The sequence below is a fragment of the Cyprinodon tularosa genome, unplaced genomic scaffold (genome assembly GCF_016077235.1).
Source record: "Cyprinodon tularosa strain WSP-4 unplaced genomic scaffold, ASM1607723v1 ctg677, whole genome shotgun sequence".
NCBI classification, from domain to species: domain Eukaryota; kingdom Metazoa; phylum Chordata; class Actinopteri; order Cyprinodontiformes; family Cyprinodontidae; genus Cyprinodon; species Cyprinodon tularosa.
In genome coordinates this window covers 586,031-874,388 of record NW_024039426.1, presented here as the reverse complement: position 1 = coordinate 874,388, position 288,358 = coordinate 586,031, and the positions used below count along the sequence as shown (strand labels likewise).

Here is a 288,358-nt window from a genome sequence, read left to right as displayed (position 1 = left end):
CAGCCTCAGACACAACCAGGGCTTGGCGGCCCCCAGTCTAAGATGACACCTTCTCAGCAGAACATGAGATCTGACCCTTACTCCCAAAGAGGTCTTGGAGCTCAAGGAGGTGTTGGAGGTCCAACAGGTGGCTCTGGTCAGCAAGGCGGTCCTCGTATTCCACATCCAGGGGCCGTACCACTCCCTGGGTTGACGAAAGCACCCTCCCAGCCAGATTTGGGTCGAGGTTCTCCAATGCATCAATCTATGACAAGACAGCAGGATCAGACCAGAAGCGCTGGATCTTCCCCGGCCCACCGACCTCAGAGTCAGGCCCCCGCCCAGGATGGTCTGACAAAACTTTTTGGCTTTGGGGCATCGCTTCTCAATCAGGCCAGTACCCTGATTAATGTTGACCCACTACCCACAGCCTCAACGCAGCCAAGCCCTTCACGTGGTAAGGTGGTGTTCAGCAATGCAACTCCAGACAACAAATTGCAACAGCAAGGAACCAGTGGGACCAAACCTTTCAGTACAGGTGGTCCCCATGCTCCTAGCCAAATGGGAGGTCCTAAGGCAGCAGGTCAAGGTGGAGGTTTTAGTGGGCAAGCACAAATGGGGGGACCTTATCAACCAAGCCAAATGGGAGGTCCTCAGGCATCCAGTCAAACTGGTGGTGTTCAGGGGCGAAATCAAACAGGTGGTCCCCATGCTCCAGCTCAAATTGCAGGTACCATTGGTGGACCTCAAGTGCCAACCCAAAAGCAACAGCAACAGGCTGGTCCCCAAAAACAGCAGATGACACCACAGCAGCCATTTGCTCAAAGTCAAAAAGAGCAACAAGGACAACAGACACCTTCACCTCAGCAGAAAATGTTGCAGAAACAGGAGCCAGTATCAGTAACCTCTAGTGCTCCTGAACCAGAGAAGCCCAAGGTGAACTGTCCTCTTTGTAAAACAGAGCTGAACATCGGCAGCTCTGATCCACCTAACTATAACACCTGCACACAATGTCAGAGCCAAGTGTGCAACCTGTGTGGCTTCAACCCAACACCGCATTTGGTAGAGGTAAGAAAATAAGCTCTATTACTCCTGCAACCTCATATATGTGTGGAATTATGTTAGTAGCCATTTCTTTCACAACATATTGTTGCTCACATAAAGGAGCCAGAATACACAAATCCCCACCTATCTCTTCCCAGACAAATCAATATTGTTCATAACATGCTATTCATTCTCAGCTAGACTATTTTGTAATAAGATCCAAACCTCTTATCTTTCTGTTTGTTCTGATTTCTTCCCATTTTATGTTATTCTTTTGTTATCCTTCTCAATTTTACTTTTTGAACTATACATCTGATCTTTATTACATTCTTCTGACTGCTATTTGAAACACTAATTCCTTTCTTTCTACTGACTTCTATAAATCTAAATTTCAGTTTGCCTCAATTCAGAAATGGGCTACAATTGCACTGTTTTGATTGCTCCTATACTAGTTATTCATTTTAAATCAATTAAACTTTGATTAATATTATCTTGTTCTTCATTACTTTAATATAATGATTTTTCCACACAAAAATGCCCACACATTCACTTACAAATAATAGAAAAATAGTAACATCATAAACGTATCATTCTCTATTTGTTCCTATTTTTACCCAGTAAACTGCACTGATCTTTCCGTAAAAGTTCAAAAAACAAAATCCACTGGACCTGGTTTCTAAGATTTGAAGACGTTTCGCCACCTCTCCAGGAAGCTTTCTCAATTCAAATGTCTGGATCCGCAGTGAGTTTGAGTCTTTATATAGACAAGGCCTTGTATTGCTTGGAAACATGCAAATGGAAACCGATGAGTGGGTCGTTTGGTTCCATTGTTAGCCTGTAATATCTACAGAGGACAATGAAATCAAACAACATAGGCCTTGTCTATATAAAGACTCAAACTCACTGCGGATCCAGACATTTGAATTAAGAAAGCTTCCTGGAGAGATAGCGAAAGTCTTCAAATCTTGGAAACCAAGTCCAGTGGATTTTTTTTTTTTTAGCTTTTACAGAATGACTATGACCTGGATGACTGAAAATCTTCATCAGCATATTGCACTGATCTTTGTTTGTGGGTTAAGCAAAGGGCATCAAATGATTTAGAAGCAAGTTTTATACGATTTAAGGTTTAAAGCTTGGTGACTTGGTCACAGCATAATCAAAATCGCAGCTCTTTTGGAGTTTACAGTAGCCAGGATCAATCAAAAGTGGTCCAGGAACAAAGAGAGAGGAACTGTCAAAAGTAGCAACAATACATATGTGGAGTGGCATCTGGCCCTTGTAGTCCTGTCCAACAGATAACCTACATTTGGTCAAATTGCTTAAGAGGTTATTGCTGGTGAAAGCTGTCAGGACGTGTTATACGTTTCTTTGTGTTGCATATGTGAATGAACAGACAGACAAGTTAGGGTAGAAACATTATTAGTACCAGTGGTTTCATTTCAGCAAGGAATGCAATACAAAATTGTTCCAGGGTGGCTTAATAACAACAACAACTAGTTAAGGCTTTGTTGAGTTAAACATATCTGCAGGGGTTACACATTCAGATGTCTAGTGTAGCCCATTCCTTCAGCTGTCAGGGTTTTTTTTTGTTGTTGCTAAAACATAAACTGTTAGGCAGGTAGTGAATATCTCATTTTATTCAAGCAGCACCTCAAGAATACCTTGAAGTCCACTCAAAAATCTTCTTAACTATTAATATTCATAGAGGTTTTGGTGGAGTGAATGCTTTCAAATAGTTTTTTTTTTGTTTGTTTAATTCAAATTACAGGAAGAAGAAGACAAATCTGTCTTGTCTTTGTACAGGATGCAGAGACATTTTTGGATGGAAATTCTCTCTATTTAGCATCACTGTCATTTATGCTATATTCTACTGCAGGCATTAATGCTCAAATCAGATTTTTCCCAGGAATCTGATTTATTTATGTGGTCGCTCCCATTGCATACTTAAAATGTCACATCTGACCTAAATGTGAAAATTGTTAGCCTTTAAACTGACCTGCATACATATAAGAACAATAAGGGTGGTCCGCTTAGTACAACAGGAAACACTGAGAAAGAGGTGCTAAAGTTTAAGTGCACAACAGAAGCCATTTATTGTGTCAGCGGTTGCTGTGCGAGAAAAACGTGAATAAATTGAGAGTGAATTTCTTTATTGTTGCATTTTAGGGAGACCTGACTTCCATTTTCAGCTAACAGCGGTTTGATTGTGGAGAGGGATGTTAACACTTTTACAGAGACATCTCTGTGTCATCTAACATCTTGCTGTCTCTCAACTGTGCGGTAATTTTTTTAGGCTCACGTCATTTTGGCTAAAGGCCTTCATTTCCTGCTAGGTAGCACAAAGTTGTGACAAATGTGATGGAAATTGATGTCAAAGTCACATCTAATCCTCTTTTCTCACATTCAAAAAGATCAGATACGAGTCAGATTCAGGACCACGTATGAACGTGGCTCAGTGTTCCCACTAGCTGGAAATCTGACCTGATCACTTGACCCCCCTGAAAAAACCTGATATGGGTCATAAAGGCCTGCCTGCAGCAGATATATTCAAGGTATGTCGTTTTCAAACAGTAGAAACAGCCTCCTCTAAAAATCAGTTTCTACCTTTACTCTCTGGGTACCAAACCTTCCTCACACAGCTCTAAAGAACCCTTTAAATTACCTTAAGGTTTGTCATGGTTTTCTTCCAGTGTTCTGCAAGCCTGTAAGGGCGGAGCAGATATAGCAAAATGAGAAAAATAGAATTTTTTGTTTTTTATCAATTTTGGAGTCATATTGAATCCATGGTCTACTTGATCTCATAGTTATTAGAGAGAAAGAATTGAAAGGAGCAAGATGTGATTGGTAAATTGAAATGGAAAAATAAATTCTAAAAAGAAATGGACATGAGGAAAGCAGCAAGGGGTGAAATTTGAGAAAACACTAGAAAGAAAAACCCACCAAGAGAGGTATAGTCAGAAAACATAGACATCCTATCCACCTACGCTTCCTTTGTTCCCTCCAAAGTGCTGCTGCTCATGGGACAATGAAAGGCGTATAAAGGTCCAGTGCTCCATCACCTCCCCTTTATCGATCCAAATGCAGTCTCAGAGTTGAAAGGAGAAGAAACAGCATGGAGAATAGAGACAGGAAGATAAATGGTATGTTAGGATGTTGCAAGGGATAGAACTGAAGAAGCGAGGACAGATGGAAAAAAGAATTGTCTTGTTCTTAGAAACAAAAGCTACTGTGAATGGAAAACAGACTGTGAAAAATGTACAACATCATAGATTTGTGCATTTCATTTATTTGTATATTAGTCTGTCTAGCACACTCATGTACACTTTTACTTTGCATTCATAGTCCTAGAAAAGTACAGCGTATAACCCTATGGTGTTATATGCTGGGATTGCCTCTGGCTGGACCCTGGCAGAATAGGTTAAATTAAACTGTTTCTGTAACTAACCATAGGACACCAATATACATGCATGGAAACACACATGAAAAGCTACAGTACAATAAGGAGCAAATACTGGTCAAAATGTTATTTGGACTGAGAGGATCTGTCATAACTCTACCAATCAAAACATGACTTAAAGGGATGGATGTTTAAATGTGGGTTAAGGTTTGTGACCTTTGAATAACAGAATGGCAGAAATGGTCATTTCATATAATAAGAAAAACGTATGCAGCATAATTATTACTCATTTAGCCTTTTCGTCTTTGATGACCCATTAAAGGTTAATCTTCGGGCAAAATAATTACTCATAAAAGTCATGTGAAAGTGGCACAGTTTATTTTGAAACCAAATAGTAATATTTGGATAAAAATATATAAAAGATATATTCATAACTGCATCTTAGTGCACACATTCCTTGCACTAATATGAGTTGATTATTAAGTTAACAACATGCCTTAACTAATCTAACTGACTGATGCTTTTTAAAATAGATTTTGCCAAAACAAAAAAGTGTTTGAATGCAGTAAAGTACAATGACAATGTATAGCTTTTTTCTTCAAAACATTTATAAATCAAAATACTAAGTCTTTCTGATGGAAAAAAAAGAAAAAGGAAACCACAAAAAGTCACAACTACACTACATGGCTATTTTAAACGAGTGTTTTTGTTGTATATTCATAATCATATGTTAGCTGTTTCAGCAGGAGGCAGCTACAATATCAGAATATAAAAAACAAACATTTTATGGAAGCTACTGATTCTCTGGTTGGCAAAAAAAAAAGTGAAAACAATGAATATTTGTAAATAATTCAGCACTTATATTTAATATCTAATTATGTTTGATATTCATTCAAATGAAAAGTTTAAAATAAAAAAAGTGCATTACCATTATAAGGTCTTTTTTTATTTATAGTTTTTTTAGACTGTGTATTAAAAATAGTGAATAAATCAATGGAAAATAAAAGATGAAAAAATAACAAAGGATAGAAATAGAAAAGTATAGATGCACTTAAAATACCCAAAGCAAATGTTTTCAGAATATCTGGTTTATTTAATAAATCCAATATAGAGAGCAAAAAAAAAAAAAAAAAAAAGACAACCTTGGACACAGATTTCTACAGAAGAGGATTAGGGCCACTGGAAAAAAAAAAGTTAACTGATTTTTTTAATTTTATTTCAGTATAGTATAGGAAAAAACTCAGAACTCTGACTTTGATCTCAAAATTCTGACCTTTTTCTCAGAATTCTGACTTTTTTTATTGTCAGAATTCAGTCAGAATTCTGAGATTAAAGTCAGAATTCTGAGAAAAAAGTCAGAATTCTGACTTTTTTCTCAGAATTCTGACTTTTTTTATTGTCAGAATTCAGTCAGAATTCTGAGATTAAAGTCAGAATTCTGAGAAAAAAGTCAGAATTCTGACTTTTTTCTCATGTTAAACTGAAATAAAATTAAAAAATCAGTTAACTTTTTTTTTTTTTCAGTGGCCCTAGTCCTCTTCCGTAGATTTTCTCCATAGTTCTATAAACTTTAAGGATTAAACTCCTTTAGTTGGTAACAGCTATGAACCAAAGTCTAGCTACATATTGGGGCTTTGAAGAAGATAAAAATAATCTTTGTTTAATCAAAAGCCTAATCAGACATGGTTTTTGGTGCATTCGCTGCTTTACATGTGAGCCGTTATATTTCAGAGACAAAGTGAGCTCTGAAATGGCTTTTTGTCCACATTAGAAAGTATTTGTTTTTCCATTATTTGAACAAGAGGAGGAACCAGAACATTAAAGTTTTGTTATTGGTATTTGAAAACATATACCAGGATAAAGAAAGTTCTAAGTTGTATTGTTTTGAATTTTATTTCTTCTCAAGAAGATATTGAAAATAGAAAAAAAAAAAAAAACTAAAATGTAGATGTGCGGATTTTGCATGCCTGCCTGGGCTTGTTTGGGTTCCTTTGGGGTGCACTGGCTGTACTCCATAGTCCAAACCCCTAATGGCTATTTGGTGAATGCATTAAGGGGCATTGTCTGATCTGCCCTGTGTTGGACTGGCAATCTGTCAAGGGTCTATCCCAACTCCTCCAATTTTTATACAGCCCCAACATTAAAAAGATTAAGCCAGTGATGGAAAACAGATGGATGAATTGTTTTCCAAGTTGCTATTAGAATGATTAAAAGTGGGTTGTGACGTTATTCCCAGATAAACAATTCCAACTTTTGAGACAATTGAAGGCAGCATTATCTTGACAATCTTGACTATAGAACATGTACAAGAGATGGTAGATAATTATTGCCTCAATATATGCAGTTAAAAACTTGTACAGAATGCATTTGTTGAAAATGATCACTCAACATATTAGGCTTTGTTTGTTTTTCTCTATATTGTACTTTCAGGTTCCAAACATTTAGTTTTGTTTTTTTAGCACACAAAATACAAAATACAGAATAGAGATTGATGCATTTTTCCTGTATGGCTTTCCACTGGTGAAGAAATGAGAGCAACAGTAGATATATAAGGATGGACGAAGAACAACAGGCTGGACAATTATGAGAGATAGACCATCTTAAGGGACAGACAGAGATGTTTAGGGAAGCATGGAAAGGAATAAAATGGCAGAGTTAAAGAGGGATGACAAGTGAAGCAGAGATGGAAACAGATGGAAAGAAAGCAGAACTGAGGCCAAGAGGAAACCAGACGTAAAGCTGAATCACGTGCAAACTAGAGTCCAGAGGGAAGATGGGTACTCTCTCACACACCCTCTCTCACAAAGAGAGCAAGTGAAACAGTAGAGACAAAGAGAATCAAAAATAGAGTGAAGCAAAAAGGGAAAGAAAAGCTGCCCCCCCAAAAAAAAAGAATTATTGCAAATGTTTTTAACTTCATCCTGTGAAAGCAAGCACTACAAGGCACGTCCATCATGAGTTCTGAGAGATCTCATTACAGGATCTGGACAAAATTTACTCAGTTCAGAATGGCAAATATAATACATTTCTGGCATGTGAAAAGCATTTTTGAAGCAAATATGAGGCTTTTAATTGTTTTTATTACTCTTATAAGCAATAGATTATTGGTATTCTTAATAACAACTAAAGTAATTTCTCTAGTGAAGGTACTTTGGTCAGATTAGCCCAAACTGTGGCAGAAAAAAATAGTCCACCAAAAAGAAGACTTTGGTCAAGGTGATGAGAAAACGGGTGGTGAAAGAGTCAGTGGAGGAAGAAAACCTGTTGAACGCAGGAAAATATTGCATTTTTATTATGACCTGGTCAAAGTCACTACCTAAAACTAGGCAAGAAACTGTGGCAAGACTTCAAAAGAAGAAAATGTTGAGCCCCAAACACTTTTATCACAGCAATGAATGGTTCTTTAAATTAATAGTTAGGTGAGCTGAATTTCAATGCAAAAAAATATAGATTCAAATTTTTTTAAGTTCAAGAGTATACTCACACATAAAATCACAATAAAGTACATAGAGGTGTGTCTATAGGCAAAAGCTTAGCATGTCATGTTTATGGTTAGAAAGAGACCAGAGCTTTCTTTAAGTTTCATGATTAACATTTTAATTTTAAACACAAAAAGGAAACAGTTTTACATTACAATGTAAACTTAGGTTGCTAAATAAATTAAATCAACTGCATTTAATAACTTCATCATCAAACCTGCCCAATAATATGGAATTAAGTAAAAAAAAAAAGACACTTTAGAATCTGCGTTTTTATTAGTTTTGCATGACAGAAATGTCTCTTTTTTTACTTTTCAATGGTGTTACTAGATGTTATCTAAAGCTTAAAGAGGGCTTAATTGGGGGGCTTCTAATTATTGGATGTAGGAGCGTGTAACTGGGTGGTAACTGGTGGATGTTCAGACAATGATCATGTAAAGACGTAGATTTTGCCTTTGTATTCTGCGTGAAAGGCTTCAAAAAGAAATTCAACCAAGCACCATTTAATTGTTCACTTTCACTTGAGTAACATTTTAACATCCATCCATTTTCCATCACGCTTTATCCCAGCTGGGGTCGCGGTGCTTATCTCCAGCTGTCTACGGGCAAGAGGCGGGGTACATCCTGGACAGGCCCCCAGTCCATCGCAGGGCAACACAGAGAGAAAACAACCATTCTCACACCTAAGGAGAATTTAGAGAATCCAATTAACCTAACAGTCATGTTTTTGGACTGTGGGAGGAGGCTGGAGTACCCAGAGAGAACCAACGCATGCAAAGGGAGAACATGCAAACTGCATGCAGGAAGACTCTGGGCTGGGAATCAAACCCATAACCCAGTGCTACCCACTACCCCACTGAGCAACTTTAACAATTGTAACAATCATACCTAAAATTTTATTTGAGTAAAATTTAATCAGACTTAACTTAAAGGGTGTGTTTGCACTTAAATCCAGGTCACCTCCTCCAACCCCCTTCCTGAAGGGAGGGAATAGAAAAGTAAACTCCTGTGAAGGAAAGTGCCGAGGCCTTGTCCAGACAAAGCCTGGTTTGGGTATAAACAAGCTTCTTGGTCGAATGAGGGTCCCTGCTGGAAGCGTACCAACAATCCAAATTGGCAGAGAAACAATTTACACTTGAAACCTGCTCACATTTGTTTTAGAATCTGTGTTTCAAAGTTTTTCAATTTCTCCTGGATTTTACACTCACATATTTTGCTCTCATGTCACCCCTTTTCTCTTTTCTGCCTTCATTGTTTACATCCTGCCTCTTCCTCCCTTCTTCTACCTTCATTACCTCTGAGGCAGCAATACCACACCACCCAATGATGTGGTATACTATTTCAATGCTTTTTACTGCTCCTCTGGTTTCAGGCAGTTTTATCTTTACACAACTTATTCAGCTTCATGTGGACGAAGCCAGAGGGAAGGAAAGTAATTAACATACAAAACACAAAAGAGGCTTACCTAAACAACATAGTGAATAGAATGAACCACCATTGAGCTGGAAAAGTAAATAAAACCAAACACAATGGAATAAACTAATAAGATGTAACCAAACCACCTTTACAGACAAACTGATAAGTAAAACCAAACCAACAAGAATTGTACAATAATTAAAATACAAGTTACTCAGCCTTTAATTTAAACATACTAAGACAAATTAAAAAGTCATAGAAATATCAAAAGATAAACAACTGTATTTTATGATTCTCATATAAATGGGACCTAATATTTAGTCCCATACCAACTTACTACCCTTTTTTAAAATTGAGTTTGTAAATTTGGAGTTAATTTTCCCGGTAGCCATCCCCTCACTGTGTGCTAAAATATCAAATGTTTGGGGTTATTTCTTTTTCCAGTTGACACATGTTGGTGAATGAGTGAATGAGGTCATTTCTTCAGTCAACCTGTCATTCAGGCCTCTGTTGTCACAACCATTGTCAGAATAATTATTTGGATAAGTGCATCCCGGCCACCTGCCTATGTGTCTGCTCACACCCTGGATTTATTTGTTCTTCTAAACCGACTGAAAGGATAATTAACCATAGAAGTTTATAACCAACTGTAACAGTAATTCTGCTCAGTGTGGCAGTCAGGCTTGAACTCAGAACCTCAGGATTCCAAGCTGTATGACCGAACCAGTTGGCCGCAACTCCGCTAATAGTTCACTGAATCTAACTGGACAGATTACCATTATAACTAGATTCATTAGGATGTTTTTAGACTAGAATATTCTTATTTTCTTATATAATCTTGTCTGAATTACTTGCCAATACAAATAGAAACAAACTCAGCTGAACTAGATTATAAAGGATTTTCATCAAACCTCTGATAGGTAAACAAAACAGCACACAGTTTGCATGGTGATTATTCATTAGACAAAGATTAGCCTAAACGTAAAACATATCTGAATAAACATTGTAATACCCTAAAAAAGCAAAGATCGTTGAAAGAAATACATAAACCCATGCAGACTGTTTTGGCATAAAATCAAAATGAAATGAGTTTTTAACAATTTGAAAAGAACTGACTAATCTCTCAAGGAGAAGAGATGCTTTTAAGCAAATTTAGCTAAAGCTTCTCTCCATTTGCAGTCCCTGGTCAAGTGTGCAAAACAAAAAGACAAAAATGACTCTTAATATGTACAGTAACATTGAATTTATAAATTAAGTAATTTAGTTGCAAATGAAGTTATTTTCTGCAGTTGACAGAAATTCAAATGCAATAAGGTTGTTAGGCACGCTCAGATTGGGAATGAATATCGGCCCCAGAACTTTTCCATCTACACTGGCCCACTTATGGACCCCACAGTCAAACGTGTCATACGTTCCTAAACTGCCAGATTGGGAAACATCCCAACCTGGCAACAAGACAGAAACTTTAGCCTTTAGATACAAAACATAATTTTGCTAAATGTTCAAACATAGACTCACCAAATATAAGTGGAACATTGTAGTTTAGTTTAAAGAAAGCATTTTAGTTTTATCATAATTTGGTTTGTTGCAAGGATTTTACAGTGTGAAGAAATAGAAAATGACACCATATGCCAACCGTCACAAGAATTTTCAAGACAAGGAAGGGCTATATATACTGCATGCATCATTAAGGTAGTTAACATTATATTACTTCTTGATCTCCTTGAGTTATTTACTGTCACAGGTTGGGGCTGGTATGGTTTAAGGAGGGCTGGCCCTTGCATGCTGAAATTAGGACCGGCCCACCGGCCCGGTATCACAGATTACCAGTCCGAGCCTGCTGTTAGGTCAATCACGAATGAGATGGATCATTAAAATCACTGCAGCTACACCCTGAGTTTCTCAATTAGAAACCCAGAAACTCATTCTCTACACAAGTGAGTTCTCACCCTGACTATAGGGCTCTATCCCATTTACCTTCAAGAGAAATCTAATATAAGCCCCTTGTGTCAAGGGTGTTTGTTATTCCTACAGTCTCAATCCATATCTAATGACCATAAGTAAAGGATGAGGCTTATTTCCAGTCAATTTAAACTACAAACAGCATAGGACAGAAAATTTAATTTTCTGGAGAATATGAACACATCCCCAGCTGAGAGCATAGAAAAAAGGACACAGGTAGTGAATGACCTGTAGTGTTGAATGTTGTATTAAAATGTAGTGGAATTAATTAGAGTCCTACAGTGAATTCGCAGCTCTGTTTAAACCAAGGATAGATGTAAAATGTGTGGCTTAGGGCATTATTCATCAAAAAAAAAAATGCTACCGAGTTAGACGCTGACTCTGCTTTTACATTTTTGAAGATTATATGTAACTATATTAAGTTTGTGTATCATTTACATAGTTAACACGATGACAACAAAGTTCAGTGGTTAAGTTTATGTTCTACTTTTAAATTATTCACCTTTATTAGTAATATCTTCTCTTAGTATCACTACTCTCTTGTGCAACATGTAAAACTAAAAAGAAGCAATCTACTCCAATTTGCAAAGCAGAAAATACATTCTCCATAAGGAACGGGGTAATGGAGCGATGAAACAGCATTAAAAACTGTCAACAGAAGGCACAAGCTGCATAATGCACCATGAACTGCTTGACATTTAGTCAGCACCAAACAATTGAAACCTAATGAGTGCCTCTGAAACATGGTGACCAAGTCTTATTTAGGGGAGCATGTTCTCAGAACAAATATCTCCCACAAACAGACACTGGCTTACAACAATCACATACTGTCAGCCTAACCGTCAGCCTCTGATGTCCAAGTCACAATAATCCTCCTCACACCGGTTCTCTTGTCACCCAGTCAGCCAACACGTGTGTGCGTGCATTTGTGCATATGTGTGTAATTATAGGTGACTTGACTTTGGAAAGGGTGTTGTAAAGTTGCATGGGTGAACATAATGTATGTAATTCACTTGGCATGTGTGTTTGGGTGAGTTGGTGTTTCTGCACAGTGTGTGTTTCTGCATGTCACAATTGTTTCCACGGCCATATCAGCAGAATCGCTGGACAGCGTCTGAAAATAGTACAGAGAGAAAGGAGCAGCTGTCACATCGTGGCAGAAAAACATGACCGTGTTTAATTCAATTCTGTGCACGAATGTTTGTTGAGGGTTTTCTTTTGCACACATTTTAATGGATCTGCTTCGGAACAACCAGAAAGAAAATGTCCTTTTTATTCAAAATAAATGAAAATCGTAATTTTTTCACTAGAGCATGTCAATACTTAGAAATTCAGAAACCCCATTTCTTAACCTTCATGTTAAAAGTTTATTAACAAGCTATTTAGGATCTGTGTACACCAACAGTGGTGAGTCACCAAATGGCCTATTATTCCTTGTTTTCTTCTTTCCTTCTTAAGATCTCAGCGCTTTATTTTTAATTGAATTAAATTAATTTAAGTTAATTTATATAGCACCTATTCAAAAAGTCACTTTACTAAGACAATTAAATTAAATCATATAGACAGATTGGTTAAATGTTTCCTATCTAAGGAAACAGGAAGAAACCTTCAACAGAACCATGCTCAGTATAAGCGGCCTTCTGCCAAGGGTGACTTGGTGGCAGACACACAAAAGGAACATAGAAGCACTGATCCATAAATATTTTCAATCTTATTAAAACCAGAGATGGCAAAAGTACTCACTTTCCGTACTTGAGTAAAAGTACAGATACTTGTGTTAAAAAATACTCTAGTAAAAGTGGAAGTACTGATTAAACTTCTTTACTCAAGTAAAAGTAACAAAGTACAGGCTTGTAAATTTTTCTTAAAGTATAAAAGTAAAAGTAGAAACCACCTTTTTCATGCCATTGCCTACATTTTAAATGGATGTCTGCCAATAGGACTAGATCTCCGTTCATTTTCAATCATCTCGTCGTCCATACTACTATGCTAACGCCACCGCCACCAAACTGCAATGATTTGCCGCGAATGAATACCGCCGAATCTGTCGATTCATCTTGTAGTGGTGCATCAAATGCAACGTAGATTCCCAACCAATTAGATTGAATTTGGTATTGATGACGTGAAAAATAATAACGGTAACTCCATTGAAATGATTCAAAACTAAAGTAACGAGGCAATTTTTTAAAATGTAAGGAGTAGAAGTAAAAAGTCGCCATAAAAATAAGTAGTAAAGTAAAGTAAAAAATATCAGAAAAATCTACTTGAGTACAGTAACAAAGTATTTGTACTTTGTTACTTCCCATCTCTGATTAAAAGTAACAGTAAACTAGCTCCATACTTTAGGTGGCTGTGTCTAGGATAGAAACAGTTAAGCCAATGAGCTCTGAGGTGGTTAGCATGTCACAACGGATGCAAGAGTCACAGTCAGAGAAAAAGCTGAGCAACTGAGAAACTACTATGATAAAAAGAAAGCAGAGAGAACATAAAGTTAGGGGTTGAACAAAACAAATACTGCAGGATTGCAGAATAGAGATAGAATGAGACACAATAATGAAAAGGGGTCCCTATGTCCTCCAGCAGTTTAAGTTTATAATAGAATAACTACAGAGATAGCTCAGGATAACCTGAGCCACTCAAACTATAAGCTTTGTCAAAAAGGAATGTTTTAAGCCTACCCTCAAAAGTAGACAGGGTGTCTGCCTCACAGACTAAAACTGGTAGTTGTTGCCACAGATGAGGAGCCTGATAACTAAAAGATCTTCTTTCTAGGAACTAATAAACCTTCAGATTCAGAAAGTGCTCAATCGATTCCTAACAAAGTGCTCTGTTAAGAACATAAGCAACAATCAGATCTCTACTAAATATAAAGCTTGGTTTTTAGGCCTTTATTTGAAAGAAGGAGTGTTTTAAATTCTATTCTGGATTTAATAGGAAGCCAATGAAGAGAAGCCATGATAGGAGAGATATGATCTCTCTTTTTAATTTTCATCAGAACTCTGGCTGCAGCATTTTGGATCAGCTGAGGGCTTTCAACTACAGTTTGTGGACTTCCTGATAGTAAAGAATTACAATAGTCCAGCCTTAAAGTAACAAATATATGGACTGGTTTCTCAACATGACCCCTGGACAGGATATTTCTCATTTTGATAATATCAAGGAGATGAAAGAAAGACATTCTAGAAACCTCTTTAATATGGGATGAAATGATAGGTCCTGATCAAAACAACATCAAGACATTTCAATTTAGACCAATTTAATCCCATCCAAATGAAGTGACTGACTAATGTTCTTTTTCAAAAATCAGTTCAAAGTTAATGAAGCTAATTTGTTGCTTTCTTATCATCTCCAATGTCCTGGAAATGTCAGGCCCACTAAGGATGGTGCACACCAAAAAAGTTGGTCTGGTCAGATGAGACCAAAGCTACCGTACATGCAAAGTGTTATGCAACTATCTGAACACACTGCATTCCTATCAGGAAAAATGTTGGCAGCATCAGCTTTGAGGACACTCATCATTTAGCAGGGACTGAGAAGATGGTTAAAGTTGACAGAAAGATGAAGGTAAATGGAGGGCAGTCTTGTTAAACTGCTTAAGAGTTAGGAGAAACCTGCATTTTCTGTGGGTCAGCAGCTCTGATCATTCAGCCAGAGCTAATATGGAATATTTTTTTATCAAATTGTGTTAAATTAGCTCAGTCAAAATGCATAGATATCATCCTGGTGGCGACATTGTGAAAAATCTCATCTCAAGATGTGAAAACTACCTTAAAATATCTGTAGCTCGTTCTGCACAGCATTTACTTGCACAAATGGACATGAATTATTGTTTAAAATATGCAAATACTGGAAAGTGGCAATGATAATATAACAATAAATACAATACATGTTCATTTAACAACATGTTGAGGAACAAGATGAGATGGAATTTCATTCGTCGAAATTGTTTTAGACATAAAGATGTGATTTTGAATACAGCATAAAATCATCAAGAAGCAAGAAATGACAGTCTTTATTTCTGGGGTTTGTGAATAATCCAAAAAATGTATTTCATTGTATTTGTATAATGCTTTTGTTACTGACCTAAAAATTGCGTTTCATGTTCAAATAGCGTAAATTTAGATCAATACTGCCAGTTTATACTAACAGGATTTTTGATCATAAAACCGAGTTTGAAATGCGCATCAAAAAGTTAAAACGACTCAAACAAGCATAGAAGAAGTCATGTTTCCATATTTAGGGAGAAGTATAAAAATAGGGGATGAGAGCAGCAGAAGGAACAACAAGAACTCCTAATGGACAGACGCATCGCTGCTGCACCTCATAACATCTCAAGAAAATGAATAATACAACGGCTCACCATGCCCTGCTCTCCTCCTCCTTTCCTGCTACTTCTTCTCCATTTGCTCCTTTCACAAGCTCCTGTCTTCTTCACTCCACCAATCAGATTTCCTACTCTGGGTTAAATGACTTCACCTTTCTAATCCGTATTCCTTCTTTAAGGGAAGTATACCCTTCTACTCTCTGTAGGTTCAACACTGTTTCTGATGCTAACCTAACTGTAAGGCTTTCTGGTGCGTATCAGTGCAATACGCCATGTCCACTTTTAGCCCCTTTTTTAATCTCTAAATGCCCTCATTGCTTATTCTGTCAGAACTCTTTACTTATTCAGCAAAATCCCACTCACTTTTTTAAAGCCATGTATTATGCATTCAGACAACCAACTTTTCCCTGTGTGTTCCTGACTTGCCTTGTACTCTGGAGTAGTTAACTTTCAAAAGGAGCACTGTTTCAAATGTGTTGCTTTTAAAGGTTTAAAGGATGATTTCATTTTTTCATGCTATGATATAAAAATGAACATGTTTCTTTCCTCTACTCATAACCCATTCAACATTTATTATAATTTAGCTTATTATCTCTGACTGCTGACACTTTGGAGCATCAGAAGGTAAAGCTAACTCCAGTAAAACTATATTTAACAGTTTTTATTATGACAGACTTGTCATTTTATAGTCAGAGTTTATAAAAGAGGCCATGAACAGTGTTATAGTCAAGAATGCAACCACAATTAATGAGATAGATACTTGTTATTATTTAGTTGTTAAAAAAATATGCACAAATCTCTACCCCCCTGACTTTTAACAAGTGTTGCGCCGATGCCATTTTTTGGCCCCGATACCGATACCCAATACCTGGCTGTGCAGTATCGGCCGATACCAATACCATAATAATGTAAAATAATTGCCATCATGGCTTTGTCAAGCTGCTGCCTACCTTTGTGAAGCAGGAAAAAATAATCCAAAGTGAATCCAGTAGAACTTTTTATTGCCTACCTGGAATGGGTGACAATAGTTGAATAAACTTATGGCTCTCAAAATGGTATCGGTGCCTTATTTGTTGGTACTCGCCGATACCGATACCACCATTTTAGGGCAGTATCGGGGCCCCGTCCGATACTGGTATCGGTATCGGTGCAACACTACTTTTAACCATGTCTCTAAAACTTTCAATATGGTTAAAGTCATGGATATACTGGAGGCTTATTCAAAGCAACAAATTTTATTTCAGTCATATTAACCCTTTCCCTTAATGTAATTCACTGCTGCCACTGGCAGGCTGCTATGACCTGTCTGAGCTGTGAAAATGAAAAAACTTTCTCTGATAGTACTGGGTTGGGTCGTACCACTAGCTGCTAATTTCACTTGAGCTTAGAGGCTGAAAGAGGAGAATGATCCCAAACACCTTAAGAAAATGGTTCTAACCTCGGTTCTATAGGAAGGTGTAATCCACATAAAAAATATGGCTCCATTTCAGGAAACCAATTAACTTAAATAAACCCTTTTATTTTTATGAACAGGAGTGGACAAAAAAATAAAATACTACAGGTTTGATACAGAATCCATGTGGTCAAGGGGCATTTAAATAGATATTGCAAAGGTTTATATATATATATATATATATATATATATATATATATATATATATATATATATATATATATATATATATATATATTTTAGGGATGGAACGGTTTTTGAAAACCGTCAGAACAGTTCGGTTCGACTGTCTCGGTTCGATTCGCGTGTGTTTCGTTCGGTTCATGCGCAGCTCCTTTTTCTCATAAGCGAAGTGTGTACACTCCAGAGCAGAAGGTGGCGGTACTGCGACCAAAGCCAACCACCAGTAGTAAACAAGAAGAAGAAGAAGCGAAGCAGCGGAGCCGGGTGTAGCAGGGAAAAAAATCAGTTGTTGTGGAGAATTGTGTCGGAATGGCGAGTGGGAAAGAACAGGAGTTGGAAGACGTGCCAGCAGCACTTTATAGGTCTGCTGTATGGGACCACTTTGGATTTAGAGTGACCTACGATGACAGCGGAAAGAAAGTTGTGGATAAAAGTGCAACAGTGTGCAAGCATTGTGCAACACGTTTTGTTTATGCTAACAGCAACATGTCATGCTAACCCCGAAATCCCTCATACTCCGTCAGCAACCCCCGCTGCGCTCCAGACCGGCTGCTCAAAGCAAAGCCTACAGCCTCCACTGTGGCTCCCGTCCGCTCCCTTGGTCCCTTGGAGATGGTAGAGAGCATGCGCGAGATGATTAAATTCAAAGCAGCAAAACATACGGAAATGATCCAGGGTTTCCGCAGATCATTTAAAATAATTACAATCCATTATTTTTTGGGGGATTTTTTCATTAATTTCATACATTTTTATGGAATTTCGGTGTAACAATCAACATATACCGAATCGAACCGAACCGAAAACCGTGACCATGAAACCGTGAATCGAACCGAACTGTGGATTTTATGAACCGTTCCACCCCTAATATATATATATATATATATATATATATATATATATATATATATATATATATATATATATATATATATATATATATATATATATATGAGACGCGGTATCGATCTATTTTACTAACAAAATCTCACAAGAATTTGCAAAATATCAAGAGAGTTTGTAACAAAACGATGAAATTTCACGAGATTTTGAAAGTAAAATAGATCGATACCACGTTTTTAAAAATAAATTTGATATCAGCATATGAAAATATATTTGAGTATTTTATTTTTCAAAGTGTCAGAAATGGATAACAAAACTGCTATTTTCAATGACTACTTATTTTTGTCCAGCTTTAACATCGGTATCGATATCGGTTATCGGCTACATGAGTTTTAAAATATCGGCATATCGGATATCAGCCAAATCCCTAATATATATATAGATATATATATATATATATATATCTATATATATATTTCACCCTTTGTGGAAGACAAAAAAAATCCATCATCATGTACACTTCTGACATCAGTTGTATTTAAGGCATTAGAGAAACACTGAAAGAAATTGCCATAATTTTGCTGTAGAGCTTCAAGGATTAATCTTTAAAACTTTTGCATGTCTCACTTCTCTTCCTTTTCAGTTTTTAGTGACATCTGTGGCTGGCATTGTGTGCAATCTTGAGTCACAGATGGCTCTTTAAATACCTGTGGATTATCGGTACTGTGGCTGAGTACTTAGACTCAGAGCTATTGGGAAAGACAGTGTTAAAGTACACTATATTGCCAAAAGTATTTGCTCACCTGCCTTGACTCACATATGAGCTTAAGTGACATCCCGTTCCTAATCCATAGGGTTCAATATGACGTCGGTCCACCCTTTGCAGCTAGAACAGCTTCAACTCTTCTGGGAAGGCTGTCCACAAGGTTTAGGAGTGTGTTTATGGGAATTTTTGACCATTCTTCCAGAAGCGCATTTGTGAGGTCGCACACTGATGTTGGACGAGAAGGCCTGGCTCTCAGTCTCCGCTCTAATTCATCCCAAAGGTGTTCTATCGGGTTGAGGTCAGGACTCTGTGCAGGCCAGTCAAGTTCATCCACACCAGACTCTGTCATCCATGTCTTTATGGACCTTGCTTTGTGCACTGGTGCACAGTCATGTTGGAAGAGGAAGGGGCCAGCTCCAAACTGTTCCCACAAAGTTGGGAGCATGGAATTGTCCAAAATGTCTTGGTATGCTGAAGCATTCAGAGTTCCTTTCACTGGAACTAAGGGGCCAAGCCCAGCTCCTGAAAAACAACCTCACACCATAATCCCCCCTCCACCAAACTTTACACTTGGCACAATGCAGTCAGACAAGTACCGTTCTCCTGGCAACCGCCAAACCCAGACCCGTCCATCAGATTGCCAGATGGAGAAGCGCGATTCGTCACTCCAGAGAACGCGTCTCCACTGCTCTAGAGTCCAGTGGCGGCGTGCTTTACACCACCGCATCCGACGCTTTGCATTGCACTTGGTGATGTATGGCTTGGATGCAGCTGCTCGACCATGGAAACCCATTCCATGAAGCTCTCTGCGCACTGTTCTTGAGCTAATCTGAAGGCCACATGAAGTTTGGAGGTCTGTAGTGATTGACTCTGCAGAAAGTTGGCGACCTCTTCGCACTATGCGCGTCAGCATCCGCTGACCCCGCTCCGTCAGTTTACGTGGCCTACCACTTCGTGGCTGAGTTGCTGTCGTTCCCAAACACTTCCATTTTCTTATAATACAGCTGACAGTTGACTGTGGAATATTTAGGAGCGAGGAAATTTCACGACTGGATTTGTTGCACAGGTGGCATCCTATCACAGTTCCACGCTGGAATTCACTGAGCTCCTGAGAGCGACCCATTCTTTCACAAATGTTTGTAAAAACAGTCTGCATGCCTAGGTGTTTGAATTTATACACCTGTGGCCATGGAAGTGATTGGAACACCTGATTCCAATAATTTGGATGGGTGAGCAAATACTTTTGGCAATATAGTGTATCTCTGTTTGTCCAAGACTGAAGCTTTATAGGTTGGTTTTAGACAGATCTTATTGTTTTTTATTAAGTGTTATTGCCTTTTGCAATGCTTTCACACTTTAATGCTTTACTCACTATTGGGTCTTTTTTGGCCTTCACCCCCCCCTTTCTGATATTTAGATACTTTCTCCCATTCCATCCAACCCAGAATGTATCTGATCATTTTTCCAGAGGTCCATCAAATGCCCTTTCCTTCTGTCATCCTCTTTGTCCTCTTTTCATTCCACTTTCCTCATTTTCCTCTTTTTCTGCCTCTTTATACATCATTTTTGAGTTACAGTCACACTCTGTCTTTTTTTTATTTGTTTTTCTCAGCAATCTCACAAATCCTCTCTCAAACTGTGCAGGCTTATATATATAGCTCCTTGGTGCAGCTGAATGTCTAGTATAAATAACAAAGCTCACATGAACGCTGAGGTCTATGGGTAAACTGAGAGGGGCACTAAAACATTTTGCAGTGACTAACCAACTTAAAGATAAGAAATTGTCTTTTTTTTTTTCTAACAACAAACCCAAACCTGAGATCTCCAACAATTAGTTGAAAAACACAAATGAGTAGAGGCAAAAAGTACATTAATACTAAAATAGAAACATGCAGTGAGGTAGAAGATTAATAGCCACCATTCAACTTTTTTGAAGTTGTTGTTGTCGCTGTTCTGTTAAAATGATGGAAGCAGTTGAAAACCTTGTATGACAACTTTTAAGAATTCACCTCTTACTCCCCTCAATATCTTCCGCAGGGCCTTGTCATTTACTCAAAGCTTTGTGGCGGACTACTCCCTCAATTGTCCGATTTTATATGGTTCAGACCTTAAAATGACAGTTAGGAGAGACAATGCTGCATCGTATTGTACTGATTTAAGAACAATTAGACATCATGGATTGATTTCAATGACTATTCAGGAGTGAAAATCTTTTTGCACTCAAACACATTCAGTTGGAGTTAAAGTTTGTTTTAAACACGTAAAATTAATTACCTACAGTGGAATAAAAAAAAACTAAATCATAACTAATGGTATATGTCTGTATGTGAATATGTCCTCAGAATTTATACGAGAGGCTTGAAGAAGAAGGTTTATTGAGATTGTGCTCTCCTATGGTTTGAATATATGGGGAGATTTATTTAGAAAAAACAATCATTGAAAGAGAAGAAGTATGTGAGAATGAGGGCAACGAGTTTGCTTCGTCTTTCAAGCCCCAGTGGAGCAGCTGTAGAGGTTTGAAGGGAAACTCACCGTTTCAAAATGTGCCTTGCTGAATTTTTCAAGAGTACAGGTAAGGTCCTTTGCTATAAATAGTTTGAAGTTTTCTGGATGTGCTCACCATATTGCACTGAACCTTAATAAAAAGAGTCACTGATGACCAAGTTTTGTCTGGTCAAGTGTTTTCTAGTGCTAGATTTAGAAAAGTATCTTAATCTGAACTATATACAGGATAAAAATGTAATGTTTGCTCACAAATTGTGATGCTATTTCTTCCCTCCCAGCTGTTATTATTGCCCAGTACCCCTACCACTGGAAGGGGTAGTGATGTTATCTTAAAGTAAGAACTGAATTGCCTCCATCTTGGCACACAACCTCCTTAAGTGAGCCTTCAAATTTCACAGAGGGATGTTCTAGACCCACAGCAGGAACAAATGGGGAGAAGAAATGGAACTAGCTTACAATCTCTCACAAGCGATAGTGCACAGCATGCTCTACATGAAGAACTTAATGGAAGGAAGACGAGACAAATCAACATTATCATCTTGGATAAAGACACAGTCAGTCTCCAGAGAGTTGATGAAGCATGTGTGTGTTATCTGTGTGTTTGCCAGCCTTTCTTCTGTCCTACTTTCAGTTCTCTCCACCATGCTGCCTTTAAATGGGTCAGTGAGGAGGGCTGTTTCCTCCCTGCTCTCGGCAGCTGATTAAAGGGCCCATTCATTCAATGTGACTCTGAGCAAGTTAAAGCACAAAAATGTGACGGACCTTTCCCTAAAAACAATTAAAAAAATGCCTAAGAGGCAGCAGTTATATACAGAGGGCACTTTTTTGTTGGAATAAAGGGAATTTCAGTATCCCCTGGGTGGGGTGTTACCTGTGTGGGTGCTTGGGCTGTATTGTTTCCGCTGGAAGCCTCTTGACCTGCCAGGGTCCGGTGTCGCTGGTCAGGAAGGGGATCATCTCACTCTCTGCCTCTTTGACTAAGGGACTGCTGCTCCTGTGCCTTGCTACAGCCTGCCTCTCTAAGCTGCATATGGGTTCCTTTTTTTTGATACGTTGTGACTCTCTGCGTCGGACTGCTGCATCCTTTTTGTAGTTGGGTCAACCTGTCTGCATTCTTGGATGCTAATGGTTTCAGGCTTTCTGCTGCTCTTGCCAGTCTTCTCACTGTTCACCTCCTGGTTAGCCTGACGTAGTCCTATTCAATTCTAGTCAGAATATGAGTCTGATACTGCTCCATAGAGCTGTGATTATGGGGCGTGTTTCGAATGAACCAGGAAAAAAAATGCCTCTGCACTCAATTGAATAGACCTACAACCAATAAGAGCAACGGAGTGCGTGACGTATGTTAAGCCAGGCACAGTTGTTGTCAACAAAAATCAAAGCGTGCAGTTGCATGCCTAGAATAAGAAGATGAGACTTGATCGCGTTTCTCTGTTCCTCTTTTAAAATTAATTTGCTGTCGATATCTTCTAGAACAGACCTAATAGCAGAATCTACACACCTCAACTCTCCAGCGGCAGCCATTGTTGTTGTCACCTAAGCGCACTTTGGTCACCTGGTTGATTACGTTACTGTTGATCATCTGTCCATCATCGTATAAAGCCCGCCCTGACAATTTGATTGGCCCGCCAGATATTGTGCGAGCATACTCGCGCTACTATTAAGCAATGCCAGACCGAACTTCCCGACCTCAAACGTTGTGGGCGGGACTAAGTTCGGAATGGCACCCAGGCTACCTCCAGGTGCCATACTCATATTTACCCACTCACCACAATAGCAAGTTATTTTTGTACACACAAATGCATATGGTTGGTTGAATAGAATAGAATAGAATAGAATAGAATAGGTTGGATATATATCTAAAAACAGGATTTATGCATTTCATGGTTCAAGAACATGCATACCTTTAATTTGTTAATGTTCCAGCATATTTCACTTTAACATACATGATTCAGTCTCCAACTAAGTCAAACAGTACAAACATCTCTTTAAAACATTCCAACAACACTTTAATATGAACATATCAAGCTTGAGATGCACTATGAGCTGCAGAAATATGTTACCTCTAGAAAATATCCTCTGTGGCTACACAAAGTCTCACAACAATAAAGTTCAACATTTTTTTCCTGAATAATGTATATAAAGCTCAAAGCTGCAGTCATGGGGAAGGTGTTAGACCAGCCATGTTTTTACTGGTTCCTTGTGCTAAAGGTAAAAAAAAAAAAACAACAACTAATGAATGCAATAAACAAAAGAAAATCTTTACTGAATCCATTTAGTGAGTACTTTACACACAGACTGATTGTGATAGTAAGATTTGTACCATTTTGTCCAATAAAATATGTTTATATTTACTTAGAAGATTTGATAGAATTTTACTATATTCAGAACTGTTTTAATCTATTTAATATCATGGTAAAATTTTGATTCCTAAATGCATTAGAGTTCTAATTCTGTCTCTATGCATAATTGTCAGGAAAAAAATTTAACAAGCAAAAGAAATGCCAAACTTTGTCACAAACTTAACAACGCAGCTTTGTTTTCCATTCCTTTTGTGAATATATCCTTTCCTCATTTAGAAGCCTCTGTTCTCAGTCTGTCAGTGTCACATGCTGACATTTTGTCACAGCCCTGGTGTCACAAATGACGCAAAAGAAAGCTTGCAGTTACTGTTTCCAACATGTCTGCTAAACTGTATCTGCAGTTGTGTGAAGAGTTTGGTTTTACTTGTGACAAACGGATTTCACACTAAAGTACCCACTGATCCATTAAATGGGTGATTGATATTTATAATTTATCCAGTGATCAAATTTGATGACTAGTTCAAAATGAATAAAAGCCGGAAACAGAAACTTAAGAAAGAATTTAAGCCATTATTATCTACAGCTAGTTTTAGCACATCACAAAGTTTCTATTAAGTAAAAAGAGACATAACAATTAGAAATTTCTTATATAACATTTTTTTTTGCACTTGATCTATAAGTATTTATTGGAATTGTCAAATATTTAGCAAAGGGTTTATTTGAATAAATACTTAATTTATATTTATGTGTTAGGCTTTAGCAGTTTGCTGCTCTATTTGGGATTTTTACAGACTGAAAAGATTTATTTACATAGTTATTTAATATTGTTTAATAACTACAAAAGATACTCCTTCGTAGTCCAGGGAAAGCTTTAATGCTTGCTGGTAGACTTGTATTACAGTGTTAAGAAACATGATATTATTGGTAACTTTTATCAGAAACAGGAAGAGGGAATCAACCCTTTTTCGTTAGTCTTTTGTACGACACACTAATGAAAGCACACTGTGTATTCCAGCTTAACAAATTAAAAGCACACGAGCTTTGCTTTTTAAAACCTCTGAATTACTACAGTTATTAATAGCTTATTGTCAGTTTGGTACCAATACACCTACAGTATGGCCAGGTACTTGGGCCAAGTAGTTTGGGACTGGCTGGATGTACACAGTTTATTAGTCCCCCTAAGTGGTAAAGAATATATTATGTAAATTAAATCAAATGTGTTTGGACAGCCATTAGCTGAAACCCTTCTAAGTTTTACAAGTTAATCTTCATAAGTGGGGACAGGACTAGGGATGCACGATATAATCGGCCCCCTATCGGTATCGGCCTTAAAACTGAATATCGGACATCGGCCACCCCACCGATATTTAACCCGATATTTGATCAGCTTCTGAGTTTTTAAAGTCTAAAAAATAAAAAATACTACTTCTTCTTCTTCCTCAAAAATGTTTTTTTTACAGACTTAAAAACTTCTAAAGACGAGGGAAAAAATATTGATACATTTAAAAACACAATATCAATCTCTTTTACTAATGAAATATTGCTATATGTCATCGTTATGCTACGAAATCCCCCGAAAATTCACGAAATTTTGCCATATTTTTATATGTTGATACACTGACGCGGTATCGATCTATTTTACTAACAAAATCTCACAAGAATTTGCAAAATATCACGAGAGTTTGTAACAGAAAGATGAAATTTCACAAGATTTTGAAAGTAAAATAGATCGATACCGCGTTTTTAAAAATCAATTTGATATCAGCATATGAAAATATATTTGAGTATATTATTTTTCAAAGTGTCAGAAATGGATAACAAAACTGCTATTTTCAATGACTACTTATTTTTGTCCAGCTTTAACATCGGTATCAATATCGGCTACATGAGTTTTAAAATATCGGCATATCGGATAGCGGCCAAAATCCCAATATGGTGCATCCCTAGACAGGACTTCTGCATAGTGTAGCGAAAGAGTGAATCTGTTATTGTTGATTAGTGTAGTATAACGGCTATTTCACCCAATTCAATACACACATTTATGCTCTTGTCACTAGGCACTTTGATATCAGGTTCCTTCCCTTTTGCACTGTGGTTGTTGAGAACCTTCTACAACTTTTCACATTTAACAACGACTTCCCTTCCCATTTTGCCACAGTCAACCCGCATCTTTATCTGCCTTTTCCATAAAAATTGCCCCAAAAACATTCAGCAAAATCAACCTGTTAAAGCTGACTAAATGAAAACAGATTTGTCTCAGAGAGTTGAGGAAACTGTGAGCCTAAGTGAATAAAAATAGCGACATAAAAGTTTTAAAAACTACACTGGTACTGTAGAATTAGAGGAAAGGTTTTTGTCATTTTAATGCAAGAAGAAATGCTGTTTCATAAAATGAAAAGCCTTCTGGCACAGATGAGATTAAGAGAAACATTACTATTGTGCACTGCAAAACTGTGATAAAGGAGAGGCTTTTTAAGTTGATTTAACTGACAGCAGTGAAGGTGTGGAAAATGAGCAACTGATTAAAAAGCAATATACTTTTATATGGAACAGGATTGTTTGTATGCTGATGTTGGTCATAAAGGCACCTTTTGTTATCTGAGAACCAGATATCCGGTCCGGAAAAAAGCATAGTATATAATCATGTCAGTCCTCGATATTTTATACAAATGTATGAAAAGGCTAAATAAAATTACCTCTGAAAGCAGGCAAGAGATTCATAGTTACATAGGGTTCTGACATTAGGATCTGTATTATTTTGTCAAAAAGGTGAATTTTTTGGGACCTTGAAACAGTTGAAGAAAAGTTGGAGTGACATGAAACAAGCAAACATTATGGGGGATTTGGACTTAGAGAAAAAGCTCTGTGACTCTTTGTTGTTGTTGTTGTTTTGCTGTGATCCGTGTCTTCCTATCAAAGAAAAATATCTTAATCTACTGTTTTTTTAACATGTTATCTTCCTCACACATTCATCTCTTCTAAATAAGGAAACATGACTCATGAGCAAAAGGAAGTGCGTGTGACTCTGTTTGATTTGGTAAGAAAGGAGCTTGTACATCAACCTACGTAATACACTGAATTATAACACAAGCAAAAAGAATCAAATCTGATCTCAAAGGAAATCCGCTGCACACACAACTACAAACAAACAGCCATGATGAGTCACCACGATTATGGTGTTAAAAGAGTGAATGATTCAGACACAAACACACAGATCATATTAAAATCCCTTTTTTTCTTTCATCTATCCTTGTGTTTTTCTCCTCTATAATAATTATACTAATTCAGTTAGAGCGTTTCTAAAACTCCCACAGTTGGTGTTTTTGCATGTGTGGGGGTGTCTGAGTGTGCGAATGAGATGCAGAAATAAAAAACCTGGGGTTCTGATAGGCTTAGAGAAGATTGATTCACTGTTCACTTTACTTAGTTTGGTTTTGTTGCTTCAAATTGCCGCACTACACCTGTGTGAGGTGTACATCTGTCTTTCACACCTAATGTCTGCTTTGTACAACATTTCATTTTAGGGATTTTCAACTTTTTAATTCAGATAAATCTAAATGCTGACTTAAATCCTAAAAGGTTTAAGGAAAAATCTTGGTGATTTTTCTAATTGTAAAAATATAGCTAAACCTGCTGTTCCATGCATGTTATTAGGTTTGGAAATCTTTTGCTGTGTGAAGGGATTAAAAACATGACTAAAGAAATTATTATTCATTTTTATTTCAATAAGCAATAGAAAAATGTTTAACCAAATCTTCTCATCTGCTGTCAACCACAAGAAAGAAAAACTATCATGTTGTTCATTGCTGATTAACAATGAGAACATCTAATTATTGAAACATGCACTGACCATGTTGTGGGAGTTTACTTTATTTTTTTTAATCCAACTAGACATAAGATTAAGTAAAAATAGCATCAATTATTAAACCTGAAACAGCATTAGCTTAAGATTTTTCATTCAATAGATGGAACAAATGAGATGCAGTTTTTGAGGTTTAGTTTTTATTTATTTCCTTAGGAAAGCGAAGACATAGTAAACGACAAACACAGCAGGCACAAAGTAAGTCACCCCTGCTTTTGCCCTTATGCAATGGTTAAAGTGTAACAAGTGTGATAATAAACCAACCTACAGAGATGTTACACAGCTATTATTAGAGCACCTTTCTTAACACCCTGATCCTCTTATTCATTCAGAAAAGAATTTCTTGTTCGTCTTTTAATCACGCAACAGGCTGATATCTCTTTATAGATTTATTTGTGAGTTTATTGTACAAGTCAACTTAAAAAGTTTAAAAGGTTTCATAACTTCCATATGGTGTTTGAACGCCTCCTCACATCCTGACACCATCAGCATGGCTCGCTGTGTCGAATGTTGGTGGTCCTTCTGTCAATCAGCTGTCAAAGCCCATATGTGTGGCTTCAGTCCACTGACACAGAAAAGTCACCAAGATGTGACACACACAGACCCAGATATGGGAGCATGCAAATGTAAACAGTCTATCTCTCAAATGTAGTGAGATGTATATATTGTGGACAGAGATAGAAGTCAGAACACTGTAAGTTCTACAGAGTAAATGTGCTGTTGCTGATGTTGATGCAGAGTGAAATACAAGTTTCCAAAGACCCTGCAAGGATTTATCACATATAATAAATGTCAGGATAGATGTCGGGAATTTTGGCATGAATAAAAACCCTGTTAACATGTTTTAGACTAAAACAAAAAACTCAACTGATCATTTTAGACCATCTTTCTAATTAGCAAATTTCTGTTGCGTTAGAAATCTATTTACAGCGTGCGTCTTTGCAACACTTTTGCAGAAGAGCAGTTTTTAAAGTCATAGCAAATTTCACATTTCTAGTTTTTTCTAACAGCTTTGATCTACTGATTCAAATTTAACAGAATCTCATTTTTTATTAAGGACTTTATGAACAATATTGGTTTCATCCATATATTTTTTTGCTTTTTTTTATAAGCAGTCATAAACACTCCTATCAGTGGCAGAGGCTGTGTTAAAATCATACTTGTGAGATAGCAGGCTGTTTTAAAAATGACAGTACTAGTACATAGTTCATATTTAGAACTGTCTGTAGATCCTTGTCTTCTTTTCAATTAGGTGAATTGGCCATAAGTGTTAATTAGTCATGCGAAGTCACCTCTCAGGCCACTTTATTCAGTTTTTAAATGTCAGTCTTGTATATTTATTGTATATTTGTATATTTCTAGAGAGTAAACGTAATTTCATTTCCCTTGTATGTCTTGTACATATGAAGAAAGTGACAATAAAAGCTGACTTGACTTGACTTAACTGAATTTAACATTCTCACATTTAGTGTGGGTCATTTCAAGTTTCAAATACATAATTTAACATATAATAAAATTAACTGCTGTGATTTTTTTTTTTTCAAATACTACATGTTAGCAAGAAATTCAAATGTTCAGTCATTTTGAAAGAAAAGAAATAGAAAAAAGTTAAAGTAACAAAAGTTGTCACAGAATTTCTGAGTGACTCAACCAAGAAATAGTTACATTTTTATAAAAACAGTGGGGACCTTTGCAATGATGCCATTAATCCTAAAAACATGGTTTGAATGTTAATCCAATGGCTTGCATGTAAGAAAATCAGCTACCAGCTGAAAGCCATGGAATAAAAAGATAGAAATAAGGAAGGTTTCAAAACTAAGAGGTTGTAAGAAGAAAGAAAATATCTTGGAGAATAGATAGCTCTATATGTCCTCAGTGAAAATGAGAAAGAAGTGATGCTAAGAGATGGATTAAGAGAGGAGAGAAATCCAGGGAATAACTTCGATAACAAGTGAGCCGTGAAGCAGATTGCAAATCTGACAGAGCAAGCTGATCTGTCAGAGGTCACCATGCTGTCAGAGGGTGAGTCCTCTCTTGAGAGACAGTCAGAAAAGAGAGGACTAGACAAGAGGGAATGCCCAGCGAGACCTATTTAGGTTTTGTAGCTCCCCTGCTGCTTTTACTGAATGGATGATACCTTGGAGGACTGTACCATTCAGTGTATCTTAGCGGGGTAAAGGGAGCCTGCAGCTTTGCAGCATGGTTCTGCTCCTTCACTTCTCCTTATTTGTTTTTGTTTTTTTTCCTTCTTTAATCTTGTCCCTTAAGCATTAACATTAGCATTCATCAGACTCCACACACTTATAGACACTTCTGGGCCTATAATGGATTTTTTATTTCAACAGATCCATCAAGGAAAGGTTTATTTATGAAGCACATTTCAGTAGTAAGACAATTCAAAGTGGTGTATGCAAGAAAATTAAATAAAAAAGAAAATTCCATTGCAGTGGCATAAAGGCAACACACTATTAAAGAGAATAAAAAGGGATGAAAGAGTATATAGAAAAAGGTGAAACTGGAAAAGTTGGACTGAAAGTTTATCTTAGCTATGTTTAGAAAGCACAGCTTAAGGCCACTCTAGAAAAATGGTTTTTAATTGTGATTTAAAGCAACTGAGGGTTTCAGCACTTTTACAGTTTTCTGGGATTTTGTTCCAGATTAGTGAGAATAAGAAAAGCTGGTTCTCCGTGTTCAACCCTGGTTCTGGGTTTGCAATGTAGTTTTAAAGCCACAAAACCCGAGAGGTTTGGGAAAATTATGCATTATGTTATCAATTCTGTACATTCTGGATCAGCTAGAGTTTTCTGATCCACTTTTTAGGATGACCTTTGAAAAAGCTATTGCAGTGATTCTACCAAAGATTTATGAATGAATGTGTTTTTACAGGTCCTACTCAGACATTGTCAATAAATGCTCAAACTATGGCCATGTGATATAATCTATCCATTCAATATGATGTGTACTAGTAAGCTGCACTGTTTAATAACTGTTTGATAAATGTTGGTATTTTTTACATATGTAAAAATACATTCTATTGTTGTGCACTGCAGGGGTAGGTTGTTGAATTGATCCTTTCAGTGACATGTTTGTCTGTTCAGCTTAGTAAGAGAGAATAACTAACTATGAGGAAGGAAGGAAGGAAGGAAGGAAGGAAGGAAGGAAGGAAGGAAGGAAGGAAGGAAGGAAGGAAGGAAGGAAGGAAGGAAGGAAGGAAGGAAGGAAGGAAGGAAGGAAGGAAGGAAGGAAGGAAGGAAGGAAGGAAGCTTCTCTACAGTATATAAGAAGGCTCAGTGAAAATATCTTGTCTCAGTTTTGACATACTGTGGAATATTTGTTCCAATCAAATCAGAGAGCAAGGATCAGCGAATGCCAGTTAGCCTATATAGACACACAGAATTATTAATGTGCTGACAAGCACAAACCCATAGGCCTACATTATTGCAGCATTCATGACACATCAAAGCAATATCACCTCTCACAAACACCCCAATAGCTTGAGCAAGAAGCACAGAGAGGGAAAAGTGAAGGGGATTTTTTTTTTATCTCTGCATAAAGTTTAAATTCTGTAATAAATGTATATTTATTAACAAAAGCCCATTATTCTTCTGTCTGAATGTTTTCTTATGTCATTGTACGCTGTGTTATTTGGATAATAGGGTTCTTGATGTATTCCACTGTAACGTCATCTGAGGGAATTGGAACTCAAATTGTTTGTATAAATGTTGAACTAGAAGAATCCGGCTGCAAGCAGCAGCTTATTGGTTTGTTTTCTGCTGCCTCCCGCTGCTTCAGTACTGTATCTTTCTCTCCCTCCTCCTGTTATTTCTCATCACAGCCCCCCCCCCCCCCCCCCCCCCCCCTTCCCTTCTTTTTCTCTCCTAATTTATCTTATGCTGAAAACCCAAACAACTCACACCCCTGAATGTCTGATTATATATATAACTTTGCATTAGTATTATTCAATGCTGCAGTCAATCTCTTTAGTTTAAATGTTAGCATTCTGCCCCTCTGCTGGCTGTTTGGGGTCATTACAAGTAGATGTTACCTCTGTCCATGGTGCTGATGCAGATTCATTTTCAGACTGCCATTGGAGGAGTGTCTAATACCATTTCCTTAATGAAACAAATTTAAATTACCAGTCCATTTGAATAGTGCTCTTTGTAGTTACCCTTTAAATTAAAATTGGCATAATCTATAAAATCTTCCATTTTCCATTGTCATTGAAAAACTCTTTTAAACCTGTTTCTTTTGAATTTGTACTAATTTCATCCACCCAGATATTTAGGGTGGTTATTTTCTGTGTCATGATACTCAGTTAATATATCAGTTAATAGTTTTATTCTTGTCTAGATTTTTCTTTAACGCAGCTATGCATCCTGACGTAAATGGAATGCTCAAATCTTTTGATGCTATTCAAATCTGAAAAATCCTCTGATCGCAATCACAGTCAAATCTAAATCATAAAATAGTTTTCTATAGTGACACTTCTCTGTGAAATAAAAACAGGTAAGAGGATATTTAGAGGAAAATGTTGTAAGATCAAAGGAAGAAGAAATTCTAAGTGTTGAGCTCTCACACTCACACTTCCTATTCACATATATTATGGATTGTTTCTCAGTTTACCAGTTTAATAGTTTCATTCCTCACCCTGAAAATATAAACTTTTCCATCGCAAATGCAAATAACATCTACATGTTTTGTTATAGGATATTAACCTCTCAAAGCAATAACAAAGATTTTTTTTTAAAGTACACTGAATGGTAAATAATGAAATAAGGTATTGTTTCAGAAATCCAACATCTGTTTTACTCTACATATGTTAAAACCACAGGGTTGTGAAAAGGCTTGTTTTATTGTATATTAAAAATGAAGTGACTAAACTCAAAAACCTTAATAAAAATGTTTTATTTCACTGTTAAAGTATCAAAAGCTGGGTAAAATCCATATTATGGAATCTTAAAAAAAAAAAAAGAAAAAACTTGAGGTGCGTTCTCTATGTAATTCCCCTGGGAAAAGACAGTAAACAGATTTTGTCTCCCCAGATAACACCCATCACTGTGCACACAACCATGAAACAATAAGAAACACCCCTTGAGCACTCAAGTAAATCAGATTACATCAAGGCTTCCCTTAGAGAAGGACAACAATTTCTATAATTGTCCAGTCAATGCCCTCGGATACCAATCGATTCTTAGATCAGAGAGTGTGCTGGCATTTGAAGCGACATACATTTATGAAAGAGGGAGCATCTTATTTTTTTCCTTAGCTGATTATATAAGAGCCAACTTGCCACAATCGCCTTCTATTGTTCCTTAATTGTTCTGTGTTTAGCTGCTCTGCCTGTCACTGTTTCAATGTGTAATTGCAATGAGATGATTAGTTTCCATCACTGAAACCTCACCAGAACACAGAAAGCAAAAGAAAGGGAGGGAAAAATATTTAAATTCAATGTCAGACACTAAGAAAAAGTAAATGTTTTGTGTTATAAACTATAAGTACATATCTATTTTAACTATATTAAAGGGGTCTGCAGTTATCTTAATGAGATCAGGAAAAAGAATATTTTTGTACTCTTTTTTTGTACCTATTAATAATCCTTCACACTAAAACCTATTGCTTTCAGTGTTATCAACACCAAAAGCCTGTGAGAAGAGTTCACCTATAAAGGTTTGTGTTTGAGGATAGTCAAAAGCAAAAAAAAAAGTAAAACACTGACCTGTACGGAAGAGGATTAGGGCCACTGAAAAAAAAAAAAGTTAACAGATTTTTTTAATTTTATTTCAGTATAATTCTGACTTTAATGTCAGAGTTCTGACTTTTTTTTTCAGAATTCTGACTTTAATCTCAGAATTCTGAGAAAAAAGTCAGAATTCTGAGAAAAAAGTCAGAATTCTGAGAAAAAAAGTCATTAAACTGAAATAAAATTTAAAAATCAGTTTACTTTTTTTTTTTTTTCAGTGGCCCTAATCCTCTTCCGTAGACCTGTGTACTACTACTGCTCATTTTATCAAGGGAACAAACAGACATTTATCATAACACCATGGAAATTACAAATTAATTTGTAATGAAATGTAAAAGTACAATGTAAAAGAGTTGAAATGCCTGTGATCCACCTCATTCTATCCTTAGTTTCCATGCAGCAGAGTTGAAGCACTTATATATCACACTCTGTAAAATGAACAATTGATAGCCTCGGAGGATTGACACTGACACCTAATCAATGTCTGTCTGAACTGAGAGCCAACGTGTGATCACTGCCTAGAGATGACAAATAATCATCACGCCGTGATTGTGTTGCCCCTGCAGACACAGCAGATTGTCCAACACTCATTCAGCATGGGCTAGAATGACTGTAGAAGTACAGTCATAGGTTAAAAAACAAACAAAAAGTACACCCCCTTTAAATTCATGGTCTCCAAGTAATATATTGAATAATAATGACACAGTTAAATCAGCGGTAGACAGTTTCCCAGACAGTAACATTTGAATTGGTTTAAATCTGGTAATTTTAACAATAACCCTTTGAACTGGAGGAAAACATGCTTGAATGTTAACCTGTACATGAGAAAGATGGAAAAAATCATTTGGAATAAAGTAAGGACAATTTTTAATATGAAATACAGTGGACTCAAATGCTAAATCTTTTACCATAGCCATGTAACATATTCTATCCATTTAAAAAGATTTTTCCTAGTAACCTGTAATAAAACAGTGTCAAATTAAACCTGTTTGTCAAACATGATTTATTGAAATTCTAGTTTAATAACATATAGAGAAAGATTGGCAATAGAACACTTCATCTGGAGCTCTTGATTTTGGAAAATAAAGAAAAAACAATACTTGTAAGCATGAAAGAAATACTACTTCTTCTGCCACTATAAATTCTATTATTTTTACTATCATCTTTATTTTTTAAGGCGCTTAATTTGCATGGTGCTACTATCCAGGGAGCTGGACAGAATCCCACACATGGCAGGGTGCAGATTGACCCACATATTGTTTTGCTACTAGGAATAACTGTGCAGTTTCCAGGGATGACTCAGCATGTTGATAATCAAACATCCAAACACAGAATCACAAAGCAGCCAGGAGATGTGAGTCAGCAGCAAAGGACAGGAGTTCTGCAATGATTATGTGATTATGTCTCTTAGTGTCGTCTGGGAGTCAGGTGATCTTCAAATACGAGGCGAGATTACAAAGTTTTATTCTTCTGAGCTTGTGTTGACTCGGAGCATTTCATAATTATTTATAATCAGTTTTTACTAATTACCTGAGGTTTTCTACATTTGGCCTTCAGGATAGTGCAAAGGGGATTCCCCTCTCTCTGAATAGGGTTTTTATCATAATCAGTTTTCTTTATATTGCTGCCAGACTCAGCCCTAGCAATATGGCGAGAGGCTGTGTCATTCACGAAGAGATGCTGATCCTCCATGTTCAAAGGAGTCATCGATGGTGATTCATGTAAATAATGTCTCCACCATTACGGTGCATGAATCCAGCGCTGACTGACTGTATGTTATTCTACTGCTATGTTGGTTTTAATCTCAGAGTAGGAGGTTTTTGAGTGGGAGAGGTTATAAAAGGTATGATTACCTAAAGGTTATGCAGTGTAGCATGAATTTGGTTTGCTAGGGATCTGAGTCATCATGTGGCAGTAGCTACTAGATCCCACTCCAATCCTTTGATCAGTCAAATCTATACCATGTATAGGTCTGAAAACTTTATTTACAGTCCAGTAAAATAACCAACTGCATTTCATCATGATTGCAGTTAGTTCAGTTATGAGCGGTGTCCTGGACTGATCCATTTAGATCAGTCAACATCCTGTGGTGGCGTTGTTTAACAAAATTAACAAAGCTTTAATGCAATGCACAATGCCCCTACTGTCAGGTCTGCTGGGTGTTTGTTGAGGAGCCAATGAAGAGACTGAAGCAGAGATGGTTTCCTGTAGGTTTAATTATAAAGTTGGTGGAAATAGAAGCAGAAATCCAGACTGAACAGGCAGGAAACCTAGGAACCAAAATAAGGAGACACTTGGGAGGAAAATACATAAAAATTAAAATAATCCAACTTTGATGAACTGCAGAAGAGGAGTATCTATGGGAGAGAGAACAAAGAGTGGAGTGATCAGCTAATTGGGGGCAGGTGTGGACAGAAGCAGCTTAAAGTTAGAGGGGCAACAAGGAGTAAACATGGCTAAACTAAAACGGGAAAAGAACTTAAATGAAGCAAAGGTGAATTAAGTCCAAAGACTAGAAGATAAATAATGACCAAGCAGAAAACTAGTAGAGAAGGGACTGGGGATAACTGAAACCATGGAAAACACAACCTAAAGATAACAGAAAAAAATAACTACAACGTAAACTAGACCGAGGAAGAGTAAAATTAAGAATTCAAAAATTATATAAACTTTGACAACAATACAGGATAACATAAAATAAAGTATAACTGAGAACCAAACAAGAAAACTTAAACAGAACCAAAAAGTCCAGAATGGGAGATCGTGACACCTTTTTTTTATTTAGGCAGGTTTGTTTTAGTGCTAGACTAATGCAAACATTAACATTCTTCCTTTTTAGTGTACGTATTTTAAAAAACAAAATGGTTGTGGTGTATTTTAGTTTGGCTTCAATTATTTCTCCTCATAAAAATGTTCGAAGAAAATTTGTTTTTCTGTTTTGGAAGCATAGAACTTTGCGTTTAATGCCATGAAACTGTAAAGGCTAATGTTTTAGCTTTTTTACCCTTTTTACCCTATGAATAGAATTGTCGGGTATTGGAACACAGAAGGATGACTCCGGCCAGAAGGAAAAAAATAAATAAATAAAAAACAAAGAGGCAAAAACAGAGATAACTTGCTGCAGGAGTCAGTATAATCTATCTGTCACTGTGAACAAATCCAGACTGTTACACATTTTTACAAGCCATACAATGGTAACATTAAAAAGTGACGCTGACAAAATCCGGGACAGTACACTAACAGAAGGTATGAAAACCCTAATGAAATGTGAAAGATCCTTTTATTAGCAGGTAAAATTCAACAATCTTTTTCTAAACTTGTTTGTTGTGATGGTTTGGCTACAGAGCGTTCCTAATAAAGGAACCATTGTTATCCATCAGAAATCACATCCATAGACATGAAAGCTATTACAGCTGAAAGTTTTCCTGCTTTTGTTTTATGCCCATATAGGGAGCAGTTGCTTTTGACCATGTCTCCATCTCTGTTTTGCTGTTTAAAAAAAAAAGAAAAGAAGAGCTCTTGTTATGTCTAAATGTCACAGCAGTTCTGTCCTGAATAGATCAGGGTTCATCTTTGCAAACAAATTCACACAAAACCACCAGAAACAGTGAGCACAAGAATGCACATGCACACATTTAGTCATGGGAACATCACAACAGTGGAGCACAGTCACTCAGTGAAATCCTGTCCCAGATGCACTTCTCAGCCAGAACTGCCAGTTTCATGAGGCAGAACTAATTCACTTTACATTTTTAGAATGTGCCACTCCCTTCTCTTCCCCTCCTCTGTATGCTTTCCCTCACTCTTCCTGCTCATATCATTTCCTATTCTAATTCTCTAATAACTTAATCCTCATCCACTGGTACTTTCACTCACGTTTGCCCACTTCTCTGCTCTCAGATTTTTTCTCCTTTCACCTTCTTTATTTTCTTTTTCCCAGCTTATCATTCTGTCTTCATAGATAGCTCCCTTTTTTGCCTTGAACCTAATACAGTTTTGTGCTAACTTCAAGTGACTCTAGGATCTAATTTTCATTTTGACTAGCATTGGATTAGTACTGACCCTTATACTCACTAAACTCATGACAGATTTTGCATGTTAAAGAATGAGAAAAAGCAAAGACAAACCTTTGTGCACAGTGAATCGGAAAGATTAACATTCCCTGGACTTTAAGTTATTTTGTCATTTTACTGCTGGAAATGAAACTGAGTTTAATTGTAGCTTATTTGATACAACAAGTCAAACAGAAAAACAAAGTGTAAAATAGAGGGTAAATAAAAGTAAGTTTGTTTTTTTCCCCTCACAAATGGAGGTGCAACTCTAACAAGACATAGCCATCCACCTCAACTGATAGGGCGAGGAAGAGCATAATCAGAGAAGCAGCCAAAAGCTCCATTATAATTCTGGAGGAGAACAAATCTGGCCTTTACAGGAGGAAAAGAAAACCTAAAAGACTCCTAAGAGACTTGCAGCTTTAACTGAAGTGATCCTGATTAAAGTGTAATAAGCTTTGGATACAACTGCATTCTGCAAAATGGAAGAATCTGGTTTCTAAAAGCACTTATTATAAGTTTTTCATATTTCCCCCTTGGCAACAGTACACAGGGCTTTGTTTTGATTAATCACATAAAAAGTATAATTAAGTACATTCAATTTTAATATTTTAACATAACAAAATGTGAGAAGGTTTGATACGCATAGCTCGGGCATCTTCAGTAACAACATACTTGTCATCACAGTTTGCATGTCATTGATTTTAGCACAAAAAAGCAAAATTATTGAATGTTAGGCCTTCTTACATACATAGTTTTTAAGTGGAACAAACTACTCAAGAGACAAAGTCTGCCTTAGTTTTGCAAAAAAAGCAATCAGTCTGATTCATTCATTGCCAGTGAGGATCACTGAATGGTTTGAGAGAAGATTTCTTTAAGAAACAGATGTCATAAAATCACAGCAATAGATTCAGAGGGAAACTACTATTAATACAAATATTACTAATGGTATTTAGAAGTTCCTATTTCTTCAAATTTATTTTTTCTTCAATCATCCCACCATCTTCTTCCTTCTTACTTTCCATTTATCAGCCTCCTAATCCCTTTTTAGCCGACTTATTTAGACGTTCTACTGAAGAAAGAGGGAGTTTTCTTTCCTCTCCTCTGAGCCTAAATCTAAACTTTCTTCCTCCCCGGTTTCTAACATCTGTCTGACTGTGTCTTTTTTCCCAGTCTTGCAGAATAAGACAGCAACCTCCCCTAACCCATTATGCTCCTGTCCATATGAGAACTGCCTCCTGCACTTCAAAGTACACACTCTACTGCTTCAAAGTCTCAAACTGCCTTTTTTATACTGAGGCCAGACCAATTAAAACCTAAAATATCCAGCACCCTTCAACCTATTTTTCCATTGTTAAAGTTAACACCTTTAGTCATTTAGAAGATTTTTTCATATTTTAACTTCTCATTATTGTAAAGTTTAATCATTTTTATAGGGACTGTTGTAATGTGTTTGCTGCCCAGCCCAACAGTCAATGAACCAACATAGACACCTATTTAACATACAGGTCAAATGCTAATTTATGCCTACAGCTAACTTAACCTCTGGGAGACGTTCCACATATGCATGAAAAAATTGGATAAACTCACAGAGAGAGGCTCAAGCTAATATTTAAAATCTTGTTTTTAATGATGCTATAGTGGGACTTCTGTGAATGGGCTCTATGCACAGCTCCACTGCTTCCTGAATTTAAAGCAGCTCCTTTGTTTCCTGTCTTTCATGATTGGATGCACTGATTAATCCAGGTGTGTATGACCTAAGTAACTGGCCAGACACACCTGGATTAATCAGTTCGTCCAGTAAGGAAAGACAGGAAACAAAGGAGCTGCTTTAAATTCAGGAAGTAGTGGAGCTGTGCATGGAGCCCATTATATCTTGTCATTGTATTTAATGACATATCCCTAAAAAAAACAGATTAGGTAAATTTACAGTTAAACACCTTATCTAGTGTTGTTTATAATAAAGATGATATAGCTAATTATGTACGGATGCACCCTTCATCCTAATATACACACACTGCAGTAAACATGTCAGGTTGTGTGGAGGTTTTTAGAGGAGCCAAATATAGAGAAAGAAGCTGAGGTGGTTCCTTGCAGATTTAATAATCCAAATGTTCCAAAATAATCCAAATGGCAACTGAGGCAGAGTCCAAAAACAACAAAATATAGAAAAAACAAAAACCAGGAGAGGTCAGGACAAAACACACATTAGCAACAAAGAAACAACGAGAAACCAACAAAAAGAGTAACTGAACAGGAGGTGTATATGTAGGAGACCGAGACAATGGGAGGACTAATTATCTAATATGGAGCAGGTGTAGGCAGAAGTAACTAGAAGGAAGTAAGGGAAAGGAGACCGACACAAGGGGGCAGCAGGGAGTAACTCAAAAAAAAAAAAAATACAACACTTCTTTAATATAACACGAAATGGAAAAGAAGCCAATGAACCATAAAACACAATAACATAAATCAAAGTGGAACTGAAAACTTATAAATAAACAAAGGACACAAGTATGACAAAGGGGTGCATCATAATAAACACAGACATTTTATAGACATATCAACACTTAGAGGACTGCAGAGACACAAAGGTAATGCTTACTGAAATATGTCACCCTGTAAGGCCTGGGCTATGACATTTTTTTAAACTAGAGACGCTTCATTCGAGATTTGGATTACTGAAAAGATAAATTATATTTTTTATGAATTTGAATTTGAATTATAAAAAAAAACAATACCCTTATTGAACTATCAGGTTATTAATTGAGCAATTATATCAGTCAGGGAGTGGTTGTGGGCTTGCAGACTGGGGTAGTAATGTCTAAACAGGGTTAATTTGTGATGCATAGAAGGGAGAAGCTATGCAAGAATGCAGTGTGGGAATAATCAGCACCTCAAAAAAATACTAAACCAACTGGAAACAGTAGAAAATAAGAAAGAGAAATAGGCCAGAAAACAGTCAAAAAGGTAAACATAAGAGAAAACTTTGATAAATCAGGCCTTTTTTGTACGGTTTATTACACATATTATTTTTCTTATGGTGTGTCTTATGGTATACATTCTGTTTTTCAAAAAAATATCATACTGCTGATGCAGATGTCTCAAAAAACCTGCATACAAGTATGATACATTTGGGGTTACAGAGTTAATGGTCTTCAGGGTGTAACTGTAAAATACATTCTTCCATCTCAGCGATGCTTTCATCGTGGTAAAATAAGCATACCTTTCAATCCTAATGTGCGGATCTAGAGTTGTTTGAAGGGAATAAACAATCATAGCTCCATGAAATGCTGTTACCGTGAAAAATATTTTATTGATAAAAGAGAATTTCATTAAATTCCTTAAACGAACATAAGTAATTAACATGCGTCTGTCATGACTCCAACTATTAGAGAGAGGCCCAGGTTTTAATTAAAACCTCATATTTGATGAAACAGTCCTTAAAAAAAATCCATCCAGTTGATTGGGATGTTAGAGGATATAAGAAGACATTTCCATTTCAACAAACCTTTTGAAACATTATATGCAATGTAATATCTTTACAGGGTTTACTTTAATTTGATTTCTTTACTCCCATCTGATTCTTAGTGAAGAATTTCCCTTATACAGTAGCTGTAAAAAAAAAAAAAAAAAAAAGCTACTTTAATATACAATTTTAGTTGCTAGGCTACAATAGACTTTTATGGTGAGTTATAATAAATTTGGAGAATCTTTAACAGTTTTACATCAAAGTTTTGGTTTGCTGTAAAACAGCACTTTGTGTGCCCCCCTAACATGTTTTCTATAAGTTTGTTGACTTGTCTGTCTTCATGCTCCCTGTTGAGTCAGTGATGAGATAAGCAGGCCCACTGTAGCTCTGCTACTGGCGAGCTGCCATCCTATTACTGCAGAAGTCAAAAATCCTCTGATCCCTACAGTCAGTACACAAGCGCACATCCATGCAGAGTGTCTTACAGGGAAACACAATCTTGCAAGGCAAATGTTTCCCTCGTGTTTCACGGGTGTATTTCTGTGTGTATTAGCAAGTCCCAATAAGACACTTAGCCTGTTAAGATTAGCTCCCATGACAGATTTATGGGTCAAACCGTAAACAAACTTCTGCTTGCTTTTGGATTGTCTCTGCACAAAGCACAAAGGCTGCCATCTCTAAGCTGATTTTTTTTTCATCATTGAGTTACTGATTGTTCTGTGTCCCTGGGCAGCTAAAGTGGGAGTCCAGGCACAAGAACTTTTCAAGTATAGCTCAATCAGGATGGCTCTATCCACTATATGGTAGATTATGGTTTAGAGACTTTAAGTTTGAAATGAATACTTTATATTAAAATGATTTGATAATGGGTGATACAATTATCATAAAAATACAATTTAGTGCCAATCATTAAAGCTACATTGGTCACTATTATTTTATCAATAGAAAATAATTCCCAACAGCCACTTTCCAGTTTAAGTTGTCTTTTTTATTTTCTTATTGTAAGGAGATGAATTCTTCTTACAATAATCATACAGGCAACAGGCAATGATGGATGCTCCTGTTTTCTCATTTGGAACCGAGTAGTAGAAAAGTTGGCAGGACTCAAAATGTTAGCGTTCCAAACTTCAGCAAATTTTTAAGTTTAGGATTTTAACTCATCTAAGTTTAAATCATTTAAGTGTTGTATTTCATTTGACACTTAGTAACTTGAAATGCAGATTTTTGTCCAATTTATGGTGAAAGCAGTGGTGACTTAAAGAAGGTAGAGATCTAAGTAAATTTCTTTTTTTGAGGGGGACGCTTAGAGTGTGAGTTTTGGATTCCCAACTTTCACCTGATTACTGGTAATTTAACTATATGTCCAGTTTAAAATTAAATAAGAATTAAATTAGATTTTATTGTTGTTGTATAGAAAATACAATGTTATTTCGACTAGAAGCCTACTGTTACAATATAGTTAGAATTAAACATTAAAAGATCATTGAGTCAAAAGGTATCTCTAAAAGTTGGTTTTACAGCATTTCACAACAAAGACATCAAAGTTACCAGAACTTTTTGCAATAACCAGTAACTTAACACCAGGATCACAGGATTTTCCATTTCTCCCTCTCTCTACCAGAGATAATTGTCCCAGCTGCACGCTCCTGCCCCTTTCTGCTAGCTGCTGCCCCTTTTGAATGCAGGTGCCACTTTGCTAACTGTCACTATTGTAATTTAATCATGTGATACTCCTGTCCCTGTACAAAAGATTGGAGAAAGGCTGTAACAAACTAACATCAGAACAAGAGCATTTTCTAAGCACTTCTCTTCTTGCAACATCATACCTTTTTGCAGTAATATATTGATTATCCATATATAAATCTTTTATTTAGGCAAATCTATGGAACAACCAGATTTCACAGGATCCAATTACTTAGCTGAAAAATCTTTATAACTATGCTTTTCCAATAAAGAGAGGCAGAGTCTATTTATATTGTTCATTCATGAACAGGAAAATTTCTCAAATTTCACATTGCAAAGCTCACAATGTGAAAAAACACAAAAACTTCATAACAAATTTGTATTTTATTTTATTATTCAATATTTCAGCTTAAAAAATGGCAGATACATGCTGTGACTTCAGTATAAGAATAACATTTATTACACACAATGAAAAGTACTACATATGAAGACCAGGAATTCCCAACCTCAGTCCTTGAGGCCAGCTGTCCTGCAGGTTTTAGAGGTTTCCTTGCTCCAGCACAGCTGATTTTAATTGAAAGCTGATTAACAGGCTTTTGGTCTACTGCAATCATTACAACCAGCTGTGCTGAAGCAGGGAAACCTCTAAAGCAGGCATCCCCAAACTCGGTCCTTGAGGGCCGCTGTCCTGCAGGTTTTAGATGTTTCTCTGCTCCAGCACAGCTGATTTTAATTGATAGTTGATTAACAGGCTTTTGCTCTACTGCAATCATCATAATCAGCTGTGCTAAAGCAGGGAAACCTCTAAAACCTGCAGGACAGCGGCCCTCGAGGACCGAGTTTGGGGATGCCTGCTCTAAAGCCTGCAGGACAGGGGGCCTTGAGGACCGAGGTTGGGGATGCCTGGACAACGTTTGCTGATACAAATATAGGCTACAGTATGTATAGAATACTATGTTAGCCTTCAATTGTCTGATTTAGCCTCAGCTCCCACCACCTGGCCCCAGTTCGTTTTGATGTCACATTTTTTTTTCCACAACTAACAGCAAGCTTATTTCTAAACAAAACCCAACATGCTGGTGAAGGTTCCCAGTCATCAGGGTCATAGTCATTCCAAAAAAAGAAAATTAAAAACAATCCACTGGACTTTGGGGACATGGTTCTGGATATGGCTTCCAAAACATGCTCTATGCTGGCATTAATGGATGTAATACTACACAGAAAAGTAATATGCAGTTGTATTTCTCATAAAAAAAAATAAAAAATATTTCTTTGTAATCATTCACCAAAGCTCGTTTTTCCATGAAAAAATAAAAATATCAGGATAAAACTCAGTTTTTATGTGTCTAATGGTGTTTGGATTATCTGCGTTACATGGGCTTGTTCACTGATCTGTTTTCTCCCAAAAACAAGCATAAGTTTGTTCTAAATATTCAGCACATATGAAACACAATCCCCGGGCACATGCATCACTGTAGCTTCTGTGCAGCTGAAACTGCAAAACTCAGTGACCAAACCTTGATTGACATATTTTTTCAGCAAATAAGATACACTTTGCAATTAACTAGTTGAAGTGTAGGGGTGAGCTGTAAAGATGGAGAGGAGAGTAAAAATAATTGTATAACTATATAAAAGAACAGTGAACTGTTCTTTTATGTGTGTAATATGTGTTTTATAAAAATTTTATAATATAAAGAAAATGAATGAAATTGTGTGTAAAGTTACATACATGAATGTGTGTTTTATGGTCTAATTAGTCATATAATTCAAATAATCCAGTTTAGCACTTTTGGTCCTAGTTTGAATCAATTGCAAGAATGGACCTTTTGCATACAACAAGGGTCTTGTTTCACAAATGCTTATGTCTACAGATCAGACATTTACACATTGCCTACAACATGAACAAGTGTAGAGAGTTTGAGGGATCAATTGTGAAATACACCTAAGATATAGGATGTAAAAAAAAATACTTTTTTTTTCATGTATATTTTTTTGAAGTTACATAGCTGAAGTTGTGTAAAACTTATAGAGTTTGTAAACATATCTCCAGAAACCAAAACATCTTAGCTTTCAAACTACATACATCACAAGCTTATTATTTTTCTGGTCAATGCTAATTGGCTATGCAATTAATTTGTGTATAAACTATAAAAAGATGGGAGCTAAAAGGTTAGCATTTTCATCAAACCAAGGTGAGTCATTCCTACATTTGTGAAAGGTATAATATCTGCAATGCACACAACACTTAGTGCTATGGTTCTTTTGCACAGTTATCAGATGCAGTGTGGTGAATGGGTGCACCTCTCATCTATTTGTTATACAAAGATTAACATCTTGGGCCTAAAATAAAATATCAAACATACACACTAAAAAGACTATTTTGCCCATAGCAAAATACTGCTTAAAGCAGGAGTGTCAAATTGGTTCCAGAAAGGGCCGTGTGGCTACAGGTTTTCTTTCCAAACAAACAATAGCACACCAGACTCCATTCATATCATCAAGTCATCATGTTCAGATTGGACTCACTTGATTAGATGACTGGAGTCTGATGTGCTGTAGCTTAGTTGGAAAGAAAAGCTGCAGCCACACGGCCCTTTCTGGAACTACTTTGACACCCCTGGCTTAAAGGCATGGGACCGCTGACACTGCTTTTCATCTAAACACCTAATCAGAAATTATTTGAAAGTAAAAGGTGAAAAGACCCTAAATATAAACATCTACTTCTGTCTAAATGTGGTTGAAAGATGGCCAGGGTTAGAATGATATCCAGGCTCAAAAAGCTGTTGTCAAAACATCTTTTAACGTTCCTTAAATCTTTATTTGTATATCAACACTCCTTTGGTTCTTCGTCTTTCCCAATATTTTTCTGTTGGATTGCTTGTTTTATTTTCATTGATACATTGGATGTATTCTGGCACTTTCTCTTTGCTGAAGCTATTTTTAGGCAAAAATTCAAAGTCCTCATAAACATTTAAAAAAATAGTAAACTATAGTGCAGGCAGTAAGCACCAACATCTTTAGGGTTATTAAACTCAATTACATGGTTGAATACACAATCTATAACAGTACCAGTATGCCTTATTTTAGTAGCTTTAGATTAAAAGCATATGCAAATGGGATCCTCCTACATGTTCTATCAGAAGAGTAAGGAGGTTGGAACATCAACCCTGTCCAGGTTTGATGTCTTTTTGAAGAGCGACCCATCCCAGCTCACCGTGAGGGGATGTGGGCATACATGAAGACACACGCAGTTTCTTGCCCACCCCTCTGCCTCTCACAATACAGTTACATATTTAAAGAGGCTCTGTTTTGGTGTTTAAATGGAGAGAGAGAATTTTTAAAATATCTTTGAAATGGAACTTAAACCTTTATTGTTACATAACCAGAAGAAAAGCTTCTGTGGTAATTCTCCCTCAGACTTATTTCCCCTCCTTCTCCAAAAACTTTTGCTCCTAAAGACTCTTTTTTTTCTTTTTGATGTTTTCATTCATTTGTCTTTGACACTCTATCTTCAAATTATTCTGTTTTTTTAAGGGATAATCTCAAGTTTGTCTTTCGCATGTTTTATTCTGATTACTTTGCCCAACTTCCCTCGATTGGTGCATAACAAAGCTCAACCATTGGACTTATATTATGTCGGCTAGGTGAAAGTTTTTCATCATTCAGAGAGTCGTTTTAATAACATATTTCACATCATTTGCACAGCCGTTGGACATTTATGCTGTAAAATGCAGTTTTAAATTTTTAGTTGATCATTTGTTTTAGAGTAACAATGTTTAAACACATTAATTTCCTTAAAGAAAGAACTAAAGCTAATTTCCATCTGCAGTCCCTGACCAGGTCACAACAACAAATTACATTCGACATGCACACAGTACATCCAACCCTGGACAGCATACAGACCCATTAACACAAGGCAATCTAATCAATTTCCCATCATTCACACCAGATTTTTAATCTGAAATTTACAAATAACTACATGTTATTTATGTTATTTTTTTTATTTATTTATTTTTTTTGTTTACAACAAACTCTCTAGAGGTTTATCTGAGGGACCATTACACACTCTAAAATTAAACCTTAGACATGATCAAATACAAGTTACCGGTACTAAACAATTAGTTTTTTACTAAGCATATCAGTCAGTACATGCTGTGTATAGTATCCATTTAATTCAGTAATAATTCGACCATCTTCATTATGAATTAACTGGAAATATCCAGACTTCCATCCAGACAGCCGATCAGTGAAGCTGATATGCTTTTTTGATCTAAATTTCATATATAAAGTAATGCGAAATATAAGTTGAGATACCGAGAAATGTATGTTTTTCATTATCTCAATTGAAATAAGACATATTGTGTGAAATATTAACATCCAAAATGTTGTTCCTAACCATATATTTCTGTTAAATAAGATGGTTTTCTGACATGTTAATACTCTAAGCCTCCAAATACTTAGGCAGTTAAAGGCAATGAGCAGGAAATATTTGCTGTGGTCTTTAGACTAGAGGTGTGTTTCAGACTTGGATTAAATAGATTTAAAAGAATCTGTCCTACTGTTTCTGCAATTTTTTTATCCCATAATCCTAAAACATGTTCTCATGTTTCAAAGTAATTTTTAAGGATAGAGGTCTGTGTAAAGTAACTTATGTTGACTAGAAGAGCTTGAATCTGGGGACAGGGAACATTATTGACTCAGCAAGCAGGTTCTTCAGCAGCATCGTTTTAAGTTTCACTTTTTTCACCAATGTTAATTTGGTTGCCTTCCTCTTCTTTTCTAGATCTTTTTCCTACTTCATCTCTCTTTTCCTCCAAATGAAGCGACTGACATTAGACTCAGCAGGGAGTCTCCCAACTAGAGGCAAAGCCCACTTAATTTAAACATCCATGCACTCACTTGCACATACATTGTCACTCAATCCAATATTTCTCCTCTCCCTGGTGAGCTTCTCGGCACGTCTCTCCTCATCCTTTCCTCCTCCCTCCTTCTGGATAGCTTGCAGCTACACAGACCCTCTCAATTTTGCATTGATATGAGCCTGGTGTCTACATGTGTGTCAGTGCTTGTGCCAGAGTGTATGCGCTCTGCAGCAAAGTACTGCTTAAAGCAGCATCCAGCACAAGGGAAGTGTGCACTCAAGCAGAACAATGGCATTCTGGGTAAAAATAGACCCTCACTCTGTTAGAGAGAGGAAAAAGGAAGACTGAGAATGACAAACAGGGAGATGAGAAGGAGTGGAAGATTGGAGTCTAGGAACTTTGTGCTGGAAATAAGACAACTGTAGGTGAAAATGGACTACAAGTGAGAAAAAGTGAACAGACTGACTCACACCAAAAGAATAGAAAATGGAGAGTAATGCTGAAAACAGACAATCTGTGCAGCAAGTATCTGTTTATTTATAAGTAGACAGTAATGCAGAGGGAAATATTCTCAGATACAATTAACTGAGATGTGGTGAGAAAGATTTTTAAGGAGCTGCTTTGATCGTGTTCAGTATTGATATTATTCAACAAAAGGTTAGCTTACTTAGCTTATCCTTAGTTTTTTTCTATTAAGTAAATTGCTTAATGATAAACAAACCTAACAAATATATTTATTTTTTAACAAAAGGTGTTTACAATGAAGAGAATGCAGCTTAAAATGATTTTAATTATTTCAGTTAGTAACAATTAAATTAAGATGATCCATTCTAATTTATTTAGTTTTTAAAATTTTGTTTTAAATATTTTAATTAGTCCCCCAGTGGGCCCACCACCTGCAGGGGGAACCATGAGGGACCGGTGCATAGAGGATTGGGCGGCAGTCAGAGGCGGAGACCTCGGCGACCTGATCCGCGGGCGCTTAGACTGGCTCTGGGGACGTGGAACGTCACCTCACTGGCGGGGAAGGAGCCCGAGCTTGTGCGGGAGGTGGAGCGATACCGGCTAGAAATAGTTGGGCTCACCTCTACGCACAGTCAGGGCTCTGGAACCCAGCTCCTTGAGAGAGGCTGGACTCTCTTCTACTCTGGAGTGACCCGCGGGGAGAGACGGAGGGCGGGGGTGGGGCTGCTTGTCTCCCCTCAGCTCAGCCGTCTCGTGTTGGAGTTCACCCCGGTAGATGAGAGGGTCGCATCCCTTCGCCTTCCGGTCGAAGGGAGGACTCTGACAGTTTTTTCGGCCTATGGGCCGAACGGCAGTACAGAGTACCAGGCCTTCTTAGCATCCTTGGGGAGGGTGTTAGAAGGCGCCCCTCCCGGGGATTCCATCATTCTGCTGGGAGACTTCAACGCCCACGTGGGAAACGACAGTGGCACCTGGAGGGGCGTGGTCAGGAGGAACGGGCCCCCAGCTCTGAACCTGAGTGGTGTCTCATTATTGGACTTCTGTGCAAGTCATGGATTGTCCATAATGAACACCATGTTCAAGCATAAGGATGTCCATCGGTGCACCTGGCACCAGGACACCCTAGGCCGAAGGTCGATGATCGACTTTGTAGTCGTATCTTCTGATCTTCGGCCGCATGTCTTGGACACTCGGGTGAAGAGAGGGGCGGAGCTGTCCACCGACCACCACCTGGTGGTGAGCTGGATACGCTGGAAGAGGAGGAAGCCTGAAAGACTCGGCAGGCCCAAACGTGTAGTGAGGGTCTGCTGGGAACGTCTGGTGGAACCCTCGGTCAGGGACGTGTTCAACTCCCACCTCCGGGAGCGCTTCTCTCAGGTTCCGAGGGAGGTTGGAGACATGGAGTCCGAATGGGCTGTGTTCTCTGCCTCTATTGTCGATGCGGCTGCCCGTAGCTGTGGCCGTAAGGTTTGCGGTGCCTGTCGTGGTGGCAATCCCCGAACCCGGTGGTGGACACCGATGGTAAGGGATGCTGTCAAGCTGAAGAAGGAGTCTTATCGAGCTTGGCTGGCTTGTGGGACTCCTGAAGCGGCAAGCAGGTACCGTGAGGCCAAGCGTGTCGCGGCCCGGGCGGTTGCAGAGGCAAAATCTCAGGCCTGGGAGGAGTTCGGAGAGGCCATGGAAAAAGACTATCGGTTGGCCTCAAAGCGATTCTGGCAAACCGTCCGGCGCCTCCGGAGGGGAAAGCAGTGCTTCGCTAACACTGTTTTCAGTGGGAGTGGGGAGCTGCTGACCTTGAAGGAGGATATTGTCGGGCGGTGGAAGGAATACTTTGAGGATCTCCTCAACCCGACAGACACGCCTTCCATGGGGGAAGAAGAGACGGGGTGCTTGGGGCTGGATTCGTTCATCACCCAGGCTGAAGTCACCGAGGTGGTCAAAAAACTCCACGGTGGCAAGGCTTCGGGGGTGGACGAGATCCGTCCTGAGTATCTTAAAGCTCTGGATGTTGTTGGGCTGTCATGGTTGACACGTCTATTCAGCATCGCATGGAGGTTGGGAACAGTCCCCCTGGTTTGGCAGACTGGGGTGGTGGTTCCCCTCCATAAGAAGGGGGACCGGAGGGTGTGTTTCAACTATCGGGGAATCACACTTCTCAGCCTCCCCGGAAAGGCCTATGCCAGGGTGCTGGAGAGGAGAGTCCGGCTGATTGTCGAACCTCGGCTGCAGGAGGAGCAGTGTGGTTTTCGTCCTGGCCGTGGAACAGTGGACCAGCTCTACACCCTCTGCAGGGTGCTTGAGGGTTCTTGGGAGTTTGCCCAACCAGTCCACATGTGTTTTGTGGACTTGGAGAAGGCATTCGACCGTGTCCCTCGTGCTGCCCTGTGGGGGGTGCTCCAGGAGTATGGAGTCGGGGGCCCTTTATTAGGGGCCATCCGTTCTCTGTACAATCGGAGCAGGAGTCTGGTTCGCATTGCCGGCATTAAGTCGGACCTGTTCCCGGTGCATGTTGGACTCCGACAGGGCTGCCCTCTGTCACCGGTCCTGTTCATAACTTTTATGGACAGGATTTCTAGGCGCAGCCAAGGACCGGAGGGGGTCTGGTTCGGGGACCAGCGGATCTCATCCCTGCTTTTTGCGGATGATGTAGTTCTGCTGGCTCCCTCCTGCCAAGACCTACAGCGTGCGCTGGGGCGGTTCGCAGCCGAGTGTGAAGCGGCCGGGATGAGAATCAGCTCCTCCAAGTCCGAGGCCATGGTTCTCGACCGGAAAAAGGTGGCTTGTCCCCTTCAGGTTGGAGGAGAGTCCCTGCCTCAAGTGGAGGAGTTCAAGTATCTTGGGGTCCTGTTCACGAGTGAGGGAAGAATGGAGCGGGAGATCGATAGACGGATCGGTGCGGCTGCTGCAATAATGCGGACGCTGCACCGGTCTGTCCTGGTGAAGAGAGAGCTGAGCGAAAAGGCAAAGCTCTCAATTTACCGTTCGGTCTACGTTCCTACCCTCACCTATGGTCATGAAATTTGGATCATGACCGAAAGAACGAGATCCCGGATACAAGCGGCTGAAATGAGCTTCCTCCGCAGGGTGGCTGGGCTCTCCCTTAGAGATAGGGTGAGGAGCTCGGTCATTCGGGAGAGGCTCAGTGTAGAGCCGGTTCTCCTCCATATCGAGAGGAGTCAGTTGAGGTGGCTCGGACATCTTCTTCGGATACCCCCTGGACGCCTCCCTCGGGAGGTGCTCCAGGCACGTCCCACTGGGAGGAGGCCCAGGGGACGACCCAGGACACGCTGGAGAGACTACGTCTCTCGGCTGGCCTGGGAGCGCCTAGGGCTTCCCCCAGCAGAGCTGGAGGAGGTGTCTGCGGAGAGGGAAGTCTGGGAGTCTCTGCTTAGTCTGCTGCCCCCGCGACCCGGTTCCGGATAAAGCGGGAGACGACGAGTACGAGTACGAGTATTTTAATTAGACCATTGCAACAGATGAAGCTCTGAAAACTGAATTCAGTAAATAGTTACTATTTGAAGCAATGAACTGAAGTTAAAGCTGCGTCTCTATTTAGCGTGAAGAATGAGGTAGATTTTGGCCATATCCAAATTGGGGTTAAGCAAATACACAACGTAATCTCTTTTTTGCAAAACAGAGTTCATATGATAAACAACCAAATGTTACTACTACTACTACTACTAAGAAAGGTGGCAGCAAAGAGCGAGAGGCATTATCTTTTAAAGAATTATCCCATTAATAAACTTATTTATGTAAATGTCCTGTACTTATATAGCGCCTTTATTCAAGTCAGGAGACTTGACCCAAGCGCTTTACACTAGATTCATTCATCCATTCACACACACACACACACACACACACACTGATGGTGGCAAGCTACATTGTAGCCGCAGCTGCCCTGGGGCTCATTGACAGAAGCAGGGCTGCCATACACTGGCGCCACTGGGCTCTCTGACCACCATCAGTAGACAATGCAGGTGAAGTGTCTTGCCCAAGGACACAACAACACTGAAAGTCGGGGCTTGAACCGTCAACCTTTCGATTTCAGGGCAAACTCCTACATCCAACGCCACTGTCGCCCATTTATGTGTTATTTTGATTGAAATTTCTTATATGATTAAAAAAATTACAATACACTTGTTTGACCACGTTTTGCTTCCCATCCAGGAAGTTTTTTCAATTCAAATGTCAGGCATAGCACTGAGTTCAAGGCTATATATATATATATATATATATATATATATATATATATATATATATATATATATATATATATATATTATCCCATTTAGCCCTTGTTTTTGCTTTAAAAAACATGCAAACTGACACAAACAAACAGGTCCACCCCTTGGAATGGCAGCCGTTTGGCTTCTTTTGTTAGCCTGCAAAGCCCCATACCTGTCTATGTCTCTGAAAGGATTGTTGTTAAAGGAAAATGCTGGCCTGGCTAACTAGACAAGGTCTTTTTTTTTCCCCTGTAAGAGGGTTGCATTGATAGCAGAAAGGGATCAACTCAATTGCTGCATTGTATGTTTTTGAAAGCTGAAATCTGACTCCACTCCCTCTGTTTAAAGTTGTTTTTTCTTTCTTAACATATGATTTGAGTTATTGCATAAATGTAAATGATTGTAGGCAGTAAGTATCTTCTGCCTTGCACTGAATCTGATAGAGCTTTTTACAGAAGACACTGTGCAGATGTTTGGCAGTCTTCCCAAGACGATGCTCACAGTTGTCTATAATATTCTTCTATTTAGGAATGATTCTTCATAGGAAACCCCTCCAGAGTTTCTAGAAAGTTTGCAGAACTGGCTTTCTTAATCAACTTATTGAGCTTTTTAGGTGATTTGCTCTAATGTTGTTACCCCAGCAGATGATGGCAGAAGAGATGAAAATCTCCACAACAGACCTTTATGCAGTATCTCACTTCAAACACTCAAGGACAAAAGCTTCCTTAAGAAGTACAGTTTGTTTCATCTTTTCTTATAGAACACCGCTTAACAGTTGCCACTCAAGTAAAATCTGTTGTCGGCAAACATGGCTTCTTAAGCCTCCTGTGCGAAGGTTCTCATGGTTGTTTTTCTTCTCTTTAATATAGGTCTCCTCTTTAACAGAGGCTTGTACTAAGCAGAGAAAATCAGGCTTGTGATCTCATAGACGAAGGTCTTAAGAGTTTAATGATTCCTTGACATCTCCATAAAAGAAAAACAAAGTTTGGTTTTCACTAGTAGATGAGCACTCACTCTGTTGGGCTGTTGGAAGTGTAGCTGAGAGGGAAGCCTGATTAAAATCACCACTTATTTTCACAAATGCATATGAATGTTTTGTCTGTAGCTTGGTAATGAAGGTACTGATGGTGTCACATGTATTGTGGGTAATAGCAGAATGTTGAATGTTGCCAAAACACCACTGTTGAACTCTCTGATATATAATGTGGATGAAAACTAACTTCAAGTTCAATATTTGGGCTGCAAAGAAGAAACTTCACAGTAACGTGTCCTGAATGACATCATCTTTTATTACAAGCACACCCAACGCACACCCACCCAATGGTCAGAAAGCGTCTCACAGAGACACTGGTGAGAGACTGCTTGGAATATGATCCTGCAGCCATCTTTCAGAAAAACACATATTACTACATTCTTGGTATTCTGACAGGGTCCTTGCTATGCTTGGAGTTATTTTTAGCTGTTTGCTTAACATCTTATATTGCCCATATTAAGTGATAAAAATTATAAGCTATGCATGCTCTTCACCAGAGTAAATAAAAACAAAACTTTGATCTACAAAGTGATGAACTAAATTACGAATATGACAATCAAACGAGCAGAGCTATTCCAGTGCAAAGCATTGAGATTCTACAATTGCTTTATTCTTCCAATCAGAATCTCTTTAATTCTTCTCATACCTGTTCGTCAGTTGGAAGTTTTAAACTTTTGTTTATCTGCAACATGAGATTGTTTTTTGCCTCCTTTTACTCTGATTCCATTGAATATGATGAATTCAACATTGCAGGATGTAAACTGATAAGATCTAATTATACGCACTGTGATTCTCTAAATCTGCACACATGGTTACATTTAATGAACTCCTAGATAATAGAAAGATTTTGAGCTATTATAAAACCATAACATTAAAACAAATGAAAATAACAGAAGAGTAGCAGCAAAAAGAAGGCATGAAGGGAATGAATAGAATGTAATGTCTTATCAACAAATGTGAAACAAGAGGAAGTTTTTGTACGTTTGACATGAAGACTGTAAAAAGAACAAAACAAAAACAAAAAAAAACGGCTTATATAGGCCACTGATGGGAGATTTCAGTGGGTTTTGTTGACAGGAGGACAAAAGGCCAGATTGTTTGTGCCATGTAGGTTAAGTGGGCACCACTGCGTACTCTGCAGGATAGATCATATTCACTCGCACACAAACATGAGGTTGCAGAATTATCTGCAGGGTTCAATATGCTTTCTCTATAAAATAAAAGGCAGCAGGGTTTACCTCACAGTTGAAAAACAGCAAGAGTCTGAGCAGCCACCGGAATCTGCAAACTACGAAGCCTTTTGTTGAATTATCCTCTATTACATTTGTTGCAAAACTCTTTAAATTTGAATGTGAAAATGCTCAAAAAAGAAGCTTTTTCTTTACTGAGATGGTGATTTAATGACTAGTTATAAAAACACTGGATGATTGATCAATTCTATTTGAACTTTTATAGGGTAGTATCTTTTTTATAATTACAGGTTCCTAGATATAGTCTATTATCTTCATTATCTATGAGTTTATAGTGCACATTTACTGCAGAAAACTATGTAGACCAACAATGAGTAAAACCATAAGTTCTTCCAAAGCAGTGGAGTTATTTTTTATCTTTTTCTATCAGTTTAATGCCTCTCTAAAATGCATTCATTAGCTTTAACCACTCCTTTGGTTGTCTATTCATACGTAATTTGCACAGCCTGAAATTGTATTTGTTAAGGTGGTCTCTAGAAGATGGGGAGTCTTTCAATGCCTCCTAATCAGAGATGAGCACTCAAAAGGATTCAGAGAGAGACCGAGACAAAGGAGGTGCAGGAGGACTGCAGATCCATTTAGAAAAGCCTGAGCATCCTTGGATAGATACAGACAGAGAAGGTGGTACACAACAGTGATGTTAGATAAGTGTTGAAGAGAGAGGGCTGCATCTATCAATTATTCATTACATTGGTAATACAGCCTCTCTCCTGCCCCAAATAACATTAGCTGTCCTGGATAGAGGCAGGCAGAGAGACAGAAAATGGTGGTGGGGGTAGTGAAAAGACACTGGAGACACTGAAAGAAAGTTTGACATTACAATAATAAGATGATGAAATTTTTTTATTCCATAGAATTAAAAAAATTGAAATTTCCAGCTTTTTATTTTTATTACATCTTCATTAGTACAGTGCAACTAAATAAAATCTCTTCATTTAACTCATCCCCTTGGGAATGCAGTGTAATTTGGCGGTGCCTGGGGAGCAATGCGGGGTCAAGGGCCTTTTGCTCAGGGAGCATGAGTGGCAGTGGATTCCAAGCTCTACCACCTAACCACTAGGTCGCCACTCCCCCTCTTGTGACCGCTTACTCTGTAGTAGGTTTCTAAACTCAGTGAATCATTGTTTGGTTTATTGATTTCTTACCAAAGTGACTTTTTACAGGTTAGCATTCATTTTATCATGTTCAATTGAATTATGCATGGAAGGATTTAAAGCTGTGGTTCAAAATGTTTCTCAATAACATCTTGATGTCTGCTGTCATTGTCAATAGCAGCAGCCATAAGTACAGGTGGGAGAGAGAGAATCTTTTGTCAACAAGTTTCTCCACATAGTTATCATACCTGCCATCTGTGTGCAGTGCTGAATGCAGCTGTGATGTCAGCAGCATGTGTAAAATCCTTATTTATATTGGGCGGGTCCCAACAAATTTGCCTCTCTTATCAACCATAAAAGCATAAATCACACAACACACACAATAAAACACATCCACTTTTTTATTTGTACAACCAACTTAGTGCTCCTTATTTGAAATCAGCGTAGATCAGGCACAAGGACGGAAATATTTAGACATGTTGTGTCTTTAATTGTAATGGGTAGGGCTTATAGATAAGGAAGAAACATATTCAGTGTCTCAAGAAATTAATTATTGTGGGAAAGTTGGATGTTGGAAACTGGCGCTACCCTATAAGTGCTCTATTTCACACCAGTAAAGGTTCCCTGGGTCTCTAAACAGTCTATCAGTTGAGTGGAAGATGAGTGGAAGGAAACTATGTAGTAGGAAATGAAACTTAAGAAAGGATGCATAGCATCCAGTTTTTAATTGTTGTTCACCGATGTTAGCTTTAAATGTAAATACTGGACATCAGCCCTTTTCACCAATAAAACTCAGAGATATAAAAGGTTCTGTTTTTGTGACAAACAATGAAGAATTATGGCTAAACCACGGCAGGTAAAATGCACCTAACAATTGCATTAGTCTGCATAAATAGTGTGCATAAATCTAGGAAGGTGCTTAAATGCCTCTTTATGTTTAAGACTTTGACATTATTACATGTCAGACTTGTTACTGCAGATTTCATACAATGATATTAGTGGGTGAAACTGACTACTACACTCACTGTAGTAGTCAAGTTTTAATGATTGTTTTTGTTTTATGTTTTTCATAAAAGCAACTAAAAAGCACTTTATTCATATAGAAGTCCCAGTCAGCTCTCTCTCTGTCAGTTGAAGGCAGCATCCTAACGTTTACCAGTCTGTGAAGTGGTATGAATAAAGCTGACGGGATGAGAATAGCATGTAGCTGTCAGAGTGGCTTGGCCTTTAAGAAACTTGTGTTAGCTTAGTTCAGCCTGCCACTATTCTGACAGCTCTGTTTCCAAACGAGAATTCCATTTATTGAAAGCATTCTGAGTGCAGTGTGAGTAATTGCAAAAGACATATTAAATGTGGGGATACTAATCAAAGTGTTAACCTGTCAAATTTAATCCACTTAAAAATCTGATGTCGTGATGAGTGTTTCAGGGTGAAAGACCCTGTCATCTGAATGCAAATTTAAGCATGCGTTTGTCTGAATCTTGACCAATGTGTCAGTTTGTTTCTAAACATTAAGTGAGATCTTTATATCTCTTGGTCTTTGACTCTTACTTTAAATAACATGAGGTGCTTTACACAGTGACTTCTATATTTTTTTATCCTGGGATGGTTGTGAAATTGCTGAGTATTTTCCAACTATTAATGCACTGCACTTCAAATGTGGATACCCTTTAAGCATGTTGTGTAAAAAAAAATACTGGATTTGGTGTGTTTCACTATCCCACTGCTTCACCCCTTGGGTCAATTTAGCATAACAGAACTGAATTATTATTTTTACACAGCATATATAATTTTAATGTAAATTGCTGATTAACAAATATAATCACTATAGGTCAGATCTGGACTGGAATTCAGGCAGCTGGCCCTTTTTTGGCTGAAGCCTGTTTTGTAATTATAAAACCATCTATTACCAGAGGTGGGTACTAACTAGTTACAAGTACTCTGTTACAATTACTTGATTAACCTTTTCACAAACTATTATTTTAGCAGTAATTTTACTAGATGTATATTTTCGTTTAGCAATATTTTAATAAAATATTACAATTCATACTTGAGTAAAATGTTTGGCTACTCCATCCATTGTGCAAAGTGTATATTGGGCGTGCAGGTGGCGCAGTGGTTAGTGTGCACGACCATGTACGGAGGCCTTAGTCCTCCGTACGTGTGCCGCATGTCTCTCCCCCTCTCTCATTACCCTTTTCCTGTCAGCCTACTGTTGAAAAAATGAGACACTAGTGCCGTAAAAACTCATAAAAAATATTTAAAAACAAAAGTGTATATTCATGCTAATGCGTATGTCAAAAAGAGTGCTCTATTGTACACAAGCTTGAACCCAAAGAAGATACATAGTAAGCTGTAAATATTATCACTGGTTTTTTATTAAAAAGAAAATTCGTTTGGAAAAGTGATTCCTCTGCCTTGAATAGTTTTTGTTTAATTACATGATTTGTTTGCTTTACTAAATGTATTAAATGTATTATAGTCTATAAAATCCCATGATTAGCACTTAGCTTTACATTTTTGTCTATCTTTATTGCATAATTTCCAATATCCAATGTTATGATTGGTTCTTCAGTACTTTTTTAACAAGTAGTTTTTTACTCCTTCTTAAATAATTGCTTGGATTAGTATTTTCTAATCTTACTTGGGTAAAAATATGAAGAAGTAGTGCTACTTTCAACTGAGTACAATTTTTGGGTACACTACCTCTGCGTGTAACACATTCAGTAATGTTTTGATGTTGGGCTGGCATTCATGTCACTTCACTCGTCTCTCTTACCGTGGCTCATATCCTTTCCCATATTTTCTTTTGATTTTATCACATCAGTGCTTGGAAATACTTGGTTTAGACCCGGTTTATAATTTCCATTTTTGCTTAATGTTTGATAGACTTTTATGACTTCATATACTGTTGACTAAAAGAGACTAAGAGTTTGTAAGAGCCAAGAAGAAAGGTTAGATGAAAAAAGAAGCCGCTTCCATCACACTAGTGTACAAAAATGTACAGTATCCATTGCAATTACTTTAAACATAAACAACATTACACTTTGTATAATTCATCACACACCAAGTAGCAGATAATCACTTCTGATTCAAATGAACTGTTTCATATATCAACTATTACATTTTCTTATTAACAATGATATAAGGAGAAGTCTGATCAGTAGATCACAAAAAAGTTTGCAAAGTACAAACTTTTTTTTTATCTAACCAAACAAATAGGGTCTTAGTTTTGGACTAAATGTTGGTTATCTATATATCGCTATGATAAAAAAAAAAGTGATTCTTTTGCTGTTTGTTATTTTTTCTCTATTTTCTTCAGAAAAAAGAGTGGCTATGTCTCAGCTGCCAGACCCAGCGACTGTTGTCAGGAGGCGGCCTTGATGAGCCTCCTCTTCCTGTTCCCCATCAGTCGCCGAAGCACCAGCCTTTGAGCTCACCTCATCACCAGACTCCTACCACCCAGCAAAGTCCTCTCCACAAATCTACCACTCAGCAGGGACCCAGACCAGCCCAGCCCCAGACACAAAAAATACAACCTGGAACTGGTGTTAGCGGACCTATGGCTCCCCAGTCTGCTAAACCAGCAACCGATGCTAAATCCACAACACCAGCTGCAGCAAAAGTACCGACCACAGAGGCCCAGAAACAGATGAAACCAACAGAGGAGAAGCCCAAGACAGAACCTGACAACCAAGCCGCCAAAGAGACTAAACCCTCACAAAAGAAAGGAGAACAGATCACTCCAGTAAAGGAAATCAAAAAGCCGAGGCAATATGACGTAAGTTAATTTCTGTTCTTTCCTCTTTAATTTAACGAAAGCTTTTTATAATAAAGTAAGTAAATAAGGTAATGGAATGTTTGAAGACATACAAATAGTATAGACTATTATATGTCACACAGAAAAGCATGTCCGATTCATCCATCCATCCATCCATCCATCCATTTTCTAACGCGCTTATCCCTGCTGAGGTTGCAAGGGGTGCTGGTGCCTATCTTCACCTGTCAATGTGCGAGAGGCTGGTTACACAGGGTGAACATGCAAACTCCATGCAGAAAGACCCCAGGCAGGAATCAAACCCGCTGCTCCACTGTGCAGCCCCATGTCTGATTCATACTTTTATTTATTTCAAATTTACAAAAAAGGACACCTTGTTTTGTCTTAAAAAGAGTGCCTGGAAAAAAGCTAAAAGCTCTGTACAAAAAGCATATATATATATATATAAAAGCAAGTATATGAGCAAGTTTTGCTTACACTGTTAAAGATTATTATTTTTGGAGTTTTGGAGCCCATCATTATTTCTACATAAATAATATTTAATTTTCTTTGTATTCATTCCTTAAAACTAAATAGCATATATTGCAACTGCAACCTTAACGTTTTAAAGCATATTTTATTTCTACTTATTTTTACGCTCAGTAAGATTTTGTTTAAAATTAGAATATTAAACCATCATTAAAAAAGAGAAAATATTCAGAAATGTAGGATTATTGGAAACTACTTATTTGGTTAAAGCTGGTTATCTCAAATTCATAAATACAAGACTGCAAAAAAAAAGATCCAAAAAACACCCTGCACTTTATAGTTTATACACTTCCTTCTGGTTCACACCTTGAATTAATTATAGTGTATAGATAATCCAGGAGAGAAATGGTCTAGTGCTCTACCATTTCATCTACATATGCTGTATTCTCAGTATAACATATTGGGATAGCCATAACTGAAAGATGCTAAATAATAATAGGATCATTAAGCCTCCCCTTACTTTTGTTGTCATTCTAACCCTTTGCGTATATATTGTATGGTGTATTCTTGAAGCCCTATGATCTGATGTGATCTGAGTGTATTTGTATTTGTTTCCCTTTAATTATTCAAAATTCAACCAATAGTCTATACTGATCTCACAAAAATAGTCAAAAAGTCAAAATTGACAAGATCTATTAAATATTTTTTTTATTTGTATGGTTCATAGGTCATTTATATAGCCCAATCCCTGAAATGAAAAGTAAAACTGTTTAGATCTTCTATTAAAAGGAAAGGATTACAGTTTTGTCGTGTTTAATTTACCTAAATAAAGACACTTGGTATTTGTTTTGGTTTTTTTTCTTTTCTAGACACAGTATGAAATACTTTTTTGTGCAAAAGATTTTCATTTTTGACATACTCCTAGTAAAAAAAAAAAACCATAATCCGTTAAGTTGAAAATAAAAACAATTTCCATTGTAAGCAAGCTATGTCAACAACGTTCTTGGTATCTATTATTTGTGAACCAAATGAAACACCTAAACTTCACTAAATCTCATACAATCTTTTTTCTTTCTTTTTTCTGTAGGATACAAAAAACAACAGCACCCATGACTTGTCACGCAGCCCTCAGAGCCTCAGTGATACTGGCTACTCCTCTGATGGGATCTCCAGCTCGCACAGTGAAATTACAGGTCTAATCCAGGAGGAGGAAATGAAGCTGAGCGAAAGGGGCATCATTGGGCGAGGCTCTCCTCCAAGTCCCTCTGAAATCACTAAGCTAGAGAGCTCGATGAGGCCACTGCTAGAGAAGAGCCTCTCGGAGGAAAAGCCAGACAGAAGGGGAAGAAAGCATAGGGACAGAGACTTAGATGACCGAGGGAAGCATCGCCCTCGTTCCCTTTCAATTCCACCAGATGCATATGACTCTGATGAGGAATTAGAGGATATACTGGAAGAAGAAGAAGACGGTGGAGACTGGGAAGGTAAACGAAAAGAAGGAAAGGAAGAAAGAAAAGAAAAAAAGAAGAAGGAAAAGGAAAAAGAGGCAGATCCAACAGAGATGACGGACGAAGAGTTCATGCGAAGACAAATAATGGAGATGAGTGCTGATGAAGACAATGAAGAAGATGAGGAGGAGATTGAGGATGATGAGGAAGATGAAGGTTACGGCTACCAGAAATCGAAGAAAACACATCATAAACACATTCTTTCTGATGCAGGGAAAGAAAAGAGGCGGCTGCAGCACCACTCCAGTAGTTTTGAGGAAGAAACCAAGACCTCTTCTGATGTTTTTAAGGGCTCTGTAGAGGAGGGGGAAGAAGATCTGATGGCATCACAGGGAGGACTGAGACGCTTTAAAACTATTGAACTTAACAACACCAATAGCTACAGCCGAGATATGGAATTGAGCAATGAAAATGATCTAAACCTTGATCGGGAGCCAGAGCTCGAGATGGAGAGCCTAACAGGATCTCCTGAGGAGCGTTCTAGAGGGGACTATTCTTCCACTTTACCCCCAACTTCATCTTCATATGGTTCAGGTCAGTCTCCAACATCTATCTCATCAATGGAGGAAGACAGTGACAGTAGCCCAAGTAGGAGGCAACGATTGGAGGAGGCCAAGCAACAGAGAAAAGCCCGCCACCGTTCTCATGGCCCCCTGCTTCCAACCATTGAAGACTCTTCAGAAGAAGATGAACTAAGAGAGGAAGAGGAACTTCTAAGAGAGCAGGAGAAGATGAGAGAGGTAGAACAGCAAAGAATAAGAAGCACAGCACGGAAAACCAAAAGGGATAAAGAGGAGCTGAGAGCACAACGGCGCAGAGAAAGATCTAAAACACCGCCTAGCAATCTCTCACCGATTGAAGATGCTTCTCCCACAGAGGAACTAAGACAAGCAGCAGAGATGGAAGAGCTTCATCGTTCATCTGCTTCTGAATATTCGCCACAAAGTCTGGACTCTGAGGCTGAGGGGTATGAATCCAAAATCTACAAGTCAGGCAGTGAATACAACCTGCCAACATTTATGTCTCTCTACTCACCTATAGAGAAATCATCCTCAACTACTACCACCACTGCACCATCATCAACCTCCAAACCTCTAAAAAGTGCTGAGGAGGTATATGAGGAAATGATGAGAAAAGCTGAAATGCTGCAAAATCAAGAGAAACTACAGCAACAGCAACATGCACGACATGGGCAATACTATGAGGAAGACATTAATGGACAAAATTATGACGACTATGACTATGAACAAGATCAAACAGGATATGACAATGAAGCAGCAGAAATTGAAAATGACATTTACGAGGAAATCCGACAGACATCTCAGAACATCACAAAGATGCAACAGGCCACTGATGAACAAGTTGAGATTGAAATTGAGACCTCATTTGCAGATAAGCAGCTTTTGGACACAGGCTCAGCCTTTGCCAAACTATTAGAGCAAAGTAATGCTCTGCTAACACCTGGGACAAGTCCCACCCAAATTTCAGCTCCTGTCTCCTTTGCTGAGAGTGGAAGTCGGATACCTGATGTTAGAGTAAGCCAACACTTCACTGCAAAGGATGGACACAAAGACAGAATCAAAAGCCAAGCAGGAAAAAATGGCATAACTCCAACAGTGGCTGCCACCACCATTGCAGCCTATGGAGTTTATGCCAGAGATGCTGTAACTCTTTCCCAAACTGGATCAAGCCACTCTATGACAACTACCCAATCAGAAACCTCACGCAGACACACAGGAAGTCTTGCCACATCATCCGCCACAGTCTCAAGTGTATGTAGCAAGATTGCAGAAATTACTCAGGCTTACAGCCAAAGAGAAGTAATAACCAGAAGGATAGGAGACACAAGAGGTGTTCAAGTGCGAGACAGCTCAACATCATCTGCTGAGAGAGTTATTGAACCACGTTCTCCTAAGTATACAACTTATTACAGGAGCACCAGTCCTCCTCTCTCTCCATCACCACCACCACCGCAAAGTCCTATCCGCTCACCTTCTAGAAAGGCTACTGCTGAGTTCTCCACACAGACCTTCAGCTCAGCACTGGGAATGGAGCCAGCTGGTTCCGGGCTAACATCACCTGTGATAGCTCAGGGAACCCAAACGGCACATCGAACAATTTCCCCACGCCTATATCGACAACAGTCTTCCCAGGAGGCTCCATACTCCCCACCTCCTGTTCCAGCTAGGCCAATGACAGTAAATACTGCAACTTCTCCTTTATCCTCACCTACTCGATTTAGCCGTCAGTCAACTTTTGATAGCTATTCTCCATGTGCAAGCCCCCCAGATACACCACCTTACCAACAATCACCCACACGCAGCTTTTACCGGCCACAAAGAGTGGAGAAGGTAAATGTAGGGACAAGCATGGTTACCACTGCCAGCTTGTACTCCAGAGGGTCTGTTTCTATGGATAATATCTCCCTCTGTAGAATATCTACAGTCCCAGGGACTTCAAGGGTTGAACAGGGCCATATGATTCAAGGTGGTAGTGTTGTAGATCTAAGAACTGCTACCCACTCAGCACCTATTATTATGACTGACCAGGGAATGGATCTTACTTCCTTAGCTACAGAAAGCAGGAAATACCATGGTGGACCAGAAGGCAGCAGGCATTCAACAATCATACAACCCCTAATTATGAATTTAAACACACAGGAGACCACCACACCAACCACTGTGAGTGTCACTGTAGCTGCCTCTATGTTTATGACCCAGCTAAAACAGCCAATGGTTTACGGTGATCCCCATCATAGTCGCATAGATCTAGGCCAGGGCATGGGCTCAGCAGTATGTCTTTCCCAAAACAAATCCCCAATTTCTCCTCCAACTGACCCCTCTATTCCAAAAATCGATGCCAAACTAGAAGATCTTAGCATCCAACAGAGAGAGCTCCAAAAACAACAAGAGAAGCTACAAAAACAGCAGGAGCTCCTTGAACAACAGTTACAACAGCACCATCAGTTGCAACAGCACCAACAACAGGCATCAGTTCTATCCAAGTATAACCTTAGTGGCCAGATCTCACCTTTAACCAAAAAAAATTTGATAGTTAGCCAGACGAGCATTGCGTCTACAGTGGTCAGTGCTGTCTCACCAGTGATTAATCCTGATCTTTATGCCGCTGGTCCTATTGAGCTGAAAGGGAAGTCCAGTCCTCCTGGTTTGATGTCAGGGGGTAAATCCCCACATAGTATGGTTGTACAAATGGATGGGGGACCAGAGCCAGTAAGGGCAGTAACTCAACTTGTGAAGGTAGAAGAAGGACAAGATGCAGTTGATCTCACAGGAGGCCAAATAAAACCTGACCAAACAGCATGTTGTGATGTAGTTTACAGACTGCCATTTGGTGGAAGTTGTGTTGGTGTCTCTGAGAAAGAGGGTATTAGACCTCCATCTGCCCCACCTATTAGTTATGAGGCTGATCATGAACGCCAACCTGGAAGGTACCATGAGTACCCAATGGATGCTCGTAAGGCCTACACATTACCTTTCCCTGGAAGGCTTCAGCCTTCTATGTCTGATACAAACCTTGCTGATGCTGGGCTGCAACCTTACAATTCTAAATATGAACCACAACTTCAGCCATCAGGAGAACTTGTCATGGATTTAACCGCTATGAAACAGAGCTATGGAGGATATATGGGTATGCAATATGGTTCCTATACAGACTTACGTCATGGAGGGGAAATTTCAGCGCAAGCACTGCCAATAAGAAGATATAATTCCTTGTCCAACATTAGCTCAGATTATGGTTATTCTGCTCGGGATATTGCAGGCTTCCAAGAAGCTAACTTGGCTCAGTACAGTGCTACAACTGCAAGGGAAATAAGTCGAATGTGTGCAGCACTTAATTCAATGGATCGATATGGAAGCAACCCGGACTTGATGCAGTTTGGAACCTTAGGTAGAGGTACTGGACCAGGAGCCTCCAGATTTGCAGCAAGTATTGGCTTGAGGCAAAGCCTAATATTTGGACTTGATGGTAAACCAATGTCTCAAAATCAAGCTCTAACAAATCTTATTAATGCCAGGCAGGCTAGTCTAAGAGCCATGTACCCTGCTGCTATTAGGTCCTCTGATGGAATGATTTACTCTACTATTCAGACTCCTATTGCCTCAACTCTTCCCATCACCACCCAGCCTGCTTCTGTACTTCGACCTCTACTGAGAGGAGTCTACAGGCCATATGCTTCTCCTAACATGACGCCAGTGCCCCTGGCTAGTCTCACTAGATTGCCAATTAGCCCAAGAATGCCATTGACTGGACAAGTACCACTCCGCTACCCAGCACCAGGTCTGCTTCAGACTACCTCAGTCACTGTCTTTACCACAACTGCTACATCAACTTCAGCACCAGGAGGAGCCCTTGTGCCTGTGTCTTCAACAGCTACTAGCTCAACACTCCAAGAGGAACCTGTTTATCTTGGTAAAGGTGCCAAAGTAACATCAGTAGATGTCACTTCATTACCAGGAGCTGTGGTCAGTTCGTCTGAATCACAGCAGCAACCAATAAATCTGTCCCAGACACATCTGAACACCCAACAGCAACCGATGACAATGGCTCAGCAGCCACAGCCGCCTCCTGCAGCCCATGCATACCCACCTTCAAGTCCAGCAATAACTCAAGGCTACACCCAATCTGCTGCAGGTCCATCAGTCCCAGCTGGTGGCTTGCCAATTCCATGTGGTCTTCCCCCTTTCCCTCCACCAGGTGCTATGCACAAAGAGGGCGAAACGGAGGCAGAGAGGCTCCACCGACAACAGGAACAACTCCTACAGATGGAGAGGGAGCGTGTTGAGTTAGAGAAACTTCGTCAGCTGCGACTGCAAGAAGAACTTGAGCGCGAAAGAATGGAGCTAAAGTTACATAGGGAGAAGGAGCAAATTCTGGTGCAGAGGGAATTACAAGAGCTGCAGAACATCAAGGATCAGGTATAAGGAGAATTAGGAAATGTGATTAAGAGTTACACAGTGTTAATGCTTTTTTTGTTAGTTTTTGTTTTGTTAGTCATGTTACTTGTGGTATTCTACTGATTTTAAATTTATTTTCATTATTTGAGTGTTTGTCATGCAAAGTGCACCTATTTTTTTCTAATTTATTTGATAAACCAGCAAATGTGTGTATAATGTGTATGCATACTTTTCAGTTCTTTTTAAATTATTTTTCAGTGGATTTTTGTTTTTATTCAAACTGTAACAACCCCTTCAAGTAGTTACTTTATAATTAAAAACTGGTATAACAAAAAAATCCCCATGTAATAATCCTTGATTAGATGTACTGTATGTCAGGAAAATGTATCTATCCTAAATTTCTAGGTCACCTTAAAATGGTGTGAATGCAGTTTTTCTTGAAATGAATCCTTTTACCTAGTGTTACCCCAACATTAACTGGGATCCGTCCGTTATTCTTAATCATGTGTTATAGTGTTTTTAAACTTTAGCAAGATATAGTATGACCACAGAAATATACTGGGACAGCTGAGATTATAGAAGTTGTTTTTTTTGTTTTGTTTTTTTAGAATACCATAACATTTTTTTTTGCTGATTTAGGACAAGTTAAATCTGAAATAACACAGAATACCTTGTCTTACACCAGCCTAGACAGTGTTAAATATTTTCAGGCTTACGAGTGCTACTATTTCTTCCCCACAATAATACCAAATATAAAACATTAGATATGTCAAGTTAAAAACGAAATTATTTACCTGCCCGAATAAATAAAATATTTATAACTGCTTTTATTTTTTATATTTGCAAACTAAACTGAAACCCCTTTGTTTTAAAAATATAATCCCCCTTTTTTTATAATTTTTAAAGAACTACAACTAATCCTAATTTCCCGGCATTAATTAATACAATTTTAATTCACACTGTGGAAATGGGATATAGTCTTTGTGTTTGCATGACTGTTGTATGCATATGTATGTGTTGTATGTCAGTGTTTGTTCTTTATAAAAAAAAAACAAGCAAGTTTTATGATCAATTTGTTCTGTCAAATGTTATGTAAATTAGTGATAATTTTAAGAGCATATTTAAATTTATTTGTTTCTTTGTTAACAATTTTAAATGTATTAGAAAAAACAACACAAACATCTAACATAAGCATTTTCTTCTCTTTATTAGAACAAGCAGTTGAAACTCTTTCAAGTTAACTCTGTTAAACAGGTGAAACCCACAGCCCTCTTAATGAGAATGAACAAGAAAAGGAATGTTTTATTAATACACATCTCATAACATGCAGTTAAAATTAATACCTAACCCTTTTTCTTGCACCAGTCTATTGTTTGAGCTGCGAAGAAAATGCTTCAAATATTTGATATAAGGCTTTTTAGACTGGTAACAATTACCAGCATATGCTGCACTTTGCTTTAGTTGCGCTTCAACTAACTAGGAACCATTCTTATAACTAATCCATCAATACAAGAGCTTCATCTTACATTTGCTTTCAAGAATCTTGCTTTGCAGTTTTGAGACCTACTTCATGGCCTTTTGTATCCCTCTTCTGTTGTCTATTTTCATTGTTGCACCTACACCTTTATTTTCTTTCATTACTTTTTTCTTTACTCTACATTACTGTTCTTCCAGAACATCCAACATGTTTTTTCTGTGTGTGTTTTGTAGGTATTACAGCAGCAGCAGCAAGAACGCGAGAAACAACTTGTACTCCAAAGGGAGCAGTTGGCCCAGCAGAAATCCCAGTTAGACCAAATACAGTCTCTGCAGCAGCAGCTCCAGCAACAGCTACAAGAGCAGAAGCGGCTTAAGACAGCTGCTCAGACTATACAGGTGAAGGAACTGAACAACATTGGAAGTTGGTTTTTAACCTTTGGGTTCCAGACAAACACTTGTTTTAAAATACTTAATTTACAAAATAATCGCTGTAGAAATTGATAATGATATTAAGACGATGCAGGAGAAAGTAAGCAGTGGTTTCCAAATGAATTGTGTAAATAGTAAATAGGATAAAAGTTTTATGCTATCATATTATTTTTTCTGGGTTTTTTTTACTGTTTAATTTTTCAATCATGTTGGAAATAAAACAAAACAATGACAGCTTAAACTCTTCTGGGAAGGCCTTTACAATGTTTTGTTGTATGTTTAAGGGATTTCCAACCATATTTCATGGAAAGTCTTAGTGAGGTCAGACACAAACGTTATATAAAAAACCCTGGCTCCTGTTGGGTCAGGACTGTTTGGGTCAGCTAAAGGTACATATTTTTAATGTCATGCTAGCTCATTTATTTTTAATTGACCACTAGAGCATAGTCGTGTAGGAACAGAAACAGACTGTTCACACAAATTTTTTAAAATATAATTGTTAGAAATTGTCTTCGTAAGAAATCATACAGATAAGCCCACATAATAGTCACTACCCCACCAAAACTATCACTATACAAAAGCCATTCAGGCAAATGGAATTCCACTGAAATCTGCAAAATCCAGACTCCAATATTGGTTTGCTAGACAGAAAAAAATATATTTTTTTACTTAAGAGAAATTACACACATTTCTCTACAGTCCAGTTAGTAGACTCTGTGTTTTTTGCTCCTCAGCACTGTCTGACTCCAATTATTGATTTTAAGTGGTCCTCCATTTTGTTCCCAACACTTAGAATGTGTACTTCTTTGTTGTAACACCACTAAAAGTTGACTGCGGAGTATTTAGTTGAAAGAAGATTTTACAGCTGGACTTAATGCACAAACAGTATCCTATCACAGTACTTTACTAGATTTCAGCCCCTGAGAGCGAACCTTTCTTTCACAAATGTTTTTTAGAAGCCACCTGCAGGCCCAGGTAAGGTTTACACATGTGATCATTTAAGTGGTTTGAAGACCTGAATTCAATGATTTCTTTTGCTATAGTGTATCTGAAGATTACTTTTCCATATTCCAGTTTTTAAATTTTTTTTTGAATGACTGTGACTTGGATGACTGGGAATCCTTAGCATATTTTTCCATATCTTCCTAATGGACATAGATATTGAGAACAGAGCCAGATATTTTGGATGTAATTTTGCAAGTGACATTTTTAGTGTTGCTTGTGAGTATTTTCTTTAAATAATGTTTACTGATTGCATTTATTTGTGGGAATCATAATATCGGGAAAGAGAAAAAGTCAAAACCCTTTTGGTAATGAGTGATTGTTGACAGCTCTAATCCATTCACATTTCTCAACAGCTGGATATGACAGGACAGCCACTGCATCCCTACATAGACTCTCAGATGAGCTCTCGCTCCCTCCCCAACTCTTCCTCAGAGATATGTCTAAGGAGTGTAGATGAACAGATGGAAGCCAGAGCTGGTATGAGGAAACATAGCTCCTTGAGCAGGCTGACCCGCGACACAACTGATGGAGATGGTGTGGTTTTCTATGGCTCCCCTCGCAGAATTGTGGATAGTTGTGTACAGACTGATGACGAAGATGGAGAGGAGAGGTAACAATTTTACTTTGCTTTTGAAGTGAGAGATGGAACACTCTCCTGGGCTATGAGTATGTAGGTGGTATAATGTAACAATGAAGTGCATCCAACCTCCCAACCTCACATTTTCATCCAGCTGTAGTGGGAAGATTGTCGTCTTCCACAAGCAAACATACTAATACCCATATTGCACCTTGTGTGTCGATGACTGAAGACAGTGTGCCATTTTAAGTCATTTATGGTTTTCCGTCCTTCACATCTAATGCAGTACACACAATATGACCTGATGCAGAAATAGATACCAATATAATTTGGACATCTCAAAAATTCAATACCAGAGTATTGCAACTTTAAGATACCACACAAAAAGCCCATTGACTCTATTTCTACGGTATCAACAAAACCACTACATCGGTTTCACTTCAGATACCCAATAATATCATTACTTGATCTCATCCATTAGAATGCAGGCACTCTATCTGCACCATAATTTGAAAAATAAACTGTGATTTGTCATTGCTGCCACAGTTAATTGAGGAGGTAATTTGTTACTCAGTGTCATACATAGTGTTCATACATAGCAGATTGTATGACTAGTGTTATATCTAAGGAGCGTACACTGACTCGAGCATAAATGCTTATGGATTTTTCTCTACAACACCAGGTACATGATGCGTCATCGCACCAGGAGGCGCGGTCGCAGCGTTGACTGCTCCGTTCAAACAGATGACGACGAGGATAAGGCTGAAACAGAGCATCCGGTTCGCAGAAGACGCTCTCGGTTCTCCCGCCACACTGAATCCGCTGCAACTGGCACGAGCACTGCTTCAACTACCACCTCAGCAACAGACACCAAAGCTGAATCATCCAAGATAGTTTCCTCCAGCATTGCAGTCCAGACCATCAGGGAAGTGTCCTGTCAGACAGAAGTTGAGCACCTAGGAAGAGTCTCCCCAGCAATTCATGTGACATTACCAGACCCCAATAAAGTCGAGATTGTGCACTACATCTCTGGACCAGAGCGAACTCAAAAAGGACAATCTCTTGCCTGCCAGACTGACCCAGAGGGGCAGTCACAGGGTGTTGTAGCTCCACAGCTCAGTGTGCCAACTACGGTCAGTCCATATTCTTCCTCTACCAGTACCGGAACATTACCATCTAGTTCCACTGACCTTCACAACCAGCAGCGCCAGCAGCAACATGTGGCAGCAAATGCAGCAAAATTTGAGCGGCGCCGACCCGACCCATTAGACATTAACTACCAGCCTCACAACCACCTCCACAACGAGTCCATTTCCAGCATCATCAGGCAGCAGCAGACTGCTCCAAAATCTCCACAAGTCCTCTACTCCCCTGTCTCACCGGTGTCTCCACACCGTCTGCTGGAGACCTCTCTGTCAAGTGACAGACTAAACAAGGCCCACGTCACTCCTCAGCAGAAGTCTTACACAGCCGAATCTCCCCAGCGACACCCATCTGTGCCCCGACCTATCAAAAGCACGCATAGGTCAATGTCTGACCCCAAATCCCTCAGTCCGACCACAGAGGAGCATGCCAAGGCCAGACTGTCCCTCTATCAACAACAAGCTCTCCAGAACCAGGTAAAGTTACTTAAACTGATCTGATGCTCTGAAAAACAGCAGGATTAACTCCTAAAAAATTATTAGATGAGAAATCTTGCTCATATGCTTTTATAGGGAAAAACTCCTTCATCAGGTTTTTAAAGAACTGACGTACTGCATTTGGTTTTAGATGGCAGTTTATTTACGAGTATATCAGCCTAGTTTTTCTATCATTTCAAGTCAGTTCCAATTATGATCTAACAAAATGGGGACACCGCTTGGGATCAAAAATCAATATTTTTGGGTCTTGATTCTCTCTACATGTAGACTAAAAAACAACTAAATTCTTTAAAAATCAGACAATGTGATTTTCTGGATTTTTTTTTCTCATTTTGTCTCATAGTTGAGGTATATCTATGATGAAAATTACCGGCCTCTCTCATCTTTTTAAGTGGGAGAACTTGCACTATTTTTGGCTGACTAAATACTTTTTTGCCCCACTGTAAATCTGTACAGCACAGAATTGTATGACAGCTAACACTAATTTTCTTCTTTATGTATGTCTTCTAACACAAACTTCACTCTTGTTTCCTGTTGTCTTTGTTTGTCTATATGTGTCTCCTTTGTCAACCTTGTTTTCTTGTTGCATCCTTTCTTGGATTCCTCTATTTCTTGACCCTTTTCTTCATTTGAGGTTTCCTCCTTTCTTTTTCTTTCACTTTTTTGGAAAATGTCTGTGCATATTTCTCTTTTTATCCGCGCCATGCTTCCTTACTCATAAAATTGGCTAAAACATTCTTGGATCTGTTTTCTTTTGTATAAATTCTGATTTTACTTTTTTTTTTTTTCTTTTCTTTATTTGGTACCTCTTTTACCTCTCATTTTTCCCAAACTTTATTCCAATTCTCTTAACATGGTTTATTTAATTTTGCTTCCTTATTTAATTTCTCATCTTGCTGCTTTGTGTCCCTTCTCTTGTATTTTGTTTTTTATCATCCATCAACCATTCTCTATTAATGGGAAAAACCTGTTATTCATGATTTTATTTATTCCTCAATTAACTTTCTCACGGTTGTATCTCATCAACTTTCCCCTGACCATACTGTTATTTTCCCTTCAAATGCTGTCCATGTTTTTTTACCCTCCACACATTTTCCCACTTTTCCTTCCCCTTCCTGCCTTTCTCTCTCTCTCTCTCCAGCTTGCAGCCTTGCAGCAGAGCTCTTTGCTTCGGAAGGTGAAGCGAACCCTGCCCAGCCCTCCTCCAGATGAGACTGCTACCTCAGCTCACTTGACCATGATGACACCTGCCCAACAACAGATCTACCTGTCCTCTGTGCCCAGCCTCAAGCCCAGCTCAAGGTCTGGCCTAGCCGCTAAAGCCAGCCTCCTCAAAGATCTCACCCACGAGCTGAAGGCTGTGGAGCAAGAGTCTACCAAGCTTAGAAAGCAACAAGCTGAACTGGAGGAGGAAGAGAAAGAGATTGATGCTAAACTGAGATACTTAGAACTGGGAATTCATCAGAGAAAAGAGACTTTGGTGAAGGAGAGAGAAAGAAGGGATATTGCCTACCTGAGATGTATGGGTGATACCAGAGACTATATGTCTGACAGTGAGTTGAATAACTTGCGTTTAGCAGCTGCTGCTGCATCACATGAGACAAATGGGCTACTAACAACCAGACCAAGCACTGCTCCACTAAGCCAGTTTACCAGTGACCTAAATACAGCAGCTCAGTACCCACCAACCTCATCTTTCCTCTCCTGTCAATATCCCCAGAGTCAACCAGCAGCACCATCCCAGCAATCAAGTTTGTCATACCAGTCATCTACATTCAATCAGCCTCCTTACCCAACGGTGTCACAGTCACAGGCACTGCCACAGCCCATGACCCTTCAGAGCCATGCCCCTCCTCCTGGACCTACCTATCAACCTCAAACATCCTATCCCTCTCACACCTACCCACAAGCTCAGCCCCCATACCCCCAAACAGATTTGGGGTTACCATCTGCGCCTCAACCTCAGCCTCCAGCTGGGCCTACGGGTTTTGGTCATGCACCACCTGGACAGCCACCATACCCCACCCACAGCTCACCTTATCCCAGTGCTGTGTCCCCCTACCCCACCCAAACGACCCCATACCCTGGGCAGCCCCAAGCTGATATCCTGACAGTTCACCCTGGAAGACCTAGACAGACATCACTTGCTGAACTTGAGCATAAGATGCCAACCAACTATGAGACTATCAGCAACCCAACAGTTGTGGTCACTACTACAGCCCAAGATGCTACGTTTTCATGTGCAGCCCCAGCCTATGGCCCATACACAGGAACAACAACTCTGGCAAGCTCCTATGGGCCATATGGATCTGCAACTGTTTCTAACAGTTATAGTGGTTACTCCATTGTGCCTCCAAGCACTTATGGTCCATATACAACAACACCAGCTGGTTCATATGGCCAGTACACAACAACTACAGCTAATACATATGGCTACACAACTACCACAGCCAGTTCTTATGGACAATATACTTCAACTGTTTCCAATGCCTATGGGCACCCTGTAGATAGTCCTTCGACATACAGCACAGCAGAAGGGATGTACGGAGCTCCTGGTTTAGAACAAAACATTCCAAGAAACTATATGATGATTGATGACGTAAGCGAGCTGACGGCAAAGGATGGGCTGGGCACGACAGCAGGGGACATGATGCATCATGGCAGTAGCGGGCGTTACCCCGGTGACATCCATGGCCATAGCAGCACAACTGGCAGTACGACGCGTGGGGGAACTGGCAGCTCCCCCTACGGCAGGGCACCTGAGGAGGAAGCAGCGATGCAGGATGAGCTGTACGACCACCACGGCAGGGGTAAGAGCAGCTACAGGCATGGACCTCTACGGGGCAGCAGCAGCGTGAGCGCTAGCTTGGGTGGGGGATCCCCCTATTTCTATGACTACGACTACAAACTTACTGGCATCCGCTCCGGGGTACAAAAATCTTTGGCATCCTCCAGAAGCCTTCTCGCTCCTGCTGTCATGTCCTCCAAGCGTAGCAGCAAGCACAGGAAGTTGGGGACTATGGAGCAGAAAATTTCAAAGTTTTCCCCCATAGAGGAGGCTCGAGATGTGGAAGCAGATCTGGCCTCCTATTCTACAGGTGAGGCTTACCCCTCATCCCACGTTCGAGGGCGACAGCTGATTGAGGATTATGGCTTCAAAAGGAGTGCTTTCAATGGCACCAGTGGCACAACTCATGGAAGTCGATACTATGGTATGACTGTGGATGAGGACGATCAGATTTACTACACTTCCTCTGGCCGCTCCCGTTCCCATGGCTATGGCATGGACAAGATCTCAGCCAGAGATTATCATAATTATCGAAGCAGATCCTACGAGAGAGATGACCGTTCCTACCGTTCTGGCTACAGAGGACGCCATCCAACTCGGCAGTACTCTGAGGAGGAGAATCCATTCAGCCCTTTAGGGAAATTGACGAGTTCTGGGAGATCTTCAAGCTTAGGTCGTGACCCGTATGACAGTCACAACAGTAGATATTATTACTATTATGGCAATTATGGTTCCAGTCACTCGCTGCCAGATGTTCAAGACCATATAAGGGACCTTCCACGGACACATGTCTACAAATCGGATGATACGTACATTATTGATGATTATCATTGTGCGGTATCGGACAGTGAAGGTAATTGTGGGAGCTACATTCCCACAGTCTCACTACCTACTACTGCTCCCACCGTTTATCTAAACGTCCCCCACCCACCCAGAAGCTAGGATTAGAGATATGACAAAAAAGCAAAGGACACAGATAGCCGTTGCATGCCAGTATTTTCGTCACCCAGAGAGTTACTTGGAAACTCTGAGTCGTGGACTGCTGTCTGTCTGTGCCTGTCTGTCCGTCCTTCCGCCTGTTCGTCCAGTCGTTTCTTTATCCGACACTCGCATGGTTCTTCAGCGTGGTCGTCTTTGTCTTCACAACTCTGACTGACTTGAGAGGTCTTTGCACGATGGCAATATTTTTTCTTCAACAAGTTATTGGCTCTGTTGTGTTGTTAATGGGTTTTTTTATTATTTAAGAGATATATGTCAACACTGCAAAAATTTTGTCTAAACAAAATGTTCTATCTAGAATCAAAATTGAACCTTGAATGCTTTATTTCAGTCTTCCATCAATACTAACTATGCAAGGAGAAAGATCCAAACTACTGGAAAGTTCTTTCTTGCATTCAGTTAGCGGCTAAATCTTAAAACAAACTTCTTGTCTACCTGACAGTTTTGCAGTGTTTATGATGTCATGTTTAACTTGTGTTTTATTCTGTGCAGTAAATATGTGCATGAGTGTAAAACTTTACTTTTTGCCTTTCTTTCTGTGTCTTCCCCTACCTACTTTCTTTTTGCATGCGGTTTGTCTTCCTTTTGCCCTTTTCCTTCTTACAGCCTGCATGCCGCTCTCTCCAAACGACATGGAGATTGATTGTGATCTGCTCTCGGTTTCCAAAGCCTACCATCTGGGCCAGGAAGAAACTGACTGGTTTGAGAAACCACGCTCCAGTTCTCGACACTATGGCAGCAGCCACTCTGGAAGGAGTCGGCATGGTATAAAGCACACCTACCATGATTATGATGAACCTCCTGAGGAGGATCTGTGGCCGCAGGATGAGTACAGTCATGGCGGTCGGCACTCATCATCACGTGACCACAGGCACCATGGCAGTTCTAGCCGCCACTCTTCCACCCGTCACTCAGATGAGCCGAGATCCTCAAGGTCATCTAAGGGGCATCCGAAAGATCCATCTATGCGCCATGACCCCTCAGGACGTTCTTCATCATCAGGAAGGCGTGGTGAGTCCAGGTCTGGAGGGTATCACTCTTCAGACTACTCCAGGGATCCTTCTGGACATCATCATGGCCAAAGATCTTCAAGGCAGGGAGATCCACACAGGTCCTCACGCAGCAAGTCCCAGGGCCAAGTAGACATGCAGGGACAACAACCAGGTAAATCTTTAAATCTGCTAATTTCAGTCAACTTGATTATATTAGATTGAGCAAGCAAGCACTTGCTCAATGCAGAACAGCTCAGTAATCAGGAAGAGAGGGGCAGAGGAGCAAAAACATCAAGCAGCTTAACTTTCTTTAAGCTGTTTGTAGCAAAGTGTTTTTATATCGACCAGATTTTGGCCGATCTCAATTAATGATTAAAATCGGCTTCATTAATCAGTCTGGCTCTAATTTTGGTCCTGATATGTGATGCTGATTTTCGGGGCTGATTATTTAAGCCCACATAGCCTTTTTTTAACTCCATTGCTTTTTCATCTTCCATTTACGTAATAATGACACAATGATTCAATGATTCATGATGATGAAATAGGTAAGCCAAAACCTTAAACCAATGAAAAAAAAACATTTTATTGGTGGGTTTCCAGAGGGAATAGCAATGCAGGTCCCTCAAGACATGATTGCTGAATGCACAATTAAATCAGCCAATGCATGAATGTATTTCCCAATATTGATCCAAGAAAAAAACTCCAATATCAGCCAAAAATACCCGCTGGTTGATGCGTCAGTCTATCTCTAATTCTTTTCTTTCCATTATATTTATGTGTTTTTCATATCTCACAGTTAATTTTTAAGGTCCCAGTTGGAAGTGTGATCTCTCAGGGTCTATTTTATTTCAGACTTTCTTTGCTTGACAAAATCTCTTACTTGTACTCATTATCTTCTGCTTTATCTGGGACTGGGTGGAATGGGCAGCATTCTCAGCTGGGACAGTTGACTTCCCTTGCTTTAGAGATCTATGCCAGCTTCTCTTAGAGAATGATGTCCAGGGTGTTCTGGGAGCTTCAAGGGGGCATCTACAACAGATTCTCAAGCCACCTCAATTGATTCTTTCAGATGTGAAGGAGCAGCAGCTCCATCTCAAACAGCTCTTTGATGGCCAAGCTCCTACCCTATCTCTAAGGGAGTGCCAAGCCACCCTGCAGCGGGAAGCTCTATTCAGCCAATGATATTTTGATCTTGTTCTTTAAGTCATGACCCTGATATCATGTTTAATGATTAAGTTAGGAGAAGCAAACAGCAAATTGAGGGCTTCATCTTTAGTCTTTGTGCCTGCGTTACAGGGGCAGCGGCACTGATTTGTCCGATCTGATACTTGACCTTCTCCACTTAAGGCAGGAAACCCCAAATTAAGAGCATAATTTGATGCATATAATATCATCAAGAAGACTAACCTCAGCAAAATGTATTGCAATCAAAGCACAAAATATATATAAAAGAGGTGCATGTAAACCACAATATGCTCCTTAATGTTTTATCTCTCAGTTTAATCCTATCGGTCTTACAATGAGAAATTTTGAATTCAGAAATCCCAAATGCATAAGCTAATACATTGCAGGACCCAGGATCCCATGATAATACCCTATTTATGATTTAAGAGGACAAAATGACCATAAAGGGGGGTTATTGGCTGCACTTTTATTTTATAACTAAAATGGGCTACAGAATCCACTGGACTGCTTTGTACCATAACATTTAAGCGCCCTCCTGGAAAATTTGTTTTGGTTTGTTTTTATGTTAACATCTGGTGTATAAATTCATCATCTTTTTATAGAATAAAGAGAACATTAAATATGGAGAGGCCTTTGAAGATAATGTACACCCTAAAATCCCTCTTGCCAAGAGAATCTAAAGTATAAAAGGCCAGAAAATCTTGCAAACATTGAAAAATAAGATATGCTTCTTCACACTTTCTCTCAAAGGTGCAACTATTGCTTTTAAAACCTCTAAGTTGCTGTATACCATCTTTAGGGTCTCTCATTGTTTTGTTTTTGTAAAAAACTGCTTGATGGCTTATCATTTCTTAAAAATGCAAGCCCTGTTAAATTAGGTAATTGCAATAGAATATGTGTAAAAACAAGAAACAGAAGATAACTGATTACAATTCCTTGACATTTTGACTTTTTTGACAAACCAATAGAATACATGGGAATATGTAAATCTATATGAAGCCTTTTCCCGGATGCTTACAATCTAGAACAGCCACCAAAGTTAACACTTTTCCAAAACTTTAACTTAATGAGTTTAGGAAGTAGATTACTGTTGGAAAAACCTTTAAAAACTCTGCCTTATTGTTGACAATACTGGATAGATAAGAAAATAAATCATGCTAGAACCAATGCACAGGGAAGACCTTTGCAGTGTTTTGAATGTGCTATGATCTGCTCTCTGATCCTAGAAAAGGTCCATGTTCTGAAGTAATATTTAATAAATTTTACTTAATTCAGGTTAATTGTATTTCCTCTATCCCCCAGAGATCAATACTTTTTAATTAACAATATTGAGTATAACATTTTGTTTATGCTGAAGGCAGCATCATGGATATGTTCTTTAGCAGGTTATTGCTTATTGTATTCTTAGACCTTCTGCTTTTGCTCATTTGCTTATGATATAAGTAATATAAACCCTATACTGTCCATGAAATGTTGCTTTAGTTTGGCAAGAGAAAGCCTCACAAAGTGATTTTTTACTGATTTATGACTGACTGACTTGATAAGTAAGACATAGACCATCTTTTTGGTGTTCGATTTTTTAATTTAATTACTCTTTTTATAGTAAGAGGAATCAGTTTCTGAGTAGGTTTGCTTTAAAGAAAACTCTACTTTTTTACCTCTATATAGGCTCCAGGTCTGGCAGTGGTTCAGGGAGAGCTCAGGGCTCTGCTGGTGGGCCCCCAGGATCAGGACGACAGGGAGGCCCCGGGTCCCAGACAGATGGGACCCAAGGACAGAGGACTCAGCTCCAACAACAGGCCCAGACATCTGCAGTCAGACCAGGACAACCTGGTACAACAGCAACCACAGGCCTCCAGCAGCAGACCCCAACCCAAGGTCAAGGCATGGGAATGGGCATGGGAATGGGTCAGGCCCAGGCAAAGCCGGGACAAATGGGACCAGCTGGCGGGCCCATGGGGCAGGCTAGGCCAACAAGTGCAGCAGGAGCCACACCGTCGACTATGGTGGGTAGTACAAAAAAAGTAGTCAAATGCACAATTCTCACTTATGAACATAGTTAGCTTTTTCCCGTCATTTATTGTTTTCCAGGGGAGTTACAACAAACAGAATGTTGTGTCTAATCACCTATGATGAGTTTTTGTTAAAGCGTTGGCCTGTTAAAAAATGTTTAAACAACTTCATCTTCTTTTTTGTTACTATGAAGGCTGTAAGAATAGAATAAAAAAGTTTATTTATAAATGACACTGGATGGCAAAAGCGACCTCAGAGTATAGGGTAAGCAGTTGCTGTAAAGGTTGAAAGTAATGTAGGTAAAAAAGCAAACTTGGGTTTACTCAGTCCAACCTTCCTGTTATCAGCTGAAAGTATGCTTCTCTCTCTCGGATGAACTTCTCAAATAACTCAACATGCAAAAAATTGTTTCTTTTTAGCATACATTTTTCCAGCTCTGTGCTTTCCCAGTCCCATTCAAAGCACTGCGCTGATAGAGAAAATCGTTGTGTCTTAGTAAGTCAAAGCTTTGAGGCGTCAAAGTAGGTTATTGTCAAATAATCTTTTGAAAACAATAATGCAATCTTTATTTGAAAATAAAAGAAAACTTTTCTTATATCAAGTAGGTTTTTTTGCAAGCTTAAATTACTTGTATTTGTTATTTAATTAGGTATATATATATATTTTTGTTTTGCCATCTGATCTAGAAAACTATTTATCTTCAGTCATTCACTCCTAAATTTTAGTCTGCTAATGATTTTCCCCTTTTTCTGTCCTTCTGTTTGTCACTATGTTGCCTTCGAAAAGCGTTTTTGCAGACCACACCCTGTCCTCTTTCAGAGTTTATTGAAATTCTGATGTGCGTCTGCTCGCAGGCCTTATCTAACACCTTCATTAACACAGAGGAAACTGATAACCAATGGGGCTGATTCACTGTCTGCTAGACGCCCAAGAAACTGGCGCTTAAAGATTTGCAAAAATCTATTCCTGTCTTTAATCCATCAGCCCTTTTAAAACTATTTCTCGGGAGAAGCGTGAGGTTGTGATGATAGTCATTGATTTTAGCTTCAGTAGGTGATCATATGAATTTGTTCTGTTCACAGAAGGCCATGTTAGTTCTTACCAATCCCAAAATAGTCATGATGTGGTTCCACCACTAAATCTTGTATTTTTCATTTCATTTTATGCTTGAATTTCAGATGAAAATGGCCCAAAAGTTTAGACAGAAAACCCATCCATCCATTTTTCATCACGCTTATCCCAAGCGGGGTAGTGAGGGGTGCTGGTGTCTATCTCCAGCGGTCCACAGGCGAGAGGCAGGGTACAATCTCCAGCGGTCCACGGGCGAGAGGCAGGGTACACCCTGGACAGGTCGCCAGTCCATCGCAGGGCAACACAGAAACAAACAGGACAAACAATCAGTCACGCACACACTCACACCTAAGGACAATTTAGAGAAGCCAATTATACTTACAGTCATGTTGCTTTTGGACTGTGGGAGGAAGGCGGAGTACCCAGAGAGATAGACAGGAAACCAAAATCCTAAAATAGGATTTTTTATTTAGATTTAAGAATATGTAAAATTTTATTTCTCTTTTGGATCCGTAAAGTATTTTAAAATGAATTGCAATTATTGATAATTCGGTAAAGTAGCTGTATTAAATTAAAACTCTGTATGCTGCAAATTGCCTTATAGGGCTTCACAAATGAGGTGCCACTGCCTGCGGCACCTCAAGATTAATGGCAAGATTAATGGCAATTATTTTTTTTTTCATTCTTTTCATCCACTTTCCCAGATTATCCACATTTTTAAGTATAAAGTGTGTTTCTTCAGTTACATTATTGTGGTTCACAAAAGCAAACATGCTGCAAAAAACCAAAACACACCACAGACACAAGTAATACAAACTCTTAAAACACATAAGGACCAAAACCAAGTGCAACAAAAATATTATAGAAATACAGAAAATAGGAGCAAAAGGAAAGTGCTAGAAAAAAATCTAAATCTAAGTAAGTAATTTTGTCTCAAATTAAGTGCATTTGTTCATGAATTGAGAAGGTAAGTGAGATACTTTGCCAATGGAACAAGAAAATTTGGATTTAAAATATAAAACAAATGTATTGTCTTATTATCTAATTATCTTATTTTAGGAAAAGAAATACTCATTCAATTTACAGATAATCTTATCTACATATTCAAGGGTAAATACAATTAATTTAAGAGATATTGACTTATTTCAAGATTATTTTTGCAGTGAAGCTCACCATTAAAAGAACAAGTGTACCATTCGATTAGTGCAAAATGGTAAGATACGATGTGATACTTGAGCCAAAGCGGACATGCGTGTAAGTGGTGTCCGGATAGGGTTGGCATTGAGGAAGGAGCTAAAAGAGGAAGCCAGTACGATATTCCTTTGCACAGCATAGGAGCTATAAGGTTTCCCATGGTTCTTTGTGTGACAGTATGCATAGGAACGTACTGTATAGGGTAAAGTATTACAACCACTTATTTAAAAAAAGATTAAACTTTTCTGTCTTTCATCGAACTATTTTTTAAAGATCGCATTAATGGATTGATGGTCTTAGATAAAGTTTACAGCTTATTTTATTTCTTATTTATATTATTATATTCAGTGATGGGCAGTAGCGCCGCTACATGTAGCGAAGCTATTAGTTTAACTACATTTTCCAGTAGCTTGACCGTAGCGTCGCTGCTTTATTTATCAAGTAACTTTCCTGTAGCGACGTTATTGTTTTGATCAAGTAGCGACGTAGCGTCCACAAACGCTACAAAATCCAGGGCAAAACTAAGAAATGAAACCAGGTTTTCTATTTTGAAACAACAATCAGCCACAAAACTACTGTAAATAGCAGTTTCAGCTGACGCTCTTATAAGTGGCGTAGTAGCACAGGCACACTCAGAAGGGTTAAACAAGCGCACCCTTTCCGAGGCTTTCGTTCTATTGGCTGGAAAGGTTGCTAGGCAACGATCCAACTGCTGTCTGAGAGCAAAACAAATCCGCAAGCAGAGCCTACGGGTTTGCGAGTGTAACAGAGCGCGGTTTGTGCGCGAAGAGAAGGAGGCAAGCGAGAGGAGAAAATATCTGTGCAAGAAGCATTAAATCTGAGAGAAGAAACAAAGTTTTGAGTGTGAGCATTATAAGTTTTGAGAGCAAGAAGATGAAATACTTTTCTCTAATTGAAGTTATGTGCTCTTGCATTATGGCAGGATAATTCTCCCATATCTATGTGCCACTACTCTAATTAGAGAGCAGTAGTGAAACTTCCATATTGTATTTTCATGGCCTAGTTTACCTGACAGGATGTTTACATAAATCTGTTTTTAGGCTGTGCACAGATAAGATTTTTTATGGAGGAACAGCTCTACCGTATATAAAATAAATACATAAATAAATAAATGCTCAATAAATAAATAAATAAGCATTCAATTAATTGCCTCCAAAAATACAATGAATAAATATGTAGGTAGAAATTAAATTATATGGTGAGACATATATATATATGTATCTCTTAATTAGCTTCTTTATTTTTTCACCTTCTTTTGTAAACAGTTTTGTTTGTTACTTGAATCAACTGTTTAATTGAGGTCTTTTGTAGGGTTTTGTTTTCCCTAGAGATGTCCATTGAATGCAAACTCATAGCCATGTCTCGGTGTGTAGAACACTACACAGTACCTTTAATTTGGTTCTAATAACAGCAGATTGTTTACTAGTTTGTCTACTAGTAATTACTTTAGTTTTTATTTTAATCTGCTGATCATAAAGCAATGTTTACACTGTGTTATGTCATTGGCTGATCTTTAATAAATATTTTAACCAGTGCATCAGACTCATTTTGAATTGACATTAGGTTGGTACAACGTTAAGTAGCTTCTGATGTAGTTAAGCTACTTTTAACACATTAGTGTAACTTAGCTTGCTATAATTCTTTAGGTGGTAGCTGTTGTGTAGTGAAGCTTAATTTATTGTTGAGTAGCTGATAGCTTAGCTCACTACACTGGACAAGTAGCTTGCCCAACACTGATTATATTCAGCATCTTTTGCTTTTCTCGCATTTTCTGGGATTGCAGCATTTTTCCTTGCAGGGTTTTTCTTTTGCATTCTTTTTTGCCTTGATGTGTTTGCATCAGTCATTATGTATGTCCACTAGCTGCACATTTGTATATCAGCTGCCATAGTATGTCTCCTGCATCATTACAGATATACGATGGAGGATGGAAAAAAACATCATTGACAGTCATGTTGTATAGATAGATTTTTATGTGATGTAAAATAAGGTCAGTACTGACTCAGGCCCACATCATTTTATGGGATCAAAAATTAGCACTACAGTTTTAAAATAATTTGATATTTAATATGTCTAAACAAAATGTATAAAGTGGAGGACAACTTTCCTGTGCACTTGAAAGACACCATTAAATAAAATTCAACTTAAAAGCTCTTATTGTTGCATAATTTGGATTGTAAAGTGGGAGCAAAAGGTTGTGCAACATTTTGACCATTTTGATTCTTTTGTTATTAAGCTGCTTCCTGCACAGATACTCCTGTTAAAATCACAACTGACATTTGTAGAAAAGCAGAAGAGAAGATAGAAAGTAGATTTTTTTTAACTAACTTGGCCCAAATGCTGTATTTTGCTGTAAAAAACCTCTCCGGTTAAAGATGGAGGTTATAACTCTTACTGTCTGTTTATTATTTTTCCAGCTTTAATTTGATTTCTTTCAAAAAATAAAGTTGTCCTTTTCTATATTTGATATCTAGATAACATTTTTTTAGATGCTATGGTAAATTCTGTACAATAATTATTCAAATTAGTCTTAGAATCTGGGAGATCTGATATTTCACAGCCGAAATGTTAGAGTGACACTAAACAGCCATGAGACTCCCCATCCATGCAAGTCAGCTTTCAGTGCGCTTTGACAGCTCGACAAAAGAATGTCTTTCTCTCCTCTCTGCTGTGTCCGATTCCGTTTTTTTATTTTTATTATTTCTTTCTGTCTTGTGTTGTCATTGTCTAATTACTGCCTTGTTGTCTTATTCAGGTTTTTGTGATAGCAGATGAATACTGGATCCCTATGATTTCCATCTGTCACCCACATCCAGATTACATAACACACCCTCTCTCCTATAGTCCTCCATATAAGAGGTATTTGTGGTTAAATGGAGCTAAACGCAGCTAAATTTGTCTTTCCTTCCATCTGCAGATGAAGATCGACACACCTCCAGCGACAGCGATTGGGGCGAAAGCGGCGCCTGTCATGGCCTCAAAAGCCGGCCAGCCCCCACTCACAGGCATAGGTGATTATTAATCACAACACAGACCGACACACATTCCCACCATTCAGCTTTTGTTATCCATTATGTGGTAGATTGGTAGATGCTTTGTTTAGTAAATTTGCATAAATTATTATTTGGTAGCAAACACCCTTATGTATCACATAAATAACAGTAACAAATTAACAAATTTAATTCAATTCAGATGTTATTTTATGTCATCTGGTTGTGAGTAACTGAATGGTTATTAGACTCAAGAGTTAGGCTAATCTCACGACGGGGATTATATTAAACTAAAACTTGAACATCATTTGAAAGGCACCATTAAATGTTTGATTTTTTTTTAATCAGTAAATTAAAAAAATTTATTTCTTACCTATTAAAATCAACTTAACACCTTTAAAAGTTATCAAGTATTGAAATGTTTTGAGCCCCAAATAAATCATGATATATAGATGTGGGAATATTCCCCAGCAATCCCAAGTAAAGATACTGTATCTGTAACATCTGTATTTTTCTGACACCTTTAAACTACAGCTTTGACTTGCTTTTTTATGAACAGCGCACACAAGCACAGGCAAGCAAGATCCTCTTAAGATGATTAATTAAAACACTTTTATCAATAATTAATAATGCACAATAAACTAATCCTTTAAAATTCTGCAATACTTTCTGAAACATATAAACATTTGTACATAGAGGAGAATGTACAAAGGGTACATTGGAGAATTACAATGATCTCCTGTTTGATTAAAAAAAAATAGGACACTATGATAAATAATTTTTCCCTGAAGTGTAAACAAACAGCCCTGTTATTCTCTAATCTGTTTCAACCATTTTCATTTTTGTTTTCTGGTCCAACGATGTGCCATATTCAGTAAATAATACACAGCCTCCACTTTCACCACCACTGAACCCTTCCTGCTCGGGTCGTCCTCTGTCCCTTGTCTCTACCTTTATTATTTCTGCCCCTCATCCTCTGTCTTTCTGTTCAGGCTCTAAAGCGGCTCCTAGACCCGGGGGTATCGGCAGTGCAGCAGCAGGTCAGCCTGGCATGGAGGGGGAAGGCATGTTTTCCAAGATCCTGCCTGGAAGCGCTGCTGAGCAGGCCGGCAAACTGGGAGAAGGTATGACAAACAAGCCGGGTTTTTTTTATAGTGTTTTTTCTTATTTATCCTAATGGTTATGCTCTAAGACATGTTAAATTAAGTGGAGGAAATTTGCCTTAGAAAATATATATATTTTTACAGAGAAACTAGTTAAACAACAGTAACAAAACAAGAACAGTCTGCTTTTCAAACTGCGTATCTGAAAAGATTACAATTTGCAAAAGGCTCAAGACTAAAAGAACCAAAACTATATGTGTGATGTGGTTCTAAGTATAAAAAAATGAAGTGTGTTTAATTACTCTTCAATTCCATATAAGAGGAAAATGCATCACTTCTATAGGCTATATATATAGCCTATATATATATGTATATTGTATTGTATATTTATGCTAATAAAGGGTGTAAAATGAAGAGCCTGCTGCTGTGTCAAAACACAGAGGACTACGTTTTCCATGATATCACATTTAAAAAATATATTTTTAATAATGATAATTTCACCATTTGGGGAAGAAAGTATACTCCTGTAGCATCATCAGCTACCAAGTGGTCAGCGGTGTCATTAAAAACCAGTGATACAGCATTAAAAGAGGAAGAGAGAGAAGTTCAATCTAAAAAAGTCACACGGAAAGAAAAACACAATTAGAATCATTTAAACGACACAATTATTTTAAGACTTTGGCGCTCAGACCTCTGCAGGAAACATTAGCGCTGGATTTTACTTTATACGCATATGCAGGTGTATGAGACCAGGGATGTTTTCCCCCCCAGGCCTGAAACTAGTAGTGGAGTGCAGATAAATGAAGTTGGTCAGTCTGTAGACTGCTGGTTGGCGAGACGATGTGCTTTAGATGTATGGAGAGATCCAGTAGACTGCATGAGCTGATACCAGTGGTTCACTCAGGGACCTGGGAAGATTGAAGTCCAGCTTGGATAACACAGCATGAACCTGTCTATGATGAGCAAGCATGAAGCGACAGTGGAGAGGAAAAACTCCCTCTTTGGAAGACGCCTCTGACAGAACCAGGCTCAACATGGTGGTCTGCTGCCGGACCGGTTGAGATGAGAATTAAGTAAGAGTCCGGGAGGAATGACACTGATAGGGGAGAGGTTGAAGAAGCACTGTGGGAAAGCCAGATGGAGCTTAGCTACGATGGAGGTGGATTAAATTAGGGTCATCTGAGTCAATACCACACATAGCACAACCACTGCTTGCATTTGGCTGGGTAGCAAACTTAAAGACCTTTAAAGATGAACGCTGATTAGGCGTCTTAGAGGTGCTGTTCAAAGCTGATTGGTTTGCGTCAGAGACAGATGAGCCTCTGATGATGAGGGCAAGTAATTCAGTTTCTTCAGTTAAACTTCCGCATAGGCTTCATTTAAACTCACATACATAAAGGGGATCATCTCCAGACTTCACACAGTAATGTCAAAGAGTTTAATAGCTGCTCCTTAACTGCTTAAAACTCATGTATTTAATGTTATTCTGCTTGCTTTTCCTGCAGCCATCTCTGGGTTTGGGAAGAAATTCACCTCCTTATTTTGAGGTGACACAAATAAGGTATGTACTTTTTTGTTTTATATTTTTATTCTATCATAAATATCGAATAGAAGGACTTCTACATTTCTTGTTAACTAAAAATTAGCCTCAATGGAATTAGATGGTGTTTTTGATGATGTCACAAAAAGACAAAATGATAGCTGATGTAAAAGATGTAAACCTTAAGCAAGGGGAGATTATATAAGAGCATGTTTGAAAAGATCAGAACGGCTTCCTATCTGAGTAAAACCAGAATCTAAAGTGGATTCACACAAAGCAGGCCTCCATCTCTAGAAAACCTAGAAATAGAACCTTAGGGCACAACGTGAGCCAAGGAAGATGAGGAAGAACTAAACTGGAATTAAAATTCTCTACATCAGCAAAATGACTTCTGAGATTTTAAGAGAATTCAATAAGCGGAGCTCAAAAACAGAAAGATGTCTATCAATATGCATCATGTTATTAGTCTGTTTATGCTTTTTATATTAATATAATATAAAACAATCTGTTTTAACATGATCATATTTTTACAGGACTCTAAAATATGTCAAAATGAAGTCATGAGGCCCCGTACAAGAAAAACCTCTGAAGTTCCCCCTGCTTTTGTTTTCTGAAAAAAAAAGAGAAAAGAAGGAGAGAGAGAGGATGATTGCTGAAAGGAGGCTGAGCATACTGGTGAGTATAGGAGGTCTACGGTTCAGCTTTTTTGAATCAACGTGCTTGCCTTCTTCATTATTTGGTTAGGAAAAAATGTTGTTTTTTTTAGATTTAATGCAGCAGATTTAATACCCTCTTTCAACAGGTGTGCATGTATTTTAGCAAAAGTGACTTGATCAGCTTTTAAAAGCAATTAAATCTAATCTCAAAACTGCAAACAGACCAGACATAATTGTTACAGAAGCAAAATGTTGTTTTTAAAACTTCTGCACACAATGAAAGGAGAAGCAAACATGGAAAGCTCTGAAATAACTGATAATTTGCAGATAAAAGCCCTTCTTTAGAAGCACAGTTATTATTTGTGTGTCTAGTGTATTAATATTCTATGACCTTAGAGAAATAGCCGATTTATTAATTGGTCAAAAGCCTGTTTGCAAACATTCATTCTACAAGGAGATGGTTATTTACAAGTGGAAAACATTGAACACAGCTGTCAATCGCCCCAGTGATGTCCTGGTTAAATTAACTCCAAGATTCAACCAGAAATAAAAATAACAAAAAACAAAGAGCTACATCTTAAACTCCTGAGGTCTCAGTTTGCATGATTAATTGAGCTTAAAGCACAGTATAGCACTAGTATGTTCTTTTTTTTTATCAACATTTATTTTCACTCATAACAATGTATTTTGTTGTTTTCAGCCTGTTGAAACACAAATAAAATAATTTCTCTAATGAAATCTGTAAGAGGCAGACACTTTAAAACTGCTGTATTCCCTACAACTTTTTTACATTTATCAGTTCAATAAAAGATTTTGCAGTCTAATTCATTAAGATAAGAATTTTAATCAATCAACACCAATATTTAAATAAAAAAAAATATATATTTTGCAGCAGGTCATGTTTTTTCAGCGTAAGCAACAAGATAACTTCCATTGAAAGGAAACATTTCACCTACCAACACCAGTTCAGATGCTGCATTTGTTTTCACAATCACATCAAGCCGCCCACATAATCCTGTTTGTGTTGTGATGATCATCTGTGATTAGAGTTGATATCTTTTCCATCTGATCTATAAGCTGGAGCAGTTTGACCCATCAGACATGCAGTAGATTAAAACCACATTATGAGAGCGATGACAGCTGATAACGACCATTTATCTGTCTAATAAGGATTAAAGTTGCTCTATCATGTAGTTGAGCTGTAGAAAAAGATTTAACTAAAATAAAACCTCTATGGGTGCCATTAATAACGTTTAAGTATTCAAGCATCTTTGGAGAAAAGCTATATAAATAAAGCAAACATTATGATACTTTTGGAGATTTCATCTTAAAAGATGAATATATTTTAGAGAAAAATCTGTTAGTTCATATTTAATACACTAAAAACATGGTTATCGAAACAGTGATCCATGCATTTGTGACTACACGGCTGGATTACTGTAACTCACTTTATACAGGGGTCAGTGACTTGTATATTTCTCATCTTCAGAGGGTTCAAAATGCTGCTGCACATCTTTTAACAGGTACACGAAAATTCGACCACATTTCCCCTGTTTTAGCTTCCTTACACTGGCTGCCAGTACATTTTAGGATTAATTTTAAAATTCTTTTATTTGTTTTTAAAACTCTTTATGGCCTTGCTCCTTCTTATCTGTCTGAGCTGTTACATTCTTATACACCCTCCCGTTCCCTCAGGTCAGCTGATCAGTTGCTTCTAAGGGTCCCAAAGACAAAATGCAAGCTCAGAGGAGACCGTGCTTTTTCTGTGGCAGCTCCTAAGCTGTGGAATGATCTGCCTCTGAGCATAAGACAGGCCTCCTCTCTTGCTGTTTTTAAGTCCCTTCTTAAGACTCATCTTTTTTCCTTGGCTTTTGGCACAATTTGAGAGGTTTTACTTTGTTTTATTCTTTTTGTATACTAATATGTATTTTACACTCGTTTTTTCTCTATTTTATAGTTTTATTGTATTTTATGATTGTGTACAGCACTTTGGTCCTATTCGGTGTATAAAGTGCTTCATAAATAAAGTTGGTATGGTATGGTATGGTTATGGAGAATGCTTGAAGCTTTAAAAAGAAATTTTTTTTGGCATTCTCAGAAATTAAATTGAGACTATTCATTTTTAATCGTAGGTGATTCGGAAATTTGCTTGATTTACATGATCAGTTACCTATTCAGGTTCGAAGCAAGAAAGAAAACATATTGACTGAAATAGCATTTCTAGCTTTGAGACGGTTTATAGTAATGTGGAGGGGGAAAAATAATCTCATTAATGATTCTAGAGCCGCTTCAGCAAAACAACCAAAGTTAAAATGATGGAAAGTTTTTTTTTTTTTTTATTAGCAGACTGAAAAGTGGCTAAAATAATAAGCATGTATATTGAGGTTTGGTGTTATTAGCTGCTGCTGAAGGCAGATTAGACACAAATCAATCTAGATTTTGAGTTAAAAATGCATTTCTGAGAACAATTCATTTCATTCTATTATTCTTTTAACTTTAAGCAAAGTTATATTAACTTCTCCACCAGTACCTGAGAACAAATCCTGCAGGTCCTTTAATTTTACTGTAAGCCTTTTGATGGCATCTTCCTCCTTCTTGAGTTTCTTTTTCATTCATTTAAACGGCAACTAATGACAGAGATTTCATTTCAATCCTTATCTTGAATGAATGAGATCCCTCCAATGCTTTGGGAGCTGCCATGACCAGGTCTTTGCCCATCAGATGAAAAATTGTAAGCCTGTCTAACGACCTGAAGAGTTTTTTACGGTAATGTCACAATAATGGTTAGAAAGTTTCTGAAAGGATTTATCCGTTATTTTTACAACACAGAACCCCCAGGATTATGCAAACTTCATAAATCCACTGGCCTATGATATATTTATGCATTATTCTAAATACTGAGAAACTTCCATAGCTGTTTGGTAAATTCCTTTTATAAAGATACTATTTTCCAAAAGCCAAGTTAAACTTGAAGTTACCTTTGTGAGACATTAATCCTGCCCTGTGATTTAATCCCAGCTGTAAGCTTATAGACACCAGGGGGAAAGACTTTAACCAAAATACTTCTGTCTCTTTTTGCAGCCAAAACAGACTGGAATCCTCTGGATGCTTCGTGTCTCAGATCTGAGCACACAAAGGCAGAGAGAAGACTCTGATCTCTCTGACAGGCCAGACAGTAAGTTACTATTACCTTCACACACACAAAAAATGTCTTGAAAGATTTTTTATTGCTGTAGAAATCCAAACTTTATGACCTTGATTTCATTTTGCAATTTAATTTTAAAGGTTAGCCTGCATGATAACCAACTAGGTTATCGGGCTCCTTATTTGGTTGCATATGGTTTTATATTGCTCTATTAGGCTTTTAAATTACATGTAAATCTGAACTAATCAGACTTTAGTGGAAATATTTTATGTAACTCATTTCAGAAAGTTGGTTTTTTTATAGTATTTTATTTTGAGAAACATATTTCCCTTCATTATTTCTTATGTTTTAATTAATACTGACTACATATAATGAAATTTCAAAATGGGTTTCTCAGAAATTTACAGAATATTGAAAAAGATCAATATCTCATGATGTAAAACCCTAAATACCCAACAGTAATTCCCACAAAGAAAATGGTCCATCAGTCCCAGCAATAAACTAAACATTAATGAAGGAGACCTTTAACTCATAGATGTACAAAAGTCACAATACTTTAGTGTTTCAAGATGTATTTGTATAGTAAAATACATTAAATATCTTACTATATAGAAACCTACATTATATCCCAATCACAATTAAAGAGGAAGATTCCTGTCTACTCCTCATTTTTAGAATCATTATGCATCGACTCTGAAAGGAATCATATCAGTTTGGTTTGAAAAGAAAGCAAACAAAAGTAGGTATCATTATAATTTAATTTCACTTAATTCTCTTCATTGATGATTGAAGAAACATGCAAATATTTGTTAAATACTAGTGAAAGGGACATGAGCGATAATATTAGGGAATAGTACATTTAAAACATTAATATTGATCCATTAGAAAAAAAAATCTTTTTTTTATCCAAAATTTAATGGTCTGTGTGATCAAATAAATAACATTCTAGAGCCAAATACTTCCTCGGATTCTAATTTAGGATGGAGATAATCCAGAAGGATTTAGGAGAGTCTGTCTGTCAGGGTAACTTAAAGTTATGGAAAGTTAAAAAGTTATGGATGGATTTTAATTATATTGTTATCAGAGGTTTCCCGCATGTCAAGGAATAATTTATTGTATTTTGGTGATGATCCATATCATAATCTGGATACGGGAATTTTAAAAAGATTTTCTAACATTGTGAGATAGGGATACCAAGCAGTTCCCCACTAAACCAGAGGGTGGCAGCAGTGACTATTCACAGCCTCAGCATCGGACTCAAAAAGTCTAGAGGTATTTCACTGAAGTCACCAGAGGTGCACCTCACGCCACTGAATAATTCATTCAAATTTGGTAATATTCCAGATCACGTGTGAGTTTTAGTTATAGGTGGAAAGTCATAATTTGGGGAAAAAATTTCCCTTGGTGGAGGTCCATTTGTACATATCAGGGAAAGCTAATTCTGAAACACAAGGTTGATTTTCTGGAAAATGTCAGAAGAAGGATACAGCATTGATCATTTTAGCTTGATGAAAATACACTTATATTGTGTTTTATGATGAGTGATTCAACAGTTTAAAAATGTGGATATGGTTCATTAAAGTTTACCTGCTGCAGGGAGAGGCCTTATGTGCCATCATGCTCTTCAAGACTCTGAAGCCTCTTGGCGCTTCGATGTGACTACCTGCACCTGAAAAAAACTAAAACCTGGATTTTATTTGAGTGGCTCACCTTCTTTAGAGTCAGCTATAGAGAACAGTCTCAGGATCCAACAGTAGATATAGTTCAGACCAGATGTTTACATCCTTTATATAAGAAAAACAACATTTCCGCACTTTCTAAACAGATGTAATATTTCCTGTCTTAGTTAAAGGAGGACTACTTTGAATATCTATATTTGCAAAAATTTACAATATTAATGAATATTTTATTTTCAGAAATGAAAGTATGAATTGAAATTCAGATTTTTATATACACAAAGAGTGTTATAACTTTGAACATTATGGAAAGGCCAGCTGATAATGTGATGCCTTTTTGCATTCTGACAGTTGATTCAAGGCCAAATATTAGACTGCTTTCTGTTGTGACACCAAGAACAAAATCAAATTAAGTCAGAAAAGATATCAGCCATCAACATGTGAATGTCCAACCATCATAAGGAAACTTGGAGAAGAAGTCAGATCGTCCAAAACAATTAGAAAACAGCAAATTGCACTTTGCAAAAGCATTCGTGGGTTCAGCAGGTGGGGAAGGTGCAAAATGGAAGGTATCATGAGGAATTAAGGCTACATAGAAACACTAAGATTCGGTCAGGGAGGTCAAACTTGGAAACAAAATGGTGTTTGTAAATGGAAAATAAAGTGGCAATCAGAAAGATCTCAGTGCTAAAGAAAGGAGTAGGAATAAGGACCAAAACTCCATTACACTGTTTTTTTTTTTTAGAAGCTTGTGGAACAAAACCCAACAGGTCAGACCCAAGTCACTCAGGTTAGGGTTCAATCCTGCCAAATAGAAAGAAAATTTAGATAACCTGAGGAGCTGAATAACAACATTCTCTGTTTCTCTTCCGGCAAGTAGAAATAAGTTTAGAAATTTTAACTGAGCTAAGATTTATTTTATGTCAAAATGTGAAAAAAAAAAAAACAGTGTTATTTTGTCTCTTTTAATTCAGTGAAAGTAAATATCTGGTTTATGTACCTGAGACCAGATGCATACGTGCGTACGGATACAGTAGGCAGAAAGATGGATCATGCAAAAAAGCTATTTTTGACAGTTTTGTTTTACATCTTAGGCGTGCTGATCCTGACGGCTCTGCGGGCTCCTGTAATGAGACATGACAGGAAGCTGTATGACGTGGCTGTAATAAAGCGAAGCAGAAATTACTGCGTTCCTCTGCCTTGATAACAGTGGCTTCTGAAGCCTTTGATGCAGCACTGGATGAAGGGCAGGCCTTGATGTTGCCGGTTTATTTCTTAGTGTGAACACAGTGTTGCGTGGAGCGAGTTTCTCTTCCGTTCAGCCATGCAGGAGCTATCTGCCTCATGTGGCTCCAGCTGCTGCTGCACTGCGAGTCCTCCCACGTTTCTCCAGCTTTTAGATACGTTTCTCCTCTTATCCTCACCTCCCATATAAATTCCCCTTATATTTCCTGTCTTATAATCTCACAATTCCCATTAAATACTGTAAATCTTTTCCTTTTTTGACTTCCCAAAAATAATGTCCACATTTCATGTACCTTTTTGTTTTTACTTTACATCAAAATTTTATTTTTTTGTTTACATTATACAGAGATCATGTCTGTACATTAAATCTCCTCTGTTTTTTTTTCTGGAGGATTTTTCCTTAGAGATACTGGCTGTGGGTGTTTGTTCCCATTCAGTCAAAAAAGCATGATGTAGGCCTGCTTCTGATGGGCTGACTCACTGTTCCACTTCAGCCCCAAAGCTGTTTGAAGACGTTCAGATCACAGCTCTGCAGATACATTTTCCAACAATGAAAAGGAAATCTTTCCCTGTTTCCCTTTTTTTTCCTGGGCTTGATCCTGCTCACATGTTTGAATGTGTGAACCCTATGCATCCAACTCTCTGCCTAGTGAGCCAGTTTGTTTGTTCGTTTGAATTCATACATGCTTATGTGCATCACTGTGCATGTTCCCCTGCCTGCTGTTTACAAGCCCTCTGGGGTCCTGTGTTCAGTGGAACAGAGTAAGTTTGGTGATAGAACGCATGTTTGGAGATGTTAAAGCTGAGTCACACAGAAAGTGAACTGGAAGGCAGTGATTCAATAAAAAGGAGGCTTTAGTAAATGTTGTATAGAGGAATCAGGATTTATGATATTTTCAGTTTGTGCAAAATTATTCATATTCAGATGTTTTAGATTTTGTTACAGAAAACTTCTATGTATTTCTTCTAGGTTTAATGTAATAAACTGTTACAATGTAACGAACGTAATGAGTGATAACTAAAACTGGTGCATGGTTTTTTAAATTTCTTTACAAGTATAAAAGTGAAACGTGGTGTAAAACCACATTATATTACGTTTTGGTAGAGGTGGTTCACTATTTAAAGCTACAGTGTGTAATAATTACAGGGATATACAGTCAGAAATGTAATATATTATACATAACTATGTTATTTTATCATCATCTACGAGCTCAGCCTCTTAACCTTAATATTTGCGTTGCCTTAGAATTCGTTATTTATAATTACATAGGAGCGGGTCTCGCAGCCATGGAGGCAGACATCTTTGCGCTACGGCAGCGCAGAGCCAACAAACTAGCGATTGCGAGATCGACAAAACGTCACAACGATGTAGAAAAAATAACGGGTATATTTATTATCTCAAGTCTACATGAAATCTATACCCTACACAGACTAATGAAATACTATCTGTAAAATTATCTATGTAAACAAACCTCATCACTTGAGAAGGTAGGTGATGCGGATGTCGTGGAAGACATTTTTTCCCGTAACGCTCGCCGTACTGTTCGGGGGGAGAAGCGGTGGGGGGGAGATGTTCATGTTGCTGCGGTCTGCAGTCTGACCGCTAGACGTCGCTGAAAGTTACACATTGTAGCTTTAAGGAGCAAAGAGTTGCGTCTTCAAAAAGACCATTAACCCCATGTGTGCTGCTCCCTAAGGAAGGGGTTAAACTCTGAGGAGAAATATCCCCCAATGTGGGACTTTAAAGGGATATTTTATTTGTTGTAATCATAGGTGCAAGCTTTTTTTTTTTTTTTTTCCTTTTTTTTTTTTTTACAGACTATTGATATTCAGGTTTTGATTTCTTAAAATTTTTAGATTAGGAACCCTAAACTGGTTAGGCCAGAAAAAAAAAAATGTTAAGGTTTTTTATTTTATCTCCATTTTTCTTCTCATCAACTCTGACCAGCTGCCTTATTCCTGCTGGAAAAGAAAGACATGAATCTGCTGTCACTATATTCCACCATGACGATGGTGTGTGTATGGAGTCTGACAGGGACTTCAGGGTTTAACAAGTAGGCCTATGTCTTTTCCTCACTAATCATGGCTTGTGGCAAAAATTTTAGATGGGACCTCTAATGAGCTGTTGATCCTTGGTCTGTTGCATGTTGTTCAGGTTGAGGTGGACTCTAGTGCAGAGTTTGGAATTTAGAATTTAGTTTATTTACATAGCCCCAATTCAAAACACATGTAATCTCAAGGTACTTTACGGTTCAACCAGATCATACAGTCAGATTGGTTCAAAGTTTTCTATCTAGGGAAAACCAGTTGATTCCATCGACTCAGTGACTCAAAGGCAATCCCTCACAGTAAGCATGCTTGTAGCGACAGTGGAGAGGAAAAACTCCCTTTTAATAGGAAGAAACCTCCAGCAGAACCAGGCTCAGTGTGAGCGGCCATCTGCCGAGGCCGACTGGGGTTCAAGGAGACAGAAGCAGAGACACAAAAAGAAGCAGGGATACAAAAGGCAACTGTCCAAGCCAGCTCCCATGTCAGAGGATGAAGAGAGCACATCCAGCCAGTCACAGTCAGTGAAACAGGACTACACTGAAAAACAGGGCGATCTCAAACATCTGTAAACAAAGGTGTTGATAGAACTGCATGTTACCAAATGTATTGTGGCAACAAGTGTAAAAGTTCAAGGGAACAGTTGTTAGGTACTCTCAGTATTCATATGGAAATTTCTACCATCTGCATCAGAAAAATTTTTTGATGTTAGAGGTTTTTTAGATTATTTTTAGATTATAATAAAACTTTATGTTCATTACATTGTCACAAGTACAAAGCAATGAAATTCACTCTGCATTTAACCCATCCCTTTGGGGGGCAGTGGTGTGCCATTGTGCAGCGCCACGGGAGCAGTGTGGGGTTAAGGGCCTTGCTCAGGGACCCAGATTGTCAGTCTTTTGTACTTGAACTCATAACTTCTGGAATCCAAGCACAATGTCCTAACCACTAGGCCGCCCCTCTTCAAACTCTACAAACATTTCAAATTTAAAAATCAAAGAACTTTTCTAATAAGTAAATATAACTTCTTTTTTTTTGCTGAAAAAGTAAACAGACACTAAATGATTTAAAAGAGAAATAAAAGTTCTAACAAAACTGTCTGATGTTGCCTGTGCCCCTTCAGCAATCCTGTTACTCTGGCATTGCATCATTCTTCTGTAGCAGGTTTTAACTCAGCTTAGAAAGATGGGATTATTATTTTTTGTTTAACTAAGTCCCAGATCAGGTGGCTGCTGGCCTTTGTTTCTCAGCTGGATTATACAAAAGGTTATGCATAATTCTGAGTGCAAACAAATGAAAGACCAGAACCTGATCAAAGGCCTGCTTCCCTTTTCCTTGATTATGCCTCTGAAGGCTCCTATAAGCCTGAATATTTGAATTCTAAAGGTTAATTCTACTATTAGGATGCTTATAAAAAGGTGTGGTTAGCATCTTACTGTAGATCTACCATTGCATATTTGTATTGCAAATTAAAATAGTGAAGGCTTTCAGTGAAACTTGGAGTGCCAGGATATACAAGAGACGTTTTTCTGGTGTTATTCAAAAATGGCACCACGAACATGCGTCCTTCACTTTATGTCCCATAGGTGCTGCGTCAGCGGGCTGCCAGGCTGAGTTAGGAGTTTCTCTGTCCTCGTTTCTCTGCTTACCCCAGCTGCTTTTTGCATGTTTTAACATGGAATATATGTTTCTAAAGTGCTGCTCATCTGTGAAGCTATTCATTCCACTTTGCTGCCGCATTTACCAGTGCAATTACCTTTTTTGTGTTCTAAAAACACATGAGAAAGAGTGGAAGGACATATCTAGTAATCAGCGGAAGGACATGATGAAACAGGGATGATTAAATGAGCTTGGGTAATTATGTGCTTTTAGCTGTTTAAGCGCATAACAGGGGCAAAACAAATCAACGGAGCTGCATCCATTAAAGACGACAGAATAAAATCTGTGACTTACCTTCCTTTGATTTACATTGTGCAGAAAAATGAATCAAAAACGAGAAAAAAAGGAAAATGTGTTTAAAACTGAAGACTTCTAGACCCTGAAATGCTTAGATATGATCAGAAATATGAGAAACATCTACAAAACATGATGCTGCAAGTAGATCAAACCAAACTTAGCTATTTAGCAGCTGTGTCAAATGAAATGTTCAGCAGCTGTAAGAGACTCCCAATCAGCAAAACCCTTAAAGCACCAAAATGCAACAGATACACTATATTGCCAAAAGTATTTGCTCACCTGCCTTGACTCACATATGAGCTTAAGTGACATCCCGTTCCTAATCCATAGGGTTCAATATGACGTCGGTCCACCCTTTGCAGCTAGAACAGCTTCAACTCTTCTGGGAAGGCTGTCCACAAGGTTTAGGAGTGTGTTTATGGGAATTTTTGACCATTCTTCCAGAAGCGCATTTGTGAGGTCGCACACTGATGTTGGACGAGAAGGCCTGGCTCTCAGTCTCCGCTCTAATTCATCCCAAAGGTGTTCTATCGGGTTGAGGTCAGGACTCTGTGCAGGCCAGTCAAGTTCATCCACACCAGACTCTGTCATCCATGTCTTTATGGACCTTGCTTTGTGCACTGGTGCACAGTCATGTTGGAAGAGGAAGGGGCCAGCTCCAAACTGTTCCCACAAAGTTGGGAGCATGGAATTGTCCAAAATGTCTTGGTATGCTGAAGCATTCAGAGTTCCTTTCACTGGAACTAAGGGGCCAAGCCCAGCTCCTGAAAAACAACCCCACACCATAATCCCCCCTCCACCAAACTTTACACTTGGCACAATGCAGTCAGACAAGTACCGTTCTCCTGGCAACCGCCAAACCCAGACCCGTCCATCAGATTGCCAGATGGAGAAGCGCGATTCGTCACTCCAGAGAACGCGTCTCCACTGCTCTAGAGTCCAGTGGCGGCGTGCTTTACACCACCGCATCCGACGCTTTGCATTGCACTTGGTGATGTATGGCTTGGATGCAGCTGCTCGACCATGGAAACCCATTCCATGAAGCTCTCTGCGCACTGTTCTTGAGCTAATCTGAAGGCCACATGAAGTTTGGAGGTCTGTAGGGATTGACTCTGCAGAAAGTTGGCGACCTCTTCGCACTATGCGCTTCAGCATCCGCTGACCCCGCTCCGTCAGTTTACGTGGCCTACCACTTCGTGGCTGAGTTGCTGTCGTTCCCAAACACTTCCATTTTCTTATAATACAGCTGACAGTTGACTGTGGAATATTTAGGAGCGAGGAAATTTCACGACTGGATTTGTTGCACAGGTGGCATCCTATCACAGTTCCACGCTGGAATTCACTGAGCTCCTGAGAGCGACCCATTCTTTCACAAATGTTTGTAAAAACAGTCTGCATGCCTAGGTGCTTGAATTTATACACCTGTGGCCATGGAAGTGATTGGAACACCTGATTCCAATAATTTGGATGGGTGAGCAAATACTTTTGGCAATATAGTGTAGATTCTATGCAAATTGTCTTCATCTGTCAGCTTTATTTATTTTTAAGATGTTATTTCTATATATATTATACTTTCACTTACAAAATGTCAATTACAGGATCTCCATTTATTACTACTTCCAGCCTTATACATGTTTATATTTAATCTAGGATGCTGTTTTGAACTAGTACTCCACCTAGTGGACATATATGTGTAATACTGCTGTAGTTTGTGTCAAGAGCATGAAAAGGTGTTTTATTTTAGTCTGATTTTTGAGGAGAAAATAACAAATCTAACATTGGAAACTTTACCAAATTAAAACTTTCCAAACTGATTTGCTTAAAAAAACCAAATAGGTTGATCGTAAAAGATTGACATTATTGCCATCAGGATGTCTGTTGGTTCATATGTTACAACCGTTCCTCAGTTTATCAATTTAATCCTTTGTGTCCCTTTTATGTGAGTACATGTACTAAATACTTGAAAGTTTGTGCACAAAAAGATGTTTAAAACTGGATGAAAAGGGAGCCACTAGGGGCGCGTTATGGAGTAGACGTGCAAACCACGAAGTCCCAACATTTTTTTTTTTTAAATAGTCTAAAAATCGCCCAAAGTAGCCCAATTCTTGGATACTCTGGGTTGTAACTGGAGAGTCGACGTCAGTGTGCGAACTCCCGTCTTTTCTGGATCAAGATGCCACCTAAATCTTCTGCTAAAGGAGCGCAAGCTAATAACCCGGAGGCTGCTAGCAGAGCAGCTATAGACCAGGCCATGTTGCTTACATTCCGCGATATTGTTAAAGAAGTAATTCGAGAGGAAAACGAAAACCTACGAGGTGAAATTAAAGAAGAAATCGCCAAAGCCGTTTCACCCATTCAAGCTGCTGTTGACGAATTCACAAAGAAATTGGGTGACTATGAAGAAGGTCTGGAGAATTTGGACAAGCGCTTGGAAGTTGTGGAAATCAGCTATGCGGACCTAAACAACCAATATAAGAAGTTATTGGCTAAAACAGACGACTTGGAAAATAGGGGAAGACGTTGTAACCTTCGCATACTGGGAATACCTGAAGGAATGGAGCAGGGGAACCCCACAAGATTCATCGCTGACCTGTTATTCGACGTGCTGGGAGGTCCCGACGGCTTGGAAAAGGCTCCACTCCTGGACAGGGCGCATCGGGTGGTAGCACCGGTACCTCCGAAGGGAAAACGCCCGCGGGCCTTTATTGTGCGGATCCATTACTACCAGGAGAAGGAGCGGATACAACAGCTGGCTAGACGGAAAGGCAAGTTGGAGTTTCGAGGGGAGCAGATCTTTATCTTTCCCGACCACAGCATCGACCTGTCCAGACGCCGGGCTGCCTTCAATGGAATAAAGAAGCTACTACAGGGAAAGGACGGAGTTCGCTACGGTCTTATCTATCCTGCTCGTTTTCGGATCTCCATGAATGGCGAATCAAAAATGTTTGATTCCCCTGAATCAGCGAAAACCTTCATTGAATCCAAGTTTGGTCCCCTTTCTGAGTGAGCAGGATACAGGATTCGATTGAAAATACTTTGAGCGACTCTCCTGCATCTGTGGACCGATACATACGGATGGTGCGTTTGTTTGTATTTCTGGGCAGCTGAGTGGATAGTAGTACTGTTAAATTGGGTACCAAGCGAACTGTACCGCCCGAATTAGCGTATATTTGATGTTAAGCAGACGCATCATGTGTTATGTTGTTTTAGTTGTTATAGGAGTTCGTTCTTGTTTTAAAAGAAAAACTACACACATTGTTCGATGTGACTTTCTCCAATACGCTTTGGGGCAAATGGGTGATTTATAGTTTAGATTCCCTTTTTTTTTCTACTTGGGACAGTGGTTGAGTTTATGGCGAGAGGTTCCTACAGAAAGCAGAGAAGCTTTGGGGATGTTGTGTTTGTCAGTTGGGGACAACACTGAATGTAAAGGGATGGGTGGGTACTTGTTTATATACTTGACTTTGGTTCTTTTTCTTGCTTTGTGTGCGTGCTTTTTGTTTTGTTTTTCTCATTTATTATTTGTACAGATGCTGGCTAACTACAAACTAATAGTGTACACCATGGACAGGATTAATCAATGTGATTTGAACCATTTTCTCTCTTCGTGTATGTAGATGTCAAGTTCCACTAACTATGCTTCGGTGAGTAATGATTGCCATGTTAATTTTATTAGTTGGAATGTAAAAGGATTGAATCATCCAGTGAAACGAAATAAGGTGCTTTCTCATCTCTGCCGCCTTAAGGTACATATAGCATTTCTGCAAGAAACGCACCTTAAAGATATAGACCATTCAAGACTTAAAAGAAGTTGGGTTGGGCAAATTTTTCATTCTAGTTTTAATGGTAAAGCACGAGGCGCAGCAATTCTGGTCAATAAAAACACTCCATTTATAATGTCGGATATAATGACTGACTCGAATGGCCGGTACGTAATTGTGACTGGGTCACTTTTTAACACTCCTATTATTTTAGCAAACATATATGCCCCTAACTTTGATGACTCTAAATTCTTCAATAACCTGATTCACTCTCTTCCTCTAACTGATAATCACCAACTGATACTTGGAGGAGACATGAACACTGTCATGGACTCAGTTTTAGATCGCTCTTCGACCAAAAACTTTTCACTCCCGAAGTCTTCAATAGTTTTACAATCTTTCCTGCAAAATTACGGTGCTGTAGATATTTGGAGATATTTATATCCACATTCCAGACAATATTCCTTTTTTTCTGCAGTTCATCAAACATATTCACGTATAGATTACTTTTTCATAGATAAAAAACTACTTCCTAACATAAAAACTTGCAGATACGATAGTATAGTTATATCTGATCATAGCCCACTTATTTTGGAACTTAGTTTTCCAGACAAACGTTCTGTGTATTCTTGGCGTCTCAATCCTCTTCTTTTGTCAGATAAAGAATTTGTACAATATATTTCGGAACAAATTGAACTTTTCTTAAAAATAAACATTTCACCGGGTATAGCTTTTAGTACAGTTTGGGAAAGCTTGAAAGCATTTTTACGTGGTCACATTATTTCCTATTGCTCACATATTAAAAAACAAAAGGTAAAACGCTTATCTGAATTGACAGATCTGATTTCACAATTAGACAAACAGCACTCTATAACTCCGTCTCCAGATTTATATAAACAAAGATTGATCTTGCAAACTGAGTTTAATCTAAATTCTACTGATAAGTCTGAACGTGCGATCCTTAAGTCCAGGAGTATGTGGTGTGAGCATGGGGAAAAAGCGTCTAGACTTTTGGCACACCAGCTCCGTAAATCCGAAACTGCACACTTAATTCCTGAAATTAAAACCCAATCTGGACAGATTACTACAGATCCACAAGACATAAATGAGAGTTTTAAAATGTTTTACTCTAACCTTTATAAATCAGAGTCTTTAAAAATGCCTGGTTTGTTTGACACATTTTTTGAAAAAATGACGATCCCAACTTTAGACTCTACACTTAGGGATCAACTGGAGGAACAGATTACTGTAGAAGAAATTAAGTTTGCAATTGGCTCAATGCAGAATGCAAAATCTCCAGGACCAGATGGTTACCCGGTTGAGTTTTTCAAGACCTTTAAAGATAGTTTATCTCCTTTATTACAAAACATGTTTGTTGAATCATTCAACTGGCAATGTCTCCCCCCAACGCTTCGTCAAGCCACTATTTCTTTGTTATTAAAGCCAAATAAGGACCCAACTGAATGCTCATCATATCGTCCAATATCGCTGTTAAATGTGGATTTAAAAATATTATCTAAGATCCTGGCTCACAGGCTAGAACAATGTTTACCTCATATTATTTCTTCTGATCAAACAGGATTTGTAAAGGGAAGGCATGGCTTTTTTAACTTGCGTAGATTTGTGAATATATTATACACGGAGTCAACTGCAACCCCTGAAGTCGCCGTTTCGCTTGATGCTGAAAAGGCTTTTGATCGGGTGGAGTGGGACTACTTATTTTACATATTAAATAAATTTGGATTTGGCCCTAAATTCATCTCTTGGGTTCAGGTACTTTACTCCTCACCTATGGCGTGTGTTCGAACAAATTCATTGTATTCCTGTTACTTCCCTCTTCATCGTGGGACAAGACAGGGGTGCCCCTTATCCCCTCTTTTATTTGCGTTAGCAATTGAACCATTGGCGATTAAGCTGCGAGCAGAAGATAAGGTTAAGGGCATCTATAGAGCTGATCAGGAGCACAAATTATCTTTATATGCTGATGACCTCCTGCTGTTTATATCAGATCCTTTGGGCTCTCTTCCCCATGCTCTTACCATACTTGAACAATTCGGCACTATCTCGGGTTATAAACTAAATTTACATAAAAGTAAATTATTTAGTATAAACTCTAAAGCCAGGGAGATTTCATTTGTAAAGTTCCCTTTTAAAGTTAAATCGGACTACGTGACCTACTTGGGGGTTAAAGTTACTCGCAAATATAAAGATCTCTTTAAAAAGAACTTTATACCACTTCTTGAAAATACTAAACTAGATTTTCAAAGGTGGAGTGATCTGCCACTATCGTTAATGGGCCGTGTCAACTCTATAAAAATGAACATATTGCCCAAGTTCCTTTATTTATTTCAGTGTATTCCATATTGCATCCCAAAAGAATTCTTTGTGACTCTAGATAAACACGTTGCAGCTTTTATTTGGAGAGGCAAATCACCCAGAATTCGTAAAGATTTTATGCAGAGACCTAGACCTATGGGCGGATTAGCTTTGCCAAATTTTCAGTCTTATTACTGGGCAGCAAATATACGAAACATGCTATATTGGATAAGTGACTTTTCTACAGAAACCCCGTCTTGGCTTCAGATTGAGTCGTCTAATTGTGGTCAGACTAGTCTACCTGCTTTGTTGACCTCTGCCCTCCCGTTAGAGGTTTGTACCTATAAATGCAACCCTGTACTATATAATTCCCTGAGACTCTGGGTGCAGTGTAGGAAAAAATTAGGACAACATTTTATGTCAATTAATACTCCTATCTGTTCAAATCATATGTTCCCACCTTCTATGTCTGATTCTGCCTTTAAAATTTGGAAAAGAAATGGACTCAGTGAAGTTAAACACCTTTTCATTGATGGGATTTTTGCTTCGTTCACTCAACTTATGGAACAGTTCAATATTCCGCATACACACTTTTTCCGCTATTTACAACTGCGGCATTTTGTGAAAAATAGATATCCCACATTTCCTGAACTGCCTGAAGAAACAGCTCTGGATAAAATCACTGGTATAAACATCCATCAAAGAGGGGCGATTAAAAAGATTTATACCATACTGCTAGATTTACAATCTCCTTCTCTCTCGATTATTAAGTCGCATTGGGAGAAAGATCTTGCAATTACATTAACAGATGAGCTCTGGCAATCCATTCTTCACAGGGTTCACTCTTCTTCAATATGCGCTAGACATGGACTCCTTCAGTTCAAAGTCTTGCACCGGTTGCATATTTCTAATGAAAAGCTAGCTAAGTTTTATCCAGGGATTGATCCCTTATGTAATCGATGCAGGTCAGAGGTCGGCTCCCTTATTCACACTTTCTGGGCATGTTCAAAACTTCACACCTATTGGTCATCTATATTCAATACATTCTCAGAAATATACAATGTTACATTTGAACCTTCTGCTCTAACTGCAGTTTTTGGAATCATACCCCCGCATAGTTTACTCTCCAAATGTAATTCAAATACAATAGCTTTTGCTACGTTGATTGCGAGACGTCTGATACTGTTGAGGTGGAAACAGAAGGCCCCACCCACACATGAACAGTGGCTCTCGGAGCTCATGAGGTTCTTACATTTAGAAAAGATGAGGTGTACACTGGCAGGTTCAACTGCTAAATTTATCAAAACATGGCAGCCATTTTTGCACTATATGGAAACATTTAAAATGAGTATCTTATCATAACTAATCTACTGCTACACTCTTTTAGTCAGCTATGAACGGATTTTTGTATTTTCGTTTGTCATTATTATTTATTTATGTATTGTGTATGTGTTTTTTAAGCTTTGACTTTTTTTTATTTTATTTATTTATTTATTTTAAATTTATTTATTTATTTTTTTTTTTTTGGGGTGTTTTTTGTGTAAGGGTTATGTATGTTAAGAAAGACAGCGTTGTATAAAACATGAATGCTGTAAAGAATATTCTGTGAAAATTGATAAATAAAGTTATAAAAAAAAAAAAAAAAACTGGATGAAAATATTTGAACGTCGGAGTGTTTGAGGAAAATGAGAACTGACTGCTTTTCCAGTTTTTTTCTTTTCGTTAAGTTTGATCAGTTTTTCCCTGTATAAGATGATTTTAGTTGCTTTTTGAGAAATAAATGAAAACTTTTTCTCCTCCTCTCATGGAAGTAGAGGCGACATCATGTCATAGGTTTAAGTCAAAGCAGTAGCTGGATTTTACCTTGTTTAAATATTAAATCTAAAGTTTCCGTCTGTGTTTAGCAGTAGGAATCCTTATAATGGATTCCTACTGCTACCAATTAGGTGCTGGTCACTTCAGGCATCCAACATTACAAACCTTTTGTCATGCTGGTTGTTTCATTACCGCCGCCGAGGAGCTTATGTTCTTAGGGAAGTTTGTGTCTGTCTGTCTGTCTGTCACTGTACAGGATAACCTGTAGAGGTGCGCATCATGCCAAGAAGCAATTACATTTAGGTAATGATTAAGATTATAATCCAGGAATTTTTCAAAGGACTCTTTCACATTGTGAGATAGTGATTTAAGGTGGAAACCACCAGTCCCCCCCTAAACTAGTGGGTAGCAGCAGTGACTATTTACAGCTTCAGCATTGGACTCAAAAAGTCCTAATCCAGGTGTGCAGGTTTTAGTGTAGGTCACAACATGAGGCAACACTTGCTGCTTAGCTGCTTGGTGGAGGTCTGCGTTCTTTGGGTGCTTTTACAGTGTGATCATGTTTATTCCTGCCAGAGGGGCGTGTCATACATGCTTTTACAACATCAGTTTAGAGTACTTTCTAAATTTAGAGGTCTGCTGTATGGAAATGTGTTTTATTTACAGAAAGCTTTAAGATACCTAGTCTTCAAGGTGTTCATAGCTGTACGAAGGATCTTTTGTTGAGGTCTGTCTTGCACAGGATCTGATTGAAGACCAATTCATATTTCAGTTCCTCTTAAAACTCTGTCTGCTCGTATGGTAAAATCTCACATTGCCCTTGATAATTGATGGAAGAAATGGCTTAAATTTCTTGCTCCTCTCTCAGCTCTTTGTTCCTGCTCTGCATTCCCAGCCCCTCCTTTTCATATCAGCTAGTACAGTACTTGCAGAAGTAGTTGCTGTATTACTTCAGCTTTAGATATGTTAATTAGCGAGTTAATTACAAGAAACTTAAGTTCTCATAAAAAAGAATATCAGTCAAACTAGCAGAGCTACTCCAACATTCAACCAATTCTAGGATGTAATTTAGGTACAAAGCTAGTTAAGGAATTTGCTAAAGGGAGAGAAGCCTGGAAGAGACTAGCATCACAAACATACCAATTTATTTAGACTAAAAATCTAGATCCTATATATATAACATTATGACAGAAGTTTAAAATAGGTCAAACCCAATACCTAGCTACTATTAAGCGCTAAGCTTACATTAAGCCTGCCTGTTATCTGCTTAAAGTGTTGCTCTCTCTCTTGCTTTCAGGCAGCCTGAATAAACCACACAGTTTAATTTAAACACTTTGATTATGCTTAAAACATCTATATCCTGCCTGTTACCTACATTTTCATTCAGTAATCATTTTCAAGCAGGAAAAAAGTTTAATTACGGTATTTGATAACACTTTTATAGTGTCATTTCCAGAATGAATAAAGAATCAATTTTCAAAGCTTAACTTACAAATCCCCATCTGAACCCATTAGGATGTCCTTATCTGATTCTAGAAAGAAACCGAGTGCATCTCTAATTGAGACCCAATTTATAATCACTCTGTTTGTTATCTGGTTTGTGTTAAGATAATCTGTAAATATTATAAAGGGATTGATGAGAATTTATAGAAAACCTACAGCGTTGAGTTCAAGATTTTATACAAGAGCCCTTCAAATCCTTGTTTTTGTTTACAAAAACAAACAAAACAAAAACACAAACTGAAACAAGGGTTTGATGGGCTACTGCATAAAACCTCAAACTCAATGCTATTCCTGACAGTTTGAATTGAAAAAGCTTCCTGGATGGGAAATGTCTGCAAACTTGGAAACAAAGTCCAGGGAATTGTTTTTTTTTACTTTTTTTGGAAAGACTATGACCTGGATGAATGAGAATCCTCACCAGCATAAGACCTACAGAAATGTTTTAATCATCAAAATGTTTTCATCAGTTACATTGTTTTTACAGTTTCTATAATAAATGACCTTTTTTCCCTTTTAGATCATTCCAAGCCAACATCCAGCTTGAGAAGGATCCACATTATCACACAGCTTCTTGGAGAAGATCTGCAGCAGCAACAAACATCTCAACCTCTACATGAAAACTAAATGCCTGGGGGTTGAATGGAGAAAGAGATGATTGGTCCACGCCAGCTGTGGAAGCTCTATGCACGTAAAGAAATACCAAGCAGATGAACCAGGCATGGAGACATCTGAAGACTGCTTCATCTTTCCATGAGGGCTGCTTTCATTCCAGCATCCTGTAGGAGGTGGTAGTTTGACCACAGCTGCAGAGGCTTGTAGGTTTTAAAGTCCAGCGCTCACTCCAGATGAAAAACCAACAAATCACCTCTCTCCTCTTTTCTATCTCTTTTCAAAGTAAACAATCAGCAGAAAAATTGTAATAAATAAAAACTCATTAAGGGGACCGCAGGTTTTTCTTGTACTAAAGACGTCTCTGACCGCAGAAAACTGACGAGGAATTCATCATAACGTCACCTTGAATGAAACAGATGATAATGACGCGGACCGAGTATGCCGCCACGTGTTTCTTTTTTTCCACCATTTTGTCTACAACTTTGCTCTTCTTCCTCACCTCAATTGCGTTTTCTTGAATGCCGATTCTTCTTTCTTACCACACCCAACTGCAATGATCCACAACTTGCCATGTCTTCAAACAAGATTATTGTGGATTTAAAGAAAAAAAAAAAAAAAGAAATATGGGAATGCATGGAACTTTATATCCAAGACCTTACACTGTTTCATCATTACGCAACTGAGGCCATAAAGACATCTGAGCTAGAAGGCATAGGTTAAAGCAAAGAAAGTTACTAAAGCAACACAGAAGGATTTGGCCATGGGAATAAGATGAGCTTTATGTTTATTATCTGCACTTTTTTTTTCTCCAAGTGTTTTTGGGTTTTTTTAAAAATCAATAAGAGTGGATAACGAAATAAGGCGTTAGGGTTACTTTTTAGCCAATTTAAAGCCATTAAGATGACGCTTACTCTGTGTTTAAGTGATAAATCTCCAACATTATCCACATTTCTGGCTTTTAGTTAATACACTTTTGTTCTTTTTCATAGTTTATTTTATTTTCCTATGTCGATTGCCTGGTTTTTATGTTGCAGGTTACCAATATCGCCTTAATTATTTTAAAGCGTTTTACTTTGAATCTAAAACGGTGTATTTTTATCTAGTTAGATCAGCTGGAACAGCAGCCACAGAGAGGTTGATTTCTATTTTTTTACCTTAACATCGTGTTTTCTTTTTTATATATTTTGTTGTGATATGATTTATTTCATTTTGTATTGTTTTGTTACATGGAACTAGCCCCTCCCCTGACAATTTTTCAGACTCTTCGCTCCTATCAATAATCATGAAAGCAATAGAGCAAGAGGAAAGAAAGTAAATAGCACAATTTTGTGTCATTTTGCAAAAATGTGTTGCCTTCGTTTGTCTGATTTACCGCCGATGCTCTGCTTTAGTGTGACTCAAACGCAGCGTGTGGTACTGCTGCTGTATGAACGTAGCAGACTGGACAGACATGCTGCTTTCTTCAGCGGGAGTCTGACCTGAGAGCACTGCAGGGCAGCAGAGAGGAAGCCCAATTGGACTCTCTATCTCCCTACAGTGGGGGAATCAGGAGAGAGTTTAGTTTTTATTTTGGTGTTGGGGCTCTTCTGATTCTCCAAGATGGACTCCTTATACGGTTGTCTCCGCATGTGTCTTCACTTTGTCAAATGTGAACCTGAAAGCACACTGGGAATGGTGTCAGTGATCTAACTATAATATTCTGCTGTCATGTGACTGAGGAACCAAAAATAACACAAAGTCACTCGCCTTTTTTTTTAAATGGCCTATTTTCTATGGTGGTGGAGTTCAGACGTCTAACCCAACACCCCCATCCAAAACAACAACAGAACCAAGTCTTTTCTCTCAGACTGTCAGTCGTCTTGGAAATATTCTCAGGTCAGTATTCGCCCTGCTGTTGCTCCTGCAGTGCATTGTGGGAAATCTAAGGTTCCACCCCCTCATGAAACATAACGCCAGGGCCCGACAGGGCCAGGCCTACTCCTCTCTCTTCAAAAACCACCAACTTCTGCTGTATATTGTCTTTGTGAACGCTCGCTGGGAACTTTCGCATGCTGCCCGGCGCCGAGAAAAACCTCAAGGTCACCTCTATATTGTTCTGTTCCTGATGTTTGTACGTATGTATGAGTGTGTTTGGGGTTCAGTATGCGAGTACTTAACAATCATCATCTAATATGGAGAAGAAAACAAAACAGACACAAGTTCAAACACGACGAGCGTCGCAGGTAGAGGAGGCGAGTCGTTCTATGCAATGAATCCTATTTGATAATAGAAAAATCTGAGGAGGAAAAGGCATGTGAACAATAATATGGGAAAAAGTCACAGTCATTGTTAATCACTCCTCGGTTAGAGATCATGTCTGCTTTGTTTAATTTCTGGAAATTTGTGTGAAAAAAAAACACCCTCCTCTAATGGAATTGGAAGCCAAAGATATGTTCAAGGCAGCTGGGAAATTCCATTCCTAGACTAAGAACATTAAACTAAAATAGGTGCAAGAAGCGTCTTTTTATCAAATGGAAAATGCTGCCTAGTGATCAACACTGCTGTAAGCAGCAAGATTGAAATATCCAAGTTGTCATGAACACATCTTGACCAATACTGGCCACCATGATCAGTTTATTAGAACTGAAGTAGGGTAATAGAAAAGCTTTTACAGATTTATATATTTAAAGTACTGCGCCGCAGGTGATGGACTGCTCAGGGGTTAAAAACGAATTCTTAAAGAGCCAGAAACAGAAGCTGTTCTAACAATCTCTTTGTGTAGAAAATGTTTCTAAAGAGACACTTTAAATCAATAAAAAATGACCTGAAAGAAAAGACAAATTTAGAAGCAATCAAATTGCAAATAAACTATATAAAAAAAGCTATAGAAAAGACTTATATGATCTGCTGTAAGCTGCTACTGAAGCACTATTCAGAAACGTCCTAAAGTCATCATATTTGTGCATTAAGAGTTAGTAGGTGGGTGTCTTAGTGGAATGTACACTCTAAAGTAAATGTACTAAGCTAAAGGCATTTGCCAGTTTACATATATGTGTTAGTTTTTTGGTAGCAGCGCTCTAAGGGAATGTGGATATAAGAAAATCAACAATTAAAAAAAAAACACTTTTTTTTATATCATTTGAAGGGATGTCAAAATACAAAAGCTCAGTTATAATCAAGGCACTTTTTAATGATCAATGAAGTCAATAACTAAATCCCCAACACCTGATGTTTCTAGCATTTGCAGTTTTTCCATCAAGCATTTGCATACATTATTTGCACATTAACAAAAGACCTTTTTTTTTTTGCACATAGCTGGTGAATCCTACTAATTATTGATCAGCTTACTTTTATTATAACATTCACAATGGAAGGGAGACCATTTAGAGTATATTGTTATGTGCGGGGGGAGAAATATGATAGCTTTCTCCAGCCTGGTCCATAAAAAACACTCATCAGCAGGAAAAAGACATGATTTTAATGAAAATAGTAGCTCTATCTGTTCAGTCTCATATTTATTTATAAACAGTTAATAAACTTATGTTAAAAGCTTATTATTGGGGGATTATAGAAGCTTTCTTAAACTAGTCATTCCATGGTGGAACAGCATATAGAGACAGATCTGAGGCATTCAAAATGTCTTTGGGGTGTAAGTTTAGTGAGACATCATCATAACATCAACATTAGTCAGTGTAATGCTTATGATATGTGTCTTCATATTCCTCCCATGGATTTTAATAAATAAAAGGTTTGATATTGACATCCTTAAATGACTAATATCTGTATTTGAGGACAGAAACCTCTGATTGATGCATCCCTAATATAAAATTATCCCTACAAAGTTCTTTATAGCGCTTGTTTGAGCTTCATAAATCATCTATCCATGTAAAAATAGTCCATATATTTTTTTAGCAATATTTCAAGTATAATTTATCTATGTGAGAATTTATTTCATCATACTGAGAGGAGATATTATGATAGTCGGATTAAAGGTTGAAAAGATTTATTGACTCTAGATATATGATAAAGAATATCTTTATAAAGATGGATTCTATTGCAAAGGTTCTCGCACAACTAATATAATCAGATTGTTGAAAACCATAAATAGAAAGTTTACCCTGAAAAGAGTTTATTTTATTTTTTAAATTATATAGCTGACAAAGTATTTAGAAATTGTTCCTAAAACTAAACTGATGCCTTTCATTGACTTGCAAGGAGTTAAATTAAGATGCAAATTTGAAAATTAGAACAGTGGTTTGAACGCACAGGATCCAAACAGTTTATTTCACATATCCGCTGCCTCTAGATCAGTGTTTTAAAAGACAAAAAATAAAAAAAGCTAAAAGTTAGGTTCCAAAGTAGAACAAACTTGATTAAGCTTAGAATTATCTAATTTAACACCAACTTCCTCTATTTTGTGTCATATGTTTTTCGAAGTTTGTAAAAAAAAAAAAAAATAAATAACAAAAAAAAAAGAACGAAATTGACCAGAAAATGAAATGATCCTTAATCACTTCTGCCTCAGGAAAGCACACATGCTAAATGCAGCCTTGCAATGGAAGACGATGAGATGATTTTAGGAGACGGCGGTTGTGTTCATGCAGATGCAGGATATCAGTGAGAAGGAAACAGCTACAAGCACACAGTTACTGAGAAGAACTGTGCAGAAAATAAGGTTATAGCTCTTATCAGAGTTTGATTTATTTAATTTTTTGTTTGTTTGTTAGTGGTGTTGCTTCTGCATGAATACAGCCATTGAAGGTGACTTTAATATGCATAGCAGTAAGGGCTTCTCTACTACAATAATGGTCACCGAAGAAAGCCATCCTGTTACTGCAGCCGGTCATGAAATCTCTGTCCACACTCTGCATGGTGTCTTTCTTTGTTGAGGAGCACTGGACTTATCAGACACAGTAAAGGCATCACTGCCTGTTGTTGTTTTTAGCAATGTTTTAGTAAAAGTCAGAAAGGAAAACACACATAAATCTAACTCTTATTTTTCTGCCTTCAAATGAAATTAAGTTCCTCTTATTATTATTTTGCAATAGAAAACCAAAACATTAGGTTTCAGCTTGCAACTTATTTTGTTGTTTTTTGGATCAAGTGCATTAAAATGCATCTTGAAATCCTTTTGGGAAATCCAGACTGTAGCTTTTTATAAATCAGACAAGCAGCATCTTAGGCTGTTATGTGTTGCTGCTCTTACTGTTGTTCGAAGTATGACAGGATGTGAAAATAAGAAATGCATATATAAATAAATAAATATATATATAAAGTGGATGTTTCATATAGGCGAGAGGTTCTAAGTAAAGAAGAAGCCATGAGAAAATGGTCCATTCTCACTGTTCATCTCTTACCTGTAAAGTGACAAGTGCATGATTTGGACACCTCCCATATTCTCTCCTTAAGCCCAGCCACCTCTCCGACCTTTGACCTCCCTCCAACCTTCTTTATTCCAGTGTAAATACCAGATATGAACCCGAGTCCACTCCAAACAAACATGTAAATGCCATGAGGGACACGTCCTGTACGACATGTAAATCTCAAACAAGTCACCACACACAGACACATGCACAAGAGGCGTGCGAGAGAGGCCTTTGTACTGCAAACAGCCACCCCAGCTGCAGCGTATGCAAGCCCAGAACTCCCTGCCAAAATCTGTGCTTTTTTTTGTGTATGAAAAACGACTAAAACGAAAAACTACAAACAAATAAGCTGACAAACCGCATTGTGTTTGTATGTGACTGGCTTGTACGGATGGTTAAAAACGTCATATTCAATAAAAAAATAAATAAATCATTGTATTCGGATATGGAAAAAAAAATAATGGTCTGTGTAGAGTTTCTATACATGTTGTGTTTGTTAAACGAGATGACATCTAAAACAAAAAAATATATAAAAAAAATATTCTGACTTCCAAGTTGAGGGTGGATCATTGCATAATGAAAACAGAGGGACAAGGTGAATAAAACAGCGAACATCTTGGGGGGGAGAAGCTTAAAATAACCCAGCTGATTGAAGTAAAGAGTAAAAACAAAAAGAGCCTAAAAAACGACAACAAAGTGTTCCATTCACTGTTGTAAGTGCAATGAGCTAAACTTCCTGTTTCCCTATTGTAAAACCTTGTGTATGTTTCTGTGTATTCCTCCTGTAAATGGGTGTAGTAGACCTGGTGCATCATGCCATGTAATGTGATGAATGACAAATTATGACCTTACATTTCAATCAGGAAAAAAAAAATAAAAAAAAATACATAAAACCAGAGCTTGGTGTGTTTTTATTTGCATGGTTTTTGGTAAAAGATGAGCAGAAAAATAAACGTTTAATCCAATAAGAAGAACTTCAGAGATTAATTCACAGCCTTCTGCAGTAAGTGAATATAAATGAACTGGTCTGGTTCATTGTTTTCTACTGTCAGCTTGGTCCAAGTCATCATCACAAGCACAATGGTCTATTTTCACAATGTAAGTAGATGCATTAAAGGCTGAGACGGCATCCTGACATTAAATTAACTAAATTAACAGAGGAGCAAATAGAGAGTTGCTCTTGGTTGCATCAAGAATTCAATGCAAACCCTATTGGAGTACACATGTCCAAAACTGTCCAAGTCAGATTATGGTTATCTGATTTTGGGATCATGCATCCACTGATTCATGCTTGATCTTGTTCACAAGATTTTGCAGCGCTCTAAGTATGTTATTGGAAAGTTCCTGATGCAATGTTTGCTGAAACACAAAATGATCTCATCTATCCGCTGCAACAAAAACTTCATGATGCCGCACCACAAAATTCAGTACCACAACATTGTCCTTTGCGTACTTGGAACAATGAACTCCTGGCTGAAAAGGTGCTGCCAGCTGGGGAAGAGCAGTCACACCCCCAGATTGCACATACAGGGTATTTTTTCGATGGCCGCCAGACGTTTTTTAGGGTTTAAAGCTGTAGAGCAAATGCAAAATTATATTTTAGCCTCCTCCACCAACTTTTATCTTAGAAAAGGTTGATTTAACAGGCAGTTCAAATCTAGAGAGAGTTTTGTAGACATCCTAAATAAAGTATGCTAAACCCATTTTTAACTTATTCAATAGGTAATAAATCATTATATATATCTAAATGGTGGCTGTAAATTCTTACAGTTGAAAAAGTGTCACATTTGCTCTGTAGGTAAATATTAATATACTCATCAACGTACAACTTATTGTACATCTTGTAGTTTGGGTCATAAGCCAAACTGATGAAACTTAACTGACAACTGATGAAAATAACAAGTGTGGTTTGGCTTTAGGGGTTTGTCTCATTTGATCTGTACCAGAAGCAATAGAACAGCTCAACAGGAAGCATGGGGCCTTTTCCAATGGCATGAAAAATAAAAGATGGCCTGAAGAAATGACCCCACTTGATTCCTTTCAGAGCACCTTTCCGTCAGATTTCTAAGGACAGCAGCCGGACGCTTTTTATACTGACTTCAGAGGCTGTTATGTTGAGCTCCCACTCAACCGCTTCCCCTGGATGTGCCCGACTATCAACACTTCTCTACAAATGGAGTCAAATCTGAAATCCTGCAGCTTCAAAAGCATGCTTTCACATTTAGTATCGTGATGTAATACTGGCTGCCTGAATAGGGGAGTGTTGGCCTACCGGTTAGAGCAGTGCGCTTATGCTCTGAGAATGTTGCAAGTACCCGGTTTGATCCCCACAGCCTCCACTCTGGGTCCCTGAGCAAGACCCTTTACCCCACACTGCTCCCTGGGCATCACACAGTGGCAGCCCACTGCTTCTCAAGGGAATGGGTTAAATGCAGAGTTAATTTCTCTAGTGTGACATTAATAAAGTTTAATTATATTATTTTATCATCATTATAACAATTTGTGTAAGAGCAAACTCCAAAAAGGCAGGTAAGAGATCTCTGTATGGTAGCAGCCTTCAGCAAAATGAAAAAGCATATAATGATTCTGATATTACTTTAGAATCTAAGCCAATCAACCCCCGGTATCTCTATAATAATCCAACAAAATCACCTTAGAAATTTAGCACCATGAGGACAAGGAAAAAAAGACAGCAAATGGATCATAAACTTTGATCTGTAGGTTTGTGAAGCTGATAGATATGAATCACAAAATATCTATAATGTATTGACAATATGCAATACTTTGCGTTGATCTGACCTGGGTACCTCTGGTCTCTGGAGGGTGTCTGGCTGCTGTGGTTGGCACGCCTCTTAGCCATCACATAGCAGAGCAGCAGCATGTGGATCAGTAGAATGGAACTGTTGACCCTTTACCAGGTGGCATCCAGTCTCTGTAGAAGCGCAGCAGGGGATTAAATTGAACCCATTTCCAATGCATGTTGGACTTCGGCAGGGTAATCTTCTTCACCGGTTCTGTTCATCACTTTTATGGACAGAATTTCGAGGCACAGCCAAGTGACGGATAAGATTCCAGAATGAGGACTGGCGGCTTTCACATCTGCTTTTTGCAGATGTGTTTCTGCTGGCTTCCTCCTGCAAAGACACATAGCATGTGCTGGGCGGTTCCCATCCTGCTGCAGGTCAGCTGGGATTAAGATCAGCTCCTACAAGCACAAGGATCTCCACCGGCAGAAAGTGTCAGTTTTGGAGGAGGGTGGGCGTTTCTGCTGAGACTGCTGCATCAACAGGTCCAAGATAAGAGGAAGACAAGGAGTATGTAATAATAATAATAGAACTTTATTGATCTCACACAGGAGAAATTAACTCTCTGCATTTAACCCATCTCCTTAGGGAGCAGAGGGCTGCCATTGTGTGGGGTTAAGGGTCTTGTTCAGGGACCCAGATTGCAGAGTGTGGGGATCAAACCATGTACTTGCAACCTTTTCAGAGCAACAGGGCCCTGTTCCATCTAGGTCAAAACTGCCCTAAAAAAATTAGAAATCCAAATCAGAGGGAATGTATGCAAAGTATTATAAAATTGATGTTTTCTTTAAATATTTCCAAGAGAATAAAACATCTTGTGATCAAAATCATTGGCTGCATGTAGTGCTTGAGTTATCCTATTTGATGCTTTTGTGTCATTTCAAAGGCAGACCAATATCAAATTTAGCGCTTTAAAGGGGATTTGATTATTTAGTAAAGAGAATGAAGAGTACTACAAAGGGGTTTCTGCAGTAAACCCTCTTCGAAATAACCATGGGCGCTAATTCAAAGGTGTTGTCGTTGGTTACTAATGTATTAGATGAACATTTCTGGTATATTATAAGAATGGCATTTCCTCATAACTGAAGCACAGTGATGGCAGCAGTCACAGTTGATGTCATCCAAATAAAGTATGAGCAACAGACAGAAAGTGAAATTAGAATTTTATTAGTAGACATCCTCCCTCCCACCCCCCCTCCATTCATTTACCAGCAGAGCTGTCCACAACATGGATAAGACCCCTCCCAATCCACCCACCCCCACCTCAAAATAAAACATCTGGTACAATTTTCTCAATAACAACAAAAAAAGTTTAAATACTATAAAAATAAATCAGTTGCACAAAATTATATGCCATTTTGCGTATGATTACGTCTCTGCAGCACATGTACACAAACATGAGAGAAAAACTGAGCAGTAAAAGCGACATTAAGGCCTGGAACAGATTAAATGACAGAGATTAACGGAGTAACTGCTGGAACTTTATATTTTAAGGTCACGTATGTTAACTAGACACCCTTCAGTTACAGTGCTACCCTTTTTTTGTGTGTTTTTGCTCGTTTTATTTATTTAAACAGAAATGCAATTTGTGCCAAAACTGTTGGAAAACGTAAATCATTCATAGCTTAGCTGGTCAATCAAACAGATACAACAGCCACATCTGAATGTTTATTGGACATCCTCATACCACACTTCTGACATTTTTTTTAAGCAACAATCATCTAAAACCAAAACTCCATAAATAATAAACATGAATTAAAAAAAACACATAACAGATCCAAGTAATAATCATATTTTTCATATTTAAAACTAGATGAGTGTGAAAAGTGATGCTGAGATTTGACATGTATGGAAATACTTCAGAGGAAGGTGTGACATCTATAGATGAGTGAGCAGATCTAATAAAGCTCTAGGTGTGTGTTACAGGAGAAAAAACAGAGCAACTGTACAAAAACAGATCAGAGCCGGGGTGTTCATGCTGATGTGCAAACGTTGCATAGTTGGTGATGAAACGTGATTTCAAACAAACAAGATGGAAGAAAATATGCAACCAAAACAAAAACACAAATCATCTATCAGATGTAGAACATGTAAAATTCACCTTAGCATTTCAGCTAAGCTCTTTAGTGTCATTTCTTTTCCCAAAATAAGAGCCCAACAGCAAGTGTCTCAGTGGGCGAGGCTTTACCCTCTTAACTCTTTACACAGACAAACAAGATGGCTTCTAAAAGCGGCCATCTGACAGCTTTATTTTATTTTTGTTTGAATGCACATGCAGAGGAATGTTTAAAAACCCATTAAGCAGATTTGAGAAAATATAAACACCAGTATGAGTGATATTATCTTTTCTACTAAAGGTTTACCAAGCTGAGTGTCATCCTGTGGGAATGTGTGGCTTTAAAGAACAGAGGTGATACCAGCACACAAAGCAGGACAAAGTTAACCTCTTTCTGTATACAGCCTTTTTTAACCCGCCGCTCATGTCTGACCACTTAAACCCAAAAAGTTCTGGAGCTTTAATTTGGCGGATGTTGGTTCTGCTGATGCATTTTTGGATAACGGACCTGAAGGCACAGACGGACATGTACATTTGTAGCAGGAAGAAGACGGAGAACTACATTCAGTTATTTTTTTTACTTTCTGTTGTACCAGCGGTTATTATGATGTTTCTGCAGGTGAGATTCATCGACCAAAAGCCAGTTAGTCTAATCATCCCAGATGGCAGCAAGCGTCTCCAATTAGATCACTACTTTGCACTAAAAATCACATGAAGCCAACTCTCCTGGGATGAATTTAAACAATTAAAAAGTGTTTGAAATATTTACACGACATTTATAACTAATGAATGGATTAAAGTTTCAGAATTTTTCTCCAGTCATCAGCCCAAAGTAGTTTGAATTATGTATAAAAAAGGTTCGGTTTAGTCATCCAGGATTGAATTTTGAAGCATAGATAACTCCAGATCATTTTTTTTTTTAGAACCGAGTATGTTATGCAGAAACCACCAATAATAATCTGTAGGTATAAAAGTAAACACAAGTATCTTTAGTTATTTCAAGGCCAATAACAGCCCAGTAGAGTTGTTTATATAATATATTATAAGATATATCTCAGGGATTGCCTTTTAAACCAGATTACTCATGTTTCTGTTTACCATGTAGAAACCGAGCATACGTTTTTTTATTTCCCCTAAGACCTGCAAAAAGAAGCCTGTATATAAGTTTCCTGGTTAGTAAAATATAAAACTCAAAGACAAAATGAGACCACAGCTTAGAGGAAGAAGGAAACTTCATTTTCATAGAGTTAGCTTTGAATCAGTTTGAAGCGGCTTCAGTGTCATTGGATGAGTAAAAGCAAAAACAAAGGGTTTCAGGGTTATGAGATGGAGACATTACTCGCTGTAGCTGATCCAACCAACAGTAGATGTATATATTTGTTCTGTAAAGAGCATAACGTTCTCTACATTGATTTGTGTTTCAAGTCTTTTAGAGTTTCCAAAAGGGTGAAGATGATCCGTCTTCAGCCAAAGGAACATTCACATCCCTGATTTTCCTTGTTGACTGGGTGTCCATTTGAATCCACAAATCCATCATGAGGTTTGCGACGTCCAAGTTAATGTTTCCACTTATATATGCACACATGCATTCAGAAGTCCTAAGCATCTGTGCCAAAGGTATGGCAGCTGAAAAGAAAAGAGTTTGATTGGAAAGATGTAAAAGATTCAGACTGTATGTGTGACTCTGTGGATCGGTGGGCTTCCAGCTCTCTGGAAATGAGGGATTTTTGTGCTCTGAATAGTGTCGGGGCAGAGAGGAGACCTTTTTCACATGTTTAATTCCCTTCAAGTTGTTGAAAGTAAGACAGTTTTGATGGAAGTCTCTCCTATGACAGTTTCTGTGGAAACCCTCCCAAACACATAAACCTGTGAGGAAAAACGGTAGGGAGATGGAGATGGTGGCTGTATGCGTTTCCATCAATTCTCTGTGTCATATGAGCTCCCGACAAACAAAACTGCAAATTAAACACAAGGAAGAAGAGGAGGAGAAGGAGGAAGAAGATGGCTCATAGGGTATCAATATATATCCGGCATGTTCTGGTAGTTCCTGTTAAAGTAGCCGCCGCTGTAGATCCAATCCTGGGATCCGGTGTATGGGTTGGTGCCCATCTGGAACCACCTAAAAAAAAAACAAGGCAGTCGTTAGGATTCTTTATTTCCCCTCAAAGATTTATTCTACAGTTTTTTTTTTTTTATTAACTTCAGTCCTTTACTTTTATAATATTCCAACCATTAAAAAGAAGAGTTATTTGCAATTTTGTAATTTAGACAAAACTATTCATCCAGAGGGAGACCTGCATCTGTCATTTATGGTCACTACTTGTTTTCTTAGTTTTTAGTTGCATGGGAGATAAAACAAACTAAATGTCTGTTTTTGTTTTTTGTATTTAAATAAGAGTTAAGAAATAAATATACTAACAAGAATCAAAGAGGAGGGGAAGTTAAGACGCCTTACAGTACATGTATTTCAGTCATGTTAGAGAAGCCCAGACTTAAACTGGAGTTAAGTTTTGGTCTAATCTGCTATACTTTTTTTCTCCATGCCTCCCTTTCATCCTTTTTCAGGTCCTAGTTGGCACTAGGAGAGACGTGAGGAAGGAGATCAAGCTTTACACAACCTGATTAAAGCTTAACTTGTAGTAATGTTCAAATGTTTTATTCAGATACACTGGAAAATAAATAAAATACTAAAAAAAACTAATTTTAAGAGTGAAATGACTAACATAAATGCTGCTATAAAGTTTAAATGTGAAAAAGTTGATTTAAAACTGCCTCAATTAAAACAGGCTAACAGTTTTTGTTAGATCTGCCCTGGTATGACTTTCTACTCACTAAATAAAAATTATTATTATCTTAAAAAATACACATACAGCTATTAAATCATTTACTTTTAAATTTAAAGCAAAAATGTAAGACACTAGATGACAACACATTCTCGGTTAGAAGTTGGTGACTGCCTAAAAACAAAAACAAGGGAATTATTATATACAAGTCTTACAATTAACGTTAACATTAATTATTAAATTATTTTAGAGCTTTATTCAGATTAAATTACCAATTTGTTTCAAACTAATTTGATAACAGCTTAGGAGCTGTCAGACTAAAGTTCTATAGCTCCCTCTAGTGGTTAACAGTAAACAGTTAAAGTGGGGGGGGGGGGGAATAGAAACCCATTTGGCCCTTCTGAAAAAGTAACTCCCCCAAACCTAATCACTTCTTTTCTCAACATTAACAGCAACAAATGGCATCAAAGGTTTGTGATCGCTGGCAAATGTCTTCCATAAAAGATCTGCAGTGGAAAAAATCATAATTAAAGTATTTTTTTCTTAAAATAAAGACATTTGTTCTTGAATCTAGGTAGTAAATGAGACACTTTGCCAATGGAAGAAGACAATTTGCATTTAGAATAAGAAAAAAACAATTGCATTGTCTTATTTCAAGTAAATATTATCTAATGATCTTATTTTAATTGTAAATATACTCATTCCATTGACAAATCATCTTATGTACCTCCTCAAATTAAGGGTAAATACATTTAAGAAATTTTGACTTATTTCTAAATTGTTTTTGCAGTGTGAGGAATTCTTGACCTGATCCTCTTTGCAGAAATGATGTAATTCAGCCACCTTGGAGGGATTTCCACGACAACTTCAGGACCAGATATTAGACCCGCAGCTGAGCTACAGCTTGAGTGGGCTTAATGTTCTGTAGTGACAGCTAAACATTTCGGTTAGAGCAAAGTTGCCCCTAACACTCGGAGAAATGCTCCGCTTCTGAAATGCTTTCTCTTTTTTTCCTATTAGTATCAGAACATTTAACCCAAAGTCTCTTTAAGATGGGGCGTTTTTTTCCAAGTAGATCGGAGTTCTTCTTCAGCTGTTGTTTTGGCCTTGGGACTCTCCCATTGAGGCCATTTGACTCGGATCTTCAACCTTACGGTTAAACCTTGACCTTAGCTGAGATAACTGCAGTGCTTCAGATGTTCTGGGAAAGGTTCATCACTGCTGCATGTTTTCTCCAGTTGTGGATGGTGGTTCCCACTTTGGTTCGCTGGCTTCCACAGTAAATATTTCCAGACTGATAGATGTCATTTACTTTGGTTTTCTATTGTTTTACTTTTTCAAACTGAATATTCACTCCTTTAGAACTTAGTTATCAAAGAGGGTAATTTTAAATGATCAAAAGGTTGGGTAGGGTAATTGGGTAACTGCAGGTTGGGTAATTACTGCCTGGTTCTTTTCAACTTTAGTAAGAATGTAGTGAATCACGGTTTATTTCTGGTTAAACAAGGATGAATATTACTTTTTCCCCTAACGGCCAAGTTGGTAAAGCTGTTTCCCTTAATGAATTAAATAATTTAAACAATGCTTTTATATTTACTCATTTAATCCTTTAAGACACTTAAGTGTGACAAAAAACCCACTTGATTAAAGTGATGTATTTTCTTAGGTGGAAGATGATGCTAAATGTTTATTTGACCCAATTTTCAAGGTAAATGGTTTGTTTGGAGTGTATGTGTGCAGTAGTTGGATGTTTGCTACCTAGTGCTCCACTCCTCCTCATTCTTAGCTCTATCCTTCCTGGCAGCCCTCTGTTTTTCTTCCAGTCTCTCCTTCTCTTTGCTCGCCTCGTCTGCAAAAAACACATCACAACTGGAGGGTTAGGAACCAGGAGAGCGCACTAAAATCAATCTATTATCCTTTTTAAATGTTTAGACAATCGAAAAACCTGGACAGCAAGATAAAGTTAAATCCTATTACCTATGTGACCGTTCTCCATGGCTCTGATGTCGGGCCTGAAGCGACAGTCGGTGGGAGCCAAGATGGCTTCCATTCCAGGCTCCAGCTCATTGAGAGCCATTGCAAAGTTTGTGAAGTTGTACATCTGAGGAAGGAGCACAAATGAGTCCATTTAGCCACAATCATCCTATGTTGGTTTGACACCTAAGTTTTAACTACAGTGATTAATATTTGATCTTAAGATGCTGACTGACTGAAGAAATGTTACACAGCAGTAGCCAGTCAAAATTTGATGGGTCTTTGTCTGGTCACCCTTCAATTACTTTTTAAACATCAATATTTGTGCTAAAATACTCTGTATTGATTTGAAGACTTTAAGATCTGAATAGAAGCATCATCTCCTCGTCAGACCTTGTAAATCATTGAAAGGGTGGAGTCAGAGTAAAAAAATATGCAAAAGGGGTTCACTCCAGTAGCTGGAAGGTGGAGGGAAGTGGGCTGCCATTCCGCTGGCGTTTCACTGGGAAGGGCTGCTTTGAATGGCTGCTGCTGTATGGAAACGTGTTTATTCATGGTCTTATGTGCAGCTTATGTTCAGATACCTTAGCAGAGTGTGCTGGCCGGGACTCTATCCTCCACAACAGATCGCTTCCTGGTATAACAGTCACCGTTTCCTGGACTTCAGGCATATCGTCTGCTTCGTCATTCTCCGCTTTTTCAAACTCCTGCAAATAACCCATTGTGAGCTCTACAGCACAGGAAATATGGTTTCAAATGTTCAGGATCAAACTGGATCTCTCTACAAATGACCTGTGGGACCGCGATCTACAGTCAGCTCCCATCATTACTCTGCATAATCTGCCTCTAGCAGGTCTGAATCTTTACAGGGTACGGGTTTTGAACTTATTACACTTTACTAAACACAAGCAAACTAAAAAGCTGCACAAGTCTATGTACACCTTTTCATTTACCTGAATAAAGACCACAGAGTGAGCTGAGGACAACAACAGATTAACTTAATCATAATCATTATCATACAGAAACTATGTAAACAATGATAATATAGGAAAATGACACAGCGGCTCGTTTAGAAAACAGCAGATTCACAAATCCAGTTATTCTCACATTTTTTTTGGACTTATCGCCTTTCTTGTCTGACTTTTTGTAGGCCTCATATCTCTGAGGGTCGACGCTCCACATGCACTCGGTCCACTTCCCATAGATTACGCGGAGCTTCTTTTTACTGCACAGAAAATAAAACAAGGGGGACAAGAGGAGAAAGGATAGAAATATTCAAATAAAGAAAAGGCAGTATAGAGAAAAAGAAATTTAATAAGTTGAGAGAAAAAAGAGGGGGAACATAGAGAGATAAGAAGATCAGATAAATAAGTCCACTTTTAAACATGTTCATACTGAAGGTTGATTTCATGTAATAAATCCTCTCCAACCTCTTGTCTTGGATGTATCCCTCTACTTTGTGCAGCTCTTTGCCAAACATGCCACATGGCTTAAAATTCAGCACACACTTCTCCCCGGTGCTGCAGAACATAAAAGAAGAGAAGGAAGAACAGACCTTTACTAACTGATCCTGCAGAAACTACAAGACTATAAACAGCTGAGAATGGGAAGGCAAAGTGAACATTTATTTAGGATAAAAACTTATTTTTCCCCTTAAAATCTATGGCTTACTTTTTCTCATTATAAACATTTTCTTTATTATTATTCATTTTTTTAAGGAAACCAAATTTCTGCCCGGTGGAAAATAACACATAGCATAGAAATAACAATTCAGTATCAACGTTATTAACCGTTTTGTAGTCTTCCATAGTTCTCCAAACATGGAAAACACTGAATGCAAATTCCAGGTTTCTCCAGACTGTATAAGAACTGGGTGAGTTTACCTCTTAGATTGTGGTATGAATCTGTGCCACTGTGTGAACACGACACACGACCAGATATCAACAAAGATTATTGTAGAGCTTCCTTCAACAAACAGACTAAAGCAGTCGTTTGCACACAGTGAGGAAGCAGGCTGAGCCTCAAATATCTACACAGACAAAAGGTGTTCTTCAGTTTTGCTCATTGGGTTGAATTGAACCTGATATTCATGGTTTTAAATTGGGGGGTGAATATGGCCCCCAGAAACGCATCTTTATTCACACTTAAATAGGCTTCCTTCATATTTTGAAAATCAGATTTAGACTTACATTTCAAGATTTGAATTTATTTCTCCAGGTTTTAGAATATTTTAGGTGGTTGGGTACTAAATGTTAACTGCTTAATTCAGATGAAATCAGCGTTTCAGACTTTCATAGTAGAGTAGAAAGCTACTTTACTATTTTACTGCTTTACCTGTGCGGAAAGCCTGAGTTCCTTTAAATCAAGACTAAAAACACATTTGTTTAGGATTGCCTTTGACGGTTCTAGTTAAACAGTTTAACTAAAACATATTTTCTTTAATCAAACTGTTTTTAATATTCTTTTTTTGTTTCTGCATTTTTTATTTTATTTTATTTATTTTTTATTTTTTCCTACTTGCTTTGATTCTGTTTTATCTTCCTGTATTTTAATCATGTAAAAGCACATTGCATTGTCTTTGTACTAAATTGTGCTATACAAATAAATTTGCCTTGCCTTTCCTGGCCTTACCTCTATTTGAAAACATGTAACTTTTTGACTAAAGCAGAATTTACAAGCATTTCAACCTCTCACCATTGTAATAACAACGGGACAGCCTGGCAACCCCCTAAAAATACATATAATTACATCACTCAGTATTTATTCATACATATTCAGTAAAATTATTAATTTCATTTCTAAATACATTTTCAAATAACTTTTAAGTATTTAATTTTAAATTATTTTTAAACTTTTTTGGGGAACATTTCATTACTGAATCTGTAATTTCATATAATTGTGTTTCAAAGTGTTTAATGGGACAGTTAATTATTTATTTGATAAAGGGAACATTTCATCATTTATTTGTTCACTTAACAACTATTTGAATCGTGTATTAGATGTATAAATAAATGTTAAATCTACTTTTTCGTGGAACATTGAGATGAATGAATTCTGTGGTATATTTAGACCATCATAAACCTCTGGGATCAGATCATTATGACTGTAAAAACCATCTTCTGTCTCAAAAATCCTGGACTACAGTTCACATTTGTGAACTTTGGTTCACAAATGTGAACCAAAGTCCCCATTGGTAGGAATTACAACATAAAATAGAGAAGTTGTAGTTTGGCATAAAAAAACATAATAAAAAAATAGAATAGACTTGTTTCTATACCTGTGATTGACTATTTCCACTAAGCCATACTGCTCTATCCACAGTTTGCCCAGGATGATGTTATGCACACAGCAGTAAGGGTTAGTCCATGTGTACACCTCATTGTGTCTGCAGAGGAAGGAAGGGGGCAGCAGAAGGATGGATTGAATTTAAAATTAGAAGATGTGATGAACAAGAAAAAAAAAGATTTTTATCTGCAACCATAAAATTCTACATTTCTTACTTGAGAAGTTCTAGTGTGATTGTTCCTTTTGGCTCTGCCTCAACACTCTTCCCCCAGTACTTGAGCTTGGGATAGATGGAGCCATGGAAGACAAAGTCCCCGGACAGGCTCTCTGCGTGGAAGGCACTGATTGGAGGATGATGGGACACCTGCTCTGACACCAGCCGGAAACCCTGATCCTCTCTGCAGAAAAGACACAATAAAGCAAACTAACTGGTGAGGAAGACTGAGCTTTGAGGACGATCGCCGTAAGTCTTTGTGTGCAGATATGTCGGTACCTGATGAGTTCAAAGGTTTCCCCCAGCAGCGGGTTGAAGGGTTTTCCAGTTCGGTCCCACTGAGACGCAACTGCTGACACGGCGAAAGCAGCTACCGTCTGATTTAAAAAGTGCAGAACATGTTAGCTTGGAGGATTATAGCTATTGAAGCGGTGGTTTACTTTTAGATTTGCTCTTCAGAAAATAGCTTTTAAAAAAACATTAAATCATAGGACAGAACACATTTCAATCCAAACTGTTAATGGAAGTGCAAACAATTTAACCTAGATGATAGAAATGCAGGTCTGCGTGTTTCTCTCACCTGCATGCGCTCTATGGAGTTGGACAGTGAGCAGGCCTTGTTGATGAGGTAAGTATGTTCCATATATTCTGAGATCCTCTGGAGGAAGCTCAGTGGCTCATTGAAGACGATGGGCATCGTGATCTTGGACAGTTCCTTTGGGAGAAAAAAAATCATTTGACTTTGGTCAGCTGGGAGAGAATAGGGAATAGCAAATCCTTTGAATTTCAGACCGCTTCGTCTTTGACTGTTTATCACAGCCCCCTGTCTACAGAAGGTCGGCTTACATCGACCAAGACGGGTCCAAATCAGAAAATATTTGATTTTGACAGGAGAAATGTGACTGGAACCTACGTATGAATTCAGACTCTGGAAGAACTATAGGGCTGATATTACTGGACCTCAGTGTAGTGTTTAATACATTTGATCACTTGATTTTATTTGAGTGTTTGGAAAACTGGGTCTGCATTTCTGGTGCCTCTTTAAACTGATTTAAATCCTATCTGAAGGACAGAGACTTTAATGTGTCAGAAGGGAACTTTAAATCAGAGACCAGAAAAATTACATGTGGGATTCCTCAAGGCTCCATTCTGGGGCCCCTTCTATTCAATGCCTACATGCTCCCCATGGCTCAGAATATAGCAAAACATCAGTTACCACAACTATTCATATGATACACAGCTTTACATGACAATGTAGCCAAGTGACTATGAAGCCATGAAAGCGTTGGCTAGATGCTTAGAACAGGTCAATATGTGGATACACCATAATATTCTCCAACTGCATAAAAACATAACTGATGTAATAATCTTTGGACCAAAGGCGTAAAGCTCCAGAGTTAGCTCACAGCTTCAGCTACTTTAGCTAGAAAACACTGGTTATGGCCGAAATCTTGGTTTCATGATGGACTCGGACCTGAAACTTCATAAAGGCAGTTACTAAGTCAGCCTTTTATCACCTGAAAAACATTTCCAAGGAATAAAGGACCTTTGTCAAAGCAGGATCTAGAAGAACTCATTCATGCATTTCATTTGTTTTAGTAGTTTTAGCTGATCCCAAACCCTGCTGCCTGTGTTCTCACTAGACATAATAAAATAGTGCACATCAGCCCAGTTCTAGAGTATTTAAACTGGCTCCCTTTAGCTCAGAGATTAGACTTTAAAATCCTTCTGTTAGTCTATAAATCACTGAATGGATCACACCTCAATACATAACAGATTTGTTGTCAGTCTATCAACTCCCCAGACCACACTGCATGTCTGCTAGTCCCAGTCTGCTCTGTACTAGAGACTGACATTTTTTCGGGAATCCCACGGGTCACGGGATTCCCGTGGGATTCCCGTGGGATGGGAGTCAGTATTAGTAACGATAACCTGATTGGGATGGTACAGGATTAAACATTAACGGGAGAAGACGGGAGCAAACCAATAGCAACTAAAAAAAACTAGGATCGATGCCAAAAAATTAAATAAAATAGAAAGAAAAAAAATCCAGTACTGGCGCCGCCATTTTGTAGTTTTTTTCCTTGAAGTCTACACTATAATGCGAGTCAAAAAAAACTACACGACCCAAAAACCAACAGTGCTTCCGCTCTGAGTTTTTCACCCGCGCTCAAAAAAAAAAAAAAAAAAAAAAAAACAAGAATGGGAGTGGTGCAGGAGCGGGAGTCATTCTGAATGGGAGCGGGATGGGAGTGGGAGTAATTTCAACAGGAGTGGGACGGGACAGGATTTAGATTTCATCTCTGGCCCGAGATTTGGACGGGACAGGAGTGAAAATCCACTCCCGTGTCAGTCTCTACTCTGTACACCCAGAACTAGAACCAAATATGGAGGAGCAGCATTTAGCTCCTATGCTCCACTTATCTGGAACAAAGTCTCAGAAGAATTGAAAAGTGCTGGGAGGCTGAGTTATTTAAAGTCCAAGCTAAAATCCCATTTGTTTAGAGCTGCTTTCGATTGTTAAAGTTAAACTGTTAACTAATGAATTATTAGTTTAGGTCGCTGTCAAATTGTTTTTATTTTACTACCTGCTTTTTTTTCATTTGCTTTTATTTTTCTTCTGTTTTATTGTTTAATTTAAATAAAGCAGTTTATATGAATTGTGCTATCGAATAAACTTGCCCTGCATTGCGTTCTGGTGAAAGGCTTTAAGCTTAAATTAGATAATTTTTAAGCTAATTGGTTACAAAGACAATAATGTAGGAGTTCAAAATGTATTGTTTGTTTACAGAAGCTTGCCATGCATGTACAAATACAAATTGATGAAGACACTGGGGAAAAAAACAGTGATAACAGTAGAACTCTTAACTTACCAGATAATTTCATATTTATTTTATTGGGCTCTTTTAGACCAAAGTATAATAGCTTCTTAGCAAGGTATTTAATTCTGTTCTGTATTCCATTTCAGTGCTAAATAATAAAAGAAACAAACTAATTTAAGCTGCAACCTGATCATGCTTAATGTTTGTTTTTTGTGTGTGGCACAGACAGGATCATACTTTTGGGGCTGTGCATAAGACAGAGGGGGTGTTCCCATTTTTGCTTCCAGTCTGATGCATCTAAACAAGCAGCAGGTGTTTCCAGCCACTCAGCTGATCTACATGTTCATCAGTCACTTATGACTGCCTGCAGGCTAAGCTGCAGGAGCACTCAGCTGTGATTTGTTTCTCAGTAGTTTCTGTGTTCATGCATCCTCCAGGGTCAGGGATTAGGTTTTATTAGCGGTGCCATGTTAAAAAGACTGATCACACCAAGCCACAGCTGACTGAGGGAGTCCTAAATGCTGCTCCCAGTTTGAATCAGAGGCCAGGAATGTGTTTCATTACCAACGCCTCTAGCAAAATACGTGAGCAGAGCTTTACTCATTAACCAGACCTAATACAGCCTCATCTCTCCTTGTGGAGACTTTGCAAAGACTGAATGGTGGTTTTGTTTTGTTTTCTTCTGGGGGTAGCACCATCATGCTGGAGTTCGGTCCCCTGCTGATGTTACAAAATGGATAGAGTAATAAATCTCCACATAAATCAGCATTTGAAGATCGGGGGTTAAAACTAGTGTTGCACCGATACCGATACCAGTATCGGACCGGGCCCCGATACTGCCCTAAAATGGTGGTATCGGTATCGGCAAGTACCAACAAATAATGCACCGATACCATTTTGAGAGCCATAAGTTTATTCTACTATTGTCACCCATTCTAGGTAGGCAATAAAAAGTCCTATTGGATTCACTTTGTATTAGATTTTTCCTGCTTTACAAACGTAGGCAGCAGCTTGACAAAGCCATGATGGGAATTATTTTACATTATTATGGTATCGGTATCGGCCGATGCTGCACAGCCAGGTATTGGGTATCGGTATCGGGGCCAAAAAATGGCATCGGCGCAACACTAGTTAAAACAAGCTAAACTGGGTGTTTAAACAGGACACTGATCCAAAACGAGGGCCATAACAACAAGATAGAAAGACAGACCGAACCAACTGAATGCTCTGCTTTCACGAAACAGGAGATCAAATATCTGAAGAGAATTAGAAAACATCTTTCTTGATGGCTGCAAAAAGAATATGATGGTACAAAAGATAATAATAATAACAGATTGACAGAGGAAGTAAATTAAATGCGATCAAAAAACATTATGTTGGATCATCAGTGATCAGTCCACCGTATAAAACCAGAAAACATGACCTCTCAATATGGATTAATAATCTTCTCAAAACTGAAAGCTGCCTCTCTGATAATGTGCAAACATAATGATTAGGCATTGGATTTTTTTTTGTTTTTATTATTATTTTATCTGTCAAAATGCAACAAACTAGATCTTACCAGTCCAATACATTTTTTCAGGATACTCCAGATGCTGACTGTGTTTCTGGAATACATGGGTGCTGGTAAAGATGTCCTGTATAAGAAAGGGAGACACAGAGACAAGGATGTAGATAAGAGAAGGATGCTATTTTCAAGTTTATCCGTGGATCAGATTTTATGACAGGTACGCATGACTTAGCAAACACTACAGAAACAAAGGAGGAAATCCTAAACCCTCAGAGACGTATACCAGTGAGTATAGACAAACAGATCAGTTCACATGAACAGGCCCTGTGAGTCTTTCTTGGAGCTGTAGTTTTCCACTGTGCACCACGTCACTAAAACAAATGAAAGTCAATACGCATAACACTCGTGTATGAGTCAGTCTGTAATGACATGTTCTACACTCATTTCTGCTTCTTTCATATACATTCCATTTATATTAAGTCATACGTGACAGTTTTATTCAGAGAGGCGAAGGAAATGAGTATCAAGTTAATCAGTTAACTAAAGAAAACCAATGATTCTCTAGTATGGTTTTGGTTTCAGAAAGAAGAGTCCATCAGCCTGTGACGGGAGCATAATCCAGACAAACGGAGGGCGGAATGTGGCGCAGGAATGAGGCTGAACCTGTGTTTCTTGATGCCGTTCTCTTGTGGTACTGATCCATTGTTCTTCTGAGTGCTGCAATCAAACCCCCGGGCATCTTTGAAACTGGCCTCAGACAACCCCTCACACGACTCGTCTGAATCCAGGCCTGCAGGATGCAAGAATTGACCCAAGTTAAGACACGGCGCAGACATGTATCACACAAGGTCAACACTCTGTGGAAACTTAATAAATTAAAAAAAACTAATCACTGGATTAAAAATTGACCAACGACTGCCATGTCACCTCCATCTGCTGACAGATTAAATATTTGTTTTTTTTTTTTCCTTCTTTGCCACACTGGATCTTTACAGCCATCCATGGCTGGGTGCAAACTGCTTTGCATCAGGAACTTTAGCTCAGATTTGAATGGCAAATTTTATTGATTGAAACAGTTTACAGTGACTCGTCTCTTTAGGAAACTGTTTTTTTGTCTGTTTCATATACAATAACATAGAGCTATATAAAATCTGCAAGATTACTAAAACCATAAAACATTTAAGCCATAAGCTGACATTCCAAGGTAACAGAATCCTGCTATAATTGTTGGCCGACTGTACAGCTTAAAACATACAGAAGGGTGGAGTTCAGAGCAAGGTGAGGCCTTCACTTTAAATACACAAAGTAGTTTCAGCTTTTGTTGGACAGCAAAAAGGTACAAGGTGTGTATTTTTAACTGCTTTGGTAGAGACACAAAGTCATGTATTTATCAAGAAACAAACAATTCATTTAGTGGTGATGAATAAGACGATAGGCAGCAAACATCAGATATTTTGAAGACCTCTATATTGAAATTGGAGAAAATCTTCAGTTTACATTGAAGATGTGACTGCGTTCATGTCAGCCTGACCTTGTTATAGTTAGTAATGAAGACGACCCACAATGCTTCAGCATCGATAGGAAAATTCACAAAACATGAGTGCTGACAGAATCAACAATAACACTCTTCAGTGTGGAAGTTGAAAGAAGACTAAATCTGCTACCACTGTCGGAGAAGCTATGAGAAATATCAGAAGAATCTGAAAAGGGAAGCTGTTTCTACAGAGGTATCTGCTAATTATGGAGGTTTAAAAAAAAAGGGAAATACCCGTCAGTAAATCAAAGGAAGCTCAAAGTGTTACGGAAAAAAAAAAGTTCCCTCTGATCCATTTTGGAAAGCCCGACTCAGCGGAAACGTTTGATTAGAAAGAGGGTCTATGGCCAGGGCGATAGACTACAGGGAAGATATACAGTCTATAGTACTGCTAATAATAATAATAATAAAAAAATAAAAAAAATCATACATAGGTTTTTTAATTACACACTAAAACAGTTCAACTTAAAATAATTCAACTCTAATAGTCAGTTTTGTGAAAGATTTGATTATTTTTAGCCATATGTTTTATTCAACACTGGCAAAATACCTGCAGGGGTGTGTGGAAACTTTCTTTTAAATGACAGGGGGGTCCCACCAAGGCACTACTTAAGAGGACTGTTATCTGACTCTTTTTTTTATTTATATTTATTTTTATACATTTGTTAAAAGAATTAATACCGTAATTTTCGGACTATAAGCCGCAACTTTTTCCCCATTTTTCGACCTCGCGGCTTATATAACAATGCGGCTTATCTAAGGACTTTTATAGCTAACGGCCACTAGGGTAATACCTAAATCTATGGATTTTACCATCCACCATGCTGACGTCACATTTGCTTCAACACACAAGTACGGTAGCCACGCGTGCGAGAATGAGGAGGTCCTCCGGAAGCAGACTTCTACCGCAAGTGGTACGAGACAGACAATCCTCTCTGTGCACGAACCATATGGTAATTAAACATAAAAAACCTGCCGCTTATAGTCCAGTGCGGCTTCTATATGTACAAATCATGCAATTTAACTTCTGCAGCTAATAGTCCGAAAATTACGGTAAATAAAAAAAAATGTGATAAGCAGCCAGTGAGTTACAGCAGCTACATCACAGATGATGTTTGTAATGGCGATCATGACCATGAGACGACCTACCTCTGAATTATTGAGGTGATTTCAGGCTGAAACAAATGAGATAAGAGGGCATGATTTTATCCCTCAATAACAGAAAGCTCCAGTTACTGCCTCAGGGTTGGATGCTCGTAAAAATCATTCAACTTGAAATGTATATTTCTCTCCTTGTGACCGAAAATCACCTATTAAACTTTAATTTTTATAGCATGAGCATAGGAGTCAAATAAACAGCAGGTGGTCATGCATGGATACTAATGTCATGTTTGTGACAGAAGAGCAGCCTGGGACATTAAAGTTTGGACAGGCATGTCTATTATGGGCAGTCAGCAAATAGATATGAAGGTGGAAGATTCAGAAACTAAGTTCAACAAGATTAAAAAAAAGAGTATATATGGGAAGGACGGCTCAGGTCGAGTGGTTTAGAGAGAAAATAAGACCCAGGCAAGGCTGAGACCCTGAGCCAAGTTTAGTCACCTGATAACAGAGTGCCCTGTCCACAGCACAGACAACGTTTCGTCAGATGTCACCCTGTAGACATTTACCCTGTGGATAAAGGGCAACACTTTGTGCCGTTTTTACCCGAATGTCACAGGGAACATCTTAATGAACAATCTCATCAGGGATGAGATGGTTTGGATAAGAGCAGAGAACAGAGAAAATACTGAAGAAGGGATGTTGGATGTGGAGGGAAGAGGAAAGGGAGAAGATTCTGCAGACTGTTGTGACTAAGGAGGAAGCTGCAGCTAGAATTAGATTATTAACTCTGGGAGCAAAAAAAGGCTTAAGGCAAAGGAAGTTTTGAAGATTTTAAGACGACCTGAAAACCGTTTCCATCTGTTCAGAACCAGCATGACGGGAAACCGAAGTAAAACAAAAAATGAAAATAAGAGGCCCCACCTGTGACGGCGTCGTAAAACTCGTCCTCATTGCTCATCTTCTCCACTCAAAGTTGAGCAGCTGTTTATAGCAGATGTTCGGCCTCTAGCACATATTCCTTTTGGTAGCGACCCAGCAGTTCCTCTGAAGGCAGAGCAGTAGAGGTTGTGTCCTCTGGATTGTCACCAGGGGCAAAGAAAAATGCGAGATATCAAGACGAGGGACCCAAAGTCTGCCTGGGTGCAGATTTTTAGCAGATGTTTTGACCAGAGAGGAACACCACCGGGCAAATAAAGTTAATGGGGAACAAGGTGATAGTTTCTTCTTCAGAGCTTTGTTTCTTTGGCTTTGTTGATGAAGACAAACCATTTACCTGTAAAAAAGAAAGAAATGTTACACTGAAGGACCAGAGCAAAAACACTAAATTATCTACCTTTTCTGACCTAATCCAGGATAAAGACAGGAAAATGTTCATATACAGGTGCTGGTCATAAAATTAGAATATCATGAAAAAGTAGATTGATTTTAGTAATTCCATTCAAAAAGTGAAACTTGTATATTATATTCATACATTACATACAAACTCATATATTTCAGATGTTTATTTTGTTTAATTTTGATGATTACAAATGACAACAAATGAAAATCTCAAATTCATCATATCAGAAAATTAGAATATTACTGAAGACCAATAAAAACAAAGGATTTATAGAAATGTTGGCCAACTGAAAAGTATGAACATGAAAAGTATGAGCATGTACAGCACTCAGTATTTAGTTGGGCCTCCTTTGGCCTGTATTACTGCAGCAATGCGGCGTGGCATGGAGTCGATCAGTCTGTGGCACTGCTCAGGTGTTATGATAGCCCAGGTTGCTCTAATAGTGGCTTTTAGCTCTTCTGAATTGTTGGGTCTGGTGTATTGCATCTTCTTCTTCACAATACCCCATAGATTTTCTATGGGGTTAAGGTCAGGAGAGTTTGCTGGCCAATTAAGAACAGGGATACCATGGTCCTTCAACCAGGTACTGGTAGCTTTGGCATTGTGTGCAGGTGCCAAGTCCTGTTGGAAAATGAAATCTGCATCTCCAAAAAGTTGGTCAGCTGCAGGAAGCATGAAGTGCTCTAAAACTTCCTGGTATGTGGCTGCGTTGACCCTGGACCTCAGAAAACACAATGGACCAACACCAGCAGATGACATGGCACCCCAAACCATCACTGACTGTGGAAACTTTACACTGGACTTCAAGCAACGTGGATGAAGTGCCTCTCTTCTTTTCCTCCAGACTCTGGGACCTTGATTTCCAAAGGAAATGCAAAATTTACTTTCATCAGAGAACATGACTTTGGACCACTCACCAGCAGTCCAGTCCTGTTTCTCTTTAGACGCTTCTGACGCTGTCTGTGGTTCAAGAGTGGCTTGACACAAGGAATGCGACAGCAGAAACCCATGTCTTTCATACGTCTGTGTGTGGTGGTTCTTGAAGCACTCACTCCAGCTGCAGTCCACTCTTAGTGAATCTCCCCCACATTTTTGAAGGGGTTTTGTTTCACAATCCTCTCCAGGGTGCGGTTATCTCTCTTGCTTGTACACTTTTTTCGACCACATCTTCTCCTTCCCTTCGCCTCTCTATTAATGTGCTTGGACACTGAGCTCTGTGAACAGCCAGCCTCTTTAGCGATGACCTTTTGTGTCTTGCCCTCCTTGTGCAAGGTGTCGATGGTCGTCTTTTGGACAACTGTCAAGTCAGCAGTCTTCCCCATGATTGTGTAGCCTATAGAACTAGACTGAAAGACCATTTAAAGGCTTTTGCAGGTGGTTTGAGTTAATTAGCTGATTAGAGTGTGGCACCAGGGGCCATCAATTTTGAACCTTTTCACAATATTCTAATTTTCTGATATGATGAATTTGAGATTTTCATTTGTTGTCATTTGTAATCATCAAAATTAAACAAAATAAACATCTGAAATATATGAGTTTGTATGTAATGTATGAATATAATATACAAGTTTCACTTTTTAAATGGAATTACTGAAATCAATCTACTTTTTCATGATATTCTAATTTTATGACCAGCACCTGTACATTCATCTATTATAGCTGAAAACCAATACATTTAGCCAGAAAACCAATGCTGGTCTCATCTGAGCAGAGAAACTTCTTTGATGGCCCATTAATGGATTCCCCCACCTGAGCTAGAGAGCTCGGCAGCATGCATACATCAACAAGCAGTTTTATACAAAAAGCAACATCAAGAAAATATTAAATCTTTAGTTTCGGCATGAACGTCAAGTCGTGAAACATTTTTCACATCGAAAGAGCCGACACGCCTTATTTTACTGTAAGCATGTTTTAGTCTCACCCATGTAATCTCCAAGCTCAATCTTACTACGAGGATACCAAGCTGACAGCTATGATCTTTATCACGCAGCCTGCAAAGCAAACATTACTGCTGTTGACTAAAAAGTTTACTTTTTTGCAGCACGTGCTAAAATCAGGGGTTTTCAAAGTGGAGTTACAGGTGTATGGATGGTTGAAAGGGACAAATTTAAATAAATAAATGTACCATTAAATAATCAAACATTCCTTTTAAATTATGAAACTAAACATTAAGTAAAATTTTACAAAAATTAATTAATCATGAGAGAAAAATAAACATTTTATCAAAACTATAGATTTTCAAATAATGGGATGCATCTTAGTGGGTCACTAGTCTCTGACAGTAAAATGTTTGGCACCTCCCGAGCTGCGTAGCTTCATAGACACAACAAATATGAATACATTCATTACTCTCAATATAGAGGTCTAAGCACCTGTGGAGAGTTAGTGGTCTGCAAATATTAGCTATTCTGATGCTCCAATACTGTTTAGATTTCAGGCCAAATAAGCAAAAATATTACAATAGAGTCACAAGATTATATAGCCTCTTTTACATAGATGCACGATAGCAAAATAGATCTAAAAAACTAAAATGGAGACTTAACATTAAAAGACTTCTGTATTAAGGCTTATCTTAGAGGCAATGCTTGTTTTTGTGTTTTTTACATGTCATAAAATGCTAACATCTGATTTTAAATAAAACTACTAGATAAAAAAATCTACATTCAACCATTTATAAAATAAAAATCTATCAGTTGAGTTAACAATTGTAGTAACAGCCTGTGATGAAAACTACTAACATTGTAAACTATAGATCATCCATCGGTTTGGGAAAAACCTTTAAAAACTTGCGCTAAATTATTGAATTTGCTCAAATATTTCAATTTTCAAATCAGATTAACGAAGAGTAAGCTAAAAACATATTGGACTGATTGTGATTAATTACTGAAACAAATTTAGAAATGAAATAAACCTAAACTTGAGTTATTGGAACCTAAAACATGCAAATTGCTGAAAGAACAACTGATTTAGATGAAAAATTAAGCCAAAACTTCATATAGATTTAAAATAAATAACCTTTTTCCTCTGTCTTTAAATACACTATCCAAAACTCCAGTAGCATAGTTTTAGCCTTACCAGGTTCTAATGGTTTTAAAAAACATCTGCCATCAGGGACCTTTTCCTATCAGTTTTATCAGTGAGCAAAAGAACATCAGCTGCCGTCTAAATGATGAGAAATGATAAGAAAGCTCCACTGTTTTTGTTAGTTTGTTTTTCAGGAAATACAGTGAAATGTAGCAACAGACCTGACATTTGTCACGAACAGTTGACAGGTTTGTCAAAAACAAATCCTCTATGAATTTAAACCGGTGGCTTCCAAGAGCAGTTTAACCAGTGCCTTTTTTGTTCTTTAACATTTGTGTATGAAAGAAAAAAAAGTTTTATCTGAAGTAGACAGACTGAAAATCTTAACATACCTGAAATAGCTCATTTCATCGAGCTGATCATTTCTAAATGGGAAAACAATGAATCAGGAACCACACTGTCTTTGTTCCCCTTTATTTAAGCTCACTCTCTGATTGTTCCAGAAAGTTCAGAGATTTCACCTTTGCCAGATATTGGCAACACCTTCGACACACCAACGGACTTTGGCCTCAGCATCCAGCACGGACAGGGAGCACAGGAATTGATCCCAGTGTACCGTCCAAACCTCCTAAAAACGGATCTATTCCTGAATGTTTATAGAGTCCTGAACTTGGCCAAATTCAACGGCTAAACGAAACACAAATAAATAAACAAAAACTACCTTAAGCTGAGTCACTATAAGCAGCTGAATAACCAAGATATTTACCATTGCATCACACTGACACAAACTGACAGATTTATGGAGGTGATTAAGCAGTTTAGATCCCATTTAGAGAAGCCCTAATAAAACAAGAAAAGAACATGCTAGAGATTGACCGATGCAGGTCATTTTTAGGCCAGTATCAATACCGATTATTATGACACCAGTCTAACGGGTCCCCGGCATGAGCTGTCCACATTTTTAGACTAATTCTTGGTGCAGATATTGGTTCTTCAGCCTCTAATGATTTAAAAAGTTACAATCATGTTACATAAGTCTGAAATTGCACAAAAGAAAAGTAACATTTGTTCACAAATCCAAGAAAATATTAACAATGGAAAGTAACTGGAGGGAAAGGTAATTGCACGCGCTTCATGACATGGCTGCTGAATGTACAAATTAATCCAACAGACCCTAGACAAATCAGCAGGTATGGATAAAAGAAAATAACGCTAACACCAAACAAATATATCAGTCAGCCAATGGGACAGATGTGTATCACTGTATGACACATCTGGAGGGGATTATGAATGTGTGTAACCTTCAAATCGGTGGTGCATAGATGGACGCCCGCTCATCTCAATGGGTTTAAGCACTAAATATCTTGCAAAAAAAACACATTTAAAAGAAAAGATGTCAAGCATTTTTCTAAAAGGTTTTAGAAGTAGAATGTAAGGATCAACTGAAATAGCAAGAAGAAAAAACCCTATGAAAGATAAAAAAAAGCTTATCCACCTTAATTTGAATAAAAAATGGGGACAAATGAAAATAATGAAAATCTCACCAACATGAAGTCGTCGCCAATCTTTATTAAAATGAATGGAAAATGTTTAAGTATGTATGTGGCAGCACTTATTGATGATTTGTTGGTACGCTGGCAAACATTTTTGCGTTTTAGGTTAAAATAAAACTTGTACGAATCAATAAAAAAATTGAAACCAAATAACCTGACATGTTTCTCATGTTGAACACAAAAGAAACAAAACTTCAAGCTCTGAGGGTTAAACTTCTTCCTTTTAAACTGATTAAAATAATAGTTAATCTTAAAGGAATTCCTCAATGTTTCCCAGATCGCCATCTAGTTAAGATTTTACTATAAATAATTTTGACAATCTGAGTCATTTCACTTCCAGGACGTAACAGAAGCTCACCAGCTATTGATCAACCCACAGTCAACAACCAAAACCAAAGATTGAGTTTAGCAGCGGATGCATCAGGTGTTTGATTTATCCCAGGCTTTCTAAAGATCAGGGTACATCAGAAAGCATAAAAACTCTTTAAAACATGAGAAGAGATGAAGCACAAGCATGATCATAATAACAACACATGAGTTCTCCTTATTTTCCGTTTGTTGAAGATAACCCCTGCTCTGTCCTGGATTTCAGCCTGAAATGGGTTAAACATAACTGTGCTGATAATCCAGAAGGTTCACACACACAGCGGGTGGACAGACAAGCTTCTGATTGGCCGCAGCAGACCCTCAGATCACATCAGTCGCTCGCTCTCTGATGTCTGTGATTCGTTATGTAACCGTGACAGACATGGCACCATGAACGCATCATAACTACGTTGTTCAATAGTTGGACAGAAGTTCATCAAATGACCCAGATATTCCTTACTGAAACAGAGACGACCCAGAGACGTGCACATCTAGCTAAAAGAAAATGTTATTTTTTTTAAGTTTATAGGCTGCATCATTATTCAAAACCTACAAACCGATTCAAGATAAAATAGCCTGATTCTTACATTACAATTACATGATTAAGGCCAAATGGGAAACTAAAAATAATTCATAACAATTAGACCAATGAGAAAACCAGCTACTGTAAATAATGGACACCGGGATATTATAATGGAAAAATAAGGGTTAGTAGAAATACTAAGAGATCGCAAAGAAAACCAAAACTAAACTTACAAGATTCAACTTCTTTCAATTAAAAGAAAGTAGAAAAGCTAAAATTATTTAAAATGCAGTTTAATTAACACTGAGATGTTAAAGTTGTATAAAGTTATCAAAACATTATTTTGAAGCATGGAACAAGATGAAATGTGGAACAATTGTGAAAATATTACTTGTTGTGCCTAATGTTATCACCTTTAGAGTTCTCTTTAATACAGAAACCAGAGGCTACCAAGATAATGTTAATCAGCATTTTGCTGAGGTAGATGGCCTGAAATCAGCTTATTGACTGCTGCTATAAAACTGCTTTACCTTGATAGAAATGGCACAAATCTCCTTACATTACAATGAGTCTGTTTTTAGCTGCCGAAACCAAATGGAGAATTTTCTTTCTGAATTGAAAAGAAAAGTTCAGGAGCCTTCTGACAGGTAATTCTTCATATGTCTTCTAACAATTAAACAAACAAAACAGAAATGAGTTGGTTTTTTTTATCAGTACTTCTAAAACAACCGGTAATAAACATTAATATAACCAGCTCCTGGCAACTTGATTACAGTATGAAATAGAACAGAAATTATATATTAGAATAAAGCATAAACGCAAAACTAAAAGTGACCATTTTTTTACTTCTAGTGTCTGACCTCATTTAATGAAACTACAAACCTTTATTTCGGTTCTTCCCTGAGATCCAGAAGACACGGAGATGAAGAGTGGGGAAAGTCAAAGTGACGTGTTTACAACACAATACAAAGTCTGACAGACACACTCAGCACAAACACACCTCCACATTTCTTTTTACACACACCTACCGACCTCGATGCCTGACACACCTCTTCACACCGTGAAGGCAGCATTTCTCAGACACACACAAACAAAAAGGTGAGAATAAAATGGACAGTAAAATTAAAATCAAACCTAAACATACCAGATTTGTTTTTAGCTCTAATGTGTAAAGCTGTAGAGCTTCTGAAGGGGGAAGATTTATCGGAGTAAACTATGCAGCTGAACAGCTGCTTCTTTTCCCATGTGGTCACTAAGTGAGGATGAAACCCCAGTAAGGACGGGTGTGCTGAGCTTACAATGAGAAACTATTACACAACATCAACATTAGACTGCAACAAGAGGGTTGTCATGGGAATACGGCAAGGGATGCTTACAGGCATCGAGGCAAATGTAGTTTGAAAAGTTGCAGTTTCAGAAGTGCTAACTCTTATCATCATGATGTGTTTATGGGTTAAAGTCCTTCTAATGAGGACAGAAATGCTAATGGAAAGGCAAAAGTACAGAGCAACACTGATCTCTTCCTCATTAGCGTTTTCTAGGCTGTATGGAAACATATTCCCTTTGCCAAAAAAAAAAAAAAAAAAAAAAAAAAAAAGAATTTAGGAAACAAACAGCTTGCTACAACAGTGGTTAGCTTAGGTAAAAAAGCAGCTAATATAAGCTCGTTAGACTCGTTCAGAAAGCTTAATAGAAATCCTTTGTTGCACGATAACTGAACCAATCAGCTTTTTAAACAAGCCTCACCTGCTTAATTCCAATTCATTCTTTATAAGTGACCCGGTTAGGTGTCATAAGGTAAAAAATAAACCTTGAATTTCTCAATCTTATTCTATGGGAAAACACTTGACAATAGCCTGGAAACAATAGAAACTTCTTTTAGGCTCACATCATGTAGTGCTCCTAATTATAAAAGAAAAGTGGCTGATTTTCAGACCTCTGCTGAGAAGGAAAAGATTAATGGGGAATATTAGTTTCACATGTCAGTATGGGTGAATTACAACAACAACTTAATGAAATTACTGCTGAACGATCTGTGCACCCCCATTTAAAACATCAGATCAATGTATTCTCTGTTTATCAATAAATAACAATGAATACAGTTTATTAATAACAGTTTTCCAGTCATATTGATTTTATTTAATTTTGGAGAAGGGATAGTTGCTTATTTTTGGTTCTAGATATGAGGGGGTTCTGATTTGGATTAATTTAATTTAAGTGCGTCACATAATGAGAATCTCATACCTCCCCAGGTCTTCCTGCCAGAAATTAACGCAACACATTCATTTTTATTTTTAAATTATAAAGATGGCCGCCAAAAGCTGGAGAAAGCCGATGGGATTTCTTAAGCATCACAAGCAGAGAAAACTTTCATAAGGGGAAAGATTCCTCGTGTTTTGAAGAAACGGATACAAGAAATTTAAACTAAAGCAACAGTTTTAAGATAACTTTTAAGACTTGCTGTTAATCCATTGAAATATTAAAACAATATATGACCACGTTTAAAGGAAATAAAGCTTGATCAAGCCGTCGATTCTGATTCTATAAAAATAAAAAAAAAACAATGGATTTTTTACTAAAAACCAGCCACGGTCGCAGACAATACTGGTATGAGCTGCTGTCTAATGCAAAGGGAAACAATGCGTCATAACTGACAGGTCTACCTCTGCATCACACCCAAAAGTACATTTAAAACACGAAGCTCTGGTTCTAAGATCTGTGATAAGGGCACAGATTGTGAACGCAGCTTGAAAGGCAGGGGAAGAACAGACAGGCCAGTGTGTTGAAAAGTGGAGAAGCATTTCGCTGACGGTGCTGTTGGTTCAGTAATTAGGGCAGAATAAAAAAAAAAACCAACAAAACAAATTTGGAGTAAAGAGTTGCTATAGAAATCAAAATGAGTTCCTTGTTTTTTTAAGCATCTGGTTATTAAGGAAGTAGTTTAATTGTAGGTTTTCAAATCAAATGAACCACAATAGGAGAAGTGTTTTATAAATGAAGCTTAAATGTATTTGATCTTTCTCATCGTTTCTAAACTGAAACCACAAACTGAACTGTAATTTGATGAATTAATATTGTACTACGTCTGCATTTTGACGGTTACATCTCCCGAAGAGTTTTGAAGTATAAATATATCTATAAATTTTAATCTGCTCTTCTTTACAGTGATGTTTAAAGTCAAGTAAAATATCACTCTCTATTGGATGATTGGTTTTTATATACTCGAATGCAGCCAGGAAACTGAAAGCTGAATTCATCATAAGACTGAGAACGAGTTTAAATGTCAAAAGACTTTTCATCAGAATAAGCGTGAGTATAAAATTAAATTCATTCGACCTCAATCACAAGACTAGCCCTGTCAAGAAACCCTGACAGCAGCTGTTTGGAAGTTTAGTTTGGGCACAAACAAGATCGGCTTTGTTTCAAAGCATCAACAGGATGCTTTTAACATTAAAGGTAGCATTTAAGATAATAAAATCAACGTTAAGTCTTCATGCCATCAGCTGGGTTTTGATCAAGCTCAAAGCAGTTTTTTTCATCATCCTTATAAATTTGGAAGCATGAAATTAGATTACAAGTCCTGGGATTGTACTGCTGTGGTGTGAAATAAGTGGTCCTCCTAATTGTCAATCATTCTGGTGATACGTTTACATAAAGCCGTCCTACGTGCTCTTCCCCAGTTAGCTGTCTTTTTCTGCGAATCCGCACTTTCACGTGTATTTGTGTGGTGAGCTACGGTTTCAGGCACTCATTGAAGATCACCTTTCTCACCACTGTTCTTTGAAAATGGCAGAGGGTCATTTGATGAACTTCTGTCCAACTATGGAACAATGTAGTTGTGATGCGTTCATGGTGCCATGCCTGTGCCATGTCTGTGACGGTTACATAACGAATCACAGACATCAGAGAGCGAGCAACTGATGTGATCTGAGGGTCTGCTGCGGCCAATCAGAAGCTTGTATCTACACCCGCTGTGTCGCTGTGTGTGTGGACCTTCTGGGTCAAGGCAGGTATATCCCAGAATGCTTTGTGCGGAGAGCTCTCCTCGCAAAGCATCATGGGATTTGCTGTAACTGCTGCTCGCTGTTGACATAGGTGGCCGCTACCCCACAGCGGGGCTCAATAACAAAGATGGCGCGGGCGCCGTACAGTGGACCAACGGGCAACTGATCATCTGCCCGAATGGTAAGTTGACTGAGTTCAGTATATAGTGATTGAGGGATGTATGGGTTAGAGCGGACATTTGGACACAGTAAGCTCGTATGAGCTATGAGAACAGCACTTTGAAACAGAGCCTGCACGAGGAGAAATGGACTCGTACATGATCTTGCACGCGCATTTTTTACTTTTTTTTTTTTTTTTAAGTGGAGAGGGCAGGTATTTTAGAAAGATTCGACAAACAAACTTGAACAAACTGAAGCAGGTATGGTTCTTAAAGAGATTTAAAGTAACTAAATACTTTTGCCTAATGTGTGAATAATGTCTTTGATGAGTAATAAAGCGATAAAAAAAGAAAAATATATCCATTTGCATACATTCTCAATCAAAAAGAACATTTACATGAATTATTAACACCTAAAGATACATTAGTGAAGGGATTAAACTTTATCATCAGGATTTTGAATGCCATCCCACTGGTTACTGCGTGTGGTGCCGAAAAACAAGCTTAATAACTGGAATTTCAGCCAAAGCCTTAAAAATCAGATGTGAGTTTTTATTGGGGAATAGGAGACGGGCTTAGTGTTATTTTTGGTCAGCATGGTTTCTCTTCTTGGAAGTTGTCCCTGCATGCCATCTCTGCCCAGTCCCTCATTGCTCAATCACAAACAAAGACTTTAACTGATGCAAGGGAGGCCTGAAGAGCTTTCAGTGTTGTTGTGGGTTCTCTCTTGACCTCCTGAAAAGGCTGTTGATGCACTTTGAGACTGATTTTTAACAGGTCAACCACTTAAGGGAAGGTTCATCGCTGTTCCATCTATTATATATTAGTGATTCACAGAGTACAAAGCATAAGAATCAGCATTGTAAGTCTTCCCAGACAGAAACTTGCCTGTTACTGCTTCTCTTCTGTTCTTGAACATTGTAAAACTGGTCTTATTTTAGCCTACTTCATGAACTCAGACATGTTATTTTTAAGTTTATGTTTATACTTAGGTGTATTCTACAGTTTAGTTAAATTTATTTGAGTTTAAATTTAACAGAATGACATCACTTAATTCAATAATACTCTATTAATCTGAAAGGGAAGTTAAATAAATAAATAAAATTAAACAGATTGTGGTTAAGGACAGTCTGGTATGAACAGTTATGCTGCTCCACCAGGCTTATGTGACCCTGGGTCTAACACACAGCATCAATAAGGAGGATGCAGAGTAAACTAAATCTTTTCCTCGTACACTGTCGTACATGAAACATGTAGTATGACAGCACATTCCAGTGATACCTGCTGGAATAGAAACTCTTCTAGGGTGAGTTTTACTTTCAAAGTCACCAGAAGCTAAACCGGCTTGGTGCTTTACTTTGAAACTTTATAAAACAAAATGTGTCAGCTCTGAAAGCAACAATACCGAGACGGATGCACAGTTAGGCTCGGAACGTCACAGCTTGAAGGCTGTATGCAAATGGTTTGGATAAGAAAATCCTTTTCTCCCCTTGAGTTACAAATGATTAGACTGAATTTTCTAGTATTCCATTCAACAGCTGGATACCTTAGCTTTTTGCATCAAAACCACGTATAAATTGCACATTATAATAGCTAATTCTGTGTCAACAAAGGAAAACACAAAAGGGAAATCAAAACCAAACAAATCTGATCACTTATTTGGTTGGAAACACGGTGGCCCATGAACCCAAAAGAATATGGAGACAATTTAAACTTTTACTAAATCAATTTTAAAAGAAAATTACAACCTGGGGATTCAAATAATTGTAAACCACCTGTGAATTCTCCCGTGCCATTCTGCCACCGTATCTAGAGGCATTCATTAAGGATATGCATGTCAACAACATTTGGTTATTTGGGTGGACCCTAACCACCCTTAAAGGCTACACCTTGTGTAATTGTAGTAACCTAAATAAAAGCTCACAGGGAGTGGTTGGGCCATTGCTTCTAAGGTAAAGGAACAAAAGAGCCAAAAAAAAAAGGTTGGTTAATCATAATTATTTTTATCCTCACCGCGGTGTTTAGCTTTGTCTTCCAGTTACTATGGGTGTAAACCACCAGCTTTATCACAAAACGATGTTATATCAATTTGTTTGATAAGATGTTACGAAGTCTATCATGATGATTTATTCAACTGCCCACTCTTGAGATCGATCGTCATCTTTCTAAGCTCTTATAGGCTTTTAGGCATTTATAGTTAAAACAGAATGCAATTATAATTATAAATAAAACCACCAAAAATAATAACAGATCACCTGTTCGATCAAATATTAAGCTTAGCCATGTGAATTTCAAAATAAAGGTTTAAAGTTAAAAATATTGATATTTTCATATTGCATCGATGTATACTGATCGTTCCTTATTAACTGGATATATGTAGATCCTCATACAGGACCAGTTCTTATATTTGGATGCATTTTGCGCTACAAACAACATTTAGGTTAACGGGTTTACTTTAAATATTTTCGCTGTATCAAAATAAACCAAAAAATATCAAGATAATGTTCACACTAAATTGTTTGTCCAGCATTGTCAGCTTTCTGGTATCAGTCAAAGCAGTTAGATCGTGTATGAATTTTAGTTTTCATTTTGTGTAAACAGCTTGATACTAGGGCAGCAACTAATGATCATTTTACAAATCGATTAATCTGTCGATTATTTTTTTTCGGTTAATGATCTGATGGCCAAAGGTTCCTTAAAGAAGATGTTTACGAAATTAAACCAGGTGAAACTAAAACTTTTCCACTTGAAGAATTCTGGATAGACCATATTGGCAGACTTTTTTTTTTTTTTATCTTAAATGCAACATTTTTAAATATTTTTTCACAATTTTGGTATAATTGCTGCTCTAAGTGGGTTGTTCTGTCAGCTATAGGCACGTTTTAGAGTCTCTAAACCCCATTTAACGATTAATTGATTACTAAATTAGTTGACAATTATTTCAATAATCATGATTCATCTGATTGTTTCAGCCCTACTTGATACAATGAAGCTTATTTTTTATTAATTTATTTTTTATATTTTATCGACAATTAAGAGTTTATAAAAGGATAATCTAATTTAATGATTCGGAACAACATGCATCCAATACCAATTTTCAGCATCCAAAGCACAAACCAGATTTGTACTAGTGTAACTGTTAAAATATTAAACAAAAAGGCTTTCAAAGAGTAACAGATCAATATTTAAAGTAGCCATTACCGCAACATTGGCTAGCACTTACAGTGTGTTTGCCTAATGATAAAGCATTGTTCTTATATTTTGTCTTAGCTGACCAGCAACCTTCCCTCTTGACAACAAGCCATTAAAAGCGGAGTAAGATAACATAGTGGCGTAGATAGAGAAGCTCCTGATTGGCTGTATTTATCAGTCATAAATTAAACATACAGTAATATCTCCCTGTTGCTGGGAGGGTTGCCATGTAGAAGCAACATAACCTCAAGCTCACCTTTATTCTCATGTGGCACAACACAGCAAATCCTGCATAAAACCCATTTGCAAATTAGCTAGTGGCAAATAAGGCTCTAAATAAAGACTGTAGCTATTTCAAAGTCAAATGCAACAACATAATGACAGAGTAATTCACGTGACTACTATGTGCTCCTGTTAACACCACAACACTCCACACAGCAATGTTGAAACGAGGCCTTTAGGACATGTATTACGACAAACTCTTCCTGTTCCCCTAAATGTAACTACAGATCACAAAATACACATTTCACAACTAAATGATCCCAATGCACATTCACCCTTTATATATTAGAAAATGAAAATTAAAAAGGCCCCTTACATTATTGTTGTTTTGAGAATGCTGATACTAAAGACAAATGTCCTTCTCAAATGGAGACCATCCCCATAGTTACTAACTATGGAGTTAATTAAGGCGCCTTGGGGAGGAAGACGCACAACAAAATGATTGCAACTGTAATTCCAGAGAGATTGCCCTGATGTTCAACGTAAAATAGAAAGCTTGTTTTTCTTCATTCTAACATTACTATATAGGGTTTCCAGAGACCTAAACATATTTGTTTATACACTAAGTAATTTTTTTCTTAAAATAAGTGCATTTGTTCTTGGATTCGGGTGGTAAAAGAGACATTTTGCCAATGCAACAAGGAAATTTACATTTAAAATAAGAAAGCACAATTGCATTGTCCTATTTCAAGTGCATATTATCTAATTATCTTATTTTAAGAGTAAAAATACCCATTCCATTGGCAAATCTCATTAATCTACTCAAATTAAGGGTAAATACACTTAATTTAAGAGATTTTTAAAGTCGACGTTATTCCGGTGTACTCCATAATCTTACATTATGTTTGTATTATAATAAAACAATAAGTCTATAGGAAATTAAACATGCTTTGGCTTAGATGGTAAGCATTTATGCATTTTTCTAATTTGTGCAAAATGCAATGATGCAGCAGTCTTTGCCTCTTGTGTCCTAGTGAGGGCAGATAAAAACAGTGCTGTATCACTGTGAGTTTGTGGTGTCAATGACCTACAGTCTACTCCAGGTTGAAAGGTAAGGCCTGCTGTGAGACAGATGCAGATGGTGACTAAAAGCAACGAGAAGTCAAACAGGCAGGGGAACATTCCCACTATTTACTAAGACCTTAAACACGAACAGACGCTGCCCTGGGTGAAACCAAACAGCATGAAGGCTTCCTTGACTTTTACCTCCTTCGCATCACATTGTGATAACAATATCCAATGACACAACTTCTGTTTTTTTTTTTTTTTTTTCTGCTAAACAACACTTTACAAAGGAGTTACCAAACAGAAAATAAAAACACGTCTATAAACTCTGGGGGCCTTTCCAAAATATATCTTAATTTGCTAAATATACTGGCGCAAAGTGCAATTGATCTAGCTAGCAAGGCTGAAACCCCAGCTTTATTTTAACAGGAAAATTAAGCAAATAAATAAGCGAAGCAAGAGTTGTTTTTTCTTTAAAAACAGACAGCCAGCTGCCATTCTGACTGGTGGAAATCGGGAAGCTTTTTTTTTTTTTGACAGCTACCGTTGCTGGAGTTAGCGGGCAGGCTACGTTAGAAACGGTGGCTAGTTAGCACGGTTAGTAGCGTTCTTCAAAGATAAAAGGCAAAGCGAGAAATTACCCACTGAAAAACAAACACAAGGACCAAAAACAGAAGGTTAAAAACGTCTGTCATCTTACCTCTACAGTGACTGCGCTCTGAATGTGTTGGCAAGCTCAGAAAGATGGGCAGGAATTGTGTGTAGCCTTGTCTGAACACTGAAGCGGAAGCCGCTGGCACAGTGGGCGTCACTGGACGGTTGATTGACATGTCCCTCAGCCAATCAGGTGAAAGATAATGATAGATAGATAGATAGATAGATAGATAGATAGATAGATAGATAGATAGATAGATAGATAGATAGATAGATAGATAGATAGATAGATAGATAGATAGATAGATAGATAGATAGATAGATAGATAGATAGATAGATAGATAGATTTATTTTTGCATTTATACTTTGTCAAATTACAATTACAAACTTTATTCTATATATATTTTACCAGGATGCTCATGTGTTATACCAACATAAACTTTAATATTCTCCTCCCTAAGAGCAGGGTGGAGCTGAAGTCAAATGTCTTGCTTGTGTGAAAATCTTGGAATAAAAATTGTTAGGAGTAGAATGGAGAAGTTAAAGTCAAAGAGGGGCCACGATGCCTTTGGATAAACTAGGGAGAATCTGTGGACACAATGATTACTCCGCCACTATGTCTTTTCTTTTCTATATTGCTGCTTTTTTTGCCTCAAAGAATTCAGTGGGACAAAGCAAAATATAAAAGAATGTGCTCTAGTCAGATGAGAGCAGTACTTTACTTTTTGCCTATAGAAAACATCTAATAGTGCACTGCACTCTGAATTCATCATAACAATTATTCAGCACTAACAGAAGACTGATAAGGGTTGATGTGGAGATAAAGAAAGAAAGACGGACATATGTTAGAAAAAGGACAACCCCACCCCAAGAAAAGGCATTCACTTAGGAAATACTTATTTTTCTTCTATAAAAAAAAGATTTGTAATAAACAGATTTTTTTATGAATAACATGAACAATATCAAACTTATTGAGGTTTGCAGTTAATTATTGGAAAATGTTAAACAGTTGTAAATACTTTGGACGCTCTTTAGTCCACCTTTCCAGTAGATAAAGGGTTCAATTCAGGTCCTGTCTACGAGGCCTCGTCTAAGCCATACTTTTGCTTTCATGAATAATGTAGCTTATCAGTCACTGATATGTCTGATACAGCTGACTGCATCCTCGGAGGCACAAACAGGCATGAGGTTCTGTTAAACACCAAGGTCAGTGTTGGGTCATTCTGTTCTTATAGGTCTTTTTTTGATTGTGTAAAACAGAAAATAGGAAAAGGTGTAAACATAACTAAGTCCCTGGGAAGAATGACACTAATTCAAACTTTTGCATTTTTCCCAAATTAGATTTTAATTCAAAATTAAGTGAAAAATGGTTACTGAGTAGTTTATTTTACTATTTTAATAGCCAGCATGGGGCAGAAAGGCAGCGTCTTGTTTGCCTCTGAGTTACATAAAAATAATGGTGTGATGAGGAGAGCAGAGTGTGATCAGAAAAGGGCAGGCAAGGAGGAGGGGAGCAGGCGGAGAACACTGCAAGAAAAAATAGCTTCTATTAATCTTCTCTGTGGGACACAGAGTCCTGCTTGTGCTCAAACAAAGACACTGTTTAGCAAGGACAGAGGCTCAGGGCATTATAATAAAATCCCATTAAAAAAATTAAACATTATCAATTTGCTGTTGATTTGAAAGGTATTCAGATATTCTGTAAATATTTAATTGTAATATAAATCCTTCTACAAGTAAATGCAGTAAAAACATGTTTTGCAGAGTATAAAGTACTGAACTGATCAAACTAAAAAAAAAAGAAACACTCGTTGTTGAACTGAGGATTCAGACTCTTTAAAAAAATGGACCAAAGAAGATGATAAAACTAAATAAAAAACAAAAAATATACATTTAATCCATTAATAATTGTATGACTACTCAGCTATGCTGTGAGCATTTATAAAGATGTATACAAATATTTATTTATTTATTCCATTATTTTAATTTCATTTATTATTTTAGGTTAACTTTCCACATGAAAACAAACTTGATTGAAATAAAACTCTACGCTTGATTTAATAACTATTTATTGCTTCACTCATTGCTTTATAACCACTCATCAGCTTTCGCGACCTTTAACCTCTTGTGATGTAATCAATACAGATTAAACTAATTACAGTTTACTTGTGTAATTTTTTTCTTCAGCAATTAAAAAAAAGTCATTTCTGACATCCTGTAATGAAAAAACATGCTTCAGTCTTCATATCTGTTTCATTGTTATCCAGTAAAATAAAACACATCAGTAAGCATTTCCAACAACTGCAGTGAAATATTGAATCACTTCTGGCTAAGCAAATAATTTGATCTTATCATATGTGTGTTGAATCGGATTCCTTCCTTGTTTTTTTAAGGTTGTTTCCTTTACAAAAACTAACAACACCAAAACCGTGTGGTCTCTGTTGCAATTCCTCCTTTCGAACACAAGGTGGCGGTAAAGGATTGTCATATTTGTTTGTTTTCTTTGGCCATATTTCATTATTATAGTTTACATTTAGCTCAGAACTTATTCTGCATAAAAACAACCAAACTACCTCACTTTATCGCTACAGTTCTTTGTTAAGATTTTTTTTTTGTTAAATAGAAACTTTACAAAACTGTGTCAATGTACTGGTTAAAGTGAAGCTGAAGAGCAGCTAATAAAGTGGGGATGGGATGCCAAATGGCTCATACAAAGCCAACACATCATATGCAAAGGCTACAGTCCTAACCCAAATAGTCCCTGGTTGGATTTCCAAAGCAGAACCATTTATTACATCTCTCCCTCCCCTCTGCCCTTCTTTCCTGTCCATCTAATATTGAACAAAGGTCACTAGAGCCACAATAACCAAGAGAAAACAAAGTTCTGTGTTGCATTCATTTTACTAATGCACACTTATAAAAATAGATGTTTTGACATGACAATCAAGCTGAGACGCTGTTCTGTTATCAGATCCTTGTGGCAGAAAGCAGAAATCCTGATTATGTGATACAGCCTTTAAAGGGTAGCTCATCATAAGTGTGATACAGCAGATAATCTACTTTTTGAAGCCTGCAAATTCAGCGTCAAATTCATTGTTTTAACCAAGAGTGTAGCATCCTACTATTTATTCTGAGTCGATCTATATAAGGAATCCTTATATATATATATATATATATATATATATATATATATATATATATATATATATATATATATATATATATATATATATATATATATATATATATATATATATATATATATATATATATATATATATATATATATATATATATATATATATATATATAAAGGAAATTGTTGTATGCACTAAAACAGATTAACAAATTCCCAGAAGTTTTCCAAACTTCTTACCTGTATTTTAAATACTTGCATTAAGTTACTCTGTAAAAAAAAATATATTTCACAAAACCCCAAAGCTACCAGCCCCATTCAAGAACTGACATTTTCATTGAGCCATAACACAAATACCTGTTCATTCATGTGCTCTGACTCTCTAATGCTCACGGTTTGTGATCAATCAGTCAATCAAGTGGAAACATAGGGTGCGGTTTGAAGAATTTGAGCTATCAAATCAGCTATGCTTGATGAGGCATCGCGCTGAAAAGATCAAAATACATTTATTTTGACTTAAGCAAAAATAATTGTCAATGCTCACAAAGCAGGTGAAGGAAATGCAAAGTTATCACACTTCTTACAATCATGAGAAAGTGGATTCAATGTTTAAAGTACAGAAGAATTCTGGCAGGGGGAGGAAGTGAACATTTCAAAAATTATGGAAAGAAAAAGATGAGAGATGTGTCTAAAGATCCAAGAATACCTGCCAAAACACTAGTTAATGACTTAGCTAAGGGGGAATGTTGGCCTAACTGTTAGAGCAGCGTGCATGTGCTCTGAGAAGGTTGCAAGTACCCGGATCATTCCCCACAGCCTCCAATCTGGGTCCCTCAGCAAGACCCTTAACCCCACACTGCTCCCCAAGGGGTATGGGTTAAATGCAGAGGTACATTTCTCCAGTGTTTCTCCAGTGTGAGACAAATAAAATTCAATAGATGGACTAGATGGACTACGTAGATTAAAGAGAAGATAAATTCCACCTTTATAGAAAAAAATCTCCATTTAGCCAAGCTAAAGTATGCTAAGGACAGTTTGGAAAACGGTTATGCTTACTGGTTATTTGGTCAGATTAAAACACAGAGCTTTTTGGCCAGACAAAATGTGGCTTTTGTTTGGAGGAAGAAGGAAGGGGTTTATAACCAAAGAACATTGTCTCCACACTAAAGCATGGTGGTGTGAACGTCATGCTGTGGGGATGTTCGTTGTTGTTAAGGCTGAAGGAATCATGAAGAAAGACTGATGTGAGGATAATTTAGTAGGAAAGCAGTCTTTTATTGTGACATCTGGAGAAGAATGAAAGATTTGTGAAAGATCCCGGGTGGTTTTTGTGAAATTTTTTTTGTTTTAGGTTCAATTTAAAATAGAGTAAGGATACAAAATAAAACTGAGATATTTGAAATAAGATGTGCTAAAACTTCATTGATCTTTTTGACTGAAAGAACAAGACGAGAAAGTTGCTTTACATGTTATCCCGGAGTTGAGTTCAAATTGCAAATGGTGTTTCAAGCTCAAAACACAGGACTTTGTAAACTTGTGTTTAAAATTCATGTGCAGGGAAATACGCTATAAAGAATTAAGAGATACCAATGAAGGCTGAATAATGCTTGATTTATAAACAATATAAATGAAAATAAGAGTTACCCAAGTACAGAACCATGGAGAACCCCAGAGGTTAAATAAGCCTATTGTACACAGACTATTGGAGAAAAGGGATTCCCCTTATAATTGTGTTATATGAAATGAACCTCTAGTTCTTTCCTGCTAAAAAAGAAACTTGCATATTAGCCCACTAGAGTTATATTACTTGCATGGGTAAATGTTCATGTCAGTGCTACAATAGGAATAAGCACCTCAGCCTGAGACATCTTTAGTTAAGGTAATACCTTCAATGGTTTTGAAATGTAAACAAATTGACAAAGTTAGAAACAGGGCAGCAATATGTCACACAATGTCTACCCCCTGATTTCAGCAGACTGAATGAACCTCAGTTTGCTGCTGGAGCTCATGTTTTTACCCATCTACACAGCCATTCAATTACTGAACTGAAGAGTTCTTGCAAACACAGCAACATTGTGTCTCAAAAGAAATTGGACTATTGGACTCCGTAAACTGGAGACTACGTCAATGAGAGGCACATCGGGGGATTTTTCATCCACAATTAGTGAAATATGCTGATTGTATTGTCAAAGTATTTGATGGCTGGTTAGCTGGGTTACCTCCCTCTGGTTTAGGCCACTGTGGGGTGATGTAAGGTCTTCCTGTGCCAGAGTGTTCTGGAAAATAAGGTCTATTGTTTTTTATTATGATGTTGAAACTAGTGTATCAAAACAGATTTATAGCACCTATTGTGGTATAAATGATATTCAAGGATCCTTGAAATCCCCTTCTTGCAAAAAGGAATTGGGATAAATTCCTCTATAACAGCAAACAAGAAGTGAAACACTCATTAGCTATTACTGCTACTAGATAGTAGCTGTTGTTGCCATCGGTTATTATCAAATGTCATTCTTAATGTATGTTTTAAAAAGCTTTCAAAAATGCTTTCTTTATTTTGAATATTCTTATTCTTGTGCTAAAATAAAAGGGTGTTAAGAGAGAGGTGTGAGACCAAAGGTCTTTAGGCCAGGACTCCAAGCCAAAATGGTTGTATCAAGAACTGATGCGTCTGCCAGGGTATTTTCCATTGATTTGAGCAGGTAGGTTAGAAATTGAATGGAAATAATATAATTTATGTTTAGAATAAGAAATTAAAGTCCATTAACTTATTTCAAGTGGATAATCCATCCATCCATCCATCCATCCATCCATCCATCCATCCATCCATCCATCCATCCATCCATCCATCCATCCATCCATCCATCCATCCATCCATCCATCCATCTTCTCCCTCTTGTCTCCAGCAGTCTATGGAGCCATTAGTTGCATTTATGGCACTATTGCTGTGATTATTCAGGCTAACGTGATAAGGCTAATATTTTCACACAAGTGTAGCCATTAGAAAACGAGAGAAGAAGACAGTTCTTCCTCTCTTTAGGCATTTGCTTCTCTCTAGATGACTGAGAATGACATAATTTAGCATGAAAGCATTTAGATGATACAAATCTCCAACATTGACAGAAGTTGGTAGTTAAGCTATTTTCTATTGGATTTCTCCTATAGGTGAGTCCTAAAAGCCTTCATCCAATCTATACATCTACGCATAGTTCAAGCTTATAGAGATGTAACATAACCATGACTGTAGTATGTAAAGATCTTGGCACTGATGGCTGGCTTAATTGCTTTTTCCATTCACCTGTCTAACTCTGCCCGGTTGCTCCTTATCACTTATCTTATCCACCTGCTTCTGCCTCTAGTTAAAGGAATAGTACACCCAAAACATGATTAGCCTTCATTTTCTACTCACCCCCATGCTGAACAACACTCTGGAGTACTTTTTTGATATCTCAAATGCATCTGGAGATCTGGGAGGCTTCTTGCTGTCTGCTGACATTCAAATAATTGAGGTCTATGGTGACCGAGACAGAAAGGTCCATAAAAGTCCACAAAAAACGTTTCAATATTCCTCCATACTGCTCGTCCAATGTATTCCAAGTGTCCTGAGTGGGTAGCGTCCATAATTTACTCGAAACAAAGTCATTTAGAATGTTTTTAGAGCATAAACAGTAGTGTATAGGATTTCCTAAAAGCGCATTCACGAGACTACGGAAACCGCAGCAGACAAAACCAGATGAAAGTGCGCATTCAGCTCGGCAAATAACTCATGCTCTTCCTCAACACTGAAGTCCTCAGACATTTTTCTTTCATTGTTTCTTTCTTTGACAGGTAAACAGCACATTTCTTCTTCTACGCTTGCATTATCGGCAGAGCAGACGCTGAATGCGCACTTTCATCTGGTTTGGTCTGCCGCGGTTTCTGTAGACTAGTGAACGCGCTTTTAGAAAATCCTATACACTACTGTTTATGCTCTAAAAACATTCTAAATGACTTTGTTTCGAGTAAATTATGGACGCTACCCACTCAGGACACTTGGAATACATTGGACGAGCAGTATGGAGGAATATTGACACGTTTTTTGTGGACTTTTATGGACCTTTCTGCCTCGGGCACCATAGACCTCCATTATTTGAATGTCAGCAGACAGCAAGAAGCCTCCCAGATCTCCAGATGCATTTGAGATATCAAAAAAGTACTCCAGAGTGTTGTTCAGCATGGGGGTGAGTAGAAAATGAAGGCTAATCATGTTTTGGGTGTACTATTCCTTTAAGGTTCTTGCATCCAGCTATCAGGGCCAGATTATCTCTTTTTCACTGGCCAGTGGAGAAAGCTGTTTTTAGCGTACTATAGTGTTTCTGGTTTACTGATCCTGACCTGTTCTGCCTCTCAGCCACTGAGCCTGCCTGTTCGCGTCCGAACGGTCTGCCTGAACTGTATGTGGAGTCCTATACCCTGAACCAGCCTGTTACTGTTCTGATCCATTTCCCTGGCCTGGCTCGGACTCCTGCGTGTTCTCTGGGTCTGCAATATTTGGGACACTCTGGGCGGCCGCATCTTGTTGGCAGCCAACCGGCTGGATCCTACCTGGTTCTACCTGGATGGACTGAACTGTTAAACCAAGTCAGTGACTCAAATGGATGATTATCCTCCATCAGATTGTCCTGGTCACTAACCTGTGCTTTTCGCCAACAGTTTCCAGTTACAGATCCTCTATCTGCGGTTTCCACAGATCCACAGTCCACTATGTTTAAATAAATGCTTTGAATTATCCCACTGTCTGTTTCGCTTTGAAAACTGGGTGCTCCTGTCCTGTGTCAGGTTTTATGCATATAAATCCGCTTAAATTATCTGGATCAATGGTTTTTTATATGTGTTGTATTAAACTATGACATCTGAATATATAGCAATATGATTTAGACATTTTTTTTATGCTGTTGCTTCATCCTCCAAGTCATTTGAATCCAACAAGTGCTCAGGCTGTGCAAGTGGACCAAACATTGGCTGCATCATTGAAATGTAACTGCATCTTTTTGTTTCTTTGTCCAGGACTCAACATTTTTTTTTTCTGCTCTTAGTGATCTTCTCATAGTGGTGGCGGCAGAGCTTCAGAAATGAGACTAACCATCAGGGGTTTTTTTCTGGGCGGAGAGAAGGAGAAGGGGGGGAGAGAGATAGTGACCGTAGCAGCTCACTGACTGCTTCCTTCTCAGACAGAGCAGGTTAGTGGGATCTATCCATGCAAGGAAACCCTAAAGAAAGGAGAGGACAACAGAATCTACTTCATAACCTGGATTTTGGTTTGCATTTTTTTTTTTTTTAGTTTTTGGACTCATCCTGATCCGCTTCTTCCTGCTGATCGGCATTATCTCTCATTATTGCAAAGGACTCATCTCCTTTTGTTTCGCGCTGCGGTTTTGTCCAACTTCTGCCTCCCTCTTTCAGCGCAGAGGAGGCGCTTCATTTCTGCGTTTTTTGTGTCGTCCTAAACGGAATGAATGACCAAAACAAAGGAGGTTGATGTCCATAATTCTCCGACTCACCTCGCCTTCGCCTCGCCCAAGGAACGGAGACTCCATCTCCGGCAGAAGATGGAAAGCGGCGGGACGGAGGCGCAGCAGCAGCAGCAGCAGCAGTCACCCCGGGCTGAAGCGGCTGCGCTCCCCGCGGCGCAGCGCGCTCACACCGGCGACAAGAAGAAGGTAAACCGGGCACCCTCTCCGGCGAGACCGAAGGATGTACCCGGATGGTCGCTAACGAAGATCCGCGGAGGGATCGGGTCCGCCTCGCTGAGCGTCAAACCCGGAGCCATCCATCTGGGCAGCCGCGTTTCCAGGCGGAGTCCCGTGGGTAGCCTCACTGGGAAGGACGGCAAAGCCGAGAGGGGGGGCGGTAAGCCGGCAGGAAAATCCTCCCCGCTCTCCAAGACTTCGGCTTTCAAAGCGGCGAAAAGCGGCAGCGGTCGGAGGAAAGTGTCGGACGCCAGCACGGGATCCGAAGACCTCTCCAAAGACTCCGGCTGCGCCGCAGGGAAGCTGTCCCCCACAGACAGCAGCTCCGAGCTTTCCGACTGCGCGTCCGAGGAAAACAAACTGTCCGCGGATGCTGCGAGCAGCGACGCGGAGTCCAGGAGCAGCAGAGGTCCAGAAGGAGAGCAGCCGCTCAGGGACAGAGCCGCTCAGAGCAGCTGCTCCAGAGACGACAAGGACCGACTGTGTCTGAGCATGGAGGCCGGGGAGGAGAGCATCTCACCCGGCGAGGAGAGGTCGGTCACCTCGATGGACAGCAGGGTTCCTGCCAGCACATCCCTGGCTTTCTCAGACCTCACAGAGTTCACTGATGGCATGCATGAGGAATACCTCAGGGAAATAGAAGAGCTCAGATCTGAAAACGATTACCTCAAAGTAAGTACTTCATTTTCCTATTTCTTTTACTTATTAAGTCAGCTATATTATCCAATCCCAGGTATTGGTTTTTCCCACTATGCAGCAATAGCTGCACGCGTGAATTTGGATTATTCAGTTTTTTCCTCATCTGAAGATTGTTTTGGGAACCTCTTCTGTGCATTTCAAGGACGATTAGGTTGTTGTGACTAAAACCTAACAAAAACGACTCTATATCATGTTTATTAACTATTAATTAACTGGATTGTTACAGGTTTTTTTGTTTCATCTTATAGTGCATAAGGATGTGAAACATTTGAGCTGTACTGTACAGTATGAGAGCACTTGTCCTTAGAGACCCTTTTTAGAGCTGATTTTGTGCCACCCTCCACTCTGCTTCCCATCCTCTCTCTCTTATAGCCTTTTCTTTTTGCAGTGGATATGCAGGCAAAAGGCTGAATTACCTGTATGTTCTCTTTGTACTTGGAAGTTGTATTTTCTGGCTTCCTGATAAGCAATAAAATAAAAACGCACACCCTAGTTGAAGATCCAGCTGTTAAAGTCTGGTAACACAGCAGAACCTTAGTTGAATATCCAGTATGGCGGTTGTGTTGAAATCATTGTAAAAGTTGCACCATTTGCAGTTATGACTCCTTGAATGTGATCCATTTGTTTTGGATTCATAAAATGGTGGAAAAATAGTTTAATCAATTTTAATAAATCCTTATGGTAATTAAAAAAAGTGGATTTCCATTGGATTTTTGATGTTCAAACCAAAACATGTCACATACACCCATTTAACCCAGCAGTATTCTTTGCCTCAATGCTCGGTTGAGTCGTTTTATAGTTATTTTTGTTAGTTAGTTTAGTTATTTTGATATCTAAACCAACCCTGCCCATATAGCCAAATTACTTTCACTAGTGGCTCTGTCAATACTGCTACCATTTCTGTTCAGAAGGAAGCTCTCAATACACGATTCATAAGAAGAGATACAGAAAGCAGCATTTATTTTGTTTGTCGTTATGAGAAAATTGCTGTTTTACACATTTAAGATTATGCCTTTTAAGCTACTGAAAAAATGTAACTATAAACCAAATACTGTGGACTAACCTAACCAAAAACATTTTACCTTAACACTGCATTGCTTATATGCATACATTATAATAGACAAATATGTAGAAATTATCAGTTTTTAATAAATAAAGACTGTTTTGGGTCCTACAGACTGCCCGCAGCCATTAAAAAGCAATCCACTGGTCAATCCTACCTGGAGATTGACTGATTAAAGGAAAGATCAATTAGGGAACATGCCCCGGAGCTCTGACTGGGTCTGACCAGACAAGCACAGTAATTGTCAGAGATTGATTGGGAACAGTGACTGATGAGGAACACTTGGCTCTGTGTCAAACCCAGGGAATCCTGGAGCGAGACTCTCAGTTGTTTCCTCATCTTTTTGTTTTTCCAAACAGTTTTTCCCTGACTGCAGTGTTTAGTCAATGCATGTTTTAGAAATACGTTAAAAGCCATTCCTGAAATGTAATAACAATGATCATTATTTCGACATTTATCTGTTGTAAGGCTTTAGGTTGCTTTTTATAATTAAAGTTAGAAAAAAGTAAATCACTAATGTGTGAAAAGACAAAAGTTTTTCTCTCTTACTTTGACGCACCGTCCTCTGAATGCTGCTGTTTTACTGTGGCAGATCTACCTATTTGAACTGCAGCAAAGCCTCCTGGGAAGTGAAGCTAATCTGTTGTTGCAGCTGTGAGAAACGCCTGGTGAAAGATCTAAACAGCCGAATGTTTAAGCATCAGATTACCAGACTTGGACTCAATCCTTATTCTAAATCTAAATCACCATAAAGCCTCGTTTTCCACTCATTGTCATTGTTTGGTTGACATTTTAAGGCTCTAGCCTGTCTGTCTGCATCTGTTTAACTTTCAGTTGGTAAGTCTCCTATAAACAGCTGTCAGCTGTTGAAAGTCTCCTAAGTGAAGACTTGGAACCCCAGCTTGTTTAATTTCTGTCTAAAAATCTGTGGTTACGGTTTGGGGAGAAGTACTACTGGCTGTGCATACTGTCCATCTATGGCTCTGTTAAATTTAGAGTGTTTTGCTTTCAGGTACAAGTATAGACATTAAAGAAGATTTTGTCCCCGGCTTTGATTTAATTCTTGAAAAATGTCTGTCCTGTGCTCGTCTGATGTTTACAAACATCATTTACAACATTTACAAAGCATCAGTGAAGCTTTTATGGATGAGAAATAGGTCAGAACTAAATTTACGCCATTATACGTCATTCATTACAGGCAACATATTTCATGTTTCTTAAAAAGAGGATGGTTTGTTTCTTCTTTGAAAATAAAAAAAATCCCCTAAATATACCTATAAAGAGCTGCAGCTGTGGATTATTTTACTAATTGATTAATTATTAAAAAAAACAGCTTAACTGCTCTTTTTAAATGGACTGTGAATAGCAAAGCTGTAATATATACCACATAATTTAATAATATATAAATATAAAACATTTTTAATGTTGAATGAAAAATGTTTTATATTATTGTAGAGACCAGTATTAAAGTCTGCAATTCCATTCGATTTACAGTTGATGATTATTTCACAAATCTATTGATTACCATTAATCTAGTTAATGGTTTTATCCCTCTACCTATAACTCAGGATATACACTATATTGCCAAAAGTATTTGCTCACCCATCCAAATTATTGGAATCAGGTGTTCCAATCACTTCCATGGCCACAGGTGTATAAATTCAAGCACCTAGGCATGCAGACTGTTTTTACAAACATTTGTGAAAGAATGGGTCGCTCTCAGGAGCTCAGTGAATTCCAGCGTGGAACTGTGATAGGATGCCACCTGTGCAACAAATCCAGTCGTGAAATTTCCTCGCTCCTAAATATTCCACAGTCAACTGTCAGCTGTATTATAAGAAAATGGAAGTGTTTGGGAACGACAGCAACTCAGCCACGAAGTGGTAGGCCACGTAAACTGACGGAGCGGGGTCAGCGGATGCTGACGCGCATAGTGCGAAGAGGTCGCCAACTTTCTGCAGAGTCAATCACTACAGACCTCCAAACTTCATGTGGCCTTCAGATTAGCTCAAGAACAGTGCGCAGAGAGCTTCATGGAATGGGTTTCCATGGTCGAGCAGCTGCATCCAAGCCATACATCACCAAGTGCAATGCAAAGCGTCGGATGCGGTGGTGTAAAGCACGCCGCCACTGGACTCTAGAGCAGTGGAGACGCGTTCTCTGGAGTGACGAATCGCGCTTCTCCATCTGGCAATCTGATGGACGGGTCTGGGTTTGGCGGTTGCCAGGAGAACGGTACTTGTCTGACTGCATTGTGCCAAGTGTAAAGTTTGGTGGAGGGGGGATTATGGTGTGGGGTTGTTTTTCAGGAGCTGGGCTTGGCCCCTTAGTTCCAGTGAAAGGAACTCTGAATGCTTCAGCATACCAAGACATTTTGGACAATTCCATGCTCCCAACTTTGTGGGAACAGTTTGGAGCTGGCCCCTTCCTCTTCCAACATGACTGTGCACCAGTGCACAAAGCAAGGTCCATAAAGACATGGATGACAGAGTCTGGTGTGGATGAACTTGACTGGCCTGCACAGAGTCCTGACCTCAACCCGATAGAACACCTTTGGGATGAATTAGAGCGGAGACTGAGAGCCAGGCCTTCTCGTCCAACATCAGTGTGCGACCTCACAAATGCGCTTCTGGAAGAATGGTCAAAAATTCCCATAAACACACTCCTAAACCTTGTGGACAGCCTTCCCAGAAGAGTTGAAGCTGTTCTAGCTGCAAAGGGTGGACCGACGTCATATTGAACCCTATGGATTAGGAACGGGATGTCACTTAAGCTCATATGTGAGTCAAGGCAGGTGAGCAAATACTTTTGGCAATATAGTGTATCAGAAGTCAAGGACAAAAAAAAATGCACACAAATCCTCTAACAGAACTAATACTGTTTGAGGATAGAAGTTAAAGAAGATAGATTAGGATTAGAAAGAGGATATTCTCAAAAGAAAAAGATGAAAAATCTTGTTGTGATGTTAAAATGGGCCGCAGTTTGCTAAGATTTACATGATCAGTTTGTGTTTTCCTGCATTTCCTGAAACTCTTGTTTCTTTTCACATTTAAAGAACTGGAGTCCTCAAACTTAGACGTGTGAAGCAAGTAGTAGCCTCGGTTATCAGTCCTTCTGTCATGGGAGAGATTCTTTCTACCTCACTTATCTGTCATGCATCACTTCTGGAAAAGGCTGAGTGATTCACCTTAACAGGAAAATCTGAATGACTTCCTAACAGTAAAAAAAATGATGAAACCTCTTAAATCACTGATCATTTCCAAAATCATGAGCCTATTTCATTTTAGCAAAGTGTGGTTTGCTCCTGCAGAGATACAATGTTCGTTGGCTTGTTAGTTTACTGAACGTCTAAGTTTAAGCAGATATTTAACTACACACATATGCAGCCTGTTCACCAGTTTTGTGACCTCTGAAGAACTTTTTTCACCTATTTCTAATTTAGATCTTCTTGTTTCTATTATGTTATATCCTTCCCTGTATGCTGCATCTGTGCAGTTTAAAAAAGAAAAGAAAATATCAATCATTTTGCATAATTTAACCATCTGATCCTTGGAGCTGACAGCTGATTGGTTGATTTCTTCTCCTGACTGGCTCACATGACGGAGACAATCTTTCCTTTTCTTTCTTACTTAGCTGTAGAAAGCAGGTCAGTGGAGCTAACTCTCTCTGCTGCCACATTAACTTGTGATTCCCTGGTTTCCTGTCCTTTCTTTGCCTCTTTTTCTCTGTCTTGTTTCATCATCTTTACGCTCGTTAGGTCAACAAGCTTAGAGTGGGATTTGTTTTTACCCATTTGTGTGTCTGTTTGTTAATCTTGTTGGATTTTCTCTTTATTTTACTCAATTATTTCATTTGCTCTACTCCCTCCTTCCTTTCTGCAATCATACCCTGACTCCCTGTATTAAACATTTGCACATGTGCTTCTTGAAGAGCTGAAAGCTTCCTGCTGCTGTTATCTGAGTTTCATCAGCAGACGTCTTTCATCACATCCCTATCAGACACTATGCTGCAATATGATCCCAGAAAGTTAAAGATACTCTCCTTCTGTGTTCTTCTATGATAAAAACATACAAACATTAACACCAGAACGCACACCCAACTATTAAAAAATGCATTTTTAAACTGTTGGATTGAAAACATTTGTAAAAAGCTTATTCTGTTTCGGGAACAAAGAGGTGCAGCAATTATTAGTCCCTCCTCTCGATCTGCTTCCAAATTTTGTTTCTGAAAGTATTGCATAATTTAAGATAAACATCGAGATACAATGGAAAAGATTCAAAATCTTCCTTTTATTAAAGTACTTCTATGATGCCAGCCTTACCTACTGCTGAACCCACTTAAACTCATTCCATATTCCACGCACACGCCACACATCCCCAGAGCTTGTTGTTGCTACAGCAGCAGCTCTGCAGGAGCTGACCCAAATTATCCACTCTAGTAAATGGTGTCAGTACTACTACAACTCCTTCTGCATCCCATTCCCTCCTGCTGTCCTATTATCCTCGCTCATGTGCTTGCATGCAGAGGTTTTAGCCAACGCGTGCCTTCTAGTCTCCGAGTCGTTCTATGGTGTCCCACCCATCCTGCTTTCGCATCAAGACGAGCGAGCCAAACCTCTTCTGCACACACGCCCACGACACTACTGAAGAACTGCACCCTAAAATGTGATTCAGAGATGAGGCAATTTATTCTTCTGGGTTGAAATGAGTAACTGATCCTTGTTGCAAAGTTACATTGGATCCCTTCCTGATGTTTTTTTCATGTCCCATAGAGTTTGTCTCACACAAATTTAATTATTAAGCAGTTATTAGCCTGATGAGGAGATAATAAGAGGTTCCAGGCACAAGCTCTGGTCTTTGAGGTTATATTGATAATAAGGTCAATGGGATGATATTTTCCGATTATTGCCTCACCTTAGTGGTAGGAGGTTTTAATAGCCCTTCATAAATGTTGAAGGATTCTCTTTATGTCAATGTAATGTTCTCACCTTGTAACTGCGGTCCACTCTGCACAGTCTATTACCATCGAATATGCAGTTAAAAGCATCTGACTGGAATTCCAATGAAAACAGGCCTCGCTTTTTTTAACTCCCCCCCTTTTTTTTCACGCTCCAGGATGAGATGGAGGAGTTGAGGTCTGAGATGCTGGAAATGAGGGACATGTACATGGAGGACGATGTCTACCAGCTGCAGGAACTGCGCCAACAGCTGGAGCAGGTAAGACGCAGACGGCTGTTATTTGCTCTGCAATGTCGGCTGGAAACTTCAAAAGGAAAATCTGGTGCATGGTTTAAAGCGAGACAAAGGGTCATCAGTTGTCTGATAGGAGCTTTTTGATGCCGGGGAAAGATTAGTTTAACAAAATGATCCCCAGGCTTTCCTTCAAAGTGGCGTCAGCCTTTCATTTTATAATACTTAAACATCGAAACACTGTTTTAACTCTGGCAACATTATGTCCTTACACTTACAGAAATGCTCCCAATTATTACTAAATGTCTCTTTATTAGTCAGCTGACTGCTCATGTTGTTTTTATGTAGTCAAATAGAAGAAGTTGTGTTAAAGATTATTCATTAACAATATTCTGCTTAGCTCAGATAAACAGCATTTCATTGATTGCATCTAAATATCCAGTGATTTGCATTTTGTTTTATATCGACACTTCAACTTAAAGCAGCTTATAAAATAAACAAATCATTCAACTTTAGTGGTATAAAAACAGAATTTATTCAAAACTGGAAATCTAGTATCCCTCTAATAGGCCAATGCCAAACAAATCCATTCAATTGGCTGCATTTTATAAATGTGCACAAATTTATCAATTAACACTGTAAACAGGTGTGTTCTGAGCAGTTTGTTTCAGTAAAGGTAACAGATTTAGTGTCATTTTGCATAATGTTTTGTTGACTGCATCTAAATGGCTTAGAAAAATGTCTGATAACCTTATTTGTTTTTTTCCGGTCAGGCAAATAAAACCTGCCGTATCCTGCAGTACCGCTTGAGGAAGGCAGAGCGGCGCTCTCTCCGCGTGGCTCAGACGGGGCAGGTGGATGGAGAGCTGATTAGGACGCTGGAGCAGGATGTGAAGGCAAGTGTTAATATCAGCAACGTTTTACAGAAAATGTAAACTGAGTTCACAAAACGGCAGGATGACGGCTGAGATACGAGGTGTTAGTTTACTGGCGTTGAACTTTTGATTTATTTTTCTTTCTATTCTGAAGAAAAAATTAAAGCTCTTTGCATTGGAAATAAAAATTGTATTAGGTGGCTTATTTATTTTTCTGTTTGGCAGCACCATGCTAGCCATAAAAAGCTAATAAAATGGACCAAAAAGTTAATATTTTCAAAAAAAAAAAAAAACCTGTTCTGTGTTAAATAGAAGCCAATTTAAACTTTATATTTTTTAAGAGGAAGAATAGTTCAAATTGTTAATGCAGATCTAGTTAGCTATTTGCAAAATAGATAGAAATGTATTTGCTGTTGGGCTTTCAGCTTGTTTTTGGAGTAATTCTTTTTTTAAGTTGGGCAAAAAAATGTAACTTTAGCATTGAATGAATAGTGTCTTTAACTGTGTTAAAAACCAAACAGATTTATGGGCTGCGGCAGTGGAGGAGTTAAGCGAGTGATCCATGTTCAGAGGCTTTGGTCCTCCATGTGGCTTTCACCGGCCGGGTGACATTTGCCAGATGTTTTCCCCTCTCTCTAATCCCATTTCCTGTCTGCTTATCTTTGAGAAATACAAAAATAGAGCCATAGAACCTAAAAAAAAATTGTAATATAAAGCAAAAATCCCCCCACCAAAAAACAAAACAAAAAAACAAAACAAATATATTATCTGTTTTGATGACTTTTTTTTTTAAATTCACAGATAACCATAAAATATGATGGTCCTTCATCAAATTAAACATAAATTTAAATCTAATCTAATCTAAAAAAAAAAAAGAAAAAAAAAAAAGTGAATTTCTCTGCTGTGAGATCAATAAAGCTCATCTAATAAAGCAGAACCATTCAAATGGCTTTGTTTCTTAACATGGACTCTGCTTTTAAATATGGTTCCACAAACTCCCAGTACATGCTGTCACCTACACAGTAAATTTAGAAGTGGAAGTTCAACTCCCTTGGGGTAAAGTTGCCAGAGCTTGAACAGCACTCTGAATAGGTGTAATTTAACACTTATCAGGATTAAAATGATCTAAAATGAGTTTGAAGTGTCATAGATGAACACCACACACTAGTGTTAATCATTAACAGTAGTGAGCTGCATTGAAACTGAGGCTGAATCAGTGGAGAACTGACTGACCGCTGTATAAATGCACCACCTGGCCCTTTGTTCACCATCAGCAGCCAGTGCAGGTGACACAACAACTAAGATGGTCTGAGCTGCTTAAACCGATGACTCTCCGGTTTTCTGACGAACATTTGTTGCTGTCAGCGCAACAAATGGAAATACTCAGTGTTAATTCACTACTCTTGTCATTTTTGGCTAAATGGTTCAGCTTATGTAAAGTTTTACTACGGTTGTGTTAGAAATAACGTTTCAGAGTGAGACTTAAATTATTGAAGCTTTCAGTTTATATCAAATTTATATAAAAGTTTTCCCCCTGGGTCGATCCTTGTTTCATTTTCTGAAATAAAGGGATATCATGAGGCTATGTTTGCCTGTAGACTGTATCCAGGCTGTGTTTCAGGTAGACTGAAGGATGCTTAAAGAAACCTGAAGCACCTTAGTAGGAGTTTCAGCTAGCCTCATCTTTTCTCACAAACACAGTCCCTCCAGAAACCCTTCATAGCCACAGATACAGTTAATGCAAGCGTCCTTCAGAGCTCTGCAAGCACTCTGCAGTCATCCCAGTCACTTCAGGAATCCCTGATAAAGACTTCTGAACATAAACACTAAGTGAATACAGGCTGTTTTAGAGACTTTTGTCACCCTCACCCTGGCCTGTGGATGCTCTTTGTTAAATTTCCAACGTTCCTCCAACATTTTCCACATCCAAGAGGACACAATGAGGTCTTTATACACTGAGAGGAGGAGAGAGAGAGAGAGTGTGAGAGCGCGAGGCCGTTGTGTCATTCGGAGGGCTTTCCGCCTGCTGCTGCTGTCTGTCTCTCTCTGCGCTTGTCTCACCATCTGGTTGATTTTGGAAGAAGGAAGGATATGAAGGGAAGAGATGAGAGTACATCCTGCGCGCGTGGAGTAAAAAGGGGAGGAGGAAACGCTGTTTAAAAATTCAAATCAGCCAATCAGGGTGAAAGGATGAAATTAGGTTGGAGGAAAACAGAAATCAGCCTTTTAAGACAACATCAGGAGAAAACAACTTCCAGCTCAGAAATAGTCCCAGCTGTTTATAGGCACATCATTATATTTACAATGGAAACTTGATGATTTACATCATTGGAGGCGGTGCGCAGCCAGTGGTATTCCTGTATGAAAAACACACAGAGAACAATGCATGTAAAGTATTTAATGCCCTAAAGAAGAAAGGCAGTGGAAAAGAGAACATTTTGCAATTAACTTTAATGTAAAGCTATTTATTCTGACAGGAACCTTTTTTAAATAATTGTTTTAAGGAAGATCTTTTGTGGCGTACTGCTTCCTACTTGCATTTCCTGTGTTAATATTGATCATCTTTTTGTGAAAATAATAATAATAGAAACTTTATTGAACTCACATTGGAGGAATTTACCTCTGCATTTAACCCATCCACTAGGGGAGTAGTGGGCTGCCATCGTGGGGCGCCGGGGGAGCAATCGGGGGTTAAAGGTCTAGCTCAGGGACCCAGAGTTGCAGTCTGTGGGAGTGGAGCTCGAACTCAGAACCTCAGGATACCAAACTCTATGCCCTAACTACTAATGCCCTAATTCTTTAAATATTTCTATAGGCAAAGTCTGCATCTGTTCTTATTATTGGCAATGATGAAACAGGAGAGAGGAAGAAAAACTATCATCTGACCACTCGGTGTCTTCTCCACATGGTTGATCGTTGCTCCCTGGCAGCGAAGCCTTAACCTCAAACTCCCGGTCGAGTTACGCCATGCTGCTCAGGGTAGCTGCGTTCGTCTCCCGTTGTTTGTGTGCGTGTGCATTAAGCCTCTGCTAATCTTCTCATATTATCGCTCCTTATTCTGGCAGCTCAGTCATTATCTTTAGGAAAACAGAGGCTCTCCCTTCACTTCACTGTGACTCAGCTTTCTTGGAAAAGCACTAAATAATAATGAGTATATGAAGAGCTATAAAATAAGTAGATGAGCGTTGTTGATCGGGGGAGCAGCTGTTGAAGCTCTGCCATGCAGATTTAGAAAGTAAAACCTGTTTCTGTAGAAAACTGATGGCTTTGGGGAGAATCTCCTGGTTTTCTGTCAAGTGGAAAAGAGCCAAGTTAGCCATCTGTCTGCAGCGCTCCCTTTTCTATAGAATTTTTATCTAGAGCAAAAACTCCAACAGTATGCTGTTCAAAAATACCCACCCTTAGGCAATCTGTTTCTGATATACCAGTACACATTAGTTATGGGCTGATTTTATATTTCTGGATGATATCGACTTAAGGTTTTCTTTAGGGTCTAATATAAAGATTTTGACTTTAACCAAAAATAATTATTTTATCTTGAGGATAAAAGAACAGCAGATCTATTAATGTGCTGCAGGTGCTTTGACAGCAGAAGTAGTAGAAAGCAATGAAGTAAAACAGAGTTTAAGCTTATTTCCATCTATGAATTAAAGTTTATGCCCACAACCTTTATCTTATTTTAATACAACAATTGAAGTTAATCAGAAACACTTACTCCTTTGCTGAGGTGGATATATATCTGACATGGTTAAAAGCTTTGTTGCTTTTTCTAAATAGGTCAAAGAAATCTGATACTTTCCCATTAGATGATATCAAAGGAGAAATGATTAGATTGAATCTGTGGCTAATTTGCTGGTGCAGATCAGTTGGATGAATGAAATTTTTGATCAAATGCATTTGGTTTAACATTAATGCATGTTAAGAGGAGGTCTGGACCTGCAAAAATATTATTAGAATAAAGATGTTTAAAAGCGAAATCATCCAACGCACTTTGTTCTGCTCAGTGCTTTGCAGCTCTAAGTCCAGGCTGACCTTAACTTACTCCACGGCTCTGTCCTGAGCTGCTTTATAAGAGTAAGTGGCTTAAATACTGTTGGCGCTTCAGGTTCCAGATTTGATGACTCACTCGCATGCAAATGCAAAAACAAATCAGCAAAAGCCTACATGCAAACTATCTGCTCTCTCTGAACTCTTTACTCTCAGTTTGTGGAGTCCAGGAGCTGCATAAAATAAAATAAAAAGATTTTTGTCACATGGATGTTTGGTGATGAGGAACGTCCTGTTATGGGAATCACATGCTCTAACTTGTGTCAGTTTCAGACGTCCTGTGTTGGTCTCTTGCATGCACATGACCTAGCGACGCAATGTTTGTGTTTGTGTGAAATGTGGAGAGCGGTCGGTGTGGTGTGGAGCCATCACATTCTCCATGAGAACATCTCACATCATTTCCTGTCCTGCTCTCATTCCCACAGGCTGCAGACATCTGGACACGCACTCACTCACACACCCACTCACCCTCAAGCATAAAAGGAAATAGTTGTTGGTATTCTCATGGAACCAACAAGCATGACTTTATTGAAGGGGGTGATGCTATCAGACATCTCTATTACTTTAAGGGTTTACTGTCTGATTTCTGTTTAAAAGCAAATATATCCTTTGTTTTGTTGCAGACATGTTTGACAATGTGTTTTTTTTTTCTTGTTTTTTTTTCTGACAAGAATATTAGATAAAGGGATGGTTTTATGACTTTGCCTTCAGCAAAATAAACCATTTACACTGTGGCTGTCAGAGTTAACAGTGTCGGCCCAAATAAGGAGCGAGCAAAGGCCTCCTCAGCTGTCTATCTAAACAGAATGGCTTTATAGTGTTTTGTATATCTATGCCATGTTTCTTTGTGTACAATCTGTCGTTTTGCTTTTCAACAACCACTTTTCATAAGTACTCAACCTTTTTAAATAACTTTATACATCCTATCAGGTGCTATCATTCTTTATACTCTGAGAAGTGGAGAGAAATTGCCTTATAACCAGAATCAGATTATTTCAGCTATCCTCCCATAGGAAAAAGAAGCACCATATCTAAATGCTAGCAGGTCAGGGTAACAACATGGTTCTGTTCGGATGCTAGTGTGGAGTCTGAAACATTAGATGGATGCGATTTACAGTATCCAAATACGTTGCAGGAAGCTGCTAAACAGAACACTATCAATTTTCTCAGTTTTTGTCAAGGCAGGGCCACAGTTGAGTGCTATCAATGCTAAACTTTAAAAAACAAAACAGATGGCAACAAAAAATAACATTTTATTTGTACTTTTTATAATGTTAGGAATTTTTCTCATCTAAATTAGTGCAAAAACGGACAATTCGTTAAGAAACCAGCAGCTATTTGGGTGATTTTGCTTTCCTGTGTGTCTGAAAAGTAATATACAGCTGTTATTGAAAGTTTATAAACTCTCCCATCAAAAGAAAATTATAAAATCACACGAGTAATTCAATTACACAAAACTAAAAAAAGTAAACAATATTTACTAAATGTAAATAAGTATTTACTTAAAAATCAGTTTTTTTATGCTTTCTAAAAGGATCAATGCAGCTGTTTTTGTTTCTGTTTTATTTTTCTGTTTTGGTTGGCAGTAGTTCTGACTTGTTTCCATTCAGCCTATACCGCCTTCAGTCTGGCTCATGCATCCTGACTTCCTGATTCACTTAGGAGCATGTGGAGGGGGTGTACTAGTCATTCCTTCACTTTGAGAACTCTAGTTCACAGTTAATTCAGGATGCAAGAGAGAGAGCAACACTTTCAGCAGATAACAACAAGGCTAGCAGCATTGGAGCGAAGCTTTCCTGTTTTATCTTTTTAACCTCTCTTTCCTTTTACAGTTATTGGAGCTAATGTTGCTAAGATAAAACGTTAAAGACAGTTTAAAACGGCAGCTTCCAACAGATTTGTGGTATTGGCAGGTGGATCTCTAACTAGGGCTGAAACAATTAATCAGAGCAATTCTGATTAATCAATTATTGAAATAATTGTCAGGTAATTTGGTAACCGATTAATCATTAACTGGAATGTAGAGAGTCTAAAATGGGCCTTTAGCTGACAAAGCAACCCACGTAGAGCAGTAATTGTACCAAGTTGTAAAAAATATATAAGGATTTTGCATTAAAGATTAAAAAAAAGCTTTCTTCTGTCTGATCCATGCAGAACTCCACAAGTGGAAACGTTTTAGTTTCACCTTAGTTAAATTTTTTTAAAGTGCTTCTTTAAGGAACCTTTTGCCATCGGATTATTAATTCATTAATCTAAAAAATAATAAACAGATTTGCTAAATAATTCTTCATTGCAGCGATGTTTCTAACCCAAACCTTTAATTCAAGGCTCCTTTTGAGGATGGTAGCACAAGGTCAAAACCTCAACTTAACCCTCTTAAAATAAGCTGCCTGTAGGAATTTAAAGATGTAACTTATAAAAGTTAATGTTATAGAAGCAAAATGCGATGTCACAGTAAGGAAATTCAATTTAAAAGTTTATAAAGAATCTACTCACTTAAACTCATTAGAAGAAGGAAGCAGCAATGTTCCCTACATCCATCTAAACAGGCCGATCCCTTTCCCATCACCATATGTCATGCTCTGTGTGCCAAAGAGAAAACCCAACTCAGTGTAGTTGGTTTACTGTTTGAGGTCAGGTAAGCTGCTCCTCCTGCATCCTTTTTTCATCCCTGCATGAACTTCTCCCTCATCCCCTTCCTTCCCGCTGCTGCACCATGTGCTCTAGTGTATAAGGTCCGTTACCATAACAATCTCACTCCCTGCATCCGTGCAGACGGTTCCGGTTTGCCTGAGTAGGACGTTAATGCTTTAAGGCTTTGATTTAGTTGCTTATTTATTACAGTCTTGGGAAATGAACCATGTAATTAGAATGTTTGTTCTACAACTATAACCCCATAAAAGCTTAGACTGTTTAAAATGCTAGATAAAGATGTCCAGACTAGCGCTTAATTAATGTGTTTGGCTTTAATTGTTTTTTTTTTCTTTACTACATACGAACTTTAATAAAACTGTCTGTTCATTGCAGGTGATGTAAGACAAATGTAATCATGTGGAGCTTAGTGTATTTTATTGATATTTTTAACTGGAAATGTGTATTTTGGGTTTTGTGAAGGGTGCGTTAAATAAAATGTATTATTATTATAAAAATAGGATTGATCTCACCTCATTTTATGGGTGAATATGTGGGTTAGTGTGCAGAAAACACCCACAGACTTTTACAGCTGTTAAGTTTAGTGGAAGATTTGTAGCTCTGTAGGTATCTTGCTGTATTTAGAGTCTTTTTGGGATGTTTTAAATGAAAATCTTCCAGAAAATTTTAAAAAGTTAATGTTTGTGTCTTACAGCAGGGTTAGGGTGAAAAGACAGCTATGGTTCACCATCTGAACAATTAACATTCCTATTCCCAGCCTCATCTAAAAACTTAAATCTAATGGAAGATGAATGCAATAGCAAAACAAAGGAATCATGACATGTTTTTGAGAGATAATGCAAAGAGGGAAAGTGCTTTACAGTTCTTTAAGAGAAGGGACCAGTAAGCATGGAAGATGATCGTATGAATACGTTTGAAAAGTGAAAGGATGGTTGTTGATGTTGGAGGTGAGATCACACATTTCACCAGCCAAACAAAGCGCCAACGATAGTGAGAATTCTCCACATTCCTTCACCCCCTGCCACCTCCCTCCCTGTCGCTCCGTCTCTTTCTTCCTCCCTCCAGAGAGATGATGATGATGATCACAGGCTAAACTGGAACAGCTGTCATGCCACGGCTCCCTCTTCCTCCCTCGTTCATATGGTTTTATATATAGACAGGAAGCACGCCACGGGTACTGTAACATCCTCGAAGTGGAGACGTAGAGGTCACGATGTTGGAGGGATGTTTGTCATAGTCGAGCAGCACCATTTCTAAGCTTTAAAGCAAGCAGGATTGAATCAGGTGAAATTGGGTTGTAAAATCATTGCAAATTTTTCATACTTTGAAGGATTCATCATAGGGGAATTCAGTGGGAAATTATAGTGTCCACTAGAGCTGAAATATGGACATATCTCATGTTTTCATCCCCTGCTGCTATGTTGTTTTATAGAAGTGTCCTGTGAACAAACATATTAATGTGCAGTTTTAGTAGTGCAGTGATTTGATCTAAACAAATAAAATAAACAACCTAAGCCATGGTGAGGCTGCTCAATGGTACTCAGTTGACGGGTCGTCCTTATGCATTAAATTAATAAAACTTGAGGTTCTTGGCTTGCAAAGCATTTTTGATCCAGCGCTCCTACAAAATTTTAAAACCCAAGGATCTTACATTCGCAGTGATCAATTACAAAAAAACAAAACCTACAAGAGACTTGCAAAGATGAAGACGGTCAAAAAACTGTTTGTTTCTGTCGCAATCAGCACACCTGCCGTGGGACTATCTGTGACTCTATTTAAAACCGATGAAGCCACCCACTGTCAATTTTAGGTATTTCGGCAAATAGGAAAATAAATACAAAAACTCCAAAATATGGCTCTAATAAGTAGTATTTGTTATTTAATGGCAATACCTGACTTTACATTATTGTGCACACATTGGTAATGGAAACACACCTATCTATTCCCACATTTTTCATCAAACAACATTAATCTCTGGAAGACAGAAACCATCTCTTGCAATGGTTTCTAATGGTGATCGAGGTTTGTTGAGGTTCACAAATCTCCTCATTAAAATTTTTTAGATTTATTTCATTTTTATATGTTACAAAAGGGAGAGTTTGAGGTGGTTCAGCAAGATAAAATTTATTAAATAAATAACCTGAAGCTAAAAAAGCCATGGCTTCATGGTGTGGAAATAGTTATTTAGTTAAGTATTTTTAGCCTAAGTAGGAAATGCTTAATATGAATTAATGTAAATAGTAAGAAAAACAAAAATAAATAAAAGTTATTTAAACAGCACACGTTCATATCTGATTTCAGATCTGTGTTTGGGAATAAAATAGAGTATAGATTTTATAACTTTGTAGTTATCGCAGTTTCTCCTGGAAGCTGATTCTCTGCTCCATGTTAAACCGTAGGGCTCAGCATTATACCAGGCTGTCCATTACATTACAAACAACCACACTTTGCAAGCACGTTAAAAAAAAAACACTTTTCTTCAGAGGCGTCTATAAGACCTGAGATGCTTTTCCATTTAGGATGAGTCATCATTTCCCAACTTGAAGCCTCAATGATTTGTGACTCGATAAACAGCAGACTGAGCTTTAGTGCTGAGCTTAATGGAAACACCGACTGAACAATGTTTCTGTCAGCCTTACGCACCTCTATGAATAATTATGCTTTACTTCACTTAATAACAAAAGACTAAAGCACAGAAGACCATTAAACACTGCAAAACTCTACGTATTTATATCAAACTACACAAAGAAACATTTAAAAAAGAGTCAGACGTGTCTGAATGCCACAGTGTTGTAGATTAAAGCTGAGGTGCAGTCCAGTTATTTTAAAGCACCATGAAGGTCAGCAAAGTCTTCACAATTATGTGTCGGAACGCATTGCAGGTTTTTCTACCATTGCTGCCAAGCAGGACAGGAGGCCTCTGTTTATCTGTTTTTGTTCCTCACATCCAAAGAAAACGGAGCTAATTAAATCTAGGTGAATAAATGAATCATCATGAATAAATAAACAGCCACCAGTTTATGAGTTCAGGCATAACATGTCAGTATCCATATGTTGCCCTGACCCTGGAACACATGAACTGTGTTGAGGCGCCTTCTACTGCCTGTCAGAAGTAAGTTTATATTCAAGACCTGTGAATGCAGATGAGAAAGTTGGACTATTGGTTCTGGATAATTCATTGTTTCAGCTTTGAGTCAGTCTGAATCTGTGATGTTTTAATATTTCCTGAAACAGGTGTGCAGGTTGCCTGAGTGACCATTTCAGATTTTCAAACTAATCTACATGCTAGTAAATATTTCTAAATATTCTTGGTGAGAAGTGAAAACATATCTCTCTATTATGACACCTAGCTGCAGGGATAAACTGTATATTATGCGCCATTGCATCAAGCAAACATCATGACAGAGAATTTGCTGTTACAAGCCCACCCATGTCATCCTTAAGTGTAACTCGAGCAAATGTGAGAGTTGTTGTAGACTTCAGCTTAGATGGACGTCATGTTTCTTCAGGGCTCAACATTCTGGAGTACCATACCTGTTTCAGTGAGGGAAAGTTTTCAACCCTTCAAAATCATTTAAAATGTGGTTGGCAGACTTTCAAACATGTGATCATAAGTTATCCGAGTGCATTATAATGATAAACAAATAAAAAGGCCGTGTGCAACATTTATTATCATTATCCCTTTCACTGCAATGTTAATGAGACCAGTGCAATGCACATCTTTCTTCATTAGTTTCTTATAGTTATTGATTTATTGCTTGTTTGTTCTATGATGTAATTTGTTTGTTTTCAAAATAACTAAAAAAGTTATACAGATTTTGCTGAAATTTTCAGAGACGCTGCTATAAATGATTAGTATTTGGTGATGACCCTGCTCAGTATCTAGACCCTGGAATCTGTTTTTGAAAGACTCTGTGAACACAGGTATTAACTGATGGCGGAAGTCCCAATATGTTGGGGAAATTAGCTTCCTGGTGGAGGTCTGCGCTCTCCGACTGCTTTCTTAGTTTGTTGTATCAACCTGCCAGGGACACTGCAGATGGGAATTAGCCTAAGGCTATAATCTGGCTTATTTACAATGTCTAATGTTCATTCATATGCATTGACCTCTTTTTCTATTCATAGATTAATAAAAAATTATCTTCAGATGGGAATTTTTTAATTTAACTGAATTTGAATAAAGTACTTTGGCTGGTAAAGGATTAGGGGGATGTTAAGCATTAAACTTTAGGTCATGGCATTAAAGTGCTCATTACTTTTACCACCTACCCAAGCATCTTTACAGACCATGTACATCCCATCATATGGGCAGTAGACTTCTATGGATGTGAACCCAATGGCTGTGTCCAATTGTCTGCACTAACTCCTAACTCCTTAATCACTATGTGAATCTGGGACTATATTATGAGGTGCCCCCAGGGACATAAATCAGAATTAACTTGCATATACACATATTAAATTACACTCTTCCATATAATATACTGAAAACCTCACATAAACACTAGTAAAAAGCTCTCACATAAACTAGTGAAAACATTTACCTCTTATATAATCTACTCAAAAGCTCTCATACAAAGTAGTGAGAACTGTTCATATAAACTGGTGAAAAGCTTTACCTTTCATACACACTGCTAGAAAGCTTTCATATACACTATTAAAAAGCTCTCATATACACTACTAGAACGCTCTCATATACACTATTAGAAAGCTCTCATATACACTATTAGAAAGCTCTCATATACACTACTAGAAAGCTCTCATATACACTATTAGAACGCTCTCATATACACTATTAGAAAGCTCTCATATACACTATTAGAACGCTCTCATACACACTATTAGAAAGCTAAAATATATGGTCCCCCTCCTTTAATTTAGGCAAACATTGCTCAAATATCACAGAATCCAGATGGTTTGTTGTTGATGAAGAGAGGAATAAACACAGTTTAAGATTTGCAGCTAAATTAATTTGTTTCCATATTATGGAACTGCTATCAGGCACTTCCCATCATCTTATATCAGTAATAAAAAATTATAAATACAAATTTGGTATTTGGTGACTTGACTTTTATTTCTGTCAGGCTGAAGTGAAAAAACTTGGAAAGAGACTGATTCTCTTGGCGTTTAAAATAACAACACAAAACAGCATAAGAAAACCGCATTTATTTTTTTTATTTTACAATTTTGTAAACAACAGCGGCTGATTAAACTAAATGTCTCAACCTTGTATAATTTTACGACTTTTTATTTAACCAAGAAATGATCCGAAAGGCCTGGGAAATGATCAGATCCGCTTATGTGGCTGCAATGCGCGGCGCGCTCCCGACACAGGTGGAACAGATTTTCACATGGGAACAGAATTTCGCACAACACCGGAAAAGGATCTCTGTTGAAGCAAAAACATAAAAAATAAAGTCGAGTAATGCCCATGCTTCTGTGAGTTGTTTAGCGGATAGCTGAGCATGAATCAATAATTTTATTTGATACAATTTCGGCCGGAGATAGCACAAAATGTACGGAGCTAGCCAGAATGACCTACGTTTAAAACAACTTCCGGTGTAATGACGGTCCTTCCTGTTTCACTGAAACACCTTCCGTTTCAACTGAAACACCTTCCGTTTCAACTGAAATCCGCTAATAGCTTTTCAGTAGTGTGTATGAGAGCTTTCTAGTAGCGTGTATGAGAGCTTTCTAATAGTGTATATGAGAGCGTTCTAATAGTGTATATGAGAGCGTTCTAATAGTGTATATTAGAGCTTTCTAATAGTGTTTATGAGAGCGTTCTAATAGTGTTTATGAGAGCGTTCTAATAGTGTATATGAGAGCGTTCTAATAGTGTATATGAGAGCGTTCTAATAGTGTATATGAGAGCGTTCTAATAGTGTATATGAGAGCGTTCTAATAGTGTATATGAGAGCGTTCTAATAGTGTATATGAGAGCGTTCTAATAGTGTATATGAGAGCGTTCTAATAGTGTTTATGAGAGCGTTCTAATAGTGTATATGAGAGCGTTCTAATAGTGTATATGAGAGCGTTCTAATAGTGTTTATGAGAGCGTTCTAATAGTGTATATGAGAGCGTTCTAATAGTGTATATGAGAGCGTTCTAATAGTGTTTATGAGAGCGTTCTAATAGTGTATATGAGAGCGTTCTAATAGTGTATATGAGAGCGTTCTAATAGTGATTATGAGAGCGTTCTAATAGTGTATATGAGAGCGTTCTAATAGTGTATATGAGAGCTTTCTAATAGTGTTTATGAGAGCGTTCTAATAGTGTTTATGAGAGCGTTCTAATAGTGTATATGAGAGCGTTCTAATAGTGTATATGAGAGCGTTCTAATAGTGTATATGAGAGCGTTCTAATAGTGTATATGAGAGCATTCTAATAGTGTATATGAGAGCGTTCTAATAGTGTATATGAGAGCGTTCTAATAGTGTATATGAGAGCGTTCTAGTAGTGTATATGAGAGCTTTTTAATAGTGTATATGAGAGCGTTCTAGTAGTGTATATGAGAGCTTTTTAATAGTGTATATGAAAGCTTTCTAGTAGTGTGTATGAAAGGTAAAGCTTTTCACCAGTTTATATGAACAGTTCTCACTACTCGGTATGAGAGCTTTTGAGTAGATTATATAAGAGGTAAATGTTTTCACTAGTTTATGTGAGAGCTTTTTACTAGTGTTTGTGTGAGGTTTTCAGTATATTATATGGAAGAGTGTAATTTAATACACTATATTGCCAAAAGTATTTGCTCACCTGCCTTGACTCACATATGAGCTTAAGTGACATCCCGTTCCTAATCCATAGGGTTCAATATGACGTCGGTCCACCCTTTGCAGCTAGAACAGCTTCAACTCTTCTGGGAAGGCTGTCCACAAGGTTTAGGAGTGTGTTTATGGGAATTTTTGACCATTCTTCCAGAAGCGCATTTGTGAGGTCGCACACTGATGTTGGACGAGAAGGCCTGGCTCTCAGTCTCCGCTCTAATTCATCCCAAAGGTGTTCTATCGGGTTGAGGTCAGGACTCTGTGCAGGCCAGTCAAGTTCATCCACACCAGACTCTGTCATCCATGTCTTTATGGACCTTGCTTTGTGCACTGGTGCACAGTCATGTTGGAAGAGGAAGGGGCCAGCTCCAAACTGTTCCCACAAAGTTGGGAGCATGGAATTGTCCAAAATGTCTTGGTATGCTGAAGCATTCAGAGTTCCTTTCACTGGAACTAAGGGGCCAAGCCCAGCTCCTGAAAAACAACCCCACACCATAATCCCCCCTCCACCAAACTTTACACTTGGCACAATGCAGTCAGACAAGTACCGTTCTCCTGGCAACCGCCAAACCCAGACCCGTCCATCAGATTGCCAGATGGAGAAGCGCGATTCGTCACTCCAGAGAACGCGTCTCCACTGCTCTAGAGTCCAGTGGCGGCGTGCTTTACACCACCGCATCCGACGCTTTGCATTGCACTTGGTGATGTATGGCTTGGATGCAGCTGCTCGACCATGGAAACCCATTCCATGAAGCTCTCTGCGCACTGTTCTTGAGCTAATCTGAAGGCCACATGAAGTTTGGAGGTCTGTAGTGATTGACTCTGCAGAAAGTTGGCGACCTCTTCGCACTATGCGCGTCAGCATCCGCTGACCCCGCTCCGTCAGTTTACGTGGCCTACCACTTCGTGGCTGAGTTGCTGTCGTTCCCAAACACTTCCATTTTCTTATAATACAGCTGACAGTTGACTGTGGAATATTTAGGAGCGAGGAAATTTCACGACTGGATTTGTTGCACAGGTGGCATCCTATCACAGTTCCACGCTGGAATTCACTGAGCTCCTGAGAGCGACCCATTCTTTCACAAATGTTTGTAAAAACAGTCTGCATGCCTAGGTGCTTGAATTTATACACCTGTGGCCATGGAAGTGATTGGAACACCTGATTCCAATAATTTGGATGGGTGAGCAAATACTTTTGGCAATATAGTGTATGTGTATATGCAAGTTTATTCTGATTTATGTCCCTGGGGGCACCTCATACTATATAGTGGACTTTACAGTGAACTGAAGTTAAATGACCTTTCGGACAGATGATCACTGCTTTTGGCTCCCTGTTGGTCATGTGACTTAGCCTCCACGTACCGTGCAGCGCCATCTTTGTTATTTATCACTGCCACAACGAATTCCATGATGTTGCGCGAGGAGAGGTATTTAAAAAGCAATCTGGGATATATTGCTCGTCTAATGACCATGATTGATCACTAATTTTCAAGATGAATTGTGGGAAATTTCGAGTCCCCTACTTTTTCGTCTACTGGACGTTCGCACACTCATTTAAAATGGCGTAATCACTATATAGTGCCCTATGTAGTAATAAGGGCGGACATTCGGACACACTTGTTTTTTGTGATTTTGACCTCTAAATTCCTCAGCTCTTAATCCAATCGATGTGAGAGGTCACCTTCAGGGGTCTAGTTGAGTCCAGAGCTCAAATGATTCGGGTTGATTTTACAGGAATGTGCAAACTAAATCACTATTAGGCATGCGGTTACATATTTAATCGTATTGCTGCATGTTTAATTTAACCTAATTCTCCACTTTACAGAGGAAAAAAAAGATTCAAACATCTTTGCCGCTTTTATCAAATATTTTAATTGGAAAAACCAGCAACAAAGAAAGGTTGCCATGCCAACACTGCTACAATTATGTCCAATCTTTTTTCCCTCAACTTGAAAAAAAAAATTAAAACATTTTTTCATCCATTCTTGTATGTCAAAGTATGACAGAGGGTTCTCTTTGGGAGTCTCAAAACCTATAATTGTACAAGACTGAGTTAAAAACACACACAGCCGCTTTATCTCTGTAACGGTCAACCGTTTAACAAGTCTCATTTGTGTAGATTTTATCAGAGGGGTTTTACATGCAGCTGCTTTTGTGTGTACTAAGTGTGCACGCGTGCAGACGGAAGAATTACAGCTGGAACAAGACTCCAGTTGTTGGTCACAATCGAATGCATACAATCACACACGCTTTCCATGAAACATGTCCTTTTGGTGGCGGCCATGGAGTCGTACACGAGGACGTTTGTGCTCTGGTCTGTGTGTTTATGTGTGCTTTGCAGAAGACCTCAGTAAAGACGCATCGGAGAAACCCAGACTGGTTCAACTCTTTCACTTTTTTTCTGTTTGCCTCTTATGTAAAGCCACATTTTGTTGTACAGATTGAACTCCCTCCAAAGTGAATTTTAATTACATCCTGAAGTGCTGTTGCTAGGTACAAATCAGAGACTCAGTGGTGTGAAATTCCTTTGCATTTCCCTTTAACACAAAAGAACAATTAAGTATTTAGCAGGAGTCAGAATTACAAAGAGGTGTTAAGAAGTAAGACGTTTTAGAAGCAGAGGAGTAGCGCAAAAGAGAAGTTAGAGGAGCTCATGCTGTATTCGATCTTAAAAGTCCAAATTTCTGTGTTTAATGTTAGGATAATGAAATAGAAGAAACAGCAAAATTAAAGTTTCACTGTGGGAAAACGTCAGCCTTCAAGCAACTTTGAATATAACGTGTCTGGAATGTTAAACTTAAAGTTGCTGGAAGAAAACTAGCTCTTTGCATTTTGCTGTTTCTCGTGTCTCCTGACAAAATACTATCTACTATCTTACAGCTAAGTTTCATCACCAGAATAAATGACTTGTTGTAGTTTTAACGTGTTTGTATAGGTTTTAAGTAGCACCGGTACTTATTTTAGCAATAGCATTGTATTTTGTTATTTTTAGGGCTATTTTACCAGGTGCAGTTCTTCACAAGGGCCAGGGCTCCTGAAGAACTGGTGCTGGCCCCTGTAGCAAAGACATAATGGTATATAAATGTATGAGTGTGCTTCTGCTCTGAGATGGTTGCAAGGGTTAGGATAGTACCCTACCCCTCAGCCTGCGCTTTGGGTCCCTGAGCAAGACCCTTAACCCCGCACTGCTCCCAGCGTGCCGCACTCTGGCAGCCCACTGCTCCCCAAGGGGATGGGTTAAAATCAGAGGTACGTTTATCCAGTGTGAGATAAATAAATTTAAATTATTATTATTTATTTTAATGAGATGTGATCAAGTTTTCATCTGCTATAGCTGAGGTTTTAAGTGCTGCAAAGGGCTTTTTATTTCAAATGATCAACCATTGCACCGTTTTGTTTTTTCAAAACTTGTCACAGTCTTGGTTCTTTTATGTTTTCAGTATCAGAATCAGAAATACTTTAATAATCCCAGAGGGAAATTACTTTTGTTACACGCCCCAGTTACAGTTTTATATGATATATACACACATCCAACTATACAATATAATAAAGATAAAAAATAAGAATAAAAAGAGATAAAATATATACACATATAGCTCTTCTGTATAAAAAGTGAAAAATCCAATAAAAGTGAAAATCCAAGTAAAGTGATAAATCCAAGTAAAGTGATACATTTTCTTTTGTTGTGTTTTTTGATTATATTCGAGTTCTTAAGTTTTCACTTGTTGCCCTCTGTTGCCCTCTTGTGTCGGTCTCCTTTTTCCCTAGCTCCTTTCTAGACTCCTCTCTTCACACCTGCTCCCAATCAGCTCGTTAGTCCTCTCTTTGTTAAGTAAACTGTTATCTTTAATTAAAAAACTGCAAGAACTCACCTCTGCCTCTCAGCCTCTGCATTTGGGTCCTTAAACCACAACCAAACCCTGACAAAACTAAATGTCGGTGCTCCTATCAGAGACATTTTAATGAAGTTATTTTATTTCACTCTTTTTCTTAGGTGTTGACTTTTTAGTTAGAATCTCCTTCTAAGACAAGGGTGTCCAATATAATCCAGAAATGGTTGTAGATGTTTCGACTCTTAAACACATCTGATTCAGAAGATTTCAGACCGTACAAAAGCCAGTTATTCAGTCAACAATGGAAATCAGGTCGACTAAACAGGGAAACATTTCAAAGATCCAAGACATTTTCCCACAAAGACTGACTTAAGGCTCCTCCGTTCTAACAGGACTTCATTTTGACTGGGCAGCAGTTTTTTTAACTATATGATCTGTGATTCACAAGGTTAACTTTGTGGTACATTTTATAGCTAATTATTTCCCTAAGTTAGCACAACAGTTTAAAGGGAACTCTAACAATAGTATTGTTATATATTGTTGGGAAATAAAAGTGAACCAAAAGAATGTAAAATGACTGAATAATGCTGCTTGATGAAATAGATTGAAAGACCATAATTAAAATATAAACAAGAGGATTATAGGAAAGGAACTGGACAAATTAGTGAAGGAAAAGCAATTACAATAGGCTATTATGTTAGAATGTTTATTTCTGAATTTACCACAAAGAGTTTAAATAGTCTTTTTTTAATCCCCAGTGTGCAAACACACAAAAAACACACTTATAAAAAACATGAATTGGAGCATGGTGGAGCCCAGGCAGGGGTTGCTCGGGTAAAATAGGAGTGGGCAGACAGGGCCGCCATTGTGGGACTCAGCTGCACACTGGCAAGAATTCAACAAACACACAGAGAAGTGGGCATTCTTACCCACAGTTATATACAGAAACACAGGCAGTGGAATAGAAGATAACGCTTAAGATAAGCTGTAGATGAGAGCAGTCACATAATGTGAAATTATTCAAAGCCCCTGCGGTGAAATTTGGATTTATATGAGTGTGTAATTGTTAGATAAATCCGTATTTCTGTCATAGCGATATGCAGAAACACTTGGGTTACTTTTCAAATATACCATTACACTGTGAACAAACCAGTCCTAACTTCCACATTTTCTAAAATAGATAATGTGGTCTGACACATGGGCCCGTTATAACTGTTATTGATTGAAAACTCATCTCAGAAGCAGACTGTGGTTAATGAATTAATAAGACCTACCCTGAGTTGGAGCATTGATCATTCCAATCAGTCAATTAGCTGACAATTATTTTCCAAAGCGGTTTATAAGTTTGGATAAGCACACAAGTTTTAGTCAGTTAGAATGCTTTCATTTCAAATTAATAGAGTTCGAGTCCTTTTAGGAGCCAATGAGCGACTTTTGTGGCACGCTCATTTATCGTCTAATTGGTTCTTTTGATTAGCTTCTAGTGGAGACATTAAAGTCCCATTTAATTAAATCTAATAAAGCTTTTCAGAATTAAAAAGAAACACATTTGGTCTTAGGTTCGATATTACACTGTTATACCTGAGGCACCATGTTGGGTTGGGGGATTTTGGAATGAGTCGGGTATAGATGGCATAACAGTAAGGTGAGATGGGTGGGATGGATGGGTTGTCAAAGATCTGGAACGGTCATGTAGGATTAGAAAAAAAAAAATCGAGAGAATCTTGATCATTTGGAGCTTACTCAAAACATCCATAGGAAGTTAATTAGGGTTATTTTAGTGTTAGCCGCATATCTGAGACCTGGGTAATGATACGTTTTTCTTCTACTTTGGAATGAATTCTGTTGAATTTGGAGCCAAATTTGTCTGTCAGCGCTAATAATTTAAAGTACTGCTAGTGAGGTCTCTATGCACAGAACCTGATACTGCTGCTCTGTTTGAAAACAAAGGCAAAAAAACAAAAAAAATGGATTTCCAAACCAGTAGTTATCAGGCTTCCTGTGCATGAAGCTTAGGTGATGCTATGCTCTCTATGGAATATTACTGCAAACTGAATAGATTATTTTACGCCTCTAAAATCCGTATAGGGCATTCACTGGGAGAACAAAGCAGGTTATATAGCATCCGTAATCCTATTTTCAAGTTTTATCACGTGACTTATGGAGATCATTTCCATTTTCTATTAGATTTCTGTGGAGAGATTGCTGTGCCGTCTTTAAATCGCTGTACAAGATATCAGGTTTGGTCAAACCCAGAGGAAAGGAAAATCTGAAATGAGATCTCCAAAATGTTTCATGTAGTTCTCCTAGACAACTATGAGATCTGTGAGACACCAAAATGAGACTAAGGTTTATTTCTCCTGTGTCTCAGTTTTTTTCCTCTGGAGCAAAAAGATGTACTAAAGCTCCATTTGGTTTCCTTTCAAGTTTCAGAAAAGATCTCAAGCTCAAAGTTAATTCTCAGACTTCCTAAACTTTTGTGTCTCCTTGTGATCTGAAGCAGATAAATCAGACAGCTCTCTATTAACTACATCTAGTCTCATCACATATTTTATGTCTTTTTTGGAAATCATTAAACACAACATTCTTAGAATTGACGCCACATTCAAAACAGCATGCGACTCTGAAATACAGATAGATGTGGATCACCAAAGTGGGGGCACTCTCTACATTTACATATCCAGGATTTTCTTTAGATATTGCTCAGTTGGGCGGTCGTGGCATCGGATGCAGGAGTTTGCCTTCCTCCATCTTTCATTGTCATTATGTCCTTGGACATGTGACTTAAATTGCATGTGAAGAGAACTGATGCTGGTCAGAGGAACCAGTGTTGGTGGTGTATGGCAGCTTCGCTTGTATCAGTGAGCTCCAGGGCAGCTGTGTCTTTAATGTGGTTTGCCATTATGGTGTGTGGTAAGCGAGTGTGTGTGTATGAATGGGTATATTCAGGTTTTGCAAGGTACCTACTATAAATCTCAACTTTGACTTCTATACTGTAATGTTAACATTGCACCCTCCATCCATCCATCTTCTCCCGCTTATTCCATCAGACTCTAGGTGAGGCCGGTTCCTATCTCTGGCATTCTATAGGGGAGAGGCAGGGTACAGCCTGGACAGATCGCCAGTTGTCGCAGGGCAACACAGAGACACACAAAGACACACAACAACGCACACACAAACTCACAGGACAATTCAAAGAAGCCAATTAACCTAGTAATCATGTTTGTGTGCTGCGAAAGGAAGCTGGAGTACCCGGAGAGAACCCTTGTATGCATGGAGAGAACATGCAAACTCCTTGCCGAAATATCCTGGGGTGGGAATCCATTCTGAACAGTGATACAAACTGCACCACCGTGCAGTCTATGTCTGACCTTATTTCTCCTATCAATTTTATGAGAAACACATGAGAAACACTTGGGACAAAATAGAAGCTATACTGAGCCTGAGATGAACTTAAATCTGTCTCATGAGCTAAAGAAGAGCAAGCTTTGAGAAGAAACATTTTCCTCTGGGAATGCAGCATGTGTGGAAAAAAACATACCTCCTCCTGTTTCCTCTCAAGCTCTGAAAACACTGCTGTCGGGGGTGATATGTGATGCACACCTGCAGATGGTGTAAAGGCTGTAAACTGATGGTGGAGGTGCAGAAACATCTCAATGATCTAGAGGTATACTTAAGATTGTGACCTAATGTGATACCCACAGTGGCAGAACGGATGGGAAAGAAGCAGGGGAAAAACTAATGCCATGTATAAAGAGTTTAGAAGTATCATAAATGGCCTGAAACCCCAATGAGGTTACCTAAATTTGCTGTGGTCCCATGATCTTCACATAGTTTAGGACAGTGAGACTGTGGGGCTTTTAATCCGCTGTGTGAGAGGGGGTGGACTGGTGCAGTGGGGTCATTTTTAGTGTTGTCCTGCTTTAGTAAATCTTTTCTTTTTAAATGTACCAATGTCTTCTACTGTAAACAGCTGAAGTACTTATTTATGCATTTGTTTAATTGATTGAAGTCATTCTTCAAAATGTTTTGTCCAGTTTAATATGTCGTATGAAACCAGATTATGGGATATTTATATGAAGCTACATTGTTAACCCTTTCAGCTGCACACCTCCATCCTAGCTTTTCTGTTGCAAAATGTTTAAAGGTCCCCTTTTAGAAACACATGCACTCACACGTGGTTTTCTCCCCCACTGGTTTTACGTGCTTTGTTTAACCAAGTGCAGTTTAAAATAGATTCAAATCTGCTGTGATGTGATTTAATGGTGTATTGACTTGTGCGTGGTTGGCTGACCATGGTTTGAACCAGTCAGTCTGTAATTTTATTGTTATGGTTTTAAGTAGACTGAGAGAAAGATCACATCTGGCTGGAGGCCGTAGTGCAGACATGAAGCAGTTGACTTTAGTTTCACTGTTTGACTTTAGAAACTTTTAATGAACAGCTGCCCTTGACTTTCAATCAGACTTTCATGGGAGCAATTTGGGTATAAAATACCAGAACCCTCCTGAGACTTTTAGGGGTTTAATAGATGGGGACAAATTCCCCTTTATGAACTTATAGAAAATAAAACTGACTAAACCAAAAACTAGTCCAATTTATTGAAAAATAAATATTTTATGCATTTAGTGTCCTCATGAATACAGTTTTTATTTAATAAATAGGTGATCACATGAGCGATCGGATGTAATGAAAGCTTATAGATATAAAAGGTCCTTTCTGTTCTCTTCTGTTCTATACTCATAGCAGCAGCAATCATTTTCTGCCTATCTATCATCAGTCCACCATCTTTTCTGCCATCATCAGTTACAGTAGCAGCAACAGATCCAATCAGGCTCTGTTTAGTAGAGATAATTGTTGATAGAAGGATAATTTGAAAAAAATAAATGGGCACACCTGAGCATCCTCCTCATCACACTTTTATAAAAAACAGAGTGTCTTTAGTCAGAGGCCTTTTCGGGCAGGATGTAATACTGACCCCTACAGGAGATGACTCCTGCCCATGGCAGTCAGCTTCTACCAAAAAAAAAAAAAAAACTGATCCAAGAAACATGCATTATTGTGTACACCATTTAGGTTTCTATGATGATCAATCAAGTGATTTTGTATAAAAGTGAATGAAAACATTTTTGAATTGGTTTTTATGAGTTCTCTTTAGTTGTTCATTATATGAACACAATCTTAAAAATCCAAGAATTTGATGTGTTTTTTTCTTCTTTAAGAAAATGTTTCTCTTTTTTTGTTTTAAAATACCAATGATTCAAATCTCTGTTATGCTTTGTAGTCAGAATCCTTCACAATCAGCATGAAATGAGCTGATCAGACCTTAAAGACAGCAGAGATCTGGATCAGCCATAAACAAGTGCTAATAGTAATTTTCTATTATGGCTTAAACAATTAATTGGATTATTCAATTATTGAAATAATCGTCAACTAATTTAGACTAAATATAGTAATCAGTTTATTGTTAGCTGGAGTATAACAACTGTGAAGTATGCTTTTAGCTGTCAGTGCAACCCACTAAGAGGTGTAATTATACCAACACATTTTGCATTTAAGCTTAAAAACATTTTCATTGCTAGTGTTGCGCCAATGCCTTTTTTGGCTAATACCCGATACCTGGCTATGCAGTATCGACCGATACCGGTACCATACTGATACCATGTGTTTGAAATTGATGTGTGTGTGTGTATACTGTATATGAAGAACTGCATACTACTTGGATGTAAAATAATTGCCATCATGGCTTTTTCAAGCTGCTGCCTACCTTTGTGAAGCAGGAAAAAAACTAAAACAAAGTGAATCCAGTAGAACTTCTTATTGCCTACCTGGAATGGGTGACAATAGTTGAATAAACTTTTGGCTCTCAAAATTGTATCGGTGCCCTCTTTGTTGGTACTCGCTGATGCCAATACCACCAATTTAGTGCAGTATCAGAGCCCTGTCCAATACTGGTAACGCTATCGGTGCAACGCTAGTTTTTACCTGTCCAGTCCTATATCCAGAACCCCTTAAATGGAGAAGTTTTATTTTCACCTGGTTTATTTTGGAGAAAAAAATCTTCTTTAAGGAACATTTTGCTATCCGATAATTAATCGAAAAAATAATCAACAGATTAATCGATTTGCTAAACAATCATTGGCTTCAACCCTAATATGTATAAACATTTTGCATTTAAGAAAAAAAGTTGTTTGTCTGCCAATATGCTCTATCCAGAACTCCTCAAGTGGAAATGTTTTAGTTTCACCTGGTTTAATTTATGTAAAAAATCTTCTTTATGGAACCTTTGGCTATCCCATTATTAATCATTTAATCGAAAAAATTATCTACAGATTAATCAATTTGCAAAATAATCGTTAGTTGCAGCACTAGTCTTTATTGATATCTTTATTGTCAGTTTGAAATATCAACAAAACCCAATTTAGCCACCTCCTTTATTTAGCAAAGATTTTTTTGCAATAATCAATAGATTACTTACTGTCCTTTTGCTTTTATTGCTTATGAAATGGTATTAGTAAGGCAAATTATGTCAGAAAGATTGTTGGTATTATAAAAGTAAGATAAGCTACATCTTTTTGCAGTTTAGTAGCTCAGTCTGCTAAGTTCTCCTTTTCTTCTTTCTTTAGGTGGCAAAGGACGTCTCCATTCGTATCCATAGCCAGCTAGACAGCGTGGAGAAGAAAAGGGGGCGTCTGGAGCAGGAGAACGAAGAGCTAAGAGTCCGGCTGCAGGACCTGGAGGTCGCTAAACAGGTCCTGCAGCAGGAGATGGACAAGGTAGGATTAAATTGTTTCAGCTGGTCCAGAGAAACAACTCCTGCTTTAAGTTACAGTATACACAAGCTGTATATTTTTTTCAGTCCCACTGTCCTTAATCTCCTCTCGTTTGATCCCTGCCCATCCATTTAGTTCATAAAGGTCAGGCAATATGACATATTACTGGTGATTTGCCAAGTGTTTAGGTAAAGAACTGATTTCTTTCAGAGTCATTTATAGACTGTTTCCTGTTAATTTTATTATATGAGTAAAGTTCAACATCTATTTGAGATCAGATCTCAGATTGTCATTTGAGCAACCAGGGTTCATGAGGATCCTGATCTATCGGCCTTTTCATTTAGGTCTGTGGTGCCTGTTTTGTCTCTGAGCCTCGGGGGGGTTCAGGCTCTTATCTCATCTGGTGTTCACTTCATTTCTGCCTCTAAAACTGCTTGAGGGAATTTCTAATTAAACCAAGTGTGTTTAGAATAACACTTTTGTGAAAACCAAAGGGGGGAAATGTGCCGAGGAGCTGCAGCGAAAATAATCCAAACCAAACTGATGTTATGATCTGCTTGAGCTTCGTGCCTTTTTCTGCTTTCCCTTCTGATCATCATAATCTTTTTGAACTGAAGAAAATGTCTCCGTTTAATTTCTTTCCACTTGACATCTCTTTCCCATAACCTCCAATGGCCTGATGGCCCCGGCTGAGGCCCCTGATGTGGGTTAGATTTGGATGGCTGGATAGGTTTCTGGCAGCTGATCTGGGTTTGTTTGCTTTTGTCCTGTTGAACTGTTTGTTCCTTCAATACACTCAGAAGGTTTTATCTTGTGTTTGGCTGCAGGGCAGCTGAGAGGGATACATGTTTTTGTTATTTTATCCTTATTAGCCATCTTCCATCGAACTAAGCTTGGAGTTTAAGCAACAGCAGCGCTAGTTTCAATGTTATAGATGTGTAATAAACTCTTCCCATCACTGGGTATTTAAACATCCTCCCAACAAAGATTTGGACAATGTTTTTATTCAGAGGATCTTCCGGATCCTGGTAATTTCATCCCTTTCTTTCACACTCTTTACCACATTTTCTGGGTCTGAAAATAAAAGATCAAAGTCCATAAATAATGACAGAAGGGTTTTATTTCACTATTCAATATTTCAGCTCACAACATCTTTCTGATTGGGTTTAGTTATATTGAGCTGACAGAACTTCCAGAAGCAATGGTCCTTCTGTGACATTGGGTCAGTGCTTTGCTTTAAAATTAAACAAATTAGGGTTTCAGCTGCTTTACAGCAACTATAGTGGGTCACCTGATGAAGATAACTGCAGCATCCAAGACAGTCTCTCTTTTATGGTGAATTTTAGTGTAAAGGGTGAAAAACACCAACGTTATTCGGGCAACCACTGATTCGATGTGTAAGGCCTCTGTAAGTGTTGGAGTTTTTTTTACATGATCAATTTGATTTCACATTCTGGTTATATTTATCATCCAAAACTGTCTGTGCAAGTTAAATATCATTTAATATTTGGATAGCAAAATGTTTCTTAAAGAAGATTTTTTAACAGAATTTAAACCAGGTGAAGCAAAAACTTTCCCACTTGATGAGTTCTGGATAGGTCGTATTGACTAAAACATATATATATAAATATTTATTTTACAATTTTGGCATAATTACTCGTAGAAGTGGGTCGCTCTGTCAGCTAAAGGCATGTTTTAGAGTCTCTATACTCCAGTTAATGATTAATCGATTGCTAATTAGTTGGTGATTATTTAAATAATTGATTAATCATGATTAATTGCTTCACCCCTAGTTAAATGGCTTCTTCAGACTCATTGATATAGAAACTACAAGGCTGAAGAAACTGATTTGTAGGTTTTTCTATCCATTGAGGCTAGTTGTTGACTGCTGATTTGTTTTTTTTTGTTTTTTCTTTAATCGAATTTTGTGACTCAGCTGTTTTATTCCACAAGTTGATTTTCTGCTCTGTTGAGCCAAAGTATAAAATCCCTTCCAAAAAGGAAGCTCTTGCCCTCCTTACTCTGATAATGATTAATCAGATTTCGTGTTCAATGAATATCTCGCTCATTAGTCTTTAACGTCGGGATAAACTCTGCAGCAACAACGCTCCTCGAAGCTGTTCAACTTTTCCAAATTTTTCCTCTTATTAACTTAAATTTAAAAATAGTTTGGGGGGAATATTACAAAGCAACTAAAAGCTACAAAGCGATTAAAAAGTTTTGCATAATTATGAAGTGGAAGAAAAACTAAAAACCGTTTATGTTGTCTTTGCTTTAAGGATTTGGAACAATTGGGTGAAATTGCTCCACTTGAAATTCAATGTAGAGCATTAGTGGGCTTTAGTTTTCAAATCCTGTCCCTGATTCTCAGTCTATTTATAAGCGCTTTGACTAAGGCTTTAATTTAAGTCCAAACGAGGGTTAAGCAAGAAAAGATTGGGATCCACTGAGTTAATTTAAGGCCAAGAAGTTGAATTTCTGTCTCATCTGGTATCTTCCTCCATGTTTGCTATGTTCCAAATCAACAGGACTTCTTAAGCCCTTTTTTCTACACCTAGACGTTTTTTTAAGTATCGCATTAGAGGAGCATGAGGGAAACATCAAACTTTAAATGGTTTGCATTGTCGTTTGCAATGCGTTTTGAATCTTTTGAAAAAATAAAAAGTTAAATGAGCATAAGAGGAAAGGGAAACACGTATGTAAAATCAGTTCTCATTTAGTGAATGTTTACCTCACTTGACTGATCAGCTGATTGAAATCATGGGTGATTTGCATGTTAAAGCAATGATACAACCAGACTGAGAACTCTTTTCTCTGGGATTTTCCACATTGGTCATGCGTGAAACAACAACTGAAGTTTCTTCTACTTCTTCTTCTACCTCTATTTATTGTGTTGCATGCCGGAATAGCCGGGGTATTGAGTAGTCAGATGCATCTGAGTGTTGGTTCATACGGTGTGACGGCATACATTGCAAGCTATGAACTGTTGAATTCGTAAAAATTTGAGTTGGGGCTCTGAGCAAAGATGGAAAATATGGCACAGTGAATCCTTGGCCCTATTGTTCAGCCTTTCAGTTTTTATTAACAAGTCAACTTTTCTCTGCCTTGTGCATCTTCAGATAATAGAATATCTCTCTGTCTTTAGTCAGACTGGTCTGTAAGAGGACTGACCTAGGAACTAAAACAAAAACAGTAAAAGGGCAGATAACATCGCTATGTTTTGGAAACAAGGAGAGATGAGGGACAGACATTAATGCACAGAGATTAGTGTAATAAGGAGAATTAAAAAAGCCACATGTGAACACTAGTGTGATGTAAGCACTCAGACAATGGAGGTCTTAAATTTCTCAGCTGTGAGTCTGGTTGTTGAATTATTGACTACGTAGCTGCTGCAGCCCACAGTCTGCGCTGATATCGATATTCTTTAAAAAGCAGAGGCATGCAGGGCTGGAGCTGCACCTTTATGCCTCTGCTGTAAGCTGCCAGTGTTATACTGAGGAACAGGATAGACTGTAAAAAAGGGGCATGTCTGCAGAACTAAGGCTTTTGATGAATTAGTCCATATAAAGCGGATTCCTCTGCCGAGTTACTCACCTTGCATTGGGATCTGTGATCTTCGGCTGTATCTTCTATATGGAGTGCTCTTGGTTCTGGAGGAGATGAGCTGCAAAGCACTGTGATGCAAGCAGGATTCTGTCATGTTTCTTTTAAGACGCTTAAGTTTTAGATCTTAACATATAATTTAAATAATGTTGAAAGTTAGAACTGCATCATCCATATCTGAACACTGACCTCCTGTCATGTAAAGCACACATTATCAATAATGATTTCAATTAAACTGACACTGTTTTCTGCTCCTCGTTTTCTCCGTCCCTGTTTCTCCTTCCTCCCATCCCTCAGCCACAGCTCCCCTGTGTTCTTTTAATTTATTTCTCCCCATTTATCATCTCCTCCCTATTCTCTCACCCTCTCCTCCTCCTGCCGTCTCCCCCACAGAGACGTGCAGGAATGCTGAAGTAGGGCTTTTAATTTCTCGCTCCCTCCTTTCCCTTCAAATCCATCTCGCGTCCATCTCCTCCTTCACCTTCCATCCCTCCATCATACCAAGGCTGTCACTCAATCATTCTCTTCCTCCATCCTGTTTTCTCATCTGCCCTTCCTGTTCTGAAAGCATCGATCTACTCCAGCTTAGGGTGACCTTTGGAGGTGGCAAGGTGGGGTTTGATGATGGGATGGATGCGCTTCATTACAACAGGATGAGAGTAGGAAGAGAAAAAGGGTGATAGGACTCAACAGAGGCACATTTTTTTTGGTAGTTTGTCCTTTAGATACGAAGCAGAGGCATAGAAAATCCCAGAGATACAGAAAGTAAAACTGAATTCATATTAATGGAGAAGCTCCCAAATGTCATGTTGTCGCTCCAAGCTTGCCTCTGCTCTGCTTCAAGGCTGGTTTGTTTATGTTTGAAGCCATCTCTCCTCTGGCTTCTCTTTCACTTCAGTTAGTCGCAGTGTCTTTTATAAACACACCAAAGAACACGATAGACTGAGTTTTCTGGTGAGTTTCAGCTCCATCAAAGCAGCGAGCAGAAGAAAAAGTGTCATCAATTTTGATATGATCTTGAAATGACATGATTTAATAAACTGATCAGAACCGGATCTGCTTGGTTTTCTTTGTGCAGAACGTAGATGCATCCATTGATGTGAACTGGGGCAACAAAAGTTGAAAAGTTGAATTGAATCAAATTTATTGTTTTGTTTTATTTCATTCTTTATTTATGCAAAGAATTTTCTGAGAAAAACAGTCCCATTTACAAAAGAGATCTGTTACATTAACTGTAATAATATAAGGAAAGTAATAATACTAAAATAAAAGTAATAAAACAAATAGAATACAATACAGTAAATACTTCTGAAGATAAGAACCATAAAACATTAGCTGGATTTTCACTGAAAACAAGAAGTAGTTTCTCCAAATAAATTTACCAATCTTTTTATTAATATTTTAAATCCCCTGCAAATAGTGATGAAACTGGAGGGCTTTTACTCTGCTTGCTTTGTGGTTTGGTTTTCTGGCTCTCAGGTATTAATGTTTAATGAGTGTAAAGAAGATGCACCAAGAAAATATTGTGCTTCCAGAGTTGCATCGACCCCGTCCTGTGTCTGTTATGCGATTGTGCAGACGACTCAGATACAGGCAGGTAAACGGGAAATCAAAGCTGGAGGATGAATCTAAAGGACCACAAACAAACATACTGAGCAGGAACATGGAGGGAGGAACCAGGAGAAACTGGATGAACCAGAAGTGTGGTCTGAGGAGAGGCAAACACTGGGAGAAGATAGATGGGAGACTCATCCACAGAGCAACAATCCAGAGACAAAGAGACTTTGATGGGATGAAGGGTTGAGCAGAAGCAAAACAAGCAGAGACAAAACCACAACAATAAAAAAAAAAACAGATAGCTGACTATAACAATGACTCAAACCTGCAACCAAGAGACAAAAAAAAAAAACTCAAACAGAAAACCGGAAGTAAGAGAAAAGAAAGGGCCGGATTAACCTAAATAGAACAAGAAAATGCAACTCAAGAAGTTGAAATACATAGGGAGGCTATCAGCAATGCTGAGACAAGATGGCAGCTATTTCAGACTGCTACTTAAAGAGAGAGCAGCATTTTCAACTGGAAACAGGAAGGATGAACAACAAAGCTTTACTGTTTCATCATTTGTTAGTTAAACCCCCGACTGCTGCTGGAAACGATGGCAGCTTTCAGAAAATCTCAGAGTAATGAAGGGATCTACATCCTTTTTTGAAACACAAAGGAAAACTGCTGCCGGAAGCTTAGCATGCTAACCATGAGTCGCTAATATAAGACTGTTTAAATGCCAACTTCCACAATTATTTGGTTATTTAAAGTATTTAAACCTTGTCTTGAAGTGATTCCTCTTTCTCACTGCTAAACGCGTAAAGTCTATAAAATATTTAAAATGCAATAAATACCAACCCTTAACCCCTTGAACCCTACGGACCCACCGGCGGGTCCAGCTGCTATATGACCTCGTAATTTTACCAAACCCCCAGTATTGATGTAAAAAACATATTTGGCACAGTTTGGTGACATTTATGGATAAATGTGCCAAACTGGCCCCTCCGCCTAAGAAATTTCTCACTAATACCATTCTAAAATAAATATGATTCATCTGACAGTCCAAATTTGGTATATTTTTACACAACATTTAGATTTGAAAGTCTGTACTATTTTTTGTGGTATAAATAATATTTTGGTAGTGTTTTGCAATGTTTATTTCAAAGAAAATTTTGGCGAGGTTCAAAAAATGCAAAATATTTTGTATTTTGTCCCTAATATTTCAGGCAGGGTCAAAGCTACAATGGTGCTGACACCAGAAAACCATTCTATGACATCTTACCTTTACAGACGTACCAAAAGTTTCTTCTTAAATCTAATAGCTTTGAGGCTATAAGTTATTTACTTTTGTGTGTTTTTGTCAGGCAGAAATTTATTTATACCCCCTTAGGGTGTAAGAGGTTAAAGAGAAATTGGTTTTAAGTTGAGGTTAGCAGACTAGACTGTCTACAAACCAGAAATCAGCCTCAGTAATGTGATAATTTTATCTCCAACAAACTAATCCCTGACTTACAGATAAGGAAGGCAGCTGATTGCTTCACGTTTAAACATCTACTCTTTAAAACGAGATATTTATATTCAATTTAATTCCATTCAGTTTATTTCTATAGCACCAAGTCATAACACATGTCATCTTAAGGCACTTTACAGTTCACCAGGTCATACAGTCAAATTGATTCAAAGTTTTCCATCTAAAAAAAATCAGTTTATTGCATCGACTCATTGACTGGAATGCAATCCCTCACACTAAGCATGCTTGTAGCGACAGTGGAGAGGAAAAACTCCCTTTTAACAGGAAGAAACCTCCAGCAGAATCAGGCTCAGTGTGAGACTGGGGTTCAAGGGGACAGAAGCAGAGATACAAAAGGCGACTGTAAAAGGCGGCCCCGTCCAGGAAACACACAGCCAGGCGGACGAACTCCGAGCCAACTCCCATGTCAGAGGATGAAGAGAGCACATCCAGTTAGTCACAGTCAGAAAAACAGGAATACACTGAAAAAACAGGCCGATCTCCACCATCTATAAACAAAGCTGTTGATGGCAGCAGCACAGCTGATATTTCTCTCCAGGATGGTGTCACAGCCAAACAGGAGCAGACTGTTGATAAAAAAAAAAGTTATATATAAATATTTCTTTTAAATGTTGGTATAATTACTCGTGGAAGTGGGTCACTCTGTCAGCTAAAGGCATAGCAGACAGCTGCTATGAGAAAAAGCAGAGAAAGCAGAACGTTAGAGACTGAACTAACAGATTCTGCAGAGTGGGAGAATAGAGATAGAATGAAGCAGAATGAGGAAATTTGGGTCCCTATTTTAAAAGGTTTTTATAGAAAAATTAACTTAAAAAGGCCTCTAAACACTGACAAAGTGGGATTTTATAATGATGAAGGCTAAAAGAGGAGGAGATATCATCACAACTATTATCATAATAATAACTGTGGATAAAATAGAGGTTAAAAAAAACTCTTCTCTCTTCTATCTTGAGTCCTGTTCCTCCCTCATGTGTCCTCTCTCCAGCTGTTGTTTCTCTCAGAGGTAGACACTGAATCTCTAAACCTCACTGCAGATTTCTCAAGCATTTATTTCCCCTGAAGGTCATTTAAGAACCTTCCTCTTTGTCTAAATGTGTTTTTGTGACCATGATGTATAATGAATCTGCTTGAGGTTGGGAGTTGTTTCTAGCAGTTAAAACCCACACATAAACAAAATGATAATTCATGCTTATATTTTTATTTAATGGTGTTTTATGGGAACATTAGATAAGCGTTCGCTGTCCTTGGAAAGAACCAAAGCAAAGTGTAAATGTTGATGCTTATAGTGTCTACAGTCAACAGTTACATCTAGTGGAGCTAAGACGTAAAGTTTGGACATGACTTTTGTGTCTTCGTACCTTTCTGTTGATTGCTTTTTAAAAGCCTCCTTCCTTCGCTTAAAGCTCTGGCCAAATGCTAAAGGAAGCTGTTCCCTGCTGTTCCTGACTTTCAGGAAGTGCTGCCCTTTGTTTGCAGGGAGCCGAGGGATGTGGGGCAGGACTGGCTGGAGACTTGAGGTGTGTGTTTGTGCTTGTGTCTCTGTAGGTCTGCCACTGTCCCACATGATAGCAGGGGGAAAATATTATGTAAGGAGTTAAAGGTTGAGTTGAAACCTTCATTAACCTAAAGGTACAAGGACATTATTCGGGCCCTGTTAGTGATTCCACTAGCACCTCCTTTTAAGGCAAATTTCTGTACTCTATTGGGTTTTATTTGCTGAATTTGTTCTGAAGCTTGTTAAAAACATTAAAACACATGAGAGGACCTCAATGCATTAAGACATCTAGATGTCGAATGGAGCTTTAATTTGAAGAGGAAAATCTACAAACTGCAAACCGCAGTGATTGTTCTTAAAAAAAAAATTTTTAAAAACAGTGTAGCCATAATCCCGTAGGTTTCCTTAAGATCACACGAAGCATAATTTATCTTTTATATTAGTCACATATCACATAAAGCACCAGTTCTCCTCCTAGAACCATCGTAAACTCATCTTTAATATTTTCTGTTGATTAGGGCTGTAACTAACCATTATTTTGCATATAGATTAATCTGTCAATTATTTGTCCAATTTATCGATTAATAATCAGATAGTAAAAGGTTCCTTAAAAAAGATTTTTTACTAAATTAAACCAGGTGAAACTGAACTCCTCCACTTGAGGAGTTCTGGATAGAATATATTGACAGAAAAAAACTTAAATGCAAAATGTTTATACATTTGTTTTACAGTTTCGAATATAATTACTCCTCTAAGTGAGTCACTCTGTCAGCTAAAGACATGTTTTACAGTCTATATACTCCATTTAATGATTAATTGATTACTAAATCAGTTGACTATTATTTCCATAATTGATTAATCACGATTAATCTGATTAATTGTTTCAGTCCTACTGTGGATTAAAGTCAGATAGTTCAGAAACATCCACAGCTTGAATTTAAGTTAAAATGTTTAAAAAAGCTTCACCATGACTACAGTTATAGTAGGTTTTAGTATTTTAATATAAATAACTTTTTATATAAATAACCTAAAGCAGACTTACTGTAGCAAAAGAGAACTTATCATGATAGGCGATGATGTTTTTTGTGGTTTAGGGATTCTTTTAATGAGCATCAAACATTTGGTGTTGGAACCAGGCAACATGCGCTCCAGCAGGGCGTTCTGAATCTTCTACAGATCTGTGCAGGTGATGTACCTCCACCGTACGCCGTCTGTTTTCCCTGCTTCCCTCTGAGTGCTCCTCTCTATACTTTCTCCAAAAGCACCAAAAAACATCATAGAGATCTATCTGACGGAAATGAAAGCACTGTTTACTACAGAGACACAAGTTTGGTTAAAATGGGTCAGAGCATCAAAGTGGTCTGGGTTTAAACTTGGCTTTATGTGGGTCAAAATGATTGATTAGCCTTAGAAGAGGGACATTAGGGATGCTGAAACCAAACGAAAAAGTTAAAGAAAGAGAACTGTTAGTGAGACAAGCTGTTTGTGCTGTTTTAAAAATGGTGGAGAAATTAACCCCAGAGCCCAACAGGAATGTAAAAAGGAGAGAAGCACATAAAGGACAAATGCTTCAAAAGAAAGAGGAGGAGAACCAGAGGGAAGACGAGGGGAATCGTGCCAGAGGAGTTTCTGGGTCGATCCCAGCTTCACAGGTACTGCTGGGAGAGACAGCCGTTTGCCGTGTGCAACACAAACATACATGTACTCATATTCTAACACAGGATGTAGGTGAGCAGAAAGCCATGGGGGAATTCAGAGGCCTTATAGATCAGAATGGAGAGAGGCACAGAAAGAAGAAGAGCAAGAGCAAACCCAAGAGCAATGCATCACTTTTTTCCTCTTTATATCAAAAAGGGACGCAGATATTTACCGAATGCTGCATGTCACCTTCATAAGAAAAAAAGGGAAATAATTGTCAGTTTAGCAGAGAAAGTGGTAAACAGATTAAATTAGACCTTTATGGATCGGGCTGCTGCTGCTAATTTATGCAGCCTTGATTGTCAACCTTTGACCCAAATGTCAATGTTTTTAATTCACTGAATAATAAAAATGTTTTGGCAGTTACAGTGACATGTTTACTTGTTTCTGTTTTTCTGATTTCAAAGCTTTGTTAATAGGGGGAGGATGCTTTGTTTACACAAATGCAGATGTGGTGTAACAGATACTTTATCTGGGACTAAATTCAGAGCTTGTAATGGTCCCTCTGAAATGTTGAATTTGTTAAGACACTTTCAAACCAATCAGGATGTATTATTGATTAAAAACCAATTTGCCCAAGCTTGAACATTTCCAGGTGTTGATTCCATATTTACACCTGATCTCAAGATTTTTAGGTGCACCAGTCCCTCCTGCAGCATGATGCAGTCGCCTCAGTACTACACTGTAGGGATGATGTAGGACTTGCCAGCTTCCCCCCTCCTGTCCCATGATACATTGCTGTTATTAGGCCTAGATTGGATCTTCAAAAACTGGTCTTTAAGCCGTCTGTGTCTGCAAACAGGACTCATCCCACTCGGTTTCAGCTTCAGCAAGCATTAGTGTCATGATGTCACACATGGGAGCTGTGTGCTTGATTTTCTGTCCACTTCTATCTGCAACTTCTTTCTTCAGCTTTAAAGCAAAATAACCAAACTTTTAAAAACATTGCTAAGAAATAAGCCGTCTTGTTATTCTTGCTTCTAATGAGTTAAAATACATTGAGCAAACATTTGTCATCAGCTCTATATTACAGTACATCCATATGGGTTTTTGTTCTTTTTATGCAGCTCGGTTCTATTGCATTGCAAAGGTAAAAAAGATTATAATTTACAGAAATATTAGAAAAATCTCTGTAGACATAAACCTAGGCAGATATCAGCGATTTAATTTTATAAATGGTTTACAGGAAACACTTTTTACCCATGCTGGGTGATAGAGAGGGACCAGTATTGTCTCAGGTGCAGCAGGAGTGTCAGCAATCTACCCAGGCTGTAGCCAGAGGCAGCGGGGGGCACTGCTGGAGTGATTCAAGATTGTTGGCCTTCACAAAAGAAAGAGACAAAGAAATACTGCAGGTAATTTAAAGCTCCGGCCCATAGGGAGCAAAGAGAGGGGAAAAAACCTAACAAAGAAAGAACAGCTAACATGAAGAAACAGATAATCTGGGATCCTAAATTATAAGAACAAAGGACTAAATATAAAGAAAATTAGGATTTCAAGTACAGGCTGGGCTGGAGGACAAAAAGCTTTGGTAACTAAATACAGGTTTCTTAAAAAGACACGGATAAGAGAATCAAACTTAATCAGAACCGCATTTAATGAGTGATGGAAATAATTATTGATCATAATGTCATATAAATTATGATTTAAAAAAAATATTCATAATAATCCTTATTTTTTAATTTTTGCCTCAAAAAATCCTGCAATTCACAAGTTTTAAGGTTATAAAAACAATGTACTTTCCTATCATTGAGGAAACGCTACACTACGTGTTTTAGTCATGGTATTAGTTTTTCCTATAATAGTGCTTTATTTATACTTAATCATTAGTTTCTTAAATAAATAAAAAAACATATAAAATGTTTTCTCATGAAGATTGTCGAGGGTAATTTCATGCCTCACTGGCTGAAAGCTGGTCGAATTACTGATGGAGGAGCTGAGCAGTGACTGAGATCACATAGGAGGGGAAGACCAGAGGGCACAAATAAGAAGAATAGAGGGAGGATGGATGCTGGGATGGATCCACACCATTCAGTCCTGCAGGGAGATCAGATGGAGGGGAACACCACAACTGTTCTTTTATTTATTTATTTATTTCCTTCCACCATGTTTCTTGGATTATGATGGTTTACCTCCTGTAAAAAAAACACCTGCTTGTTCAGTGTTTCACCCCCACTGAATGGTTGGTTCTGCAGTTGTTTAATTAAGAAATATATATATATATATATATATATATATATATATATATATATATATATATATATATATATATATATATATTGCATATGTTTGTTGGTGAATAATGTTATTAAGCATAATAGTCAATAGGGTTGGGTAAAAAAATCTATTTAATCGATTTTGGATCGATTCCTTTACATTTTTGCAAAATCGATGTCTAGGGAATGAGATTGATTACTTTTATAGTGACGCGGGTGACGTTCACATTCAAATGAGCGGGAAAGATGCGCTCAGGATGACTTCAAGCCAGACAGCTGCAAATATAGCCAATAGGTTGACTGAAGACATTAACAAATGGGGGCTGAGCAGCAAACACCCTGTAGTTGTTACAGACAACGCAGCAAATATGGTTTGTCATGCAGCTGACACTCTGCTGAGTCCCCTCTGTTGACACTTCACTTTTTCACTTTTCACAAATAAGTTTGCACTTAACACATCTCAAGATTAAACTGTCTGATTTACAAGTTTGCACTTGGTGTTTAATATGGCAGGAAAAAATAAAATACATGAGCGTTTTGAAACACAGTTGAGCCACTTTCATTATTGTAAAAACAGATTGATTCGAAATTAATCGATTTAGAAATTAGTGAATCAAAATCAAATCGATTCAGGACTTTGGTGAAACTACCCAGCCCTAATAGTCAGTAGTGTTACCTTGACTACAGATCGATGGGAAAAAAAAAAAATGGAGACCTTTTTTGCTGCTTGGCTGTAAAGAGAAATGACAACTGACGTGCTTAAAGCTTCCAAACACATTGTTCTCTGAGCAGGATCCCTGGCCGGATTGAGAGCCATTAAAAGCAGCTATAAAACACAGAGTACAGTAAGTGTTCCACTCTGTCTGCAGCCCGCTTTGTGTGAATGCTAATGCATTCCCAGGGAATGAATCTCCGTGAGCAGCTGCTTCAGCTTTTGACAGATTCTCCAGAATGTTAACTGGATTCTACTTTCAAGGATCATTTACTTTTTGTTTTTACCGTTCCTTAAAATAAGATTTGTTTAACTTAACCGCTTTTCAAACTTGGGAAAAGACTTTCGCTGACAGAGAACATGTGCATGAACATTTTAGGTATTTTTCTGTGTCATATTGTCAGCTTAACAATACTTCAGCACCAGCTCAAATGTTAGCAAATGTCAGGTATAATTTTCTTTGCAGCTGCTGGGTTTTCAAATGCCACCCTGAAAGACACATCCAGAGGCAAGAAAGGCTTTCATGACTTCAAATCGGAAGTGAAATGATCATTTCTATTATGTTTTTACAGTTAAAAGTCTGTGGCATTTTTACATATTCAGCCCTTTTACTCTAAAGCTTCATAAACAAATCGAGCAACCGCCTTTAGAAATCCCCACATACTAAACAGTCTGCATATGGGAAATGAAAGGTAATGGCAAAATAAAAAAAAATGTGGCTAAAAATTACCACTGCATATCATCCTCATGGAGAAGCAGGATGGTGGTGGTATCATGCTGTGGGCATGCACTGATACTTCACAGACTTATATCTGATTTAGTTTTATGCCGGAATAAAAAAATCAATCAATCCATGAAACAAAGGCTGTTTGAGAATGCAGAGCACTTCATTTTCAAGCTAGATAAGGACATTAGCTCGTTCTTAACATGATATAATGCTTAAGGTTTAACTGGTGTGAATACCATTGGAATAAAAGTGAGTTGATGTCAAGTCAGCTTGAGCCCAGGAGGATAAATACAGAGAAGGTAGTGAGTTGACAGAAATCGGTTCAGGCAGGGAGAGAAATGAGCAAATGTAGGGGAAGGGAGGGAGGACAACTGTCTCTCTCACCCCTTTTAAAGGTTTAGAGCTTTTTAAAAGCAAATGCTGATTTTCTCACCTGTGGGGAGAAACTGGGGTTTAGCTGCAATGTCTGCAGGGAATCGTTGTGGGTGGAGATAAACACCAACAACAAAGGGGTTTACTGTACTCCATGTGTCTGTTGTGTTTCTATAGTGATGGTAGGATCATTTTTGATAATGTAATGTCGGTTCTGCCCCTAAATGTGTGTTTTCCTTTTAATTGTTGCTATAGTGTTAGGAGGCTCTGAGCTCATGAATTATAATATTGTCTGTAAGCAGATGTTGTTTTGGGTGTAAATAAATGGCGGTGCGTCACTGCTCTCATGCTGGTGAAAACGTGAAACATTTTCAAACAGCAGCGAGCGACGCGTCTCAGAGGAAAAGGAACAAAATCGTGGATAAAAGAAGAAAAACAGCAGCTGTATGTTTCAGCTGCAGTCAGTCACAAACAACACAGGTAGACATTTGTTTCCAAGACATCAAAAAATATGTTTGCAAAAGGGAACATATTTTTTACTTTCTCTCTTTGCTAGAGATACACCCATGAGGGAATTGAGGTTTCCCAAAAATTAGACCCACTGATGATTCTATTTCCTGTAAGAACAATTAAAAAACACCCAAGTAACTCTTTGTATTCCATGCATAAACCCAAAAAAACAAAAAACCCAAATAAAATAATTTTTCATAATGAAATGAAAAATAGATGTTGTGAAAAAGACCTAAAAAGCTGACTAACAGTTTAGATAATTATATACATCTATTTAGAAAATCTTCTCAGATATTTTTTATGTTATGACAAAGTTTTTTTAAGAATATAAAGAACATAAATCCAGATCCGCTGTTAACATCAATTGTTGGAAAAAAAAAAAAAAAAAAAATTATATATATATATATATATATATTTATCTATATTTAATTTCCCTTTTTTGATGAAGGATTTTTTAAAATTTATTTAACTGAATTGAATAAACACTTAATTTGAAAACCATTTACTTTTTGCATGACAAACTCGCAGCACTATTCATTTTATGATTGATAAAGTAAAGAGCTACAAACATTACATAAAGGCTTGAAAAGTTCAGTTTAGGCAACTGGGTGTGCAGTCTTCTAGAAGACGTTTAGCCTCTCATCCAAGAGGTTTCTTCAGCTCTAACTAGTGTTGGGGAAAACTGGGATTAATATACTGTAGGTGTAACAAAAGAATTGGGGCAAACAAGAGGTCTCTGATCTCTCTTACTGGATTGGCCACCTGGTCGGTGTTAATGGTCGTTAGGGGGTACTGAGGTGTCATTAACTCCCTATTCAGAGTGGTTTTGGTCAAGTGTGAGGTAGGTGAGGGCAGATGGGAGGTGAATCTTCTGGGTGTTGTTCTTCCAAGTGCTTTGTAAGTAGGTGACAGATTGTATAAGACCACCTCCACTTCAAGAGATGTTTTTTTCCTGGTTAGTAAAGATGGCTTCCTTTCTTCCTTTGCCAGAATATGGACGTTGTTGTCCTCAAACGTGTATCCTTTAGCCTTCAGGTACAGGTGAACAGCTGAGTCCTATCCTGAGGAGTAAAGGGCTGGTTATCCTTCCACAGCAGTGTGTTGCAGTTCTAATTTTGAAACATGGTCTGCGCTATGTTATTCCAAGGCGCAACGCAAGAGGGACAATCACGAACTTGCTGGGGTTCTAGATACGGCCCAGGCTGTGAGGAATTGGGGGCAAGTTTGTGCGACAATGGAGGGACATGAGGGCGAAAAAGAGCAGGGATCCAGGTGGAAAAATGTTCCCAGCGTTCTCACGCACCTCACTCTTCTAGCTGGTCCATCTTCATGAGCCTTCTTCCACAATGGCGGTCATACAAACAAAACAAGCTGGTAAGGTACCAAACAGGAAATACGCATAGTGTAAAGCGGATGTAGATTAGACCAATCAGAGGCCTCCTGTCTGCAGCACTGTCTGCGGTCACCTACTACTTTTGTTCACTGCAATGCACAACAAGTTGGTTTTTGAGCATAAACCAGCCTTTAGCCCTCCTATGTTGAGTCATGCACCTGTATAGTGGATGCTTGTTTTCTTTAATGTACAGGTCTGTTCACTTTTTACTACACTGAATGGCGTAAACTGCGTCTTGTCATGTCTGGTCTTTGGCCTGAACCAGTTTTTGTCCCAAGGCGTCGCTGGGTTAGAAGTGCACAGGGATCCGGTGCTTGTTGAAAATCCTCCTGAGTTATTCAGAGAATTCAGCAACTTGTGACAATGTTACTGAGTTCTAACTTTCCTGCAAAAAGTTGGTCCCTTTACAGTCATTTTTTATAAGGGGAAAAATCCCTTCAACATATAGTTTGACTAATGCCTTATGTCAGGAGGAGACATTAGACATTCATACTCCTGCTGTTTCCCACAGTAACAACTTCCACACCAATTTCAGTAACTGGTCATATTTAGGTTTAGTGGATTGGATTTTTAGTCTCTGCCAATAAACAAGAAATTTTCTCTTGTTGTTTTATCTCTGAAACATTGCCTATGACTGAGGGCAGAAGTAAGGGCTGGAAATTGATGCAGCAGATTGCTTTAACACTTTACAGCTCTTTATGTTGGAGCCACATTAAGGAGGCAAACTAAGTGGAGGAGGCTGAATACACCCAAGGCAAAATCAATAGAGCACTTCAATATTGAAAAGGGTAGAGTGGGTTTTAGTTTAATGACTCCACACTTTGTTAAGGGAAAAGTCTAAGTTTTGATTCTTATTTTTTTTAAGGGGGACGACTTTTCCTTAGAAGCATCTAATGTTTTTTTGGTTATTTTTTGTTTCCAATCTAATTCATTTATTGGAGTTCTAATCTTGTTCTGTTTGAATGTATCCTAAATCCATGACTCAAGGTTCACCTCAATTAAAATCACAACAGAGGCTTAACTGCATTTGAATTGTTATTAGAGTTATATCCATTGATAATCCCAGCCAGTATTCGGGTTATAATACAAGTGGAGGATTGTAATCTGTTTAGATTAACAGCAATCCCAAAAACTCCTCAAGGGGGATTTGTTTACCTTTTAACCTGAAACTGACAGAAAGGACTGATCTCTGCTAGGTAGTTTTTTTTTTTTTTACTGGGGGGTCTCTCCCTGGAGCGATCGCTAGTTCATTATAACAGCACAGAGAAATGGACAGACACGCATCAACATATTTCTGACAAAAAGCACTGTAGACTTACATAGCAGTCATGTTTATGGACAGTTGGAGGAAGCAAAAGTATCTGGATGGAACCAACTCTTTAAATGGAAAAACATGCAAACCAAAGACCCACAGTAGGATTTAAAAACCAGGATCTTTTTGCTGCAAGGTGAGAGTTTTCACATGAGCAGTAATTTACAGCTAATGCAGCAGCATATAAATCACCTTTCAGAAAATCACAGACGGCTGCAGTGTGATAAAGTCCATCTCTAACACAATAAAATTTAAATTAATTTCTAGAGGAAAAGGAAGAGGAAATAAATGTTACTCACCCTGCAGGACATGTGCAATATAACAATGTATTATGCCAGCTGTGCATATCAACATAATCTCTGCCCATGTCTACAGTCAGACATGGACCCACGTTCATATGGCCTTTACAGACAGAAAGGTGGTTGGAAGGATGGAAGTTCTGGTCACTAAGTATTGGAGGCTGCAATTCATCTTAGTGAGTCTAGATTACATTGTTTTATTTTGACAAGCATGAGAAAACATGGGTTTAATGGATATAATGGCTGATGGGTGTTTGAGTTTATTGTTGATGCATGGTAAATATCAGCTCAGCTGGGTGTTGAAGTCACGCTGTGACAGTCAGCACCGGGCTCCATATAAGCCGCAGTGAGGAGATTAGCATGAGGCTGCAGGTGCAGGTCCTTTGTCATAGACACGTGTTTCTGTGTTTGTCTTTTCAGTTTGAAAGATCCTTTGAATTTTCCATCCTTTGTATTTGTCCTCCCCCTTCCTTCTGTTCTCTTCCTTTCTTTTGTGTCCTCCTCTCCTTTTTTCTCCCTCCCTTCCTGCCTCCTTCCTCACCACCGTCTCTCCGCGGCGAGGAAGGGTGACATCATCAACGCGCTGCTGGCTGTTGTTATGATGTGGAAATGGAGACGTGGAAAATGTGTGGCTGGCACCTCCCGCTGATGCAAGTCTGGCTGCACTGTGGTTGCCATGGTTACACTGCTTGCGTTGTGTGTTGCTCTGCAGACAGAACCATATGCTGCGGGAAACTGTGCTTATGTCTTATAAATAAATGCATAATTTTTGCAACTTTGCATCAAAAATTGTGGCTGTTTAAACTTTTTTTTAATTCTCCCTTTTATCTTCTATTAAATTTTTAAAAGTCAGAGTAAGCAGAACCGAAAAGATGCACGTAATCAATAAAAGCATAAGCTGGATTGGTGCATACTTAGAGATCATTAAGATTTAATAACTATTTAAGTAAAACTAATTTAAAAAGGTATCCCAAATCAATATCACTAACAATACATAAGAGGGAAAAACAGGAACAAATGTGCACAATAAAAACATAAGAATACAGTCTTCAAAAAAACCTAATTTTGCAACAGAAAAAAAAGAAAGACTGGATATAAATTAAAAGTCAGCTGCATCTTTGGGCTAAATATCATCAGAGGATTGTTTGTATTGTTGCTATGGTGACGGGTTTGTTGCTGGAGCTCATAGAGGAAAAGATTTCCTCCTTGACAAATCAAACATTTCCTCTGGTACAAACACTGCATATGAAACATAAATGTGAGCCACTAGCTAAACTCAAACATTTCTGTAGTAGGCGCATTTTGACTCGGTTTCTTTTTTTATTTTCACTTGCATTTAAAGATGATAAACAACATTTCTGTTAGTAAGAGATGAAATGTCCATTTGTAGTCGTCCAGATCTGAATCAATCACTGGTCGGTTAATGGGGCAGAGTGGAGCGCTGGGTATCTGGAGCTCGCCTGAGGACAGATAAGATGCAGTAATGAAATCCCACACAGACCAACTGAGTGGCCAAAAGACTGAGAAGAAAAAGGCTTATTATTAGTTTGGCTGTGCTGTTGAAAAGGCACCACTGCCTGAGGAGAAAAGTGGATTTAAAGGACTGCTGAGTTGATATTAAACTGTGGAGCAAAGGAGTAAAAAAAAAAAAAAGAGAGCTTTATTTTTACCACATGACCTAACCCTGCTGGAGGAAATAATGATGATATTCTAAATGAGAGAAATCTTTTCAGGATTATGATGATGCCTTTTCTCACCCAGGATCTAATTTACTGGCTTAGAATCTTTACTCAAAATTCTGCGATCTAAACTAGTTTACATAGTATCAACCTGCTTTGGTGCCTTTTCATGTTTAATTTTAAACATGGAAGAAAACCACAAAGATCATATTCACATATTTGGAATTTAGGACCTAATTTTTTTTGTTTTTTATTTGCAGAGTAGTTGAGGAACATACATAAAAGCATTTTTGAGTGCTTTATAGTAGGTATAAATCTTTCCTTTTTAGAACAGTGGGAACATATGGGAGTGACGATACATGAGAGTAAAGTACGTTTTATAATTATCTAATTTTCTAGATAGTTCTAATGCTAAAGAAACTTTTTCAAATGTCCATTTTTTGTGTTTTCACATTTAGGTGGTCCACTCAAGCAAAAAGCTTTTTTTACTTCTACTATTAGAGAATGATTGATGATACAGGCTGATGCCAGTACTAAATAATTTTGACATCAGTCTAACCAATCCCTGGTATATGCTGCCATATTTCTGGGGCTGAGTTTGCTTTTTCTTGCTATAGTTACATAATAAAAAATGAAGCATGTTAACAATGTATCATAAATGAAAGGAGCAGCATTGCATGTGGCTTACATGACCATCGGTCTGTCTCTAATATCTACCTGATCTGTCCTAGAAACTGCATCTGTACCATCACCTTCTGGAAACAGTACTGAAGGCAATTTCTACCCTTAAGCATACACTGTGCGATATTTTCAATCGGTGTATGCAGCTACAGCTCAAACTGTACGACGAAACTGCAGGGTTTAAAAGTTCACAGCTCCGAATCCATGTTTTCACACTGTGCGGCTCGACGCTCTGATGCGACCTTACGATGGCCGACTGAATTTCAAATGTGTTTGATTTTCTCCTGACCTTACGACTCCTGATCGAGGGGGAATCGTGAGAGGCTGATCTCCCCTCGTTACCCCCTGTACACTACATGACGCATGACTGGATTATCGACCCGAAAATGGCAAACAAATTCTACAGTGTATGCCCGGCTTTAATTAGAAAGGCATCCTAAACTACATGATATAAAGTGATAATAATGAGCACCATACATGCCATCAAACGTGTAGACGTTTTTTTTTTTACGGTGCAATATTTGCTTCATCTTTTTGGGATTTTAATGTCCACTTTGGATTTAGCTGCATTGCTGTTGAAAAAGCAACTGATCTTTAGAGACAGCCTGAATGGGGAAGCAAGAAAGGGGAATCTAAAAGGAGGAACTAAAGAGATTCATATCACTGTGCATTTGTTTGAAATAGTAAGTAGCATATTTATCTACTTCCTAAGTTAAAGCAATTTTAAATGTATTATTCCCTGTATAAACAGCTTTTTTTTTTACTTTTTGGCCTATATTTAAGTTAAACCAAAAAAAGAAAAATTGTATGTCCTTTTCAAATTTCAGCGGAAATGCTTAAAAGTCCTTTAAACTCTTGCTTGTTGAAAAAAATAAATAAATAAAAAAAAACAAAAAAAACACAGCTGAAGGCAATGAGAGAAACGACATACAGCCAGAGGTCTGAAAAGTAGGACTGAAAAAATATGGAGGTATGAAATTCAAATAATTACAAAGAAAGGTTAATGGAATATAGTCTAAACTGAAAAGGCTGAGATATATAAAGGTGGATTTAAAATATGGGAATTGAAGTATTTAGTACCATATATATGATCATAGAACAGAGTTTATTTGGGATGAGGGGCCGACATGCTCAGTGGAGTGAACCACTCAGTAATTCTACTATAAAGATTTATGTTTGACCTTTTCTTCTAGAGGACATTACTAGGAGAACATGAGCACCCAGGAGAAGCACTCTGTTAGAGCAGATTTACAGTTTTATATTGTTTTTATACATTGCTAGTAAAAGATCATTTCTGGCTCAATGAATCTTATTACTATAAATTGACCAAGCTTTTCAATCCAAACAGAGCTCCTTCTCCAAACCCCCTCCAATAGATTCCCTTCCCTACAAAATATCTATTTGTGAAATTATTGTAAAGACTGATAACTTGGGGAATTTAAAAAGATTAGCAATTAATTAGCTGAGCTTCTACTGCATTAAAGTATAAACAACTGTAGGAAGTTATTGTTAAATGTTAAATGTCCAAAATACACCCTAGAACAACAGCTAACTGTAGGTGATTCAGTGTCGTTTCACCCATCTGCCACTCCACACCCCCACTTAATGCCTATATTCACACCAGAATCATAAAACCTTTTTGAACATAACTCCTTTTATACTAAAATGCATCTGGCAGAAATACCAGAACCCTTATTAGCTTTATATGGTTTATATTCTACTTCTATGAGCCTATGATACATGTAAGTAGAGGCAGCATGGTAGTATATGTTTTTGGAAAGTCAAACTTTGGAAAAAATGTTTATTGAAATCACAACAAAAAAGAACTTGACCAGTTTTAGCCTGGATATAGGTGAAAACTTATCAGACAGTAGTATAGAGGATGAACTTTATTTACAACTTTTTACTTTGACAACATAACATGGCTCTTGAAACTGTTGAAAGCCTTCTAATATCAAGGTGAGTTCACTAAGGGTTTTCTCTTCTCAAACACACTCTTTTTTTTTACTGAGTCCAAAGAGTTAAATATGAGGATAAAAACATATAACATTTAATTTAGGGAATCGTGTACAAAGCCCGACCAGCACCAGTTATTCAACAAAGCAGAATCTGTAGAAATGATACTCATTATATCACCTGTATTTTGCTTTATTACTGTTTTTGCACATCGTGTCTACCATTGACATTATTGTGCTTTTAAACACACCTGGAAGGAGTTCCAAGGCAAGTTAATGGTGATTTATAAAGAACAGGAAAGAGGCTGTTTAACATCCCATAGGCCATGGACGTCTTAAGGCCTATTTTGGAGGGGCTGAAGCCTCCCTAAACCAACTAACTTATCATTTGTTATAGCAGCTCTTATCCCCGTTCAATAGGACAACGCAGTCTTTAGTAAATTGAAGGCACTTGGACCCTCCATGCACCCTGTCACCTGAGAGCTGCTCTGCTGGTGGTAGCACTGTTGCCAGCTTATCAACTTTTCAGACTCCTTGAGAAAACTTTGTTTTGTTTTGTTTTCTTCAAAAAAGCGATTAGCGACAAATTTAGCAGCTATTTACAGTTTTGTTTATAGACTTGTAATATCGTGAAAACACAGATTGCTCTGTGCATGTCACAGTGGGGGTGGAGGTTTGACACGACCCAAATGCAGACACAAGAGCTTTAGGTGGTTACCTGAATATTTAATTAACCAAAAGTCCAACGGAAGCAAAAATCCAAAAACATAAATCCACAAAAATCCAAAAATGCAGAAAACCAAAAATACTCACAACAAGAAGAGGACAAAGTAATAAAGACAAACCAGCAAAGAGTGACTGAACAGAAGGAGATTATATGGGGGAGAGAAACAAAGACCAGGCCAATTAGCAGATTGGGAGCAGGTGTGAACAGAGGCAAGAAGGGAGTTACCCCCGGCTCACACCGACTCCGGTCTTACCGTTGCGGTGCGGTGGGTGCGGTGCCGCAGTGATTCCAAGTCATTAAAAAGACGTAAACCTCTCTCACCGGCTGCTGAGCTGTCCGGCTGCGGTTACAGAGACACTCCGGCGATGCAGAAAATTCAGCAAGAAAGCTATCCTTGCAGCGTGCCAGAGCCCTCCGCAACAAGCTCTCGCAAATATCCTTATTTGGGCCGTGTTATCGCGTGAAGTTACGTGAACTCAAGTGAACTTCTGTTCTCGCGAGTTGAATCTCCGGACCTGTTGCCGGAGCCGCAGAGCCGCACCGCACTGTAGTCAAAAGGGCGGTGTGCGGGAGTTGCTGTCTCCGTCGGCTCGGTGACCGCACCGGAGCCAGTGTGAGCAAGGGGTTAGGGGAAAGGAGACTGACACATAAGGGCAAACAGGAAATATCCAAGAACTCAAATACAATAAAAAATATCTAGAAAACAAGAATCAAAATAACACCAATGAAAACTCAAAATAAAACTTGAACAAAGCCAAAACCATGACAGTGCGATTTAACTTATTTTTTTTTTCTTTGAACCTGTTGCACTGAAAACGTTGTTCCCTGTATTTAATTCATATATAACCTTATCCACTGTGTGCCTCTGTTAACTTTCTTTAAGTTGGATTTCATAACATAAGACTGATTTATGTAGTTTTAGTTCAGGATCAAATGAGTCTTAACTCTATTAAACCCTAAATTCTATGAAAAAGGAAATCTTGAGTTCATCTTAAACATATTTAGAGTACTTTGTTTGGGGATATTCAAAGGAACTGATTGGAAGCTCTTACTCTGTTATTTTAAAGACATTGAAGCTCTCTGTTTGCAAAATTTATGTTATCTTCAGTGTTAAGCTGTTCATAAATAAACAGGCAAAAAAATTATAGACAATTATAGTCAATTTTTAAAGTAAGAATATGTTTATGGAAAAGGATGAATCGGCAAATTGTTGCTGTCATAATACTGTGAATTAAAAAAGAAAATAGCTGTTAAAACGTCTATTTCTAGCTGGAACCTAGCCTCACAGAATGAATTTAAATTAACTTTATCAATAGTTAAAAACTTTTTAGAAGACTATGAGAATTTAGTCTGGACTTTATCTATTATGGCTGTTTAAGAAAGCTCATCCTCTGGATATTTGCTCTTGAAATTGGAAAAATGTTTAAAAAGAAATAAACCCTTATACGTGCTGTGGGATCAGGATGTAAAGACTCCCATGATTTCCTTAGCAAGCTTTCAGAATGACAGATGAGATCATATTATTTCTACAGGTTTGGAAAAGCATCAAGGGAAAAGGATATAAGGTCAGAAGAAGAGTGAATAAAAGGAATCTAATATTAGAGACGACTCCCTCTCTAAGTTTTGCTGAGTTCATTTCTTTGATTTGATTTACTGGAATTAGCCCAGAGTTCCCAGTGTGTGTGAAAATGACTCCTCTAAAATACAGTAAACAACAATTAGTAAGTTTGCCACAGCACCAGGTTGACGCCCAAGCATTTGCCTGAAATTAAACTGAAGAAATGAACTGTATGAAATAATACAAGCTTAGAAAAAATAAATAAATCTGCCTCCCCTAGAAAGAAAGCCAGTATCTGACTGCAGCATGAATTGAATTAAGTGCAGACAGGTCTGCTTACGCCAGGATTTATGAGGGCTTGCTGGTACTTTCCCGCATCTTTGGGCACTGTGGTGGTTTCCTTTGCACTTTTCAGGAAAGCTCAATAGTGAGGTTTTATATCGGCCTGTCACACTGAGGTCAGAAATTAATAGGCACTGCATAGTTGGTCTCAGCACGGATTGGATCAGAGCAGTGAAGCAAACCCAAGCGGCTGAGTGGGAGCTCTTGTAAATGTGTAGTTTTGTTTGTCTTCCTCTCAGGGGTCTTAATCTCTGCCAGAGACCTCACCGCTGTAATATATTGCAACACAATTGGAAAATGACAAGCCGCCCTCCTTGTGAAACCTGTGACTGCAGGGTTCTGGTTGTAACCCCCTACTGATGCAATATTGGATCTTTTCTATTAAAACAGGCTTAGTCTAACCCCTGAAACTAATTCATCAAAGCTTTTCTCACTGCTTTCTTTTTTTTAACCAGGTTGTTGATTAAATATGTTCAGTTTGATTACAATTTACTGCCTATTTTGTCTTCCATCTCTCTCCGTCATCAATGCTTTTATTCAACTCGTAAGTTCTTCCTTCTTGCAAACACATCTTTAAAATATGCTCACCAGCCAGTTGCAGCAAAAAAACAAACCCATATGATTATCTCTGTTTAGTAGCTTATCAGCTATCAGGAGAACCTCCATCCTCAGCACATCCGCCTCTGTGTAATAACCTCCGCAATGCCTGTTTGAACCACATTTAGCTCATTATTTCACCCGCAGCCAACAGCTGAAAGCCCCAGTTCATTTGTGCTTGGTTCTGTGCCAGTGCCAGCATCTCTGCGGGCCACTTTTGTAACCAGACCACCCCAGCTAACTGGGTAAGATCAGATCACAGGTCAAACTGTGTCAAAACAGAAAGAATTTGCTTTAGAAATCACAATTAATGAACTAAAAACATAAAAAACTAAATTCTCTTAATTTAATTTCCTGCAAAAGGCACAGTTCCCAGCCTTCCCTTTAGAGGATAGAAGAGAAGACAGCATCTCATCATCTCTTTTTGCTTAGAGCAGAAGGTCAAGGCCTCAATCCGTCTGTCTGGTCTTGTTTGATCTTCTGTCAATAACACACGAACGCAGGAATCAGATGGTGGGAGGACTAAAAGGAGGATGGAGGGTATGAACGGGGTGGCAAGGAATGTGTTTAGCGCCTTGTGATAAACTTTTGGGGACAGATGTGTCTCAGCTGGTGTGAAAGTATGACGCACAGGCATATGTTCGACTAAGACGCTTGTTAACAAAAATTACACCATTATTGCCTCTGACATCTAACAAGACAGCAAATGAGAGTCTAGACTCTAGAGGATATAGACGTGTGTTTTTTGTACCCCTGAGAAAATATGTCTAAAATTTTCTTAAAGAATCTTACTGAATAACTGCTTTTAACTTTGCTTCACCCCTAACCCATCTGAAATACTTGCCCTAGTGTTAACTTTCATAACAGAGAAGTCCAAAGAGACTTTTAAATGTTTAACTAATACAAGTTCATGTTTTCAGCTATTTTTGCATTATATGAATACTGTGAACGTCCTTCTAGACTCTACCCAGAGATCGTCATCATTTCAGTTCCAATTCTGCACAATGTAGTAAACTTATGTTTACATTTGTCACGGTAAGACAGAAAAGGGTGTCTTTTTTTTTGTGGGGACAATGGAATTCAACGGTTTAGCATGTAATAATGTTGTTTCCAGTTCTGGCTTCAGATCTGCACTGTCAGGACCCAGACCTGCACTGTCAGGACCCAGACCTGCACTGTCAGGACCCAGACCTGCACTGTCAGGACCCAGACCTGCACTGTCAAGAACCTTTGTTGCAGACTGGCAAAGTAGGGTCTCCTGCACTACCAGGATCGGAAGCTTATTCCGGAAGTTGTATTTGAAGCCTTTGGCGATTTTAAGACAGTATTAAACTGAGGATACAAGCAGTTAAAATTATACAGTAAGCAAAATTCCTCATAGGACAGCCAACCTTTATTGTCGTTTAGAAAATGTCTTATAGACCAAATGCTCTTTTCCATCCAGAGATCCAATACAGACTTATTTCTATGCAGCACATATCTATTTTTCCAGATAGGAGTTTGGTGGGGAGTAAAATTGTGTGTGTACATAAGTGAAAAGAAGCTAGCTTCACGATGAGTTTATTGAATCAACTCCGCTTTTCCGTTGGAAGTCTTTAAATAAACTTCCACTTCTGACAGCACAGGACACCTCACAGTGCAGCTCTGGGTCCTGACAGTGCAGGTCTGCAGCCAGAACCCTCTCAATGTGAGACAAAACATTTTAGGAGGGTTCTTTTCTTTACCTCCCTGCTCATTGTTTGTGAGATAAATATGGATCCTCAAAGTTCCTGTGCCAATATTTTCTTTCTTTAAAACAACAATTTTTTTGCTGTGGGATCTTTACTGTCTAAATATACTGAAACATTTGACATTTCTTAATTTCTCAATTTAGGATTACCCTTCTGTTATAAAATTACTTTTTTGAAGGGATTTAATGCGTCTTACTAACAAATTGGCCCTCCTCTGTAAGCGCTTACTGAGATGAGTCATCAGGTTAGACAGCTGAAATTAGAAGTATCATGACTGTCTGCTGAAATTACTTCCTGGGTCGCAGCAGCGAATGTGTTGGTCTATGTGTTTGAACTGTCAGTCACATCTAAAGGGCAGCAGATCCCTTTCATGTCTGCTGCGACCGGACGTTGTTCTGCTCTCATGAGGTAAAACAAGCGCTGCCTTTATGACACACTCATCTGGGCTTCACTTTGTGTTACATATGCTGTTATTAAGAGATCAGAGTTTCCATTTTTAGCCAAGCATTTGATATAACGTTTATTTAAAGCTGTGATCCCTGAAAGTGTTTGATATCATTGTAATTACACTGTGATATCTGCAACTTTATTTATCCAGCAGACTTTTCACAGCTGAGTTTGACACATAAGCCCTCATAACCGATGCAGCTCACACTCCCAATTACTGTAGAACCCAGTCAGCCTGTCATACGTGCTCCATATCACTGTCTTTCACATACAGCAGCCTGTGACACGCTCCTGGCTATTACTGTTGCTTTATGTGTTTGTCAGGTGTGAGGCAGCGTGTGACAAGATATTCTGACTAATTAAATCTGTGAATCACGCTTTTAGGAAGGTTACCCACATGGAGGTCAGGGGGAGGAGTTTGTGTGTCTGGACTCCACATGAACGTGTTTGCATGATGAAGGAAAAACAATGGTTGAAACATGAATAAAGTCTTGTTTAGTTCTGTTGAACAAATAAAGTTGTATTATACTGAGGTATATTATTTGCCAGATTACAGTTACATCGCTGTATGTTTATGGCTGTCCTGCTAGAAATAATCTGAAGCCTTTTGCTGCAGGTTTTTATCAACTTTGGCAGCCTTCCTCTCTTTACTACATAATTAAAGGCATTACTGGGCATGATGCTGCCACTACCATGTTAACCAAGGCAATCATTTTTTTTTCTCATCAAATCGACGCACTTTCTTTTAATTGTGAACTGCTACTTATATGTATACGTTCGTAAATCTCTCTGTATTATTTTAGATGTATCATTCATTCATCTATTCCATCTATCCATCTTCTGTCATGCTTATCCCATGCAGGGTCACGAGGGGTGCTGGGGCCTGTCTCTAGCTGTCTATGGGGGTGGGGGGGTTACACTTCTGACAGGTCTCCAGTCCATCGCAGGGCAAAAAAGAGACAAACAACCATTCACGCTTACACTCACACCTTACAGTCATGTTTTTTGAGTGTGGGAGGGAGCCAGAGTACCCGGAGAGAACCCACGCATGCTCAAGGAGAACATGCAAACTACATGCAGAGAGACCCGGGCTGGGAATCAAACCCATAACCTTATTGCTGCAAGCCAGCAGTGCTACCCACTGCTCCACACTGCTGCTCATTCATCTTTTGTCATCCAAAATCTAAGATGGAGTCAGTCCAGCATTTATCATTTAAAAACAGAAGGTTAACTTCAGGTTTCATCTCAGTAATTCCTGCTTTCCATCAGAAAGCGTCAACACTGCACAGGCAGACAGAAAGGGAGCAGGGAGGTGTGAACTACACAGAGCGCTCTCTATTTATAGGGTGTAAGAGGGGGCCTGCTTTGTGCTTTGCTGGGACTTCCACAGTGTTACACTCACCAGATGGAGACCCTGTTTGATGGTGGAGGAGGTCACATGTAGTTGGTTGTGTTTGAGTTCACATATGGTCTCCCTCTATGACGCTGAGGTAACATTGGAGAGTGAGATGTGTTTTTGGTAACCCTGTTTTGATATTGCATGGGGACAATCTAAAACTAAACAGCCCTCCCTAATTAACAGAGTTAATCATTTATCTTTATTATGCAGTATCTATTTATTATTTTCTATTTAATGCCTCTTCATTATTCCACATGTTACCCAAGTATAATTTGAAAAATGGTTTTAAACTGTACTGTTTCTGTAGTACAAGTAAGAACTTAATGACAAAGAAACAACCCCTGCATCAGGGGTAAACATGCTTATACCAACTAATGACAGCCTGCAGATTAATCTGAAGCTTTCCCCCTGTCACTTTCCTTTAATCCATCTTGTCAGCCACTTGGTTATTAATTCTTACCCACTAAGATATTATTAGAGCTATCTGTCATATGCATGCTTTGGCTCAGTAATGTACTCTACTGCTGTAATATTTCATCCCATAAACAACTTAACAGTCTAAGTCCTTCAAGTTATTTAAGGTAATTCAGAGCAGAACCTAGATCTCTGATGACCGAATACCTTCTCCACTTATTGCTTGATTATAAAATGTTAGCAACCAGTTACATTCTGTTTTTTGGGCAGCATGGTGGTATATTGGTAGCACTGTTGACTTGCAGTAAGAAAGTTCTGGGTTTGAATCCTGATCTTGGATTTGTCAAAAAATAGTTGGAATATAATAATCAAAACAGAATTGGTATATTAATTAATTAATCTTTCTACATTGACTTTAGGTAAAAGCCCCATTTTTTGAGTGAAAGCATTTGTCAGTGTGCTTTCCCATTAAGCTGACAGCTCTAGGTTTTTCAGCCTTAGAGAAACTGCTATTTACCTTCAGTCCTGAAGGTAGCGGTAATAAGAAAACGCAACTGGTTTCCCTTTATTTCCAGTCCCTGAGCATAAAACATTAGATTTTTCATTAACCTGTATCTAGAGTTGTTTTGTAAATGCAGGATTAATTTACAATAACTACTTTTTTTAAATTTTTGTATCAAGTAGAAGCTGTAGAAAGTGGAGTTAATGATTAAAGGACTTCGAAGCAGAAGCTAACTGACAGCATCCAACTCATGATCTCTCTTGCTGCACTGTCAGCATAGAGTCATGATAAATTAAATAAATTATGTATATAAAGGGGTCACACTATAAGTTAAGTTACGTCAAAAGTCAATCAAAGGAGAATGCGAAGTTGTTGTTTCTACAATGAAAAAGGGCAAAGTACTCCATCTGATCATTATTCTATTCAAATATATTTTTTATAACCGACGACACATTATATGATTAGTTCCTACATTAAGCTAAAAAGTCAAACCTTTGTGGCGAAACAGATTACAATTTATATTATTACATAATTCCTCACAAACACTTTCTTTTCACAGTGAGTCACTATAAACGAATTCAGGCAGATATAAATTTAGAGTTTGAAGTTGTGGGATTTTCACTGCTCCTACAGCTGGGTTAGCTAAGCCAGAGAGTTCTATCAGAGGGACTCTGTAGTATGAAAGCATATTTAGAAGTATGATATGGATGAAGTGAATATAGATGATTTTTCCTGATGAACTTTCTTGCTTAAAAACATCTTTAAAAAAATTATTGTGTTGAAATAATTAAAAGATGAATACCACCTGACTGGTTGACTTTGCAGCTGCATTTAGATTCAATTCAATTCAGTTTATTTCTATAGCGCCAATTCACAACACATGTCATCTCAAGGCACTTTACAATTCAACCAGATCATATAGTCAAATTGATTCATAGTTTTCTATACAAGGAAAATCAGTTGATTGCATCGACTCATTGGCTCTGATGCAATCTCTTACACTAAGCATGCTTGTAGCGACAGTGGAGAGGAAAAACTCCCTTTTAACAAGAAGAAAACTCCAGCAGAACCAGGCACAGTGTGAGCGGCCATCTGCTGAGGCCGACTGGGGTTCAAGGAGACAGAAGCAGAGATACAGAAAGAAGCAGAGACATAAAAGAAAACTGTCAACCAGCTCCAGAGTCCAGAAAACACACAGCCAGGCAGACTAACTCTGAGCCAGCTCCCATGTCAGAGGAAGAAGAGAGCACATCCAGCCAGTCACGGTCAGAGTAGCAGGATCAGAGATCTCACTCCATATCTCGGGTTCAGTCAGCAACAACACAGCGCTGCGCTTTGGGTTTTGAGGTGTACTTTCTTGCTTAAAAATATATTAAAACATATTTTCTGGCAAACTAAAGACATAAAAGCAACATTTTAATCTTTTTTTTGTCCTTTGTGTTTGGCTTGAGATCTTTCCATGGTGTACCCTGCCTCTCATAAAGTGACTGCTTTAGATAGATAAGCACCAGACCCCTCCAACCCTATAAGCAGGTATAAACAATAGAATAATGGATATAGAGAAACTCTGGAGGGAATTAAAGATCAGGGAGATAGCAAAGAGACCTTCCAACCTAAAAGATTGGTGCTCATCAGCAAAACTGTCACAGATAAATGTATGAGAATATATTTATAACTCTATTAAAAATAATGCAAAATGTCTTTATTGCAAGATCCTCTCTGCGTACAATGTCAGGAAAGATTTACACAATCATTAACTCTTTTTTCTCTTTTTTAACTGATTTATTTTTGCAAAAAAAAATGTATCTCTGGAGGGGATTAAAGGATTTGTATGCTCATAATATTCGGAGTGATATTAAACAGTAAATCATGTTTTGGAAAGTTTTCCATTGCCCTGCAGCAGAACTATCATTATGCCTAAACATGCCCAGAAGAATAGTACTGCTTTACTCCCTGAAAAAAAAATGGAAGAAAGAGTAGGAAATGTTTACAGTCTCAAATTAGCTCCCTGATGTCAGTAGTGAAACAGCAGTTATAGTTCATGAAGACTTGTTATGCTGTTGGGTTAATCCTAATTTCCCTTCATGCTTCTCTTCATTATTTATAGCCTTTCACCACCTCATAGTTGGTTCTCCAACACTGAATCCACAGCGTGGTGTTTCAGTTGCTCTCCATGTTTAATCCTGCATATTGGGCTCTTATGATTAGTCTCTGGAGATCTGTTCAGATGATTTACTTTTGCTATTTTCTCAAAATAAAACAGAGTGGAAGGAGGGATGGTCTGGACCCTTTCAAATCCAAACCCAGATCCAGGCTTCTGACTTTCTTTATATTTACCCTTCCTCCTCTCCTCCTTTTGTTCTCTCCATCCGCCTCTCATTTTAGTTCCTCCTCTCTCCCTCCCCCTGCTCATCGTCCATCCGCCCTCCCCTTCTCCTTTTACTTTCCTACCTCCTCTTCCTGCTTCTGTCCTCTCATTAATGTGCTGCCAACTCGATGCTTGGTGACAGGATATAGAAGCTGTCGTCAGGGCAACGTTCCATGGTCTGTGGTTGCTGATGCATTTATTTCTGTTTGGGGGGGGGGGGGGGGGGGGGGGGTTAAAAGGATGCTGCATTCTTTGCTTTCTCTTTAGAATAGAAGAGGTGAGACCATTAAGGGTTAATAGAATAAATCCTCCCACAGACTGAGCTTAGAGGATGATTAATCCTTTAAACAGGTCAAAATCAGTAATATATGATTTTCTTGCAGACTTGAAACTCAGAACATCTAATACTTTCCAGACATTCTGACAAGGAATATTCTATCATTTTGTCTGTGCAGCAGTTTATTGGCGTTCATCTATTTTCTTATCAACTATCACCAGGAAAGGAACAGAAAAGAAAAAAGGATGGACCTGTTAAAGCTACTTTATTGTACCTGGTCTTTTTTTTTTCTTCTCTTTTCTTTTTTTTTTTGATTGATTTTCACAACTTTATGTAAACATAAACAAAAATGTACAAAAACAACCCACCCCAAAACAACATGGAGCATTGCAGTGTCCACATATATAAAAAAAAAAAGCCTACATAGAGCCTACACACACAAAATACAAACAGACATTCCCAGTCATGGTTCACCATAGTTGAAGCTGTTGGACAGCAACATGAATGATATACTGAATGTAAAAAAGAGAAGGGAAAATGATTTATAAAAAAAACAGAAAGAAAAATTATATTCTCTGTAAGAACGATTGCTGTGGGTTTCAGATCCTCCGGAATTTGTCAGACTTTTGATGAAGATCATGGGTCAATTTTCAGCTGTGATAATAACTGAAATCTGTGATATCCACATATCAACTGTGGGGGCCTGAGGTGCTGATCTCAGTAAAATACATTTCTTGGCCAAAAATAAGAGAATTAAAAGCAAAAGTTTATTATCTACATTAAGTAGAGTGTCTGAAGCATGATTAAAAAGGCAGAAGGAGGGAGTAAGTGAGAACTGTTTGCCAATGATCTCTTGTACGGTATAATAACATGAACTGCTTTCCAATACCTGGTCTTTTTTAACAGGAAACATCTGATGAGCAGCTCTAACATTTGCTGCTAAGGAAAACACTCAAAGCTGTTTAGTTGCAAAAGCTGCACAATAGCATAACTTAATAAAGATATGAAGTTTTTGCTACTATATATATGTGGGGTTTTTTTTTTTTTTTTTTTGCTTGCAAAAGTTTGAATTTCATGAAATATATGTCAAGTTAAATTTTAGAAATAATAACTTTTTATTATAAAATATAAATCTTCCCCAAATATTTGTGTGTGTACATAACCTGATGAAGGGACTCATTGTTTGCTTATTATTTGCTTTTCAGCGAGGTTACATTTGTCTTTTTGGTGTTAGGTTCCTGCAAGGTTTTTTTTGCTTCTCCCTTTGAACACAAATTAGACTCTGTTTGCTTTGCTGTTTTAGCCTGATTCAAAATGGAGAAATTGCAGACAACTGAATGGTGTCCCAGATCTCATGTGGAGAGACCATAATGGGATAAAGTCAGGCAGCTTTTTCATCCTGTTGTAGTGGATCTGGTAAAATAGACATCAAAACCCAGAATTAAAGGATGCAACTCCCTTCAATGAATGTTTAAATCTAATTGGATCAGTTCTGATAACAATTTAATGGTATTTAATTGTGCATAAAATCTTTTTAACTTCTAGTAGAGTAGAATTTGAGTAGAATCATATCTTTTTTAATTATACTTTTTTTTTAAACTATTAAATAGATCCCTTAGCATAGGTAGCGTAAATAAAGAGAATTTGTTCTTGGTTTTAACAGATTTTCTCTCATTTTATGATTGTTTACTGAAATGTATTTTAATTTTATAGTTGATTCTAGTTAAGACTATTCAGAGTATGATAAATATCCTATGTTTGTTTGGTTGAAATGTTAATGATTAGTCACTCAGACTTAATTTCAGCTTATGAGACTTGAATAAGTCAGTATTTTATCATTCTTCATATAACTGTTAAGAATATAAATAAATCATTCAGTGTTTTATAGCAACTAAATGCGTTATTTGCTGTAATATAGTTTGAAACTCTATGTGTTTTAAACCTGCAAAGCAGACCAATCATGCTGACCGCAGTAATGACAGATTGAAGAAATGTATTATTATAGAGTTAAATAATTATGATAGCTATTTTAAAGAAAGTTTCTTCTAACAAATGTATAATTTATGTTATATTAGCTGTAATCGTGCATGTTTGTAGGAATTTGATTCTTCTTTCAATCAATAAATCAAATATATCCGGATTTTATTTATTTTGTTATTTTAGCACTTTTCTATCTATTAGAGGAAGAGTGGAACATTAGGTCCTCCACACTAAAAGGATTTGGGCCCCTAGGACCCTGAGGGCAAACATTAGCATCAAACTGGGAGGACAGGCAGCTGTTTCCATCTTAACAAAGATGCACATGCCTCTTCTAAGGCCTTTTTCAGATAAAAAAAAAAAACCTTAGCAATGATTAAAAAAAAGATACATTTTCACCAACATATAGTGACCCAGTGGACAAGGCAGCTAAACCCACATAATCCCCATATATGCAACATATCCATAGCTATGAATAATTCAGCTCAGTCAAAGCAGTTATGTCTTTGAAATCTGTTCATTTGCTCAAGGTGACTCAATAACACGCTGCTTTAATAAGCACTGTTTACGCTCACAAGCGTGCACACTTATTGGCAGATCAACAGAACCTTTTGGACTGATGGAGGAGGCTGGAAGTGAGCAGCCGGCCTTCTGGTAACAAAGGAAACCTCCTGTCTGCTCTCCTCTTTGTTTCCCCTTTGAAATGATTCTCCTCCTTTTCATTCTGCTTGTAATTTTCATCCTCTGTTTGCATATTTCTGAAAGTCTGATTATCTGTGAAGAACGAAAGCAACAGAAGCATGATTTCTATTTTTCATTATTTTTGATGCCTTCCTGGTGGCACTGATGCAGGGCAACACATTTTGTTGCTCTGCTAATGCTATGCTAATGGGATTCTCAACCCCCCCCCCCCCCCCCCCCCCCCCCCCCAGCTTTTTATTGCCATTACACTGTCCCAGAGTAAAGAGCAACGAAATGAATTCTCTGCATTTTACCCATCCCCTTCGGGAGCAGTGGGCTGCCATTGTGTGCACCCAGGGAGCAGTGTGAGGTTAAGGGTCTTGCTCAGAGAGCCAGACTGGCAGTCTGTGGGCGTGGGGCCTGAACTCAGAACCTCTGGATTAAAAGCACAATGCGCTAACCACTAAGGCACCACTCCCCATGCTAACTGAACATTCGCCATGTTGACATTCTGTGCACATAGAAAACAACGAGGTAAATTATTTTGAATTATGGTTAGATTACTGGATTTCTCTCAAGATATAAATCTAAAAAACAAGTTGTAATTGCATCTTAATAAGAATGTGAGTATTTCTACTAGGAACTCTAGTATTTATACATAATTTTAAAAGTTTGAGGATAAACATTTGTGTGACCTGTCTTTACGCCTCATGCAATCATCGTTTATATTAAAACATTCTACATAATGATGGACTTTTCAGACATTATATTTAAGTGATGCAAATTTTTTTATTTTTAAAGTTTCCAGCCTAGGTTTTTGAACAACCCTTTTATTATTTTGGTTTCTCAGTTACTAACTTAGTTATTTTGGTTCGATCAGGAGTCCAAAGCTTTCAGATCCTGCAAAAGTCAAGTGGCCAAAATGTTGATAAATTAATTAGTAATAGTCTTATATGAAAACCTTGTAATATGTAACTAATAATGAATTTGATGCATTGGAGCCCACAGATAGGCATAAACTGGGACAACAGCTCAGAAAACAACAAAGAGAGGCATTTGACTTATTTTAAGACCATTGCAGTATCTAGAAATTTAAAACTGAGTCTGGTTCAGATGCCAAACAAGGCATTGATAGTTTCTGTTTTGGTCTTTTTTTATATATATTAAAACAGAAAAAACAAATCAAACCTAACAAACTGCATAACCAGGCCAGATCTAAGAAGTGAAAAATGTTAGAGCTGCTATACAAACATTTTATCACAATGCTGGGTTAGAAGCTAAATTAAACATTCTTTCATTTGGGGACTTCTGGAACATGCAAAACCATCTTTATTTATAAATAGCACTGACCAAAGTGCTGAGAAGCATGATTGTTTAAAATATTAACACCCCTTTAATGAAACCCAAGTAACTTTTCAAACTTCATAACATATTTTCATAGCTTTTGTGATCTATATCTCCACATATAACGGAAGCTATAGATCTGTGTGGCAGTAACTCTGCCACACGAAACAGCTACAAACTTTCAGACTGCTTTACGGCATACGTCACCTCCCACTTTCCCCATCCGTTAGAAAGATGTTAATCGTTTTTTATTGTCAACATCATCATATGACATTCTTTGCCAATGTTAGATTCATTACCTCACAGCCACTGGAAACAGGAATGAAGTTCAGTCCAACTGCAGATGACCGGGAGATCAGGATTTCACCACACCATATATCACTCCTCATGGGAAATGCATTCTTTCTTAAGGGAGAAAACAATAAAGCTTTTGTTCCAAAGTGGACCAAAACTGAAAGTTCTTTAGATGCTTTAAATGACATTTTAGACTGCTTTAAATGCGCCATGAGTTACAGTTTTACCACTAGGTGGGGTTGAGCACTTTCTGTAGACCAAAACAAGATGTGTGACAAGTGGCACCTTTCTCCACCTCCACTCTAGCTATAACAACACTCTGACCCCCAAACCACTCCCACTCTCCGCCATTTTTTTTTTTCCTATGCTACGCTGTTATCTTTAGGCAGGGCAAATAATGCCATAGATACAGTAATTCACATGCAGTCGGCGCGGCTAGTAAACATGAGACTGGAGAACACCAAAGAGAGATGCTTCATCTGAAAAAAATACCTTACCATCACTACTTCTTAGTTATTTGTATCGACAATAATATATTTAAAATATAGTTTAAATGGTATTAATATGTGGAACCCCTGTCAATCTGTCTTTTTCCTTCTCTGTATAATATGCCTTTCATTTTTGATTTCCATTTTTTTCCACCTCTCTTTAAAATGTTTGTTAATTGTTTGATTTTTGCCTGTAGAGCATTTAAAGCCAAAAATAAAACACAAGCATGAACTCAATGCACTTTATAGCAACACAGGTTTGTTATTTACCTCTCAGGCCCAAACTGTTTGTTGCAGTGTTGAGAGTTTTTTTAAAGCTCTCTTTAAAAGAAAAAATATATATATTTGAAAGAGATACTTCATGCATGAGTGGCTACTATTTACCAAAAAAAAGTTATACAACCCAGTATTGTGTGCAGCTTTCTCAGCTTCTACCAGATGTAGATTTTCTTGTATTTCTCATTAACTTTTTGTTTCCCCATAAAGTCATGATTGCCCCAATTGTGTTTTATTGCCATTATCTCTTTGTTCCAAAGCTCATAAATATGAGGTTGGAAAAACACAAAACCTCTTTAAAACAGCAGCCTTGCTTGCTAAATGGTTATTTTGATGTATGGCATTCATCATGTTACTATAAAACCTCTGCATGGTTTATTCGTTGGGTAAATGGTAAAAAAAGAACAGATTTATTTCATTTCGCCTCCTCGGTTCAGGTTTATAGGAGACTCTGCAGCATGCAGAGTGATCTGATGCTCAGAGAGCTGATAGCAAATTGGCTGATTATTCCCCACCTCAGCATTAGGAGGATGGGTATATGACAAACTGTGTGTCAGCGTGCTGAGTGTGGAAATAGTGTCTGTATGCGTGTGCTTGGTAATGAGCAGAGCAGCCTGGGGATTTGGGAAAACACTGGTGTTGCTTCCCCCTTATCTGCTCAGTTCTGACTCGCTCTTAGCTGCTTTTCTCTGCCTGCAAACAACTGCAGGGAGCTACTTACCATCTCTAACTGGTAGTAAATAGGATGTTTGGGTTTGTGCACTGTGTAACTTACACACATATCTGTTTGTTTGCTGCTATGTAATCAGTTTATGAGGTAAATGACAGGATTTGTATACAATTCTAAAAAAAAAAATGTAATTAATGCAAGTGCATTAATTAATGCAAGTTTTCCCCCCATCCAAATGTAAATGCTCAAACCACCTCTGCAGGTTTGATTTTCTCTAACATAGAGAGACAGAGTGGTCTAATTATCCCCCTCCCTCCGATCTGTCAATCATGCATTTATTCCTGCTACCATCCAGTTTAATCTTACACAGAGTCACATTCAGCACACACGCTGCTTATGCAACCATTGTGGGGGATCTTTGTCCTATTGTGTGTAATGGTAACCATGATAGGCCCGTCTCATGTTTCTGAGACCGGGCCTTAACCTAAAACGGACAAACATGGAGTCTTGGTGCATTTTTATATGCTGCTTTAAAATTCTTACGTATTTTCTGCTCTCTGAGATTCTTTAGTTTGAATTATTCAATAAAATGTTCAATGAAAAGTTTTTCAGATCATCTGTTTTTGTCTAGATTAATGAAAATGAGTAGCTACTTTTAGGTATTATTTTTGTTGACATATTAGTGCATATTAGGGGAATTACACCAAAGTCAGGACAAGGCCCCATGGTACAGGTATGCTCTAAATACATTTTGCAACTGACAGAAGCTGCAGCTGAGGTGGAAGATTCTGAAAAATATCAAAACATATCCAGCCTTTGTGGAATAATAGCAGGAAGAAATGTTTATGAAGCATCATCATAGGCATTTTTTTTATGATTTGCCCCAAAACTCATTGAGAGACATAGAAAATATGTGGAATAATTATTTTTATTTTTTACCTTCTTGTAAGAAATGGGTTATACAACACTGGTGATAACACACTAAGACTCTACATCAACCTGAAAATGTCTTCCATACGATGGAACATGGTGGTGGCAGCATCATGCTGTGTGGATTTAATCACTACTCGGTGGTTATTGTGGTAAACATAGAGTAAATGGGAACACACAGAGTACAATCTTGGAAGAATCCATAATGGTTCTTTCTTTGCACCAACTAGAACCTGAGCCAGTGGGAAAAAACAAAAACTAAAAACTCAACTCAAATTGGAATATTCTGATCAGATTTGGATAAATCGGAATTACTCTTATCTGAATGAGAGGCCTCTGTAATGCAAACTTTCTAATTTTGGTGAACTGGCCCCACTCTGCATGTGTGCATTATGCCTTAAGTGGCAAAACAAAAAAATCACAGGCAGAAAACAGGTCACATTAAACTTGCAGCTTAGTTATGGCAATAATGTCTTAAGTGCTCTCAGAAAGTGTTGGGTGTTTGAAACCAACACAATTCGGCATTTTCTGGGGGGAATTTATACATCTTGAGCGTCATCTGTGATTTGAAAACTCTACACATACTAATAGGCTTCAGAACTGAATAAAGCGCAGTGCATATAAACACATGTCATGAGTAGATTATTTGATTTTGCACCTAAAGGACTTTTCGGCTTGAGTTGTTTACTGTATATCAGATTTTTTTATCCAGTTAAATTCAAGACATAAAAGTTTCATGTTCCCAGATACTTTTTTTTTCCAATTTAATGAATTTCCATTTTACAATAAAGAATGGACACACATTTCTCTCTCTACACATGCAAAGCAGGTAAACACACACAGCTAAATTCAGCAAACTTAAGCCAGGCATACACTGTACCATTATTAGCTCTTTTTGGGTCGATTCTCCAGTTGTGTGCTTCGTGTTGTGTACAGGGGATAACAAGGGCCGATCAGCCTCTCACGACCCCCTCCCGATCAGGAATCGTGAGGTGGGGAGAAAATCAAACATTTTTTAAAGTCAGTCGGCTGTCTTAAGGTCGCATCAGAGCGTCAAGCCACGCAAAATGCATCCTAAGCTGTGAACTTTTAAACCCTGCTGTTTCATTGTACAGTTTGAGCTGTAGCTGAGTACAATGATTGAAAATATTGCACAGTGTATGCCCGACTTAAGGTGATACAAAAAAAAATACATGCCACACTTTTCAGATTTGATCTTGTACAGAAAAACTTAATTAATCATTTAATTTTCACTTTAACAATTATAAACTATTTTTGCTTAGATCTATTACATTCAATCCAATGAAAGGTCAAGTTTGTGGTTGTAACATCATAAAATGTTTAGGTGTGATTACTTTTACATCCATAAAGAAGAAAGAAATGAAATTAGAGCCCTCACCTAACAGTCTGATTTAGACGTCAGATACTCTCTGGATTTCATGCCTGGTTGCTTGAGGTGTTAGTATAATGAAATCAGTTCTGATCTCTGCTCTACTTCCTCTCTGTCGCTCTGATGCTCATCTCTCGTCCCACTCCCACAGAGTTGACTCGTAACTCTGCTCTCTCTTCGGTAATCTTTTACTTCGGTCTGTCACATTTGTACCTGAAAAGACACAAATCACTTGGACAGTTCTAAGTATGTTCCTGAAAAGCATAATTTGGGGATTTCATTTCCCCCGTATTTCCTTCATGGTTGGACTGCTTGAATGATTTCTTTTTTATTTTATTTTTTGGTGCTGGTTTGTGTCGATGCATGAATCTTTTTCTTTATGTTGAGTAATTAGCCTGCAGAAGTCCTTTAAATGTTTTTTCTGCATTGCTTTTTCCCCTTTGTCCATGTCTTGGTATGACCCCCTACCAACACGTTTCTCTGCCCTCCTGGTGTCTCTGTTGGTCCTTCAGTTTGTTTGATCCCTGCCCTGCTCTTCTCTCTGCGTTACGGCTGGTTGAGCTGCAGATCAGATGAGATTGGAGGGAGGGGATTCCTCACTGCTGCATTTCTTCCCTCATGACAGAGAAATTCAATCTTTTACTCACTCTGTCATTTTTTTCTACTTCTTTTCCCCCACAGTCCTTTTTTCTCCATCTATTTTCATTCTAACCGCAGCTTCAGTCCTTTTCATGCATGTATTGCCAACCCTCTCCTTCTATCATCACCTCTGCTGTAATAGTTAGAGTCCAATAGACGGTCCATCGGGGCTGGTATAGCAAAGAGGAAGGAGTGTCAGAAGCTGTTAAATATCTTATCAGAAAGCACGTAATTCAGCTTGATATCTTATCCGCAGTGTAACTGTAGATCTGCGGTCTCAGAGACAGGGCTCTCTGCGCCTCTATGTGATCAATAATGAATAGATCCCAGTACACTTTTAGCATTGGGTGTGCATATTATTTATGAAAGGGCGCTTCTGAAACATAGAAAGAAAAAAAAACATTGTTTTAAGGATTTTTAGTGTTAGATACGTGATTTTTTTTTGTGTGTGTAAAAAATACAAAAGAAAAAGTGAAATATTTATGTTTCTTTCCATCTTTCTATTGTAAATGATTTAGACAGGATGTAACAGATCGAAGTATCTACTAACATGTGGCAAAAGGTGCTCTGCTGCACATTACTGTGAACTTATTTAACTGACCATTACACATGGTGGTGGCAGCATCATGTCGTGGGGAAAAAAATGGAGGCTGTAATAAGCTGATTGGGAGGTCAGTGAAGATAAATATTGGGCACTTCTGGAAGAAAACATGTTGAGGCATCAAAAGACCTAAACTGGAGCTGAAACGTTGAAAGCAAATATATTTTAAAGGGCAACAGCGTTTTTTTTTTATTTTTTTTTTTATTTTTTTTTACATTGGGCCCTTGATTTTACGTTATTACATCATGTTCTACTCACCCATATGAGTTTTGTGTCATTTGGAGCCATTTTAAAAATATTCTGTTAGGTTATATCGAGGTAACGATGTCTAGTGCTACTGCCACAGATGATCTCGCTCTCGAAATGGAATTGAACGATTCAGATTAGCTAGCGGAATGAATATAAGGGGTAGAGCGTAGCCGCCTGGTGTAATGTACATTGGTTAATTAAAGTTTTTTTTTAAGAAAAACCAAAAAACTCCAGTCCGGCGCGCGGATGACGTCATAAACGCTCCGCTTTGTTTTTAAAAGATAGAAATATAAAAAATATAACCGCGGCTGTCTGGGGGACAGTGATTCGCCCACATGTTATGAATCCTGGAATACCATAAATGATAAATTATGAACAGTTTAGTTTGTGCCTTCAAGTCATTTGCCCATAGGAAGACGTTACTTGGATATAACCTAACCTAATTTCTTCAGAACAGCTCCAAATGACACAAAACTCATATTGGTGGGTAGAACATGATGTAATAGCGTAAAATCAAGGGCCCAATGTAAAAAAAAAAATCAAAATTCCCCTTTAAATTGCCTAGTCAAAGATCAGATTCTGTTTGGGACTTTTGGTCTGGTTTTAAGGCTTGACTGAAAATCAGTCCTTTAATGACTGAGAAGAAACAAAATACTCAATTTTTGTGCTTAAATATTGTAACTTATAAAACCAAAAAAATAAGATGTACAGAGAATTTAGCAGCTTTGATTTGGAGTGAAAGTTTTTATTTGTACTTTTTTTTTTTGATACCACACTTTAAGATTTTTGCTTCCAAGAAAAATGCCTTAAATCCAGGCTGTGAAGACTTTGACTAAATAAACATGTTGGTGTCTCTACTAACACGTCCAACAGCAGGTTTCAATTAGTTCCCAGCCTGTAGCAGACAGAATCGATGGTTCCATTATCATTGGGCTCCTATTGATCGGTTTGGAGCCACTAATAGCCCGTTTGCCCCCTGACACCCTGGTTTCAGAGTGGGTTTGTTTCAATGGGTGCAGATCAGAACACCACAGTGCTAGATGGACAATTAAGTGGTTGGAAAGCGACCTTAAGTACGACAAATGGATGAGGTGGTGAAGGAGAAAGAGAAGATGGAGAATTAGGCTAATAGCTCCTGTGAGGATTTAGGAACGCCGTTTATCTCAATATGATGGAAAATACAAAAATAAAGAAAAAGCACAGCTTGTTTTGGTGAAGCAGTTTTGTTTTTCTTAACATTATATCTTTATCTACATTTTAATTCTAACAGCTGCTGGCCTTCCTTTTCATGTACCCTCCCATCCCGATCTCCATGCTTTCCTTTGTTGTTGCCGATCTGCTCCAGAGAGCAAGAGTGACGGCAAGTGAGAGACGGAGAGTAGCTTGTTTCCATGGAAACGGGCTGAGCCTGATAAGCTTGGGTTCTTGTGTTGCTGAGTCTTCTCTGCGTGTGTCTGCATGATAAAGGTCTGGTTTTCGCTGGTTAAGAGGAGGGATGATGATTGATGAGGGTCTGATTCACTGGGCAGTGCAGATGCTCAGATGAGCTGATGATGCGTGGTTTAGAGTCTCTTTAGTTCTTACCTCCGTGCTGCAGGTCAACGCTCTTATCAGAGCTCCAGCAGTCATCAGGATCACCATGGGCATCACCATAGCAATGACATCTTATCCAGGACTTATCTGAGAAAAGCAAAGCTTTTGTTTCTCTGGGTGATTTGCTTTCTTGTTAAAAGCAGAGACGTTTTGAATTGGATAAAAGCAAAGGGGGCATTTCTTCTTTGGAAATCACTTACTCAGATGTTCCGCCTTTTCAGCGCTAAACGCTCTATGTTACTCAAACGGCCATCTTCCGTTGAAACAAATTACTGTATAGAGATCAGAACATGTGACCTCAGACAACCTTAACCTCTGCTGTTACAGGGAGATCCAAAGCTGGACATAAATGAACAGCAAACACGGTGGCAACATGCTCACCAATACTTTGTGTGTCTCTGATTTAATGAGGTAGAAACTGATAGGAGGGGAAAATAAATAGTTAATCACTGCAGATACCATCACTTTTTCAATATGACGTTGGAGATCCAGCTTTCATCATTTCTTTAGCCTCTTTTAAAATAGAATTCAAACCTTTTGGGCAACATAAATATCTCTATTTTTTAGCAAGCAAGATTTCTAAGTTGCTATTGAAGTTGCATGATATATGAATCGCTTACTTTCATCACTCTTTCTTCTCTTTAAAGCTCTTTACCTTCATAATTTAACCCTTATTAAATGTTCAGCTTCAGTCTAATATGTCTGTCACTGAGCACCATTCTCAAAATGTCTAATTGGTCCTCTAGAGGGGCCTGATTCAGCCTGAAATAAAGTTTGCAGTTTTTTTTTTTCCTTTAAAATCAAATAACAAAAAAAAATAAAAAATAAAATAAAAATAAAATAAAATAACTAAGTTGTGAACTCGTTGAGAGAAAAGGTGTAGGTGGGAAACTTATCCAGACATAGAGATAAATATTGTTTGACTTTGGAGGCTGCAGTTTGCTTATGAAAATAGATAAACCGAATTAGATAAACAAGCAAAGAGATATTTATGTTGAAACATAAGAATTAGTCTGTAATGAAAAAGCCTGAATGCCTTAGTTGCTCTCAGTACTTTATTTTTCTTTCAGACAATCTGTTACTGGTGAATCGAAGCAATGCAACATGTTGCTAATGAGAATGTCTTTCTGTCTCTGCTGCAGAACTCCCAGAAGAAAAGAGCAGTACGAACCAGCAACAAACTGGACAAGAAGCCTGCTCCCCAGGTAAGCCATTACCAGGATATCAACATACACACACTCCTTTTGACGGGTTTGACCAATCGATAGGAGAATCACACCGCTGTCCCGGCTGCCAAAGAGGCTTAAACCCAGAGAGCGGTGGACATTGATCCACCATGAAGCCAGAGAAAAGTGAGAAAGAAGTAAATCAGTTTCCACAAAGGAATCACCAATGCTTCATTATCCTCCATTCTGATCACCAGACAGAGGTTTCTGGTGAACACTGACCGTCACTACAACTGATCTCACTATTAGAACAAGGCAAACTTTAAAAAGGTAGATTTTAGTTCAGATAAAATCAAACATGACCCACAGTTTGTTGTTTAAACTGCTCCTAATGCGTCTGATTTATCTCCCTATTGACACATAGGGTTCTTCAGCCTGAATGCTTTGACTTTAAAGCTGTTCAGTAGAGTAAAAGTCTTTGATTATTCACATTTTTAAATATTTATCTGTTAATTTGATGATTTTAACAAAAGAAAGAAAATCTCAAAGACAAATGACCTATAAATCTGTATTTATTTTGGATTATAGGTCATACATTAGGGGTTTGCAGTGAAGTAAATATATCTCGCAGAAGAATTAAAAAGATATATTCAACGGGTTAATCCTTTTTAAAAATATATCTATTTTCTAATTTCAAATTTTAGAAGATTACAATTTCTCTTTTAGACATATTTGTAAAATATTTTAATTATATCTGTTTTCTCCTTTTGGAAAAAAATGAAAAAGTGTTAACGTTAAATAGTTATGATTTCAAAGTGCTAAAATGAGTACCCTGCCTATCTGTGAGTCACTAAAAACAAACAAACTAAAACGGACTGCAGCATCTTCTTTCACAGATTAGCATTTACAAGCTGTTATTCACATTTAACACAATATTGGTGAAAGTGTTTTTCTTTGCTCTAATTAATACCAGATGGGTCCAAATTAAAATCTAATCTAAATTATAAAATCTACTTTTACATGAGCCTAAGGAGCCTTGTGCAATTGGTCATTGATTTGGGAGCAATTGATTCCAGTCGGTGTTACACATGTCTGCTAATCTATTTTATAAACTATTAGTCCTGACACTAGGAGGGGGAGGTGGGAGCAGCTTTGCATTTTATACAAGAGATGACCAGTGTTAGAATATTTTTAAATATATAAACCTTTCCTTAACTATGGGATTTCCAAAATATTGATATTCGTTTCACATCTGGTTTAAACCGAATTGGACTCTTAAAATGAATGAAATGAAAATGCGCTTTTGGTGTAGCTGTAGGTTAGGCTGAAGGCTAAACTCTCAATGATTGATGAACAGAAAAGGCTGACTTTGCTCAAGAAAAAATACTGGTGTTTTTTAGAACCTTCTTTCACTCATTATTTATTTGATTTAGTGTTTGCCACCTCTGTGAATGTGAAAGTAGATAACTTTGAGTCATCTTCAGAGCGCAGCCTGTTAGGACCAAGGCATCACTGGCTGCAGAAACATTTGATCTGTCATCAGTTAATTTACCTCAATCACTCACAAACAGGGATAGTGATGCATCTTTGCTAATAGATTCTTATTTATTTATTCTAATATGATTTAGGACAGTAAAATCTTTTCATATACGCTAAACCCTGAGCAGGTAAACTAAGCAATTCTCAAATGCAAATAAAAAAAACAATCACAAACTATTTGGCTCGAAAGAAGCAGGTTCATATAAATGTACAAACAGACTTATTTTTGTTTTTTTAAGATGCCTCCTGTTGGGATGTTTCCAGCTACACATCCTAACTCTCACACAATCAGACATCCTGCATGTTTGATTAATTTTCCCCTGTCAAATAACTCACAGTGTTTTGACCCTTTTTCTACTGGAAATTAGATTGTTTAGCTTCTGTTTGTTTATTTTTCTATCTTGCATTATGATACATATGCAAGTCTCTATGCATATACATTTTTAATTTGTTTTGGTGTCAGGGATAACAATGAATTTTCTTTACACATCTGTTCCATATTCTGCAGATTGCTTCAGGTTTTAGCTATGCTTAACTGATTAAAACAGCACTTATGTATCAGGGTAAAAAAAACAAGAAACAGAATTCAGGTAAATCTCTACAACAATGTCTTCAATTTGTTGTAAAGACGTGGCTTGGCTCCCTCTTCCAGACCACATACCATAAATGGCTGTAAATTCAGCTCCCCTCACTCCGTCTAATGTGGTTGGAGTCGCTCCACAGGCAGTAAAACAAACACAGCCGCAGAGCTGCTTCTGGGGAATGTGAGCACACGGTCACCTGAGGTCAGCGGTAAGAAGGGTGGAGAGTTTAGAATGAGAAAAAAATGTATTTATGACTAAAATTGTATTATTATTTTTGGGGTATTATGGTAACCGCACACTTATGTATGATAAATAATAATAAAACAGGCTAAAAATGCTGATTGGTTTTTACTTTATTTCACAAATCCCCTAAAAAAAAAAGATAAAAAAAACACATTAGAATATTCTTGCTTGTTAAAAAAAAATTGTTTAATTGTTTGGTTGTTTTTACTAGTTGGAAAATGTAACAACAAATAATTTCCATTGAAGTTAAATCTGTGTGCCAGAACACAGATGTTTTCTCCCCAACAACATGGACTTTAAAGGGGCCTAATCACACACTGGGACCTTATGAATTTCTGCTGTGGCTCACTCTGGTTCCATACAAGGAGTCCCTGATTAAATTAAAGCCGGGCATACACTGTACCATACTTTCAATCATTGTACTCAGCTACACCTCAAACTGTGCAAAGGAACAACAGGGTTTTAAAGTTCACAGCTCACAATTTATGTTCTTACACTGCACATCTGAAAACCACACGTTGAACTCAGCGTGGAGAGATGGAGTTGATCGGACCTGTCAATCTGGAAGAAGAATAAGACTCCCTTGTTTGAACATGCGCGGTGAACGAGGTTCAGATAATTTGGCTTGTAGATGCTCGTAGCTCTGCTTCAACAGCAGGATTTGTCCACAAACATCTCACAATGGCCGACTGAATTTCAAACATGTTTGATTTTCTACTGACCTTACGATTCCTGATCGGAGGTCGCTATGAGAGGCTGATCGCCCCTCGTTACCGCCGTGTACAACACAACACACTGAATTCGGCCCAATCCAAATAATTCTCGCACGAGTACAGAATTGGCCAGAAAATGGCAAAAACTTGCACGTTGTATCCCTGGCTTAAGAAAGAAGAAGGTTTCAAAGATCAACTGAAACAACGTTTATGAGGCCATTGCAAAACCTCTTCTCAGGTGCAAAAATGACTAAGTAAACACTATGAGGACCAATGATTGGCGCATACTGCTTTAGTCTGAAATCAAACTATGGCCTGTTTTTTACAGTCATAATAAACTTTTAAAATTGGACTTACTGAATCTTAAATGTTTTAAACTATTAGAGTAAACTTTAACAATGTTAAAGTGTATTTGATGTCATCCCCAGATCCAAGTTTCTATCTCAGATGTAAATTAAACAATAAAAATACATTCTGAGCACAACTAAGGCACCGACACTGGTTATTGTGTCACAGTTTGAGAAACAATGCTGTAGATCATTGCTTGTCAAAGCTAGTATAACACATTGCACAAGCATGTGTGTGTCTCCATGAACCTTCCTGCGTCAGCATGTTTATGATTCCTTAGAAAATTATTTTAAAAATAAAAGAAAGGCTTTCGAAAATTGTTTCATTAAACATGTCAGGAAGCACTCTTTTCTCTTGGTTTCACACGTAAACTCCCTTTTATTAATACATTAAGATGTCTTCTAAGTATTCTTTTATCAATTGAGTTTGAACATGTTTGCATAGGGTCTGTGGAAAATATACCGGTCATTTATCCTTTTTTTATTTTACATCCATTAATCCTTATCATAAGGAAATGCAAAGTTTTGCCTCTACTTTACCTCTACTTTTTTCTAAGCACTTTGTTGTTCTTCCAGTCAGGAAGGTAGGAAATATTCTGAGCAGATGATAAATGACGTCTGCTGGAAACCACTAATGAATATGTTTGCTGATGTTTCTCTGCTCTCTAAGAGCTTTTTATTCCTTTAAATCAGCCAAGATACAACCACAGCATGACTCTGACCTCAGCATTTAGTGGTTTCACTCCACATGTTTGTCAAAAGGAGGCTTTGGATATATCTTATTTGAAGTTCGCATAGTTTCTCTGATGTCTTGCCCATCATGATGTGAAAACACAGGCACAGTTTTAAAAGCACCGATGATTCGGCTGTGATGTTCTACACCTCAGGACTTTATTTTGTCAGTTTTAAATTTTGAAGACATAAATTGGAGCAGCCCTGCTTGAAGTGATCTGATTGGTCAGCTTGTTTTTTTCTCTTTGCTATGCATGGTCGGGTGTTTGCTCAGCTTTCACTGACTTGTGTATATCTGTGCTGTCAGGTTCTCTGTTCCTCCCCGTCTAACCTCTAAAAACTGAGCGCCTTTCTCACTTTAAGTTGCTCATGTCTTTACAGAAGAGGGGGTTCTCAACTTTGATGACATTTCACGGGCTTTTAAAAGATTAAAAACAATTCACATAGGTGTGTAATGATTTATTTTGAGTTTATTTATGTTCATGATTCATTACACGTACAACTAGAACAAAAAAAAAACAATCTGAGTAGTAAGTCGCTCTTTGCAATCTCTAGGGAACATCGCTTCTCCGTGCCTTAATCCACTCAGTCCTTTTCTTTCCGTCTCGCTCCAGGAGGACAATTCAGACCTGAAGTGTCAGCTCCACTTTGCCAAAGAGGAGTCAGCCCTGATGTGCAAAAAGCTGACCAAGTTGGTGAAGGACAGCGAGGCCATGAAGGAGGAGCTGGCCAAGTACAGATCGCTATATGGAGACATCAACACCTCACTCACTGTGGAGGAGGTGAGAGGATTGACCACGACCACTTAAAGGTTGCTAGATGTAGCCTCCGACACCATATGAGATAAAAATTTAGCATTAGGGATTTTAAATCCCTAATCCAGAGGAAATAATCAAGTGGCTCATTTAGGGATTTGACTTTTGGTGGAGATACATGGAAAAAAACTTACAAGGAAAAAAACATGAAACCTCTATAAAGTTAAAGTCAAACTTCTTTCATGAAATAGATTTTTCTTAACATTTCATTACAATTGTGAAGATTGTCAGTAGTCCAGGTCATGGTCAATTTGAATAGTTCATTTTATGCAACTGGACGTGTTTTCTAGAAGACGTTTCACCTGTCGTTCATAACAATTTTATTTGCTTTTAGCAGTGTGAGTGGATAAACATTTAATTTTCTTTAAAAACTTTAAAGACATCCATGCAGGCAACAGATTTGGATACTTATTTTGTTGCCGTCTTAAAAAGGTTTTAAAAGGACAAAGTTGAGCTGAAAGATTTAGAGATGAATTGTGTCACGATGCTGAAGGCAGCTGTTTATCGTGTTTGACTTCTCTCAGGTTGCTGACTCTCCGCACACTCGAGAAGCTGAGGTCAGAGTTCATCTAAAGCTAGTGGAGGAGGAGGCCAACCTGCTGAGTCGACGCATCGTGGAGCTGGAGGTCGAGAACAGGGGCCTCCGAGCAGAGATGGACGAAATGAAGGGCAGTCAAGGTAGCTAGTCTTCCAGCTCTTTACTGTTTACCAGGGATGATAGTTCACATGTTAGCAGGATATTTGGTAGAAGGTATCTACAGATTAGAGATAAATTAACACACCAGCCAGCCCATATTTTTGGTTAATATTATCTTGTTCCAGCATCACCCCGGGCATGCGTTCAATAGTGCATTCCATTGTTAATATTTGTTTAATTTGTCAAGAAATTTTTCCTTTTTGTTTAAACTGCGATTATGTAAGTTATCTTTTTTTTCAGTTTTTATTATGTAAATGGAGGATGAAAAACAGTCATGGCTTTAGCCAGTATTGCTTTGGCTTTATCTAGGCATTAGCTTTAAGATTTTACAGAATCAAATAATTTGTTGAACATCCGCCCCAAGCCCTAAATCTCTCAATCACTATATAGAGCGGGGACTATATAGTAGACTTTGTGTTCTTTGTCATAGGCGACAGTAAGCGGCTGTGACAATAAATCCCATGATGCTTTGCAAGGAGAGCTCTCCTTGGAAAGCATTCCGGGATATATCTGTTCATCTAGTGACCAGGGATGATTGTATTGGCTTAGCTTAGTAAAGCTTAGTTCACTTTAGCTACTCTGGTTTATCCTAGGCTAGTTTATTTTATTCTAGTTTAACCTGATCGGTCTAAGCCTAACTCACTACTCGGGCTTGGCTTCATTTTATCTTAGCTTATGTGGGTTAGCTTAGTATAGCCTAGCTTTAGCCTACCCTAACTTACCCCAACTTACCTACTCACCCTAACTTAGTTTAATTCAGTGTAGTTTAGCTAGATTACTGTAGCTTAGCTTTAGCCTAACCTAATTTACCTCAACTTACCCTACTCACCCTAACTTAGTTTCATTCAGTTTAGTTTAGCTAACTTACCGTAGCTTAGTTTTAGCCTACCCTAATTTACCTCAACTTACCCTACTCACCCTAACTTAGTTTCATTTAACCTAACTTAGTTTCATTTGGCTAGCTTAGCTTTAGCCTACCCTAATTTACCTCAACTTACCCCACTCACCCTAACTTAGTTTCATTTAACCTAACTTAGTTTCATTTGGCTAGCTTAGCTTTAGCCTACCCTAACTTACCTCAACTTACCCTACTCACCCTAACTTAGTTTCATTTAGTTTACTTTGGCTAAGTGTACTCCAGCTACTAAGAAGTCAGAGTAACATATTTTCTGAGCTGATAGCGTTCCAGTTTGCCTGATTTGGACTCTTATATTCTCCATCATTGACCACGTTAGCCCCAGCTGCAACTGTGGTATTTCACTTTTTTTTTTCACTTTATTTTCTAAACATATGACTCTCTGTCTTTATTCCTAGACGGCGCTCAAGAGCTTTCTGGTGTTGGTGGTGGTCAGGGGGGAGGGCTTTGTCTAACAGGAGGGGCCGTGGTGCTTGGTGGAGGCGCCTCATCTGAAAACGTTATGGAGCTCCAGAGGCACCTCCAGTTTGTGGAGGAGGAAGCTGAGCTGCTGAGACGATCTCTGATTGAGATGGAGGAACAGAACAAACTCCTGATGAATGAGATAAATCGCTATAAATCTGAGCTCCCACCTGCAACCTCCACCCTATCCTCCGAGTCCCTGATGTCTCTGACCGACGGCCTGCTGAATGACTCGGTGCAGGACGGGGCTGTGCTCATCAGCACCGACACTCCGACCCCCGAAGAGGAGCTGAAGCTGGCGAGGCTTCAGATCGGAGAGATGAGCGGCAAAATGAAGAAACTGCAGTATGAGAACCGCGTACTGCTGTCCAACCTGCAGCGCTGCGATCTCGCCTCTTATCACGCTCCTTCCTCCTCATCCTCCTCATTAAGACTGGCTTTAGAAACAGATGCAGAAGCAGGAGACTCAGCCGAGTGTCTCCCTCTCAGGTACATGAAGATATTTTTGCTTTTGTCCAGTGCAGGTCATAGTCATTGCACAAAAGTAAAAAAACAAACCACTAGACTTTGTTCCCAAGTTTGAAGATGTTTCGCATCTCATCCAGGAAGCCTTTTTTAATTCAATGTCATTTTATTTTGAACTAAAAAAGCTTCCTGGATGGGAAGCAAAATGCTTCAAACTTGGAAACAAAGTCCAGTTGATTGTTTTTTAACTTTTTTGGAATAAAGATTTATTTTTGCAACTCCTCTTTCAGCAATATTGTCCCTTCATTCTACTGTGTCTCTATAAATAGCAGCTCTTAAGACACAATAAAAGTCTTTTTTACATTTTGTTATCAAGACAAAGCTACTGGCAGTGGAATTTAAAGTCCCACATTTTTAGATAACAATTAGTGCTGCACCGATACCGATACCAGTATCGGGCGGGGCCCCGATCCAGCACTAAAATGGTGGTATTCGGTATCGGTGGGTACCAACAAAGAGGACACGGATACCATTTTGAGAGCCATAAGTTTATTCAACTATTGTCACTCATTCCAGGTAGGCAATAAAAAGTTCTACTGGATTCACTTTGTATTAGTCTGTTTCCTGCTTCACAAAGGTAGGCAGCAGCTTGACAAAGCCATGATGGCAATTTTTTTACATCCAAGTAGTATGCAGTTATTCATATATATACACACACACACATCAATTTCAAACAGATTGTATCGGTATCGTATTGGTATCGGCCGATACTGCACAGCCAGGTATCTGTATCGGGGCCAAAAAAAATGGCTTCGGCGCAACACTTACAATTGAGATTTACATAGCAATGATTAACCAATGTTGTTTTCTACAGACATTTGTCAGTAGAATCATAAGAAATCTTAAAAACAAACAAAACTCCATTAGAAAGCTGGCACTCCTTGAGCCATTTATTGGACAAGGTTCAAATATCTTGTTAAGAAATATTTGTTATGAGAACACCTTTTTCTCTTAACATCTTCTGATCTAGGAACAAAGAGAACAATCCAGCTCACCTCTCTTCTTCCAGGCAGATTTTTTTACTCTTTGTATGTTGAGTTTGAGTCTTGGAACAGAGTTTGCTTAGAGGAAGGTTTATTTGTGTTCTGCTTAATCATTTCTGTTCATTTGGCAATTACCCTGCACAGTTATAGCAGGTATACCCAGGAGAGGTCGCCTATCCATCGCAGCCAATATTAAACCCAAAAAACTAATTCCACTGCGGTCAAAAGTCAATGTTTTTGCTCTTTAAAGTCCTTACCATGCCTGGGGGGAAAATCTTCCACATAAAACCCAAATTTTTAGCATCTAGAAGTAAAGTTTGGAGCAGATCAGACAGCTGAGTTTCCAACAGTTTCCACCGTTGTCAAAACTCTGCATAGGCAGAGAGCAGCCTATGTTCAGGATGATCCACATAATAATCAATGTGGATAATAAAAACAAGTCAATGCATTCATGCATTTACAATAATAGAACCAATAACTTTATTTTGTTTACTTGTGTTTTTATAGAGCTTTACAATTACTGTTTTTTATGTCACACTGTAAGTTAATAACAGCAGAATAGAGCTGAATCAGCTCCAGCTGTTGGTTGATGCATGGACCGCAATGCATGCAGATTAGAGCGGTGCATTGAATCTCAATCATCATTACAAAATCTAAGTTGCAAACGGCTGCATTGATGCACTTCAAATGTCATTAATTTTACATAAATGTCGATGCTGCACATTGACCGGGAGGCTAAAGCTCAGGGTGAGCAGTGGGGATGTAGTGATCATTAAAAAGGTTGAGTTTGTCTGAAATATTGTTTTCTGTTATTTTGCATTCCTGATGTGTTTATAACACGCAGTGGTTGTTGAAGAGGTTTCAGGCTAGAAGATGACACTGTTTGCTTTGGTTTGTTTTGTTTCCCTCTTGCATTAACTCCACCCAGCTGCGGTTCACTCATGGATGGGAAATGCGCAGAGGATCCATTTTGTTTGGACAAAAGCGGGTTTGTTTGGACAAAAGCAGGATAAAGAAAATAGATCCTGTCCTCTAAGACAACCAGTATGCTGAAACTGAATTGTGGTTTGTTTTTTTCAGCCCACCCCATCGCAAAGAGCCAGTAGGAGGAGAGAACGATGCCATTGAGATGGATGAAGAGAAAAAGAAGATTGAGGACAACGCTGATGCAACGACCTCGCTCTCTGGGTGCCTGGGGCAGAAGGACCGCGATGCCTTGTTGGCCATGAGGGATCAGGCTCGTTTGGTTTCCACTGCTATACAGCTGCTGACCTCCCCCGAGTCCAGCTGCCTGCCCTCCTCCTCTCCTTCCTTGTATCACAAGGTCTGCAGCAATGAGGCAGCAGAGCCGTGTGACCTGGAGAAACCTCAGCCTCACTGCCAGGTACCAGCTCTGTTTGTTTTTCAAGCCTAAACGCGTCAGAGGAAACCGGTAACATGCAGGATGCTTCTGCTGGGACACATATCTATTTATAGGGTGAAACCAGATTTTCCAACGTGTCCTTACGCTTGTGGGTGATACTTATCTCTGCCAGTGTTGAACAACTTTGTGAAGAATGCTGCTTTTTCTTCTCCCCAGATCTCAGAGCTGTCTGATTTGGCAGACCGCCCTCTGGTTGGTGCTCTAACCAGCAGGCTTCAAGCTCTGCACACCCAGCTGCAGGCCTTTGTTGAGCAGGTAGACAGTCTGGCTAAACCTCCCCTAGGGGGAAGGGATGGTCAGGTGGAAGGAGCATCCCCCCCAGCATCACCTTGCACCTCCTTACCCTGCTCAGGAGATAACGAGGAAAACCAACCGGAGGAAAAGGTACAACTTCAGGAAGCACAGTCCTCTCCATCACCTTCCTGTCCTTTCATTTATTTATATTTATATATTTTTAGAGATACACTTTTTTGTTTATTTCTTGTTCTTTTATTATTTAATGCCCAATCATTATTTTGGCCGACAACACTCTCAGTCCTATTCTGCCATGCTATCTTTCTTTTTTTCCCCGCGCAATGCAGAATTCCTTTACGCAGCGTGCTCAAATCTCCAGCAACCTCTTAGCCAACTCAACAACACCATTTAATTGGATTTGCTGTTATTATGCAGGCCAGAAATTTTTGAAGCATTTCAGCTTTTACAGAATCCATTATTTTTGGTCAGATTTGAGCTCCCAGTGTAAAAAAAATAATTCTCCATGTCTTCTGCATGCTGTTTTAATGCCTCCTAACCTTTAAATCCTGCTTGGGGCCTCAAATGGAGCCAGTTGCCTGGACATAAAAAGGTTAACCACTTCCACACCTAGTTTACTACAACCGGCACTGAGCAACTGTGTCCATTCATTTTATAATTGGGAGGTATATCTTTAGTTGAGTTGGTGTCATGAGTCTCAGTTGGTTCTCTTCATGTGGTGGTCGTTGTTTCTGTTGTGTCATCTGATGATCTGGATCAATAAACAGAACTTACTTTAAAAATCCAACAGTCAGAACTCAGAACATTGTTTTTTTTATGTGCTGCACAAATATATTGAATTTCTGTATGAGGTTTATGCGCCTTCACTATCAGTTTCAGCTTTCCTTTTCAGCTGATTGGGCTAGAAATGAATTTAACCTGTAAATTGCAAGACTTTAACGACTGAAGAATTTTTTCGAATCATACTTCACTGTTGTGAAATCAATTCATAAATTCTAAGAGGTAGTTTTAAAGCTCTCTTCCTAACATCTAATCATAACTAAACACTTTGCCGGGGCTTACCGTGAAAAAAATAGATTCTGAATTTAAACTGTTTCCTGAAACTCTTAACTGCAAGCTAATGTGTTCTATCAGTATAAACAAAATCATCATGGAACACATTGGAGGTAAATAGGAATGTCATGTTGAGGTCTGCAGTGAAGAGAGCTTGAGGTGCAGGTTAGCCAGTGACTTCACAGCGTCGCTTTTAGCCTCACTAATTGAAATATTTCACTGCAGCTTTAATTGGCTCCTCTTTATTTTTAGTGAATTTTAACAGAAAATCTAATAAACTCAACTGAAATTTTAAATTAAAGTCAGCTTGATTTTAAATTATTTCATGTCTGGTCATCGTTTTCTTAGCCTTGTTTCATTGGTAATGAAATTTAAACCCTATGAGGAATTATACAGGTGCTGGTCATAAAATTAGAATATCATGAAAAAGTAGATTGATTTCAGTAATTCCATTTAAAAAGTGAAACTTGTATATTATATTCATACATTACATACAAACTCATATATTTCAGATGTTTATTTTGTTTAATTTTGATGATTACAAATGACAACAAATGAAAATCTCAAATTCATCATATCAGAAAATTAGAATATTGTGAAAAGGTTCAAAATTGATGGCCCCTGGTGCCACACTCTAATCAGCTAATTAACTCAAACCACCTGCAAAAGCCTTTAAATGGTCTTTCAGTCTAGTTCTATAGGCTACACAATCATGGGGAAGACTGCTGACTTGACAGTTGTCCAAAAGACGACCATCGACACCTTGCACAAGGAGGGCAAGACACAAAAGGTCATCGCTAAAGAGGCTGGCTGTTCACAGAGCTCAGTGTCCAAGCACATTAATAGAGAGGCGAAGGGAAGGAAAAGATGTGGTCGAAAAAAGTGTACAAGCAAGAGAGATAACCGCACCCTGGAGAGGATTGTGAAACAAAACCCCTTCAAAAATGTGGGGGAGATTCACAAAGAGTGGACTGCAGCTGGAGTGAGTGCTTCAAGAACCACCACACACAGACGTATGAAAGACATGGGTTTCTGCTGTCGCATTCCTTGTGTCAAGCCACTCTTGAACCACAGACAGCGTCAGAAGCGTCTTGCCTGGGCTAAAGAGAAACAGGACTGGACTGCTGGTGAGTGGTCCAAAGTCATGTTCTCTGATGAAAGTAAATTTTGCATTTCCTTTGGAAATCAAGGTCCCAGAGTCTGGAGGAAAAGAAGAGAGGCACTTCATCCACGTTGCTTGAAGTCCAGTGTAAAGTTTCCACAGTCAGTGATGGTTTGGGGTGCCATGTCATCTGCTGGTGTTGGTCCATTGTGTTTTCTGAGGTCCAGGGTCAACGCAGCCACATACCAGGAAGTTTTAGAGCACTTCATGCTTCCTGCAGCTGACCAACTTTTTGGAGATGCAGATTTCATTTTCCAACAGGACTTGGCACCTGCACACAGTGCCAAAGCTACCAGTACCTGGTTGAAGGACCATGGTATCCCTGTTCTTAATTGGCCAGCAAACTCTCCTGACCTTAACCCCATAGAAAATCTATGGGGTATTGTGAAGAAGAAGATGCAATACACCAGACCCAACAATTCAGAAGAGCTAAAAGCCACTATTAGAGCAACCTGGGCTATCATAACACCTGAGCAGTGCCACAGACTGATCGACTCCATGCCACGCCGCATTGCTGCAGTAATACAGGCCAAAGGAGGCCCAACTAAATACTGAGTGCTGTACATGCTCATACTTTTCATGTTCATACTTTTCAGTTGGCCAACATTTCTATAAATCCTTTGTTTTTATTGGTCTTCAGTAATATTCTAATTTTCTGATATGATGAATTTGAGATTTTCATTTGTTGTCATTTGTAATCATCAAAATTAAACAAAATAAACATCTGAAATATATGAGTTTGTATGTAATGTATGAATATAATATACAAGTTTCACTTTTTAAATGGAATTACTGAAATCAATCTACTTTTTCATGATATTCTAATTTTATGACCAGCACCTGTATATCTGTGAAGATTCTCAGTCATCCAGGTTATGGTCAAACATTCAGTTTAGGCAACTGGAAGTGAAATTTTCTAGAAGACGTTTCGCCTCTCATCCAAGAGGCTTCTTGAGTTCTAAGTGGTGGTGGGGAGCACTGAGAGTAACATACTGAAGGGATAACAAAATAATTCTTGGAAAAAAACAAAAGGTGGCTTTGATCCCTCTTACTGGATTGGCCATGGAGGTCAGCTGGGGGCTGTTAATGGTCTTTAGGTGCTTCTGATTGGTCCTTAACTCCCTCGTCAGATTGGTGTCACTCATGCCTCATTGAAGTCAGAGTATTGTGAGGTCAGGTCACAGGTGAATCTTCTGGGTATTGTCCCTAAAAGTGCTTTGTAGGTGGTTGAAAAGTTATGTCTAAGACCACCTCCACTGTTGACAGAAGGTTTTTCCAGGTTTACAAAGATGGCTTCCTTAACCCCTCTCAAACAATTTTCTTCCTTGGCCAGAATATGGACATTTTTGTCCCGAAACAAGGGTCCTTCAGCCTCTAGTAATATTGCTGGAGTCTATGAATAACTCAGGAGGATTTTTAACAAGCACCGGATCCCTGTGCTCTTCAAACCCAGAAACCCCCAGAGAGAAGACTGGTTTACCCCAAAGATAAGACACCCAGAAACCAGGAAGACAACGTTGTTTATAATGTTCAGTATAGTGAAGAGTGAACAGACCTGTACATTGTAGAGACCAAGCATCCGCTACACAGGAGGGCTAAAGGGCTGGTTATTCTGCAGCAGTGTGGCGCAATGAGCCTGATGCAGACACTTTTGATTTATGCTCAATTTTAAGCGTGGTCTGTGCTATACGCTGTGGGTCTAGATACGGCCGAGGCGATAAGGAAGTGGGGGCGAGTTTGTCCGACAATGGAGGGACATGACGGCGAAAAAAAACGCCGATCCAGGTGGAAAAAGGGTCCCAGCGTTCTCGCACACCTTGCTCTTCTAGTTGGTCAAACTTCACGAGTTGTTTTCCGCAATCGCGGTCAAAAAAACAAAACAAGCCGGCCTCCTGTCTGCGGCACTGTCTGCAGTCACCTACAGTTTGGGAGGGGTGCAGCAGAGTGTCTGCGTAGGGGGTGGGGACGGCTTTTTGTTCACTGCGACACCTACACAGACGACCTAGTTTCGAAGTATAAATCAGCCTTAACCCCTCAGGGCAGGACTCAGCTATTCACCTAAAGGACCCTTGTTTGAGGACAACAACGTCCATATTCTGGCCACAGAAGAATGATTGTTTGAGAGAGGGGTTAAGGAAGCCATCTTTATTAACCTGTAAAAAGCAACACCTAACAGAGGAGCTGGTCATATACAATCTGTCACCTACTTACAAAGCAATTTTTAGGAACATTACCCAGAGGATTCACCTCTCACCTGTCTTCATCTGAGGCGTGTGACCGGAACAACTCTGACGATTGTTTGTTTACTTCAATGAGTTAACAACCCATCAGAACCCCCTAACCACCTATAACAACCCTCTATGACCTCCTTGGCCAATCCAGTGGGCGGGATCAAAGCCACCTTTTGTTCCCTCTAATTCTTTGTTACACCTACAGTATATTAATCTCAGTCCTCTTTACCACTAGTTAGAAATGAAGGAGGTCTGGATGAGTGGCAGACGTCTTCTACAACACTTCAGTTACCTAAACAAAACTTTTTAAGCTTCCATATGAGGATTCCATTAAACATGTTCTACAGAGTTAGACAGTAGCAACAACTTCTAACGTTTTGTTTCCACTGAGGCCAAGATAGAGCCCTGTAGAACTTTAAGCACTGCTTTGTCATCAACAGAGTCCTGTTTCTATTCTGCTCTAATCTGATCTGAATTTATTTGCTTGGTTTTGGAAAGTGTGATAAAATAGTGATTCATTTAAGTGCCAATACTCCATTAGAGGCCAGTTCCAACCCCTCCAATCTCTCCTCCTCTGTCCTCCCTCTCTTGTTCCTCCCTCTGTCTGCACGGGCTCCATATCCGATCGATTTCTGCACTTGGCTCCCCCCCCTCTCCGACGTTTCAAACCCCTTTTTTGTCACTATTCACACACGCTCATTTTCATTCCTTCCTTCACCACCTTGCTTCTCTTTGACCTCTTCTTGAACCTCTCACATCCCTGCTTCCAACTCTTGCTTCCTTCACGCCATTCGTTTCTCTCTCCGCTTTAACACCTTATTGCTCCCTTCGCTCTGACCTTTCATCCTAACTGCCTTACTCCTTCTCTTCCCTTGCCATTCCTTCTTTCCCTTCTTCCCTCCGTCCCCTTTCTTATCTTTCATTCCCATTTGCTCTCTTCTATTCAAATATTCCCTCCTTGCTCCTCAGCCATTCATTCTACCCTCCATTGTCCTTTTCGTTCTTTTCTCCACACTCTCATATTCCTCTTTGACCAAGCTCTTCTTCCTCTACATCCTCTTCTTTGTCTTGTGAGGCCCATAAGTATTTTTTTTTTATTTCTAATTTCTTGATGTCTCATATATAAACACCATTTTGGTTGTATTTTTGTTTTTTCTTATTGTCATCTTCATTGTTCTCCCAAAATGTCTCCTTTTTCTCCATCTCTACTCTTTTATTTTCTATGATTTTCTTTTTTTTTTTTCGTTTTGTTTGTGTGTTTTCTTTTCTTTCTTCTTCTCATTAACTTGCCCATGCATGCAGCAGCCTGATTGTAGGGACCAATCAGATCCAGACGAGAAAGATGAAACTAACGAGATCAGCCAAACTGTCAGCAACCAGACAGAAAATCAGGAAGCCAGCCAGACGGAACAGGAGGAGAAGGAGATGGATCATCCTACGGTAAGCTCAATCATGAACAACACCACTGAACCAAACTCCTACTGGAGGCCCTGTGCGTTCGCCTTAGCGCTTCTCTCGGCTGAAAGCCAACAGCATTCATTAACCAGCTGCAACCGGAGCCTTTTACTGCCAAGATATCTCCTAAGAAAAATAACTTCTGCTGCTCTTATACCACCTTTAACTAAACAAAGAGACAGCCAATGTATAAATAAAATAGACCCCTTTTACATCATGGGATACGTAGATATTTGGCACACAGATAGGCATTCTAAATTGTGCTTGATTTGGCAAAGATTTATATTTCCATTTTTTATTAGGCAGGAATGGATTGGTCATGTTGTATTTGTTTCTCTATTTCTTTGCTCAGAGTACGTTCCGCCTCATTTATATCTTTTTTGTTGCTTTTTTCACTTTGTTTGCAGCAGAAAGCATTTTTTTAACAGATGTCAAAGTTATTTTTGCTGTCTGCTAGCAGTGAGCTGGTGCTCTCTGGTAGGAGGATGGAGGAAATAGATCAAGTCCAGGGGAAGGTTAAAAAAGGACATTAATGGTACAGTGGTTTGTCGATAGGTTGCACTAAGTCAGCAGCTTATGAGCCGTGGGAGGGTGCATTAGTTTAGCTGTAGGTGTAGAAGACCTATGGCAGAGCATGGATTTAAAGTATTTTATGTTCCTTTACCAAAAAGGTCAGTTTTTGTATTATTTTCCTGCAAATCATCTCCTCCATCATTCCATCTTTAGTTGTTTCCACATGTTTACTCATTTGGTTCCTTTGGGTTTTAGTAGCTTTTTCTCATTTCCTTTTCTCTCCAGCCTGCACAGGTCTCTGACCTCGGGGAGCAGATGTCCCTAGAAAAGGAGTCAGCTGGAGAAGCCCAGGAGGAGCTGCACAAAGAGAGACAGAACCACAGAGAAGTCAGTCTCAGACTTTCACAGGTAGGTTTGAAAAAGGAATATAACCAATAAAATGCTGTCAGTTTACTTTAAAGTATTGACATACTCATTTTAAAACCTGATCTCGATTTCACTGGGTTTCGTTTGATGTTCTTTTGTTTTTTTTTTAATCAGTGAGTTTACATTTCCAAGTTTCACCTCAGAAACAGTTTAACAGTTTTCAAAGCAGAACCAAATTTGGCTCCTGTGCTGTTTTTGGTTCATCTCGGTAGATACAGTGTTTGGCAAAATTGTTGGACATTTTTACAACTACAATATTTAATGTATTTTACATGATTTTATGTTAAAGAATAAAGTGCAAAATTGAAGGAAATTATACGTTTTTTTTATTTAAAGTTATAATTTAGACCATGTCTCTTCCAGTTTCGCTTATCTAAGGACTCAACATTTAGCCTATTTTTCTTTGCTAATTCTAAACACTCAGTGTGATTAGACAGAGAGACAATAATACACATAAAAAGTAAGTTTGTTATAAGAAAAAATGTAGAATAGTTAAAAATATATTAATCATTTTTGAAGATTATGTTAATCAACCAATTTAAAACATCAAACTTAACATGAAAGGTAATGTAGTGGTGATTGTTTGTCAAACCAAACATCATATAAAGTTCCAATAAGCCACTATTTAGGCACTGGGGTCACGTTTTCTTGACGTAGGCAAAAGAAGTTGAAGAATAGGATTTATTTCCTATATTTTGCACATTACAGAGTTCAAACATTCCCTTGCACTGACACCTCTCTTGCACTGGTAAAAACCCATAGGCCCCGAACCCAAATGCCTGCTGGTCCTTACCAGGCTCCTACATTTATAGAAAATGGACCGTCCACATTTCTTCCTGTTAAAACAAATAAAAACAAAAAATTCAACAATGAACCTATGAATAAAGTCTGTAAATAATACAAAAAAATTTTAGTTTAGGAATTGACACAATTGAAATGGATAAAGAAATAAAAAATAAATAGCTCCAACAAGTAAAATAAAGCACTTTTCAGCCTTGAACCTCCTCTGACTGTTTATGCCCCCCCCCCTCTCTCAGCTCCAGGAGGAGCACCAGAAGGCTCTGCTCCGACGGGACTTCCAGCTTCAGAGCCTGGGCCTCCAGGCTCGGCTTCAGCAGAAGCTGTGGAGTCAGGAGAGGAATCTGCTGGTTCAGGAGTCCCAGCACCTGAAACAGGCCCTGCTGCTGCTCAGCCTGAAACTCCGCTGCTTCCTCAAACAGTGGAGGCTGGGCTGCCAGAAGGATGCAGAGGGGAAAGATGTTTTGGAGGTGAAAAGAAAAAAGATAAAAAACGTTTCAGTTAGTACATGTCACATTTCTCTGTTCTTAATTGTTCTCACTCTATGATTCAGGAATGATTGCTTTATTTTTTTTTTTTAAACAGAGAAAAATTGTAATAACATATCAGAATAATTTAAGAATTAAATGTTTGATTTATGTAAATTAATTTTGGAAGAACATGTAGTATGTAATTAATTATATTTGATTGGAGATTGAGATTAATAGTAAACAGCTATTGCTGCACATTGACTCTTTAGATGAACAGTCTGAAGGAGTTGTATCTGCTGCTGGAGGAGGAGAGCCTGCCAAGCCCCACGAATGCAGCAGATAAGAGAGCCTCTGCAGACGAGCAGCCGCTCAGCCCCACAATAAAGGCAAGCAGAGCTGCATGCACACAGACACAGCTGCTCGGATGAACAGAAATCATTTTTGGACATCCTATGGAAGCAGTTTGTGAAATCCTGTCCAGTAACTGCTGCACCTGCACTCTTACATAAACACTTACCAGAGATGTCTGTGTTGCAGTCGAGTGCAGTGAGCAACACTTTGGCAGACCTAAAGGTTGCTCTGCAGGACCTGAGTGCAGAGTTGAGACAAGAGAGACAAGGCTCCCAGGAACTCACTCAGCAGTTTGCAAAGGCCAAAGCGTCGTGGGAGGTGGAGAGGACCGAACTAAAGAGCCTCATCACGCAGGTAAAAAAAGCTGCTGCAGAAAACCAAACACTTCACTACAGTTAATAACATCCTGCAGCACAATGTTGTTGCAACAAAAAAAGATGGAGAGTAACATTTTTTAACATATTTAAATTGCTCATGTTCAAGAGGGCTTCACAAACCACATTTTAAGTTTGCCGCATAACTAATTAACCTTTGAAACATGTATGAGTATGTACAACCCCTACCAAACAGTCACAGACTTATTGATTTTTTTTATTTCAGGTGAAACTGAAATATAGACTAAGTAAAGAAACAAAAGAGAAACAACTTTCCTATTGAAAGTACTTTAACCAGTTTTACCAAATCCCCAAAATAAACTATAGAATTAAATATTATGAGATTTCCCATTGAGCTCTGGGATCCACTTCTAGGGTTTCCATCTGTCAGGTGGATCATTTGTCTATAAAACCTTTAATACTTTCAGTTTTCCCAGCCTCTGTAAAGGCTTTTGTTTCCTCCCCCTCTTTATTGTCTTTGTCTCTCCTTCAGTCTCATAACAGCAGCTGAAGCTGTAATAGTTTTAATTAACAGCTTCTAGGATAGAAAACACCCTGTGTGTAATAGAGCAGGAGAAGAATGGGAGATAAATTATAGCCCACAAGCCTGATCATTTTGGCCAATTAAGTCCGACCTAATTATATGAACCCATCACTTAGTTATATTTAAGGGATGTTTATTTTATATGGAATGACCCTTTGTGCAATTCTGCTTTTATTCATACGGTATTTTAAGCCAAAATGACACATGCAAGCATTAAAACCTGCATCATGCGTATCTAGTGTTACAAATGGCTTCACTTACATGTAAAATGCTTTCATTTACATCTGCTGGTTATTATAAAGCTGCTCGTATAGAAAGCCTATCATCACTTTGTAAATTCAAGATACTTCACTGGGAAAAAATAAGCTATCGATATCCATGAAGGCCCTACGGTTTGCCCACAGTAAAGGATTTTTCTCTGCATTATCCTGGTCCCTTAGCACACAAACCCAATAATGCTCTCAGAGGTGCACACTAACGCCGACCGCCATCATCAATCACAGCCGCCATCCAAACCATTCAGTCCGCATACGTTGGTACGACATCATTTGTCTTCTGATCTGATATGAAGAGACACCTCTAGTATTAATGATTTAATACAGATCATGATGTGTAAAGGTGTTAACTGCTTAAATACGTTTACATTTGAACAAAAGAAAGAAGTTCAGAAATCCTAGATAGATTTTAAAGCGTGACTTTTTAGAAAATCAAAAGTAATCTGTAAAGATGAGAGAGATTACAAATAGTTTAGCAGAGAGGTGCAGACTTGAACAGCCACTTTAACGGGCCTGTGTGTGTGGGTGTTACTCTGACCTACATGCCACATTTGGAAGTAATCTCGTCTGTGCCAACAATACAAACTGTAAAGTATGCCATCAATTTGCCACACTAAAGTATGTGAGTATGGGGGGGGTGTAGCAGCACAACAATAAACCGGCCGCATCAGTGCCAAGGCTCCCTGGCAACCCACAGCGGGTCCTCCAGCTGTTGCTTCACTGAACAAGTCAACTCAATTCCAAACACTGTCCTTCCTGTCAAAGTATCTGACAGGAAATTATCTTCACTGTCAGTGATGGGCAGTAGCGCCGCTACATGTAGCGAAGCTATTAGTTTAACTACATTTTCCAGTAGCTTGACCGTAGCGTCGCTGCTTTATTTATCAAGTAACTTTCCTGTAGCGACGTTATTGTTTTGATCCAGTAGCGACGTAGCGTCCACAAACGCTACAAAATCCAGGGCATAACTAAGAAATGAAACCAGGTTTTCTATTTCTAAACAACAATCAGCCACAAAACTACTGTAAAAAGCAGTTTCAGCTGACGCTCTTATAAGTGGCGTAGTAGCACAGGCACACTCCGTAGGGTTAAACAAGCGCACCCTTTCCGAGTCTGTCGTTCTATTGGCTGGAAAGGTTGCTAGGCAACGATCCAACTGCAGTCTGAGAGAGAGCAAAACAAATCCGCAAGCAGAGCCTACGGGTTTGCGAGCGTAACAGAGCGCGGTTTGTGCGCGAAGAGAAGGAGGCAAGCGAGAGGAGAAAATATCTGTGGAAGAAGCATTAAATCTAAGAGAAGAAACAAAGATTTGAGAAAGAAGAGAAAATATTTGAGAGAGAGCGCATGTTTGGAGTGTGAGCATTATAAGTTTTGAGAGCAAGAAGATGAAATTCTTTTCTCTAATTGAAGTTATATGCTCTTGCATTATGGCAGGATAATTCTCCCATATGTGCCACTAAGATACTCTAATTAGAGAGCTGTAGTGAAACTTCGATATTGTATTTTCATGGCCTAGTTTACCTGACAGGATAATAACATAAATCTGTTTTTAGGCTGTGCACAGATAAGATTTTTTATGGAGGAACAGCTCTACCGTATATAAAATAAATACATAAATAAATAAATGCTCAATAAATAAATAAATAAGCATTCAATTAATTGCCTCCAAAAATACAATGAATAAATATGTAGGTAGAAATAAAATTATACAGTGTATAATTAAATGTATATATATCTCTTAATTAGCTTCTTTATTTTTTCACCTTTTTGTAAACAGTTTCATTTGTTACTTGAATCGACTGTTTAATTGAGGTCTGAAGAAGTTTTCTCTGAGGGAGACCCTAAAGAAATAAGATGCCTTTTGTAGGGTTTTGTTTTCCCTAGAGATGTCCATTGAATGCAAACTCATAGCCATGTCTCCATGTGTAGAACACTACACAGTGCCGTTAATTTGGTTCTAATAACAGCAGATTGTTTACTAGTTTGTCTACTAGTAATAACTTTAGTTTTTATTTTAATATGCTGATCATAAAGCAATGTTAACACTGTGATATGTCATTGGCTGATCTTTAATAAATATTTTAACCAGTGCATCAGACTCATTTTGAAATGATATTAGGTTGGTACAACGTTAAGTAGCTTCTGATGTAGTTAAGCTACTTTTAACACATTAGTGTAACTTAGCTTGCTATAATTCTTTAGGTGGTAGCTTTGGTGTAGTGAAGCTTCATTTATTGTTGAGTAACTGATAGCTTAGCTCACTACACTGGACAAGTAGCTTGCCCAACACTGTTCACTGTCCATCTTGACAAACACATTTAGTCAGAGAAAGTACAAATGATCTCAGCAGCCCTGAATGCAAGCAGGACAAACGCATCTTTATTTTACTTTCATCCGCATGTGATGATGCTTTGGATTGTTTATTACTGGTTAATCAGTCATCCTTCCGCATTGTTACAGACACCTGCAACCTCTGTGACGACAAGCTGAGCAGCTGGGAGCTCTTACTGCTCATTCATCACATCTGTTGCTTTAACTTCAGTCATGAAGGAGGGGGGGGGACATCTGTTATATTAATTGGAAAATCATATGCAGGTTCAACATGGGCTGTTTGTTTGATGTGTGATATAAAACATGCAGCGTTGAGTTTTGACCGATACTGACCGCACTTTTAATAGCTTTTGGTGATGTTGAATGTTAGAAAAGGCTTGATCATTACCTTAAAGGGATAGTTTGGTATTTTTGACATGAATCTGTATGGCATCCCCATCACCAGTGGCATGCAATCACACTGACTTACCCCTGGCAGCGTCCTGTGAGCAGAGTTATCGTCCAGTTTTGGTCAAGCCGAAAGTAGTCCGGCAGGTTTTTAGAGCCAGCTAGGAGCTAGGCGGAGGGAGACATGCATCTGGCTGTTGTTGAGCTCGCTGTCTGAATGACGGCGCGCACTGATATGAACAGAGAGAAAATAGGACCAATTGATAACGACGTGTGACTTTTTCCACTACAACGTTTTTGGGATGCAAAAATATCGCTCTTTTTAACACATAATGTTTTGGGAAGAGAAACGTTTTATTTCGCTGGTCCTAAAAACCTGCCGGACTACTTTCGGCTTGACCAAAACTGGACGATAACTCTGCTCACAGGACGCTGCCAGGGGTAAGTCAGTGTGATTGCATGCCACTGGTGATGGGGATGTCATACAGATTCATGTCAAAAATACCGAACTATCCCTTTAACAGGGAATCATAGTCAACAACAAAACGTATGCCAATAACTGAGACATTTGTTATTATTATATTATATTATAGGTTACATGAGCTTACATATTTATAACTGAATAAAAATGGGGCTGCTCAGTTGGCAGTGGGTAGCACTTCTTCCTTCCAGCAAGAAGGTTCCAGGTTCGACTCTTTGTGCATGGAGTTTGCATGCACAGGTTCCTCCCACAGTCCAAAAACATGACTGTTAGATTAATTGGCTTCTCTAAAATCTGTGCGTGTATAAATTCTGAGTTTGTGCGTGAATGTTTGTCTCTGTGTTGCTCTGTGATGGACTGACGACCTGTCCAGGATGTACCCCGCCTGTAGACAGGGTTCCCGCGGGTCCTTAAAAAGTCTTAAAAGGCACTGAATTCTTCAAAATAAAACTAAGGCCTTAATTGGTATTAAAATTTCTTAAATCAGTCTTTCTAAATAAAACGTTAAAATTGTCATTTTGGGGTTTTTTTTTAATAAAAAAAATAAATAATGGCTCGCCATTATTAGTTCCGTCCCGATAGCGGAACCAATAAGAGCGTTGTTGCGGCCGGGACATTTGGGAGATGCACCATTAAATTTTTGAGTGGGAAATATGAGCAAGTTTACATGTAACGAAAATTGGCTATTCAGCCAAGAGTTTTCTCCATGGCTAAAACCAAGGAACGTACATGAGGCACAGTGTATTATGTGCAAGAAGGCACTCAAGCAAAATAGCTGCAAAAAAAACTTAGCACTGGTTATGTTGTGGCTTTAAAACTGATTTGTTTTGTTACCTGCTAAAACAAGGTTTGTGAATTAAGTTAAATAATTGTTAAAATATATCTGTCATTTGTGTATTTTTAGCTTTCTTCCTGTATGGGAAGCTTTTCAAAATTTGAAACATTAGTGCAGTGGTTTATGTTATAATAAACCTTTGGGTTAAGTTGTCGCAAGCAGGTTTTTCTTGTGTTTCTTGTGAATTTGGTCTTAAAGTTTTATTTCAAGTGGCATTAAAAAGTCTTGAATTTAACTTGCCTTATGCTGTAGGAACCCTGGTAGACGGCTGGAGATAGGCACCAGCACCCTACGCAACCCCAGCTGGGATAAAGCGTGATGTAAAATGGATGGATCTGTGAATAAAAATTATGAATTTGAAGAAACTTATGCAGGATAAGGTTTGCGCTTAGCTGCTGTTGTTAGCTCTGTAGGGGGATATAAGCGCTGTGGGATAGAAATGCTGAAGCAGACTGAATTGGGGTGCTGCAGAAATGTTTTCCCAGCCTGCTTCTTCCGGAGATTTTAAATTAGAGATTAACCAACACAGGTTGTTTAAGCCCCGTGTAGATTCCGTTTGTTTTGACACCAATTTAACCGATACTCGATATGTGCAGCTTATACTGCAACTACTGCAACCATGGTTACCTACAAGGAAACACACAACATATTCTCATTATGAGTGTGTATGAAATCGTACGAAAAGTTATGCACACTATTTCGTACGTTTTTGGACGTTTTTCCTCAAAAAACCACATCAGTGCGCATGCGCTGGCAGACAGAAAAAAAAAAACAGATCCGCGGACGGACGAAAAATGGGAAAAACAGTGCAATCATCACTTATTCATGTCTCGAACTACGTTGCTTGCTGTTTTATATCTTAGGGTTAGGGTCAGGGTTAGGGCTAATTGTAATTTATATTCTATATTTGTGAATGGTGCATCAGATGCGCATACGACGAAAAAAACGTCCAAAACGTACCAAATTACGGTGCATAACTTTTCGTACTATTTCACACGCACTCATAATGACAATAGGTTTAAACACATGCAGTCATCATTAAATTTCACAAAAAATGCCTTAACAGGGACGTTTATAGCAGATAAGTAGATTGAAGCTCAGTCAGCTACATATTGGATTATCAAGAACTTGAAAGAGAGAGGTTGAATATCAGGGCACCCCAAGAAAGTCCGGAAAGCCCCAGAAACAAAGAACCTAAACATTCAGACTAACTCCAAGCATTGATTATAGAACATATAGACATATAGAACAGACTGCCATCACTCAAGGATTTGGTCCAAAAGTGGATTTACAGCATGCCAGCACTGATGGCAGAGGTCTTGAAAAAGAAGCATCAACACTGTAAATATTGACCTTTAGCGTGAATTCAGAGTAAATCTCAATAAAAGCATTGGATACTCCATAAATGCTTTTTATTATTTTTTTAGTAAACCATAGAAACATCTGATAGAAACACCCTGGGGCAGCTTCTAAGTGAGAATGTCTAAAGCAGAATACCGCCAATATTATTCTAATCTGTTTTACCTTCATAAATGCAGATCTTTAAATTCATGAGATCGTGAGATGAATCTAAACATCTCTGATCCAGCAGTAAATACGCTCCATCTAGTGAAATAGCCTCCCTCTCACCACTGCTGCAGTAAACCACTTTGAGTTGTGAGGCTCGTTAGGGAGGGTTCGTCATTAATGAGAAATACAGTGTGGCCATAAGAGGCAGGAGTTTGGTTCAGGCCGTGTTTCGCTGTGATTGGCTGCCTGACAGTTTCATTAGTACCACATATAGACGCCAGACACAGGCACACGGAGAGGATTGATGGGTCTGGGAGGTCTGGCTGTATGCATGTGGGCGTTTGCGTTTTTTCGCGTTTGTCATGCCGACGTGCCGGTACTGTCAGCCGTGTGCATGGAGGGAGACAGACACTGGGGAGAAAATGTAAAACGGCTCATCAATATTTGAAGGGATTCCACCTACAGGATCTAGAATGGAGGGTGAAAAAAGGGATGATGGGGCTAAAAATGGAGGGTGAGAAACCGGCTGGGACAATTCAGAGTGGAACAGGGTTAAAAAGGCACATTATTGAGGAAGAAACGGAGGAGACATGTTAATATTCTGAGACTTCTTCCTTATGAATGAATCCCAGACAGTCATGAACGCGCTCTAATTTTTAGCAAGGCGTGTTTTACACAATATTTACCCAAATCAGGCACAAACGTTGGTATAGATAGTTACTGATTGCTAAAACTGCTCTTAGGATAATAAAAATGTGTTTTTATTATCCTAAAGAGGCTTTTTATTAGTTTGTTTTGTTCCTGCAAAGACGTTGACCTTTTATTGAGGATGATTATGTTTGATAACAAAACACAACTCTTCCTGGAGAACATTGTGAGTCATGATTCATTTTTCATTTTATTGCAATGTGTACAAATACTTTTGCATATAAAGATATAAACAAAAAAATAACTATTATAAGAGGAAATATATAGTAAGAATATAAAGCATTTGAGCATCAAGCTCAGTTCAAATGTGGAATCTCTGAAAATATTTCTGATATTTTTCTTCTAACTGGTATAGTCTTCCATGTGACCCTATTTTTCTTGTGGATTTCTTCCAGGTTTTCTTTATTTTGAATTCAGATTCTAAAATCATCCAATGTGCTGCACGAGAGATTTTAGGCAACACATCCAACATAAATCACTTTCAGCACTAAATGAATCAAACACTGGTGGAACTTAAGAAGCCATGTAAACCATTATTGATACAGCTATGAGCTTTTATGGCAATCCTTTCAACAATATAAAAATAAAAAGTAGATTTGAAGAGAAATTTTGCTCTGTTGAACTTCTGTAGCTTTGCTGCTAAGATGGATAGGAAGGAATGAAGACCTACAGTATGTGGCTACCACAGTCCAACTCCTCCTTCCTTAATATTGTCACTGCTTTTTAAACTTAACATTAAATCCACACATTAAATTTGATTCATTTAAAATATAATTCTAATTTTACAAGCTTTATTATACTGTAGTACATCATTACCCCGCCATATTAATGAGACACTCTCATTAACTACCTGTATATACTGGGTTTGATACTGTGTTTTGCATTTTTTTTTTTTTTTTATAGATTTTTTACAGGTATACAACAAAAACAAGACAATGATTAATGTCCTTTAGTGAATCCTTTAGCATTTGTCACAAAAATTTTTTTTAAAAAGCATTAGACAAACAATAAATAATATTATATAAAAACAATTTGTTAATTTACACTTTGGACATACTGAAAGTAAAAAAAAAAAAAAAAACACTTTATGGCGTTTCAACCAGTCAATTAGGAGTGTCCACACCTTTATTCATAACAAATGGAGTAAAGTAGAACAAAAAAAAGAGGGGGAGATAGGGGTTCTTTATGGCTTCAGTTGTTCTAAAATGGGTTTCCAAATTTTGTAATATTTTTGAGGACAGTTTATTACATCATATCTAATTTTTTCTATGTGCAAGATTCCTGGTGTTTTGCATTTTATCAACTTTTTGTAATGCATTTGATGTTTAGTTAGGCTTAGAATAAAACGTCAAATAAAAGTTCATTTTATCCAGATTGAACATCATTATCTTATATTTTGGTTTAAGACACAGAGCTGGTAGAGTTATGCTAAAATCTTCCAGTTATTAGGCGTTAGCCAACGTTTTACCCTGTTTTTGAATCTCTAATCAAAAGTACATTCCTTATTAAATAACTGTGGCTGAATTGACTTGTTTTTACTTTCCAGTTTGAGACAAAAATGGGCAAAACAACAGCAGCCATGACAGCAGCTGAAACCCTGGACCCTCTGGACCTGAAGGCGGCTCTTAAAAAGGAACGTGAGGAACACCAGCACCTCCTCGCCGAGTCGTACGCAGCCGTGATGGACTTAACCAAACAGGTAAAGTGACGTCCAAGCTTGAGTTTAGATAAAAACCCACAACTTTATCAACGCTGCAAACTATAAAGACGTAATGAACGCAGTTGCTAGGTCTGCAGACACGTTTAATCTGTGGCAGCATCATGCTGTATTTTATATTGGAATCAATCTAAGTTGCTGCATCTGTTTCTGGTGTTTTTTAATCTGATTTCTTCTGCTTTTGTCCGTCCTTCAACTGGTTCAGCTTCAGATCGGAGAAAGGAACTGGAGCAGAGAGAAGCTGCAGCTGCTGGAGAGGTTCAGCCAGGAGAGAGCTCAGTGGGAACAGAGACTGAGAGAGGCTAGCATGCAGCAGGAGAAGGTAAAACGGCGGGGCATTTCTATGTCCATGTCAAAGACTATTCTAGAAAATCTGGGGCAGATAGAGTCAGACACTCAGAGATATTGTAGATACAACAATTGTGTTGTTATTTTCCCTTATGTCAGGGTTTTAGAGCAAAGTAAAACCCAAGTCCATAAGATTTTACAGATGTAGAATTCACATTTCCTTCTGTTTCTGTGGACAGAGGCAGTAACTGCCCACGGCTGCTTGGGCTTTAAAAGCTAGAGAAACACAGTCACTCATATCTGTTGATTAAAGCCCTGTTGGTAGAACGCTGAGCTGCTGGAACATGTCGGGGGGGCTGACAACATGCTGCCACCTTATGTAGGTTGCAAGGTTAAAGGGATTTTCTACATACCTTAAACCCCAGTGGTGCATTTAAGGCCTTTCTGTCATCTTTGAGGATCTCAGTCCGCAGAGAACTCCCCCCTCCTCCCCTCCCCTTGTTTCCTGTCGTCTAATTCGCTTTTTCCACTTCCCCATCTGCCTCGTCTTCCTTCCTCCTCTGGGCTGTGTGATATCAAATGATGGCATTTAACTCATTTAAAAAGTACAGCTTTTAGCTTTTGTCTGAGTCCCGCATGAAAGCAGCATAATGGAAATCAACTCTATCTCATGTGGAATATGAAGCTTTTTTAAGGTTACTTGGAGCGCCCCCTGCAGGCAGCTTAGTGTAACTCTGGCTTAATCACTTAAACAGCGGTAGAGATTTCAATCACAACAGATGAAACACATTTCATTACTACATTTGCGCATTTAAAAACAGACATACTTTACCCACTTTGGATTCTTAGTTTACTTTTTCCTTCAGACAGTTCGGACGGAGTTGCTGAGGGTTGCAGGTGAGAGTGAAACTGTCAGCTCAGCACCTGCAGATGTCCCTTTCTTCTCTTCCTCTCCTCTTCATCTGTTATATGAGTGTTGAGAGAAAATTGCTTCACAGCTTAAGATCTCCCCTCTGCTGTAAAATCCACCGACTCAGCATCACAATCTATGTGTGTTTCACCTCAGTCTCCCACAGACTCTCCAGAGGAGGTGGCTAGAAGACCTAAACACAACGTTTTAGGATCTATGGTGTGCAGACATGTCACGAATGTCATTTTAATGTTATTTGTCTTTTTTTTCCCCTCACAGATGAAGCCTCCAGGTGAAGAAGTCACAGTGGACACAGCTGTTGTTAATGGATCAGCATCACCGAGGTGACACTGCAAAAATAATTGTTGCTTTAACTCAAACTTATGGAGGGTTTCTATTTGATCATCTGGTGCATTTATTATTCAATTATTCCATATGCTCCGGTGCCTGTAAATACGATCCAGTGCAAAGAATAAAAGGGCTGCATGACTCTGCAGCTCAGGTGAGAGAATCTGTGAAAAGGAAAACTGTGTAGTCCTCTTGTAAAAGGGACTAAAAGAATCCCATAATTGACCTGTAGAGGATATAAAATATGATGATTATGTGAAAAGGGCTGTTTGTGGTAGAGAAAACATCAGTGCAGATCATACCATCAAATATTGAGATGGGAGCATCATGCCGGGGATGATTTTATTCTACAGGGACAGACAAACTGGTGATTAGGTCTGAAGTTAACATTTTAGCAGGTTAAAGCCATGATCCAAAGATATTTATGTGCTAGAATGGATCAATCAAAGGCCACAGCTGATTCCAGTTCAGAGATAAAGGAAAAAATTTCAAAACTGATGTTTATAGATGTTCCCTACCTAATGAGGAATGGACTGAATATCTCAGCATGTTGCTGATAAATGCATCGATCTACAGACTGAGTTTTAATATCACACAATTTGGTTCTATAAAGTTCTAAAAACAAAGGAGCCCTGGTTAGTCCTGCATAGCACACTTTTCAGATGTTCCCTCTTTTTTTAAGTAGAAACAAAAAAATATATATATATTTTTTTCATTTTAAAAATGTGGATCATTCTGTGCTGGTTTGTACTGTTTATTCCAATTAAAATGCCCTGAAGTATGTGGTATTGTCACAAAATGCTGAGAGAAATACTGTTGCACTATATTCTACAGGGTCAAATCAACAGTGGAGGATTCAGAGGTTAATAAATCCACCTGTGAGAAGGACAAAGAGCTGTTTGGTTCATTGCCTCTTTTTACTCGAGCCGAGTTAGGTGACATAAGCTTGAAGAACTGGACCAGCTTAACCAATGAGGTTGGTAACAGAGGTTTTTATGTATTAACTGGTTTCAGAAGGTTCACTTTGTCTTTTTTTTGTCTCTCTGCTTTTAACCCATAAAAAAACATTTATTTATTAAACTGATGCTTCTGTCTCCCGTTTCCAGACCCCAGAGGTTTCTGATACTTGTAAAACCTGGGACGGTCCCAGCGGCTCCTCCAGCAGCTTCACAGCCTCCGACATGGATCTGGATTTTGTGCGGAGGAGCTGCACTGCTCCGGACCGGACCGGCATCCGTATCTACTACAGCCCTCCTGCTGTGCGGCGTATTGAGCACCGGAGGAGACACCAGGAGTCTTTAGATGCGGATCACTCAGGCATTGGGAGCTCCTCTCTGAAACACACTGACATGGATGACGGCGTAGCTTCACTCAGTGCTCTTGATGCTCAGCAGCAGCAGCCTGCCGTGTGTTTTACATCTTCTTACGAGCAGTGGCTCAGTTCGCTGTCCAAACAGCACCGGGAGCTGCTGGAGAGCAGGAGCAGCAGCATTTCCACCTCCATGCCGAGTGTGTTCAGCAGCAGTGTCAGCAGTGGGGCGGTTAACAGAGCGGTCGATGGGAGGACTTCCTCTTCTCCCTTCCAGGACCTGGAGATCGGAGACATTGCCGCCAACTTAAGCGACGACATGAAGGAAATGACTAACTGTGTCCGCCAAGCTATTCGCTCTTCTTCTCTGGAGAGGAAATCCAGCAAGGAGCCTGTTAGTCAGGTATCGCCTTGGAATGTTTTTAACATATTTTAGTCCTGTTTTCATTAAATGTTAAATGATTTTGCAAGCTCAGCCATGCTGGAGAGAGATGAATTATCCCTTCTTTTATCCAGCCTGTTGGAGTATGCAGCAAGTCTACCCAGACTGTCGCTCAGAGCATCAGCATCGGGCTGCAGACAGAGAGCCTGGCCAGCAGCAGGGGGGCCGGGCTGCACACCAAAGCCTGGTCCCCTCGTCCGTCATCAACAACAACCTCCTCTCTGGCGTCGGTCCGAACTCGGCAGATCTCAACATCACTGGATAAGGTGCACAGCCGTATCGAGAGGCCTTGCTGCTCCCCTAAATATGGATCACCTAAACTCCAACGAAGAGGATCTTCTGGTAGAACTTCTAATCAGTTCTTATTGCTTAATTTAAACCCAGTTTGTTGTTTAAAAGAAGAAATAACAGCTTCTGTTTTTCCAGGTTCCACTTCCAGACTGGATGGGGCTTCCTCCAGCAGGGACCGCAGCATGTGGAGCCTACATCAGAGGCCCATCGGTGGGGGCGGCGGCTCTGCTTGGGCTCGCTCCACCACCACGAGGGACAGCCCCGTCCTTAACGGCCTTACCGACGGCCTCTCCAGCCTTTTTAGCGTGGTGGAGCAATCTGGAAGCACAGAGTCGCTCTGGAGGAGTGAAATAGGTGAGATGCAGCTGGTGGAAAAACCATTGTTCTCTTTTTATGATTTAAGTCTAACTTTATCATTTTTTTAAATTAAATCTGGTGAATGATAATAAACAGAAAAAGTTACTGTGGCAAAAAGTCCCAAATTCTACCTGCAAACTGCAGCAAAGTCACTAGCTCCCATCAGTAACGATCCAAACCTGTGATCACTGCACTGCTTTAGGACCAAGCCAGACCACCAGTCCCGCTCGGCAGCCTCCCGCCGCAGGAAAACCCTCCGGCGCTGTGGTTTGTGGATCTGACTCCAGCTCTCAGCGCTATGGAGGGCTGGTGCAGGAGTTCTTCAGGAACGTCTGCAGCAGGCCCAGCCCAGGCGGGGTCCACCTCCCTGCGGAGAGACTCCAAAGGGACTCGCTCGCTGTCCTGGGAGGAGTGGGCATCATGGGGAGTTTGAGCAGCTTGGATGAACCCACGGTCGGAGGGGCTGCTGCGTTGGCTGGATTGAGTGGAGGCAGCGACAGCGTGACCAGGATTGTTAACAAGAGGTTTATGAGGCAGACGACCGGTGAGGAGATGATCAGCATCCTGGGAGGAGGAAAGGAAGCAGCCAGCAACAGCATAGCTGCAGCACCAGGAGTAGAGGTGACGAATTTCTATTAAGATCAGAGGAATTACTTTTGGTTATAGTTAAAAGGTAGTTTAAGCTGTTTGGGTGAGGTTTTCAAACCACAAACAACTAAATCTGGCGTGCATGCGTCTTGAATCACAAAAACTACTGAAATTAAAATGCGACAAAACGTAGTAAAGTTGTAAAGATATGAATATTAATAATATAAGGACAAGAAATGACATGGTTTTATTTCCCAGGATGCACCCTGTGATTGTGCTGCTCCGTCCTCCTGCGTCGTCCGATCATCCAGAGCAGCCTCCCGCCACTGCAAGCACCGGCTGCAGGAGTCTCCGGCCGGAGCAGAGGAGAAGGGAGACGCCTGCAACGAGTGATGAAAACACGCAGCACATATGGAGGAAATTCGCTTCTTCACCAACACTACTGCCATGGAAACGCTTTCCCTCACCTTCCAGAGCACCGAACGCACACAAAACCCCTAGAACCTGCCACACAGGGCCCACTGCCAAACCCTAACACAGCGACAGCACAGACTGCCTCATTGAGCTACTGCCATCTTAACAAAACCATGAGCAGAACCCAGGCAACAGCGCTCCATTTTCTAGACGAGCAACCGATGCCAAGGACACACCCAGCACCCCAAACCTACCAGCAGGACTGAAACCACATATATCCTCTCTCTCTTCTAACAACAATCAGCAGCTTACAGTAAATAATGATGTCAATCTGCAAAACACAACCTCCGTATCTCAGATTAAAGGGTACTTCGATCAGTCTGCTACATTTCACATCATACATTCACCCTGACATGATTTAATACTCCTGCTCTGATGTTTAGGTGTAACTTTGGGGAATATGAAGCAAAGACTGACAGACTAGAGCTGAAAAATTTGATATTTTTCATTGAATTATCCAGTCAAGATCATTTCACAGCGAATGGATTTGTTCCTCAAATTGGTTTGTTTTACACAATTAACCTCACAAATCTAAAAGAAATGCCAGATATTAACGAGACACTGCAGAGTTCTGTGCAATGTGTCTTCATAGGGTGTAATATGCTAAAATATTTTGATTTAATCAGTCAAATGAAGGATGTTGGAGCCTAATGACAACTTCTTTGTGGATGACACTGGAGAGTAAATCTATCGGAAGGCTTGTTTGTCTGGAGCAGTAAGCCCTCATTCTAACTAACCAGGGGAGACAAATCAGGCAAGACGGATGAAATTAAAGCCATGACTTTGACCTTCGATAGCAAGCACTGGGAACCGTTCCTCTCTATGTTAAGTTAGACTGGGATCCCTTTTGTTAAGCTAATGGGACGTTTCTTTTTGTAATATTAATTTATAATGTTGGGATTTGTTTTTTCTGGGCCTAGCCGAGACAGTTTTGTTGGAAGCACAACTAAGACATGAGATGCATTCCATTTGTTACCAATAAAAGTAAAACATCCTTTAGGATCAGAAGCACCCAGCTGGAAAAAACACTGCTTTGCAAAAGTATTCATAACCGATGAACCACTTGAATACGCTTCAATCTAAATCTATCCAGTGTAGCTCTGTCTGCATGTTCTCCCTTTGTAAGGTGAGCTTCTGTCTCAAGTGCAGTGCATTATCTAACAGGTTTTCTTCCAGGATTTACCTTAATTTAAAAAAAAAAGACTCCTCAGCATACTGCTGCCACCACCATGTTTGGAAGGGAATTATGTTTATTTATTCACTAATATTCTCTAACAAACCCCTGAGACAACACAGTCCAGCTGTAAGTTTGGACTTTATATAATTAGATTTCAATCAGAAGTTTTCTGACAGCATTTGACAGCTGGGTTTGATTACTTTTAGAGTAAAAGTGGATAAATATGTACAGCACACATGCCATACTTTTTACAGTTTATACATTTATGATGTTTCGTCCACATCTGAATTACAGACTTTTTAATTTATACGCACTGAAGTTATGAATGAAGAAGTTCATTTATTATGAATGCTGTTCTAGAAGCTGGGCAGTGTGGTTTTCTTACCTAGGTTATGCCCAATTAGGGTATATGTTCTGTTTTCAACTTTTTATTTTGTACGTGCATTCAAAATAAAACTGAAGTCACTCAACATAAGTAGCAACTGGCCTTCTTATGACTAAAGTCTGTTAAAACATCTTCAATTGGACTTAAAAAATAAGAAAACACAGCTGCCTTAAGCACCTTTAGACATATAAGAAATATAGCTTAGACATTTATTTTTCAAAATAAAAGTCATGACCTTATTTTATTCAAATGTATTCAAACTGGAACTTTTAGAGGACTAAAAATAGATTTTACATACATCCCATAATTGTCTATATTGAAGGCTAAACGTTCTATAAACTGGACTATGGAGGCAGCTGTACATAAAGGGCAACATAAATCAAGAACAATACAACTATAACTGCCGACCGGATAGGACCTGAAATGTAATTGAGGAGAAATAGGAGAACAAAAAATTAATTGTGGATTTTTTTACTCATCCTTTCTCTCCATTACTGTGGTGTTTCCCTGTCTTTTTTCTCCAATCAGCTGATCAAAGTGCCTGTCGGATTGTCTGGCTAATAAACTAAAACTGGACTTTTAGAAAAACCCAAACCAGGCAGTCTTCTTCTATTAAGCAAGATGGTTTTCTTCAAAATGTACTGTATTACAGTAGTGACAAAAAAGTTATCAAATGTTGGTAGACGTGGCTGCATCATATGTCATTCCTTTTTTTTCTCCACATGACCAATTATCCCTATTTATATTTCTACAAACCCAATTGTTTCCCTTTGTAATCACAGTTTGCCGATCTATCATTATGTCTCTGTTTATTCATCATGGTGCTACTTGATGTACAGTCGTTTGTGGGCTTGTTGTCCTTCAACGAAGAATCTACCCACCATGTGCTCACAGTTCAATGACTCAGCAGGTTTAAAAGTAGGGCATTACAGAAACAGTACATGTACTTAAATAACATGCTGAAGAAAACCCACAGTCTGTGTGCTGCTGTCTGTTTTAGGCCTCATTTTGGGTAGAAAAGAGACAGCGTTATACCAGCTGCTCCTTCACGAGCTACTGACCTGAATATAACACCATTAGACTGTCTGACTTTTAGCCACAATTATGGGGCTTTATTTGACATATTTAAGCGGTTTACTGGTTAGGTCATTTTTCAGGGTTTTTCCCAAAGAAAGTTCATTCAATGTTCCTTTTCATATTTCAATTGCAAACCTTTACAAAATGGTTTGTATTACACAAGACTTATAATGTTAAGCTAAATTATAAATCATATGATCTATTTATATTCGAAGAAAGTAAATAATATATGAATCTTAGGTGTTTCTAAGTTCAATTAAGGATCTCAAAATAGATGGTTTAGCTTTCACCTTTACATCTTCACATGTTCATTTAGCAAAGTCAGTATTATCACCAATCCTACTTTCAATTTACCAGTTCATTTTAAAAGTACATTCATTTAAATCTATTTGAAAATATTACATTAAAAAATCTGCGCGCTGTTTCTTCTTTACAGATTTTGATTAAAGTTTAACATTTGTCTGGCACCAAAAATAAACTCAAAGGGCTTTCTGTAATTAACGATTTACTTTTAATGCAAATTTACCCTAATTTGTTCATTTTAGCCACATTTCCTTCTGTTAAAGGGTTTCTAAAAATGATCATTTTTTTATTTGGCTAACTGTTAGCATAATCCATTAGCTAGTAGCTTATAGCAAAACATTTAGCGCTGTGTTAAGTTTTGTTTTCTCAGATCTTAATTAAAACATAGGTCAAAAATAATATAGAAATTATTAAATATAAAAACATTATAAACCCTCATCTTTAGTAAATCGGCATTTTGTGGCCTTATTTTGAATTTTGACCCTATACAATACAGTTAGCATGCTAATGAGAAAGCCACAGCTAATGGGATGTTAGACCTAAATGAGTAGGTTTCACATCCACAGTCATTAACAGTTCTGAAAAAAATATCTGCATGCTGTTAAAAGCCTGATAAGCTGTTGAAAGTGCACAAAGCTTATAAATCGCAAGGTTTCATTCACCAGACTTCAAATAATCACACTATTTAGTATTATGTTTTTAATACATTTAAGGTTTCCAAACTAATCTTAAAATAAGAACTTGTCTTCTTCTTTCTTACTATTACTTTTGCTACGAAAACACAAAGCTTTTAAAACAGAACAGGATTTTGCTAAAAACAAATAAAGCCAGCTTGATACACAGGAAACCAACAAACAGTCCACTTTGGCAGGGATTTAGATTTTTTTTTTGGTTTGTTGATGTTTCATTCTAAATATAAAGTGATTTTAAGTTTTTTTTTAAACTGTGATTTTTTTAATATTTATGATTCTCTGCATAAAAGTACAGGTTTTTGTTCTACCTCTTAGACTGTACAGTAAACAAGAAAACGAAAAACATATTCAGATACCAGAAATGTCTTTTACTGTAGTTGAACCTGTGCAGATTCTGCATAACCAGATATTGTTTTTTAATGCTATTCAGTCATTCTATTCACAAGAAGGTCACTTTAGTGCCTTGCTTCTACGAATGTGTCTTGTTTTACTTATTTAAACCTTTCTCTTTATGTGCATGTATTTGACTCTAAAAAGGCACAACTCCTTGGTTCAAAAATCCAGACTAAATAATCTGTATTTTACCTTTCTTACGGTCTTAATGAGGGATTTTCTAGACTCAAGCTGAAGTGCACACTTTGATATTAATATTTTGGGTGACCAGACTTAAAATTGGATGTTAATCTAAATTATGATACAATTTGGATGAATGTCTTTACACTGATTGATTTTATTTTTAGATGAAAAAAGTTGAATGATATTCATAGTTGGTGTCATTCTTTTAAAGAATTAAACAAAATTGCTTAACATGTAATTTTTTAATCAGTCACAAATGACAGTTTGGAATGGATAATAATTTTTTTGTTAAAACGCTGGAGGATGTGACTTGGTAGTGGTGGAAAACCCCTAATCTATCCCTAAATGACATTTATTCCCTAACTATCACATATTTTAAGTCACACGACGCCAGCCAATGGCTTCCCTTTAGGCTTTGGAGCATCAACCATTACTCTTGGACCCAAACAGAAATATTTCCCTCTTTTTGTGATGCTTCCACACCATTAATTAGATCATTACATGCTGGGATTATGTAAATGAATTAGCTGTTTATAATGGTAGCTAAACTATTAACCAGAGACGGCCTGTACATTTGCTTTATTAACATACTGTTATGTCTTTTTTTTAACAGTAACTGATTTAAGAGGAGAATGCAATGAAAGCTAATTTAAACAACTAGACCCTTCCCCCCCGTGTAAAAGAAAGAAATTGTCCTTTTGTTTCTTTGAGAAAAGCTGAATGTCAACAGCTGATCTTTACAAGATCGCTGTGGCAATATGTAGCGCTCTCTGATTTTAGATTGCACTTGAGCATTTTCTCTGTATATAGTTGCATTTTCAAGATATTTGAAAAAAAGAAACGATAGAAAACATTAATGGATGTAAGAAGAAGACGTCCAAAATTGATTTTTTTTTTTAAAGCAGCTGGGTATGTTTGTTTTTCCAGGCCATGGTAGCTTGTAAAATAAGATGAAACTGCCTCCTGTTTGTCATAGAAATCACAAATAAACGTGTCATGGATTTTGATGTTCTTTGCTGTCTACGCCTTTTTGTTCCCTCTCTGTTTGGCATTTGGTGGGACTGAACTTATTCTGGTTTGGGTCAGTGTGTTTTCCACGGTTTTTCTTCTCTTCGGTGCATTTTTGTGAAATTATATAACTTTTAACTGGATTGAAGAACTTTTGTCCTTCTATTCATTATTTTTGTATACTTTCATTTACTTAAATGCTTGCTGCTGATAAAAACAACCTAAAAATGATTTTAAATTTAAATTAAGACTTTCAGAGCAAAGGGATTTAATGTTAGACAAAGATAATCCGGGTAAATAAAAATGTGGTTTTAAAATATAATTATTTATTAAGAGAGAAATAATTATTGGAAAATCTAATTGACCATCTTTAATCACCAATTTACCGATTAACCACATTTCTCTTGTAATTTCACCAACCCTATCCAGGTTTGATTATTGGTAGATCTTGAGAAACAGGAACTCCTTTACATTAAACCCATCTGACAACATGATGTATGTAGAGTCTTATACAGCAAACAATCTTTCCCCAACCTATAGAAATTCAAGAAAAGATGAGAAATCATTGACATCTGTTAGCCTGACAAATGTTCCAGAGTCATTTCTGGTGCTTTGTGACTCCAGTAAACATGGAGGAAACTGGGGACAGTCAGACATGGTGGTTTCTGTAGAATCTAGATGACCTGAAACAACTATTAGAATAATAGTCATGAATAATAACAGAAGCATATTAATTCTACTCTCCATCAGGAAAACCTGTAGAGAAATGGTCAAGTCATCAGGGGTCTATTTCATGAAGCAGGTTTAACAAACTCAGATTCAAATCCGCAGCTCTAAATTGATGTAGCCTAAAGTCGGGAACTCTGAGTTTTCGGTTTCACAGCCGCTGCTATGAGTTAGTAAGGGGAGTGGTGGCCTAGTGGTTAGGGCATTGCGCTTGGATCCCAGAGGTTGTGAGTTCAAGCCCCACTCTCAAGGACTGACACTCTGTGTCTCTGAGCAACGACCCATAATCCCACACTGCTTCCAGGGGGGCGCACAATGGTTGCCCACTGCTCCCCAAAGGGATGGATTAAATACAGAGATGAATTTTAGTGCTTTTGTGACAGTTTAATGAGAATAAAGTTGAATTATTCTTCTTCAATCAACTCCAAGTAGAACCACTCAGTTTAGCACATGCTTATCAAGTATTAAAAGCCATTATCAGAGGAACACCGATGCGACAAGTCACCATGGCAACATGAAGTGTCTATTTCACAACATTCAACCTAGATTTTTTAATGCAGAAATAATATAAAAAAGGGAAAATGTACTGTATTAAAAGGACAATGAAACAGCGCTACAGCTGCAGAGAAGAGGAAGATGGTGAAAGAGAAGATTGTTGCTCAAGTTAATGAGTAAGTTTATATGAGGTGGGCAATATTAGGCTGATTTTACAATTATTAAGAGCACTCTCCTCTCTGTTGCTCCATTTGTAGATTGCTAAAAAAAAAAAGATTCTTGCTGGTAAAAATCCCACTCCGAGATCTAACTGTAAAAATATTTTTTCTAAATTACAAATTATGTAACACAAAATGAAATTTATTAAGTAAAAACACAACGTTATACTAGTAAGAATTAAGTTTTATATATCTAGAAATGTTTCCACATTTTAAGTGGCCGTTCTGGCATTTATCAGCTTGTCTGCATATGTATTTATATATGAAATACATTTTTTCATGCAAATCCTGACTAGTAATATTAGGAATATGGAGATCTGAAATTAATTTATAGACATCCAGAATGTTTATTCTGGATGTGTAGAAGGTCATTTTGTTTAAAACGGTTCTTTAGACAAAAAAAAAAAGTTTTTTTAGATATCAGGAATACATATTCAGTTAAACTACTATATATCAATATGGCATGCTTATTTTTGAAGGCTAGTAGATAAATGTATCTGTTTAGGTGAAATCTTCTTGCAGCAGGAGAAAATGAAGTCAAAAAAACGTTCTAATAGATATGAGCTGTTCATCATCTCATTGGTCCCTCTTCATGTTGATTCAGTCTTCTTTTATACAGTAAAGTGGCTGTTTGCAGTCGCCCTTCGGATGTTATCATCCCAATAAATGGTAGTTATTAGCCACTATCAGTCCCTTAAAATGGCTTCAGATTGTGCCAGTAGGCTCATTAGGTTATAATCGAGTGAATCTTAATCTTACCCCTTAAATAATTCATTTTCAACCATTAAATTAATTAATCTATTTATGTGTAATCTAAAAATACTTTCCGTTGTTTTTCATGTACTGTAATTATGACAGAAATATATATAAAATGATCCAAATCTCATTCATAATGGACCAACCAAAAAAAAGTATTCTCATGCCATGTCAACTGAGTTGTAGAATCGCTTTCCCTATAAATCAAATTTTCTGTGAAAAGTGCAGATCATTCTTTAACCCTGTAATGCCAAATGTATCATATTTGATACATACGGTTTCTGAAATGTTTTGCATCTGACACCTTTTGCATAATTTAATGGTAAAAACTTTGTTATCGGGTATATCTGATTGTGTACAATAGGATTTTGAGCAGAGGGCAGAAGACTACACATAAAATAATCTTGACTTATCACACAGTAATAAATTATTAATATCAAAAATGTATTTCTGTTTTTTCTTTTTACATATTTTGTTAAAAGGCCAAATAAGGACTTCAAACCAAAAAAAAGTAATTTTCTGTTTTGTTTTATTCTTGGATCGGGCTTTAAAGGGTTAATAAGATCCTCATCAAACAGACATGCAATGTTTGTTTTTAAAACCTAATGTGTGTAGCAGACCTAGTGAATGTTTTGGGGGTTTTTTTATGCACAGAATTATGACAAAAATCTGACTAAATCAGGAAATAAAACAGCGTGATTGGCTGTAAGGAGAGCATAAACAGAGGAAACTCAGAGTTTACTGAAGAGAACCTGCTACTGACCAGGTTAGCTCTGAGGAGAATGTTACTACTGTATGGTGACTGAAACAGAGGTTGAGGAAACTCTCTTTCTGAACCAGAGTTTCCATGTTTCAGGTTTAGAAAAAATCAGGTCTAGAAAAAATTAGATTTTCTGGTAAACCTGCTTCGTGAAATGGACCCCAGTTTAATATCTTAACCTCAGACACCATTAGGTTATACTGCACAAGGTTCACCTGTACTCTTCTACCTTTGGACCAGCTTAAAAAAAAAGATCTAACTTAAGGTGTTGGAGTGGACAGGGCAGACTTTTGACCATGTTTAAACCCGCCAGTGTAGTTGTAGATATACACAGCGTACAAACTGTACAGGCAAAGTCTATAGACTTGGCTTAAAGTCTTAAGTTAAATCTCCTCCCTTTAAAAGGAATAAGAACAGGCTGCAGAAAACCACTAGGAACCCTTATCACAGGAACTCAGGCAGCGGAAGAAAACAAAAGGATCACTTCCTGTTTTTGAAACAGGGCGAGGAGTAGGAGTTCAGCTTTATAAGGCGTGGCAAATCAAAACGCAGGATGTCAGTATAGGTTTTATATGTAGCTTTATGTTTGTTTTAAAGTATTCACAGGTTTTTTTGCCGTCAACAAGCAGAGCAGCAGTAGACGCCATTCTGGACACGTGTTTTTCACCAGCTGCAGATCATATGGTGTCTTATTAAAGGAAATTGAGTCTTTTTTTATTGGTTCTGGTCTTCTGTGTGCCGTCGTCTATCAGCATGGCACACAGGAGGAAAACAACCTCATACAAACTGTGAAGCATGGAGGAGGGAGTGTCATGGTGTGGGCATGCCCTCACCCCCATAGGACCCATCATAATAGCCAAATAGAATCCATCATGAATTGTAGCCTGTATCAGAGGGAACTTGAGGGAATCATAACATCATCTGCAAAAAAATAAAAATAAAAACAACTTATGGATAACAGGACCATTGAAAATGGTGGTGGTTGATTCAGCTGACGTTATTTCAACCGAGAAGGGTAAGGCTAGCCATCAGGAGGTTTACATAACATTTTTTTTATATGCTTTGTTTGATGAATAAAACTTTTTTTTTTTAGATAATAAAAGATTTTTAACATCAATATGGAAATATTCTTTCAAAAGACCAGAATATTTTATGGCTGTCCTAAATAATCAACATAAAGGTATGTTTGTAATTTGAAAAGGTTAGCCAAGCAGCACACTTCTATGGAAAAAAAATGTCCAAGTCAAAATAACTTAAGATAAAAGAAAAGTATTAAATAATCTTTCTGAACAAGATTTACATGATAGAGGGCTAAAACTATCAGTGACACAATTTCATAATAAAGCATAACATTCACTAACTGTTTTCCACTTATGTTAAATGTTATATGATAGAGTTGGCTCCTCTTTTGCAGTGTTTAGTCCTGTTTCTCTCCTAGAGATAGCTATTGTTTTAATTTATCTGAAGCTAACTTTCTCTTTCATCCTCTGACCTGAAAGCTGCTCAGACCTTATCTTCTCTCCAGGTCAAAGACGCCTACGTGTGGAGCTGGTCTAATTTTACCTTCTTTAACATAGAAGGTATTCCTTAAACAGTGCCAATCAGATGGCCGTTCAAATTTACCTTAGTTTTTGTATGAAGAATCGCTACAAAGCCATTATCAAGCTGTCAGTACATGCTCATCCTGCTAAGTTAATGACTACAATCTGCTCAGTTTTCTTAGATAGAAAACTTTTAACCAATCTGTCTGTATGATTTGATTGAACTGTTACATGCAATTCAATCCAATTATGCTTTATTAATCCCCAAAGGGAAATTCAGTTTCATGTTTTGTGAATTGGTGCTAAACAACTAACCTGAATTAAAGCGAATATATCAAGAAAATTATTTTCTTTTTGGTTTTGTTGTCAGATGGTCTAAACCATTTTTTTCTTTCTTCCAAAAGATAAAGAAAACTAAGAAAAAAACTCAATCAAGGTACAATATGTTTTTTAAAGTATAGATTTGTTAGTTTGCTGACACCTTGGTTCAGTTAATCCGACAGATTTTCTTCAAACAGCTGTTTCACTGAGCTCCAATCCCAGAGCAGGAGTCAAACTGAGAACTACCAGGACTGTTTGATTCTTTGTTAATTCAGGCGATTAAAGCTGTCAGACTACAGGAGGAGCTCATTATTTCTAAGCTTATCATCATTTTTATTCATCGATTTGCTTAATTCACTTTTTTTTTTTTTATTCTGGCTTTAACCCCAACTGTGTACCGCAACTAGAACACATGTGGAAGGTCTATCTGCAGAGTCAGGCTCAAATATCTGACATTTCAGATAGATCTGCCACTGGGTGTGTTCACATGTGCGTTTGTGCAACAAGAAATACATCAATAAAGAAAAGAAAGGTAGAGGAAGTCTAATTTAAAACAGACAGCTTTAAGCCTAAGTTCTCTCTGTAAATGGATGTTTACGTTAAAAGGGAGGCTACGGTCCCTGCTGATCAAAGCAGGACTTTTATTTCCCCATCTGTGTGGTAATGATTTCAGCAGATTTTGACCTTTTCCTACATTCACTGCGAATCTTCTTCCTTCTGACAGTGACGGTAACATAACCTGGCGAGGCGGCGGTAGCGTCCGTCAGATTGCAGGAAGTTTCATAGATGGTCAGGATTCATATTTTTGCAGTATGACCTGCCTCATTCTGCCTCCATTAACTCACAATCTCTTATCAGCCAAGAACATATTCTCTTTGAGTAGCAAAAAATTTAAACCATATAATCTTCTGTAATTTCCTTTAAACAGATATTAAGTTATTTTCCTTTCAGTTGCCCAGGCAGCAGTTCTCAAAACTAATATTAACAATAAATTAGATTACTGACAATTACTATTTCAAATATAAAAATAATCTTTGATTTCATTGGAAATGTTCTCCTTCTTCATTTCACCCTTTCATTAAAAAAATATGGATTTATTCTGAGTAGGAAATAGAACAGGACATGCAGTAACTAATATAATCTACTTTGGTCAGAGTTTCGGCTAGTTGATTCATTTTAACTCTGGCCAAAAGGCCATTTAGAAGATGTGGTTTGGATTCTTATGCAGATGTTGGATGAAACCGACTCCAATCAAAAGCTATCTACAGGGAATAGCGGAGCAAAATTTCATTACCCTTTATTTCTCAATGTTCCAGAAAAAGCTCCTATTTCACGACAATGAAAACCTTCCTGTACCATCAGGCTCACACCACTTTTACTCATCTCTGTCTTTTTATTATTTTCACCAGTTTGAGATGGGGCTCTTTCTTTGCAATTCTTTGAATAAATCCAGTTGCTGTTGATGCTGATGCTTGTGTTTGGTGGGATTTCTTTGAGGCAACCTTTAGGTATTTTCTTGTAGTTTCTCATCTTCCTTTCTAAACATGTCAGTAGACTGATGGGTCTTTAGAGAAAGTGTGTTGTTTCTGGCCCCTTTGAGCCTGTAAAAAAAACACTAGCTGTTGTTTCATAGACTAAAAAGCTTTAAGTACAATTAAAAAGAACAAAATCAAGCAGCTTTAGAAAATCCAAGTTAATGATTGGCAGTAATGCCATCAGTTTGATCCTCAGTAAGAGTTACTGAGAAGGCCTTAAAAGAATAAATAGAGAATTTCAAAACTAAAACACTTAATTTGTTTATCATTGTTTAAGAGATTGAAAATGAAAAACCTTACAAGCTTTCCTTTTAAAGAGTAGAATGATGTCCAAACCCATAACTACAATAGAGGAAGGTTTGTAACTCTCAAGCGCACATTCATTTTATGTTAATTGTCTTCATCCCAATAAACACATTGATGTGCTTTAGTTTGTGATTTAAAAGATGTATTCAGTGAATCAAATCAAAGTCCTCTACAGGCAGTTAAATATATTAAAAAGAAAAGAAAAACTGTTTAACTACCTTTATGAAAAACAAAGGAAAAGAAGTAGGCCTTTAGCTTTGATTTAAAAACATTTCCAAGTGGCTCACATGAAATGTTATTCCTTTATTTCCCCATGTGAAGACAAAAAAAAAAATTAAACAAACCTGAAAGTAAAAATGTGCACTTATTAAAGTGATAAAGAACACCAGCATGTAAATTATTGCTGCAGAGTTAATGACTCAATTCATTTATTTCTCCACTGTCCCGTCATAATCGTTAAGAAGGGATTGCTGCAAATTAGTTGAATGAATGCAATCAGCTTGTTTTCCTACAATATAAACATTTTTCACTGAAAAGCTCATCACTATCTGTTTCAACATCTCCTTTTAATGAGTCTGAGTTGAGCTGGAAGATCAGAGGCTTTTCAATTGTTTAAATGGCAAAACATATATATATATATATATATATATATATATATATATATATATATATATATATATATATATATATATATATATATATATATATACAGTGGGGAGAACAAGTATTTGATAAACTGTTGATTTTTCAGTTTTCCCACTTGCAAAGCTTGTAGAAGACTGTTTTTATCATAGGTACTCTTCAACTGTGAGTGATGGAATCTAAAACAAAAATCCAGAAAAATACAATGTATGATTATTAAATAATTAATTTCCATTTTATTACGTGAAATAAGTATTTGATCATCTATCAACCAGTAAGAATTTTGGCTCTAACAGACATGTTAGTTCTTCTTTAAGAAGCCCTCCTGTTCTCCACTCATTACCTGTATTAATTGCACCTGTTTGAACTCGTTACCTGTATAAAAGACACCTGTCCACACACTCAATCAATCACACTCCAGCACCTCCACAATGCCCAAGACCAGAGAGCTGTGTAAGGACTTCAGGGATAAAACTGTAGACCTGCACAAGGCTGGGATGGGCTACAGGACAAAAGGCAAGCAGCTTGGTGAGAAGGCAACAACAGTTGGGGCAATTATTAGAAAATGTAAGAAATACAAAATAACGGAAAATCTCCCTCGGTCTGGGGTGCCATGCAAGATCTCACCTTGTGGAGCATCATTGATCTTGAGGAAGATGAGCCCAGAACTACACGGCAGGACCTGGTCAATGACCTGAATACAGCTGGGACCACAGTCTCAAAGAAAACAAGTAACACTCTATGCCGTCAAGGATTAAAATCCTGCAGTGCATGCAAGGTGCCCTTCCTCAAGCCAACGCATGTCAAAGCCCGTCTGATGTTTGCAAATGACCATCTGAATGATCCAGAGGAGGAATGGGAGAAGGTCATGTGGTCTGATGAGACAAAAATAGAACTTTTTGGTTTAAACTCCACTCGTCATGTTTGGAGAAAGAAGAATGATGAGTATAACCCCAAGAACACCCTCCCAACCGTGAAGCATGGCGGTGGAAACATCCTTCTTTGGGGATGCTTTTCTGCAAAGGGGACAGGACGACTGCACCATATTGTGGGAAGGATGGATGGGGCATTGTATCGTGATATATATATATATATATATATATATATATATATATATATACGTGTCAACTCACAACACACTTTTAAATGTCAGCCAAGCAATGTGGCAGAGGTCAAACCTCCACAAAGGGGAAGGGAGGGACTTCCCTTTCAGGAAAACCTTAACTGAACAATTAGCTTTAATAAAAACACAAACACTATCTGTGAACATCAACGGCTTTTTTTTTAGCAATAATGATGTGAAAGTCTTTCCAAACATGTGGCAAGAGTAAAACCTTTCCACCCATCTGACATTTTCTCCTCAACATTCATTTCTTTAGAGAGGTCAGAGAGAACAAGTAGGCCAAAGAAAAATGAGTGACAGAAAAACAGCAACACCCTAAGATTAGAGTTAGAAAGCTAGACATGAAATAGCATTTTAATTCTAATCTTTAGGTGCAACTAGGTCATCTTGATACAGCAGGGTAAGGTTAGTGTTAACCTCTGTTGTGGAGATGTTTGAAGAAAACAGGAACAGAACAATCAATTAGACCAAATTACAGTTTTGAAGCAGAGGCCGTTGGGTTTTTATGTTACATTTCCTGGTGTTTCAAAGAGAATGCTTACAATACAAACAGAAACTTCCCAATACTACAGACAACATAGTTTGGAATAAGATCTTCATCGTCTCATCTGACAAAGGTGTACAGTTCCTAAAACCCAGTAGTTCCCAAACAAACAATCATTCTTATTACTGGAAGGTAAAGTCTTAAAAAACCACATTTACTTTTGTGATGAAAGAAAAGACCTATTGTATCCAGGTTTGAATCCCAAAGATTTTCATTATTTTCCTGCATTGGAAAGATAAACTAATCTATGACAGTCGATAATTGAAGAATTCTGAACTCTGTGTAGTCCTTAAAAAGGTATTTTTAAATTTATTTAACCTTTATTTAACCAGGAAAAAAATCCCATTAAAAAAACTCTTTTTCAAGGGAGTCCTGGTCAAGAGGCAGCAAAGTTACATTATAAAAAAAGAGATACATTAAATTAAATGACAGGTACATAAAAAAAACAACAAAGATCTTTGAGGCTGTTTCAAATTATTTCAGTACAAGTACAATTACTTATTCTTATTGCGGGAAATTAACATAACAAATACCTCATGTTTATAGATGTGATGGTGGGACAAAAAGGTAGGTTTGTCTCTGTGGAACTGGACGGTAATTTGTTATGAAGATTAGGGAATTTCTAAATGTCAGTCTCTGCTGCAGTGCGGTGAGATTTGTGTAGTATCAGGAATTGCTTATCCCATTTTGAGTTCTTTTTGAAGCTCTTGCCTGTGGCTTTAGCTTCAGGAATGGGCTTCCTTTTAAGAACTGACCTTTCATTGAGCCATAGCACAAATATCTGTATTTTCTATTTTGATTTTTGACTCACTACAAGAGATGTGTCTTTGAGTCAGGAAGTGATGGGCCACAAATGACTATTCCTGAACATTTGTTTCAATTCGAAAATAAAAATTAGATTAAACAACAAGAAATTAGCTGTATGAGTAAATAAATATAAAGCTAACAGTTTGCATTAATGAAAAACTGTTCAGGGTGAATATTTTTACTAATCTGAGTTCTGATGAAACTTAAAAAGAGAGATCATATCCCTCCTATTCTGGCTTATCTTCATTGGCTTCCTGTTAAATCCAGAATAGAATTTAAAATCCTCCTTCTCACATATAAAGCCTTAAATGGCCAAGCTCCATCTTATATCAGAGATATGATTGTTACTTATGTTCCTAACAGAGCACTTCGCTCTCAATCTGCAGGTTTACTAGTGGTTCCTAGAATTTCTAAAAGTAGAATGGGAGGCAGATCTTTTAGTTATCAGGCTCCTCTCCTGTGGAACCAACTACCAGTTTTAGTCCGTGAGGCAGACACCCTGTCTACTTTAAGGGTAGACTTAAAACTTTCCTTTTTTTAAAAGCTTATAGTTAGACTGGCTCAGGTTATCCTGAGCTATTTCTATAGTTATGCTATTCTGATAACCTGAACAATGTTTTTTTTTTTTATGTAAGCAGAAAAATAAATTGTTGAGAATATTAAATGCTTTGAATGATTTCTTTTCTTTTTCAGTTTGATTCATTGTCAACATCAACATATTTAAAAAGATAGTACATCTATGTATTTTAGTCTATACTGCCATCTGCTGGCTGAAATAATGAGAGTTTCCATCTTTGGGATATTTTGTATGTGAAAATACAGAAACCCAGGGTGAGTTTTCTTGACATGCTTCAAAATCACATGAACTTTACTCACTTTTTTAATGCCTCATTTTAGAAGGAAATGACCTGTTTCTTACTGGTTCTTATCCCATTGATTTTCTTTAATTTTCTACAATTAATGCATTACCTTATTCATTTCTGACCTCTCTGTGGTCCTTAAAATTTTAAAACTACTTATGCTTATTACAGGAAATTAAAATCAATTTGAGAGATTGTCAAATCGTATTTCTAGGGTATAACGTCAACATAACAGGATTTAAACTACAAGATTAAAAAATAAAAGCCAAGGCGATAACACCCCAAAACATGGAGGACTTTAATGGTAAAACAAAAGCCAATGTAAAAGCAGATGCTTGGCCAATTGTGTCCAACAATATTCTAAAACAGTCAAATTCATTAGTGCATTGGTTTATGTTATAATAAACCTTTGGTTTAAGTTGTTGCAAGTGGGTTTTTCTTGTGTTTCTTGTGAATTTGGTCTTAAATTTTTTATTTCAAGTGGCATTAAAAAGTCTTAAAAAGTCTTGAATTTAACTTGCCTTATGCTGTAGGAACCCTGTTATCCTTAACAGTGGTGAGGATAACATTCATATTCTTATCTATACTTAGCCCAAAATGAATACATTAACATGGAACCTGAAAACATTTATTTATGGACATTGTTTGTACTGGGATAATCAAATGTGTGTGTATGTTTTTATAATGCTGTTATTACCAGATGACCTAAAAGACTTCTATGCCACTTCTATGGAGAGATGGAAGTGATACGGACATGAACTGGGTAAGAACTTTTTTAGAATTTTTCAAAGATTTAGTGTAAGTTTAATGAAGAGGACCAGTTTTATCAAATTGTATCTTGCATAATCAAGCTTTGATAGGATACTCCAGGAATTGGAATATAAGGGAATCTGAAATTATTGATTGCGTAGTGTAATTTAAAAGACATATTTTTCCAATAAAATCTTACATTTTTGGTTTCTTTCCTAGATCCAGTGTGACATGTGCCTGAGGTGGTTCAATCAGGTCTGTGTGGGAAGCCCACCAACTGAAAAAAACTCTTACTGCTTTGCATGTTTACCTTAGGTTCCTGAGTTTGCTGTGGTGTGCTGGTTTATGTATGTTGTTTAATGCTTCATAAATGAGTTTTTAAGAACTGTGTTTGATATTTATTCTTCCAAAACCTTAATTTAACATAGTTATTGAAAGATTTAAATTCCAAGGCCCCTTGCCTTTGTGAAATTAAGAGCAAATGTTTTCGAATCAAAGGTAAAGACTTGCTGGTAATTTTTTCCCCATGTTTTTGGGAGAATGGATTATATCAGGCAGCTAAAACAGCTGAAATATATGAACACATGGAAAAAAAATTATTATCCGGCAATTTATTTTAATACAAAATTAAAAACTTTGCTGAATAAAATAAGTATCTTTAACATAAGCCTGTCCTGCTGAACTTCAAACTGTAGAAATTAATGTAAAACAATAAATGATTTGTGCACATTTTTGGTGCAACAAGAAACTTATATATATATATATATATATATATATATATATATATATATATATATATATATATATATATATATATATATATATATATATATATATTGATGAATGTCAAGTACGAGCAGCAGCCACATACGCGGTCTATTCTCGAAGGAAATTCAACGAAATTCTTAGGCCTTATATGCACAACCTTTGTCTGTAGTGATATGACAGTCAAGTGGAATGTGTATAAATGTATGGCAAGCCTATTTAACATAAATTCGGTTTCGTCTGACTATCCATAATTGCATTCCAGATATCTTAAAATACTTTTTTACTAGACAAAACCACATTTTGACTATCCGGAATGGAAATTTAAGATATCTCTATTTACAATCTGATTAGGAAGAATAATAATTCAAGATATCTTAAATTACATTTTGACGAGTCAAAATTCCTTTCAAGAATCTCAAATTACGTCACAGGATTCGTCATTTAAAGCGTCACACATCGGTAATTATAATTTAAGATATCTCGAACGTAATTATGCCTAGGCAGTATTACAATTTTAGACAAAGTCTAAAAGTAAGAGATTGTGTGTAAGCCTCTTATTGGCTGTACTAAGTTGTTCAAACAATTGCCTGAAGATTCAATGGCGCTGGCAGTTTATTTTGAGAAAATGCCACAATATCGGTAGAGCTTTTCGTTATGCGGGGAGCGAGAAAAACGCGTTCTTGAAGAATGCTTGAGAAATTTGCAAAGAATTTATGATCAACTTTCTGCCGACGCACACAACGCCCTTTAAAACGGCTTAGAGGAGCTGAAAGTGTTAATATCGACCCATGTCCGTTTTGGAAACAATGAATATTCCGCAGCCCGGGCCGGTTCAGGTAATAACCAAATGCAGTTTTTAATACTGTGGTAAAGCTATCTGCCTCTTCGGAAATTATAGTAAAGCTAGCTAGCTTTTGATTTTGACTTGCTAGATGGCACTAGGCATTACAGCACCCTCCTTGAGCTCCTCTGAAAATAAAAGCTCACCTCCGCTTCATGTCTGATTCACACTTACACTTTCTTTTTTTACTTTTATTTAAACAAATTCAAAATACTATTTCAAACAGCAGAAAAGTACAATTGAACAGATGCAATCCATAACAGTTTTTATTAGATAAAAAACTATAAACTTAAACAGACAAAAATTAAAAAGAATCAAAAGGAAAAAATAGAAAAAAGTAGAAAAACAAAATAAAACAAGTAACACAGGAGTTTAGCTTAAGTCTACTGCTATAAAATTTGAAAACCTGAAGGATTTCTTATTTTCCAGTAACTTAATTGAGTCATGAAAACGTTTTGCTTGGAAATTGTGAGACATTTTAAAGAATCTTCACTTGTGAATAAATCATTTTCCGATAATGAATATAATATTACATTAAAAACTTTGAGTAAGTTTGAAAAAAGTCCTCTCCAGGTTATCATTCCAAAGTCGTCTCTTTTTCTGTAGAATTTCATCAATCCATCCAGTTCATGAAACACTCCTTTTTTCTAGCCTTAAAGAAACACTACAGAAAATTACATCTGTTGACACAAATTGTTTTCCTCTACTTTAGGAATGCAAAGATCCAGGGACAGGGCAGGGGGTCAGTGGGAAGCCTACTGCTGCCATCTGCCCTGGTTTGTCCTCATGGATGAGGTATTAGGACAGATATATGGGGCCAAAATGGTAGCTTTAATATTTGCAAATGTGTGTGGAGAGTTGTGTGTCTGTATCTCGATTTGTGTGTGTGCAGTGGGATTTGAACATGTGTGAGGAGATTTGTGTGTCTGTGCAACAATCTGCAAATGTGTAAAACTACTTGTGTGTAATCCGTTTTGCAAATGTGTAAAAAATCCACAAATCTGTATTCAGATCTGCAAATGTGTACTGAGATTTGCAAATGTGTAAAAAATCCACAAATCTGTATTCAGATCTGCAAATGTGTACTGAGATTTGCAAATGTGTAAAAAATCCACAAATCTGTATTCAGATCTGCAAATGTGTACTGAGATTTGCAAATGTGTAAAAAATCCACAAATCTGTATTCAGATCTGCAAATGTGTACTGAGATTTGCAAATGTGTAAAAAATCCACAAATCTGTACTCAGATCTGCAAATGTGTACTGAGACTTGCAAATGTGTAGATCAATCTGTAAGCACACACAGAGACACTTGTGTCTGAAGTATTTTCGCTTCAAGACCCAGAAATACAGACAAATCATTTCGGTTGGCTCTCTTTACACACGTGATTTTTGCTACTCTTCTGCCGTGTGAGATGCACAAATGCGTAGAAGGATTTGTATGTGTATTTTCGCGATTTGTAACCCCTTGCGCAGGTTCGCAGGCTCACATGCTGCCCTGACCGCAGGCTCGCAGGCTCACAGACAGCCTCTCTCTGATGCGACAGTTCAGCACAACTTGCTTCACATACAGCAACATACCACCAGTTGGCGGTATTGTACAGTACGTGACGTTACTGGGGTCCTAGGGGTTGTACCTGCTAAGTTGAGAGCAATGGAATCCCGTCAGCTTTCTGTAAGTATATTTCTTAAATTTTTTCTATAGTTTGCATTAGTAAAACTGTTTCTTCTTCTTCTGCTTCTGTTTTATGGCGGTTGGCAAGCAACTCTATGATGTGCATTACCGCCATCTACTTCAGTGGAGTGTGGATCGGGATGCTATGTATTTTCCCACTGAAAAATAAAAATAAATATTAACAATATTTACATAAATAAACGTATATCCTTTCTATCAATTTCGTTTTTTCAAGATTGTTTATCAAATTACAAAAATAATCATTAGTAGATTTCCCCCCCCCCCCCCAAAATATCTTGTATATTTAACTGTAATTTATTTTCTTGTAACCAACTTAATAATTCCCTTCTCTCCATAGAATATTTATAACAAAACAACAAAACATGCTCCACCGTCTCCCCTTGATAACAAAAACCACAACCTCCTGTTCCCATTCTAAATAAGTTTCCATTTAACCCCGTGTTTCCGAAACTTAATCTAGATATAACCTCTTTTTTATTCCTTTCCGTTCTCCTCATTTCACCAATTTTCCTTTGAATACTATAAAGCCACCTTCCAGTTCTATGCTCTTTCCACAGCTTCTGCCATCTTTCCGTAACCTTTTGTTTAATAATAGATTCAATTTTTTCCTCACTGAATGGTATCCGCAGCGGAGGAAAAAAAAGGTAGAGGCTGTCTGTGAGCCTGTGAGCCTGCGGTCAGGGCAGCATGTGAGCCTGCGAGCCTGCGCAAGGGGTTACAAATCGCGAAAATACACATACAAATCCTTCTACGCATTTGTGCATCTCACGCGGCAGAAGAGTAGCAAAAATCACGTGTGTAAAGAGAGCCAACCGAAAAACCGCTTGACTTGTAACCAATGATTTGTCTGTATTTCTGGGTCTTGAAGCGAAAATACTTCAGACACAAGTGTCTCTGTGTGTGCTTACAGATTGATCTACACATTTGCAAATCTCAGTACACATTTGCAGATCTGAGTACAGATTTGTGGATTTTTTACACATTTGCAAATCTCAGTACACATTTGCAGATCTGAATACAGATTTGTGGATTTTTTACACATTTGCAAAACGGATTACACACAAGTAGTTTTACACATTTGCAGATTGTTGTACAGACACACAAATCTC

General features: G+C 38.2%; 3 protein-coding genes across 7 annotated transcripts in view; 2 read left to right on the top strand and 1 right to left on the bottom strand.

Moving 5' to 3' along the window:
- Nucleotides 1-108,469, top strand: part of bsna (bassoon presynaptic cytomatrix protein a) — a 120,869-nt gene extending 12,400 nt beyond the window's left edge. The window contains exons 2-17 of one of the 2 annotated variants that reach the window (XM_038267555.1): nucleotides 1-1,047; nucleotides 58,710-59,168; nucleotides 60,721-66,078; nucleotides 67,270-67,311; nucleotides 67,768-67,932; nucleotides 69,324-69,580; nucleotides 70,230-71,166; nucleotides 72,329-74,828; nucleotides 75,644-76,138; nucleotides 78,820-79,157; nucleotides 84,368-84,461; nucleotides 85,433-85,564; nucleotides 87,049-87,104; nucleotides 87,617-87,758; nucleotides 90,821-90,914; nucleotides 107,720-108,469. The exon at nucleotides 1-1,047 is cut by the window's left edge and continues 543 nt beyond it. In XM_038267555.1, the coding sequence (XP_038123483.1) occupies nucleotides 1-1,047; nucleotides 58,710-59,168; nucleotides 60,721-66,078; nucleotides 67,270-67,311; nucleotides 67,768-67,932; nucleotides 69,324-69,580; nucleotides 70,230-71,166; nucleotides 72,329-74,828; nucleotides 75,644-76,138; nucleotides 78,820-79,157; nucleotides 84,368-84,461; nucleotides 85,433-85,564; nucleotides 87,049-87,089 (11,865 nt within the window). In that variant the 3' untranslated portion in view covers nucleotides 87,090-87,104; nucleotides 87,617-87,758; nucleotides 90,821-90,914; nucleotides 107,720-108,469. The remainder of the gene's footprint in view (nucleotides 1,048-58,709; nucleotides 59,169-60,720; nucleotides 66,079-67,269; nucleotides 67,312-67,767; nucleotides 67,933-69,323; nucleotides 69,581-70,229; nucleotides 71,167-72,328; nucleotides 74,829-75,643; nucleotides 76,139-78,819; nucleotides 79,158-84,367; nucleotides 84,462-85,432; nucleotides 85,565-87,048; nucleotides 87,105-87,616; nucleotides 87,759-90,820; nucleotides 90,915-107,719) is intronic. The other variant, XM_038267556.1, reaches the window with a different exon arrangement.
- A 9,149-nt stretch (nucleotides 108,470-117,618) lies between these two features.
- On the bottom strand, nucleotides 117,619-149,533 carry LOC119771511 (oxysterol-binding protein-related protein 2-like). 2 transcript variants are annotated; one of them, XM_038267547.1, is made up of 14 exons: nucleotides 149,392-149,533; nucleotides 134,167-134,518; nucleotides 131,271-131,397; nucleotides 130,659-130,734; nucleotides 126,856-126,990; nucleotides 126,555-126,652; nucleotides 126,277-126,459; nucleotides 126,054-126,161; nucleotides 124,207-124,296; nucleotides 123,884-124,001; nucleotides 123,361-123,483; nucleotides 122,780-122,903; nucleotides 122,561-122,651; nucleotides 117,619-120,138 (listed from the first exon to the last, which is right to left on the bottom strand). In XM_038267547.1, exons 2-14 carry the CDS (start codon nucleotides 134,201-134,203, stop codon nucleotides 120,036-120,038), a joined length of 1,413 nt encoding a protein of 470 aa, XP_038123475.1. In that variant the 5' UTR covers nucleotides 134,204-134,518; nucleotides 149,392-149,533; the 3' UTR covers nucleotides 117,619-120,035. The 2 variants fall into 2 exon arrangements, with proteins under 2 accessions (XP_038123475.1, XP_038123476.1); XM_038267548.1 differs by lacking the exon at nucleotides 149,392-149,533 and adding an exon at nucleotides 140,933-141,013.
- Nucleotides 149,534-157,672: 8,139 nt separating this feature from the next.
- Nucleotides 157,673-272,565, top strand: soga1 (suppressor of glucose, autophagy associated 1). 3 transcript variants are annotated; one of them, XM_038267543.1, is made up of 24 exons: nucleotides 157,674-158,880; nucleotides 165,085-165,186; nucleotides 165,933-166,055; nucleotides 189,955-190,104; nucleotides 234,462-234,524; nucleotides 239,258-239,425; nucleotides 239,983-240,136; nucleotides 241,470-242,022; nucleotides 244,122-244,425; nucleotides 244,621-244,848; nucleotides 250,468-250,602; nucleotides 251,416-251,538; nucleotides 252,594-252,824; nucleotides 253,094-253,210; nucleotides 253,362-253,529; nucleotides 262,166-262,318; nucleotides 262,542-262,658; nucleotides 263,814-263,878; nucleotides 264,717-264,858; nucleotides 264,989-265,594; nucleotides 265,708-265,975; nucleotides 266,060-266,278; nucleotides 266,484-266,902; nucleotides 267,128-272,565. In XM_038267543.1, exons 1-24 carry the CDS (start codon nucleotides 157,975-157,977, stop codon nucleotides 267,260-267,262), a joined length of 5,649 nt encoding a protein of 1,882 aa, XP_038123471.1. In that variant the 5' UTR covers nucleotides 157,674-157,974; the 3' UTR covers nucleotides 267,263-272,565. The 3 variants fall into 3 exon arrangements, with proteins under 3 accessions (XP_038123472.1, XP_038123471.1, XP_038123470.1); XM_038267542.1 differs by having other exon boundaries at nucleotides 250,465-250,602; XM_038267544.1 differs by lacking the exon at nucleotides 250,468-250,602 and having other exon boundaries at nucleotides 157,673-158,880.
- Nucleotides 272,566-288,358: the final 15,793 nt, after the last annotated feature.

Excerpts from the sequence above, each read along its gene's own strand:
- soga1 (XM_038267542.1), top strand. The coding sequence starts at position 157,975 with ATGACCAAAACAAAGGAGGTTGATGTCCATAATTCTCCGACTCACCTC. Across the intron at positions 250,603-251,415 it reads AGGAGATGGATCATCCTACG|CCTGCACAGGTCTCTGACCT; the intron begins GTAAGCTCAATC and ends TTTTCTCTCCAG. Across the intron at positions 265,595-265,707 it reads GCAAGGAGCCTGTTAGTCAG|CCTGTTGGAGTATGCAGCAA; the intron begins GTATCGCCTTGG and ends TCTTTTATCCAG.
- LOC119771511 (XM_038267547.1), bottom strand. The coding sequence starts at position 134,203 with ATGAGCAATGAGGACGAGTTTTACGACGCCGTCACAG. Across the intron at positions 126,460-126,554 it reads GAAACCTTTGAACTCATCAG|AGAGGATCAGGGTTTCCGGC; the intron begins GTACCGACATAT and ends TCTTTTCTGCAG. Across the intron at positions 124,002-124,206 it reads GGATACATCCAAGACAAGAG|TAAAAAGAAGCTCCGCGTAA; the intron begins GTTGGAGAGGAT and ends TTTTCTGTGCAG.